Raw genomic sequence first — 234,919 nt, 5'->3', positions numbered from 1 at the left:
TTCTCAAAGTGTGACTATCCAGTCAATTCCTTATCCACCAAGTGGTCCATCCATCAAATCCATGTCTCTCCATTTTAGAGACAAGGATGTTGTGTGGGACAGTGCCAGATGCTTTGCACAAGTCCAGGTAGATGACGTCCATTGCTCTTCCCTTATCCACCAATCCTGTGACCCCATCATAGAAGGCCACCAAATTTGTCAGGCACAATTTGCCCTTAGTGAAGCCATGTTGGCCATCACCAATCACCTCCTTATTTTCCATGTGCCCTAGCATAGTTTCCAGGAGGATCTGCTCCATGATCTTGCTGGCATAGAGGTGAGATTGACCAGCCTGTAGCAGCTTCCCAGGTCTTCCTTTTTAACCCTTTTAAAAATGGGTGTTGTGTTTCCACTTTTCCAGTCACTGGGAACTTCACCAGCCTGCCACAGCTTCTCAAATACAATGGATAGTGGCTTAGCAACTTCATCTGCCAGTTCCCTCAGGACATGAGGATGCATCAGTGGTAGTTTGACCCTGGCTGGATGCCAGATGCCCACCAAAGCTGTTCTATCACTCCCCTCTGCAGCTGGACAGGGGAGAGAAAATACAACTAAAGTCTTGTGGGTTGAGATAAGGGCAGGGAGAGATCACTCACCAGTTACTATTACAGGCAAAATGGACTTGACCCAGGGAAATTAATTGATTACCAATCAAATCAGAGTAGGATAATGAGAAATAAAACCAAATCTTGAAACACCTTCCCCCCACCCCTCCCTTCTTCCTGGGCTCAGCTTCACTCCCCATTTTCTCTACCTCCTCCCCTGAGCAGAACAGGGGGGCAGGGAATGAGGGTTGTGGTTTGTTCATCACACATTGTTGTGTATGAACTGACCACAGCATGGGGTTCCTCCCACGGGAGACAGTCATCCATGAACTTCTCCAGCTTGAGTCCTTCCTGTGGGCTACAGTCCTTCATGAACTGCTCCAGCATGGGTCCCTTCCACAGACTGCTCCAGCGTGGGTCCCCCAACGGGGTCACAAGTCCTGCCAGAAAACCTGCTCCAGCGTGGGCTCCTCTCTCCATGGGTCCACAGGTTCTGCCAGGAGCCTGCTCCAGCATGGGCTTCCCACAGGGTCACAGCCTTTTGGGCACCCACCTGCTCCGGTGTGGGCTCCTCCATGGGCTGCAGGTGGATATCTGCTCCACCGTGGACCTCCCTGGGCTGCAGGGGGACAGCCTGCCTCACCGTGGTCTTCACCACAGGCTGCAGGGGAATCTGCTCCTGCATGTGGAGCACCTCCTCCCCTTCCTTCTTCACCAACCTTGGTGTCTGCAGAGTTGTTTCTCTCACGTATTCTCACTCCTCTCTTCTGGCTGCTGCTCTGCAGCAGTTTTTTCCCCTTCTTAAATAAGTTATCCCAGAAGCACTACCACCATTGCTGATGGGATCAGCCTTGACCAGCAGCAGGACTGTCTTGGAGCCGGCTGGCACTGGCTCTGTTAGACATGAGGGAAGCTCCTAGCAGCTTCTCACAGAAGCCACCCCTGTAGCCCCCCACTACGAAAACTTTACCATGCAAACCCAATACACATCTCATCAGGTCCCATGGACTTGTGCACATTTAGGCTCCTGAGATGGTCTCAAACCTGATCTTCTCCTATGGTAGGTAGTACCTCATTCTCTCAGTTCCAGCCTTTAGATTCTATGAATTGGGTGGCGGGGCTAGAGCACTTGGCGGTGAAGACAGAGGCAAAAAAGTTGTTGAGTAGCTCAGCCTTCCCCAAGTCTGTTGTAGCCAGGTCTGCCATTTTGCTCATGAAAGGGGTACAGTTTCTTTCATCTTCCTTTGTTGTCCTATGTATCTGAAGAAACTTGTTATTTTTCACATCCCTAGCCAAGTTCAGCTCCAGTTGTGCCTTGGCTTTCCTGATCCCCTCCCTGTGCTCCCGGGCTGTATCCCTGTAATCTCCCCACGATGTATATCCCTGACTCCACTGTGTATGAATTTTGGTTTTGTGTTTTAGTTTGGCTAAGAGGTCTTAGCCAAGCTGGCCTCCTGCCTCCCCTGCCCTACTTCTTGCACATCAGGTTTGAGAGCTCTTGTGCCCCAAGAAAAATATCTTTAAGTATCTCCCTGCTTGCATTTGCTCCTTTGCCTCTGAGGGCAGTTTCCCAAGGGATCTCAGGTACTAGCAGTCAAAAGTGTGCCTTTCAGAGGTTCTGACTCTACTTTTTACCCATCCTGTACCCCTCAAGATTGAGAATTCCACCAGGACATGATCACTGCAGCCCAGGCTACCTCCAGTCCTGACCTCTGATAAGTTCTGCATTAGTGAGCAACAGATCCAGCAGGACCTCTCCTCTGGTCAGGCGCTCCATCACCTGTACTAGGAAGTTATCCTCAACTTCTTAGATAAAGAAACTAAATGCAATGACTGAAATCAAGCTATTTTTTTGCAGTTAGGTCTTGCAGCTACTAAAAATTACTATGAAAGTCCTGAACAGGACTCAACAGAGTATTTCACATGACAACTTTACAAGATAATATAAGGACACATGGGAGAGGAAGGGGGGACCAATCTAACGTAAGTTCTAACATAATTGCCCTTTTTAGCCCTACTAAATATTAAGCAAAAAAAATCATTACGTCTTTTGTTGTTTTGAGTGAATGCTGTTCATTTTACCCACACAAGTGGTGATTAAGCATGAACTGTGTGCTGTTGTGCATGAACATTGACTTTTGTTTCATACTGCTTGCTCAACTGCCCTCCATTATTCAAAGTCTAGCTGTGATGTCTGACTAATCTATACACATTTACCTTACAGTATTTTTAATTAATTATTCAAATAGCTAAGTTTCTTGGCTTTGCTTTCTAGCATTGCCTCGTTAGATTTTTTTCTTCATTTGTTTTTAAATACTTTGTATTCTGCTATCTTTTCGGCTTATTACTAATATTATAAAGCTCAAATACTTCATTGACCCTGGATGCCTGCTTCTGTGCTGACACTGGTAAGCTGAAGAAAAAATGTTAAATACTAAGTAGCTTCTCTAGTTTTAAAAAGAAAAAAAAACAACCCACACCACCACCACCCCAAAAAACACCCCAAAACACTGAGGAGTAGATAGGATAGTCTATAAATGAGTGGTCTAGAGAAGATACAATATTATTTTTCATAACACAAAATCGAATCTCATCCAAGTAAATTATCAGAATAGATTTAGAATAAAGCACTTCATATAAAGCTTTGTATTAAATTATGGAGCTCACTGCCATAAAATGTGTTGTAAAGGTTAAGTACAAATTTTCAAAAAATGCAAGTTTATAGAATTTAGATCCATGAGTGGTTATTAAAGAAAACTGACAGTCAGCTGTTTCAGAAATCCATGTCCTGCTAATTGTTGGACCCTGAGAAGATATAGATAGATATCCCTTGAGACCCTCCTGCAGCTCCACAGTATCTTATTGCATTCCCTAGAGCCTTTCTGCTTAGGCTTGGGACATGCTCAGAACCTGAAACTTCAATGTAGAGCTTTTTCCTTAGGCTCGATTAAGTCACTCACTACAGCAAAAGAAAAGCTGTAGAAAGAGGTAATTAATTTTTCTCATGGCCTAAAATGCATTATCAGTTTTTAAGGGAAACTGATTCAGGCTGAAATAGAGCTAGCTGGAAGCTGTAGCTCCTAGAAAAATCCTGGCAAGTAAATGGAAGAATTCAAGGCAGTAATGAAGAACAGAACTTCCTTATCAGAAAAGCTTGGAATAGGATCTTCCATCAATAGTATCAACAATGAGGAAGGTTGGGGAGTACATCTAACGACCTAATAGGGTAACTTGATTTTTTTTCTCTGTGCACATCTAAGTGACAGTTGTTTAACTGCAACTAACGCTTCTGTAAATGCTAATATTGGGGCTCTATATATGTACATTCTATGAAATAAGGATTTTTTTCAGCTTAACGTCAATTTTTAGCTCTACAAAGCTGACATTAAAAAAAGCTGGGAAGTTCAATGAACATTCAGATCTACCAGTCTGAGTAACATGAAAATTTGATCTAACCCACAGTCATCCATTCTTTGATTGTGACCTTTTAGTGTATAGTCTAAGCATGGATAGTTACGAATTTTCTTAAGAGGAGAGATACTGACAGGTTCAATTAGCTGGACCCCTCTGCCACTTCACAACCATAATTTTGTGCCAGGTCCCAGTCAAGGGCCAACAATAAGCAACCTGAATTTACTTCCTTTAGATAAGTATGTCAAGTATATTTGCTAGTGTATAAATTAATACAGTTACAGAGCACTTAGCTGTGAAAAAGCCACAAAGAAGCAGAGGAAAAGCTTGAGCTTTCTACCCATGGCAAACCTATGGCACTAGAACAGCTTAACAGGTGCTTAGCATGTAGTGTGTTGTTGAGTTTTAAAAATGAGCCTGTGTGTACCATTTCAGCAGCATGGGCCAGGAAGAGAGCCAAGCCTTTTCATAATCACCAATGTGAAGTCCTTAACTGAGATTCCTAGACATTTGTGCAATCACTTTTTAAATCCATGTACTTTTTTTAATGTCCAGAATGTCCTGTGACAAACACTTCCACAATTTAACTACCTATGATGTGAAGTAGAATATCCAGTTGTTTACCAGACATGATACTGACCTGTCCTAGATAATATCAGTAGACATTTTCTGTTAGGACACATTTTCACATAGCTGAATTACACTGAGTAACACACAGTATAGAGGCTGACACAGTAGATCTGCTTTAGGGTGCATTTTGATACCCCTTTGTTCCTGCCTTAAACTGCTGGTAACAAAGGCCATGTACCCTATTCCTCCCTACCCAGTGTTCCCCAGGCTTCTTTTCTCATTTCCTGCTACTTAAGCTAAATTGTCTTGGAGATGAGAAACCTCAGTAGAAAGGGGCAGACCTGTACAGTGGCTTTAAATCTAACACTGAGTATTAAACCTGCCACTTAAGTATGCTGTCCAGCTTCATGGAAAAAATTTCTATTTTGCATATGGTTCAGTGTAGATTCCATTGTACATACCTTTGTACCTCACATATGCAAGTTCATAATAGCTTTTTCTTAGAGCTATATGTACACACTTCGTACATTAGTGCAAGGGAAAGGTCAGGATGGCATTAAAACTTTCCCTCTTATTTCTCCTGGCAAGAAGTCGCAGTATGGATCAGTGTAAGTTCAAATCCTACTTGAAGAAAAAAGGTACTGTTTCTTTCATAAACTTTTTTTTCAGGGTATGTTAGACCCTTGCTCCCCCAAGTAAGTTAGAAACCACTCAGGCATAGACACAGCTATTCCTCCCCTGCCTTTGGCTATTGATAATGATTGAAATTAGTCTGTCACAATTGTTTCACATTATTAATCAACAAATATAGAGGTCAATCTTCTGCCCCAGAAGAGTACACATCCCTGACAAATGCTACAGCCATTGCTCTTGCTCTGTTTCATCCTGCACCTGAATACATAGATACAGCACTTGAGCTATTCTTACCTATTACCGTCCTTCAGCCAAAATTTAAGAAGCTTTAACAGTTACCCTTACTTCAAAATAAAATGTCTCTAATTCCAAGGGGAAGAAATATAAAAAGCATTGTGACCATTGATACCAGCATGTTTGTAATTAGCTGCACCTTGGAGTCTATAACTTTGACATTAATTTCATCAGCATCAGCTCTGTGACCAAGAAATGACATTTTCAGTTTCGCACGTTAGTGCCATATCCATAAATTAGTACAAATGCATCCGACTTATAATGAAAAGTCAAGCAAGGCCAATTCATTAAAACATCACGGAACAATAAAAGGCAGGGATAATAACAAAAAAGGGTTCACTGCTGAAACCAAGTATACCAGCCTAGACAAGCAAGTTCTTCCTGGCACCAAAACATGCCTTTGAAAACACTGTCTGTCTTCACATACCAGATATAGCAGTAGTAATCACAAAACCAAAATCCAGAAAGCATACTATTGAGGTCCAACACGAGCGATGGGAAACAGACCACATGGGGACTGCTATAACTGTTAACATCCTTGAGATTCCACTTTTTTAAAGTCCTGAAGTTCTGACATGCATCTTGGAAAAAAACAATGTGTTTCCCACTGTCACATCCCAATTTCTTAGGACGATGACTCAGGTCTGCTGATTCCCACGTCAAGATTAAGGTGAAACGACACCAGGGATCCTTTAACTCACAAACTCAACTTTTATTCGCCCACAACAAGAATTGGAATGAAACTATGTCAGTAAACTGTGTAACATGCACTAACCATACATCACCAAACATCTACTATAGGCCTTGTTTATTTGGGGATCAGTTCAGCGAAGGAAATAAGAAGATCCCTCCCGTTGGGTCAGGAAGTTCAGAGCAGACCTTCTTGCTGTCCAGACTCCACCCTCCTCAGAGAGGAGCCCAGGGGCGGCTGGATCCACTCCTAGTCCCGGACTTGGTTTAGCTCTGAAGGGGTGAGGTGTGGGCATTACGGGGAAAAAGAGACAAGAGAGTGAAAAGAGGAAGATCTCACCAGTCCTGGGTCCAGCCTTGGTCCAGTCAGCTGAGGGGTCCCGTTCTGGTGGGCGCGCGCACCTGGGGCTTCCGTTTGTGTCCTTTTATCGTCTCCACACCCCTCCGTCGGGCGGGCACGCGAACTCATTAGGCTAGTTAGGGGTCAGGCGCGGCTTGTGCTTTCAGAACCTTCGGGAAACGGGCGGGCGGGCTTGGGGGTGGTTTGGGGAGTCGCTTCTCCCTCCCTGCAGCTACGACCGACCTTTGACGTCTGGCCGTGCGTGATGGGCGGCCCCGCTCGGCCTATCCGAGGAGGGAGCTGCGCGCCCTCCGGCCCGCCCTGCCCGCCCCGTTGCTGAGCGGCCTCTCACCTTCCCGCCTTTCGGCGCGTTGCGAGGCAGTGTTGCTTGTCAGGCAGAGCGCGCCATGGTGCAGAACTTGCCCCACCACAGTGTCTGAGACGTTAACTCCTTCAGTCTCTGACACCCACCACCGAGAGGTGGTGTTTATTCAGATATTTTTTTATTGTATTTAGAGGAATCTCTTACTGGAGAGAAGTCTGGCTCAGGAGAAAATCCATTCCTTCCCATCTTTTTAGGAAATCCTAGTCTGCCAGGCTGGTGATAACCTACTGATCTTCTAAAAGCGGCTCTTGAAAATAATTTAGAGCTTAAAGTTGAGGCAAGAGTGATCCAAAAGAACGTGCCCAGGTTATTCATATCTTTATTGTCAGCTCTTTAGTGTTCATATGGATCGTCTGCCTAATGAAAGGGTTTTTAGCATGCTTGATCCGTGGCCACAGGAGTCACAATTCAGACACCTATTTAAAGGTGTCTGGGATTCCAGCTAACGACAGTATCTCAACTGTCTGTTCTTAAAAGAATGGGTTGCCTAGTCTGCAGTTTCATGACAGGAGCGTGAATCACATTAAAACCATCCTGGAGCTGACATTTGGAAGCCTGGGTTCCTTCCACTGGACGTGGTCAGAGACTGCAGTTGATACTTGAACAGCAGACGTTGTCAGCAATGGCAAACATCTCGCTTTATGCTTGTATGGCAATTTTTGCACCTCACTCTTCAGGTACTTATAAAAAGAAGTGGTTGCTTTGATTTACTTTGGAGTTATAGAAGAGATTAAGCAAAAGTGTAAATCGAAATTCTTATTTCCTTGTTCTGAAGAAGGGGAGACTTCGTAATATTCTGGATCAGAGGAAACTGAACACTCCCTGTGTTACACTGGCTTCTGAATGGCAATACTAATTTCTGTCATTTCAGAGTCATCTTTTTGAATTAGAGGGTTTTTACATCATATTGCTATCCATCTGAGCTAGGAGAAGTGTACTTGGGATTCACAGCTGAGCCAGTCTTACACAGAACTGCCCTTGGACTCTGAGTTCTTAATGAAAACCTCGTCTGTCAATTCATATATAGACAATTGGCTGATCATAATAGGACAGTCTTGAGAAGGGTCAATCAGGCTTCTTGGTAAACCTCAGTTAATCTTTGTGTTTTCTGTAATAACCAGTGATGATCACAATAAGATGCCATGATGGCAACAAGCAGTAAGGACAGATTTCTTTGACTTTGGTTGTTACTGAGTAAGATAGTATTGTACTTGGCTGGGTTTATTTGATTAGGCTCATTATCTTTTGAGTATTGACGCTGCTTAAAACCCCTCACAGCTCTGACTCTGCTAAGCATCAGATAAGAAGGAGGCTTCTCCATCTAACCCATATCATATTCTCCCAGTATTGAGCTGGTGGCTTTAATATGGTCATGAAAAAGATGTCAGTCACAACCCTGTCACCATCCAGGGCATAATTCATGGATAAAAAAATCACCTGCTGAATCAGAGGCCAAATCTGGGAGAATGGTGCTTTCAGTTGTGTCCTGGTTTCAGCCCAGCCAGCAACAAAGCACCATGAAGTTGCTCGCTCACTCCTGCCTCCCCGCGGTGGAATGAGGAGGTGAAAATATAAAGAAGAGCTCATGGGTCAAGACAAGGACAGGAAGGGATCACTCACCAATTATGGTCATGGGCAAAAAAGAGACTCAACTTGGGGAAGAAAAAAAATCAATTTAATTTTACTACCAATGAAATCAAAACAAGGATAATGGGAGGTAAAATCAAATCTTAAACCACCCTTCCCTCACCCCTCCCTCCTTTCCAGTCTCAACTCCACTCACAATTTTCTCTGCCTCCTCCCCCCAGCCGCGCAGGGGGACAGGGAATGGAGGTTGGAGTCAGTTCATCACATGTTGTCTCTGCCGCTCCTTCCTCCTCAGGGGGAGGACTCCTCACACCCTTCCCCTGCTCCAGCGTGGGCTCCCTCCCACAGAAGACAGTTGTCCATGTACTTCTCCAGTGCGGGTCCTTCCCACAGGCTGCAGTTCTTCACAAACTGCTCCAGCGTGGGTCCTTTCCACAGACTGCAGTCCTTCAGGCACAGACTGCTCCAGCACGGGTTTTCCCATGGAGTCATGGCCATCTTCGGGGGCATCTGAAGATACTGCTCCAGCATGGGGTTCTCCCCAGGCTGCAGGTGGGCACCTGCTCCCCCTCTCCCCTCCATGGGCTGGGGGGGGACAGCCTGACGTCTCACCACGGGCTGCAGGGGCATCCCCTCCTCCCCCGCTTCTCCTCCCCTCCTTCCTCACTGACCTCGCTGTCTGCAAAGGGGTTCCTCTCATATCCCACTCCTCTCTCCGGTGCAGGTTCTTCTTCTTAAATCTGTTGTCCCTGAGGCGCTACCACCATCACTGATGGGCTCGGCCTTGGCCAGAGGCAGGTCTGACACGGAGCTGGGGAAGCTTCGAGCAGCTTCTCACAGAAGCCACCCCTGCAGCCCCTCCCCCACTACCAAAACCCTGCCACCCAAACACGAAACAAGTTGTGACTGATTCAGTAGAAAATCTCAACCTGAGGGGTGCTACTTGCCATTCAGATTTGATGGGATCCAAACTAGCACATATGTGAAGAGGAAGAAGTGCCTCATTCTACAGTAGCAATTCTTCTGAACTGTGTGTACAGTGTAGAGCCCCTGACTCTTCTCACTTTCCAGAATACACAGGTACAGCAAACTTCGTATTGTGAGGAAATTAATCTAGCAACATGAACACCTTCTTGCAGGTAGTATTACAAGGTTACAAGGAAAGGCAGACCACATCTGCCCTCACAAACTCAACTCTGCAAAAGATTGCGATTGGTACTAACTTACTGATGACATTTCCTAGCAAATTAACTGAATTGCTCTGCAGATAGTTTTTCAACTTTTGATGGTGGCATTAAAATTAACTGTTGTATTTGTCTGGATTTTGCTGCAAATAAAAGAACTGTGATTTTGAAAGACTGGCATAAAAGTCTCTGGATATAAAATTTTGGCAGAAATGCATATAAGCTTTTTGTTTGTGTTTTTGAGAGAGAACAGGTGATGCTAATGAAGACTGCTATGGTTAGTTACAGGCATATAACCTTGGGAAAATAAGTCTGTCTCAAAACTTTGAATATTCTTTAGTATTTTGGTACGATGACATTACATTTTCTGTATCTTATACTGTATTTGAAGCTTAAAAAAAAAAAAAAGGAAAAGTCCAACAAACAGCACACAAAACAGTCTGGGAAGGTATTGCCACCTTGTGTCTGTTTACTTTCAGTCTACAATTCATCCTTCATGAGTTTTTTATTCACAAAAGATAGCCAATCCATGTACTTTCTGAAAGAAAGTTATTTTTTTTTAGTGTTTTGGTTTGGTTTATTGGATTTGATCTACTGGTTTTTTTTCTTGTTGGATTTTTATTTTATTTGCTTATTTATTTAAATTGCTTCAAACTGTTTTAGCATAACAACTTTTTGATCACAATACTTCTACTTATTCCCAAAGGTGAAATTCTAGTGATTAAGCCAGTGAGACTGTGTTTCGTGCATATTCTCAGGCAATACTAACACTGTGTTTTAGTTCAGTTCAGTTTAGATTGTTTCCAGGTTAAACAATGAGCATTCCAAGGTACCTCAGCAGTGCCGAACTACTCGTAATTATAATCAGCCATGGTTACAAGAAGTTCTTTGTTCTGCAAATGTTTAAAATTCTGTATTTTAGGAAATTTATTGTGTCAAAGGAAACATAATCTTGCCTTCTCTATTTGGCAAAAAATGCTGCTTGCAGGTGCTTCCAAGTGAGCTTTTGGATTATAGTTAGCCAAGACAAAGGTAATTTTGGTGGTATTCCTATTCTAATTGTAATTTAGGTTGCATTTAAATGAGTTGCTGGAGACTGTTTCAGGCAGAAAGACTTAAAATACAAATTAAACCAGATTAATATTGCAGTTTGCTTGATAAATAACTAGTCTTTTACTACTTAAAATAAATAATTTCCCTGACAATTGGTTGCCCAAGTTTCCTTAAGATTATAAACTGCTTTTATTTCATTTAATAGAACACTGGGGATTTTTGATAGGTGACAAGGCAAGCCATTAGTTTTGGTGTCATGATCTAGAGACATCTTTGCCAGAATACTAAATTATCCACAGAAACAAATTACTATGCTTAAAATCAATTATCTTTTATAATAGTTCATCTTTGGTACTTCTTTTGCTTTTATTTAACAGAACTGTTTCATTTTATCTTTATTTGCACTGACTGACTGTAAAGCTCTTATGGTTAAATTACTAACTTACATTAATAAATGTTGCCAAGGAGCAAGTGTTAGCTTACAACACTACTGTGTGTGCATAACCTGATGCAGTTGTATCTAGGTTTTTATTTGAATGTGCATCATGCTTTCATTTCAGTATCATTCCTTTTTGGACTTGTGTCTGTTTCACTACTAGAGGGGTTTGTTTTGTGAAAGTCATTGCATTGAAAGTTATATTTTTATTAGATCCAGAAACATGTTGGTTGTAATCCTGCAACACTGAACTGCAACACTGGAAAACTAGGTAGTTAATTTGTTGTATTTAAGAGAAGAATAAAAAGGCTGAGGTCAATGTGAATGAAGTTGCTTAATAGAAAGGGAGCAGATCTGTGTTTCCTCCTGGAAAGGTGAAACTGTTCAACTGAGCTGAATTTAAAGTTAGCCAGTCTGTTCAGAATAGTCCTCCTACCGGTTTTGCAAATTAAAAATTCAACTAGACTTTATCAGGTAGTTCCCAGATGGCTCTAACTTTGCAGGGCAACCCCTGATTGATTGCAAACAGGAGCTTAGTTTTGATGCTCTTTGCATATGAAGGCTAAGGCTGCACAGTCTACATTCTTTGACTGACTGTGCACAAGCTTGACAAAAATAGTGTAACCTGATCAAAGTCCCTTGTATATGACAGGATTCTGGCAACATTGCATGTAGTCTGTTATTTGGGAAGATGAAATATTGAAGAACTGGCAAAGGTATAAAAATAATACTATAACTGCATATGTGAGTGTCTCAGCAGAATTCTGCTAAGAACAACACAAATTCAAACGTAACTTTCCTCCTACAGCTAGGACTGACATGGGCAGTAACAACAAAGCTGGATTTAAAAAACATTTGCAAGTCTCTGGACTGCTAACTTTGAGATGATTAACTCAGAAGGAAAGCTCTCACATATGGGTTACAGTTCAGAAACACTGAAGTTGAGAATAACAACTGTGTCTTGACTGAGTTAGTCAAACAGTGACTGTTCTACATCAAGAAAAGTGTAACTGCAGCAGCATTCAAATTTAATAATGTAACACAGATACTTATTTTCTGAAATATTACATCTCTATATCAACTGTGAATTACTGCAAGAGAAGCAGCACTTTTTAAAGAGCCAGGAGTCACATAAACCAAATGAAACTGGGAGAGGACAGAATGAGCCCCAGTAGGATGTATGGTACAATGAGAAGTCTCCTATACCATGCCAGAAACATCCTAAAACAAATCAGCTAACTCTATATAAAACTATCAGGAGTTAGGTGTAAAACTTCACTTTAAATCAAGAGTTATTTATTTTACTAAGCCAAATTAACTCCTGCTGCAGTTCTTTTCCACTAGAGACAAGACTGTCCGTGGGTCTACACCAGGGATGAAACTGTCCCACTGGATTACTGCAGCATCAATGTTTACAAAGAAGCATTATCATGATTGTTGAAAAAAGTTATCTTTGCAACATTTTAGCAAGGTTGTTTTCAAGCTGCTATTATTAAAAAATGCAATCTGGAAGGTAGTCAACATGCACGTAATTCTGCAAGGAGACACAAACCCAGTGCCAATTTTGAAAAGCAGCAGTATCTAGAAAAAATTAGAGACTGAAATTAACAAACTGAATTTGATGTGTTTCACTTTCAAACATCTAATTTGTGGTACCAGTTCAGAACTCAATTTAAGAATTAAATAATATTGAAGCGGTATTTGTATGTGGTTTTCCAATAAACATGCATATGTATGGCAGGGGTCAGGCTTATGTGAAAAAAAATTATCAGACATGGGTGTTTAGCAAATTGTTAGCAAACTACACAATCATCTGTAAGCAACAAATCAGTCTGAATCAGACCAAATGGAGTATTTTTAGTATATTAATTAGAGTGTTATATTTTCCCATGAAAATATTTTATTTCAAAGAGTCATGCCTGCTTTATTAATACTGTATATGGCAGCTAGATATTAAAATAGAAATCTTTTCGTTTATAATCACTATTCCTGTCAAAACATTTGATAATAAAAGATAAGACAAAATGTGATCAGTTTTAGAAAGTTGTTTTATTATTTTGGCATAGTGATACATAAGTACAAATAGCATGCTGCTGGTTTTATATACTACTAAATATATGAAGCACTTATGTATCCTTTAGTAGCCTACAATTTAAACAAAAAAAGTTGTTACGTTACATGATATGATGTTAAAATCTCAGTCCATGTATTGCACATAGAGTAATTCTAGAGTAAGAATTACCATTTTATTTGGGAAAAAAGTGACATTTCTTTTTTTGCTTCTATCATGCTCATACCATTAGTTCATACCATTAGAAAAGATCGTACAATAGATATTCTTGAGAGATTTTGTGTCTGTTTCTTTCCCCATCTTCCTTCATACACATTTTAAGTTTTCTTTCCTTATATTTTGTTCTTGACTTTCTCTTTTATGTCTTCTATTACCTTTCTTCTCCCATTTCTCCTTCCAAAATCAGTACCTTCTAGGTCAAGCAGTATTTACAATGGGGTGTTCCCTAACCCTACTGTAACTCAAAACAGACCTATCTTTGGCTCTGAGTCTCTATCCAGTCAATTTCTTTGTGGCACAGCTTTCTCTGAAGATTTTCTCTTCAAAGCTAATACATTCAAAAAATATTTTTATTTGGTTTCTGAGGCAATTTGGAGGGATGCATCTCTTTTTTCTTATAGAATTGTCCAGAGGAAGCTAAAGGGCAAAAAATTGTCCCTTTCCCATCAAGAAGGTTACCAGATGCAGAGTTTTAGCTGCTTTGTGAGCAGGGCACTGCCTGCCATTCTTCTTCATTCGAATTAATGAAAAATTCTCAGTTCAGGACATGTTTTTTTATTTAGACTTTTCCAAAAACTTTCCTATAAACATGGGATTATTAGCACATATATTAATTCTCAGTAATGAAAGTGGGAGTACCCCATTATGTTGTAAAACTGTGGAAGAAAATTTGCAGAATCACACTGAATCATCTTAGAAGGAAAAGCCCTGGTATGAAAAATAAAAACAAAAAAGCCTAGATCCTTCCCAACACATTAGAAGGTATATGGGAAGAGCATCCTTCTCTAGCAGCTCATTATATCGTGTCTTAACCAGTGAAAAAAGTGTCAGCCTCGTAACAGACCATCAACCACTGGGAATCACCCTGGGTCTTCAGGTGCCTTCTCGTTCGTGGCAGCCAACATTCATCTGCTCAGGATGCTGCTGCAAAAAACAAGGAAAGAAATACTTTCAGAGAAGGGCAGATGCATCCCACTTCCTGTTACATGCAGCTACAAAGTCTGGAAAATTTTTCATCCAGACACCATGCCAGTATCTCCTGGGGAGGTAATTCTTAAGGCTCTTCATCTGCCATTTGGTGCTGACTCCAGAGAAGCAAGTCATCAGCACAAATATCAAACTCTCTGTGAGGCGTGCACACCCGAGCTGCTGAAGTGACAAAGAGGAGTTGTGGATAGAGATCAGATGCAGACAGTTTGGTTAACTCTGTGAATCATTCAGCTGTCCCTCTCCCATCTTCAGTGGAACGCTTGTCAGAATATCAGCATATGAAACTGATAGACCAGAAGATATTTAGTTTTACATAGAAAATTTGCCTCAGGTTCCTATATCAACACGGAAAAAAGATGAGGGACAACTGACCCTGGTAATCATGTACCTACACAGGGACAGGAATCTGGACCCTAGGGGGGAAGTCTGAAATTGTTGTGAGTGAACCTGCATGCCAGGTCCAGCTGGAAAATCCTAAAATACTACAAAAATGATTCCCAGAGAAGAAAGCTGTGGACCTCTCTTCCAGGAGGCCTCAGACTCTGTTATGATTTCCTTCCTACTAGCCTACTGCTTGATGCTAAGCTACTGATAGTGAAAGTATTTTAGAAAAAAAGATAGTGCAAATAGGCCATAGGGATTGAAGTTCATAGCTTTTATTTGGCCTTCCAGTCCTTTGTTCCCAGAACATAACAATTTAACTCCATCAGAAAAGGACATAATTTTCTCAACAATAGATTTTGATATGAGGCAAACTGCCAAACACAAACCTGGGAAGGTGGAAAAAGGAATTGCAATTGCAAAAACAAATAACATTTGGTTGGAAGATGTTGACAAACAGCATTTATAAATTGGTGCTGCACACTCAGCTCTGTATTTAGTCTCTAGCCTAAGTGACTGGATTTTTAAGCATGTTGAATGCTAGAGCTTCCATTGCACTTTGTATACTAGGAAAACTGTGGATCAAAGATCAAGAACATGCTAGGTACTATGTTTTTATTTGCTGTTTATTTATTACTGTTAGCTAGCCTTACTTATTTTAAAAAAACAGTTACCAGTTAAGAGTTTGAAAGGGAGCATCTTTTGTTTACAAAGGTTTTGCACTTAGCTTGCTGATTCCTGACATTCTTTTGTCCTGGCAGATTAATTTATAGGAGAATAGTCCAAATTGTACTCCCTCTCTTAAGCTTTATGAAAAGTAAGAAAACTGTGGAAAAGAGCAACTTTTCAAAAAGTTGAATTTAGAACAAGTTTCTGTAAATGTAGTGATGGAATAGTTGGAAATGTTTCAGTGTCAGGTGTGCCATTTCATCAACTTTTTTTCTTTCCTGGTAATAGTTATACTTCATGTAGGAGGAACCAATAAGGACCTTTTTCCCCCCCCTTTTTATGGAAGTTAAAATCCAGGTCATAGACTATAGCTTGTTATATTCTTTTTATCAAAAGGTTTGTCAGATCTATGAAGGCCAATCTATTAATAAAGGCTCCTAGATATGATGCATAAAACTGTAGGGCAAAGCAAAGTTGAGAACCTTGATTTGTGTTACTGAATGCCAAGACAACAAACCAATTTACCAGTCAAGCATAGATCTCTCCCTGGTTTTATGTTAAATCAGTTCCAGTTACTCTAAATAATATTGACTTATTTGAAGCAGGGCCATGAACATGGGTCTCTCACATGTCAGCTTAGTGGTCTGGATGTACAGTTTAACAGCAGATTGTATTTTGTCTCACTGTTAAATGGGAAGATGCATGAATTTTTTTAATCGGATGAACCACTTCCTTCTCAACTTCACCATCACTATTCCTAAACTCTTAAACCCAAAGAAAGGAAGTGAAAACTGTGACCATCATAAGAGACTAATCATCACAGGTGGACATAAGCCCAAAGATTTGATCACAGGTGGATAAGCCCAAATTTGAGGAGTCTTTATGGCCCCAAACACAAATGGTGTATTGGAGAAGAATGGAACAGCAGTGGAGGCAGTGCAACCTGAAAAGCATTTGGCTTGGATAAAGACTCTTTTCTGTTAAACCATTATTTTATTCAAGAATAATTGTGAGTAAAATTGACTTTGACTTACATGGGGTAGACATTAGAATATGAATGTCACACAGAAAAAAATCCCAAAGTTCTTGGTCTAAAAACACAATGGAAAAATCTCTCTTTATTTTCTATTTTCTATTTAATTTCAGGGATATGCATAAGGATTCTGATTCTTTCTTTTACTGTCAAGTTAGCATACATTCATCTCAATGTTAGTATACTATTTAATGGGTTGTTCCATCTTGCTTTGACATAAAAAGGATTTGTAGGAATAATGGAAACTGGAGACAGTTACAGAATCCTATGGGTCAAAATTAGATCAGTAAAAATAAAGAAGCCAATGCTATATCATTGAAAACAAACAAAATTACCTTGAATTCATTGTTTACAAAATTAGAGAATCATGCTTCTGCTTCTGTAATGCATTTTAGTATTGATCTATTAAGCCAAAGTTGTTGATATTTATTCATCTCCTATCCAGTATCCATCAGGCTTACAACACACATGGCTAGTTTATAACATAATCTAATTTGAGATAAAGATACTAATTCTGCAACTAAGTTTTCTCTAGAATTAATGGACATCAGAGAACTCATAAACATGTGGGTTAAATAAATGTCTGTTGAGTCACACAGCGAAAGTTGGTTCACTTTAGTGGCACTTACTTTAAACAATCACAAGAAAGGGATAGAATGATTCTTCCATATGATGTTGGATGAATCTTATGTAGTCCCAGGAACAGCTGAGAACCTTAACTAAAATTTATTTTCATTAAGTTAAAGTAACTATTCAGACTATTTTCCTCTTCCATTCCTATCTAGAAAATCTGCATTCAGTTCAGATTTGCTGGTTAAACATGCACATTGCTACAGATGACAGTAATTTATGAGAGAAATGAAGCAGTGCAATCGGATGTGGGTTGGCACAGGTAATAGACAAAATTATTGTTGATGGCATGTTAGGTTGGCTGTATCTGCCACTTTTTCCATCTCACTGGAACTTCCTTTTAGTACTATGAAGGAAAGGAAAGCAAAGCATCATTTTCAGTAAATTTATTGATGGCTAAGATCCCTTTCTGAATCCAAGCTGGCCAAATCATAGGAGTTCAGTGTTGAACCAGATAGAAAGCTTAGTATATAGGGGCAGCAGGAATTTAAATTTAGTAGCTGCTGTGTGCCAAGAATATAGTCATTTTTCTTCAGGGAATTGCTTGAGTCCAGCACATTGGCAATGGGTAAGGGGAAACCTATTTTGCTTCCAGCTGGCCAGTCTATGACTCTATACTCAGGGGTTTAAAGTATTATGCTGCCTGATGTGGGACAATTGCCTGATGACCAAGTGTGAAGTTGGGAAATACAGATTACCTACTCTGACAGAGCTGTAATATTTGTAGGGAGATTCTGATCTTGTTACCAGTATTATGAAAAACCAGTTAAGTATGTTTATTTTAGTAAGATAACAGGAAGAAAGATGGATAAGAAGTATATCCAAAATAAACTGTATTTTAAAAGGGGAATTCCTTTTAATTACTTTCATTTTTTTCCCAAAGGGTAAAAAGCAGTGTTTGTTAATCATGCAAATTACCTTCTAACTATACAGTTAATTAGCCCCAGTTAAATTTGACTGTTTAAAAAAAAAATCATTTGTGTAATCTAGACTACTTTTATTCAGCCTCAAAAGCAGAACGACTTGCTGCAAGGGCCTGTACACCTGTCTGAAGTGCTGAATCTAAACCAGCTAATCAGCAACAGGAGAGCCCTTTCCCCATTCTCAGCTATAAAAATTTCTTGATTGTAAATCTACAGTGCTTATAAGTTCACTACTATCAAACCTTCTGAACATTTCAGAAAATGCTTATTCAAAAACAAAGATGAGAAAAACTAGAAATCTCAGTTTAAACACAGTACTTCAACCATAAGACAAGATCAGTTTGGGTTTTTTAAGAGCAAAGCACTATTTTATGGAAATTTTAAAGGATTAATTTAAATAATAGTCCTGCCCACCCTCCCAATACCAGCATATGGATGTTTTACATTTATACATACATATTGTTTTATGAAAAAAATCTATATTTAAATCTATATTAATAGACCTGAATAAAATAGTTTAAATTTTTTAATATGCATTAAAGTCACCAAGCCTGTGTGACCTTGCCAACTAATATACAGTAAACTGTTTCTCATTTGTGATAACTTGTTTAATAAGCTAAGAGGTAATAACCACTGGATTGGACACACTTACCATTAATATTGCACATACTTACCGTTAATATTCCTAATGGATCTCAGAGGTCAGGGGGAGAATTCACTTTCTCCCTGAACAGGATCAAAGAGGGAGACAGAATTAGGATACCCCTGATACATTGTTGATCCTGCTGCTGATGGTAGTTTGTTGTCAATGGTCAGAGCACAGCATTCATTGTTGTTGATCACAGTGACATTGTCTCACTTGAAAACATTGTAAGATTCAGTAAGTTCATTGTAAATATATTACATACTTATGTGCTTCATAACCAAGAAGACATAAAAAGTAGCAATGGTCATCTTTTTCTACAGATTGAGTCATACAAGATTCATTCCTGTGTTCCACGTAAAATACATACCTGGAACAACTAGGAGAACTGAGCTGCTTAAAGGCCTAACCATTAGCAAGGGGCACAAGACACTTTGGTAGCAACGCATCCATCCAGGCACATTTACTAGGACACATGCCGTGTTTAATAGCACAAGCATAATTAGTTTGCTTTCAGAAAAACAGTTGTATTATCTAATCACACTTTATAGAGAGTGTGGGCATTTTGTAACCCAGAGTTCTGTTCTCAAGATGAAAAAATCTTTTTCTGCACATCATATTTCATCAAATTCTCTAGATTTTTGAACTAAAGCACCTAGCCTCTGTCTTAGAGAGCAGAGATTAAACAAACAAGCATTAAACTTTTTATCTTCAAAACTACAGTAGTACTTCAGAAAAATTATAGTAATGTATTTTACATCTTTGGTAAGAAACCATGTAGCTGGTAAGAGATCTGTGTGTAGTTTTACTGTAGAGCAGCACACGAGGAATGCTGGCCTGCCCTGCCTATTCTGAAAGTTTTGCATGAGGCATTTTAAGCTTCTGAATTTCTTTTTTCCATGGGGTCTCAGAAAAAAACTTTGTAGAGATAGTGCACAAAGTGAATTCCCCGGTATTCTTTTGCAGTTAATTTGTTTCATCCCCCAAAAGAAAGACCCCAATAGAAGAGTATTCATTCATGTGCAAAGCCGAGAATCTGGGGCAGAACAAGAGCAAAGGTTACCCCTGCACCCTCCCCCCAAGCCTATTCAGAAAGAATCCCAATTCTGTTTCTCACCTCTGAAAGTCAGACATTGTATTCGGGGACAGAGAAGGGGAATGGCCCAGGGACAGCTATTCGAAAATGAGAAATAAAAATACTGTGTGTCTAGACTTTAAATAGAAATGACGGGCTATACCCACAGGTGATGCATAAAATTAACGATACTTTAGAAGAGGTATGAGCCTAGGTTAGGGGAATAAGCAATCTTGCCGTGGTGGAAGTAGCTCTGAAATACCTCATTTTTATAATTACTAAAATGTACTTCGGCCTGATTTAAAATTTGCACCAGCTGAACTGAAGGTGTGATGTTGCACAAATGTAAACTATTTGAGTAACACAGATCCTTGAATTATGAAGTAATTAATGTTTAATTACACCTATGTCCCTTGTAGTCCCATTTCATCTCTTAGCAAATACCATCAATAGCTGCTAAAATGCAAAACTAGACTTTCAACTTCTGCACTGCTCTGGATGAGCGTTAACTGGCTTAGGAAACAGGCAAACCTTTAAGTCCTTCTTTTAAAGACAGCAGAAAAAATTCACCGTAGATACACACTTGCAGGTGAGATACCTCTGTCTGTTTGTACTCCTTATGTGTGTACCTGATTGCCCTTGTAAATACACTGTTAAGATGGCTGCAGGTACTTACCATTAGCCAAACTTTATACAGACTGGCAGTACTAGAAGAGTTATCTTTATAACGAAATCTATGCAGAAAACTGTTCATGCGATATAGGAGCTTACTCTATTTATTGCCAGATAACCTAATCTGTAGATGAACTTGTGTAGATTTATAGATGGCTGCAACTGTGGATGCAATGAGCTAAAAATAAATGTCCGGCATTTTCTGCAAGCCTGTAGATTTCTTTAGCTGTTACTCCATTTGCTTTGAGCACTTTTATTTTGGCTGACAAATTTCTTGATATACTATTAATTACAAAGTTCCCAAAAATAATACATAGAAGTTATTACCACTAATTGAGTTTCAGGTGTAGTGGGAATAGAGTGGGGTTTTTAGGGATTTTTTTAAAGAAAAACTGAAGTTTGGAGAAGTTAGTCTTTCAGGAGCTCAGAAGGTTGCTGCTAGAATCAGCCTGAACCTGTATCAGAGTTTCCAGCGATGACCACATGGAGGATGAGGCCTCTTTTGATCTTGGCTCATCATGTAAGTACAAACACAGGAACAAGTTGCTTTTCCCTCCTCCTTTGCCCTCAAACATCTGTGAACAGCCACACACCATCATCTTCATATCCCTGGATGGTTTTATGATTATTTCATGTTAGAATGCAAAACTGATAGAGTATACTGTAGAAGTCTATTGAACCATAGTATTAAGCATCCTGAAAGTTTCTGAGAAAAATTGAATCTTATCCTTTTCCAGTATAACTTACGTATTGATGCAAATAATCCTTTAATGTCTATAGCAGGAACAGAAGTACACTAAACCCAGTTCATATATCAGTTCACAGATCGTGCCCAGAATATAGGCCTGTAACTAAGAAATGTAATCTTTTGACTCCTTAGAAACAAAAAGTTGTCTGTGATTTTAACGCACAGCTGAGTTTTCAGCAAAATGTGAAAAAGACATTTTTGATGCTGGAAAACTTACGTTGTGACCTTTGATCTTTTACTGAAATGCCTTTATTTTAATTTTATCTTTAGACTGTAACAGTACCCTTTGAACAAATAATAAGCAAAAATACATGCAAGACTGAATGTATTTCAAGAATATTTAGTGGAATAACGGAAGATTCATAGGACTAAGTCTTACGAAAGGGTTATATAAATTTCAACCATCATGGTATTTGCTTTTGGTCCCAGGCTTTGTATAAGTGGCAGAGAGCTTTGAGAGGTTCATTTGATAAATAGCTGCAGTCATTAGGAGGGGAACAGTAACTGTTCTGTTTGGGGACTTCTTTTCTTTTCCTGTTCTTTCATGGGAGATCACTGCTCTCACAGCAGAGCAGCTAAATGTAATATATGGATGCTCCTGAGCTACCTCAGTGTGAAATCCAACAGCATAGTGGACTCTGGTGGATACCTGTGAATGCCAGTGGATTACAGTGAAAATTAGTGAGAAGTGGGAAGTGCTTTTAAGTTAAGTTGCTTACAATTTGTACTGAAGAAGCTGAAGACTGGTCTTAACATAAAAAGAGCTGCTGGGTCATACCAAAAGATTCATCTGGCCCTAGATTTTGCCTCCAAGAGTGGCTACAAGGGGATAACTGGGGTTAACTGGGCAAAGAACGGGGCAAGCATATATAGCAGTTGCCCTTTCTACTCTCCAGTCTCCAGTGTCTAACCAGTTCCATATTAGGGACATATATGAGAGCCCTTACTGCCGCACAAACCATCTTCATGCAAAACCAGCCAATCCTAAATAAGCTGGAAAAGGGAAATTTAAAGGGGCCTTAATAAACACCTTCCAAGCAGAACACTGTCTTCCCTAAATAAGGAGCTGTTAGTACTGTGATAATCCTGTAAGAAAATGAAAAATTAAGTTACTTGTGAGATGAAAGGGAAGAAATATATTTACTAACCACATTCACATAACACCTTACTGCATTCACAATAAGTCTTTCCATTTTGGAGGGATACCCAAAAGTTACAAGAGGAGAGGTGAAATTTTTTTTTTTTCCAATTCTTCTTCAAACTATTGGCTTAACAGCTTTCATTAAAGATAGCTCCATTTATAGACTGTTGCAAGGCACTGTGGTAGAAAGAATGCTAGAAAACCATCTAAATTAGACAAAGTTGTAATTTGTGTCCAAAGCAGTATGCACTGTATGCTCTGGAGTCTTTAATAAATCTTTTCCAGCTATACAGTCCAGGAATATGGAAAGGAAAGTCCAATTCTTTCCATTCTAAATAAATCTGTGCTCATTTCATGATCCAATTTTACAATCTCTGACATTAGTGTATGTGTTCATGCTTTTATAGAAAGCATACCAAGAAAAGGGGAATCACCACATAGTTCAGCAGATGCTAAATGAGCAGTCTGTGATGCTCATCAGTATGACTACCGTAATTCTCCTTCAATTCAGAAACTAAACAAGTCACTCAGGCACCTGAGACCGAGGTGCCTAATTCTGCACTGGGAGTGTCATTCCTAGTGTCAGACTGCAAAATGCTGCAGTGCTGTGCGTGGTAAAAGCCAAGTCTTCTTGTGAGTTAATTCCAGATTTCTCATTCTAAAATCAAAATAACTGAATTCTTATGTATTTGCTAAGATTTTCTGCATAGCTTTTATGTTTCTGTGTACACTAATCTTTGAGGAATACCATTTGCCAAATTTTTCCATGGAGATTTTCCATACACATTTTCCACATACTGTACAATTTGTCTCAGCTTTGTTCTCCATAAGTCTTACAGATTGTTCAGATCTTATGAACAACTTTCTCTGGAAATAGGAAAATAAAGAAAACAAGAATACACAAAAAACCTCTAATACATATGACCGGAAAATGCACTCTTTAAACAGTTATGCCTACTGACCTAATCTTCTTTCTGGAAGATAGACAAAGCAGGAAAAAATACTCTGTCTTTGAAATAAAACAACGCACTCAGATGAGTTACCTCTTCTTTTCTGCTTACTACTATTCCTGTTCTTGTGTGGGACTGTATTGTTTTTTCTATACTTTCTGCTTTAATCTTAATAAGGATAGGATCAGTTCCATCTTAATGCGCCTGCAAAATTTGAGGCCAACATCCACTCTGCTATAGGGATTCCCTAATCAGCTTGAGTAGTCTAAGATTCCTCATCTCAGGTTTACTAGAGAGAGATTTAGTCTTACGCCTCCCACTGTCCACCCCTCCCACGTTTTGAGCAAGCTCTGAGCATTACTCTCACCATAGCCATATTCTCTGATCTTCTCTCTGCCCTGCCTCATCTGTGTTCCACCAGGGAGGAAACCGGCCAGGATGTGCTGGAGGATGCCAAGCTTACATGAAGTTTTCCAGTTTTATTTCCAAATCTTATACCAAAATAATCGGGTTAGCCAGGTTCACAGGGTCTTGCAGGAACAAGGAGGCTTGGGTGATGATAAACCCCGCATCAGCATAACACATACAGCTGCTGGCAGGGAGCAGCCTGGAAAAGGATGGTCTGCCATCCTGCCTTTCGTAAGGCTCTTCGTATTTAAATGAAGACATTCTTGGCAATATCCGCATTGCTGGGCAGAAGTAGCCTCAAAGCCATTCTTGAAGGCAAATGCATCCCGTGAATCTTGTTTTAGAGGGCCATCAAGGACAGCTCAACTCAAAAAGGGTGCATTTTCCAGTTGAAAGTACACTTTGATATGCATTCTCTCTCTCTGAAATACAATGTGCCAGGCACAATAGTTTCTACTTCTGATGGCAAGTGGTTGGTATTATGCTGCACACAGGGACCAGGATAATTTCTACAGATGTTTTTAGATCTCTTCCTGCAAGGGGAGATGAGATTTGCAAGAGATCTGAATTCAGGCTATTTACAAGGAAATGTCAGTGGAAGATACTGGATCTCAATAGCACCGTTACCTTCAAGCACCCCTAGAATCTTTTAGTTCAGGGGACTAAAAGTAAAGCCCTTATGTACATTAAGAGCTTTCCTCCCTATAAGCAGATAAAAGCATCCAACTGATATCACATATAAATGCAAGGTTATAATGTATTATTTTTTTCAGCTATCTGGTCAACCAAAGTATTTTAGCAAGCATATTTATATAATCTATAACATCATTTTATATTTAATTTTTAAAAATTATTATTTTCTCCCCAATACTGCTGGCATATTTCTAAATATGACAGGTTATTATCCTCAGGTCTTCACTGACCAGGTAAAAATATACCCTGGAAAACCCCATACTTTCAAGTATGTCCATCCAAATGTACAGGTAACAAGAATCTCAACTTACAGAAGTGCACTGCTCACCAAAGACTTGTAGCTTTCTCTCTTCCATATTTATTTCAGTTAAAAGCAAGATTCCTGGAACCAACCCCAAATACCTCCAAATATATCTAGCAATGTTAAACTGAAGTGTAATATAAATATTTATTTAAACCAAAAATTGTGCTTGCCAATCTTATTAGTTGTTGACTGACGTACTAAAGGATTCAAAGACCTAAAGTAAAGAGCACTTTAGCTAACTACTTTCATGGTCAGCAGAGACTAACAAACTGGTTAAGACATGGAGTAATATGCTCTGTCCTCAATAAATGCGTAATCTTGTCCAGAAATCCTTCTGAGACACTGTTGCCCAAATGGTTTATATATATTATGAGAATTCATGGTAGAATTCCTATCCTTTTTACAAAGACTTCTACTTGCAGCAAAGAAAAATTTATGCTAAGAATCTGCATACAAGTTTCCATGCAAGTTTCTTTTCTAAAAAGTTGCAGATCATAAAAAATGTATATAGATATTATTTGGGCTGATGGAACAAAAATAAGTCATCACATCAGCTCACTATTTTTATCTGAATGAGGTTCACTCTGAAAAATTATTTTATGCAATAAAGCGAAACAGGTAAGTCAAACTGTATTGGGAATTCTGTCAGAAATCCTAATCACAGATGGTCAGGAATTTTTTAATGGGAGCCAAAGCTTTTCCTGGTAATATACCAGTTTTGACAAAAATTGCTATTGGAAACGTTTTCTCAGCTGCAACAGCGGGTGTAGGCAAGAAAATGTAGTTGTCTGGGACAGGGAATAAGTAACTTGGTCTGAGCAAGCAGCTGGGTTTTGCAGAGCCCATGTATCTTTGCTTTGCTTGATTTAGAGCATGGAGTTGAATCCACGTGAGGGCCCTAACCAGACAGCGATAAGCTGTCTTTCTTTTTAGCCTGATGAGTATTTAATCAGTTATACACAGTGGAGCAGCTCCAGCCACGGAGAGGCCAGTCTCCCACACCAGAATAGTCCCCAGCCTAGCCGGCAGACAGCAACGTGAGCATTCCCCAGTCTGATTCGGGCAGGGTCTGATTTGAAGGCAGGTCTCCCAAATCCCGTGAGGATACCGTAAGCATGACGCGATTGGCTGTGATGTGCGTCTGTCTGTTCAAAAGGTTATTTTTGGTCCTGATGCAGAATGGGGAAAAAAACCTCTCTCTTCGCAATCGGTCCTTTCGAAAGGATGGGCTCGCCCACTTCTCCGTATACGCCTCTGAGTTTGCAGAAGAGGTTGAGCGGAACCTGTCACCATGCGTGTCCGTGGGGACAGGTGATGCGGCTGAGGTACACCTGGCTGCATCTGCCGCACCATCTCGGCGAGCGTGGTTTATCCAGGCGATCACCCTGCGCATCAAGTGGCTGCAGAAGCAGGAACGCTGGAGTATTGACAAAACCCACTCCCCTCAGCAGCAGAAATGCCCCTCTGAATGAAGCAGCCATAGCCCCCAAAGCAGCCGTTCGCTACCCCCGCAGGTACGCGACGAAGAAGAGGAGGCGGGGAGGAACTCGCTCCCCGCGTGTCCCCGGGCGGGAGGGGGGCCGAGCCGCCAGCAGCCCCCCCCGCGCCCCGCCGCCCCCCGCGCTCCCTCCCCGCCCGCCGACGCGGGATGGCGCCCTCGGTACGAGCAATTAACCCGCCGGGAGCAGGTTGGCGACGTGTTTCCAGAACACGGCGTTTCTCCCTCTCCGAGCGCCCGTGTTCCTGCGGAGCATCGGTCGGTTTTCAATGCGGTGGTCCGTTCCGCCACTCCCCGAGCCCCTGTAACGCTAGTTTGCCCAACAGCTGTAAAAGGATCTCACAAGTAAGTGCTAGTGCGGACTTTCAGCACCGGTGGCGACAAACGCGACTAGCTTTCTAGGGGGTTGGGTGTGCTTATTTTGCTAGAGCTACTGTCGAAAGAAATTTCACATCCTTAGACGTAGAACCTAATTCCACTATAGCAGCGCTTCATAGCGAGAGGTGAGCATGCGGCGTTTATCTGGGGAGGTGAGTGCCAGCCCCGGGTCCGACTTCTCCATCTCGGGGGGCAGGCAGCCAGCCCGTCCTGACCACGGGCGAGCGGTTGACTTCTGCAGGCTGATCCTGTTCTTTCGATCCTCGGAGAAGTCCCGGAGCTGCTACGCTCGGGGACCTTCGCCTGCAAATCCTTTCACAGGCCAGCCAACTATCACAGATTCACCAGAGGAATTACACCTACTACCTCCGGCTGGGGAGGAAAACGAGCACCCGCACCGTTTGGGAAACGCTCTTAGCAGAAGCTCGAAACCCGAGAACCTCGATTCAGGAAGGGGGTGTGTGTGGTTTTTTTTTTTTTTTTTCCTCCCCCTCTCTTTTTTTGGCTATCGGAAATTAACTCGGCGGTTAGGAGAGAAAGTCTCGGATTCCGTCCGCCCCCCCGCCGCCGCTCGCTTGCTTCAGGGCACACAAGCGGTCCCGCGGACTGCCCGCCACCCCGCTGCCGTGCCCACCTTCCTCCCGCTTCCACATGGGGGCTGGCGATGCCGCGACGCGGCCGCCCGCTCTGGCTGGCCCCGCCGCCCCCCACCCGAGCCCGGTGCCCCCCGGTCCCCCGCCGCAAATAACAGCGAAAGCGCTGCGCGCGGGGCTGCGCGGGCCGGGCCGGGCCGGACCCCCGGCCGGACCCCGCGGCGGGTCACCCCGCTGCCGCGCGGGCTTCGGACGCCGCCTGCCCTCAGCTGGAAACGGTGCTAGATTTTTTTTCTTTTATTCAGGCCCGTTATGGGGCGCGGACCGGGCCGCTGGCGGGGAGGGGTAGGGGAGGAGGGGCACCGCCCCGCCCCGCCGCCCACCGGCAACGTCCCGGCCCGGCGCCGGCCGCCTGCACACCGGGGCTGCGGCAGCGGTGGCGCGGCCGTACCGGCACCTCCCTGCGGCCGGGCTGGGCTCGGCCGGGCTCCCCGCTGGCGGGCGCCGGACGAGGCGGGGGGGTCGCCCCGGGGACGGGGTCGCCCCGGGGACGGGCCGCGAAGAGCGCGCGGCCTCCCCGCCCCCCTCCGCCGCTTTTCGTTACCCCGACTGTACCCCCGCCCCCCCCGCCGCCGCCACGTGACGGGGCGCGCATGCGCGGCCGCGCCGCCGTCCCGGGGCACATCTGCAGGCTGACGTCAGCGTGCTCCGCGCCGTCCCCCGGGCGAGGCTGCCAAGGCTCCCTGCTGCCGCCGCGCTCGGCTTGGCCGGGGGCCGGCAGCGAGAGGAGGTCTGGGGCTACTTCAACCAAACTTTCCTGAGTCCTTCCTGCTCTGCTTGCCTTCCCTCTCCCCCCCTCCCCCCTCTCTGTCTCTCGCTCCCCCCCCTCTCCGCCCCCCACCCCCCCCAACTCAGATGATATTCACATGGTATTTTGCACAGAGGAGGCTGCTCAAGAGGAGGGCACCCACCCCCACCCCAATATAAGCCTGTTTTTCCTTCCTTCCTCCCCCCCCTCCCCCTTTTTTTTGTTGGAAAGACAAAATGTGCAGGGTGATAGGTTGGGTGAATTGATGGCATCCTTCCTCCTGCCAAGTCAGCCCGTTTTCTAAAAACCCCTTTTAGGAAGGCTAGAGAATTTTACTCTGTTGGAGAATATAAGCCTGATGGTTGCTTGCACAGAGGGGAAAAGCAGAGAGGAATACGGGAATCGTCCTGTGCAATCTCTATTGTTTGAAACTTACTTTATATCAGAAATTGAAGATGAAAACGGTAAGGAAGATTTCACGCTATTCAATGAAACTTTTTGCTTTTCTTGTGTCCCGAATAATGGTGCGTGCAGGACTTTGGGGAGCGGGGGGAGGTTTATATTGCATTAGGCGAGGTGGATTTGGAGTAATTTCAGACAGAAACCTTTGAGGATGGGGGAAGGGGCTGCGAGGATTTTCAGCCGAAGAGAGTAGTGGTTTATGAAGTACGGTCTCGAACGGTGCTTTTTTTTTTTTTTTTTAGGTTTTTTCATACTTTTAACACTAAATCGTTGGTAGAGGGAGGAAAAAAGAGATAATAAATCAAACAACAGATGAAAACCAAAGCAGCCCCCAAGCCCCAACGACAACCTACAGCTACTCCGGATTGCTTTAACTTTAGGAATCCCGGCGTCGGGTCGGGTCGTGCCGTGTCCGGCGTTGTCCGCTGCAGCGGTCAAGTCGGACAAGTGCATATTTTGTGCCGGGGCTCGGAGGGTCGGGGCGGCCGCCGTCCCGCAGCCCGATGCTGGCGGGGATGTCGGGCTCTCGCCGGGCTCATCAGGAAGATGGAAGCGTGTGGTTTTGATTTACTTCGAGCCGCTTGGGGTTTGCCAGACTCTTAACCCCGCGGAGCCGTGTTCATCGGTGTGTGTCTGTCTCCGCAGCGGCCCGGGGTTAAAAGGGACTTTGTTTGGTGGGAGGAGGTAAGTGGGCTCTCGCTGCCCGGCGATGTGTGTGCGGGTTTTGTCTTCGCTATTTTCTTTCATTGTTGTACAAGAGAGAAGGGAGAGGGGAGAGAGAGAGGGAGAGTCAGAGTCAGACTCTTGTTTTTATTTGGGCTGCCGGTGCAACGCGTTTGGGCCAAACGCCAAGTGTCTGGGTCACACGCGTTTTATCCAAATAGATTCAGCGCTGCTGTCTGGAAATGGGCTGCTGAAAGTTAACTTTAGGATCAACTCCACCACAGCAACCAGACTCTTCCCTTCAGCCTCTCCAGGGAGGAGGGCTTTTTTTTTTTTCCTTCTTCCCTTTTTCCTTCTGAATTTTCTTTGAGGGATGTGTGTCTGGCGACCTCCAACTGGCTTCAATACTAAGGGTTTTTAACTTTTTGTGCGTGCAGACGTGTGTATATAATATGTACGTGTAGACGGGTTGTATGTATAGCCATGTATTTTTCTAGCCTGTTGACTTTCTGGGTGGGTGGGTGTGCGTTTGCTTTTTTGCACACCCCCCCCCCCCCCAAACGCAGTGACAGCTGACCCCCGGGCAGGGCCGGCGGGGAGCCGTGGGGCAGGCGGGGCTGGGGGGGGCTTTTCATACGACTACGACCCCGTCCCCCTCCGGGGGGGGGGGGGGGGCGGCTGGCCGGCCGGCCCCGCCGTCCATCGGGGCACGCACAGCAGCAATTCTACGCTTCGCCCCTCGTTTTCTGGTTAATTTCCGGGGAGGAAGGATCCGTCCTTTCCCTTTGTACGTGTCCCCCACCCCGCCACCCCCCGGCCCCCGTTTCTTTTCAACGAGCCCCTTCCCGGCGCTGTCTGCGCGTCGCCGTTTTCGCCTGGGGAGCTCCCAAGGGCCACGGCTAATCCCCGGCTTTTCAAGCCCGGCGACGCTTTTCACGGCCAGCCCCGATACCTGTAATTGAATTTGTGTGATTGATGCCCGCCTCCCGCCCGCCCTCCCTCCGCATTTCCTTAGCAACCACTCGTACTGCCGGCGCGGACGGCCGCCCCTGGCCGCGCCTCACCGCGGCTGCTCCCCGCCGCCCGCCCGGGCTGGGGAGGGCGGGAAGGCGGCGGGCACCTCCACAGGCGACGCGGGGGCCGAGCCCGCCGGGGGGAGGGGGGGCGTCGTGACACCACCACCCCCCGCCCCCCCCGCCGGCCGGGAGTGGCGGGGCCGTTTCCCGCCCGCCGCGGAGCTCGACGGGTTCGTCGCTTCCCTCGGCCCGTCCGCTCCGCCCTGAAGCGTAACCCCCGGTTGGTCTGGGTGATCCGGCGCTGCGGTGTCGTGTGGTTTCGGCACCTCGGCTGCTGCCGGGAGACCCCGTCATCGTCGCCGTTGCCGCCGCCGTGCCGGAGCCTGACGGTTCTGTGGTGGACGTCCCCGGTGTGGAGGCGCCGGGAGCGGAGCGGGATGTGGCAGTCCCCGGGGGGGGGGGGACAGCAAGTGTGGTGATGCTCTTGGGACAGCGGTCTGCTGGCAGCTTGCCTTTCCTAAAACTTCGGCTACCTTCAGTCGAAGGGACGCTCTAGTTGCCCAAGGCGCCTTTGCTTAGATGGAGGCTCCCTGGGTGACTGGCCTGAGCAGTTTGGCTTAGTCACCTCCCCGTAATCCACCTCCTGCCCCAAAGTCTTCCCGTGTGTGTTTATGGCCTTTTTCCTCCTCACTGAGTTGCAGTGGGTAGGAAGCTCATGGCATCAGTGATGGCACTGCCGCTCTTGCCATCAGTGCCTGCGCAGAAATGCCAGTGCCGTGCACCTGCTTTGTCATCGGCATCCTGGATTTTGAAAAACACCTCATACTTTTTCTTTGCTGGTGGGCAGAACTTTTATAATTAGGCGGGAGCTGTGGTTTTAGGTAGCAGTTCAGGACATGGAGCCACACCTGCTCTTAGCAGTGGGTGAACATGTAGTTTAGCCACGAGGGAGAAAACACTTCTTGCTGTAAGCTTAGTGTTGACCAAATGTGTCATCTTGACAACAGTGAAAAGCGGAATGCTGACTAAATGCTACCGAGGAAGATGGGAAAAAAAAAAAAAAGGGTATAGACAGTTTACGCTTTGAGGTTCCTACCGAACTTCATACTGGAAGTACTATATCTGGAGTTACCCGTCCGTTAACTACTCCTTAACTTACCCTTCGCATCCATTAACTACTCCTTAACTCAGAGCATTAATATAGCTATGCGTGGTCCGCTTGTATCAATGCTCAAGCTGGCTATAATACTTTTGGGAAGGAGGCTAAAAATTCTGCTGAAACTTCCAGCAAGCTTAATGTGAAAGGAGATTTTTCTTGTGTGAAGCTTGGTATGAGGGAGGCCATTTCACACAGACCCCTGCAGAGACACTAGGTGTGGGTGTCTGTTGGACGCTGTTGACCAATGCCCATCATGTGGGCTGTTGGTTTCTAAAACAATGGGCACTGTAGTTTATGTCTAGTATTCTGAGCAACCTAGCTCCTTAGGTACTACAGTTGCTGGAGACCTTAATGTTAGGATAACTTATTATCAGCCAAACAGGCTGAACATGAGCTCCCTGTTACAATTTTTTGGCTAAGTAAAAGCTGTGAGGCAATGTTACCTCTATATATGGCAGTAATGAGCCATTACCGGACTACGGCGTCCAATTCTGGTGTCTGTGCATGAAAAGGGATGCTGACAAATTGGAAAGGGTTCAGAAAAAAACTGCAGAAGTATTCAGACATCTGGAAACTGGATTGTACAGCATGAGGTAAACCAAATAGGTTGAGCTGCTTATCAGGATGTGTCAAGAGGTGCTTGTATCAGATTATAACTATCCATGCAAGGAGAAGAAAGCAGCTTGTTAGCGGATGGGTGAAGCAAGATAATGGTGACAGGAATTTGAAAGTGGATGTTCTCACATTAGAAATAAGGCACATTATTTAGTGTACTGACGTAGCTGAAGAGTATGGGGTTGATTATGTGTCTTCAAAACTTGTAAAAGTCTAAAAGCTGTAACTAAATATTAGCTGGGAAATAAAGGGTTCATATGGAAGGCCAGACCAGAGGTTTTATTAATATGCTTTAAGGCCTTGCCACATGTGAATGGCATCACTAAATCCGTATGCTTCCCCAGGAAAAAATACTGCTAAGCCAAGCTATGCTTGCAAAGTATCTTTTATGCCCTCTACAAACCTCATTAAATCCTGTGTGCTGTCTTGAAAGATATTTAAAATACAGGTATTGGAATGATCAGATTAACCTCATTTACACAGTAATAATTAGATGTATTTCAAAATGGCTAAGAAGTTTCCTAATATTCACTGTGATGCTAGTAGATAAGATTTGCATGACGTTGATTTTTCTTGAGATGGCATGCTACAGCTCTTTAACCTTTACAAATAATCCACTGGCTGCAGGGGCATTACCTGTCTGAATGAATACTGTAAATCATTCCCAGAATTTTAGAAAGGCAAATTTATCTGGTGTATGTGTAAGTGACTCTGTATGCTTTTGGAAATTTGTTTTTGAACAGTCTTCTCTTAGGTGTTCTGTTTTTCCATTGTCTGCTTCAGCAGAGTTTGCTCTCTGCACAGGTGTGCTGCGGGTGCTTAGGAGGACTGATTAGTACCAGCTGACAAAACACATGGTTTGGTATCCCATGATACTGGACTGTTGGTTGGTTGCATAGATCTTCCATTTAATCCCTGGCTGCAGCTAGAGCTGCTTTTTAGCATTACTGCAATAGTGTTTTAAATGCAAAAAAAACACCCCACCAAACATGTTATTTGCTTAATCACATGACCTGCAAAATGAAAATAAAAATATATTCTACTACAGTAAATTGTAGTTAAGATACATACAAAACATTTTTGACAACAAATATTTGAAAAACTAGAATGTGTATGATGAATAGCTTCAGATACTGAAATTTGTTCCTTGGTATTAGAATGTGCAGCATTCCCATTTAAGTGAATGAGAATTCTGCCTGCATAAGCAGAACCCAGGCCCAAGTAATAACAGAATACGTGCTGCAGAAAGATCAGATAACTGTACTCTGGATTCTTTCCCAGGTCGTCTTTTGTCTACTAGTGTATTGGGTCTAGTTATTCACAGCTGAAATCAATGAGTGCATAGCATTGATTATAGCTGGAACAAGTCTGAACACAGTATCTGAGCAACAAGAAACGTTAATTTTATGAATACTTAGGCCTATTTAACATAAAGTCGATATGTGCATCTTAAGCTATACGGATCTGCTGTTATGGTTAATGGTAATTCATGGGTTTTTTTGTAAGATTGTGACCATGGACCATAGAAGTGATAATGGTTGAATTTTATTTAAAAAATGTTACATTGTGTAGTTCACTATGATGGCTTAGTGTTTTGCAGTGTAGATCTGTTTTAGTAGAAAGAATTTGCCTTAACTCATTTTCTTTTGTTTTTTTCAGGAGAAGAAACGGAGCAAGTTCAGTAACTATCCCGTCTAACGTCTTACTGGTATCTTAAGGAATCTTACAAATACTTATTTTCAATTGAGAAAATGACTGCAGATATAGAAGAAAGTACAGGTTGCTGGAAAAGAGTACCTGTCAAAAAGTGGAACATCCAGTAATTAATTTGGAAGTAGTCTAAAATAAATATACCTGTTATGGTGCGATTCTGGAGTGGAGTTAACTCTACAGCACACAGGTAGCTCTCCAAGGAGGAAAAAAAAAAAAGAGCTTTCTGCTTTTCTAAATTATGGAAATTTTTTGGAAGACGTGGACATGGATTTTGAGCCTAGTCATGGTTTCATCGGAATTTCACAGTGACAACAGACTTTCATATAATTCTCAAGGTAGGGTCTGACCTCTGTGGCTGACAAGAAGCATCTGTTTTTGCATTGCATTTGGGTAGTATTTTCTAAACCATGTTTATGTAATTAATGAGATTATATGGGCTCTGCTCTTAGCTTTATCATGATTCATTGTCATGGAAGTTTAAATACAGCAAATCTGATTAAATTTTTTGTTTTAATTTTTCTGTCTCAATGTGGGGAAAGCCTTGCAAATTAAATCTAGTAAAATGTGGTGCTCGATAACAGTTTAGAGACTTGCCATAACAACATTAACATTTTTTAGTCTAGGAAGTAAGGATCAACTCTTACTTTGATCCATTAACATTTATAGTTTTTAATGAAATGAAGAGCCATTTACGTGTTTTTACAATATAATACTTTTCATTACTACTGTTTCTATTCTTGCAGGTGGATCTAATAGCTTTTGTCTTTGGGTGGTATCACTGGGAAGAATGTGTCCTTCTTAGGTTAGAATTTAGCCCCAAATGTTTACATATTTAGGGTAAATAGGAAAAGACGTGTAGTTAAAAACTTTTGTGTTTCCAGTGACATTAAATTAATAGGAAACGGAACACATTTTCTTGATGTAAAAAGAAAGAAAAGAATGTTTTATTTTATTTAATATCCTGTGTTTACCTGAAAATGGCTTTTAATCATGAGGGTGATGACATTTAGCCATGTATGGTTTATGTTTATACTACTACTTGTTGTTTCCTGTTATATTTTCTTTTCTTCTATACCCATTCCCTGGACTGTCTTACCTTGTGATTACAAAGAGGAATTCCTGTCTTACCTTGAACACTACCAACTAACGATCCCAGTAAGAGTTGATCAGAATGGAGCCTTCCTCAGTTTTACTGTGAAAAATGCTAAACCCTCAAGAAGGAGGCGGAGCACAGACCCTTATGACCAAGAACTGGCAGCATCTAAATTATTTTTTAAACTTTCTGCCTATGGCAAGCACTTTCATTTAAACCTGACTCTCAACACAGATTTGGTGTCCAGACATTTTACAGTAGAGTACTGGGGGAAAGATGGACCGCAATGGAAGCATGATTTTTTAGACCACTGTTATTACACAGGATATTTGCAAGACCAACACAGAACAACTAAGGTGGCCTTAAGCAACTGCAATGGTCTGGTAAGTGCACATTGTGTGTTCTAGTATAATAGTGTGCTTGTCCCTTTTAAATTACAGAAGAACTTAATTGGCATATTTTACAGTTTTTTGAGTCCGTGTGGGAAGCCATCAGACGGGAAGGTGCAGAAAACTCCCCAAACCTGATCTGGGTCCTGGGGAAAAGTAGTAATCAGTTTTTCAAGCTTAATTTTAAGTACTAAGACCCAATTCTGTAGTCCTTTAGGAAGCAACATTTTCAGTGTTTACAGTGTCTGCACTAGGGCTGCAAGATTAGGTCTGTGCTGAGATCCTTGCAGGTTATAAAAATGTTGCAAGCTCGAGGGGCAGGGAGGAGGAAACAGTGGATCCTTCAGGATGCTGACTCTCTCCAGAGAGACATGGGTTGAACTGAACACTTGCTTGTTGTCTCTGAGAATTCAGGTTTAGAAATTTTGAGTAAATAACAGGGAAGAGGCATTGCTTGCTGTAGAAGTGATCATTGCTATAAATTTAGAGTGTGAAGAGGAAAGTAGAACCTTTGGAAGTACCAGCATCAGAAAGTAATGACTTACCTTTTCCAGAAGTATTTTGTTTACAAATTGTAAGCAGGTGTATTTAAAAGTAGGTTTAGATATTTTCATCTCTTTTATTCTCATCTCATTTCACTGTTGATCTCTTGATCACATGATGGTAGTAATTGCATGGAAAAAAGCTTCTTTTATTCCCAACAGAAATTAGAAGACAAATGCAAAAAAATAAAAAACAGACTATTGAGTAACAAAGTACTAAAATAGAAGGGCATGACTAGGAAAGACTAAATCAAGAGCCAGTAATTTCTCTAGTAAAAATATATGTATATATTATGGTTATTCATTCTGGTTTCAATTACAGTAGAATACTGGTCAATCTCCTTGTTAGGATTAGACAGATCTAACTAACTGCTAAGGAAAAAAAAAAGATTACACAGACTTGCTAAACTAATTCCTATTTATCCCTGGAAGTGCTATTGAATAATGCATCCTGGGATGTTATGTACAAACAAAAGCCAACTGCTTCAGACCTAGGTAGGTTGTGTTACACCCAGCTACTAGTTAAAATGGTGTTGCATTGAGTGTGGTATCGCAGCTTAGTTAATGCAGACTAGTAGTGGATAGGTCTGAATTTGGTTTTGCAGTTCCCGTATAGTAACTTTTTTGTCACAGTTACATAAACTCTTAAATTAATACAGTTGATCATTTTGCTTTTGAGTTCTCTTCAGGTAAAAATACTATGGAGACCAAATCCCCGCTTTCAGGACTCACTGCTAAAAGAGGCTGCATGCCTCTGTATCTCCAGAGTTTCTGCCAGTCGAGGCACGGACTGGTTGGTCCCCTTGGAGCCTGCAGTCAGTGCCGTGGTGCTCCCATGTCAGTTCCTCTCAGACCTTGGCCAAGGACTGAGCCAAGAATGCCTGCTCTTGCCTTAGACGACTGTTTTTCCTTTCATGTTAGGAAAACAAGAGTGGGGTGAAGCAGGAAAAGGGCCATGTTTTCCTATCAGCTTTGCCCACCTCTCGCTCCTCGTGGCACTTCTTTTCTTCACAGAATTTGGCAGCATGGACGGTGCCATGGTGAAGCAGAATCTTCTTATTTACTTCTGTGCTTTACACTCCGAGGTGACATTTAGCATTCCCATTGCTGCACGTTTTCCTTCTGCCCTCAGGCTTGCTGTTTTGCTGGAGTGAGGCCACCTGTTGTTCTGTGGTTCTGGGTTGTCAGTATGTTAACTTGGTGTTTCTAAGTTAAAATTTAGTTAACTTTAGTGTGGAATGCTTCCGAGTTAAATAGTCATCTTCAATGCTTTTAGTTGTCATCAGCTCTTGCGTATTTCTTCCAGGTATTAAGGCAGCCTTACTCCCGTCTCTGGTCACCCCACGATTGGCACTCTTGAGTTCTTCACGGTCATGCCTCTTACTTGGGACTGCAAGTGTCAGGTGTCCACAGCATCTCCTAGAAAGGCCTAGTCACAAGCATGTGAGGCTCCTGTCATGCTCCAGAAGCAGCAGCACAGGTGACACAAGGCTCTTGCTCAGAGAGGCAGGAATCCTGCAGATAGGCTTGACTTGGTGTCATCCTCTACTGTACAGAAACTCCTCTGTCATCCAGTGTTGGCAGGGCCTTCCAGAGCACTGAGTAGGGGAGTTACCACTCCATTCAGATGAATCCATCCCAGAGTTATTTTTAAATGATGATTCCTACTGATGCATATTTTGTTACACAGCTGCTGGTTAGAACATGTTTAATAAAGCAATTGGCAGTCAATGTTGAAGACAATATTACTTGTTTTAGAATTAGTGATAGTTCAGAATATGTCGTGCTTAAGGCATTCGTTGAATTTTCCGTTCTGATTGTTGGTCTGTAAGAGACTGCCAGTCACATTCTGCGTAGTCCTTGATTAACATCTGTCTCAAAGCCAGTCATTTTAAGTTTAACTCTAAAACCAGTAGTAATCTTTAATAGTGAGTGTTGCTCACAAGCAGAATTTAAGCATTCCATTTATTCCAGTTGTCCTGTTGGGCGTCAGTAGTGCCAAATTAGTCAGATTTCTTCCCTTTGGTGAATATTTTGAATTATTCTGTTTAGTTATTCAGGGTGGTCAGGTGAGACCATGATCTAATTAACCCAAGTTGTATGACTTTGAAGAACACAATGAATTCCAGTGCAAGGAGGGCTTTCTCTCAGTTTCATTATAATAAAAGTGATGAGCAGTCAGTTCATTTCCCTGTCACTGTTTCCTGTTTCAGCCTCTCCTTCTATATTTCTCATTACCAAGTGCCCCAGAATTACAGACTGCTACTTACTGAAGTTGCATTCCAGCAGTTTCTGTCTGCTGGGCCCTGATTATGCTATAAATTGTCTGAAGTTATGAGAAAAGCTCTATAATCCAGTGAGCAGTCATGTAAGGAAATTGAAGGTCTTGTCCAGCAGGCTCCCTGGCTTCCAAACTCATATTTACTTTAGTGGATGTTACATTTGTGGATGGATTGTAGGTTTGGATTTCTCATGAAAGAGCCTGCAATGAGCAGCATTTCGGGGCTGTTGGACGTTGGGTGCAAGGCAACAAGGCTGAGGCATTGCCTAAGCTGAGTATGTCATGCTGAAGGAAAAAAAGAGAAGAAACAGTGGTAGATTGGCTGAAGAGAGTAGATCTTCACCTCAAGGGAAAGAAGTTCGTCTAATTCTGAGGGGAGCAAGTCTTAAAGAAGAGTTTTGGAGATCATAGTAGTGGAATTGAGCAGAAACCAAACTTTTTGCATTCTGATCCACCTCTGTCCTCTGTCAGATGTCAAAGCTCTTAATTGAGTGCTCAAACGAGTTTTCCACAGTAGCAGATTTTCTCATTTGGAGCTGAAAAGCCCAGTAGCGCGAAATACTTTAAAATGCGTAGAAAGTGATTATTATTAGGAAAGTGAATGAGAGGTGAAATCACATTTTGAGGCTACTGTGGTTCCAAGGACATGTTCAGTGTAAAAGGCCAAGTATTTCCATGGCATGTGAAGTTCCATGCACTGAGTAACATTTGTGCTGGGTAACACAGATGTCTTCATCCAAACAGAAATGATAAGAAAGCACAAGAAGTAGGCTGTGACTAAAAGCATGACCGTACTTGGTTAAACAAAGAATTATTTTGCTGGAAGACTTCATGTTTGTTTCATGTATTCCTAAATTTGTATGTGTATAAATTATTCATATTCTTCTTAAATTAGCTCATTTGAAAGCTGATTCTACCATAAAGAATGCATCTACTTTCATAGATTATAAATTGCATATAGTACGGTATTTTTGAGTCATATGTAAAGTAATGTCTAATTTATAAAATAATCTCTAAAGATCAGAAATTATATTGAAAAGGATTTGGTGTTAGATCAGTGTCTTTGAAGTTCTGTTTGGTACTAATATGTATTTGCAGTATAGGCTTAGTATTCAGAAAATTATACATATAAGCTGTCCCTGTCCTAGTTTTATCGTGTCTTTGGATTCCGTGATGTACTCTATCAGGCGAGATCACTATTTTTTTCATCTTTAAGAATACAGTAAGCTAATGCAATCTTTTTCTTCAGTCATAAAAGCACACTGAAGTGTATAGCCAGCTGTAGACATACTGAACAGCACTGACACATTTTCAGAAGTTTCCATTACTAGTACTTTATATTAAAAATGGGTAAAGCATAAAGTCTAGAAAGATTCAAGGCATGGAGAAATTGTAAAACAGTGGTACTGTGTGAAAAAGGCACGCACTTACTTGTCCTCCATAATTCAGTTTGCTTCTGTGACTGATGGACATCCCCCATTTGAAGGAGGTTAAGGCCCTAGCTGGACAGCCTGACAGAAAAAGATTCCTTTTCACAAATTCAGGGGAACTCCATGCGGATTCACAGACTTATCTAAGCATGTCAAACTACTGGATCCAGACCTTACCTGTGTTAGCAGGAGTTGACAGTCTGTAGTGGGATTGGTTAACACAGGACCTCAAACTGTTTTCGATAATAATCTTGGGAATGTTGCTTGGAGTAGCCTACTTGGGGCATTCAGCTTGTTTCTTAAAGTCATGGTATATTGTCAGAATCTTTTGCTGATCATTGCTATGTCTTAGTGATGTTTCTTATGGTTTGGAGCAGAAGTTTAATTTGCAAACTGTTCAAATACAATAGCAAAACTAAAGAAAATTAAAATTAATTCCTTTTAATGCTTTAAAAGGACATTTTTTCCAAGCTTCTTTTCCAAGTGAAATTGTGTTTTGCTCAAGTAGTAGATTCTAAGCCAAAACCAAGGTTTAGAATCTTGATTTGGATATAATAGCATAATTCCCACTATTTATTAATCAGGCATTGCTGAATGCACATACAATGGAAGTATCTCTAGCCACATGAATTTTCTCATAATTAGAATAAATGCTGGTTGTCACTGACATAGGTACTTTTTAAGTACAGAATTCAGAGTGCTCATTAAAAATCAGTCACTGTGATTCACCAAGACAACTTGCATCAGTTCAATATTGGAAGAACAGTTTTGTTTGCAAGCAAAATTAATGTTAGGTTTAAAATTGTATATATATGCTGGACTTAAGTGAAGGGCATGCGGAGGGCAAGGGCGTTTCCAATGTTTATCAAATCACTTGGCTAGCTGCAGCAACTGACCACATACATGTTTTGACTACCTGGTGGTGGGTGTAAGTTACAATTTATTTGCAGTTCCTCAACGAAAAGTTATTAAAATCTTGTCTTTTCTTAAACCACCACAGTGTTCGGGCAGATGAGATCAGATGTCAGCTATGCATAGGAAAAATTAGTGATACTCTCCTAACCTTTTTCACTGTTGGTACCTGAAGGAACTGTGATCATGGTTTGCAGACATTTGTAATAGTTTTCATGTATTTGCTCCTGCAAATACAGAAACTTTTATGGAGAACTAATGCTGCAATTAAGTGTTTATGGCATCTGAATTGACTCGCTCCCACTGAGGTCATCTCAGTGCTTAAAACTGTCCGTTTCAGTATCTGATATAAATGTCTCGTTCATGCTTAGACTTGTTAACCTGGCTGGACTTGAGTACAGACATGAAGCATGTATGCTCTGGTGTAATCAGATTTAGGTTAAGACCAGCTCTGTTGCAGAGACAGAGCCACAGGTTGGATGGTACCTCTGTCTCCTCAGGCTTGGCATGAAGTTGACAGCCTGATGGTGTTGGCCAGAACCACTCTGCAGGACTCCCTTCCTGTGGGAACATAATATCAGAGCTTTTAAGGGCTCAGGATTAGCTTGAACCCAGATGTCTGACATCCAGACTGGATGCAGTCCAGACTGTCAAGGTTCTTTCTGCACATCTGGCAAACCCAGTTACAATTTGGTTTATATTTTCAATACTATTTAAGCAGTAGTGTACCAGCAAATGATTTATTTTCTAGTAAAATCCTAGACTCCAAGTAACAAGAAGGCATTGTGAGGGGAATTTGATACCCGCATCTTCCAGGTGAATATAGACCCTGATGCTACCTTCTTGAGTAAATAATTGAGTTCATAATGAAAAATACCACTGATGAGGAACATGTAGTGTTATAGTCACTATGTAAGGAATCTGTAATTGAAAGCTGCACTGTGTTCATATGTGTGTTTTTCGAAATGTATAATAGGGTTATATTTGGAAAACACTGTTCTTTCTGATGTGTTATACAGGACTCTTTATTTTGTAAGTTTTATGTTGTTACTGAAATCCAGTTATTCCAGGAGTGAAGAACAGCAGGCTCTTGATGTACAAAACAGTAGCAGGATGGGAGCTTTGACCAAGAGTGCAATGGCAAGCCCTGATCCTAGAAACAGCTTCAGGATATTTAGAGCAGATACGGAGCAAGTGGTCTTATGGGTGATCACAGAGGTCTCATCTGAGGAAAAAGATACCCCCTTTAAAAAAGGTCTCATGCACCGTACTTGCTTTACAGATCAAAGGTGTTATAGAAATTTGTGATGCATCAAATCAGGATATGAATGGAGAAGTTCCTGCTTCTAGTCTCCTACCTGATGACTAGCTCCTTATCCTATTGTAGAAAGTTCATACATTCAGAAGTTTCTGGATACAGATACCAGAATTTTTTTATTTAGCAAATATAGGTGTAGGAGTCTGTGAGGGCTTATTCCCCCAATATTTCTATATCCAAAAGGCTCCCAAAACTGGATTTTCTGCTAAAGTTCGGTTTTAATTGCTGAAGGTTCAGGAAATTGCATAGTTGGCCTGAAATCTCCCCTTTCTTCCATAAACCACTTCCTGTTTGGAAGAAGCTGAGTTCACAAATGTGAAAGTTATGAGAACAGAATATCTACTATTCTGTGCTGCAGTAGGAGGAAAAAAATGTTCATTTGTCATGAAGAATGAGGTCTAGTGCACAGTCTGCAACAACTCGGATTTGCCAGATTTGTGGCAAGACCTTTTAAGGAATAAATGCTTTGTAAATAGTGTATCCAAGTTAATATTAATAATTTGATTTTAATAACTAGCTCAGTTTTGGGATTAAACATCTGGATGTAAAAATGCTGAATGGTTTCCCTGAATATATGTTCTAAAATTAATCCTTCATGCTGTTTTTCTTTGATGCAGCATGTGGCTTTAAGCATCTACCGGTGTAGCATTATAGAGGGATATTGGTCTCGCTGTTTGAGCAAGGCCATTTTGGCTTGGCATCACTTTTAATCGATATGAATCATGTAGTTTTGGAACATCTCTGTGAAGAGATATTTGTCATATACCAAGAATATCTCTTGCTTTCTTACCACATCCACCAAAAATGATGGGAAAGAACTCCAGAAACTGGGTAATGATATTTTTATTCTTTTCTCATTGTGTTGCTTCTAGGTGCTTACTCCTGCTCCCACTAGAATCAGTGGAGGAGAGCTGGCTTGTGCATTGTTTTCTGTGTGGGCTTATAGTTGTGGATTTCTTCACAGAGATAGATAATAGTAAAATGTTTTTTGAAGTTAAGCTTTTAAATAGGAGTTTTGTATTGTCTCTTGTAAGTTTTTATTTTCTTATTTTCTTCTTTAAGCATGGAGTCATTGCTACAGAAGATGAAGAGTATTTTATTGAGCCTTTAAGGAATATAACAGAAGATTCCAGTAACTTTAATTATGAGAATGGTCATCCTCATGTTATATACAAAAAATCTACCATGCACCAGCAACATCTTTATGATGACAGTCACTGTGGAGTCTCAGGTAAGTGAATATAAGTGTCATTCCTTTTAAAAAAATTGTAACTTAAGATGTATTTTAAAATCTTGCTTGGTTCACATGTAAGGCAATGGAGAATGTAGCAATGGGAATCCTCCTTTTGGGTGATACAGTATGCTCTGCTGAAAAGTAGTTTTGCTTTTTTTTTCAGATTCAGATTGAGAGTATAGTGTCTTTCAAAGCCGAGACACTGCGAGTAAGTCTTGTTTTATGCCTGTGTTGTGTACAGTGGTAGAAATGAGCACAGGCTTCCTCAAAATGTGCTATAAATCTACTTTGTTCCCCAACTGCAAAACATGATTGAGTGACTGAGTATTACAGCTCAATGTTTAGTAAGTGTTCCATCTCATGTGAGGGAATTTGACATACATTAAATGTGTTAGTATTACGATCAGTAATACATTTGGAACTGGAGTTCACATCTATCTTGTTTACAGAGGTTTGTGGTGTTTTGATACTGGCTTTTGGTTCAGTGGGTTAACATTATTGCATAATAGTTGAATATGTGATTTACAGGTGCCTTATGGGAAGGATTATATAGTTTTGATTGAGAGATATTTTCCTTGTAAAGCAGTTTTAACTTCCACAGATAGACTTTTCAAGTACTCTTTGGCATGATTTTCACTTGCTTGAACTGAAGCTGAAAACTAACTTCTTGACAACAGCGTGGAGTAAAACTGACAAGTTATTTTAGAGCACTAAAATAATGGTTTTTTTTAATGTAATAGAAAAATGTTCTAATCTTCTCAGGCAGACTGACAAATACTAATATTAAAATAAAATAATGTCACTGTTCATGATGTAACTTATTTCAGCTTCTTTTGAAGGTTCTAAGTTCTACTGGCACCGACTGACTAAACTTACAGTACAGATTGTCTACAAACGCCCATGCTTGGGAGACAGTTTTTCCCTGAGTGTTTCAGTTAAGTGTGTTTAGGGTATGTCACACTTCATGTATGTAACTTCTGTTTTAGTTTGGAAGACTTATTCCACCTACATGCTTCTAATACTGCAAAACAAGTTTTCTAACTATTACTGCCTGCTGACTGTTTGTAAAATAAGAGTACTAATGTACGTTCATTTTTTAGGGAAAGCTGTCACTTAAGCCTCTTGAAGTAAGTGAAAGGATTATGAAATGTAGGATGATGCAATTTTTACCATTATTATATCCCTAGAAAAAGAAACGATATTGGCCCCTGTCAGATGTTATCTTCTAGATTTATGCTTAGTAAGTCATTCTTCTCCAAGTGAGGATGAAGCAGTGGCAGCTAGTTTGGCCAGGTTGCATTCAGTCATTCTGTCAGTAACTGTTGAATGGATCATAGGTTGATCAGAGCTATGCATCCTGCAAGCATTTTTTGTGAAACATGCAGTAATCTTTAGTATTTATTCCTTTGTATATTTGATGCTGCTGTTGTTCTTGTAAGCTCCTGTGCATTTCCTGAGCTTTCATATCTGTCACGTCCTGAAGTCCTTAGTTATTAAAATACTAAAGCACTGTTTTTTTAAAGCCTGAGACTACTATCAATCTCATTGACCTCAGTTTCTCCTTTTCCTGTTGTTCTGTATACTGCTTCCACTCCATGCAAATTTCTGAAAAAATTTACTCTTCCCCAAAACCCCAAGGTCTTACTTTTCCAGATGACGTTCTCTTTTAGTGTTCTCCTCATGGGTACCAAAACCTTTTAAACTCATTTTCTGAGCACTGTTGCAGCTTTATCCCAAAGTGACATGGCATCTAAAGCATCCCCCAGAATACCTAAACGGTAAAATAAAATATTAATTTTAAGTTTCACAGCTTTCAGACTCTAGGACCCAAGTTTACAGTAATCTTTGGGGCATTTGACTTGTTTTGGAAGTTTTGAGCAGTCCAATTTTGTGTTCTAAAATGCAGTTGTAACAAACCTGTAACTGCCTTTTGGCAGTGTATAATTTATTTTGGCTGGAGACTGATTTTAGCTTTACCTTCAGAACATTTTTGCCAGTATAATATGGTGGGAGGATTCTGCTTGTGTAGCTGTGCCACTATTAATGGTCTGGCAAGTTTCCCCTGCTGTAATCTAGACCTAAATTTATTGTGTACTTGTTCTGTATCAGGGAAGTGGTTAGGATTTTGAAGTGTTGATAGAGACAAGAGGAGTGTTATTTCTGATGTTTCAGAGAGAAATTGCAATGATTGGTAGAAAGTGAGGTGGGCAATTTGGTGAAAGATTGATCAGAATTGGTTGGGATGAGCAAGTGATGGACTACTTCATAGTAGAATTACGGTGGCTAATACAAGAGAAGAATTGGAGAGGCAGGGAGATTCAGATAAGAACATGAGATAGATTTTCATAACCTAAACTAGATTTTAAGCAGTTAGGCATAAGAACATTTAAAAACTGAAAAATGTTAAATTACTATTTCATGTATGTATCATCACCCAGTTAATATGCTTTGTTAAATATAGTTGAAATTATTAAGGCCTTGGTAAGAAGTTGGCCACCGTCCAATTTCAATTGCTTCAATGGGATTTGAGGCCACTGGGTTACCTTGCAGAATGCTGTGTTTGGACAGGATTGCGAAACAACAAAAGTTGACATGTGAAAACTGCAGAGTGGCAGATTATTTAGGGATGGCTCTACTATGTCCTGCTTTATGTGGTGGTTTTACTCATGCCAGACTTTACAGTCGGTGTATTCTAAAATGAAAAAATGCTTATGTATACATTAAATGATGGTGTTAAAACAGTAGGAGAAAACCAGCACATAATGCTTTGCTTCAAAATATTCTCATAGTTGCAATTTACATAAGTAGCTTTCTGTTGATTTTGAGATCTGTTTGTGTTCTCTCCTCTCTCTCCACCTTCACACTCACCTAACATCTTTAAAGGACTGAATTAGGAAAACTTGGGTACCATAATTGTGAACTCCATGTCTACACACGTTTGGATTTCTTTCCATTTGCAATTTAAAACCTAATTCCCTGCATTTGTAATCATTATTTTGGGATTAATTACAGTGTTTTTCTGTGGGTTTTTTTCCTTTCCATTTTTGCTTTTTTTACTTCCCAATAGCTATGTTTGATGTTAATGAAGTTTTAATTTTTTCTTTTTTAGTCTAGGAATATGCTCGAAAAATGACATAACTTGCCACAGAAATATTTCTAAGTGTATTGCAAACTTTTATTGACATGTTCTAGCTTTTTAAAGAAAATTCAGTCAGCATTATTTAGTGTTTTTAAGTAAAACAGCATAAGCATTGATAGATCCTGGAGTGTGAGCTTAAGAACTCAGGATTGTTTCCAGCTTTCCCATTACTGAAGCCTAAGCTTCTCATCTGATAAGAAAAGGAGAAATGTTTGTTTTTGTGAAGTCTTCCGAGACCTTTGTTTGAAAGATGCTATCAAGATGAGTACAACATCATCTTTTCTTTTTTTCTCTGAAAGTTTTCTGCATGAGCTCATCAGCTTTCAAATGTTTAGAATAGATTTGCATCTTTGAATGAAAAATTATGAATGAATGTGGAAGCAGTGTTGCATTTCTGAAGTACATCTAGCACTCCAAGAGCATCAGAAATCCTCAAATGTCACCATTTGTTATTTGAAAATGAAGAGTGGATTTTTAAAAATTTTAGTACAGAAGCTGTCAGAAAAAATTCTAGACATTCCTAAATCACTGCTTAAGTGAGATGGAAGTCTTTGAACAATTAAAACAACTTTGAATTTCCTACAATAGAGATGAAAACCAGGGAGAAGCTTAGTATTCATTATTGAATCCTCAACAGGCTTTAATACTTAATACCATTTTTTTAGGATGGATTATACCCATTGCAGAATGAGGAGAATATTGTTACTGACATCTTTTCAACTGCCAGGTTTATTTTCATTTTTCAACTTTTCTAAAATATGCACCTTTTAAAGCCAACACTGTGGCCTCAAAAATTGTGAAACACTGCAACAGTGGGAACTCTGAAGCTTTGTATTCCTGGTTTTGACATGAACGTACATTTTTTGCGTGTAGTTATTGCTCTTTGAAAATAGCATGCTTAGTTAATTGCATGAAGCATTGCTTTTTCATGGAAGGTACCGGTCCTATCTCAACTCATCCTTAGTTGAACCAGTTTTAGTAGAGGTAAGGATGCATCTCAGAAATTGCTCCCTTGAGCAGTCCTGTTCAGACAATTATAAAAGTGTCTAACTGTTAACTTTATTATGTTCATCCATAACTAGCAAGAATAGCTTAGATATTTTGAAATCCTACTTAGGTAAAACCAGACTAACAATATACTTTGATAAACTTAAAGCTGAGATCTGTGTGGGCCTTCGTGGAAAAGAGATATTTAATACACACAAAAATGCCAGTTTTGCAAGGAAGGGCAGGTACAATTTTGTCCTGAGGACAGGAATTCAAATTCTAATTAAGCTTGTAGTGTTTGTTTTGCTGATAATTACAGCTGTTTGAATTTTTAATAATCAATCTCTTGCATGCAATAAATTTTTTCCCATATATTTACATGAAACAAGTACAGGAATCAACATATTGGAATTAAAATTAGTGTTAAAAATAACTATTGCAATTATCTCATGTTAGGCCATTTTAAGCTTCCCATTATAGATAATTCTTGAGGCAGATAAAACATAATCTGATAGCTTTCTGAAGAGAAAATTAATTTATTTGGCCCAAAAACCATTAGACATGTAAGCATAATTGCCTGATAATTAGAGTTTCACAGGAGGGAAAAAGCTTTTTTGGTGCCTTATCAGCGAGTTTAATTCCTTAGTATATTTTGATGTCTTTTACCATTAATTTTGAATATTTGGTTACCAGTATGTGTCTTCCAAATGTTACAGCTGTCTTGTTCTTACCTTTAAAATTCTGAAGTGTGCTTGTGGTTATTTATAACTAATTTTAGTATTAACATAGATGTGCAGAATATTATCCTAAGTCAAGTTAAGGAGAATTGAGAATATTAGAACTCGAAATCGGTTTTGCATTATATAAGTATTTTAAAATAAAAAAAGTTTAGATAATGAATTTAATTTTTTTTTTGCCTCAAGAAAGACTTCATTTTAGAAGCTTGAAGACAGTAATCTCAACATAGAACAGCTGCATTTAAATGACTTTTACTAGTGACCCCTCTGAAGTGTTGAATTATTTTGGTTCCTAGAAGACCTCACAAGAAGTGGTAAACCTTGGTGGATGAGTGATGCATCTGCTTTTCCAACTTCATTTCCAGTCAATGACACGTTAAGTAGTCATAGTCGACAGAAGAGATCAGTAAGCCTTGAACGGTTTGTGGAAACGCTCGTAGTAGCAGACAAAATGATGGTGGGATACCATGGTCGCAAAGACATTGAACACTACATTTTGAGTGTAATGAATATTGTAAGTTTCATCCCTCTCTGTGTTCATATCAGTATGCATGTACCGAAATGATAAAGCAACTAATGAATGAAGCTTTAAAAATGTGTGTCAGCTTGCAAGAATTACTAGTTGAAATACGGCAATTGTTAGCATCGTGGGAAAAATGCAGTACTGTTTCTGTCAAGAAGTACACTGTGATTACTTTTAAATTGCTTGTCTTTAATTTTAAATTCATATGATTACATTTAGATTATACAATTCTATTCTGTTTAAGTCAAGAGTCTAAATGCTCCTTGTGCTGGATGAATTATGAAACAAGGTATAAACAGTTTTGATTGAGAAGTGTGACCCAAGAAGTTTATTTTACTGAATGGTCATTTTTTGGTCCAAAAATAACTCTTACTCAGGTTATAATTATAATTAACATTATGAAATTACACTGAATGAGAAAATAGGGTAATTTTTAACCATTTAGGAAACAAGTAGTGATTCTTGTCTGACTTTGTGCCTTTTCTTATTTTCTGGAGGTCAGGTTGCCAAACTTTATCGTGATTCCAGTCTAGGAAACGTTGTGAATATTATAGTGACACGTTTAATTGTCCTCACTGAAGATCAGGTAAGAGCTGTTGTGCTAAGCTTTATTTCCCTGAAATACAAGTTACGTTATTCTGTAACATAGATTTCATTTAATTATTGCTTGAAATGGCTGCATCTGAGTACAAAACCTATGTTGTAATCTTTCACTACTTTAATCAAGATGAAACAGTTCAAAGGAATATTTCTCATGTATCATCTCAAAGATATCTGTTCTTACTTCAGGTGAATATTAATACACCTTCGGGGATGTCAGTTTTATTTTTAGATCTGTATTTTGATATTCTGATTTTTTTTTGTATTGACATAATCATTATTAAAGTTGGAGCAGAAAGAATGCCTGTTCAGTAATACACAGCTGAACTTGGGGTCAGATTTTACAGAGATAAAATTTGGCAAGAAGAGTTTATTCCTAGAAACCACTGCTTCTAATTATAGTCCCATTTTAGTTTTCAAAAGGCTTAACAACTGACCTTAGTAATTTGTTTGGAACATTTCTGGTATGCATGTTGTATTGCAGCCAAACTTGGAGATAAACCACCATGCAGACAAGTCCCTCGATAGCTTCTGTAAGTGGCAGAAATCCATTCTCTCCCACCAAAGTGATGGAAACACCATTCCAGAAAATGGGATTGCCCACCATGATAATGCGGTTCTTATTACTAGGTATGGTCATTATAAGTATTGTGTTTATTTTATTTTATTTCTGTAGCTTTGTTGTTCTTACCTGAGAGAGAGAGAGAGAGGCTAGTTGTAAAGTAATATAATCGGTAGGTAATCTTAAGAGGAGGAGAATAAATAGATGGCTTGTCTTGAATATATCGGACTGTTAAACTGCAGATTAAGAATTTGGAAAAGTAAGATCTGCAAATTACTTTCTGCTTCTGTTATTTTTACTTCATAATTGCCACAGATGGATCCTATTGAACGTTTTATACTTCATAATTGAAAATAATTCATAAGATTATGGAGAACAAAACAGTATGGGAAATGTTTTGTTAACCATACATGTTTTTTATAAGAATTTCAAGCCAGAACCTCAACTACTGTAATAGTAATTTCTGCTGAAAAACAGGTTCTTGCAGATTCAGGCAATGTGAGAATCTGCTTTGTAGCTGTTTTGATTTATTATGCTTAAGATGAGAACTGACAGTTTTAATAGGTAGTTTCAAAGCCTGCATATGTCCCCATTTGTTTGGTTCTATTCCACCATTACTGTGATAAATTCAACAAAGCTTGCACTGTAATCTTGCAATCCTGATAAACGAATTTCTGTTTGTCCTTTGTAGTTATGGGTAGGCAACTGTACTGTATTAGGAGATCAGTTTCCCCGTTGTTTAAGGACACTATTCATTCTTTTCTGTTTCCTTGAAATAGCAGTGGGTGCAGCAGCACTGATTTGAATTAGGATCTTTTTATTATAGCTTCTGCTTTCCAGGACAAATTCTGTACTACTTTGTGACCTATTTGTGGAGTCATTGTGTTCACTGCAGAAAATGTTTAAATAGTGATTAAAATAATGGATCTTTTCTGGAATTTTGCATAAAAGGTGTAAAAGTGGCTGGGGTTTTTTTGGATGAGTGTTTTTAATTGGTTTTGTTTTGTATAAGGAACAATATTTTGAGAGGAAAGAAAAGCTGATGAAACACTTTTATGTATTTTTGCATTCATATTTTAAATATAATTGTTACATGTGGTCATTAATACAACATAGTAACAATTGGAATGATTAAGTGCCAGAGTGACTTAGAGAGCTGTTACAGTCCAAAAAGTTCTAAAAAAAAAAGTCTCTAATAAAAATAAATGGAATTGCATTCAAAATAAAACAGTTACATTCAAAGATCTTGATTTTTCAAAGGCCTTCGTTTATGCTCAATTTTTTATATACAAGTAATTCCTTCACTAGGGCTGCTCACGTGAGATTAAATACATCTTTACAGCTGTGCTACACATCAAGCTTTTACTGGTATAATTGAGGCAGTGAGTGAAAAAGCATAATCCATAGGTGGTATGGCTGTGTCAGTTGAAGCCCCCCAATACGTAGATATAAGCTGCATTGACAACACTGTATTTTTACTGTTATGGCTGAATAACTTTATGTTTTGTTAGTGTTATTCTGGCACTGCAGAACACAGTTGTTTATTTTCTTTCACTGTTGTGCTTCAATAAATTTTATTACTATATGTTCTGTACTGGCTTCCCTGTTCTGGTAGGATGTTCCCAGCATAGTTATGAACAATTCTGTGTTCCAGACAAAGGCTTAAGTCAGTGCTAACTTGCAAGGCCTTTAACTGCAAAAGGAGCAAGTTTTCAGAGCATGTGAATAATACCCATTGAAAATTAACTTTTTAACTTTTAAAAAGGACAGAAGAGTTATTTTTATAATTTGCAAGTTTAGTGCTGAGAAATTTACACTTCTAAGTATATGCCTATATTTTAAATCAACAAAGTGCCTCAGTGTAGTGTCTGGAGGCTAGTAATATCTACCTTTATAAAGCACTGCTGAACTTTTAAGTTCAGTTATATATGCTTTCACGATAGAATGCTTGTATTCATTTATTTACTATAATAATTGTAATTTATAAAAATAATCCCAAAAGCTACACTAATCAATTTTGAATGGATCAATCAGGCTTTTACTGAAACTGCTGGCTATTCTGGCTCTTAGTAATAAGTGAGCATGTGTGAGGAATGGATTTTTCTTCTTTACATTGGAATGAGTAAAGATAAATCTATATTAGTATAAACATGTAAATCCATTATCTTTAAACAATTCTAAATTAATTACTGAAATGATAACATGCTTGTTCTCATTCTATTTTGGATCTCTCACCTGAGGAGCCAGAGTTAATGCATTACATGTGAAAGAGGAGGGTATAGCTACAGTGCTTTAAACTCCTAAAGTGTTGGAGAGGTCTTTAATAACCTCTTCTACCTGAAGGAATTTGAGCCTATACTACCAAATATTAAGTTATTTTTTAGCCTCTGTAATAGTGTTTTGAAAGCAGTTTCCTGAATCTGTCCCACTGATGCTACTCTGCTCTGTATGGGCTAATTACATTTTCATTGAATTTGACACTGGAACCATTTTTGGTCATTGTGTGTGTTACTATCATATGGAAAGTAGGAAGGTTTCAGTTCAACCTTATGAATAGTTTTGTGTTGATCAAAACCAGATTTTTCAGTAACTAACTGATGTATTTGAAAGTATTACCTAGTCCTAGCTGAGTATTTTAAGTTTGCAGCTACAACAATCTCTATCTGAGAAGTGGGACAAAGTTGTTAAGAAGAGGAGTCGTCATCTTCATCCTTGCAAATGAAGACAGCACCTCAGCATTTCTTAGCAACAGATGGCTTTCTTCCATGATCCTTTCAAAGACGGCATGCTCTGATCTGGGAAAAAAACAGTATTAAGGGTGCTGATTCCTTAGGGGTGTCTGCTTGACCGATGTAGACAGACTTTTGTACCCTAAATTAGCTGTATGCTAAAACCAGGTAACTTTACTGGCATGGAGGTATGGTAAACTAATCTAGGAAGACCCATGGAGATGTGACCATGCCTGCTAAGCCACTGGTGTTTGGAGAAGAGCCTAGCTGTGTTCCTGTGCCTGGTATATGGGCTTCTCTGTCATGGGCCTGTAGGTAGTCTGCAGAACTTACTTTACTAAGTGGGTAGGGGTTTGCAGAAAACTTCTTAGCTGGTAATAAAAAATAAGGCAGGTAAGAGACTGCTCCAAGAGTGTGATTCCCAATCAGAAGAGCAAAATTGTGGTGATGGAAATATGGTATTACTTGCAAAAATATGGTAACAAAAATAATGTGCATTCTTAACTCACTGTGGTGAGTATTGGGACTGGTTTAGCTTCTTTAATCCTGCCTGACTTTATGCTGTAGGCATAAAAATGATAACTAGCAGGAACATTTCCTGATACTATTGTGAGCAGAAGCATCTTCCTTCAGTTTCACTGGGGAGTCTTTGAGTGTCCCTGCAATTGGTAAGAACTAGATAACCTTCTTAAAATGGGAACTCTGGGGTAGGTAATAGGCCTTAGAGGGCTTATTACAGACTCTCGGCATATTGGGTGACTTTGTATAACAAGAATAGCAGTTACCCAGACACTGATAATACTTTTATGTATGTTACTGTGCTTTTGCCTTCTTTTATTAATTTACAGAACTTTTGTTTGTATTTTCTGAGTCTTAAGTGCTTAATGTTATTTCAAGATAAGACTGTGACTGAATTAATGCTCTATAACAATAAGACCTGTTTTTTTGTATAGTGCTCATTCTTTGAAATTTCACCTAGAATTTTTCTGTTGGAGATGGTATTTAAGCTTCAGACTTTAATATTTTATCCAGTAATTGTCCAAATTGGGTTCTTGGGGGCACATGAAAGTAAAATACTAAGCAGACAGGTTTTAATGATGAAGGTGATTAATAGTGTAATGCTGTTAAGACAATGTCTTTTTTTTCCATTAAGTGACTTTGACTTTAGATAAACCTAGTGAATCCTTAAAATCCTTTGTACTACAAATAAATAAATGTAGGAGAAAAACTTGTATGATTCTCTTATCTCAAGTCTTTTTGTAGTCTTTGCATTTGGTTCTTGTATTCCTGCATTACGGATGTGATAATCTCACTTTTTAGCACAATGTTTACTTCTCAGATTTGTCATTTTAAGACTCAGTGTAAGTTCTGAGAGTCTCTGTATATTCTCACTTGTGCATCCCATTCCCAGTGTAGAAGTATGTTAGCCTTTTTGAAGTCAGTTCTTGAAGTTCAGCAAATTGCTGATTTTTTTTTTTTAACTTCCATTGGTAGCCTGCTTCCTCTTTTTGTTACTTTACCTTAAAATCAGAAAACTTCAGAGGTCACATGTATGCTATGGTATTGTTACTTATTTTTGAAGAATACTTAACCCAGCTTCACTTCCATTTCAATCAATTGCTTCCTTCTCTTCATCTTACAGATCATAAAGTAGGAATAACAGAACTCCTCAGCAATACCTTGGTTAACTTGCAAGCATATACATTATGAACAAAACTATTCCTTGTCCTGTGCCCCTGCACAGAATGGTAAGGGCCAGAGGTTTGCATTCTAGGTTATGCTTTGTAGCAGCAGTGGAGGAGAAGATAACAAAAATTTTAAAAATACCTTTTTTTTTTAAACACCCCGAGTTCTCTAGTACTACATTTCTATATAGCTCAAGATGGTTAGTTTGATTTGTCCAGGTTCTAAATAATTGTTTTTCCAAATAATGTGTGACTAACTCTCTAAACTTTGCAGCAATGGAGTCTTTGCCTCCTGGGAGGGGAGATCCAGAGCTGTTCATTTGCATCCTGGTATGTCAGTAGATCAAGTAGAAGGCATACCAAACAGCCCATAGAGAGGAAAGTTTCAGGGGGAAGCTGAGATGCCTGTGTGTATCTCTAAAGGGGCACAACTTGGTCTTGGAGATACAAATGTTTTAAACAGAAAAACATTTGAAACTTTACTTGCTTAAAGAGATAGTACTACTTAAAAGTTGCTGCATGAAATGTCATCTGTTGGTAGCATCGCATATCGAGAGTTTGGTTTCTTTTTTTTTTAAAAGAAAACCAAATCCACTATGCTTGACAAAAACCTCAAGATCTCTTTTGATGTAGCTACAGTCCTTTTATAGGAACATAACTGATTCCATGCAAAAAACTTCATAAAGTTTTAGTTTTGAGACTGTAAATTTGTACCCTCCCCACCCTGGTACTCTGTTAGAGGTGCAGTTATGTAGATACAGCTTCTGAAATTACTGACTTTCAGTATTTTCAAATACAAAAACTTTTACTCGGATTGGAGTTCACTTGTGTTAGTTTTACGAGTGGTTTACTGCTTTAGCAACAATTTATTCCACAGCATCACTGATGTACTCTGTTAGAGGAATCTTTTATTTTCTTGAGTAAAGAATTGGGGCCATAACATTTTTTTTATCAATTAAGCCAAATACACCTCAATTTGTAGGTTCGACTGGTGTCAGTAAAAGTGATCAGTACCACAGAAGCTACAATTTTTCTGTTTCTCTTGGTTTTAAATGGGCTTGTACATATTAATTTTTGTGACACAGTGAGTGAGCTCTCTCTTAATACAGTCTTGTATTTTTGCCAGGTACCAATACACTTGTAACTCAGTAAGTGTATTGCTAAGCAGTGTGGTATGGTTGCTGTTAGCATTAACCCTGGTATTAGTATGCAACATTTCTCTAGCAACACTGCTGAAGCCAATATGGGAGGCATTAGCATTAGTACACAGTTGGTGGATTTTTAAATCTTTAAAGGAGAGAAATTTTACAGAACTGGTTTGTTTATTGTATATGTACAAGATTAACTTAACAATGCTTCAGTTAGTTGTTGCCTCATTCATGTGCCCTCATGGGCCAAGTATACTCCCTTTCATATGTCCGTGAGATATGCATCCCCTGTGCAGGCCAGTGCTGCCAGTTTTTCTAAGGGGGCAGAACGTACATGTATATGGCAGCAGTCCTAAACTCCTGTAAATCTTGTGGTTCATAATCTAAAGAACTGAAATGTTTCTGGCATTGCTGTAGATACTTGAGAGAGGCAAAAAGACTCTTGTTTCATTTTGCATACCTGTGTAGAGCTGACCACAATCATGCCTTTCATTTTTTAATAACATTAAGGGGTTTTAGGCAGCCAGGGATGATTTTGTAGTTGCATCGTCCCAATAACAGTCCTCAAAGGAAATGTATTTTATGGACACAGTTGCCCTTCTGCGTATCAGTTGCTTGTAGGTTAGTAATAATACTTTTATTCTATAATAACAACTAACATTTCCCCATCAGGTTCTGTACTAGTGAGGTAGGCCTGCCAGGACTCTGCAGTCTTTCCTCCTGCAGGTCTAAGACTGTTATGCTTCTTTTCTGAGGCACTTTTCCACTTTTTTTTTCTGGGCTTCTTAACTTGTTGCGAAGACTTCTTTTCTATACAAGGCACTCTCACGTTGCTCTGTCAAGACAATTTCCTAGCCTTGTCCAATAAATCTGGACATCCAGAGGATTTCTGTTCCCATGAAGCCTTGTCTCTGATCCTCATCCTGTGGTTTCTTCCTCCATTAATGAGAAGGGCTCCAATTTCGAGAAGTAATTCTGATGTCAGTTTTATCTGTTCGCTTCTTAGTTCCTTGACTCTTAGTCCACTAAGCAGTTTTCACCCTTGTTTTTTATGCAGCCTTTCAGCTTGGTCCACTGGAGTTCCTTGCAGTGAATTTAAGCCCCTGATGGGAGGCTGTTTTTCCTTAGTTGATTTTTGTGCAAAAATTGTAAGATTGTCCATTGACTTAGTGTCTTGGAGACCGTGTGTGTACGATTGCTCCTCTGAGAGAGAGGGTTGAAAGGCTGAGATGTATATGTTGCCTGTAATGCCTGTCTCCACAGATATTTAAAATGCGAGGAGACTGCTTTCCAAATAACACAAAATTCCCCATGCCGCTGTTTTCAGGGAGTTAAAGGGGTGTAAGTGATTAATCTATCTGCCTACTCAAAATGACACATTTGGAAACAACCCCAAACTAACTTGAAATGTACTAGGACTCTGCTACAGCAGATTAAGGAAAGTAAGGTATTTGATGTTGTTTGCACAGTGCTTTGCATAATAGGAATATTTGTACCAGGGTTTCTATACATGATATGTTCCTTGCACTCCTTTTTAGACACCTGCTACTGACCACTGACAGAATCAGTATGTTGCTAGGTATGGCACTGGTACCACAGTTCTTATATTCTTACTCTTGTGTCAAAAAGATTTTGTGGGTCTTCACTATCCTGAGTAATGTTCTTTGGAATGACTACCCTAAGATTGACAAAAAAGAGGTTGTGGCTGAGAGATGAAGCATAGTAACTGTGAACCATTACAACAATACAGGGTCTCTGTGTAGATGATTTATTTGCTTTAGATACATAAAGGTTTAGAGCTATGTTCTAAGATTGCAAGCCCTGCATGTTCAGTGGGAGGAAAAACATATACAAAGATTTCAGTGGAGAATTCTGCTTCATCGATTTTCTGTCTTTTCTTGTGACCTGAGAGGTTGTAGGCTCTGAAATGATGGTAGAAAATCAAACACAGGCAATAGAGAAAATTACAAAATATTTGGGAATTAATAAAATCAGTTGGCATGTTATATAATTCCTCTTTATGTGACAGTTATACACTTACTTTTTGGGTGGGGTTTTTTGTTCCCCCACCCCACATTAACAGAATAAGGCCTGAAATGTTGCTCAGGTTTCCACCCTCAGCTGTGAATTTGTTGGGGGTTTGGCGGAGAGGAGGTTAGTGTCAATTGTAACTTTAAAATATGTTCCTAGATTTTGTAGCTGAAAGGAATCAAATAGACTCTGTGGGATTTGAGGAGACTCACATGGAACAATAAAGTAGCTAGAATGTGAATCTGAAAAACTGCTGATTGCATGGCAAATGTCAACCAGCAGGTGATTTGTGGCTAATTAACAAACACACTGTGATAGTTGAATGTGTTCTAATTAATAGAAAGGCTGTTATTTTTAATTTCTGATGACATTAGTTGACACTTACAGATGGTTAGTTAGAAGACGTGTATTCAGATTCAGTTTATAAAATTTGAGTTTGTGATGGTGGAAGGGTGGAAAAGGTATAAGGTATACCCAGAGTTTGCCTAATCCATTCCAGATGGACAAAATGTGTTCAAAATGTGTTTTATTTAATATCAAATCCAGAAGAGTGACCGGTGTCATGAAGTAAAGCTCAGACTTTCATGCTCTGACTGGAGACTTCAAGTCTGAAAGCTGTTTTAATTTTTTTGGTAGATTGATTGAAATACTTGATGCTGAGTAAAAAGACAAATAACATACTCCTATCTCAACTGAAGACAGAAATTTTGAGAGTACTCCCACAAACATCTCTTAAGATGTGCTCACTGACTGGAACTGGTTACACACCTAATGATTTCCTGAAATGGAAAACTTGAGAGTATCTACCAGCACACAACGTGGGCAGTGCAACTCCTTACTGCCCCCAGTTAAAGCCTTTCTTTAAAGGAGGCAGTGAAACCTTCTGTAATTAAAAATGCATTGGGATAAATCCATAAAATACCAAACTACATTTGCTGTTGATAGTAACGTTGCATTAATGCCTGCTCTAGTTTATAAATAAAACTTTTCCTTTTACATGCTAGACTTACTACAGAAGAAAAAAATCAATGAAAAATACTTCTGTATGCTCTATTTTTTCCCCCTTTTTCTTCTCTAGGCATTTACCTTCTGAGTTGCACAAAGGGTCATAAAACTATTCAAATGATAGTTTTTCCAGGAAATGTTTGGTGGTAATAGTTTGGGATATCTGTTAGAACACTCAGTTACTGCTTGGCCAGATATCTGAGGAAGGGCTTTCTAGCAGTTTGAAATGTCATATTTTGCCTTCTTTTTCATAAAGAACATAGTCTTGTTTAAAAAGGTCTCATTTCTAATTTTTCTTAGTAGTCTGAGTAGAATCCTAGCATTCTTTTTTTCTTTTTTTCCCCTCTCTTGCATAAGTAGAATATCAGGGCTGTTGATATTTTCACAACTTAAAATGACTGGCATGATAATACATATGCAAGTGAGTAGCTGTGCTTCTCATTTTAACAATCCAGAAAAACTTATTAGGCCAATTTCTACCCTGGATTTTCACCAATTTTGGATTTTGTCTGCAATCTGTTGCATAAATTCTGTCTCTCACCACATGTGAATGTATGCTACATTTTCATGTTTTCTCCACATTTTAAACATCAGTCTGGACTACTTAGCTAAACTTCGTAGCTACATTTTATTTGATTGCTTATGTATAAGAATACATTAAAAATGTTCTTTAATTAGGACACAAGTTGTAAATTAATTCTTTTAGTGGTAACATCATAGCCATTTAATTTTAGTATTCACTATTCTTCAGTTTCTGCTAGTTTACACCAATCTGTCCAAATGAAGGGGATGATTATTTATGTTTTGAGGTGATGGCAGCATGCCCATTATTTCAGTAGGATCTGGGTAAGATTTGAGTTTGAGTTCATACCTTGTTCATTTTAATTATGCAAATAGTCATGTAAATCCTAAAGCGAGTACTGTTTGTTCCAAGCTACTTAATAACTTTTTGAAATATTTTGCAGCTTTAAAATGTGGATTAATGAAGTTAGGTGCATGAGTGTCTTAAGCTTTTTTAAATTAGGGATGGCATTTTGTCTGAAGTTTTACCAATTTCTATATTAAATTCACTGCTTTTATAAACACCCATTATGCATAGAAATAGATCACTTCCTAACTAATTTTTAAGTATATTCAGTGTGTTAAAACTATTTTCCAAAGTGATTAGTACTAATTACAGGTTAATTTTTTATTTTTTTTTCCTTGCTTGCTTTATTAGTGCATTTACAGCAAAGAAGTGACACTTGAAAGGAAATGTCTGGAAATTTTCCAGTCAGAGGACAGGTGTGAATAGGCAGGAGCAGAGGATATTACAGAATCGTCCCAAGTAAAGAAATATGTTGTAGTTCATGTCTGCGGTTGTAGCAGTTCAGCTTCCCTTTCATAGCGTATGACAAAATGTAGCTTAAAAGGCTATTAACATCCTGATAGAACTGGATGATGGAGGTGAAGTAAAAAACCAAAGTTAAAATTCCATGGTTGAATATTTTGTAATTGCCATGCTGGCCTGATCATGTGTGCTTGGTTAGTTGGTACTAAAGTTGATTCTGAAATCCGATCTGCTAAACAACAGATAAAATTTTGCTTTAAACTCAAATGAAATCAAATTCTTTTGTTTTCAACTCAAAATATTTTAATGAATAAGAAATTTGATGAAGAAATCACATTTGTTTACATGTGGTATATTCAGAATTAAACTACCACCTGTGTTGCATTCTCAGTTATTTTTTTTAACATACACTTTTCTAAAGATACATGTTTCACAGTCTTTATTATATGAAGTAAACACTGGAAAATATGGTTGCTGAAATACAAACACTGAGATAACACTGAGAACCAACCAAAATTCTGGTCAAACCATTTATTTTGCAACAGCATGTGAGGGAATGGTGGCCTGGCCAACTGTAAGGAATTAAATATGAAATTGTAAACACATTTAATGACTAGCGAGTCTTGTGTAGATTTGCTTTCATGTGCTGTATTCCAGTTCTTCCTGCCATTGTTTGTTTTCTGTTCCCTTCTGTTACTGCCACATTAAGCTATTATCAGCAGGTGAAACTAGCACATGGGGATAGTCCAAATGGGAATATACTCAGCAAATACAACGATTTTGCTTTGTTATGCTTTGTATCTTTTACTTATTTCTAGACTTGAAACTATTCGTACTTTTGATGATTGGGCCTTTCCTAGCTGTATTTCTACTGGCTAAGCTAATACAGGCCAGCAATTACAACATTATCAACAGTGTGAACAAAAATCTCTTTTAATGCTGCATAATTGAATATCTTTCTTAAATCACTGGTCATTAATTGTCCACGCATGCACTTATGCAAAATTCTAGACACTCCTAGTTTAAACTCTTAATATACATACCACTATTTATAGTATTTCAAAACTATATTGAAGTAGTCCATGAACACTGTGCAGATAGCCAAAAGCTGTTGTGTGTGCACGGCCAGCGGATACATGTGCTACCACTGTGGATACATTTGGTAGTGGTGCCTCAAGCTAATAAATTTAATCAAGAATTTAATATTTTTTTTCCCCAAATTATCTGCAGTTGTCTTAGTTTAACTGAGTAGTGACTGATCACTTCTTTAACAGGCAATACTCTTATTCAGGGAATTCTGTACGGTTTATAGAGTCAGAATGTTAGTTTGTCAATAGGGATAGGTATTCTAATACTTGATACATTGGCACAGTATTGTGTGTAGGTCCTTTGTACTGAATATTTCATATGCTTTTCCTCTCTTGCATTTTGTAACTATTATTTAGTAAGAGAGAAGTGGCTTTCAATTTTAAGTGCTGTTGAACTAGCCTTGAACGACGGTCAAGATCGGTGTCAGCTATTTATCACAAATAGGAAAATAGTCTTTTATTTAAAAAATACTTCTAAGTTAAAGAAGTTTTTCTATATTTAGGTTTTGCATATTATGTATAAACATGAATTTGTATATAAGTACAACAAATTGTAAAATGAGTAGGGATGTGCCTCCTTTATTTTAACATGTATTATCATATATGGTTAGGATGGAAATTCCAGCAATGTGGTAATTAACAACAGAAAATATTACACCCAGTGAGGGGAGCCCTTGGGTTATGTCAGCTCAGACTGCCATGTATGTTGTTGCTGATAATTTGACTTGCAAAGTTGTACCAGTGGTCACTAAATTTTGAGCGCACATTACAATAGTGAATTTTCTCAATATCATTTTATGTCAGAATTGTTTCTGTTTTTCTCTGATCAGTGGAAGCAAGCTGAAAACCATGATTCAAAATTATTTTGGATGGGTTTTAAGTACCTGATTCATACCTTCAGAATAACTCCTCAAGTATGCTGTGCTTACTTTTGTATACAAAGCAAGTAATCTTAACCAGTCTTAACCAGCTAAAACCTACAGAACTCTTTTTTTGTCACCTTTGCACCTGTCTATTCTCATCTACTTTTCATCAGCATGGTGAAAGCATTCTTTAATTTGAACCAGAAGTCCTTCTGTACCTTCTTCCCTGTTTCGTCCCTATTTCGTCCCTATTTTGGATTAGATAAACATTGTATGTCCTTTCCTACTGAAATACTCTATTCTATTCTTAATGGTTTATAGAAGCTTTCAGTTGAAACAATTTATTCAGGCAAGCACTGAATATACCAGGTGGTTTAAGGTGGAATTATGTAGTTGTGAACTTACATTCTTTCGGAGAGAGGGAAGATATTTCTTTTCAGTATGTGTTTGCCCGCCTGAAGATTAAGATTTCCTTTAATATTCTTTATATCACAGTATGAAATGGTGGGGCTTTTTGGTGTTAGCACAATGCAGTGAAATATAGTGCATTCTAACTGCAGCAAAGTCACTATTTGTTACATGTAGCAGTTTTATTTCAGTAAATCACATATGTTTTTGTGTAATGGAGAAATTGTTCTGACCATTAGAAAAATCCAAAACATAATCTAAAAATATTTTGCTGTTAGGTATCAGCCACATTATACAGTGGGACTTCTTTGTCTGTGAAGGAAGATTTTCATCTTCCTCAGCCTCATCCAAAAGACCTTTCTGCCATCAGAATAATATGTAACTTTATCTTCCTTTGCCTGTGACCTCTATACATTTAACTTCTCTTTTAGTGGTTCTGTTTAGTGAGTATTTACTATGGCTGCAGTCCTGCATTTTGATCTGTAAGTCAAACTCTCATGCTTATGCCAAGTCCCTTAAATATTAACTTGTTTCTGCACAATTATTTATATATGTATATACACACATATATATATACACACATATATATGTGTGTGTGTATATATATAAGTGCAACTCTGCATGAGTATATCATATTGAGGGAATTTATAGAGGGCAGAGTACTTTCTTAATCTTGCTTACAGGTGATAACAACTAGATTTAGTGTATGGGAGGGAGGGGAAGGAACATGAGAACATTGTGTGTGTGTGCATGCATGCATGGGGAACAACACCCAAAACCTCATTTTCTTTCCACACTTTAAAGCAAATAAACAAAACCCTGTGGATTCCTCAGGCTGAAACGCCAGAGTATCATTCTTTGAAACTTTAGTACTTAGGACTTATTTTATAATGTCATAGTGTTATTTTTAAAAGCCATTTCTTGCAACTTTGCATGCTTTTTTCCCTCCTGTGCTGATGTGAGTTTACAAAATTTGTATTACTTGAATTAGAACTAGGAAGGAAAATAAGAATGTTAACAGTACTTTCTTTAACCCTGCAAAATTATTTTTACTACTTCAGTTATCTAACTTTGAGCTATGCCTTCTGGTAAAGGTCACTCTTCGTGATCTACTTATATGTTGCAAATGATGTGTGCCATAAGCTTTTCCGTTATCCTTGAGGTTCAGGTGCATCCTCTGCTCCCCTGCTGCATGTTAAAGAGATTCTTCTTCCACACAGATCTTGAATCACTTGTTCCCCAAGTGTCTGGTGCAGCTGTATGGAAGTATTTTCTGTGAGGTGGTCTGTAGCAATCTTTTGTGGGACTGGTGATACAGATGTGTTTTAGTGTCCTATTTCTAAAATCACCTCATCTGTTGAAATAGAATGCTCTATTGTTAAACAGTTATCTGGAATCACAGACTCATAGCAGTGTAAAATAAATGTGTACTTTATAAATATTTTTATGTTTTAAATACTAAGACAATAGATATATAAAAAGCAGTACTTCAGTTAATTCCAAAGGTATGTCACACTTCACATATATATCATGCTAACAAAGCTGAAGGGTTCATCAAGGCTCTTTGGCTGAGAGTTTAGTTCCTGGGACACTCTGTAGTCTCGTGGAAGACTTGGCAATGGGGACTCATGCTCCACTGTTAAGGATTTTTCTCATTCAAAATTCTTTCCATCCCCATAGGGTATTTCGTTAAGGAATTTCAACCTTTCTGTTGCTAGACCATTGTCTTCACCTTTGGAAATTCTGTTGTCCCTTGATTGGACATAGTTGGAAAGTGTGCAGTCTGTAAAGTCTGTTCAGAGGCTCAGAGGGAAAACATTTTCATACTTAGTAAGAGAATGTGTGGTCCTCATGTGTGAAACTTCTTCATATAAGTACATAAATTTTGTATTTTGTACACAGTTGTAAATTAATTTGATGCTTGTAAATGGCAAGCATATGATGGAATTTATCAGTGTGTGTTTCAGAGACAAGACACTTTGATAATAGGTTTCAGATGAGCTATTTGCCCAAGATGTCTTTCAGCATTACTGTGTCAGTGTGTAGTTTTTTCTAGCTCAGAACAAAATACTTAATTTCTGGAATTAGTGTTTCCATTGTATCAAATAGTGTGATTTTTGTAGATAAAGTACTTTGTAAGATGCTAGGTTAAAAACTGGATACAAGTTAAGGAAAAGAGTATAATGAAAAAAAAATTGTCTGATAACACAATATCAAAGATACTTGCATGTGTGAAGTGGCAGTTCAGTGTAATATTTGGAGGGAAGGGGATTATAAAGACATAACAGCAAAGGCCGTGACTATCTCATGCATGGAAGGCTGGTGCAACTCTGCAAAATGAGGAGAACAGTAGGATTGAAACCTTGACCTTAGTAGAAATGCTTACATAAATTATGGTTTACAGCATCAGATGCTGTATTTGTGGGCATTTCTTTCTTGGCTGTTAAGCATGTGGGCTTGAACTGTGTGGAGAAGAGAATGTTTCTTCCTAAATCACTCATCTGGGATACGTTCACTTCTGCTTTTCTGTTGAATATTATACTAATACAATATTTTAAAATATTTGAGTGTCTTGCAGTTCTCTTTCTTTGGGCCAGAGCTGTTCTGGTTTCATAATAACTTTTGTGCTGTGAACATAGAAAGCTCCAAGTCATATTGATCCAAGTCTTTTTTCAATCCTGAGGAAAGGGATTTTAGATTAGAAGATGGAGAATGAATATATATATATATATGTATTTTTTATTATTTTTAGCTTGCATTTCTCTACCCAGAAAACTGGATTGTTTGGAGTTGCTTAGTATATTTTAAGCATCTTAAGGAACTGTATGCAGTGTAAAAAGTTTGCAATGCTTCTGTGAACCTTTCAGACGTAATCTGCCTTTTTCTAATTTAATTATTATCAAATAGCAGTGCTTCATCTACTGTGGCCAGCTCACAGTAATGTAATTTGAAAGTGACAGCTAATTATTCTTGCCTGTGTGTGTTTACGTAACATGTAGGTACTGTCAGCATGCCAGTTCTAGCCTTTTTGCCTTTGGTATATCTACATTGTATGTCTAAGATCTCCCCATTCATAAACAGCAGGCTGTCTCCTTTCTCCTCAATTGCCCTAGGCTGAGATAGACCGTTTTCTTCTTGCAGTAGGCCAAACCTCCCTTCTAACCTGCTAGCTATTTTGTTATGACCTCTTTCACTTAATCGGTGTAAAGAGTTTCACTTGCATATGACTAAATTTCTTATTAAAAACAAAGAAGCAAACTTCTTCACTGCTACTTGTCTTGATAGCCGAAATATCTGAAGTAGCAGCAGTTAGGAAGAATTACCACATGGATAATGGCCTGCTAAGGAAGGGTTTGCCTTTAGAGCCCATTTTACCATGCTTGCTGTGGTAGCTTTGTTGAAAAATATTTACATGCCTGACATCTTTGAGACAGGCATCCATGTCCACTGTGAGCACTGGATGATTGCTTGGGTTGGATGCAGCCCTGGGCAGAGGTATGCAGTCGCTGTTGCCCTGGATGCAGAACAGTCTCCAGCAACTTAGGGCTACACTGAAGTCCTCTGTAACAAAGATGATGCGTATTGACAGCACTACAAGAAAGAAGAAAAATTACTACTCCTATCTACTGTGCATCAGAACTTATCTTGATGCACCATGCTTTCCCATCCTCCTTTCTGCTTCCTCAGTCTCTATATAACCTGGGTTTTGAAGATGAGAGAAAATGTTGTGGGTGAGTATAAGTGCACCTGTGTCTGTGGAGGGAGGGAAATATATCATGTCAGTGCAGAGCAGGAAGAGAGAGAATCGTTGTCTATCAATACTATGGCAAAAAAGTGCATAATCATACTGGTTGTATGATTTTTATGAAAATGTGCATTTGGACAATGTATCTTGAATAATCTGTTGGTATGTAGCTTTATTTATGCAATCTACCAAAATCTCTTACTTTTTCTCAACTGTCATTTTGCCCTTAAGGCTGTCATGGCATGTATTGTTCTTAAGAATTATGTCAGTTCTATATGCTGAAACCAAGCTTGAGAAACTCTTGTTTTTCAATAATATAAACTGCCTGAACACTGTATATGAGACATAATTTTATGGTTGCTCTCAAAACAAAATCTTGATGCTCTCTTACTCCATGCATCTATTTTTCCCAAATAGTTACCAAGTAATTTCCTGGTATATGTGGTGAGGTCAAATCCAACACTGCCATGATTGCTTCATGTTTTCAAATACAGCTTTTGGGGAGAAACTTTAGAAACAAGGTCAGATGTTTCTGAAGTTTTGCTTTCCACAGCTGAAATTTTGGAAATAAAGTTGTTGGGGTTTTTTTATCCTTTTTATTCCCAAATAGCCATCATAAAACTGCTGTTGATTATACTTGAGTAAACTGTCATCTGTATGTATCTGAATATGTTTTCCCCACTAAGATAGTAAAACACAAGTGAGGCTGAGCTATTTGGTTGAAAAATGTAACGAGAGAGCTGAAGGACTGGAAGGGGAATGCTATGCAGGCACTGTAGTAGTCTTCGCACAGCTTTTCAATTCTGTAGGCATTCCAGTAAGTCAGTTTCCTATTTTGTTACTATGCTATATTGGTAGTAAATATGTGAAAATTTCCTAACTAAGCTTTTAAAAATAAGGGATCTCTATACCATGCTGCTTTGTAAAATTTTTCAGCGTTTCCACCTCCATTGAACTTGATGAAAGTGTCTTAGGGCTAAGCACCTTTGAAACATATCTCTGCTTTTTAAATTGCCAGTGTGGAATGCTTTTTATTTTAAAAGTTCTTTATTCTCAGAAGCACTATTGGCAAATAAGAAAGTAAGACTGTGATTCTGTCAAATACGCAGCAGTTAAAATTGTTAAAATCTGACAGCATACTTTGGTAAGCAATTAGGGCATGTCAGAGGTACTAGTATCTAAGCTCCATAACCAGCTGATTGCTCAGATCCTCCAATTACTATAATGCGAGTTCTTTGTGGAAGGCAAACTGTCTGCAAGGAAGGACTGTCTATATGAAAGAGCTTTTTTTTTTTTTTCATGTCTAGAAGCTTGAAGAATCTAAACTATGACCGAGTTTCTGCCCCGTTGTGTTTTTTTTTGTTGTTGTTGTTTACCCCTGCATTGCTTGTTCACTGCTGAGTATTGTGTGGAAATAAATGTTTGATTTTTGTCTGGTATAGTGGCTTGGTGCTCTTAGTGACAAAAACACATTTTCTGTATATACTCTTAAATGTTTTGGAATAGGAACCATAGTATCAGTTCACTCCTTGTAAATATTGCCTTTACAAACATCATGGAGGAAGAGATACTCTTTTTGTAGAGCTTGTATGGTAGGATGATTTTGTGTTTTAATTAATCTCTTTACTGAAATAGCTTTTGTGTATTAATGTTTTTTTTAAGAGGAGGTTATTTCTGAGAGTAAATTTAAAACAAAAGTAAAGATATACCCATGTCTTTCAAAGAGACATTGGCAATGCAGGTTACGCTCCATTTCTAGTAATTTTCACTGACTAGATTTCAGGTGTGTATTGTACACTGTGCAAGTGTAATAAGGGCACAACAGGAATTGGTTCACAAACATCCAGAACTAATCACTTTAAGTTAAAGAATTTGAAATCTATAGGTAAATAACATTCTTCTGTATTTGGCAAAGAGTGAGACACAGAACACACTTAACGGTTACATACTTTTCTTTAACTACAGTAGATACTTCCAGAAGTAGTTAATTTTTCTGCAAAGGTATGCTTTCATGTGTTGCAGGTTGATTATCAACAAGCTTGTTAACCCAAAGGTCAAATAAATTAAGAATCTCTTCTGTAACTGGTTCTTCATGTTTTTCTCTTTTAATATTTTGTCCTCCAACATAGTTAAACCCATATTCCAGGATATTTTTTTAAAAAAAAAAAACAACAAACAAACCTGAATGAAAGCCTACTTTTCCAGACATAATTTGATATGTAATTTTGAGCATCTTCATGATTCTTTGTCCAACTATGAGGGATTTTAAAGAGACAGAATAGTCAGAAAGTGACATCTTCCCTTTGGAAACCAAAGCTCTTAAATGACCTGTAAATAGAGGTGTCAGAAGACTTTCAGAAATATTTTACCCGAGTGTATTAATTTGGCTAAAACACTAGCTCACTTCCATAGAAGCACAGAATCACTATCATACAAATTGCAGTAATATTTCAAAATAAAAAAGCTTTAGATTTTTGATAGGAGGTAGAAAACTCTTCAAATATCACTTAAAACTTCCTTTTCTGTTTCATGACAAAAATGTGATTTGTTGGTTTTATTATAATTAAGTTATTGACTCAGTAGATGGCACTCTTCCCTCTGAGTCACCGAGGTGCCTAGGTCATCTGTATTTAAGGTTCACTTTTTTAAATACAGGGTAAAATTGATCCTGACTGCTTCTACTCATTAGAACAAGAACATCAGTTGTCATATTCTGACAAAATTTCTGTTTAATTGCTACATTCTTGCTTGTCTCAATCTTGGTTATTACTGCTGCTGCTAACTTTTTTTTTTTTTGTCTGGACTGTTGTGTGTGTTACTGTTAAAATAGTTAACCCCCCCCATACATACATTCCTCTACCCTCCACTCCCCAGCTTGTACCCAACAGGGCCTGATTATCAAATCTTTACTCTCATAACTAAGTCTTATGCCTTCAGTAGAGTTGTTTCCATAGTAAGATGAAAATTCCCTGTGTAAAACTTAACAATTAGTTACCTTTCAGTAAATTTTATGTGAGACACTGAGGCATGCAGTTGTGCTGATACTCTGCACTCATAGTATCAAAACAGTATCTCTTACCGTGGCTTCTTACTTGCTTAAAGGTCTGATTCTGCTGCTGCAGACATAAATGCGAATCACCAGTTATCCACTTCCACTGTAAAATACAGTCTTTAAATACAGGCTCTTCACATGTATGTTATTGAAATTAATTTGAAAATGGAATTTTATTGCAAATATGCTCGGGTCATACAAAATTACAGTCTTACAATTTTGACTGTCAGTACCTTTGTCCATGCCATGCTGTGGATGTCTGTGTCTCCTGAACCCATTGTAGCAAGGGAAATTGGCCTTCACTATCTCTTTCATTACTCTTACTACTTAACACCAGAGACGCCAAACTCTTATATGACCCACAGATTTGTACACTATGTGCTTTTTCTTGTAGCCTTTTATATGGCAGATTAGGGTAGTCTTGTTTTTTCTGTTTTTGTGCAGCCTGGTCATTGAAAAACAATACCTGCACCATCTTAATACCTTTTCTCTAGTTTCCATAGTGAAGAGAGTTTAGCTAGTTACAGGTGGAAATAAGAACAAGGTTTTGAAATCTGCCTTTCTTGTAATGCAGCTCATTCTGTTTTATGATACAGATTTGAAGTGGCATTATTGGACACATCCTAAGTATTATTTGCTTTTTGTTGATAAGACATTAAAAACAAGGAAGTCCATCTTAAGCTTTTTATAGTATTCAGTGAGAGCTTCTTCAAAGTGGAAAAGAATGCTAGCTTATGCTTGCTGAACAGACACCTTCTGCTATTCCTCCTGCATTTTGTTTTACTCTTTTAAGAGTAAATGTGAGTTTTTCCTTTTCCTTGGGATCTGGTAAAATGAAAAGAGAAATCCTTTTCAGCCGCCCAAGCAGAATGCAATTTACAACTGAGGTGTGTTCCTCTGATTTTTTTGTGGCACTTCGGTCCTGATACCTGTGATACATTCTCAACCAGCAACCCACAGCTGGTTTAGTAAAAGCTGTCAGTTATCGGTGCCTTCAGTGCTGGTAATCTGTGATACATTGATAAACACTGAGGAGTAGGTCCTCCCAGAATCAAATTTCTTTCTGCAGAATCACTGTTTTATGTCCTTTGCTGTTTTAATGCTCTTTTAATGCACTGCCAGTCACAACTTACATTGTTCTCCAGATCAGATGGTAGATGATCTATCTATCTATAGGTTTTTAGATTCTATTCCTAGATTTTTATATTTCTAGAATTTTTTTTTCCTCTAGAAGAAAATGGCTTGTTTTCTTCTCTCCTAAACAGCTTAAGGACTCTTCATGTGACTTGAAATAAATAACAGTTAATTAATTGCTCTTTTGCCCAAGCCTTACTGGTCCAACAGATTATCCAGAAAATGCCTCCACAGCTTAAGCCCATAATAATTTTGAATGGATACCTACATGAGCATTCACAGTTTTGACAGTTTATTGCTACTCTGCAGTCTGAGTCTTTGTCCATGTGATATGCAGCTTGGAAGATACGCTTTAGGAAGGTACGCTTTGTTCTAGATCCTGCAGAAAAAGCATGCTTCTACAGGTGTGGAACTTACCACTGTATTTTTCAGTTAATGAGCAATCATTGTGACTTTCTTTTCATAGTTTGAAATTGAAAGCTTTTGTATTATCTGTCAGAACATAGTTACCATTCAGGATAGTTCTCTGTGGGTAACTTGAACTTTATCATTAGTGTTTCTCCAGGTAGAAGATGACACATGTCCATATTACAGAATTTGTTAGAGTGACTGGCACAGTTTTAGCAGTCAGACTGCACAAACGTATTAATGATCTTTGATATCTGAGTCTCATATCGGTTTTGGAGGTGTGTTATGAGAACTCTTGCTCTGGCATTACAGGTACTGAAGCTGGTCTGTGGAAAAATGGGGAGACTTCTTTCCCCCCGTAAAACCAAGTTATGGTTAGTTCTTATGAATAACAGGTTCAATTAAGAATACTTAAAAATGTAGAAACCAAAACCCCTGAAATATTATTGTTTCAAATCGAATACTTGTTTGGGTTTTTTCTCTGGTTTTAATTCTGCCAAAAAAATCAAAAGATTACAAAGTGTGTTGTGGTTTAACCCCAGTCAGCAACTAAACCCCACACAGCCACTTGCTTGTTCCCCCCTCAGTGGGATGGGGGAATCAGAAGAGTAAAAGTGAGAAAGCTCATGGGTTAAGATAAAGTTTAATAAGTAAAGCAAAAGCTGTGCATGCAGCCAAAGCAAAACAAGGAATTCATTCACCACTTCCCATGGGCAGGCGTTCAGCCATCTCCAGGAAAGCAGGGCTCCATCACGCGTAACGGTTACTTGGGAAGACAAACACCATCACTCCAAATGTCCTCCCTTTTCTTCTTCCCCTAGCTTAATATGCTGAGTATGATGTCGGTCTGGAACATGCCTGTGGTCAGTCGGGGTCAGCTGTCCCAGCTGTGTCCCCTCCCGACTTCTTGTGCCCCCCCAGCCTCCTCGCTGGCGGGATGGTGTGAGAAGCAGAAAAGGGCTTGGCTCTGTGTAAGCACTGCTCAGCAGTAACTAAAACATCCCTGAGTTATCAACAGAGTTATCAACCCTGTTTCCAGCACAAATCCAAAACATAGCCTCGTACTGGCTATTATGAAGAAAATTAACTCTAGCCCAGGCAAAACCAGTACAAAGTGATTTGCAAAATATTGAGATAACTTCTGACCTGTTGTCATTTAAAAAATTCCAGACATTGGCAGTAAGTTTTTTCTGTTTTGCAGTGAGATGTAATTTAGGTAGTCTGGAATTCATGTAACCTTGCTAGTTACTCACTCAAGAATGCTGAAACTTAAGAGCTCTTTTAGTAGTGGCTTTAGATTCTGTGTAAGTCTAACTGGAGTGTCAAATCATGGCCTTAGTCTGTGAAGGAATAATACTTGGATCATGTAAGTAAAGTATTTTTTCATGTGATTGATTGTTTAGGTTCTTTCCAAAGCTGAGATGTAGTTCTTAAATGACTTACAGTTGATTGTTTTGGTGTTACGAGAGCATGTTGACCTACATGATTTTTGTGGGAATACTCCTAGACCTACATACAGTCACACTGATGCCAGGGAAGTGTAAGAGTTTGTGTAATAGTTTAGACATATGAGCAACTTACTACAAAGTACCAGCAAGATACTGCAAATTACCTTAGTCCTGTTTTGTCACACACTAAGTTGACTCAGCTAGTCTTTCATTGTCAATAAGCTCAGAGTTACGCAGTTAGATCTTGAAGGAAAAGGTGCTTTAATGTCAGAACTAGAAGGATAGAAATAGCTAAAATTCATTATTTCTTTTCCATATGGCCAGTTAAAAATCTTTGTTTTAAAATTAGCTTTGTGCTGAGCTGCTGAAGGGATGATACTTTGTGACTATCCAATGCTGTTGTTGGAGTCAAATCTCTGTTGTATGTATTTGTAATATTATGTTAGGGCATCAGGTGTTCATTATTAAATATTGTATTATCATTATTTTAGTTATTTCTGAATATTTTGTTGAGTTTGTGTTCTGAAAACTGTGTAACTTGGTATTTTATAGAGCTGATCACATTCAGCTTCCAGATGAGCATGATTCTTTTCCAGACCTTTTAAGATGGCTCTTTGGATAGCACTGAGGTTGCATTTGGATGGCCTTCACACTGCTTCAGCCAGACCCGTGGCAAATCTCTCAGTTATTACTTTGGGCAGCTTGAAAAAGGGAGTGCTGAGTAATTGGATAAATAAGGAGGAAGAGGTACAGCTTGCACATTCATTTAGCTGTAATGAAAGGTACTTGCTTATATTGTAATTTTGGGACAGTTAATCCTGCTTAAAAATTGCAAGGTCATAACTAATGCTGACAAATACTCACTGTCCAGATTCTTTCAGAATAAATGTCTCCCTATGAGCTCTTTCAACCACCTGCCAAAGTGGAGTGAAATACATTACACAATTCTGAACAATATGTTTGGAAACACTAAAGAACAAGAAATTGTACTCCAAACACTGGCAAAACCAAGGAATTTTTCAGATGTGCGAAATGCAGTCTGTTAAGCCATGAAAGCGTTTATGGGTCTTTGACCAAGATTGGTTTTGAAGCTATTCCGTTTTAGTAATTTTTTGGCTAAGATTGTTAATTATTTAGTGGTTAAAAAAATTAGCAGCAAACAATAGCAATAGTAAGAGATACAATTGGTCAGGAGAATTGTGATGTTTTGCAATTCTATTTTTGGTTATGTCTTGAGTCAATGAAATGGATTGTTTGGTAATCCAAAAAACTTTGCTGCTGTACGTGACCCTTTTTAAAAATGAGATTCTAAATAGTGTGGTGCTATGCTATTGGTAGTAACTTCACTCAAATGCGTGGCTGCTCTTTGTAGTCTTTGCGCTGCTGAATTTGCTCTCTCTCCTTGCATACTGGAAGGAAACTCTGCTTTTGTGCATTCTTTTAAGTCGCTCTAGAACTTAAATACATTTATTAATATTAATATTTTTTAAATTTTTAACTAATAAAAATAATTTTTTACTTCAGATTTTTTGCTTTAGGCTTTACAAGTTCTTCCCAAGCAAAACTGGGAATTTGATTAAAGTATTTATATCTGTAAATGACTTGTATTTATTGAATAAAGCCACGCTTAACATTAATAGAAGCACTAAAGTAACTAAATCTGAACAAATTAAGAATCAGACTATTTTGTGCAACAGAAATTACAGTTAACGTGGTGAGAAAGAAGTCAAATACTGGTATTTTCTGTGTGTTAATCCAACCTCTTTGCAAGCATTCTTACTTTATTAAATTTCTATATTGATCCTTATTTCTCTGTAATTCAGGTGGAAGGGTTTCAATTCACTAACTTTACATAGATCAAGGTAACAAGATAATCTTGTGATTTTAAAACAATGAAATTCTCCCTATTTTTCAGCCACAATGGAAAGAAGTATTTTATTGGATGGTGACTTTTCTTGTTTGTGTATCTTACGATACTTACTTGCATTTATTTATAATAGTTTAACTACATTAGTTGCCAAAATTTAGTGACCTGGAAAAAATAAAGCATACTTATTTTTCTTTCAGCTTGAACTTTTTGGATTTCTTACAGTTAGTGTTTTAGTCAGTTGTGATGGCATTACAGAGGAAAACATGTTTTACAGGACAATGTCAGGCACTTAAAACTTAACAGTCAACTAAGTGAGGGAATGTGGTTCAATAGGTTTCATGTGTAGTTGTTAGTAAGATGTAGGACTGTTCCAACTCAGAATGGGATGGAGAGGGAGATTCTTTTCGTCTTGTTTTCTATATTGATAAAATATTTAGACTACAGTAACTATGGCTGTAATGAAGCTTCCATTTTGAGTATGTAATTTACTTTCCTTTTCAATGAATATTCTGAGGAGTGTTATTATTTATTTATTTTTATTTTTCCATGAATATTAAATAAACATTTTGAAGATTGTCAGATAACACCTACTTAGAATCTATGGGATTCAGGTTGGAAGGGACCTCTGGAGATCTTCAGTCCAATGTCTTCCTCTAAGCAGGGTGAGATGAGATCAAACCAGGCTGCACAAGGCTTTATCCAGTAAAGTCTTGCAAAACCTCTTTGGGCAACCCACTTTACTGTTTGATGGCCCTCATGGGGAAAAAGGTTCTCCTTATAGCCAGTCAAAATTTTTGCTCAGCATTTAAAATTTTACAAAACTTGGGGGAATAATTATTTTAATAGCCTCATGCTAATATCCCGTATGTGGTAAAAATAAAAAACGTAAGTTTAGGTCACTTTTAATACAAAGGAGTAGTCTGTCAATTCAAAAAATAATGGAATTATTCTTTCATAACATTTGTAGAGGAAACCAAACTAGTTTGGTTTTGGAAATACAACTGACTGGTTTTTAAAAAAAAAAAAAAAAAAAAAAGTGGGTCAATGCTTAGTGGCCTTAGTAAAAATACTAAAGAAGAATATATTTCCCCACTTCAAGATAGGTTAGATAGTTTACAAAATTAAGACTTGAATAATGATGGAAGGTTAAAACTAAGGAATCGGGTTAGGAATTCCTTTTGACAATCATGTATTTTTGATACCGAATTAATAGCTTAGTTTGAAGAATTTGTACACAGGGAAAGGAATCTGACACGTGCATCCCTTTGCAAGACGGATTGCTGTTGCAGTCCATTTTCTTTCCCATATAGTACTGAGTCTTCTGTGATTCTTTATTGGCAGAAGTACTGAAATAAATTGCAACTGCTCCAGTTTTACATTCTTTAAGTTTGGGGAACTAAGTATGTATGCGTGCAGACAGTCTGGATAGACACTTGACTAATCCTAACTTGTATAAAGTAAGAGTAATGTGGTTTGTGAAGAGCCACTGTTGTAGAGTAAGTTACTGCTCTCATGGTATTCAGCCATTCATTCACAACAGTTAGTTTCTGTTGTCATGGAAAGTATTTGTAAAAAATAATCTAGACAGAAAATGATAATGTATGCCACACAGACTTTTTTGTCTTGCATAGAGTAAATATTTCTTCCTGCTGTGTATTGTATGGAGAACACGAAACAAAGATTTACGTGCAGTTCTGGCTTGGATGCATGGGTTCCACTTTTTGATACAGACAGACTTCAGAGATCAGTCTGAGGTGGAGGTATTCTATTTGCTAGCACATTTAGGAAAAAAAGAAAACAACAAAACAAATTAAGTTCCTTTTGGTTGACATGACAGGACCTTTGGGTAGATGCAGTCTTACAAACTTGGACAAGATTTCAGTCATGTTACTCTTCTTGTAGATGCATTCTCTGTTCACTTCTTCTAAACTTACCTTTGTTACAATAGTCATGGCTTCTGTTGCTGTTTCATTCTGTCGCTCTGTGCATTTCTCTTCCTCTCAGTTCACAGGCAGTCTACAAAATTCATTAGCTTCAAAATTAGTTAGCTGTAGAACATAGCAGCAGCCTATTTGGTGGAATTTATGCATGTCATCTGGAGAACTACCACGGATGTCCAGCACTTTATTGGCTTTGTATTGTTCTTTAAGCACTGTCAATCAAATTATTTGCTGTCATTTCCTGAAGAGGAGAAATTCTTCATTGTAATTTATTGTAACGTGCACTTATAGAAGCAAACACTAAACTTGTAAAATAGATTGTTTTGAGTCTGCTGTTACAACAAAAATTCGTTTTGATACTAGTCAGAGTTAAAAATAATTTGAATGGAGTGATTGTCTTTCATTTTGGCCTTAAAAAGAAGTCAGCAAATAGGTTTTATTCCATTGACTGAAGAAGCTTTTAATTACCATGTTAAGCTACCGAAATCTAGCACTCTCTGCAAAAACTACTCTATGGTTACCCAAGTACTTTGTGACTGTTTAATTGGGCCCAAGCACAAGGCATATTGTTCTCATCATGTTCAGGAAAAATAAGTTGTAACAGCACATGCTTAATAGTTTCAGTCCTTTTCTCAGAAATTGTGTAAAAATATCAACCAGAAATAAGAGAAGAGAAATCACTGTTCTTCTTTCCTCTTTTGATTCTATTATTTGATAATATTATGATTTCACTGAAAAGGTTTGGGCTGCATGTAAAATATATGTTGGTAATCCAGCAAATTAAGTTTTAACCATTATTGGGAAAAGAATAAAGAACCTTATTATGCCATTAAATAAACTGGGCATGATATGCCTACGTCTTGAATGGTTCCTGTCATTCTGGCCTTCTTACCTCAAAAAATTTAGGAGAATAGGAAAAGAGAAGCAAGGGTGATCAAAAAAATATGGACTCTCTTTACAAGGAATGACTAAGTTGAGGACTCTTACTTGGAGGAGTCAGATTTTGGAAAAGTCACATTTGGGAGGATATTACAGTGATCTACAAAGTTACAGATTGTGTGGAGGGCATAAATAAGGAACAATCATTCATTGTGTTTTTCAGTACAAGAACTAGAGGCTACCTAGTAAACTTAGCAGAAAAAAGGCTCGAAACACGGAGAAGAGAGGCAGCCCTTTATGCAAGAGTTAGCTGATGTTGAAACTCCTTGGCAAGTCGCTTTGTGGAAGCTGGACGTATGCATAGGTTGAAAGGTTGGCTAGGCAAGTTCCCAGAAGTAAAATCCATTGAGAGTTACTAAATACCTAGAAGCACTTCTGTCTCAAAAGATCTGAACTGAAAATAATTGAAGTTGGAAGAGTATTGGGGTAATTGCCATTTTATGGTTGCACTGATCTTACCCTTTCTTGGGTATTCTCTTACATCATCGTGAAGGCAGGGTACTGGGTAGTGGAATCTTTGGTCTGACCCATGTTGCAATTCTTATGTTCTTATTTTTGTACCAGCTGTGGTCTGTCATCCTAATGAATTCCTACTTTTTACAATGTACCTCAAGTACCAAGCATTTTATCCCACATACAGTGGGAGTAAGGGCAGATAAAGTGGACATTTCATGTATAAAGACATGTATGATCTTTTGAGAGACTTATAAACTAATCATTTACAATATTCAGAAAGTTAGAAAAGGAAGAAAGGCCTTATCCACAGCAAAACCTTTAAATATATTTTCAGTGTGTTATTGCTATAATTTATCTCATTTATTTCTGTACAACAGAACTAAAACTTGGTAGTAATCATAGCTGCTAGCTGTGTTTCCCTCCTGCCAAAGGTCTAGACTAGTGGCTTCCTATAAATGGTTTAGCATAATATTTTCTGCTGTGTGGCAGCATGCCCCCAACCACGCCTATGTAATTAGTTTTGCTAGTCTTCCTTTTTCCCAGACTTTTTTGCATTAGCATACTCTAAAAAGCGTTGCCCTACAAGCTGCTTGAGCTGCTCTGAGTGAATGTCCTTTGAACAAAGGCTTTATGTATTAGTTGCCAGACTTTTTCCGAATGCACTGATAGAAAAATTATTAGTAGTGTACTTGGAGTAGATATGCAGAAATTTCAGTTCTGTTGTCCAGGCCAGCTTTAGCTAATCACACCCATGTAACTCCATCTAAATTTTGGCTCAGTACTGAGGATGCAATAAAACTATGGAATCACTTTTGAGGAACAGAATACAGCACATCTAGTATTACCTACGTTGTGGTGATAGTGCAAATGCTGAATCTCTCACTTGTCTCTGAATGGTAATGAAGTCACAATTTTCACTCAGGTAGGTAGCTCTACATTTCTGATGACTAATATAAAATTTTTTACTGTGGATCAGGGGCTATGCCATGGAAAGAAATTAGATATGCCACAGAAAAGTTTTGAAATGCTCCTTGTAGTTCTACTAGATTTAAACTCTCTGATTATTTTTATGGGTTCATGGTCTCCTGCTTGTAAGCTTTGTGCCTTACCATCATAATTAATTTTCAGATTTCTACAATTTTGAAATCTACATATGGTTTATCCAGATAAAGGGTTTTTTAATGATTTTGTTGAAAGATGCCTGGTTGAGGAGTCTCAGTGTTGAAGGGACCTAAAGCCTAGCTCGAAATAGAATTAACATGTTCTGAAGAAGAAGGATGGATTCATCTAAGATTGGACTACAACTGCTAGAAGCCCTGGAGCTCCTTCTGTATGATGGCTTACACTGTCTGTACTGCTATCAGTAAAGTCATTCCAGTATACTGAAGACCCAGTCAAACCTCTTTAGCTAGTGTGGGTGCAGTGTTGTAGCACAGAACTTGGTGCAAGGTGTAAAAATGGAAAGAAGCAAGATGGATCTTTGGGTAGCTACCCTAGGCTAAGACTATTGATACTGCTATGACTGCTGTGTGGATGTCCCTCAAAATTATGTTTATAGTAGGATAGGCCTATTTGTATAAGCTAGTTGATGATAGTGACGATAGCTGAAGGCATCAATCAATCTCTGGTAATCTTAAAGATGTGGAGAGAGGGTTATGCTGGAACTTAATGTTCACTGAGAATCACAAAAGGAAATACATGGAGGAGAGAGGAATGAGCGCAGCAAGCCTGTACATGTTGGATACAGAATAGAAAAAAGGAAGAGATAACTTCTAATGATGGAGAAACCAAGGCAGAGCAGAGAGTGAAGTGAAATTGCTAGTCCAAGACCTGCAAGGGGCAGGCTTTGGAACCACACATGCCTGGCTGTTTCTTCAGTGCTAGAGTTTGCTGTCTCTAGAGTAATTCTGGAGTCTACGTTGTCAACTAAAATAGTCTAATGAGTTTGTACAGCATTCATTTGCCTTCAAGATATTGTGGTTGAGCTGATACTTACTTTGTGGTCATGTATGGTCAACAGAAAGATTCTGATTAGAAGAAGAATGCGGGGAAGGGAACTCCGTCTTCTCCAGAGTTTCAAATGATGTTAACGGTACATCAGCAGGCAGCATGGAATTGCCTGTATTTTCATGCTACCTAATTTTAATCCACTTAATAGTACTTTCATAGGCGTAAAGTACTCTGTGATAAGTGTCATATCTGAACCAGTCAGCAGTATTGATGCTGTTTGAGTCAGGGGTTTTTATACTAACAGAATACTGACATTGTTCTTTTAAGTTTCTGTAGGTGTCTGTCTTGGATACTTAACTAGATCGTGATCTAACAGTTGGTAGTACATCTTATTCTGTATTTTTCATTACTTTATTCTCTTCTCATTGCTGTAGCTGGTAAGGACACATTTCTATATGAGAATCATGGCTTACATTGGAAAAGGAAGCTTTTAGTCTGAAAAGTAGCAAAAATGTACATAAATACAGATAGTCTTAGAAAGTAGAAGATGATTAAAAAGCCTGAATGTATTATTACCTCAAAAGTAACAAGATTTTAAAGATAGTCCTCTGATTTTTGGTACGATGACTTTCTATCAGTGATTTGAAATGGTGTATCATGGCCTAGGGTCTGTATGTCTCAAGCTGAGAACCGTCTCAAGGTCTTCATCTTGTCTTTAGAGCTATTTTTGTTTACAGACTCAGCTATGAAGTCCTCTATTTTCAAGTAATTAGTATGTTTTGCAATAGCTCTGCTATATGCTTGCATGACTCATCAACATAGTGTGGAAGAAAAACCTCTCTGTTGATGTATTTTTCATTACCTTAGTTGAAAAGTTTTTTAGACACTAGTGGTGGAATTTGCATTGAGAAAATCATAATCTCAAAATCAGCTTTGTACATCTGTCCTAAGCACACTGATAATACTACTGATTATGGTAAATTTGCAACCACTGTCTTAATGTTACATTGCCAAAATTGATGAAGGCAAATGACAGCATTACAAAAACTGTTTCAGAACAGAGTTCATTTTTACTGTTCTGACTGCATTTGCAGTTTAGAAAAAGTAGTATACGAATGTTTCATCTACAGTGCAGTTATTTAAAATATTTCTTTTCATATAAATCAGGAGAATTAGAACTTAGAGCAGTAATAGTTTTTCTAGCTGTAACTCAGAATTTCATTTATCCACCTGAAGCTAAGTATCAGAAGAAAGTCCAATAGAGCCAGACATTGGTTGTCTACAGCAGTTTTAAAGACATGGAAAACTAATAATAGAAGATGCTATTTCTGTTGAGTGATGTGTAACATGTATATTATGCTTTTCCTTCCTTGGTTTAAATAGCTCTTTTTGGTTTGAGGTTTTTGAGGAAGAAACCAAATAAGATGTGTACTTTGTTTTGAGGCAGAATGCTGTTGTGGTGTACCGCTTTCTGTAAGGCTAAGGATATGCTGTAGTAAAGCTTTTAGAAAGACATCAAAAAGTATTGTGTTATAAAGAGTATTGCTGTTTGTAACCTGTGCAACTCTAATGAGCAACCAAATTATTTTAGGAATGATGAACTGTTGAAGAATTATGATACAAATCTTTTTATAAAAAAATGACCAAAACTCAGTATTTGTTTTATAATTATTTTCCACACAATTCCCTAGCATTAGTGACATTGTCCTCACTTGCAAAATAACCCCTTTTTAATAATATCCAACTATATGTGTGCAAAAGAATATGGTGAAACTACAAGCTACTTACTGTTTTTTTATTTCCCATAATTTAGAAATAAGAGTTGGAATTGTCAGATAGCTTGAGGTTTTTGATCCCTTTAAGGGAAGTCTGAGATTTCAGTTTGATTCAGCAGTAGTTCAGTTTATAGTTCTAGGTGTTGGAACTAGGTTAACTTAATTTTTTAAAATAGGGGTATTTTTGTCTGATCTTTTAACACTTATTCAGATATGAGACATACATGATTGGGTGCATAGATAAATCATGTTGCATAGCATGAAGAATAAAAAGTAAAAAAGGTCAAATTCTAATGAACCCATTATGTTTATCATTGAGCAATGATGTATGAAAATGACAGTCCTTATTTGAAAAGCTTATTGTTGAAACCTACAGTAATAAAAAACAAGAGTCAAAAAGTATAATTTGGTTTTAAACAAGTGAAAAATAAAACCTTCATTTCAGGGATAACATTTGGAAATGTTCCCTAAAAATTAACTCTTAATAATTTGTAGTAGTTAGCTCTGTTTCCTCTTAGTCAGGACAGAACCAGTTCTTAGGCTTTATTTTGTTTTCTGACAACCATTTCAAGCAGGTTAATTAGTAAATCCCTTGGTAGTGTGTATATATGTATATATGAAGTACATGTTCAGCTGTCTCAAAGTTGTGAAGAGCTTTATGTCCTATTTGTTGGTTTTGTCTAGCGTGAATTTTGTTATATTCATGAACTTTTTACATTTATATTCCAGCCATCTTGGTAGGTTGTTCCTCAGCAGTTCGCTGTGATTATTTTTTCTGTTTCCTAAACTCTTCTTCTTTAAGAAATATTTCTTCAAAAACTTCAGTTATTTCTGTCAATATCTGTCTCAGATATTACTCAGGCATATTGGTAGCTTTCAGGTAATTTTAGAGTACGTTTACGTACTTAAAAGTAAGTAGCTTGTTTCATACTGGTTTTGAACAGTTTGCATTTCTAATAAGAGTTTTCATGCTTTATTCATTTATCATACTTGAAAAAAATATATGCTGTGTGTTACTCTTGTTGATTAGTTAAATTCTTTAAAGTGTATCCAATGCTAGTATTAATATATTTTCCAATCCTGTTGCAGATGTATTTCTATCTCAGTTTTAATTTGATGCAGCTAGTCCTTCTTTCTGGCACTGTGGACATTTCTAGTAACATAGAGCTAGTACTAACAGTGCTTTATAGAGACTCTTCCTTTAGAGGGTCATTTCACATAATCAGACTGGTGAAAAGGGCAATGTTATCCTTGAATGTATAAATACACATAAACATGTAAGAAGTAGTAATTCATTTTGCCTTTATATCTCCTACTGTTAATACTACTATTAGAACAACTTTTTGAATTGTAATACACATGCTTCAGGAAGTGTAAAAAGCCCTAGAGCTCAAAGGAGGGTGGCAGAAAGACCACAGTGTAGTGGTGTGATGCTGACAAAGTTCAATTTATTCATCTGATTTAAAAGAAAATTTTAAAAAATTATTTCATCATGAAAGAGACCTCTACTGGGACAGAGGGACTCAACTTTGCTGATAAAGGCATAACAACATCCCCCAGAGGGACACTGAAATATTTTTTTTTTTAAGATTGAAGAGGAATTAGCTAAGTGCTAAAGACATTAGAAGAAAAATCAATTAAATACTAAGATGCAATCTCTGCCTCTGAAGTTCCCTAAGCCATGGAGCTAGGGGCTTCTATCAGGGAAGGTATCAGTCTCTGCTGTCCTCTTATCCCTGCAAGCACTCAAAAATGACTGCTGTGGAGGGAAAGGCAGATGAACTGGATAACCTAGTACAGGTGTTCTCAAATTATATTGAAAACATCTCTTAATGTGAGATTGAATAGCTTTTAAGGAACAGCTTTTTATCCTATATAGCTGCTAGAATAAATTACTTAAGTTTTTATGCTAGAGGTGAGCAGAGGTATGATTGGATCATCGTGATGCTTTCTGACCTTCAAACCCTTTTTTTAATAAGGGAATACACTTGCTTGCATAGAACTCTGTGTGAACTTCATAGTTGCACAGTTACATGCATTAGGCCCACAAGCTGACAGCTAGATGGGAGAGAAATGTCTGTCTTCCCCGTACGTGTCTGGGATTGGCTGTGGCTGCAGATAACTTCTCTGACAAGATTGAGCAGTGCTTACAGTATTTACAGAGAACTCATCTTTCTTACATATTCACTTAAGCATCCTACTCAAATGATGAGGATCATACTCCTCATCAGATTTGCAAAGGAAGGGGATTTTTCTGCAAATCAGAGTTGCAGATAACAGAGACTTTTTCAGGAGATAGTCCATAGCTTACTTCTACATGAATAAATTAAATAAACATGTCAGTGACTTTTTTCTTGCGCTGAGGACCACTGGCACAGAACTTCTTCTGTCCACACTAATAAGCTAACTTGTCCAGAACAGAGTAGCTTCATATGTTTTGCCTGTTCATGATTGTGTGGGGCCACCTTCTGAACTTTTCCTGGGAGTTCTTTGAGATAAGTTGTTATCATGGGCCAAATCTGTGCAAGGAATTTTTTATTTTAACAATTTGATGGACTTTTAAAACAGTTTGACAATACAGATAAGAGAATTTCAGTGTCCAGGAGTGTGGTCCCTTTCACTTTTTAATTCAGTGCTACAGATATATATTTTAGCATGGGCATGCTCATACCCTGCCAAAAAAGACTAGAAATTTTTTCTTTTTAAATGCCCTTGGAGGGCACACTAACACTTCCTGTTTGATTCATGGCATGACAGGAGGCAATTGCCGCTCCAGTTCTTCACCATCCTGTTGAAATGATAATAGTCTATCTCCGCAGTTTCCGTCTTGCTGATGTGTCAGAGTTGTCAGTGACAGCTGTACATCCATCATGCATTTCCCACCTGTCTGATGTGGCTCTTCAGCCCTGCAGGTGTGCCCAGAAGTCCCAGGCCTCTTTCTCATCTGCCTCATCAAATGACTTCTGATCCATTCAGGGTGGGAAGGGACATGTAATCAACAATCTTGCCTCATACCTCTTTCCACATTCCACTTCCCTCCCCAGCCTGGTCGCATTTCAGGGACTTACGCACCCACTGTATTAGGAGGCATATGATCATCTTTTCCAATTCGGGCAAAGGATTTCCTTGGCTGTCTCAAAATGATCAGGCTGCCATCTCATCCTGAGGTTTTTTGCAGCCTGCATATCTATATTCTTACATTCAGATTTTGTGGTGGTCCTCTTACACATTCTGTCAGTGAATCAAAAAGAAAATATATTCACATCTTGCATTTTTCATAAGACTTGTGACTGTTGTTATCATTTTTAATGGTTGGTTGAGATAATTGTTGGCCTGACAATTTATGTTTTGGTTGTCTGTGGCTCGTGAAGTATTTACTAAGCTCCTGGTGACAACTATGACCCATCTTCACCTTTGTGATGGTTTTGTTTGTTTGTTTGATAGCAATTAGACCTATCTAATCTCATGGGTAATCTGGATGATTTGTCACTTTAGGTGTTTCTTGGCTTGAAGCTACTATGTGGCAAGTATTAACTCTGTAGTCTTCCACATTTTGGAACCCAGCATCTGTGGGTTAAATGGATTCCTTGGAAATTCAACATAAAGTTAGAGGAAATGGTGTCAAAACCAAAAAAAGACAAGTTAGGCTGATTTGGTTAAATCATACAGAGAAGCAAATGATGAAATCAAGCTGTTTGGACATAAGATTGATAAGAACTTTCAAACAAAACATAAGCAGAAACCATCCATCTGAAAGGAAAAAAATGAAAAAAATGGAGCTTGAAGGTGATGTCGGTAAAGTCAGTCATTGGACATTGAAACCTTAGAGGTTTTTTTCTGTTAAACTGAGCCATGAGAGTATATGAATGCTCCTTACAGGAAATAAATTATTGCCTATAAAATTTGAATATTTAATGAAGCCATAATTAGAATACATTGCTACCTGGGTATATTCTCGCAAAAATGATTAGTGTATTGGAAAATAAAATCATGTTTTCCTTGGTTTTATTACCTAATTTAAGTTTAATTATCATCATGTTTTCTTACAAATGCTAGCCTATGCATAATGAAGAACAGTTGTTACCCAGCATAAACTGAAGACTGCCATGGTCTGTGTTTTTAAAAAATATAACAGGAACAAGGGGCTTAATTCACATAATTCTCTCCTACCACAGTTCCTTGTGAAACTGAACTGAAGGTGAGGAGTAACTTCAGATTCATACCTGTATAAGAGTAAGCAGATTCAGGCCATAAGGGCAAATTTTCAGCTCTGCTGAAACCAGTGACAACATTTTACTTGAGTTTAGTGGAACTGGCTTTCTTCTTAGATGTCCGTTTTATCTAAGGTTGTATGTCTTGAATTGTTTTTTTCCTAGTAGCACTGGATATTAAAAAAACATTGGAAGACCTATACTTCACATGTATTGCACAGACTTCCTTGTGTTCAGTTCTAAATGACATTTTAAAGAACTTGAGCTCAAGTTTCAGTTTTCTCACTAAATAAGCTTGAGCCCTGTCTGCTTTCTTTGAGGAATAGTTTTGCATTAACTTCAGTAGGATTAGTTTCAGGCTGTGTCCTAAATGCAGAAATAAGAGGTTTGCTTCCTTAAATATGTAAAAGGCAGGAAATACTCAGTAAAATCTTTCTTTATCTCTGTATCTGTGTCATCTTAAAGCTTTGTGACATACAAAACCTGATTATATTCCAACACATTTTATCTAAGAATGCTGATTTGATTACCTTCCTCTCTCCAAACAGCAAATGGGAAATAAGTGGGAACTTTATGTGCCTATAGAATGGCAGAGTTTGAACCACCTTGATAAGATCAGTGCATATGAACACTTGAGTTCAAAATTAGAGCTTAATCCCACAAACTCGTCCACACTTAGTAGCTTTAAAAATCACAGGAATTCCATGTGGTCACAGCAATCTATGTGCATAGAGAGCTTACTAGATTTATTCCAAATTTTAAGCTTTGTTGTTTTGTCCATGGATTTGGCTTACAGACACACCTTAACTCTTTTTAGCACTGAAAGGTATATATCTTGTGATCACACTCCTACATGATAACCGTCCTAAGGTTATTTTTAACAGAAATGTCTGGTGGCCTGAAATCAGTAACTATATGGGTTAAAAATTGAAGTATAAAGATGGTATCTTTCCATCTTTGTTTTCACTCACCATTCAAAAGAACAGAAGTTATTGTGAAACATAGTGCAAGGAAATCAGTATAAATCCTTGAAAATCAAAGGCGTTGTATGAGTGTTCTCATACCACAAGCCATATCATAGGATTGCATGTCCAAAATATGAAGGTGTAATTAATGAATTGACTGCTGCATGACCACTGCTATTATTATTAACTCTGCTGCAGAAAACACTTTAATTCCATTTTCAGCTCTGGATACTCACATGTTAACTACACAAAAACTCATTGAGCTTCTGTATTTGAAGGATTTATCTAAAATGATGAAAATTCTCCTTTAAAGACATTATTTAGCTTTTTTGCAAAAATGTTTTTCATTTTAGTTTGTTACAGTGTACTTGTAAGACATATAATCATTGGAAGATAATAAGAAAGGAACTATAATGGCAGTTCATAAGATTTTTTTTGTAATGTAATTGTTGGTGTAATAATTCAGAGTTGTAGTTTTAAATTAGAATCAAGGTCTAAGTAGTAGAAGTTACAATTAATATTGTTCAGTTGATAAGTGTGAGACTGTAAAAGGATTCCAGTTATGTTGAAAAAGTAGAAGTTAAGTGTTTTGAATCAGTAGCTGTCTATAGACATGCTGCTGTAACTTCGTAACAGCATGGTAGACTGCTTTATGGAGCCAGTGATTACAAAGATCCACTTTAACCATTTTTTTCTTACTGGCAGGTGTCCCACTGGCCTGAGGCCAGCGGCTGTGAGTGTACTGCAGCTTGCGGTTTACACCAGAGTGTAGAAAATGCCGACACCAGCTGGCTGCACATAATTAAGCTGATTGTGGTCTGACAACTTGAACTGTGATACAAATATGTGATAAATATACAAAATATCTTACAAATTTGATTCTCTGACATATTTTATCTACTTTCTTTCTCCTTAACAGGTATGATATCTGCACTTACAAAAACAAGCCTTGTGGAACACTGGGTAAGATTATAAAGAGAAACTTCAGCTTGTATTTGCTGTTCCCTTGCTTTATACTCAGCTATTGATTTATTGACTGATTAGATCTTTTTAAGTTTATGCTTCCAAAATCTTGCAGTTTTATAAACATGAACAATGAAAGGTAACCTAAGTGGGTATTGGCTTTGATACATTGCTGAAGTTTAAATTAAGTGAGCTGCTGCTGTGTATTTCTTCTGTGGCAGCTGTAGTTCTGATAAAACCTAGCAGATGACTCAAACTTACTACTTACAGAAGAGAACTTGCTGTTTTTTTGCCATTTAACATGTGTCCATGATCTAGTTAAAAAAAAATACAAGTAAAAGACCCCAGGAAAGTTAAAAACAACAAAAAAACCCCAACCACTTACAAAAGAAGCAAGCTTTGAGGTTTACACTGTTGCTGTGTTGTACACAGGGAGTACAACTTCAGATTGTTCCTTTCACAGACTTAGAGAAAAATACCACAGTGATATAAATTACAGTAACATTGAAACTCCTTAAAACAATGCTTTGACATCAAAGAAGCATACACAGCAACCTTAGGTGCAGGATGGAGAGCTATTGTTCTCTCCATATGTAAATCTGTTGCTAAAAGTTATTTACTATAATATAGTTATTACCTTTAATAGTACTTTAATATATGAGAGAAATATTATTCAAAGACTAATGTGACATTTATTTAGATTTTTTTCAATTTGCATCCTTTCATAAGCCTCTTTCTCAGAAGTAAAGAAACAATTCTAATTCAGCTAGTTCAGACTATTAATACTTTTCTCAATCAGAGCTCATAACTGTATTTGCTTTGACTTTCCCTGTAGTACTGTATGCTTTGGTAGCCTTAACTAATTTTAATTTTTCTACAAGTCCCACTCAAATCAGCACAAAGCTTCTGGCACAGGGATATAGTTTACCTGGGGAAAGGTACCAGAATTTTGCCTGCTGCAAATATAAACAATATGCACAGCATGTTTTAGTAAAAGGCAAATGATGCTGAAGAATTTCTAAATGTGACAGATTTTCTTTGACATCTGTGTGGAGGAGAGAGAACTGAAGATACTGTCTATATTGGTGTCATAGAATTGTCTTTGCAAGCGTTAAAAGAAGGAAGTTTGAAAGAGCATATATTCACGTATGAACTATATGATATTTTTACGTGATATTTTTAACACAGATCATTAGCGTACTAGTTCTTACTGTATCAGGCTTTGGCGTAAAGGCAAATTCTGCTTCACTTGAATCCAGCATAACAGAGGATAGACTTTGGCAAATGTTTTATTAAACAAAAGGCTTGACTTTTTTTTTTTTTTTTAATAAAAATCACATAGTGTATCAGTTCCAACTCAGTGTTATAGGACCCTTGGCAACACAACCATGACAATTTATTTGCATTATAGGCATTGAATTGGAGAAGAGACAAGGCCCTGTGGCCCTCTTTTGCAAGGCATTTAATATGCTTAACTCCCACTGACCTCCAGTAACTAAAGCTAAGCATATATTATTTAAGGAGTCTGTGAACAAAAGTCTGAGAGGTCTCAAAAGGTCAAAAGAAACCTGAATCATTGGTATTCTAGGAAGACAAAGAAGTAAAGGGTTTCTTTCGTGTGGCAGAGACACACCTCTCCTATTGCCGTTACCTAAAACAGGAGTCATTCATGGAACCTCTTAGAAAAGATAGACCTCAGATGTCTTTGCAGCATGTCTGTGGCTCCAGTGAAGGACAACTCCTTCTTTAAATCTGAGCCATAAACTGAGTTCTTGACTTGATCTCTGTCGCTTTCTGCTAGCACGGTATGGAATTACATTAATCTGGTCCTGTAAGTCACTGAAGCAAGTGCTCAGTTACAAGACCTGAAGATACACATGACTTTGTTGCTCAAATGTGGTGGACTTTGCAGGGGAACATGACAGTTGTATAGAAGTATTGTCGTGTTGTCTTCAGAATGTTCTGCTCAATTAGAATAGCATAGGTGAACTGTAATTACTGTTTTTTCTACAGGTTGCACAACTGCAAAAAAATTGACAGAGTTTTCTCCATGGATAGTCTTTTTTCTTCTGATGTTTTATCCTGTTCTCAGTGGATGTGTTTACACCCATGATTTGTTTATAGCAGTAGTACTGTTTTGATGCAAATTGTAGACACACATTGTCAACTTTTGCCCATGTCAATTTGGTTATCAGAGTAGTTTTGATGTGTGCAAACTAGATTTGTTTTGGAGAAAACTTGGGTCAGAACACATACTCCCCAAATGCTCCCTATGTGCCTACGGGAGACATTACAGTCAAAATCACTACGTGGACTGTATTGTCATGATACCCTGTAATATTGTTTACCTTTAGAAGGCTTTGAACCACCTGTGTAGTGAGTATGCTCAGCCTGTGGGATTAAACTAGTCCAAACTGGAGCATCCAGTCCACATACAGATATGTGAGGAGCCTCATCAATATCAGTGCTTCACGCTGCTGACCCATTTGTATGGCTCCACATTACTTGCTAATGTGGGCACAGCCAGGAAGCACTTGTCGTCTTACTACTTGCTTACTGTTAGTTGAAACAGAATAACTTGAAGTGCCTGCTCATATAACGAGTAATGATTTCTCACTTCCCCTCTCCCTGCCCCATTCCCCCCACCCCCCAACCAAAGTTACACTTTTTTCAGTCATTTTTTTGTTATAGTGTAGGTAACTGAGCAGGTAATTTCCTTAAAGAAAGGATTACTGCTGCTTACAGATAAGAAACTCTAGGGAGGAATACATTAAATAAATCCAATGTTTAGAGCTTTCTCTAGTGGGACTAAATTATGACTGCAGTATGTTGTGTGATAATCTGTTGCTGAAGAATGTGTAAGATACGGAAGAGCCATATTCTGTAAATGCCAGTGACTTTCTCTCTCTAGAGAAGGTTTTTAAAAGCACTTGTAATACAGTAAGGTTTTAATTCCAGAAGATGATGGGTGATAAATGGAAAAGACTTCATGGTTAAATGAATGCTTGTTATTAACATGTCTCCTCTCTCTTCATTGATGCATTCAGTTTTGTTTTTTTTTAATTTTTTTAACGTACCATGTGGGGCTTTTCATAGCTAAAAAAGTTGCTTGTATGTTTTTATGAACCCACTAAACTTAAACAGATTTCTTTAGAAAAATAATGTGGATACATTTTGCTTTCTTCAGTCTCAAGAATGTTAAAATAGAAATGCTTTCTTGAATTCCCACTCCTGGCTCAAGTTACTAGGTGGTCCCAAGTTACCAGAAGTAAAATTTATAAATCTAACCCCTAGTCTAGACATTTTCCAGCACTGACTGCAGTTCAAAAAATATTAATGTCTAGCCGGCAAAGTGAAATTCCCCCCAGTGATTTTGCAAATGACTAGAAAGTTAACCTTTTGCCAACTGCTCCTTCTGTGCATAGAGGTTATTAAAAAGAATCCAGGCATTTATAACTAGGGCTTTTAAGACTGAAACACCTTGGCATGACCCTTTGTGTCTCCTTCTGTTTATTCAGGCTTGGCCTCTGTGGCTGGAATGTGTGAGCCTGAAAGGAGCTGCAGCATTAATGAAGACATTGGCCTAGGTTCAGCTTTTACCATTGCACACGAGATTGGTCACAAGTGAGTGAGTTTTAAAAAAGAATACGTTTTAATGTATCACCTTTTTAATATTAGTTTAATAATAGAATAATTGGTGTTTTTTTTCCTGCATGGCTGTACCATCTCTGTTCTGGTGCTCTGTGTTTCTACACGTAGTATTCATGAGTGGCAGTATATTTTATTTTATATATATTACCACAGGCTTTAAATTTAGAACTGAAGAGTCATTGTTTACGCTTTGATTTTAGATTCCAGTTAAATCTGTGCTTTTGAGATTTGGCTCACAACCTTGCCACTCTGTTTCATATTTTTAAATATCTGGCTTTGAAATTTTTCTCTCCCCTCACCCTTTTACTTTTGTCTGCCTTTCTTTATGAAGAAAAAAGGTTAAAAGGTAATTTTTTTGCTTTTTATTATTTTGTCTTAAATGTAATTCAAGCTATTTTCATTAAAACATTGATTCTGTTGTCAATATTCACACACTTAGTCATCTTTCACTCAAGCATGAAGTATATAAAACAGTCACAGAGGAGTCATAGCATCACTTGTTACATTTTAAGCATCAGCATATCATTTTAAAGAGCGTGATGTTATGAGACTGATAAAATCTGAGTAGAGTTTGGTCTGGAAATATTTCATGTCTTCCTTCAAAAGACAGCAATGTTAATACATTGTGATGACTCTAAAAAGACTAGGTACCTTCTGTTATCAAGAGGTTTCCTTCTTTGTTTACCAACATTGAGTTGACCAACACTGACTTATGGATGACATGTTCTTCCAAACATTAGCTGATGCATCTGCTAAAAGTTCCAATGCAGACTGAAATGGAAGCTATCAATTTGCTGATCAAAAAAAGGAGTTGAAAGTAAACAGTTATTTCCAGCCTACCTATCATGCAAGATAATCACTGGTCAAGTATGATCTCATTTATATTATGTATGAAAAAAACACTGTAGTTGTACTGAAGTAGATGAATTTTAGAATCCAAAAGCAATTGTATAAGATCTGAACAAAAATAATTTAAAACACATGTAATACTCCTCATCTTCATTTCCTTCCTTCTTTTCCTTCACTTGCATGTATTGAAAAAGATAGGGTAAAGGAAAATATATTTCCCCTGTTGAGGAAATAGCTCATCCAAATCACTCTGACGTGATTTTCATAGTTCTGAAATTCTTGTTAATAACATCTCTTATAATAATAGGTGACCTTGCTGAGAATTTGTCACATGTTTAACACAGAAAACTATCTTTCAATACCACATCTTCATTCTAATCCATATGTCATGCAGCTGCATATTTTATGCAGGTTATTCCACTGATACATGAAAATAATTTAAATATATGCAGCTATTTTATCATGCAAAGCTGGCATGCTGACAGGTGATTTGAAGAGCTTAGAATTTGGTTAGAATCTGAGAAGAACAATATAGCGATAGCGTATATCCTGTGATCACAGGAATTTCTTTAACCATCTGTGTTTTCTACATTCCATATCTTTTGGCTTATATGTAAAGTCTTTTAAAATTCTGAAATCTCAGCTGTTTGAGGCTTTCACCTCATCCTGTAGCTGGCATGACATGTCAAATGCTTGTTTGAAAAGGAAGTAGAAATCATATTCCTTTGGCTTTTATCCAATGCACAGTGGTTAGAGAAAGTTGCATTGTAAGCTTGGTGTTAAAAATGAACATGCCATATAGATAGTTTCAGTAAAAGCTTAAAAGAATATGTGGGCAAAAAATCTTCAAGGTTTATAATGTTTTGTGCTATCCACGCATCACCTCCCGTTCACCCACACTGTGACTGAATGCCTCTGACTAGATAAAGGAAGTTGTTACTTCCTCTCAACTTCCTGCTTCCTAGTACCTACTGGAAGGTAATTGCATATGTGAGTAAAATAATTGTCTTGGGGAGCCTTGTAAGCTTTCTTCTTTGGCTGAACTGTGATGATTGCTTTTCTCTTCAGACATACATGGGAAATAGGAAATTGGCTTCGTTATCAAATGAAAAATAGAAGCATTTAAGGAACATGACTACGCTGAATATATAACATAACAAAAAAGCACTCAATTAAATTAGAATGGGAGGACTGTACTTTGAAAGATCATGTTTTTATTAGTCACATAGTTGCCATGAAATACTGAGTTTTTAAAAAAATGTTGAACTGAGGAGTAAAATTTTCTTGTGATTAAAAGAGAACGGTAATGATAATACATATATTTTGATAGATTATCCACAGTTTGTCCAAAATTGGATGTGTAAGATTCCCTGATGGAAGCATGGCTCAATTAAATTATAGAGTGATGAGAAGTCATTAGATCATTCAATCTGACTTTCTGTATATCATAGTGTATTAAATTTAACTCATTTAACCTTGTATTGATCCAAGTAACTTCCATTTGGTTGAAAAATATTATCCAGAAAAGCACTTAGTCTTGAAGACTTAAAGAGAGTGAGAGAGTGAGTGTGATTATTATAGTCAGTCATACTTTCTGTTTAATATTTATAAGTGTTTTTAAAAATATTTTTGTGGCTTCTGTTCCTTACCAGTTGTAGTTTTTCTGTGTGTATAACCCAGTTTTGGTGCAGATAAGCTGTGTGCAGCTGAGACTCATAAACAGCTGTTTTTCTTGAAGACAACCATACACTGTGATTAACTCTGTGGTTCTTTCTTGAGGGCCTAAAGAATGGTGTTAGACTAACAGTTTTATAGTTGTTTCTCCCTATGCATGGTTCTGAGAACAGCCTTGTATTACTCCTAGTACTTCCGTGAATCAGATAAAATTCCGAGTGGGCCCTTTAGCCTTCAGAATAGTGTCTCTAGAAATTTGCTTTATGATACTTGACTTACAGAATGCTTACTTTCCTATCATTGTATGTTTCACACCAAAGAAATGCTTAGGATTTCTGGTGAGCAAAAATTACAACCAGTGATTTCTCATGGCAGGAGTGAGAATTGAATGCATATCCCCTGCATTGTCAAGCAAAGTTTGACTTTTTCGTCTTCGTGAAGAAAGGAACTATTTTCAGGCTTGAATGTGGTCTTATGCTCAGACAATTTGTGAGATTTAAGATCCAGTCCCATTTTCTGTTTCCCTACCAGCTGAGTTAGGTCGCTTTCCGCTCTATGGTTTTTAATTTGGATACTTCTAAAATGCCTAGCTTGCCCCATGCACACGATACAAGATGCTTGGTTGAGCTGATAAGGAATTCCAGGTTCCACTGAAAGGGGTATATCCCTAGAATAAAGTATTGTGCAGTTCATTGTTGCAGTCCTGTGGAGTTAGCTGAGATCTGGAAACTGAATAACAAAGTGAAAAAGAATGAATAAAAGGGTGAAAAAAAGGAAATGTCAAAACTCAAGGACAGTGGACTAGACTTAGAACAGAGAGCTGCCTATAAAACTTGGAGTAAGAAAAGAATTTACTGAAGACAGACAGCTGTTGAGGGCTGCAGAAGGAGCAGGGAGAAAAGGCTGGTAGCTAAAGTAATTTCTGAAAAGTCAAAATTGTTTTAACTTATAGAAGATGTAATGAATGGAAATTCAGAGGAGTTTGGCAGTCATATCTTGATGAAAAAAAGGTGTAAGGAATACTAATAAAATAGATTATAGTCAAACGGAGTAAATTGGCTTCAAGATGAAGAGCAACAATATTTTCAAGCATGTATTTAGTTCTGAATCAATTCATACTGCTAAGATGTGCCTGCAATTCTAGCACTTTTTTAAAGTCTTTTTAAAGTCTATGTGCAAAGTAGAAAAATAGCATAAATACCCCTCCTCCCATATAAGAAAGTTAGTCTTCAGCGCTGGAGTAGAAATTTCTAATCTAGGAAATCCTAGGGGAACTTTCAGAAGCTGTCTTTTCAGTGATCAGTAGCTTCATGTTTGATCAGCGTATTGGGTTTGCATGGCAAGGTTTTGGTAGTGGGGGGGCTGCAGAGGTGGCTTCTGTGAGAAGCTGCTAGAAGCTTCCCTCATGTCCAATAAAGCCAGTGCCAGCCAGTTCCAAGTTGGACCTGCTGCTGGCCAAGGCTGAGTCCATCAGCGACGGTGGTAGTGCCTCTGGGATAACGTATTTAAGAAAGGAAAAAACTGTGCAATTGCAGCTGGAGAGAGGAGTGAGAACACATGAGAGAAAAGACCCTGCAGACCGCCAGGTCAGTGAAGAAGGAGGGGGAGGAGATGCTCCAGGCGCCGGAGCAGAGATTCCCCTGCAGCCCATGGTGAAGATCATGGTGAGGCAGGCTGTCCCCCTGCAGCCCATGGAGGTCCACAGTGGAGCAGATATCCACCTGCAGCCCATGGAGGACCCCACACCGGAGCTGGTGGATGCCAAAAGGAGGCTGTGACCTCATGGGAAGCCCGCGCTGGAGCAGGCTCCTGGTGGGACCTGTGGACCTGTGGATAGAGGAGCCCACGCTGGAGCAGGTTTTCTGGCAGGACTTGTGACCCCGTTGGGGGACCCATGCTGGAGCAGTCTGTGCCTGAAGGACTGCAGCCCATGGAAGGGACCCATGCTGGAGCAGTTCATGAAGGACTGCAGCCTGTGGGAAGGACTCACACTGGAGAAGTTCATGGAGGACTGTCTCCCATGGGAGGGACCCCACAGTGGAGCAGGGGAAAAGTGTGAGGAGTCCTCCCCCTGAGGAGGAAGGAGCGGCAGAGACAATGTGTGATGAACTGACCCCAACCCCCATTCCCTGTCCCCCTGCGCTGCTGGTGGGGAGGAGGGAGAGAATTCAGGAGTGGAGTTGAGCCTGGGAAGAAGGGAGGGGTGGAGGGAAGGTGTTTTAGATTTGGTTTTACTTCCCATTATCCTACTCTGGTTTGATTAGTAATAAATTAAACTAATTTCCCCAAGTCTAGTCCCCCATGACAGTAATTGCTGAGTGTCTCCCTGTCCTTATCTAGACCCACTAGCCTTTCATTATATTTTCTCTCCCCTGTCCAGTTGAGGAGGCGAGTGACAGAGCGGCTTTGATGGGCACCTGGCATCCAGCCAGGATCAACCCACCACAATCAGTCAAACCTCAGCTGCATTATAGGACCTGATTTTGAGTGAGATGTTTTCTAGAAGAAATGCTTGTCAAGGAATGTATGTCTTGTACAACTAGAAGGCAAATGCTCCAATCTGAGGTAATGGGGACACATATACCAAACTTCAAAATAGCTTTCAAAAATAATTGAAATACGACTGGGATGAATTGTACTAATACCACCTCCTGTCAGTTCTCCCATGAACAGATCTCCAGTTGATGCCGTCGTTGTTTTATATGTGATGATGATGTCTTCCATCTTCATCTTCAAGTATAACAGGGCTTACAGACTGTCTCAAATCTACAGTGTATGAACACCTGAACGCCAGCCAGAACAAGTTAAAACTTGTCCCTGCTAGGTGCCTGGGGTCCTGCTAGATGCCTAGGATTGAGACCAATGCCTTAAGTTTTTAGGTACAGTTTAAGTAACGTTTTTTAGTTAAATAAACCCAAACTAAAATGTGTCCAGTTTTTGGCTGGAGAAGCCATGTAAGACATACATAATCATATTCTCACTCTCTCGTGCCGCCCCAATCTTTTTTCTTAAAGGAACATTGTTTTATGCCTGCCTTTGTAATATTGCAGGTATGAAAGCATGTAACTTCTATAAACAAGTCTTCATTGGGACTTCAAATTTAATGATGTTTTATGCATATAAAATGAAATGTCATAAGGCTAGAGAATTCTGGTTTCAGTGACATTTCTGTTTATAATATGAAAAAGGCTTGTGTCTAAATATCTGTGTTATGTGAAGTTTAGAATTCACAATACTGAAATAATTTGTCTAACATTAAAGCATTCTTACCAAGGAAAAGTAATGCAATAACACTTCACAGTTTTTAACAAAAGTGTAAGAAGAATAAATGGGGTCAAGAGGAAGGTTATCATAACCTTCAGGGCGTCATGAATTTTCAAAGGAAACCTGAGCTCAGAAGTTAGCTTTTTCTGGTTAGAGCCAATACTTTCCACTTTGACCTACAGTGTAGAGACCTGATGCATTCATACTCTGGCTTTGTGTAGCACACAAATCTTACTTAGTGTTACTCTTGTGGCATGAAAGCAGAATAACTATGGAAGTGTAAACCAAGAGGAGGAGTTTGTGCTCTAGTTTTTCTAATATTCCCATAGAAGTCTGTCATTTCCCTATAAGAAAGTTCAGGTTTCTGAATAGACTGCATTTTTTTTAGTAAATTAGAATTTGCTGTGCTTTTAAGAGCTTCATATGTTATTTAATACTAATTATGCTAATATATAAAAATTGTATTTGATGGGCTGTTTGATCATCAGTCATAACTGGGAGAAGAATGATGGTTAGGAATTAAATGGGAAAAATGTTATCATAAAAGTATGCTGAAATTATGTTTAATTTCATGGCAGTTATGCTTGTTATAAAGCTACCATTATTGAATTAGTTTGTTTCCAAAGTTTTCAGGGCAGTAATATGTTTCACCAAAGTCAAAGTTTTAAATTCTGCATTACTTCAGAATAAAGGATTAGGGATGCTCCAAACCATATAATAATCTCTAAATGCAGGAAATCAGCAGTTAAGGTTAAAATTCACATTAATGGCAATAGAAAGTGAAGTAACTAATTAATCTTGATTCCTCGCTTAAGGGGAACAATGTAATATGAGGTCGTTTCAATAAATGCTATCAATGTTTGTGATCCTAAATTAAAATAACTAATTTTTCAAGACCATACTTTTTTATCCTTTTTTCTTTTATTTGTAATGTCATTTAAGGGTGAGTTGCAATTTGTGTGCTGTTAGGAAGCTATAACCAATACTTTTATAACATTGGCTAGGAATATATATATGAGGCTACATAATAAAATGAGAACTTTATCTTATGACATGGTATGGGGGATATAGTTGAAAAAACAAGGAAAAAGTGCTGACCTTCTGTTACTATATAACCATGAAATATGAAGATTGTATCTTCTCCAAAAATTTACCATAACATCACATCATTTGACAAATATTTAATTGCTAGTAGACATGAGAATAATTAAGAAAATTACCATGTTTGTCCACACAGAAATTGTGCTTTGATGCATGTAGTTCAAAGCTCTCGTAGGGAAAAAAAATTCTTTTATTCTTTAATAGTAGATTATGTTCGCATTCATGCACTTCTTGTTGAACAAAATAATGCTGAAACATGCGAGTTCTCCTTCTCTTTCCTCCTTGTACATGTTCAAATGTCACTAAGGCAATTGAAAGCTGTGGTAAACAGGGAAGCTGACAATTTTCTTATTTTTTCAATGTAGTCTGTAAATAGACATTCTAAGCTATGTGAAATACGTATATAGATTTAAATGACACTTTTTAAATAATTATGAGAATAAGTACAACATACTACAAAAAATAAATGAATAAAAAGTTTATGAAAAAGTTGGTATCTAATAAAATAAACTGGCAGTTTTTACAATCAAATTATAATTCATGCTTTAGGTCTATATCTAGTACAAGAATACTTGTTCAAGCATGCCTTTCATCTCTTCTCCGTGTAGCAGAGGTTCACTGTTAGAAATTTTTAAAGTATTCTTCACTGGTGTACTTTATGACCCTTCCCTGCCCTTTGCTGCATTCTACATATATGTTATGAGAGCAGTGTGTTTAACTAACATGCTGAGGCACTGGAGGAAGTTGTAGCAATGTACCTTGGTCAAGATACTTAGCTTGAAGATGACCCATTTCACTCTTAGTGTGTATGTTTGTCTCTCCTAGTGCAAATAATTAGTATAATAAAACTTCTTCAGGTTAAAGTTTCTTTTCTCTCTTAGAAAGAAAAGTTTGTTTTTCCTGAAGAGTTACTTGTAGTTATGCAGCTCTAAATCAGCCTCAGATAATGGACAAGAAGATCAAGTGGTTGATTTTACAGTATTTCTCTTGCTTGTGTTCCTGTAACTTTGTTGCCTCACCTGACTCGAGATTCTCAGTCTCTGGTATGCTTCTTTCTTACACCGTTAAACAAGTGGGAGAGCAAAGTAAGAGCCCGTGCTTTCAAAGAATTAGGTCAAACTCATATACCACATGAATCAGTAAGTGACTAAAAAATGAACATACCCTGCTGTTTTATTTATAGAAAGGAAACATTACCATTCTCTGCAGTTCTGAACACTCCAAACCCCAAGAAAGCTAGGAAAGGGTTTGATATGCAGATCATTAGTACTACAGTTGGAAAGTGGAGCTAATTGTTTGTTAATGAGGAAAAGCAGTTCACTCAAGTATCACATTTCAGATCACTTCAGTGCTGTAAAAGTACATGGTATACAAAATAAACCCCAGTGAACAGTACTGGGGAGCATTCAGATTGGTTTGGACCTGTCTTCTCTGAATCTTAAGTGTTTGGATAATAAATGAGGACAGAAGCATCCTGGCAGCCTCACAAAAATAACTGCTGTCATTTCAGATACATCAGCAATAAGTGTTTTGGCAGCCATAACCATCATAGTTTAGAACCGCCCAACAAATCAGTAACCTCATCTTAAATACAAATGAAATTGCAGGGACCTGCAGTATTGTTCCTTCGCAAGGTAAAGGAAGGGTAGATGAGAAGTTCACATTACCATCCTTCCCTCTGCTTATACTCCAGGGTCTCTGGTTATCTATTTCTGTTTTATTCAGTGCAGCTGAGACTAGTTATCTTCCCTTTGATTTTTGAGGTCAGATCTTAAGTTGGATGTGTATTACAAATAATTACCTCAGATATTTTTTTCAGATATAAGGAAAAACAGATTGCCAAGGAAAAAACCCATCTGTTCTATTACAGATGTTAGTAAATGAAATGGGCACAGAGCACTAGTCAGATGTGGTGCCGCCTTAGTATTTTTTAAGATGTATACAGACTATACAGAAATTGCAGGAGAGTTTCAATTATGATTTTAAAGTTCTTAGTATTGCTACTTTGCACAGTTCTTAAATGTAATACAGGTGCTCTCTTGGGAAAAAGAGGAGCCATAATGATTGGAAAAAAAAACCAGAGCTGCTGGGTTAAACATCTTTCCTTGAGATGGTAGGTGGAAAGGTGACTTCATAGAAAAACTCCTGTGTCACCTGAGAAGACTTTTCACTCTCTCCAAGCTCATCTGGCTGTTCTTTTAAGGACAAAATTACACTGGTAGTTTTAGACATGCTTTTTAAGCCAGTGAAAGAAATACAGTCTGCATCTGTTTAGTGAGTTTGAAAAAGGTAAGTAAATTATAGCAGTGGCTCCACAAAGAGTATTTTATGTTTCTTGCTTTCTTCCCTGCCTTCCCACCCTAATCTAATTGTAAACATGATTTTGTAAGACATAGTTTTAACGTAATGATGGCCAAATATAACCAACATATTCTGATGGAAATAAAACTGGTACTTTGGACAGAAATGTGTTTTCATGTGCAGTCCTCACCATAAGAGTGCAACTTACTGGGCTGTAATGGCATGCTGCCACTACTGTCTTTGGAAATAACATGACAGTAACTGCAAAACTCCTTTCCAAGCATCAGACAAAATTACCTGCACCTAATGATCAGTTTCCTCCTAAGTTCAGAAGCTGGGGCAAGTAGAAGAGCCTTCTTGGAAGGGAATAGGTGATTTAAGTGAAAGAATATTTACAAAAAATGAGAATACCATCAGCTCATGAAAAGGCATTGAGTTCCTGTTTGCATCAGGAACCGCGGCTTCCATTCACAGACATGCTTTTTATCAGGCATACTGCTGCCACCATCAGCATCATCTTTTTCACAAGCAGAGCTGATAGAAGAAGGAAAGCTATTAAACTATAACGTTCTTTTTTTTTTATAGGCCCCAAAGATATAAATTTCATTTCCCAGACAGTTGAAGTCTGTCATTTCTTTGACAAATGGAATACACTAAATAGGGATAAGCTGGATATCAGATATAGTTGGCATGATCCAATTCAACTCTTTCCCACATAACCAAGTTCCCATTTGTATAACAGAGTCACTCATAGACATTATTAAAAGTTATGGTTTTCAATTTTAAGAAATTGTACAGAGGGAATTCAAAAGGAAATGATTCTATTTGAAGTACTACTAATTCTAGGAAATGATGGCAGTTGAGAACTAGTTGAATAAAGCACATTTTTCATTGTAAAATTCTGGTTCAGTTTGTTGCATTGGACATCTAAGTTCATCCCTCCCAAAATATATATTGGTATTGAAGACTGATCATAATAATTAACACTGGTCTGAAAAGTTTCATTATAATACATTGCTCAGATGAGTTGTTTTTAAAGCTGTATTTTTTATATGCGACAAGGATTCTTCATTTGATGATATAATAATCTAAGATGTCAGTCAGACCTTTCCCATGTATAATATAGCATCTGTCTTTCTGCATTTATGGGTTACCATACACTGAACTAGATGCATGCAGTCTTTGCTACAGACTAGCTATTCCATAGGGAGACATCCCATAGGCAAGGAAGTGATGCTTTTTTGATGATGAAGTTCTTCCCCGGCCTGTAGAGAATGCCCATCATTCACTCATGTTCCTTTTCTTATATCCATGCCAGTAATGGGAGGAATGGTTAGCTATACCTTGTGCTTGCAGGTTGTGATGATCAGCTGAAGAAGTGAAAGAGTAAAAAGTGTATTGAAGCTCAGAGTAACATGAAGGTCTTCTACTTTTATACCACATTCTGGAGCAATATGTTCAGATTAATATATTGCCACTATCACCATTTTCAGTAAAGGAAGTCGCATGAACTGGTATGAAGTGGTATTGGCAGTAGATAAATGGCCAGCCTCTAATTTACTACCATTTGTATCTTCTAGCAGTCAGTCCTAAAAGTTTCTAGAAAATCAAAACAGAGTGCCTCAACACATCTATGTTCCTGAATGATGAGTAAGAAATCGTGGAGTCAGTCTTTTAGTATTGGTAATACAGAAGGCTCCAAAGACTGACCTCTTTGTATGATACACCAAGAAGTGACAGTTTCGCAGCTCTGGGTGTGCAGAAGCTCATTTTTGCATTGCTTTTAACTACTCTGTCTTGTGGTCAGGTAGGCTCCTATGTGTCTCACTATCTGTTCCTCTGATTTCCTAAGACTTGTGCCATGTTTGGGAAGAAGGAACAAATTTGACCAAAGGTTAATATTTAAAGAAAGAAGTTCTTACCCCTAAATGATTGAATAGAAATTTATCAAAAGCAGACTAAGAAAATGGAATTTTAGAAAAGTGTGTACTATTAAGAAATACTCTGTTCGGGTGCTTCATTTATGTCAGGCCAGTCGGGTATACCTTGTTCATTGTTTAGGAATAACACTAATAATTTAACTAAAGATAGTCTGTAATGAAAGTCTTTTCTATAGATGCTGTGTGAATTTACTTCTATTTTTAATTTGATGGTTATGTTGATGATCTATAGCTCCAAGGATGTATTTCAGTAGTGCAGGATTTCTAAGAAGGATTCTTTTGCCATATTTCTTTTTCTGGAGTCATAGCATCTTTGTTGAAAGTTAATTAATTTGTTGCCTGGAAAGCTCTGTTGGCCAAGTGCCACCCAGAGGTTTCTTACTGTATTTTCTGCTGATTTTTAGTCATCTTCATTCCAACATTCCAAGACAAAGCAGAGCTCTAATAGAAAGGCTCCAAGTCACTGTGTGAGTGGATACAGAGAGGGAGTATGCATACAGCATGGCCCTGGGAATTGCAAAACCCATGTTCTGCTTGAATTATCATTGGCTGTTGTGTGCCTATACTGTACTGTTACAGCAACATCACCTATTCTCTGTTCTTCTTTACTAATCTAAGTGTCAGTGCCACAATTTATTCCTTATCCAGGTACAATACCAAATAAGGACTGACTGGTCTGTATTTATCTTGCAGAAATATTGTTAAATTTTCTTTAAAAGCTTTAGAAAGTAAGTAAAATGCTTTCAGAAGTCTGTGGGAGAAACATAAGTTATGTAATTGTGCAGTATTCTGAGATGTGAATAAACAGAACTGATCCTAATTCTCCACTGTACTGTGTTCTTTTAGGTCCAACATGATTTCTGTAAAGGTGACAGTAAGTTTTATCTGATGTCTGATGCTGTAGAAAAGTAATGGGCTGTTTCTCTCCTTCTCTTTTGGGCAGTTTTGGTATGAATCATGATGGAATTGGAAATTCCTGTGGGACCAAGGGTCATGAAGCAGCAAAGCTAATGGCAGCTCATATTACAGCAAACACCAACCCTTTCTCTTGGTCAGCATGCAGTCGGGATTACATCACCAGTTTTTTAGAGTAAGTAATCTCTCAAGAAAAAGAACAAGTTTTCAAAAACTTGACACCTTTCACAATAAATAGTAGAGATACAGTGACCTGTTCTGATGGTTTAAATTTTTAGAACGAACAGACAGAAATATAGCAAGTCACTTAAGATTTTTATTGTGTAGAGCACTTTGTCTGTGTAATGGCAAAAGCTGCTTCTGCTCCATTCCCCACCTTACAGTTCTCATTTTTAATCTGTTCAAAACATTTTGAAGTGCTGATCATATCTCTTTATTTTATTACTCTGAGGGTGAGAAATAGAGAGGGGTGGAATTTGTCTATGAATGATGGGAATTCTTTTTTTTAAATAAGTGCATAATGTGAGGGAATCTAATGAAGGGAACAAGGCTGTAGCCCTGTTGCTTGTATATTTCATTCTCCAGATTTTTTTCATGCAGTCTTGTGGGTTTTTATCTATCAATGTTCTTTGGTACCATTGGTGAGAATATAAAGATTATAGGAGAGGATGGCATAGATCTTTATATTAATACATTAAAATTGTGCTAACCTATACTTCTGTGGTGATTTTTATCCAGAAGTAGATTGCTACCTGATATTTTACTTCCATATGAAAAAATTTAAACAGTCAAAATATGTTAGTCTCAAAAATGTGCTCGTATCAATGTATACATTGGTATGTATTATGCATAATGAAGCCTTTGTATGCGTTTTAAATTGTGGAAGACAGACACAGAACTGTGAGTTCACTGAGAACAGATTAATAAGAGGATTTTTAAAAATGGTGTAAGAGGGGCTTTATGGGAGCAAATGGTAGTTGGTTTGTAGGTTTAGTGTCATCAGTGCAATCATTCCTTTAAGAAATAAAGGTTGTTCAATAATTCAGATACTTACTGTGTTTTTGGAGATTGACTTAAACCAGTCAAGTGGTCTAACCATGAGACTACTAAGAACCAAAAGAGCTTCTCCTCTTTCAGGGATATAACCTCAGAATAAGGTGCTGTATTCTGAATCTTACCTGAAGGGACCCATCCAGACTGATAAACTTTCTTTAGGTTGGTTCAAATGCAGCTTCCCACACAATGTAGAGGATCACTGAATTGGTCTGAAGAGGTGTCTGGGCTCCCTATAGAGTCAGTGGGCAGAGACAGATGTTTAATGTTGGTGCTGTTCAGAGGAAAAAATTTCTCTTCAGTTACTGTGTGAGGTTAAGGCATTTAGTATCACCCCACTGAAGTATGCACCTACCCAATTTTATGTACTTGAGTGTTTGAGATGAGTGTCTAAACTAAAAAACAGTACATAAGTCATCCTTACCTATATGTGTGATACAGGTTTCTCACAATATAAATGGAGTTTCTCAGGAGACATATGTATGTATTTGTTTAACACTACCATTATAAAAATATATACAGGCTAGTTTTGTTTTATCATTACCAATCATTTCTGTTAATTCAAACTGTTCCCGTTAGTAGTCTTTCTAGTATGTCATGCAGCCTAGTTTTAACTATGACAGAGAGTACCGTTTTCGCATCTCTTCTGAGAGATTATTTCACAGTTTAGTAGTTCCAACTGTAAGCTTACAGTTCAGGTATTTTCTTGTAGCATTTGGGGGTTTGTTTCTTACTGTTACAGTTCTGCTATTCTCTGTCTCATTTACTTCTATTTGTTGCTCTCCTCTGAACTCCATTTTGATCCCATAATTGTCTTGACAATAAGTTGTCTATTGATGAAGACATAGTTCAACAGATAGCTAAGAAGTAGTTTCTTATTTATGAGTCGAGAGAAAGAAATGTGGTAAAATTCTGTGGCTTGTGTTATGCTGCAAATGTAAGAAGAGCTGAACATCTGTTCATAATGTTCCCGCAGTTTTAAATTTCAGTCTGAATAAACTTTCTTGTTTCTTTACTTGATGCGTATACAGTGATCTTTCAAATTTTTACTGCCAGTTAAAAACATATTTAGCTTGTGCCTCCTCTACTTTATGTTTAATTTTAAAAATTATTTTATTATTTACTGTTAGCATCTCCATTATTCTACTCCATTCCCTAGGTTTGATTCACTGTTTAAGTTTTGTTTTTCAGTCTGTGAGGTGCCAGTGAAATTGTAGTTAGACTAGCATAAAGCCAGGATAGTACTCTCGTGAATCTGTTCCCATAGTTCTAATCTCTTCATTTTTTTCGAGATACATCTTTATCATTGCCAGTGTTTGCAACTCTACTTGAATTACTAAGGTCTGTGAATTTCATAAAAAAAATCATTACTGAAGATACTAAGTGATATCTGAGCTAGAGTAAAAAAAAAATCTACACATAGTAGCTTCAATAATAAATTATCTTTTATAATATTTAGCTGTATTTTTGTAACCTGGAATGTAGATCATATTTTTTTCAAAGCCACCTTGGATAAACATTATTTTACGCATTGCAATTATGAATAGGTTTTCCAACTGTATAAGATACTGTGTTAAATAACGCACTAAGAGCCAAGGATAACTTCTCCTTCATCTGCTAGTTTTGCAATCTGTTTTTAAAAATGTCAGATTTCTCAAATGTGATCTGGTCATTATAAATCTATGCTTCATATTGTTTGTGGTTCTACTATCCTATAAATGAATTGATACTTTTTTTCTTAAAATAGTTGTTTTATTATTTCATGAAGTAGAATAGCCTGTAAAATTATAGGTTTTTTTCTAGTTTTCTCCCCAGCTTTTCATGTCATCTCAGTGTCAGCAGGAAGCTGTTAAGATTACACAGGTATCTGCAGGATAGCTGTCAGAAGCCTAGATCACTTCTTTTTACCCATTCACACCTTTCCTTAAGGCAGAACAGGTTTAAGAGCAGCTACTTTTCTGTTGCAGGTGATGATCAGTGAGTAAGAAACAAAGAAAAAATAGTGGGTTTCATGTAGTAGCAGTTCCCTGACTGCTCCTGTAAGAGCAGAACAGTCTGCATCCAGACAGAAAAAATGATTCCATGCTTCTTCACATAGCAACAGAGGAGGAAAATACTGATTTAGAGCTTTAGAGGCAAAGCCTCAAGATGTTGCATCTGTGTCTCCAGACAGATTAGACTCTGCCCCCTTTCTTTCCATTTTTCCTCAAGAATGGGAAAACAGCTGGGACAGGACCCAGTAGACAACAAACAAGGAAGACAAGTGGTTTTTTGTGTGCTAAATGAATATGGCTAGTTTAGGATTCATTTAGCTATGTCTAACAAGAAAGGTAGAACATGATGGAATGAAATGGAGATACCCAAGCAGAAACCTGAGGCCGTGAGTCTGTATGACATACCATGACACCTTTTAGGTTAATTGGCTTGGATCTGGGTACAAGTTTGGGCAGGTCTGTCATGACACCAGGCTAATGCAGCTGGAATGAATTTTTCTATAAGCTCATTACGTGTTCACAGTATTATATGGTAAGCTAGGTTAATGTGGATTTACTAGTTTACCAGCTTGGGTTACCACTTGCTAGAGCAGTTTTGCACTGTGTGCCATTTTGTAGCGTAGATACCACACTGTCCTTTATCATCAGGTAGAAGCATTTGGAAACAGAAGTCATCCTGGTGACACTCAAAGTAGAGCCTCACCTTCATCCTTCTCTTCCTCAAGACTTTCTTAAAACTACACTCAGAAACAAATTTTCCAGACTGAAGCTACTGAGGAATAGCCACTAAGTATCGTTTAAAAGGTATCAATTCAGTCAGGCACTAGTTGGGAAAGCAATTTATTTTGTGGGATGGCTGGATAGCTGGATGGAGGATAAATACGGCTTAAAGGACGACAGTAAGACACAGCAAACCTATGTGTTGCGAATAGATCTATCAAAACTCAAGAAGGATAGCCAGCCAGCACAGGCTCTGAATTGGTGGAAGAAAATAATATTTTTCTGGGAAAAACATTCCTTCCAGCACATAATAGCTGTTGTCTGTCAAGCTTTATGTTAGAGTGAAAGATTGACTGAATTCAGTTTATCAACTGGATTGTTCATAAGTGCTTTACAGTGGCTTTAAATTTCACTAACCTTTTATGGAACTAAATGCAGAAATACTCATTGAGAATTGAAGGGTTGGAGGGCAGTGTTGGAGAACAGAGATTGCTGTGGGAGGAGTAGAAACCCTTAATATCTGTTTATAGGAGAAATGAACCAAGCCTAAAAATATTATTGACTGAAAAACAATTAGTATAAATTTCATACTATGTAGCATATATGTGTGTGTGTGTATATATATATATAAAATATATATATAACATGCAAGTTTCATTATATCCCACATATATTTATACAGTGTGCCTATAGAGCCATGCAGATACCTAGATATAAAGAAAAGAAATTTCTGCTTAGAATTCTTTATTCAGTTACTTTTATATTTTGTAATAAAAAAATCTGGGTGATTTCTGGAATCATAGTTCATTAATCTTGTCAGTATCAGATAGGAGAAGGTGTTAGAAGAAGCCAGATGGTCAACTCTGTCCTTCAAAGGCAGAGTTGTCTTTGGAAGATGAGTGGAGAAGAACCAAGAGTCTTTAAACTATTTGAATAAGTAATATCTCTCACAGGAAATTCTTGGACAGTCTAGGATTGCCACACAGCAGGATTTAGATCTGAGACTACACCTTTCTAACTCTGGAATGGAGCCAAAACTACCTTGGTCCAAGCAAACCCATGTAGACAGTATAAAAAATCATCCAATGTTTGGCCCCAGACATCATCTACCCAAGAACCTTGGACATACAAGTGGATATGCAAGATAAATACAAGTTATGTCTATATATGCCTCCTATACTACCTATGGCAGATTGGCCAGTCCCCTGGTACTCCAGAAATCTAAATGAACTTTTTAAAAAAGTACAAGCCAAGGCTAGTTTTGAAAGATCAATCATACAAAATTTTCATATGTCTCTCTATGAATCAGTGGAGAAAATTTACATTCAGTATCGTCTGTTGACCTACACATTGGATTATAATTTGCTTCTTTTTTCTGTAAAGTTTACTAGGATTTTTTTTTTCCTAGCTAACAGATAATTGAATAAAAAGCATATATCCCCAATTACTGTAGATTTCTGAAGTTTTGAAAGTCTTACGTTTTGCTTTAAAGGCTACCCAGTTAAAAAAACCCAACAGTTTCTGTAGTTGTGGCCAGCAATATGTTTTTGAGTATTGACTCTGCAAGTATGACTCTTTGTCTACCTCTTGCCTTATTTAAATTTAAAGAAATTTTAAAAGGCAGAATCAGCAGCAGATTCCCATTAACTTATTTGTAGCAAGTTTGAGGAAATAAATATAGAACAATAAATTGGCCCAATATTTTATAGCTTAGTATCTCCCAAACTCTGAAGGCCAGATACCAATAGATTTAAGCAGGTGGATGAGCTTGATAGATGGACCAATAGATTTTTCCTAATATGGCTGCTGGATAATTATTCAAATTAATAAAAAGAATACTTTGGAACACAGACCATATTGTGGAGGAAAGTATACATTAAAGACATAGCAAATTGTCTGTTACCAAACAAAAGAAAAAATTAGTATTCTGAAAATTTTGTGCAAAATTAGAGTCTTTACTATGAAATAGATAAGACATAGATCCAGCCTTTCATACAAGATTGGAAAGAAGTAGAAATTATCATGAGAGTGAGTGGTAAGTCCACATCAATATCTGCATTTCCCTAACATTCAAGAATGTTTTCATTTAGTAATACTATTCTGGTTCATTTTAATTTTAAACATATCACTCCAAATCACACTTCCATTACTTATGCCCTGATTCTGCAAATATTTATGTTATTATCTGTAGACTGTTGAGCAATCTGCAGAGTTTATTCATTAATGTCAAGTTAAGCAGCTTTTGTAACCTGTACAGAAATATATCTTGGTGCTCTCTAAAAATCAGTCTTTACTCAGGAAAAGTATGTAATAAATATGAAGTAAGGATTCTTTTAGGAGCCAAATGTTATATATAGGCATGTAAATAATTTGTGGGTTTATATGTGTGTGTATATATATATGTATAAAATGCACTGTGTTTAATTCATTTTAGTATTTTTTCATATTTTTATGGCTAATTTGGTAACAGAATTAAATAAAATATTATGTATACTATCAATATATTTATGTATATGATTGTTTAGCTATAACACATAATTACAAATATTTATAATACATTTAATTTATGATAGTTAATCATAGCTTGCATTATAGTCCACATCATTACGATGAATGAGCCAATTCTGTAACATTCAAACCCTATTTTCAGTGCCAGTGTTGTGGGATATTTTCTTCAACCATTGAAAGAGTTGTGTTGTACAGTGTATGTTGCTGAGATATTTGGGAATATATACTCTAATAGGAGCATAAACCCTGAAAGGTCTACATGCGTGTTTTTTGCTTTTTCTCTTTGTTGGCCTTGGATACAACAGTGATGTCTGTACAGAGGTGATGATCCTCAGTTTTGGTTTTTCAGTCTGTAAAGATTCTAACATTGAATCCCTGGTTGCTGTTACTTTGATCAAGCAGTTAGTGGCGATAGCATGTCTGAGATCTTAAGGTTTGAGAGAATGCTCTAGTATCCTCGATACCCTTCCAAGCAGAAGATTACTTTGCTATCCTGTGATATTAAATGTTTAAATTTTATTGTAGAGTGTTTTACAAAGATCTCTTGAGACACTACACGGGAATACTGGGATGAAATGACATCAAACTTAGCTATTTTATAATTGAAACCAGTCCCACTATGTCCCATAAAACCTCATGAAGTTAACCTAAAATTAGGAAAATGAAGAAGTCTTTGAATACTAGTAGTGTCTTGTGGAGTAAATAGAATATAAGGATGAGTTTGAGATCATCATATTTCTATTGCAGACACTAAAGATTTATCCACTCCCTATTAAAAAATGTAAGTGCTCTGCAGGGATATCCTGCAGGTTTTTTGACTTTGTATGTGCTTCCTATATAAGGTAAGATCACAAAGCACAAAAGCGGTTGTGAGTAGAAATTTTCTCAAATTGCAGAGATGAAGGTATTTGGGCATTCTTTTCCCTCCTGTTATCTTTTGTACATCTACACAAAGGCCTTTTTCACTTTTGTAGGCCTGATTGATAATAACTATTACTTCTGTGACTGTAAAATGCTCTGATACCATTCAACCTTTTGGTTCATTCCCCTAGATTTAGCAGATTTTTTTTCTCAAGTATCTGGGTTTTGCTTTGCTGGAGCAAAGAGAAAGGGAGAAGAACAAAGACATAGACTCAACTCTTATTACAGCATTCCTGAGTCCAGTAGAAGTTGTCTGGAAAGGTTATATGGTCGTTGGCCTGTCTTCATCCTTTGCACAGCTTTGGTGAAACCTTTCATTACCAATGGAAAGTCCCTGTTTTTATTAATGTGTTTTATAACACATGCTATTGCTTTTCCAACATACTTCGATTCACACAATACAGTATCAGGTTCTCACACAAAGTGTGTAAAATGTGTCAGTTGTCTTCAGCTACTTGAGAGAAATAATAGAACTGAAGCAGAACAAAAGAGAGAAACAAATTTTCAGTCTGCGAGGTGGTGATGTAGTGTAGCTAGTAAGTGGATGACTGCTTAGTAGTCATTTTCTTGCTTTTTTACTGCTACAACATGTCATGGTTTAACCCCAGCTGGCAACTAAGCACCACGCAGCTGCTCACTCACTTCCCCCCACCCAGTGGGATCAGGGAGAGAATCAGAAAGAAAAAGATAAGACTTGCGGGTTGAGATAAGAACAGTTTAATAGGACAGAAAGGAAGACAATAATAATGATGATCATAACAATAATAAAATGACAGTAATACTAATAAAAGGATTGGAATATACAAAACAAGTGATGCACAGTGCAGTTGCTCACCACTCGCCGACCGATGCCCAGTTAGTTCCCAAGCAATGATCGCCCCCAGGCCAACTCCCCCCAGGTGATATACTGGGCATGACGTTACATAGTACGGAATATTCCTTTGGCCCCTGGCTGTGTCCCCTTGCAACTTCTTGTACCCCTCCATCCTTCTTGTTGGCTGGGCATGAGAGGCTGAAAAATCCTTGACTTAGTATAAACACTAATTAGCAACAACTGAAAACATCAGTGTGTTAACAACATTATTCTCATACTAAATCCAGAACACAACATTATAGTAGCTACTAGGAAGAAAATTAACTACCCCAGCCAAAACCAGGACAAACAATATTTCACTATGGTGAAAATCCTGTCATTAGAGCAGAGGAGACATATTTTTGTATTTCATACGAGGTTTTTGATTTACATTTCTGCAGTTATATGTCATGTAGAGTAGGTATAGACTTTAATTTACAAGTTTGATGAATATAAATATTTAGATCTGGTTTTGTAATTTAATCCGTGCAGGGCTACAAATGCCTATGGAGAGAGCCATCAAAGGTAATGAGGGTTGTTAAATTCTGTGCCCATGGCTGTCAGTTTACAGGATCCCAGTTTACAGACCAAACTCTGCACTATTGAAATCTATGAAAATGTTCCCATCAATGAATACTAGCTCAAGCTGATGTCAAATGTTGAACTTCCCACTGGTTGTTTAAGCAACGTTCCTATCTGAAGTTTGATCCAGACAATGCAGAAAATCAGATTGTATTTGAGTTATTTTCATATTGGTATTATTAACATGTACTCCTCATACAAGCAAAATGCAACACTGAAATATTTCAAAAGAACGTATAATAGTTTCCCAGCTGCTGCTATTAGAAAATATATATGCTTGCAATAATTAAACCTGGAATAAGGGGGCAAGTACATTATTTTTTATGCCAGAACCACACAGTTGATATTTTAAAGGTAGTTTTCAGCTGGGATGTGGGGGTAGGGTGTGTGTGCAGGTGAATCATACTCAATTCATTGGGATTAGTAACCAAATATAATTTTTTTGTCTGTACTTACTTAGTTATTGCCTTAGTTGCTGTTTGCCTGCTTCTGAAATGGTTGGCAGTTGTTTGTTTCCTTGTTTTTCCAAAGGCTTTATTGCAGTATTTCAAAGGATTGAATAAAATAGGGTTAAAATGAGAACATAAAATGTGTAGTTAAGGGAGGCTTTTTGCTCTTTTTTTGTCTGCAGATGAAAAGTTTAGAAATTTGGAGATCTCCAAAAAACAGTGTAGAACATTCACTTGGGAAATTATGTTCCTTTGGCAAGGTGCATGGAAAAGATTTGGAAAAAAACCCATAAGTGCTGGCAAAATTTGTAGGAATGTTGGAAAAAAATTTAAAGTGTTGGCATAAGAATTCTTTAAAAATCCTCACTTATTCACATGTGAAGTGAAAGTAAAAAAGCATCTGTCCTCTTATGCACACTGACTAAATAAAACTGAATAATTATATTTAGCAAAGTACAAAGGTTTCTAAACAGAACTCTGTCTGCTTTTGGCATTCTTTGTTATTTATTCCACTACACTAAAATACTGTGGTTGAATATGGTCATATTTTGGAAAAAAAACCCACCAACCACCAAAGAAAACACTGAATATAAAAGAAGAAAATATTAAAGTTTTCAAAGATGATGATCTTATTTCTAACATGAAAATTTTAAGACTAAATATTATTAATGCAATAGAAAAGATCTTGGATCCATACAAATTTTTTCACTCACCCTAGTATAGGTAAATTTGAAGATCCTGCAGAATTTTTAGCATTGTAACTGTTTTGTTCACTCATATGGAAGAAAAGCATGGATGTTAAGGTCCTAATCCTATAAACGTTTAGTCATATTGAAATTTAAATGTGTTTTACATAAACCAATTGCGCTGCTCATATCTATAAGATTGTACTTAGCTGTTTGAAGGATCAGAAGGGTCATCAAGAATTGTAAGCTGAATTTCTTTTATTTGCTTAATTTGTTTATTTTTCATTCTATCACCAAATGTAGCTATTCTTCAGTGAAAAGAAATAGGAATCTTAAAACAAAAATGAAAATCAGTCTTGTGTGGCTCAGAAATTATCGCACTTTAAAAAAGGATAGTATATGAAATCTATTTCACAATCTAAAATAAGCATTTTTGTTAATAATAATGATGAAAAATTATTTTAGTCTCTTAATTCCCTCTAATTATTTTTTCTTTTTACTATGGGTGTACCATCTTACTGTTTGTTTATTGCAATCATATTTGTTTCACACCCAGTGCTGTTAAAATTAAGAACTAGATACATGATATCATTACTGTGATTTACAGCCAGTAGAATTCCTAATTGATTTGGTCCTTTATGTTGAACAGTTCGGGCCGTGGTACTTGCCTTGATAATGAGCCTCCCAAGCGTGACTTTCTTTATCCAGCTGTGGCCCCAGGTCAGGTGTATGATGCTGATGAACAGTGTCGCTTCCAGTATGGAGCAACATCCCGACAATGTAAATATGGGGTAAGAAGTCTTAATCCTTATGCTGAGTGTTCTGCTTAGTCATTTGTATATATTCCTTTATAACATAAATCTTTAGTTAGATGCAGTAGTGGGTTACAGATTTCCCATAGCATGTCTGGTGCCATCATACATAAGCAAAGGGTACATTTTAGTCCTTATGCTGCATCTTTTGCCTGAGTCATTTGTACTGTACACCAAAATGTGTGGGTAGCAATGACCTGGGGAAAACATACTTTAATTTTAGGAGAAAAAGGAGCCCAGAACACTTGATCCTGCTCCTTGTAAAGTGTACTACAGAATTTTCCCTGATTTCAGTTAAATGAGATCAGGTTCATGTTGTATTAATCTTGAAACATGAAATCTATTGTGTTAGCTTTAACTTTTCAATTTAAAGCTTTATTTTGAAATTAATTTTGTACTTGTATTGATTTGTCAGGTCTGGTTTTCTTTTTTTTTCTTCTGACATTGAGTTTATTCTTTCTCACATTGTTCAGATCTCTTTCTAGAAAGATGATACATGGTTATGGGAACAGAGGAACATGAAGCTAGGTAGCTGAATAGAATGCTGAATAGCTAAGCAGTAGCAAAGCTTTCGCTGCAAGTACCAGTGTGCAATAATTAAGGTAAATAAACTTACAGTAGCAATAAAAACCTGCACATTTAGGCCATTATGCAGTAAATTTATAAATATTTGCTTAAAATCTTGCAGCCCAAAGTATGTAGTAAAAGGATGCATTCTGCTGTGCTTGTTACCAAATAATCAGCTGAGACTAAATTAAATAAACCTGAAAAACATACCTAGTGGTTTAAAAGTAAATAGTTTTAATAATATTTTAATTTTTAGATTATTCAGATAAAACAGTGTAATCATTGGATTTATACTCCATTTACTTCTTTAAAGGCTAGCTACAAAGAAAGTCCATTTTTAATATCCCTGGGGGTAATAAATACAATATTATTCGTGGGATGCCTCTTTGGCAGATCGCATTGTGCAAAGGATTTAAAAGCTGTATGTAGCTGGCTGACTAGCTCACTGAGTCTTCTACTCCTGATCCCTCATCAAACCTCTTTTGGCCTTTATTGTTCCTCTTTAAGTTCTCACTTCCCACCACTGTTCTTTAAGCGCCCTGTTTCCTGTCACTACATCTAAGTCATACCTTTTTTTTTTTCCTTACAAATTCTCACCACATGCACTCTTTTATTTTCAGACTAAGGAAATCTGCAGGTATTTAATCCATGATTTATAGCACAGCCTCTGGAGATATACTGCATTTTAAATTAAACTGGAAAGTTAATAATGTGCAAAACCTGGCTTTTCCACATGTATGTTATTTTTTTTCAAACACTGTTAAACTATGTAATCATTGTTATGATGATCATGCTGCACAGTACACCTTCTTTCTTAAGCCAGTTTCTAAACCACAAACAATTGGATGTAATGAAGATGTGTAGGTAATCTTGGCTTTCTGCCTTCTGCTTTTTGTTTTGAAGTTTTTGTTGGGATTCCCTTACACTTACAAAAGAGGTTGATGCTTAATTGAGGCAATAGTTAAAGGAAGTTATGTCTTCATGTGACATTACCAGTCCTCTGAAGTGGTACAGTGTATTGTGTTCCGTCAGTGTGCCATCAATGTGAGCATAACTTGTAAGTGCTCAGAAAAAAGCCCCTGTTTTTAATAACCTATTATGAAAGATTCAGACTGCATTTATTAATATAACAGGTTATTGTAAAAGTCTGGTAATATCCACTCTAAGAAATTATACGCATTTAAAATAGCATCTACATTTAAAAATACTATCTGCCATGGCCATAATGCTCTGAAAATGCGATCATGATTATGATTGTACAGATTTCAAGTCATAGTTTTGAAGGGGAAAAAAAAGTCTTTGGAAGCAGGTAGTGCAGATGGAAAATATCCACACAAGAAAGACCTATTCATGTATGAAAGGGCTTTTAGAACTGAGTAGTGGAACTAGATCTAAATACCAGGAAAAGCTATGTTGAATACTCTGCTCAACTCTTCCATTATCAAAAGTAAACAGTCAGTGCTTTGGATATTCCTATTTGATGTACTGTTCACATGAAGTTCATTAGTAGTTCATTGATCTTACTCTAACAGACGTGTGCAACTGTGGATGGTAAAACATAGTAAAAATCCCTGATTAACAGTGGACCTAGTTTGTATACTAATGTCTTTCTAGCACTCCTTTTAGACCTTTTTATATGAAGATTCTGGTAAAAAAGGGGTAGAGCAGGTTTTCCAACATGGGGTTTAGTGACCCAGAAGGAAATAAATTCTAAACCAAAGGGAAATCTCAGAGAAAATTGCTTGACTTTTTCTCTGCTCATGTTCTTCACTGATTTGTGATGGCGCCACATGACAAGAGAAACAGTTGAACTCTCAAATCAAAGGCCAAAAAATTACAAGCCTTCTTTGGGCTCTGATGTTGCTGTCGAGATAGTTGGTGTTTTTGAAGTAACTTGGAAAATTTTCATGTTCTTTCAGCTTTGGAATACTGTCACAGTGTCTTACCTTTAGAAAAATTACCTCTTTCAACCATCTATCTGTAATATTAATCTGTGTTCATTGCCTTTTCTCCCATAGTTCCTCATCCATTCCCTCTGTATATTTATTTTAAACTGTTTGTTGCTTTTGATCATAGATCATGTCCTAATCCTGCAGAGAATTTTGCACATTTAAGTACCTGAAGCCTTTCTCTTCTCACTTAGGAACTTGAAGTTAAATACCTGGAGAGGTGTTTGAACAATTAAGGCATCAGACCTAAAGCACTAAAGGGGCTGCAAGTTTCTGCCTTTTTGTATGTGTGTTTACTGACAGGGAGCCAATTTGACCTTAAAAGGAGCTCTTTGGTAGTTGTTTTGAAACTATTGTAAGTACTAGACCTATTTAAGCTGTTTAGTCACTTATGGTTCCAGCAAAAGTATTGTGGATATTGGTCAGATTTCCCTTATTGTTCAGCACATTAAGTCGGACAAGAATTCAAAGAGAGGATTTAGCCCTTTGAGCTGAGTAAATAAAACTACATCTTAGCAAGTAGACAGTGATCCTTCTAATGTTACATGTGCATTATTCTTTGTACTATACTTTCCACCATTTCTGATATGAGGGCAATTTTAGAGAATTTAAGTGAAGAAAGAGATACTGTGAATAAAGAATTGAGAGGCAATGCCTCAAGCTACTTAAAATATTTCATTTTTAAGTTACACTTTCAGATTCAGGAAAATATTCAATTTATGACTTACAGTGAGCCAAATTGTAATGGTGGAAATTTTACCATATAATACTGATGCATAGCTTTTTCCTAAAGGCAATACATGCTTTCAGGTATCTTGCTGGATTCACTGCAGTGGGAGATTTTAAGGTTGTTAGAAACAGTGCTAGTTCCTGTTCATTTATGTAGCTACTGGGTATGCTACATCTTCTAGGGTGATGCAGTGTGAATTCTCTTCTGCTGATTGTCAAGTGTGTCTCAGTTCTTTGCTCTGTTTGTATGCCAGTTCCCCTGATAGTTAAGAACCTTTTTCAATCCTTTTGTTTAGGTGAGTGTAAGGAGAACTTTTTTCATTGACTCCTTACCTCCTTAACCTTTGAGCATCTGCCTAATAACAGTTCGCTGTTGTCTGTCTCTGGGTTAGCTCAGGAAAGAATTCCAGTCTTGACTTTGAATTTCTCTGTTTTATGAGTTTAAATAATACCTGGTATATGCTTGACTGTAACTTACAGATTTTGTGGTTCAAAATAATGCTTTGCTTTAGAGCTGGTCCCCACATTTTTAGGACAGAGGTTAAAACCTCAGACATTTTAATAGCAGTTAATACTTTATGCATACGGTTGATACTGCTGTGGTGCATTTTATGATCTTTGAAGCTGTTGGCTGCTAGCATGCGTTTCAGAGATAGTGCCTTAGAATTATTTGGGTTTTTTTTTTTGCATTTTATGCTTTTCCACCATCACTGGTGTCAGTAAATAAAGGAGACAAACTCTCCTTTCCTTTGCATACATGGCTTCACTGAAATCAGCAGGACTACTCTGTATTTCACACTAGAGTTGTAACACATCAGGTAATGTATTTTAGCTGATGACAGGTAGCTCTCTTCTTTGTCGTGGTCTTATGTTTGCAATTAAGTTCTCCAGTTTGGCAACAAAAATAGCTTTAAACTCAAATACCAGTTTTTATTCGTATTTTGTTAGTGTGTTTTGGAAGGCAGAACTCAAGCTATGAACTTACTGCTTGCAAACAGGCAGAATGAAGATACATTCTCAGAATAAGGAGTCCTCCTGCTGCCTTCAGTAAGTCCCGTGTGTTAGTTGTCTCTAGGAAGTTTTTAATGACTTGTGGGGAGTGGCCATAAAGTTAATTACCATTAATGGGAAGTTGCTGGGAAAGTGTCAACTACAGAAGTACAGGACATGCATTTGTCAGACAGAATAGTTTAACTGAATTAGTAATGACCAAAACAAAACAGCATTGTTCAGCTAACTTTCAAAACCAGGAGAGTAAACAAATTGCTATACACAATGGTTCTACAATGTTTCTTCTAGGGCGAAATAGCCTGAATTGCAATTGACCCTTGTAATCAGGTGATAGAAACCTCAATGTTACTGAATTAAACTGTCAGTTTTTTCATGGAACACTGATGTGATTTACTCCAGTCAAATAGAGAGGTATTAAGCTTGATGTAGGGTTTTTATAGGAAGGTGGAAGCAGATTCTGGAAGCTGTTTTTTCAGAAGGAAAGGCAGAGAAGCTACTGGTTTATCTGTGCACCAGAACTACCAGTTCCCTTTTGTTCCCTCACCTGTTGATATTATGACAAGGATTGTGCATTCAGTTGAATCTGTACATAGTACTTAGTAACTCTCTGAAAAGTGACTTTTTTTCCCCCAGCTTCATACATCATACCATGGCTAAGTCACTTTATACTTGGTGTTTGTTAGCAGACCATGAGTAGTTCAATCAGTTAGATTTGTATTACGCTACTCACAAACTGGTGTTAATAGGATGTGTAGGTGAAGGGAGGAATTGAAGATCTTGGTGTTATACTCTGTCATTTTTATCAACCTTTCCATTCTTTTTTATTTCATTAGAGTCTTGCCAGTCAGGTGCAAAATCTCTCATTACTATTGTGCAGGCCTTTTGCATTTAGAATGATTAAAGTTTCGAGTTTTTCTTCTGTAAGGACTTACAGTATTGTGCTGTAATTGAGAACATTTGAAACACTTTCAGCTTTATTCTTAAAGTGAATTTTGTTCCCTCTTTTTTTTTTTAAGATTAGGATGTGTGTAGCCAAGGGAAATCCCAGAATTTTTCCTCTTTTTGAAGCCTAAAGTAGTTTTACATCCTTTTTGTATCTTTTTCTAACAAGTTCCTGTAGTCCCCTTTCTTCTTTCCTAGGATATCTTCTCTCCAAACCCTCTTCCTTTCTCTCTCCCCCCTTTCTCTCTCCCCCTTTCTCTCTCCCCCTTTCTCTCTCCCCCTTTCTCTCTCCCCCCTTTCTCTCTCCCCCCTTTCTCTCTCCCCCCTTTCTCTCTCCCCCTTCTCTCTCCCCCCTTCTCTCTCCCCCCTTCTCTCTCCCCCCTTTCTCTCTCCCCCCTTTCTCTCTCCCCCCTTTCTCTCTCCCCCCTTTCTCTCTCCCCCCTTTCTCTCTCCCCCCTTTCTCTCTCCCCCCTTTCTCTCTCCCCCCTTTCTCTCTCCCCCCCTTTCTCTCCCCCCCTTTCTCTCCCCCCCTTTCTCTCCCCCCCTTTCTCTCCCCCCCCTTTCTCTCCCCCTCCCTTTCTCTCTCCCTCCCTTTCTCTCTCCCTCCCTTTCTCTCTCCCTCCCTTTCTCTCTCCCTCCCTTTCTCTCTCCTCCCCTTTCTCTCCCCCCCTTTCTCCCCCTTTCTCTCTCCCCCTCCTCTCTCCCCCTCCTCTCTCCCCCTCCTCTCTCCCCCTCCTCTCTCCCCCTCCTCTCTCCCCCTCCTCTCTCCCCCTCCTCTCTCCCCCTCCTCTCTCCCCCTCCTCTCTCCCCCCTTTCTCTCCCCCCTTTCTCTCCCCCCTTTCTCTCCCCCCTTTCTCTCCCCCCCTTTCTCTCCCCCCCTTCTCTCCCCCCGTTCTCTCCCCCCCTTTCTTCCCCCCTCTCTTCCCCCCTTTTCTCTCCTCCCCTTTCTCTCTCCCCCCTTTCTCTCTCCCCCCTTTCTCTCTCCCCCTTTCTCTCTCCCCCCTTTCTCTCTCCCCCCTTTCTCTCTCCCCCCTTTCTCTCTCCCCCCTTTCTCTCTCCCCCCTTTCTCTCTCCCCCCCTTCTCCCCCCCCTTCTCTCTCTCCCCTCCTCTCTCCCTCCCTTCTTTTATCTCTTGCTCTCCCTTTCTCCCCTCTCTCCCTCTCCCTTCCTCTCCCCAGACATAACACCAATGTGCCTGGATCTTATGAAAGCTGTTTAAAAAGTGCAAGGGGAAGCTAGTGATCAAAGCAGGAGGAGTGCATTAGATGATAGTAGAAGCAATAATGAGATTCCAGATACTGGAATGTGGTTTGAATAAAGATGAGATAGGTTGCATGGGTTTGAAAGGGAAGATGCTACTTGGAGGTGATTGATCTTGTGGGGCTTCTGTAGTTTCCATAAGGTTCACATAAGCACCCAATATTTAGGAAAGAATGCTGGTAACATAATACGAATGTACGACTTAAGCTTTGGATTCTGTTTCACATTCTTTCAGCATGTTGTGATTCATAACATGCTGCACCACTTAATGAGCATTTGGTAGTGGAGCACTAAAATGGTAACTTTTGGGTGCTTATCTGAACTAAACTTTGAACCTTCTGAAGTTCACCCATAATTACAGTCTCCTAGTTTTTAATTGTGTTGCCAGCAGTATTTCAGCAGTGGGGCTGAATATACCTAGGTTGATGCTTTTCATGCCTGACTTGTAAGTTACAATGCAAGCTAATTATTTTTATGCTCTATTTTAGCAAATGCTCATCAAGAGGTGCAGCATATTGCAGATTAAACATGCTGAAGTAACATAAAGTTCTAATTAACATTTTAAAATTCTATGAACAAAAAAATGAAACTCCCAAATTATCATAGTTTAATACACATTGTGAATGTATTTCCCGTCTTATTTTTTTTATTATGGGCCAAAATGCTAACTTTCGTTGGAGACTCATTAGTGTTGAAAACATTAAGAACAGCACAGCAATTTGATCTTTGCTCTTATTACTGAGTTTTCATTGTGCTGTATTGTTACCATTTATGATGATTATGATATAGGATGCTTAGATGTTACATAATTTGAAATGCCTATATGTAACTCTGCATGACACAACAGAAGAAGGCTCCATCATTGATAACACTTAGGCAAAAGGAAGGTAATTTGATTTGCTGTTTTTTTTCTCTAGATGGGTTCAGCTTTGTTTAATTTACTGCAAATACAAGCATCCGAATTCCAAACTGAAGTCATGGAGCCCTAAGATACACCGTTACAGGTTGTCATCTATCTTGTCTTGATCTTGTGAAAGGCCTCAGCTTCAGTTTATGTTTCCTGGATTTTACAACACTTTCCCTTGTTTGCTTTACAAATTAGTAGTTAGTAAATCCACACATTTGGAGACCAACTTTGAGGTCATTGATTAATTTTCAGATTATGCTTCTTTCTCTCAGTTTCAGTAAATTATTCACACAAATTTAAGGTTGGCAAAAAATATGTTAGCTTCATCCTGTGTCCGCTAATGAAGAAAAGGCTACCCTATAGGGTCACCTTATGTTGGTGGGTGGGGGCGGGTGGGTGGGTGTGCATGCATGCGTGTGTGCGTGTTAGTGTGAAAAAAAGCAGTATACTTTCTACTAGTGATTTTGGGCCTGGCCTTTCTAGGGCGGTTCCTCATATGTTTTTAAGGCAGGCTTATTAAAAACAGTTGCTTAGAGATGTTACAGATAGGATGGTGGTAGTAAGGAAATAGCTCAAATCAGTAACTGTGAAACTAAGGTAGTACCATGTATAGGGTTGAGCTGGAGAAGAGAAAGCATTATGCACCTTAGTCAGAATTTCTCTGTTAACTTTCCAAAATAAGCTGAAAATAAAGAAGACATAGCCATAGTAGTACCTGGTATAATTCCATTTTCATTTAATGAAATAACAGCATAGATGGATTTTCCACTTCCTTTTAGATATCTTATTTGCTTTCAAATGACTATTAATGTTATTCTTCATTTCATGTACAGGGTGATGGAGAATGTACTTCAGATTCTATTCTTTCTTCTAAATGCAAAACAGCAGGGGAAAATAAACAACTTCTTAAATAAGTTTGGCTATATTTAAAAGAAATTACAAAAATACTTTAATTTCTTGTTTTTAATATAAATTACTTCTACAAGTTGATACATTGTGTTATTTTAGTTAATAAATCCTCTGTGTTTTGCATAGTTTTCCATAAGGAAATATTCTCTTGATTTTGGGATATTGTATGCCTGTCTGAAATAGAACTCCTTTCTGATTTAAGCAGAGGTTTTTGCTCAAATATTAATAGTATGATACAGCCTGTAGTATTTTTACATTAATTTTGTCTTTAGGGATTTACTGGGGCAAACTCCTGCTGAAATTAAGGTCTCAATAAGGGACTACCAGACTATGTCAGTAATAATATCTAGTTTTGATATAGTGCTTTTCATTCTATCTCCCAAAACAATTTAGGAAGAAGGAAAATATTTTTCTCATTTTGTGGAGTAGGGAGGTGAGCTAACATGTGTAGAATTATCCTGCAAACAGATGAATGACTAAAATAGTTTTGGAGTGCTGTATCCATTAATTCACAGAGTTTGGCTGATTATTTGTTTGGAATTAAAAAGCCTGGGTGATGTTAGTTCAGTGAATTTGGAAGAGTATAGTGCCGTGAAGAATCCTGAGTATACAGAAAGAATCCTATTGGAAGGAAATTGTAAAATACTTTCGTTTGTGGATACCTTAGCCTGGCAATGAAATACATGTTTTAATTATTACTTCCCCTTACATGTTAATATATAGATGTTATACTTGTATAGGCATATCAAAAGTGAAATTCTGCATGTAAACTCTGGAGCACAAACCAGAATTCTGGATTGAAATCACCCTGAAATATAGGTATTTTCAAATTCCAGACTGTTATCCAGGTCTGTTTTTTTACTTCTGTCTATATTGGAATGGTTGAAATCTTTGTTTCTTAATGCAATTGAATTTTTAGCTTTTCAGAACATTGAACCAACTTCACAAAGTCAGCACAGCTATTAATTTAAAGATTTGAACTTGATCAGATGCAAAATCAACACAAGGTCACAAGGAGAATCGTCACAGTCTGACACTTTCAATTATGATTTGACAACGTAAACCACACATGAAACATGAGCAAGTAAATTACACTGATTTTGCTCAAAAAAATGAGCAAGTAAATTAAATGTAAAACTAAGTAAGGCAGGATTGTGACAGGTGCACCTCACACTGTGTCTGAAAGGAACCAATTTTAGGTTTTCACTTTGAAATCCATACTGCATTGAACTTTGGATTCATAATTGATTTAGAAGTGAATTTTATTTAGTGTTGAATTTTAACACCATAATGGCTGTGGAATTGTGATCTAGTTAGATTTTTCAAGAATCTTTGTGATGTGTCTTCTGTTCTTTCCATGTTCTATTTGATATTTTGAACCGTATATTTATTTGTGAGTGTGTATCTTAATCTGAAAATTTTATCAGCTGAGTGGCAAAAGCAAGTGTTATATTCAGAGACTTAAGTAAGTAAATATTTATACTGTTTGCATTTCTTCAACGAGAAATTATAATCTGAAAAGTAACGTAGTTCTACACTGGCTGCAGTGTGCTTTCACAACTGGCATTATTTCTCCTAAAAAGAGGCTCATCAATTTGCTTAAGTTTTCGTAGAGCCACCCACCAAAGAGGACAAAATAGCTTAGGCCTAATTGTCAAAAATGGGATGGAAACTCCAAAAGTCATCAGTACTCATTCCTCATCATTTCAGACCATTCTAATATGGTATGTTTTTAAAGGATATTTAAAAAGATACCTTGCTTCTACCAGTCATGAAACTAAATACACTGTATTAACAATCCTGCAAGAATGGCAGCAGCTGATTTTAAACTTGGAAAAGAATTTGGCATTATTCAAGAAAAGCTTGTACTGTTGAACTGTTACTGCAGCTGCTAGCGACTAATGTATAAATAAATTCATTTGTATATGCAGTACAATGCAAGCAACATGAATCTTAGGGTGAAACTTTCAGTTGTTCCTGTTGATGTGTATAGAAAAGATAGCCTAGGTGCCAGATACTCATTCATTTCCTCAGAGAAAAGTGAACTTCAGGGGGGTGCCTAATAACTTTAATTTACTCACACTGTCTTTTCCTTTTTGCTCTTTGTACCAAGATTCAGTCATAGAATCTGTACAAGGATTATTTGTAGGATATGATTTCAAGGAGCAGTTAAATAAAATGAAATAGTAATGACTATCATAAGATCATTTTAAAGACCTGGGTATCTTTCAAATTTTAAAAAATACTTAGAAAATATCTATAAGCAGGTTGTAAAATCTTGCACAGATCTCAAAGTAATACAACAAAGATTATCATGTAAAGCTTTTACTGTAAAAGCAAAACACTTCTGATTCCATTCTGCATACAGAGCCGAATCGAAGGGCAACTGAAACAACTATGAAGATTTCAAGTGTTCAGCCAACTTTGGATCATGTCCATATTACGAATTTAAACACTTAGATGTTTTTAACAATGAATCTCCAATGTCAACAAAACTGATTTAATTTAAATGAGTAACTGTGCAAAACCAAATGAGAAAATATGGTAGGAAAAAAGCCGATTTGAAAACCTGTGTTTGTTTAACACTGACAACATAGGAAAGTAGGGTAGTCTAAATCATTTATGAAATATCAGCCACAAATCTAAAAAGCCTGAAGGAAATATTTTAGTACATAGCTCAATTAGCACTAAATACACATGCACTGGTTTGGTAGGTGTTACAGGACAGGAGTGCAAGTAGTCTGAGCTCACAAACTTTGGTTTTAACTAAAGGAAACAAAAATAATTGATGCCATTTCGTATTTCAAAATTATTAGTATCCTTTTACCATGTAATTTTGAGGCAGATCATGACAGTAATGGAGTAGCACATCTGAAGACTACTTTTACAGCAACGCTAAAATATACTAAGACCAATATTAGCACTAATCAAGAAAAAAGCAGCTATAAAATGTTACTTTCATGGCATGTGTGAAAAACGCATTCTTGTAGTCTACAATTTGATGCTTCCAGAATTTTTTTTGGCAGAATATTCTTAGTTAAAATACGGTGGCTTTGGAATTGCTCCAAAGTATTTCACAACCATCTATAGATTTATCTCATCAGCCCACTTCTTAATAGTCTCTATTCAAAACAAATCTGTGTATATGTGTGTGTATGAGGACTGGAAGCAATTTCAGGCTTTTATTCTGATCAACTTGCTTCTGCCGTCTTTCCTAGGAAGTGTGTAGAGAGCTCTGGTGCCTCAGCAAAAGTAACCGCTGTGTTACCAACAGCATTCCAGCAGCTGAAGGTACTCTTTGCCAAACAGGGAGCATTGAAAAGGGGGTGAGTACAAATAATTTATTGTTTGAAGAAGCAGTTTATTGTTTAAAGACGACAGGAAGAAAAAACTAGAAAATTAAAGTACTTATGAGCAATCATAAAAGTTCAAAAGAAGAGTTATTATTTCAGAATACATTTGCATCCTAATGGAAGTGTCCTACAGAATTATTTCACAATTATTTTATATATATAATTTAATAAAACATTTATCCTCAGTATAAAATTCTATCGCCTGGATCAAAAAAACCCCTGTTACATACTCTATTTTTTGAGTAATTTTTCTAAAAACTCTTTAGTTTAATCTTTATTAAATTTTGTGGCAATCTTCCATAAAGGACTGTTACAACTCCAGATCTGGCATGGACTTTGAAAATGTGTAACATAGATCTACAGCCTGAATTGTTGTTTTGTTAGAAGATAAAAACATCTTTATTCCTTCAGGTATAAGCTGAATCATACAACCATATAGAAAAAATGTTGCCTTAATAAAAGGATTTTCTAAAAGCCCCTATTTCCCAGTGACCTTTCTGTTTGACTTTGAATTTTTCTTTTAGTATTAAGTTATGCTTGCATAACTGTTTAGCTTTAAAGGACTTTGTTGTGCAGCCTGAAAAACTCTTCTACCTAACAGAAAAGTACAGAAAGTCAATGTTGCAATAGATAAGTCTACTGCTACTGTATCTGTCTGAACATGTGAATTTTGATCTTACAACAATGTCTGTATATCAGTAGTTTCAAAGTTCTGAAACTTAGTTTTAGATAAGAATAGTAAAAGAGTGTTTGTCAATTACAAAGCAAAATCTGTACAGATCTTAAAGGGGAGAGAAATATATTTTAATTATTAATTTGCAGGACATGCACTGGGGAAAAAATGAATTCCATATGCCTTTTTTCAAGATAATATATTTTATGCAGGTTTGTACAAAGTGAAGAGAGCTTATTATTCTAAACAATTTCCGGTATCTGTCCAAGAGTTGCTGCATCTGTCCATAAGATTTACTACTCCAGATTGGACTTTTTCCTAACAATGACTACTGACATCTATTCTCATTCTGACTTTTGCCATGCTAGCTGGGCTAGTTTCAACAAAGATTACACTGCATTTTGACTTGCAATCTGATGTTTAAACAAAAAGAATGAAAGCTTTTGGTCAGCTGTCACAGTTTATTAATGCTTGTTGATGGCTACATTCAGGGCCCATGACCTACTATCGTTCTGATGACTTTTCCATGCTGAGTTTGGAAATATTGGTAAACCATGTTAAATAAATTCATTGAAGGGGTCATTAAAAAAAATAGAGTGCTTAGAGTTAGCCAATGAAAATAGAGACAACTCTGCATTCTACCAAAAATGTTACCTTTTATTAGAGTAATAGAAAATGTTAGAAGCCCTACGCTTAAATCAACAGTATAGGTTTATTTTGGAACAACCACTCCTTGTCAATGACAAGGAGCAATTTACCTCAATTAATATTTTTTAAACCATGAGACTATAATGAACAGGTTGAGATGCTTTAAGACACTGTTGCTGTGTCCACTTGCCAGAGGCTTTAATCAGTTTGCTCTCTACAAAACATCTTTTTCCAGTCATCAGTATCTTGTTCCATCATTGGGTTTTAGAGGGAAATGAGAGAATCCGTGCTGTTTCACAAAGGTAAACTGTTCATGCCTGTTAACAGCAGAGAATTGTATCTGTAAACTACAGCTTCAAAAGTTCTTGTAAATTAATAGTTCCTGATAGCAAAAAACCAGAAAACATGAGCTTTTTCCAAATATGTAGTTTTCTTTACCACACACTAAGGAGTAAATAATAGGTTACAATTCTATAACACTTAAAAAATTATTATTGTTGTTGTTGTCATAACATTTATATTGCAGTCATGCTTAAAGGCCACAACTAAATTAGGCCCTATTTTGCTGGGCTCTGTCCAAATATATAATAAATGATGTTCCCTGCTCTAAAGGCCGAACAAGATCTCAGAGTACTTCATCATATCTGGAGGGTCAATTTCTGCTTTTAGTCACACTGATGTAAATTCGGTGTAACTGTTAACTCAAAGCAAAATTTGATGCAGTATACATTAATATCTTATTGGCAGAGTTGGGAGGGATTTCTACAGTTAAAATGGCCTAACACTCTATTATAAAACCTTCTTTCAGTTGCTTATATAAACCTGCCAAACTTTTAACTCTTTGGGTTGAAATTTTCCACAGTAGATATCTGCTTAAGCCTGAAGGTTTTTAGAGTGTTTTCCATAAAAGTTACTCAGCTGTTTTCTGCATACAGGGAAAGAGAATAGAGTGGTTTCTTGCTACTGATGGAACTTGTACATCTGTTCTGTTTTGAAGCTTTAATATGTTCATGCTTTGGTGAAGGGTTTTACGTATCGGCTGGGTTCAAAAAGGTACACTTTTTCCTAATTTGTAATAATAAACTTAAATATACATGAAGTTTCTCTCTGGCGTACCCAGAGATGTGTTTGTGAAGGTAAACTAATTGATAGATTTTTTAAAAGGCTCTGATGAGGAAATGGTGCATATAAAACAAGACAAAACTGATAGGAATGTTTATTTTGTCTTTGACTTTAAAGTAATAAAAAATGTAACCTCTTCTAACATCAGTGTTTAGATTCATGCTAAGGATGTAAATGAGGGGCAAATGTGCAAAAAGTGAAAACACAGTGTGCTGAAAGGACAGTTTAAATAGCTAGATTATGTGATGATTTAAGTTATTATTGGACATCAAGTTTTCTTGCAAAATAATTGTAGAAGCAATGACAGAAAATACATTGATAAAATTGAGATGGCAAATTTAAATTTAATTAATCTTTTTTTTTTAGCCCTTACAAAAGATTAAATCAATTTTCCTCAATATCAGAGTACTTTCTTTGTGAGTTTTCTAAAAGCGTACTATTGTAAATCTTAGTTCTGTTAAACAGCTAATAGTAATATAAAAGTGATCTCAAATGTACCACAATATCATGTTTTATTTTATTGTTAATGATCTCTATAAGAAAAATTTCAGACTGCTTACATTATTCACAGAGGTTTTTTGCACATTTTGTACATATTCTAATGCATCACCACTGTCTTTCTAGTGGAAATAATTGCAAGTTATTTATTCAATGTTAGAGAAGAATTAACATTTCAGTTCTAAATCTTTCATGAACGATTGTTCTTTTAAAATAGCTGTCATCTCCTCTTGCTTATTCATATACTGGTTACTCAATAGTCCTTACTTCATTGCGGCAGATGATGTTGCTATAATCTGTGGAGGAAGCATATTTCTGTAATCCCTTTAGAAATAATGAAGATTTTGGTAATTTTTAATTACTCTGACAGGGATTCTGTGCATCACTGGCTTCTGGTGAAAGACAAATTTTCACTAGAAAATTAAGAAAAGACACTGAAGTGAGCAGTAAGTCCTCAGATTTAACTTCAGTAGAGAAAACCCGAGCATTTAAGGAGTTTTTACAGGGGAATATGAGATTGTGGAAGACTATGTTTGAATGACAAAGGAAAATACAGACTACAGGGATTTTACACAGCTTTGGAAAAATACACAGCATTGGTAAAATGCACATGCCTGTTGTATATGGTGATAATAATATAGAGTTAGGATGGTTTGCATGTTCTGTTTTGCGTATGTGATATTCTTGTGGGTTTAACTTTGAGTGTCTTTCATTTCTTAACTTTGATTTTGACATGTTTGTAATGTATATAATGTATTTTTAATGAAATTGTTAGCATACATTTTTACTCACAAGCATTTTAATTTTTAGCTTTTGACTAGCATTAGCTAACTCTTCATGTAGTTGTGTGGCATTTTTAATAGAATGCTGCAAGGAGATTATTGTCTTTAGTTAATAAAATCATTATCACTTGATTCATCACTATAATGAGAAGATAACCAGAAGATTTTAGTGACTCATGTGTTACATAAATAATTCATTCTCCATCATAATTTTACCATTAGAGGCATTACAAAACAGTGTGCCATATGGGTATATCTACGCTAGCTAAAAATGCACGTTCACTATATGGACTGCATTATGTATTATGCAGACATTCAGTGGTAGTCTGGATTTAAGAGAAGCTTCATACGAAGGGTACGTTCCTCTGATGGATGCCTGCTCATTGGCATAAACCTCTGATTTGCAAATTTAGAAGTCTCCAAGAAGGATAAACCCTCCTTTCCTCAGTACAACTCCATGAGACCTGGTGTCTTTGGGTTTTTTCCTGAAGAAGAGTGTGGTGGGTTGACCCCATCCAGTAGCTAGGCCGTCACCCAGTCGCTTGGTCATTACCCCCCAGGCCTGGGGGAGAGAATCAGAAGGGCAAAAGTGAGAAAAGCTCATGGACTGAGATAGACAGTTTAGTAAGTGAAAGGAAAAGAAAGAAAAAGTGAACAAGTCATCAAAGGCAATCACTCACTACCTCCCACCAGCAGACTGTTGCCCAGCCAGTCTCTGAGCAGTGGCCGCTTTGGAAACACCCCTACCCCCAGTTTTACTGCTGAGTATGATGTTATAGGGTATGGAATATCCCTGTGGTCAATTTGGGTCAGGTGTCCCTGCTGTGTCCCGTCCCAACCTCTTGCCTCCCCCCAGCCTGCTCACTTGAGTGGCAGGTTGAGAAGCCAAGAAAGCCTTGGTGGTTTGCAAGCAGTGTTCAGCAATAGCTAAAACATCAGTGCGTTATCCACGCTGGTCACAAAACTAAAAAGCAGCACCATACGGGCTGCTATGTCCTGGCCAGACATGGTAGAAGAGGCAATGCGTTTTGAACTTGATATGTAAAATACTCTGCCTTATCTTTTCTGTAGACACATTAATGCTTGGGTTTTGTCTCTCTAACTGATAGAGGATGAGGCTTATAAACAGAAATGTGCTGGATTGTAATAGCTGTGTTTTGAAATAGGTACAGTGCATACAGAGAAAAGAGGTCATGGAGGATAAAAATGTTTTGAGAGGAGAAACAAGAATGAACGTGGCTAGAGAAAGAATGCTACAGGTTTCACTTATTAATGTGGAAATAACAAGGAAATATTATAATAAGGAAACTTTATATTAAATGCTAGCATGTGTTCGTATGCAAAACTATCTTGTGTCTAGGTGCATTTGCTGATGATAAGCTACACATTTTAATATTACTGTATCATTTTAATGTACAGTCTTGAGAGCTACATACTTAGACATGTTTGACAGTCTAGAAGTATCTTTTATTCAAAATGAAATTTCTAATGAAAAAATAAGGATTTTTATTCATTTTCTTTAACTAACACTCTCTACAGTCCTTGTTCATATCAAAGTCCATTTACTTTTTTTTTTTTTTCTGAGTAATGATTGAAGGTTAAATTCTCTTTACAGTTGCTTTCAGAAAAATCTTGAGTAATTCAGGTCATTGTGAATGGTTGTCTTTACTTGTTTATTTATGTCCACATTGCTGGGACTGAGCCTGTAGGTGAGCCTGAGGACTCGGGAGAAGAGAAAACTTGGCTTTGCTGTACCTATTAGTATAAAGTCAACACTGAGTCTTCCAGTAGTGCTTATTGGTAGACAGGGGTATGTCTATCTGTCCACCTCTTCTGTGCATGTCTCAGTGCTTTTTGTCAAATTCATATGGCTGATTTTGGGCACAGAAGTTGCCTGGGTTTCTTTTTGGAGAGGCTCAATACTGTGTCTGTTACGGGAATTCAAGGGAGTTAAAACAGCAGATGCCCACCTTTTGGAAGTGAAATGTGCAGATTCAGGTCACAGTACACCTGGGGCTGTGCTCTACTCTGTCACCTAAGCCTATAAAGGTGGAAGAAGGTTATCTAAACTGAGCTACTTCAGATTCTCAGTGATGTAGTAGACACCAGAATGTGGATCAAACTATGGGCTCCAGGATTATTTCTGAATGGTTTTAAAAAGGTTTCTGACTAAGGAAATGATAAACATATTTTAACAATTAGCCATTTGTGCAAATTGTCTGTCATTTTGTATGTCCAATGTAAGTAACAATATGGCAAAGTTTAAGTGTTTGCATGAGTGAAGTATGCAGGTTCATTCTGTCCCTGAACAAGTGGCCAGCCACTATTATATAATGCTTTTCTGTACCATGTCTAATGCTTTGGCACGACTTTTATTATGTCTGTAGGGTTAGTATAAATCAAGTACTGCAACAAATTCTTCTTCCATTGTGACCTCATCCAGATTTTCTTTTTTAAAATGTAAGGAAATACTTTCTTAAAAATACCATTGGGGGAATTTTTCATTTTGTGTAATGAAGCCCTTACGTGAATCCTAAGTGGAGGGTGTTTTACTAAACTAATCTTAGAAATTAATCTCAGTGTTTAAAAGAATGTAAGCAACTTGCAGTTCCTTTAATGTGAAACATTAAGGAGCATGTATGAAGAAAAAAGCAAACCTTTATTTTAAGCTTGTTTTAACTTGTGGTGTGTGTTAGAGACCTATATAATTCAGGACTTAGTGAAGACAATTAACAAATCACACACACCCTCACCAATGTCTAAACATGGCTAGAAAAAGTAAAATATTAGTCTTGTTATCTATACAGAGAATGCTAATGCCTATAATTGGTCATTGCCTAACCCTTATATTTTTCTGTCCTGATAACTCTTGTCAGCCTGGAAGCTAATTTTGTGTTTTTTTGTGAAATCTTTCAGTGGTGTTATCAGGGAGAGTGCGTACCTTTTGGCACTTGGCCCCAGAGCATAGATGGGGGTTGGGGTCCATGGTCAATATGGGGAGAGTGCAGCAGGACCTGCGGGGGAGGAGTCTCCTCATCTATAAGACACTGTGACAGTCCAGCGTAAGTAGCTAAAGTAAGCCGGAGCCAACAAAAAGACACATTTGGAAATTACTCAAAACTGTGGTTTCACATGTTAACTGTAAAAATGTTTTGCTAGTTTGCCAACATTTGTCTTCAAAATAGCAGACAGAAACACTTAAACAGGAGAAGTTCACTAGACATGCTTATAACATTTTTGATGTATCTTATGTACTGTAAATATAGCTGGATTTATATTTAGTAGTAACCAGAATGGTTTTCTTTCTGCAACTTGCTGTTCATGCAAAATATATTTAAATCATGCCTTATACAGATTTCTTTCTTAAGACATATTACCTCTAATGCTTGTCTAGCATGTAAAATAACTTTTGCCAGTTACTTATTAAAAAAACCAACACAGTATTTCCAAGCTTTTGCATACAACTGCTTACATATAAACCATAGTTAGTAATATTATGTTGCATACAATACATTTATATGCTGTCATGTCCAACACTTAGTTGCAACTTCCCACTGACTCTTAAAACAATTCAGCAACTTCTGTCCTTGCCACTGCTCCCTATTGGTCCATCTACTCTCTCTCAAGAGGGGCCAGCTTCTCCACTACAGCTAGATCTGTTGTGTGTATCTGTACTGGTTCTGTCATCTGTCTGCTTTCCAATGTCCTGAACACTGTTCCAGAGAAGGTCTGTCAGGTAAGTGCTCTTCTCTCTGTCACTAGTGCTTCTCAGATGAGGAATGCTTACTCATTTCCATTGCTGTTCTTTGCTGAATGAATCACTGCTTTTTTCTGTTGCTGCTTGCCCTATTCTGGTTCCTTCATCACAGCTATAGGTCTTTGCAGAAGGATAGTTTCATTACTCCATACTTTGTTCTTGTCATGTCCCGTAATCACTATTTCCGTCACCATTATTAGTTTTTAAGACCACTTTTTCTTGAAAACATTAAGCTTCTGTGCTCTTTCATGAAAATCCATTCTGTGGCTTTTGTCACTCCTTTCTTATCTTCTCCTCTCTGTACACTTAGGTTCTTTGTTGCTTGTACCCATGTTTTGCAAGCCAGACTGTATATCAGCTTTCCACTGCACTCTGCAAGACAGACACCATAATGTCACATTACTGCTGCTTAAGGTGGTCTGTTCACCTCCTATCATTAGCAATAACTATCGAATCTGGTAAACAGCACTACTTACTGAATGGATTCAAAAGCAAAAATTATCCATTTGCATCAATAACATTCCAGGCTACGTTACTGAGAGAATAATGAATTTAATTAATTTTTTTTTTCACAACGGTATGTAAAAATGCTAGTGAATTGTTTGTTTGGAGCATGAGTAATCTCCTGAGATTTTTTAACTACTCCTGTCACCATGTGTATGGGCTGGTATGTTGAAAGGTGATTAAATTTTAAATGTTTAACAGTATAGCAAGCAAATGCATTTGTGGGGGAGGTATGTCTGCATTAGGAAAAAAATTACTTTTGGTTCAATAATAGTGTTGTCTGGTTTAAATATCTGTGATGTGAAAAATAGTATTTATTTTCTTTTTAGTTAATTGGAAATTCTTTTATTTCTGTATTATAAAACAAACACCACGTGTTTTTCCTTTCTGCTTTCAAGTTATGAGCCAAAGAGCTGATGTCTGATTAATCTTCAATTTAAGCCAATGTTAATTCGTTATTTGACCTCTGTGGAAGATTGATAAGGTTCTTGAAAAGTTTTGGAATTCAAAAGCCAATGTCTTATTCACACTTATAGAAACCTGCTTACTCTGGAGTTTCCTCAGATTTAATACTGCTTAATTCAAATCAGAATCAGATTCCTGAACTAGAAAATGCAGTCTTTGCTGACTCCAGTATTTAACAGGCAGTGTTTCTTAATTTTTTTGTATTTTCAAATGTAATATGAGAAGATTAAAAAGAAAAAAATGTATCACATAGATTGTTTATGCATTTCTCATTCTAGTTTTACAAAGCAAGGAAGTAATTAAAAGCAATGCCTTTTCAGTATGTTCAAAATGCAATTAAACTGCATGGCTTGGGATCTATGCAAACTAGATGAATACTATATGAGTGATGATTTTCAAGTACCCAGTATTGTTTTCTATCTGCTCCAATTCAAGTCAATGCTACAATTCTCATTAAATAAAATATTTAAAAATCTCACCTTAAAACCTCCATGTATTTTTTTTTTTATTTATATAATATGTATCTCTTGGACTTGTATTTATACTAATAATGCATTAGTATGTCTCATGAACTTGTGCTTGTACTAATACATATACTAACACATAAAACATGTTTTTCCAGGCCTTCAGGCGGAGGCAAATATTGTCTTGGAGAAAGGAAGCGATATCGCTCCTGTAATACTGATGTAAGTAAATTCTGTTCCACTGTAGAAGTATAATCCACTTGTCTGTTTTACATTTTAGCAGCAATGGCTGCATTTTTTCCCAGTTCAGAAAAGCTGTGAATTGGCAAACAGTCCTGTAGGGCACTTCTATATTGCAGGCAACCTACATGTTCTGCTAAATGTTAGGATCCCTATCTCAAATGTGATACCTAGCTGGTGCCTTCACATTAAGGCCTGGAGTGAGTTTGACTTGAGCATCCATGTTAAAGATGAACAAGGAGCATTCCATATCAGAGCAAAGATCTGTCTAGACCAGTGTCTTGTCTCCCAGCAGTGGGCAATAACAGGTATTTAGGGAAAAATTATAAAGTTTTGGCAGCCAAGGCATGACTTACTGTGTATATAACATCTGAGTTTCCAGAAGCTGGGTGTCTAAAGATGTCCTGAGCTCTACATTGTATCTGTACCACATTAACTGCCACAAATGGAAGCATCCACTATGAATAGACTTCTAAACCCTCTTATTCTTTTTATACCTGTATAACTTCCCGTGCTAATGTGTTACACAATCCTCTTATACATTCTGTGAAAATTTATTTCTTTTCATGTGTTCTAAACCTGCTGTTTTGCCATCAGGCATCCACTGGTTCTTGTATTACCAGAATGATCATGCAGTTTTATTTTAGAGCTGAGCTCATCATGAACTACCACTGAGGGGATGGGGCAGACTATAAATGTATAAAATCAAATTATGAACCTAAATTACAAATTCAAGTAAGTTAAAAATTGAACCAGAAAAAATTACACACCAATAAAGAATTTCACTAGTAAGTTTCCAAGTCAGTAGCACTACAAACATAAACAGGCTTTCATATTATTTTAGCTTCAGATCCATCTTAATTTTCTTCTTCATCAAGAAAGTTCATAACAGTGGGAGAGTCTGTACTTAAAGGTGTTTCACCTGTTTATCTTTTGATACCTTTCAGGAAAAAATGGTTAATATGCTGATTCCTTGAAAAAAAATTATTTTTACAATCATTACTAACTAACATACATAATAGTTCTGCAAACTTCTCTGTGGAGGTTATTCTAATTATTACGCAGTACTACAAATTTCCAAATTAAAAATTAACTTGCCTGCTGCTAATCACAGCTGCTCTGTTCACACAGCCAAGAAGTGTGTTAGGCCTTTTGGCCACAGTGTTGTAAGAGAAACTGAAGCTGAGCTGCTTGTCCAGTAGGACCTGTAAAAGTTTTCCAGTCATACAACCTTCCAAATTATAGTGCACCGTTCTGAAACTTTGACCAATTTATTTTTTTCCGTAGATGTGTATCTTTGCGTTTGGCTGCCTTTGTGCAATTTTCATTTGCATGGATCCAGCTTATCAGATGATCCACTGTAATGAATCTTCCTTCCTCTTTGTTTTCACTAACATGGTCTTTTTGTAATTGGAAGACTTCCTGAGTAAGAAATTTTTTCGTAGTTCCAATTCATAAATGAAAATGTTAAGTAACACTGAGTGTGTTTCTTATTATTACAGTTGATAGGAAATTTGCTTATGAATTCACCAACTAAGTGATGATTCCTTATTGAAATCTATCTGTTGAAATCTGTCGGTCAATATTTAATAAATTTAATGTATGCTTTACTGAATGAGTACAGGTTTATTTCTGTTTATTTCAGTCAGGATGTTGTGTATGACTAAGGTAAATGCCTTATCATATCTAAGCTTATTCTATTATACTTTTCATTTAACCGGGAATTGTAAAAAGCTTTAGTTGATAAAACCTATTCTTATACAAAGTACTGATTTGTATTATTATTTATCTTTCTTTTAAACCTGTATTAGTCAAGCCTCTGCCAACTTTTCTGTTTATTTGAAATGGCTGTCAGGCAAACTGTAACATAGAATGTTCTGTTTGTCCTTTTCAAATAATGACCTTTTTGCATTAGCACTGTTTCAGTTTGTACACACAGTCTAAGATTTGTTAAAAAATTCACATGGGCATGCTGGAGCTCTACTCCCTTAACTCTTTGTGGACTCCGGTGAGGTAATTGTCCAGGTATTCTTACTTAAAATGTTTATCTCCAATAGATATTATTTAGCATCTGCCACAGGAACTAGTATACAATAAAGTCTGCATACTACGTAATCCTGCTCCCTCACAAATATATAGAAATTTGTTAATGCTTTTTTATTACTAACAGTTGTACTATAGCTACCTACTGATACTGTTGAAATGTTGCTAGGATTTGTTTTATTCTTATCATAGTTTATTTCTTATTGTCAGACACTTTTCAGACAGTTATATTCTTAGTTGGTTTTGCTTCCTTTATTCTCCATTACTGAGAGGAAGCTTATAGGGTCACAGAAGGAACATCTAGAGGGTATCCAAGGAGGCCATTGAGTCTATTCCCTGGCTTAAAGGCAAAATCAACTGTCATTAAACAGTTTTTAACTGATAGTTAGGTAGCTGGCCTGTTTTGAAATACCTCCAGTCTGGGACATACTAGGATTCTTCAATATCCTTACAGTCAGGACAGTTTTCATAAAGTACAGTGTATGTTTTCCCATCCTTTAAGACCCTTACTTACTCTTTCCCCAGTAAGAAGACAGCTGATTATATTCCCTCTATGGGAGCATTTCGTGTGTTCGCAGACTACTATCATGTCTCTTCTTAGTCTTCTTTACACTAGATAGTGTCTGTGTTAATAGCCTTTGGGATCCCAGTAGTGCACATCTTCTTGAAGTGTGGTGCCCAAACCTCTGCACAGGATTAATTTTCATTTCAGTATTGTGTTCATTTTTCTTACAGGAGTGACAATATTTATTTAGTCTGTGTTGATCTGTAATGCCCAAATCCCTTTCTTAAGAGCTGCTGTTTGGGAAGTCATTTCTCAGCTTGTGCTTGCACAGTTGATTGTTCCTATTCAAGTGTAGTAATTGCATCCATTGCTTTATTTCAAACCACTGCTCCAATTTATCAAAATCTTTCAAAATTATAGTCCTCTATTCCAAAATGTTCGTCCCCTACCTATACTCAAATTTCAATCAATAATTTAAAAAAGATATTCAAAAGGAAACTTTGCATTTTGTTGTCTAGGTCTTAAAAACAAATCTTGAACAATTGCAGACTTGGGCCAGGCAATCTGGAAATACTGTTCTTACATTTTGACTGTGAATCATTTTTTAAGTGTATTTTTGGGGTATGGTTTTCCAGTGTATAAACATATTGGTACTTGCAGAAGTTTAAACTTACTGCCTTAATGGTTTTGACAATTGTTGTCTATTTCTTTTATAGTAATAATATAGGGTTCTACATAACTAAGAATTGCTGAGACTAGTAGATTTTGTTTCAAGATTTATGACAGTCCTTAGTGCTTGACATTTTTAATGGAATGGTATGTCTGATTAATGTAAGCTTTAAAAGCATGCAAATCTGTCGTTGTTTTTATGAAAAAATGTATTGTTTGTACATCTTTTTTGCAGTGTCAACATTCATTGTCCATCTGTAATTTTCAATGTAGCACTCCCTAAAGCTGTTACTATTCATAAACCAAAAAAAACCCTCATTTTGACTTCATTTTTCTTTCAGAGATGACTTAGTTCTGTTGCCCTTTCTTTTGACCAATTTAATTCTTTGGAAACAGCGCACACACTCCTGCTAGGCTTATTTCTCATCAAACACTTCCAAAGCCATATATGACTTCTTAATTCAAAAGGCATCTGCTAATGGAAACATTGAGATCAGCAGAAAAGAACATTAGCTAATGACTTCTGGAAACAAAAGGGTGGTAGAAAGAACACACTCATCAGAAACTGATTTTCTACCACCAACCACACTATCTCTAACAAAAATATATGTATTTTTCCAACCAAAGTATTTTTAATTTAAAAAAAATACAAATGCTGATAGAATTGCAAGGTACATAACTACTCGAAGTAACTCATTGTCTGATTTAAAATATGCATAGGATGTGAAGCTTAATTTGATGCACAACTAAAACTGTAAAAGCCTAATTTTTTATATACGATGGAAACATGTTTTGCTTACAAGTTCTGTGAATGGTTTACCTATATAAAAATGTGTGTATACATACCTTTAAAAGATTCTTGTTCTTCAGTTTTTTCTCTTAATAGAAATGTAGGCAAATGGTTTTTGTTGGTTCCTTCCATTATGTATACATTCACAGATATTGTTTGTTGCTTTCATAATTCTAATATTTTCAAGCCTATTTTTTCTAAAATACATTCATGTGAGGAGCTACATCTTGGAACAGTACCTGAGTTTCAACTGTCACTCTTCAGGCTGTGAGGTGTAGTATAGCCCTTTGTTAATAGGAAACACAGTGAGTTCAATTACTGAAGTCTGCCTAACTTCAAGCTCCAAGATAAACAGAGTTCTGTGAGATAAGATGTTTGATGTCTGTCAGTGTTGGTTCAATGATTCATTAACACTCTTTGGACAACTTGTTTTTGCTTCAGTCTTAAAAATTTTTATGTTCTTATTAAAGTCAATGCTTTTTTTAAGTCAAAATTTTAATTATTTCATCATCTTCTTCTCAGGGCCTTCTTCAGACCAGATTTTAAGTTCTTATACATTTGATAGATTCCTACCTCATGATTTGTGGTCTCCTAAAAGGACATTTGGAAACATAAGCAGCCTGTTGCTTGACAAGAGTTATCCATGTACTGTAGCTGCATGAAAAAAGTGAAATATCTTACCCAGTAAGGAGAAGCAGTTACTTTGGGAAAAGACTATGTACACAAAGAGACAGTGCCAAAGAGCTGACATTTTGTAAATGCATATTGTAGCTTACCTTGCAGTAATATTTTTCCATTTCTATACCTATCATTTGCATAGAATCATAGAATACCTGGTTGAAAGGGATCTCAAGGATCATCTGTTCCCACATTTCTTGGCAAAAGCACAGTCTAGACAAGATGGCCCAGCACCTTGTCAAGCTGAATCTTAAAAGTGTCCAATGTTGAGGAATCCACCACTTCCCTGCGGAGATTATTCCAATGGCTGATTGTTTTCACTGTGAAAAATTTTCCTCTTGTGTCCAATCGGGATGTCCCCAGGAGTAACTTGTACCCATTACTCCTTGTCTTTTCCATGTGACTCCTTGTAAAAAGGGAGTCTCCATCTTCTTTGTAGCCACCCTTTAAATACTGGAACATGCTGATAAGGTCTCCCCTAAGCCTTCTTTTTTCAAGGCTGAACAAACCTAATTCTGTCAGCATTTCCTCATACAGGGGGGCTTCCCGGTCCTTTGATCATCTTTGTGGCCCTTCTCTAGACCCTCTCCAGCCTGTCCACATCTTGTTTGTATAGCGGGGACCAAAACTGAACACAGTATTCCAGATGTGGCCTGACAAGCGCTGAGCAGAGTGGGATAATGACTTCTTCAGCTCTGCTGTGATGCCCTTGTTGATGCAACCCAGCATCCTGTTGGCTTTCTTTGCCACAGCAACACACTGCTCACTCATATTGATCTTGTTGTCCACCAGGACCACCAGGTCCCTTTCCACAGAGCTGCTCCCCAGCCAGGTAGATCCCAGCCTGTGCTGCACTCCTGAATTGTTTTCCCAGGTGCAAGACCTTAGATTTTTCTTAGTTGGGCTTCGTAGGGTCGTTGTTAGCCCACCCTTTCAGCCTATCCAGGTCTTCCTGCAGTGTGGTTCTCCCTTCCAAAGTGTCCACTTCCCCACTCAGTTTGGTATCATCAGCAAACTTCATCGGGGTACACTTGATCCCCTCATCCAATCACTTACGAAGATATTAAACAGTGTTGGGCTCAGTATCGGTTCCTGAGAGACGCCACTTGTGACAGGCTGCCAGTTTGAAAAGGAACTATTTTTACCAGCACCCTCAGAGTGCGGCCTGTCAGCCAGTTCCCCACCCACTGCACAGACCAGTTATCTAGACCATAAAGCATCAGTTTTTCTAGGAGGACGCTGTGGGAAATGGTATTGAAAGCCCTGGAGAAATCCAGGTAGACAATGATGTCCACTGCTCGACCCACATCAACCAAACAGGTTACTTTGTTGTAGAAGGCGATCAGGTTTGTTGAGCCCAATTTTGAATGCATTTCTTGAGGTCATAGCCTTTAGTTCTACTTCCTCTCAATATTGGTGAGATACTAAAAAGGATAGGAAATTTATGCAACAACGACAAAAAATTTACAAGTTGCATTTTGTGCTTTGGATCACAGAATATTGCAGATCTCAGGCTATGATTTGGTAACTGCATTCTGCAGAAGGACTGCCTGAAAACTTTACTGAATCCACATGAAAGCTGAATTCAGACAAATGATTTGGACAAAGAGCAAGATCCTGAGATGAGGCCTAGCACTTGTCAGTATTCACGGAGAGGATTTAGCCACTAAAATGGAAGCTCATTTTACTGCGAAGGTCACCAAATCTGTCTATGGATTGATGGCTTTGCATTTTTAGAGCCAAAGACACCAGGTTATATAAAAGCTTTGATATCATCGGTATGTTCATTTGTGAAATTAATTTAACAGTACTTGCAGTATAGGAAACCAGAATTTAATCTTCAGGACTACCAAAACCAGATGAAAAATCAGGAAAGCAGGAACATTGTATGAGGGCCTTTGCTCCTACAGTTCCTTTAGCTGCTCCCAGGTTTTCCCAGCCAGGGAGATGGCACGCTATGCATACCTGTGTGTAGCTGTTTTTCTGTCAGACTGCCAGATGTGTGTTCCAGAATAAAAGAGGATAAAACCAGTGATTTTAGCAGTTTAAATTGTGGCAAAAACTGAACCAGTATTTAAAAGGGTAAAAGAAAGACTTCGCTTTGCTTACAAGGGGACCTCTGGATGACACCTTGTACAGCACCTCTTGCTCAAACCTCAGACAGATTGCCCAGGACCATGACCAGATGGCTTTTGAATATCTCCAAGGAGGGAGATTCCACCACCTCTTTGGGCAGCCTGTACAAGTGGTTGGTCACCCTCACAGTAAAAAAAATGTTTTGTGAAGTTCAGTAGGAGCCTGTGTTTCCATGTGTTCCCATTGCCTCTGGTCCCATCACTGGGCACCACTGGAAAGAGCCTGGCTTCATCCTCTTTACACCTTCCCTTCAAGTATTTGTACATATTTATGAGATCCATCCCTGAGCCTTCTCTTCTCTAGACTGAACAATCCCAGCTCTCTCAACCTTTCCTCATATGAGAGATGCTCCAGACCCTTCATGGCCCTTCATTGGAGTCTCTCCAGTATGGCAGTATCTCGTACTGAGGAGCCCAGAACTCAACACAGTACTGTAGGTGTGACCTCACCAGTGCTGAGTAGAGGCAAAGGATCACCTCCCTGGACTCCTATTGCAGCCCAGGATACCATTAGCCTTCTTTGCCACAAGAGCACATTGCTGACTGATGTTCAACTTGGTGTCCACCAGGCCCCCAGGGCCTTTTGTGCAAAGCTCCTTTCCAGCTTTCCTTACATCTAATCTAATCTACCCTGTTTCAGTTTAAAGCTATTACCCCTTGTCCTATCACTACCTGCCTTTGTAAAAAGTCCCTGTCCAGCTTTCTTGTAGGCCCCCTTTAGGTACTGGAAGGCCGCTATAAGGTGTCCCTGGAGCCTTCTCTTCTCCAGGCTGAACAACCCCAACTGTCTCAGCTTGTCTTTGTAGGAGAGGTGCTCCAGCCCCCTGATCATCTTCGTGGCTCTCCTCTGGGCTCACTTCAACAAGTCCATGTCCTTCTTACTTTGGGGCCCCCAGACCTGAATGCAGTACTCCAGGTGGGGTCTCACAAGGGCGGAGTAGAGGAGGAGAATCACCTCTCTCGACCTGCTGGTCACGCTTCTTTTGATGCAGCCCAGAATGCAATTGGCTTTCTGGGCTGCTAGTGCACATCGCCAGGTGACGTTGAGCTTCTCGTCAACCAACACCCCCAAGTCCTTTTCCGCAGGGCTGCTCTCAATCCATTTTCTGCCCAGCCTGTATTTGTGCTTGGGATTGCCCTGGCCCATGTGCAGGACCTTGCACTTGGCCTTGTTGAACTTCATGATGTTCACACAGGCCCACCTCTTGAGCCTGTCAAGGTCCCTCTGGATGGCATCCCTTCCCTCCAGCGTGTCAACCGCACCACACAGCTTGGTGTTGTCGGCAAACTTGCTGAGGGTGCACTCAATCCCACTATCCATGCCTCCTACAAAGATGTTAAACCAGGCTAGTGCTGGTGTGAAGATTGATCCTTCTACTGCCTGGAGAATATGATGCAAAGAGGCAAACTTAATTTGTGGTACTATTAAAAATGTTTTAAAAATTACTGTTATTTTATTTACATAGTTATTTTTTATTCTCACTGTTATATCTGAAGGATTATTGAATGAAAGTAGTTACACTATTTTTTTTCACCAGTAAATGCATTATATGAAAAATGTATTTCTATTTAGGAGCTAATAGAGTCATTTATAGAGAAAATATAAAATTTAAATACTGTCTAATGTCCATTATTTTAATTTATATCACAACAGGTTCAAAATTGGAGAAAAATGAATCATGTTGCAATGAACTATAAGAGCTTGATTAATGTATACTGAGAATCATAATTATTATGTTAATATTTGCATTGTGCAGTAAATTTTTATCATCCATGTTTATAGACACCTTTTCACTTGAATGCATTTCAGATTCCTGAACTGTGCGAACTGGCTTAGATACGTAGGAAGACAAGTAAAACTGCCATAAGATTGACTCTTCTGTTGCTTATAAAATAGTAATAGTTATTAACAACTCTGATTTCTGTCAAGCAAATTCTTTTTCAGTCTAAAAATTATTTTAATCTGTATTTCAAATACTTTGTCTGATGAAGCTTGCCATTTCAGTAGGTACTTAAACATTGATAACAACGTTTAATGTGCTATCTAAATTCTGGGTGTATTCAAGATCACTGGTCATTATTATTTTGAACCTGCTGATGAAAAAAGTAAGAAATAGCAGAGTTATATTTCCCCTATAATTCTTTCTGAGATGGGTTTTACTTACATCTACCCTTATTCCAAGTAAAAAACATACTTCACAGTAAAAAACATACTTCACAGTTTTGTAATTGGTAATGCAGATTTAAATCAAAGCAGTTTTTATTTCTGCATGCTTGGAGACTGGTAAATATCAATCTAAACATGGTAACTATTCTCATTTGCAGCTTTAATACAATGCTTTTGTCAAGGCTACAAGTAAGCAGAGGTGACACAGCTCTAGAAAAGTGTTTTAATTTTTTTCTTGATGTCTTAATGACTTGTCTCAGTACAGCTGCTTAGTACAGTATAACTGACCCTACAGCTCTTACCAAAATGTTTTTGTTTTAATTTTTTCAGCTGTTTTTAATGTGTGTTTATAAGGAGGTAGCTGATGGATTGACTATGAAGCATAGTTTGACGTGATTCTGATTGTCAAGTTTTATGGCAACTGTTATGCAACACCTTTGTTGAAATTACTTCAGTTACTTCATGCCAGCCTAATGTTGCAAAATAGATGCTTCAACTGTAAAGCAATGAAGCAAGTTTCAGAATCAGAGCCGCAAGATAAAGCAGGGAACCACCTCCTGGTCTCTTGCATGATTATGTTTGCAATACAAGCATTTCCTTTTATGTTGATATTTGGAAGAAATTAACCTTTTTTGGCTTTATTATTTTAGCCATGTCCTTCAGGGGCCCGTGATTTTCGAGAAAAGCAATGTGCGGATTTTGACAATATGCCTTTCCGGGGAAAGTATTATAACTGGAAACCCTACACTGGAGGTAATGGTTAGCTTTGCAAAAATGTTACCATATGTGAAGTCTTTAAAATTACATGAGTTTGTAAATAAAATGCTTTGATTAAAATATAATGAGCTAAGTTTGCTAAGCTTGCACTTTTGTCAAATGGTGAAAATGTTGCAAAAAAGCCATCTCTATTCTGTTAGAGTTTTGTTTTACTGTGAAGGGGAGTGAGCATCATCATAGGGACCTCTTCTTCACCTGCAGTTGCAACAGAATTGGAGATTCCATAGGTGATCTGTAAGTGCATTTCATGCTACAGTGATGAGTTCAATGTAAAAAATCTCACAATAAGTTTTGCTTTCTTAAGGTCAGATATTAGGAAAAGGAGAAGGAAGTAAAAACATTTATGAGTCTTTAAAGACTACTTCAATAATTGAATTATAAGTAATTGCACTGTGCAATAAAAGGGTATTTTGCAGCAGGGAAGAGATTTGTAATTTCTTTTTCTCTTTGAGACAGTTTAATCAAGTTTAGTTGTTTCTGTAGTTGTTCAAAGTTCGTAGTTTGCCCTTTTATTATGTTGTTTTGTCCTGTTCTAAACCCTGAGTGAATAAGTCCATGTTACCCCTTGTGTTTTTGTATTTTATTGCTTGAATGGTTTTACTCTTAGTTTTTTAGATTAAAAGCCTAAAAAGGATCATTGTGATCACATGGTCTAAGCTGTAGTGTAATTCAATAAGACTAAATTCCTAATTGAAATAATCTGATCTTTGTTTTGAAATTTACCCTGATATACTTCTAGCACTACATTCATTATTCTTGTTTATCAAATGGTGAAGTGGTGTCCTTATTGTTTTAAATTGTTTAATAATCATTAGGGTTGTATTAACATAATGGAATCATTATGGAGCCAACCAACCTTGCCATATCTTACTATGCGAAATCTTTTTTGCAAGAAAGAAGAGTCAAGTAGAGAAATCAATAAAGGGAAGTTAAATAAAGCGTATACATTGTATGTGTCAGGTATGAGATAAGATTATAAGTTTCAGATCAGTTTATGCATATATATTTTTAAACTAATTGTTAACTTTTCAAGATTTCTGTTGGTTTTTTTTTATTTTCATTTGTTTTTGTTGTCCAGGTGGGGTTAAACCATGTGCATTGAACTGCTTGGCTGAAGGTTATAATTTTTACACTGAACGTGCTCCTGCAGTAATAGATGGGACTCAGTGCAATGCTGATTCACTGGATATCTGTATCAATGGAGAATGCAAGGTTACAAATGTTTTATGAAGTACTTATGGATTATTTTGTTGTGTCTTCTATCTCCTACATTTAATTATGGTACTTGTTTGTTACTTACATGAAACAGGAGTGTTGACAGGTCAAGTTGTTAATGAAAGGGTAAGATTGAGACAAAAATTTGCATAAATTAGACAAAGCATTTGAATTTCATTAGCTTCTCACAGACATTCATAGAATCCTTCATTTTGTCTTCTTTTTTCTTGCTTTATGGTTTTTGTTGAAGAATTGATGGAAAGGGCAACAGGAGATGAACAGATTCCTTGCATTGTTCCAAGGCCTATTCCATCATTCCAATTAGAACACCACTCTGGCTGAAAAACAGTAAATGTGAACATATTAATGTGTTTCTCTCTAACTAGTTCATCCTGTTGCAAACAATTCTGCTGTTAATGTAATTGAAACAAAAAGTTGTCACTATTGCTCTGTAGTTCTAGGAAAAAGTGTATTCCAGTACCTAAAGGGGGCCTACAAGAAAGCCGGAGAGAGACATTTTACAAGGGTATTTAGTGATAGGACAAGAGGTAATGGCTTCAAACTGGAAGAGGGTGGATTTAGATTAGGTGTCAGGAAGAAGTTCTTCACTGTGAGGCTGGTAAGGCATTAGAACAGGTTGCCCAGAGAGGCTGTGGATGCCCCATCCCTGGAAGTGTTTAAGGCCACGTGGGATGGGGTTTTGAGCAACCTGGTCTAGTGGAAGGTGTCCCTGCCCATGGCAGGGGGGTTGGAACTAGATGATCTTTAAGGTCCTTGTCAACGCAAACCATTCTATGATTAATGATGCAAGTATTTGCCATTTACTAAAAGTCTGATTATCTTGTAAGATTCCTATAGAACTGCATTACGTGAATTTGAATAGAATTGGAGGTCTGTGCCGTATTTTTGGTTATATATATCCCACTGCTTCTTCAGTTTAGAAAAGCATTTAATTACATACTTAAGTATAGACATCTGAACGGTGCTGGAGACTCTGGAAATTATTTGGTTTCACCGAAACCACTCGCATAACTAAAGCTTAACCCGATGCTTAAGTTCTTTGCTAAATTGAGTGCTGAAGATGTATGTTTATTGAATAATATCATGAGATCAAAAGCATTTGTCATGTATTAGTAAACTGACAGAAAAAAAAAAAAACCCAGAAGAAATAGCCTGTGGAAATCTGGTGTACTTTATACATAAGAAGATTTTAGTAGATTTGAAAAATCTTTTAAAACTAATAATCAGACTAAATCTTGAGTTAAGAATGAGCTATCTAATAAAGTTGGGCCTCTGTCTTCTTGGTGAATCAGAAAGTCAAAATATAAATGGTTAAAATAATACTATTTTGTCAATTATTTGAAGTATTTTGACTTCTCTTATGACCTATGTATTACCTGTTACAAAATGGTAGATAATATTGCTAGACAGTAAACAAAGATATGTAGGTGCCTTCTTTTTTTGTATAAATCCCGGAAAAAATTGGCAAGCTGCAATGTTCGTCCTATTTACATCCTACTTGTTCGTTCTCTCTTTTTTGTTTGTTGGTTGGTTGGTTTTTTTCGTTGTTTTTTTAAGGATCTAAGCTGTCTATTTTAATTAGCTTTGTAATAGGGTTGAATCAATAAGTTACAGGGAGTTAATCATTGTTCACTGTGCATAGATTTCTCAAGCAGATAATCAGAAGTGTAATGTACTTTTTATGATCAGTTATAGACACCTCTTTTTTCCAAGGGCTTTTGAATCCAATCTAATACAGCATGTAATTCAGCCTTTCACTAAGTTTCATTCTGCATTCATTCTTACAGTGAACTCATTTACACTTTACATTCAAATTTAGGAAAATAATTGCAAGTTTTGCCTGGAGGATGTGGAAATATGGTCTATGAAGCTGTAAATGCCTTTGGGAACAATAATACCATTTATGCTGCATAAATGTCTAAGGAACACACAGCAAATATTTACCTTAACAAAGCAATATAGATGGAACACAGCTGTTGTAATATTAAACAAAAACTTCAATAATCATTTATTGATAACTGCAGTAATTACATTGTTTATAAAATGCTGTGAGATCCCTTCCTGAACGTCACAGTAGAAATACAAAGTACTTATTAATCAAGATTTGGTAACAACCGAAAATGTGGATTGTTTTCCTTTTTTATTTTCTTTCTCTGGTAAGTGAAAACCCACTTATGGTAATAGCTACCAAAACCAGAGTAGATAAAAAGAACTGAATATCTCAAGCTTGAGAGAAAGACTTCAAAAAAAACTATGAATATAGTGGTGCAAGACCATCATCCTGTTAAAATATTTGTTCTTATCTGTTCTCAGCATGTAGGTTGCGATAATATTTTGGGGTCTGATGCTAAGGAAGATAGATGCCGTGTTTGTGGAGGAGATGGGAGTACATGTGAAGCCATTGAAGGTTTCTTCAATGATTCATTGCCCAGAGGAGGTATGCACATATATGTCCATTCTATTGCACAATGCTTTTAGATGACTCTTTAGCAGATAACAGTGCTGCATTGATTTCCAGCATAGCATTGCTGCTGGTCAGTCACTTTGACTCCTTTTGCCTCGTTTCTTTTTTCTGTATTAGTTTAGATTTATGTCAAATACCACAATATGTTTCATTACTGGATACTTAATTCTCATGGTCTTTACTGCACTTAAAAAGAAGTGAGTTTTTTTTTTTAAAATTATTATTCAGTTATGGTGGTATAGTAAGAGTAATACTGTATATTATTTTAGTGTGTATGGTAGAATCTGATAATTAGTCATACATGAAATTTTAGAATAGAAAGAATCCAGAAATGTCTCTTAAGTTAATCTTATTAAGAACTCAGGAAATGTATATGGACAGTTAGTTTAAAGCTTAGCTCAAAAAAGATAGTATTAGTGCTGCAGTCTTAGTCTTACCAGTTTTGGGCTCCTGAATACAGGAAAAGGATTGATGCACTGGGATGAGTTCAGTTCAGTGAGGGACCACTAAGATTATTGGGGTCTGGAGTGCTTCCCTTTCTGTGACAAAAGGCTGAGAGAACTGCACTTATTTAGCCTGGAGAAGAGGAGGTTTGTAGGGACCTAGTATCAGCCTTCCAATATGTATGAGGAGGTTATGGAGAAGCCAGAGCCAGGCTCTTCACAGTGGTGGGTATGTGGTGGGAGAAGAGACAATGACTATAAATTGAAACAAGACAGGTGCTGACCAAATAGAGGGAAAAACTTCTTCCCCAGGAGGACAGTCCAGCAGTGGATCAGGTTGCCCATAAAGGTTGTAGAGTTTCCATCTTTGGAGTTTTTCATGACCCAGCAGGATAAAGCGCTGAGTAACTTTGTCTGATCTCCTAGCTGACCCTGCTTGTAGCAGGAAGTTGGACTAAATGACTATCTGAGGTCCTTTCCAACCTGAATTATCCTATGATCCTGAGTTCGTTTTATACATTATTAGTTGTGATACATTGTTGAAAAGACTTTGTTAGCACTTTCAAATTTTTATATGAAATATAAAGAGCTTTTCTTTACGTCACATGAAAGAAAATGTTCAAGTATGTTTGAATCCCCTATCTCATACTAATTTTTAGTAGTAAGTTATTAATGGTTAGTTTCATGACTAATATTGATTAACATAAACAACAACAAATAAAATTTACCTTTGTCTTATAGGCTATATGGAAGTGGTTCAAATTCCAAGAGGTTCTGTGCACATTGAAATAAGAGAAGTGGCAATGTCAAAGAACTACATTGGTGAGAGCCTGGTTTAAATAGCAGACTGTTATAAGTCAGAATTTATGTTGTGATTTGAAGGTACATTTTCTTGTTTGGCCAAACCATACACATAGCAGCAGAGGGAATTGTTAGCTGTTAATATTAGGTTGTGATCAGACAGTTGCAGCAGTTGGTTAGGATGTATGCTCTTGAATGGAGCTAATGAAATATATCATATGATTCCTCCTTGTCCACTCAGTGCAAAATCAGGTCAACTTCACTATAGTTACAGTGTCAGACTTGAGCTGGATGAGAAACACTCAAATGATCTACTGTCCCACTCTGAGGTAGTGTCTTCCATCTGGCAAGTCTCCGATCTTGGGGGATTATACTATTTTAAAACACAATTTTATTCTTAGAATGATTATAATTAACAGCCATAATTACTTAAATGCTAACAGTACTGTCTCCTTAATCTTAAGGCAATTTAATGTATTCATTCCACAGTACTGCTGTGTTGCTGTGTTGTAGGGACTAGATGCCATCCCTGTTTTATAGATAAAGAAGATGAGGTGCAGAAAAACTGGGTGCTTAATTGAGATCATTCAGGAAGCCTGTTGTAAAGCACAGAATTAAATTCAAATTCCCAGATCATTATTCCTTTCTTTAAAGACTGTGTTAAATTTGCTTTCTGTTCTTTTAATACTGATACGTACAAATCCAGCTTTGTCAAACAACATGCATAAGTCTCTGTACCCTGATTTGCATAGCAGTCAGTTCACAGTAGTGCAAGAACACTAATTTCTTAGTCAAAGATAGATTAGAGAGCTGATTAGTTGTACAGCAAACTAACAGATTAACACAACCAAAAGCTATTACCTGTTTAGGCTGAAAAGCAGCTGATGAGGCTACTTTGTCAGTCGATATTCCACGTAGTTGATACGTATAACACTAACATGTTGGAAAGGATTATGATACCTGTGAGTGTGAGTTAGAAGGGCAATTATCCTTCTAGGTGCATTAATTTCTAAATTGATTATATTGATAATAATGGTACCTTTTACTGCTGCCTACTTTTCTTTTTGGCTGCCCCCCCCCTTCTGTAATTCAGTAGATAATCAATCTCTCTCCATTCTGCAACAATAATAACACCACTACTCCAGCAGTAGAGTGCTTATTATTCTTAAAGCATCACACTCCCCATGGCCCCTCCCCCTTGTAAAAGTGTACTGCAGGTATGGTTGCTCATATATCCTTGACATTTCAAACAGAGGTGTTGGGAGAGAGGCATACAAGGCATCCTATCATGGTCATTTTCTGCTAAGAACTATTCCATGGGCAACTGAAAACCAGAACAGAGAAGATAACTCTTAGCTACTACAATTAAGTTTGTTATTCCTCTATTTCATAAGCAGAAGAAGGTGATCTGGAAAAGCATTTAGGTTGGCACCATCTGTATAAAATGAATGAAAAATGTAAATTTTTTGGCTTAAATAAAAAATACAGACAACTTCATTGGTATTTAATCTGGCCACAGATCTAAAAATGTGAAGTGGTACATAAACACTTTTTATGTGCTTGTCACAATTTCAAGGGGTTTCCTGAGTTTCAGGCTGTTTCCTCACTACCTTGCTTCATGCCATAGAAGCTCTCACTACACAAACGGGGGATTCCTCTCCTTCACTAGTTTCTTGTGTTTCTAACTTTCAAAGGTGCCCTTTTAGCCTAATGAAAGATAATCTTACTAAGTTGCAGGGGCCATTTTATTTTGTGATGGGATGTTTTGTTCTGTGAGTGTGAACCGGATCACTATTTTAGGATCACCAGTTTCTGGGGAAAGGAAGGCTTCTAATTTGTCTGCTCCCTTAAAAGAACTGTGCAAGCACAATGGTAGTTAAAAATGAGTTTATTATGTTAAAATACATACTTCAACGATATTGTTTTATGGATATTTCTTTAGCGGCAGTGTCAACTTCACAGCTCCTTTCCTGTCTTTTTGGAGTTCCCTCTGTTGTTCCAGGACAGCTGTTTGTGTGGCCACACCATAAGCCAGATCAGAGAACTGATTCATCTGAAAAGAACCATTTACATATATTACTGTATTTTATTTTATGTGAACTGCTGCCAAATACCACAGTCCAAGAAATCAATTTCTCCATTTGGAAGTATACAAAAAAAGTAAAAAATAAACCCCTCTTCCTCTGTAGCTGTCACACTGGCTTCAAAGTTTCTTCTTTGTTCATTTCAGTTAGCAGGCTTTCAACCTAACTTGCAACAAACATCCCATGGTTCCTTAAACTAAGATCCAGTTCTTTTGCAAGCAATGGCCTCAAATTCAGGCTGCAGTTAGACATTTGGCAATTCGGCTAGCTCAGTCAGCACCTGTCCTCCCTCCCCCTGTCTCTGGCTGATCACATCACATAGTGTTGTGACAGCAAAGGCATGTTTCTGCAGCTGCATAAATAATTCAGTATTTTAAATTGATCTGTCCGACAAATAACCTAATAACCACAAAATTGCTTGTTTTCAGAGCTGCTGAAAAGATGTGTGTTTAGTAATGCTGTTACCTTCCCTTAAATGGGTTGATCCAGGGTGACATCTTCCCTTATATTCCCGTTATGCAACAAGGTGTTGTGTGGTAATTCTCTGTGGGCTTCCTACATTCTAAAGTTCTCATAAAAGAGTTGATTAGGACATGAATTTGTTCCTACTGTCTCATGTGCTAATAGCATTATGCCACTGCATCTTCATTGTCATGCAATTATGTCATTGGAATGCTATACACAACCGTGCGGCCTTCACCTATGCATAACAACTGACATTAGGTAAATCTATTTACAGAATGCAAGTGCATTTTTCTTTGGTAGTCAGAAAGGTAAAAAATGAACTGCTTTGCTTCTGGATATACATTAGTTTAAGTGTACATAGCATACATACAATTGATAGCATATAATTTCAGAATTTTTAATTACATAAACATGTATGAGAATGTTCTCTTGGGCTCATTTCTGTGTCTTGTTCATATGTCTCAAATAATATAAAGAATTCACTTCATTATTTGCTCTTAGTAGATACTAGACATACTAACAAGAAAATGTTTTGGATTGAGTGGCACAGTAAGAGAGACTTTAATACATTGTGGTAGCTTTGGGAGACCCTGCGACCTTCTTTTAATTAAGCTAGATTTTGTAAAAGCAAGATGGATAGAAATTTTGGCTATGTGGAAATAGGACGACTGATAAAACAAAATACTCACATTCAGCTGTAACATAGTTACTTCATATACCCATGTAAAATAGATAAGAGTACTATTCCTTTCTTTTAGTACAGTACTGCTTGCAATTTGTCTTGTTCTCCTATACTTACTTTTTTTATCATCTCCTTGTACTACAAAACCAATATAGACAATAAGGGATCTGAATTACTTTGAGAATTCCAGATAAGTGAATGTGTCAGAGCTAGTTTCTTCACTTAAAGCACATGAGTGTTTCCAAAGTAAATCCAATGGAATAAGATTTATGCTATGGAAAGACATTCCTTTTCAGACCTTATGGTGATGATGGAAATGGTTACTAATCCCTGCTGCATATGGCTGTCACCAACAGAACATTACTGCCTCTCTAACTATCTCCTGCTCATATGAATGCTCTCTGATCTGTTTTAGAAAATTTGAGCATCATTGAGACATTTTCCCTAACTGTTTAAGGTAAACCATTTGTCCACACAGATGTAGTTGAGAATAAAACTTGATCATAAATTGTCTTATTCCTTATGATTGTGATGTGAGTTTGTTCCTTGTCTAGTAAAGTCAGTTATTTGTCTCAACAGAAAATGACATGGCTCTTTGATCACGTATTTCTAACCATCATTTTGCCTTTATGAACTTGTTTAATTTAAAGTAAATATGAATGCTGAATAACTTGGTGATCTTCACCTTAAGTCAAGAAGTCAATATCTAATTAACAGAATATTTACCTTAAGATACAAAGTCAGTTTCATATTTAAAAACTTAATCTAATATTATTGATAAAATATCAAAAATAAATCCCTGAATAATATATGCTTGTCCAGCCTAATTGGTTGGTTAGCTGAGAAGTTTATGTTTTATCTACAGTACTTTTATGATTTATGGCTATTAATTAGAAATAATAAAATATCAGATTAAATAGCTAGTATTTGGGTTTGTAGTAGAAATATCTTGGATTTATGCTTCCAGAAGGAAAAAAAACCCACCAAACAACAGTGGACAAAGGCAACAAAGCAAGAACTGATTGGCACTGTACGCCAGACTCAATATTCCTTCTTTTTTTTTCCTCTGCACATTATCTGAGATACTTATCCCATGCCCAATTTCTTAATCTAAAGATTAGATTGATAATTGATTATACATTTGAGACCTACATATATCTTACATAGACCAGCATACATTGGACATGGGCTCAGTTTTAAAGTTGAAGAGATCTTGCAAGTTGTATGAGGCATTCTGGTTGTTCCATGTAGCATCTGCATGTTGAAATCTGCAAAGTATATCTGCACATTGAGGATTATGCAGAGGCAGTATTGTCAAATGCATGAGGGATATTTTGACCAGGGCTAAAGAAAAGGCTTTATATTGCTTGAAAAAATGGTGATATTGAGCTGAAGCTCATATGCTTCTAACAGATCAGTAGATTAATTTACAATGGCTTCTCCATTATAAATGCTGCTTCCAATTTTTAGGTGGCTTGTATTTTTTTTTAAGCTTTAAAATCTGAAGAAGATGACTACTATATTAATGGTGCCTGGACTATTGACTGGCCAAGAAAGTTTGATGTTGCTGGAACAGCTTTCCATTACAAGAGGCCAACAGATGAACCAGAGTCTTTGGAAGCACTAGGCCCTACTTCAGAAAATCTCATAGTCATGGTAAAGTTATAATTAATATATTTCTGAAATTTTAAATATGTATTTGTGTTCTGAGAAAAGACAAGGCCATGAATGAAATCAAAATAGGTTGTGTTTTCAAAGAGTATACAGCTTGCCTAGCTGGGACTTTGCATTTGCATTTTAACACAGCTTTCTTGCCTTTCAAAACTGACTGCCAAACATTGTGATGAAACAGAGATAAAGTCAGAAGAGCCCCAGGAAATCTCACAGAAAATGTGCCATCTCTGTTAAATGTCGTTTGGAATAATGGTAGCCGAAATTCTAAATGGGGCATATGTTGTATCTTTGCAAACTGCTGATACATGGAAGTCTTGAGATACATAGCATGACAGTTCCTGACAGTTCTGTAGATGTCAGTGGTTTTAAGCCTGGCTGGAGTGTGAGGTATACTCTTACTACAGCAAGAGGATCATGACTTGACCCGTGTTAAAGTATGTTGCTGTGACATACATTGCTCTGAACAGATTGTACAAAATGTGAGAATGTAACAGAAGATGTGACCAGGATCCCGATACCCTGTGTCTGACAGCAGGCCATAGTGAGCTTACTGTTGCGCTGCTATGTTGAGGAGGAGTATAAGAACAAGGTGACACCCAGTATATTCTGTCAGGTGCCAAATTTGCAGTTCAGGGATTGCATGATCCGGAAGGGATATTTTTGTGTATAGAATGATTGTTGCCTGGATATTCACGTTTTAGGCAGCATTTTCAAACACCTAAACCCTGTTTTTTCTTCTGTAGGTTTAGACAAGCTAGGAAGTCCATACAGAATGAGTTACACAGTGATTATGGTGCCTTCTCTCATCCAGTCAGTGCCACTGACTTTCTTACTGAAAATTCTGTGCTCTTTTGTCCAATGGAGATAGGCAGATATGCCTCTGCAAAGTATCACAGAGGGTAGGATGAGAATTAGCTCTAAGATGGGTCAGATTGCTGCATCTAACATGATATATGGTATTAGCAACAGAAAGGAGAAGTTTGATAAAAAGTCAAAGGCTAGTGTTGGGCAGGTGGTATGTGGAAGTGGAGTTCAACAGTGAGGGTAGACAAAAACTCACGGTGATTGTTGCCTTGATATTGATATATCACCTGCAGTGAAACAGCTGCAGGGAGAGTTTTGATATTCATTTAAAGGAATCACAGGTGTGATTCTACCAAGCTAACGCTCTTGGCTATTGCATTAGGGGAAAACAATTACCTCAGCAACAGTCTGTTGCTGTTACTATTATTACTATTATTATAGTCACTAGGAGTGCAAACAAAGGCAGAGCTAGGTTCGTAACTGCTATGTGGGTAGCTCCTCACAAGATTTCAGTGAGGACTGCTGCATGTTTGCACAGTAATGTCCTTAACCAACTTCAACCTCACATAATAATTCAGCTGTCAAGTTATGCCCATTAAGACATTAGTTTTATTAAAACTGGCTTTTTAGAACAATTATGTCAAGAGTAAAGAACTGACAGAAGTTACAAAGTTGTGTTAAGGGGGAAAAAAAGACAAAGCTGACCTTAGACAATAATACTTCTCATTTGTGTATGTTTTAAAAGTCAGTCCAGATTCTTTTGGGAATACCTAAAAGAACCACTAAGGCTTCCTTAATTACTTCTTTCCCTTCCACAGGACAGAACATATACCTAGATTAAATGTCACTGTAGTTGCCCTCTGCTTGCTTGTTTTAATGGTATAACCAGTTGTTTTCAACTACAGATTCTGCTACAGGAACAAAATTTGGGTATAAGGTATAAATTCAATGTTCCCATCTCTCGCACTGGCAGTGGAGACAATGAAGTTGGCTTTGCATGGAATCATCTGCCTTGGTCAGAATGTTCTGCCACTTGTGCTGGAGGTAAGACACCAGGCAGTCAAGCTACAGGGTAAACTGAATTGCAAGATACACTTAACTACATAATTATCTGGGTAACTAATTGAAAACATTTCTTTCAGACATGCCTCAAACCTTAATTTAGTGAAAGAACATTTATTTTATCACAACGGATTTTGTTGTTTTCAAGTACACTTAATATGTTCAGATGGTTTTGTTAAATACAGTGTATCTTGGCAGCGTGTGTGTGTCTCTGCTGATGCTTCTGAGATTCTCGTGAAGCTGGTATGTTTGCTTTTCACAGGAGCTTTCTTGATAAAGGACATCAGAAGTTTTAAGTAAGGAGATTAAAAACCAGAAGGCGAATAAGACAACTGTAAATAAAGGGATGTGTCTTTGTGTGTTTGTAGGTATGCTTCACATGATCCTAGTCAGCCCTCCTATCCTCCAGCCACCAAAGTTCAGGATGCATACTGGCAGCTCCTCTGTAGCAGATGATAATAACTGGATTATACTTACCAGCCCATAGCAGTATCTGAGAATTGTTGCCCTTTGGCAGCGGTGGGGGATTTGTAGGTCGTCCCATGTGATTCATCATGGGTGCCTTTTGCCCACAATTTACTGTATTCCTAATCCTCCCTCTAGTGGCCACCAATGCAATTCTTTACCTCTGGCTGGGAGAGCAGGACAGTTGGCTTCCTTCAAAGCCAACACCGTTGCTGCTGCAAGGACTGGTGAGTAGAAGTGCTGTGTGAACAGTATCTTTCTTCTCTCTGGAGACTGAATGCATCATCTCCCCAACATACCTCTGTTTCAGAAGATACGGGAGAGCACTTTAAATCCCACCTCAGAATTTCAGTTTTCTGCTGCACTGTGCACTGCCCATATTTTTTTAAAGAACCTTTGGACCAAATATTTGTCCTTTTTTTTCTGGCTACTGGAGGTATTCATGTTTAGAACCATCGTGAGTCATCTTTCTGCTGGAACCTGCTGTGGATGTTATTAGTTGTTTGCTGTTTAAATACAGCTGTTTGCTTACCCATATGTAATACACAAAGGACAGCACAAATTCTCTTCTGTGCTGCTAAATAGAGAAAGTCTTGAAACAAAATAGAGGAAGGTGCCAACTTTCTCAAGTATTTTTATTGTTCGTTTGTTGGATTCCTGGGTGACAGATTGCTTTTTTAACTACTATTTTAATGGTAGTGAGTGAGGGGAAGTGCCTAGCTTATAGTAAAAGACAGTTCCAAGTATCAGAACCTTTCAAGTACTGCCAGATCCTATTGTTATGATGGCAATGAGTTGATGATCTTTTTGAAGTCATGGGAACACTCCCATTGATTTAGGTAGAGACAAGACTTTAGCCATGGATCTTCTGTCATGCAGGTCATTGTCATGTCACAGGTTCAGCAATATACAATAGAAGAAATAATTGGCTCTGAAGGAGTAGGCACTTGTCTAGATTAAAACATTTTGACTTAATTAATTAACTTCTAAGGGAAGATTTGTGGATCCCTGAAAACTGCATACATTTATTCATTTGAAACTTTTTTTTGGAGGGAAGGATTTTCTTTGGTAACTTATGGTGGCTAAGGCACTTTTCTTTCTTTCAGCTTAGTATGAGCATGTACTTTGGTCACTTATTTTCACTGAGCTCTGTGCTCAGGGAATAAATACCGCATTGTAGCTATAATTTATGTTAAAAACTGTATCTGCTTTCTCCATATGAGTACCTCCTATTCCCCCCAGTTTATGAAACACCTTTCACCATATACCAAAAGAAGACACAATTCTAAAAAGGAGCTGAGTCAGGGAAAAAGAAAAGGGAGACAAAGGTTGTAGAGACAGAGACCGTAACTGGAAAATTTGGCTAGTATAAATATGAAGTGTTGAGAAAACTTAGAAATGAAACTGCTGCATGGCTTTGTTTATTTCTATAGGCCTCATTATGAAGTCTGTTATTGAAGTTGTTTTTACTTGAACTCTGTCTTTAGAAGAGACATTTTGCTCTACATCAAAGGATAACAAAATACTAAATAGTTAAAGAATTTCTCACTGAAAGTAAAAAAAGGACAATCAGCATGTGTGAGGAATATTAGTGTGGAAATTATTTTTTATTTATGAGGTTAAAAAAATTATATGGTGACTTTGGGACAGACTGTGAACAAGTTAAAGGCATCAACATTTTCCTGCCTCTTATTGTAGTTGGTGTAGCTCCCCTGTAGTGCATGGACTGATCAAGGTTTGATCATATGCTATTCCATCTTGATCCAGGAAAACTCTAGACAACGGAGAGCTGGATATACTTTTATATCAAAGCATAGGCTTTATATCAAAACTGTAGGCAAATCTAGGTTATAATCAACATGTTTAACTTCTGTCCATCTCTAAACATGCCTGTATTTTAATATTACATCTTTTGTCTAGGTGTATGTAACACTTAAAAAGCTGTCTTAAAAGAACATCAAATTTGCAAGTATTTAGAAGCCAAGAAATGACAGAATTAAGGATGACTATGAAATCTTAAATTGTTTTCTGTAGTTGTGGCTGTTCTGTGAAACAGGGACCATTTGAGCAGGGACCATTCTCTGAGGCTGTGTCACCGGCTAGCTCATGTCCATTCCACACTATTTAAGTCTAGTTCTTTCTAAATCAGACTGACTGTATCTGCATTACATACCATTTGACCAAGTCTGTGACGCTTAAAACATAGTTATTACTTGATGCTTGTTTTTTAATTCAAAGAATAAAAAAAAAAAAAAGTGAGAACTGCTTTACTGCGTACCAACATGATGTTTCTGTATTGTGAACTTGAGGATATGTGTTGAATGTTGTGAAGTAGAGCACAAAGGCTAGAGTAGCATTTTGGCAGTGCAGAGTTTAAATAGATTTGGAGTATTGTATATAGCAGAAGTGTCCGATATTTGTGCAGTCAGTTTGTCGTAGTATTTTGAGAGCAGTCCACTGCATTCAGCCATTCCTAGAGCTGCTTGTAGCCCTTGTTTTGGAGAAGGATAACTAGAGCAGTCAGGAGCCAAGGAGCAAGAGCAAGCTAGGAGCAACATACAATTTTTAATTAGATGGTAACGTGCTGTCTGTTCCGCTGGACTTCTATATTATGTTAATCTCTGCTGTGCTGATGAGTCACGTCTGAACAGTAAAAGTGCTTTAACTTTTCAAACAGGACCTCTGTTCTAGGGCCTGTCTCAGTTTTGCAGAATAGGAAGAGCATGGTAAATGGAATGGGAGGAGGAGGAGGAGGGTTCCCTGCTTATGACAGCTCAATGCGGTGCCAGAGCTCTGGAATCCTTTCCTGCCTCCCTTATGTGGTTCCCATGTGATAGTGAGCAACTCAAAGCATAAATTGCAGTCTTACCTGCTAATTATCAGTTTGTCATTATATGGGTACCTTTCTGGAATGTCTGACCTCTGAAGCACGCAATGAATTTCATCATTGCATGAAGTGTGTGTAAAGCAAAGCATTCTGAAAACTCAGCCAGGCACCTGTAATCAATGAACTCTTTCCACAGTAGACATTATACCTCCTCTCCCCCTGTATTCTTCATCGAGTGGTCTAGGAGATAAATTCAAGTTTGTGAAACAAACAATTACGTTTTTAGATTGCCTCTAAAAAGCAGAAGGAATTTAGTCTTTCTTTCATGAAAGATTGTAAACTGTGTATTTAGTAGTGTCACTCATGTTAAAGAAGAACAAAATATTCCATAGTTTCTCTGCCAGTGGCCATCATGTTCTGTACAGTGAACCAAGCAGCAATGTCTCAAAAGTCTGAGGTTTATTTTGGTATTTTCTTAAGTTTTTCTAAAAATAGGTTCTTCAGATTTACCAGGTAGTTAAAAACCTTGCCTGGTAACAGACAACTCTTTTATTTTCTTGGATTCATGTACTCATTTGTAGGAGGAGAATATAATTTCATTCATCCAGAATTGCAGCTTTTCTTTTTTACACTAGAACCAGTATTTTCTATATTGAAAAACTTTTCTTTAAAATACAAATTTATAGTATCTGAGCTAGTTCTTCCTCTCTGGCAACATTATGTAAAACTGATCTGCATGTATTGTCCGTATTAATTCCCTTTTTTCCTGAAAGTTCACTGATAACTGTTCCACTCTCAGTCAAGGTTTTCCAGAAGGAAAGTTTGTTACTATCTTATATAGGTCTTTATAGCTGGTGGCAGACTTCCACAATACTGCAGGAAAACAATGCCAGCGAATACCAGAATGTACAGTGCAAGTTTATCTGTACAGAGAAGAGTGGGAGAGGAGAGAACACAGGGAATTCAGAAGGGATGGATGGATGAACAGTTTGCTGGAATTCAGAAAAAAATGATGACAACAGAAGATTTTCTTTAAGGACCTGATTACTTTATCATTTAATGAGAGAGTCTGAGAAAGGGAAAACTAGAATATGTAGAAATAGGAAATAAAATAAGAAAATGAGAGCTGGAAAGAGAAGAAGAAAGTGCTAAAATAGGAAAGGGTGATATATATCACTTACAGATCACAGAATTGTAGTTTATTTACTCTCATGCCTGTCTTTCCTTGTATGTTATCTTGTAGCTTTCCAAGGGCAAGTGTATAACTTTGTCCAGATCCATAAGTACTCTTAGTAAGGAAGTGAACTGCTGGTGTTATTGTTTAAAAAAAATCCAACAAAGGGATATATTTAAAAATAAACTACAATAAGTGCATATACCCCTTTCTAAAATTTCTTCCATGCTCAATAAATTCTAGCATTAAATTACAATAAATGACAGCATTTATTATCTGGAATTTATGAGGTATCCTAAGCATTGGTTTTGATTTTATTCATTCTATGAGAGTTCATCTCCGGGTGAGTTAAATGTCTTAGATATTAATGGTTTTTTATTAAATAGTCAGTCAGTATAATATTATAAGTAAATTGATTGCTGTCCAGTTTTATTTGCTGCTGGTCACTCTTGTAGAGTGGTGCCTACTATGTTTTTCTTTCATGCCGTCAGATGAATTATGAAACTGTCTTTAGACAAATGAAACATACTTGTCCTCATCAAGGAAAATGTTAAGTTTGGCTCTCTGATAAACATCTTGTGATATGATGAGTGAGCTCAGAAAGTATGTCTGGTTTAACCAGCATGCACTAGTTTCAGTGATGCAGAATTCACTATGTATTGGTACTGGCATCTTTATAATTAACTGTTGCAATTGCAAACCACAATTTTTGGGATTGCTTTTAAAAATAGATATAGCATTTACATGCCTGCAGTTTTAATTTAAGAATAAAATGTGCTCCATGTAATTTAAAATTTGGCTGCTGTAAGTCATGCAGACTATTTGTGAATTGAAATCTGCAAAACATCTCAGTTCTCTGGAGATTATGGTCACTAAACCGCTGGAGTTTTGTTTTCTATTAGAATTGCATTGACCAGTCATGAGGACATTTTATGTCTTTTATTATAAACTATAAATCTGTAGATTTGAAAGCAGAGTGTTTCAGTTTAACTGCTTGTAATTATTCCCCCAAGAGTTTAAATGAACTTGTTTAGCTGTGCTTTTTAGATTATTTTAAGAGAGACCATATACTCAGGGAAGAGTTGATAATTTAAAAAGATTTTTTCAAGGCCCACAGGGCTTAACCAAGTTGTAGCTATTGTCTGGGTAAAAACTGCACTTCTAGATTTTTCTATTTCTTTTTCTTGTTTTAAAGTTAGAATCTGAATTTTGTTTCTGAGATTTTATTTTAAATGACATTGTAATTAGACAACAATATAAAGTTTACATACTGTGTGGTAAGATGCTGCAAACATTTTAAAGCTGGATTAATGTATCTCCTGGCATGGATTAAAGATTCTTCACTGTATGAGTGAATAGTGGTGAATACTGTCTTACAGGTGATATGCTACCTGACCAATGTTCAATAAATAACACATTTGACTTAATTTTTTTTTTTTTAAACTGAGCACAGTGATACTTTGTATTCATAGTACTTCAGAATACTTTCTTATTACATAGCTCCTCAGAAATGAATTTACTGAGACTGCCAATTTTTAGCCAAAGCCTACAAGGAAATGTGTCTGATGCCAGTAGGAAATTCAGTGAAAACATAACATTAATACCTATGCTATCCTATAAATATATTTGCAAGAATGGTATGTATCATTAAAATGCTTAATTATAAACTGTGCATAAATTGTTATTTTTAAGCAATTACATTTGAGGGAAATACCATTACGAAGCAACATTCAGCCTGTTTTATCAGCCACCAAGAGAATTAAGGCAGCTTGTGATAGAAAGGATGAATGATTATTCATCAGTCAGAGCTGAACATAAATTCTATGTCAACCAGCAGTGCCATGTTACTAGCAATCCTATTTGGCTAGACTTTTTAAATACTATTTCTCATCACAGTGAATTTGAGTAGAAAATTGCAAAAGAAACACTCCTACTCAGGTTGTCAGACTGGATTTTAATTATTCTCATCTGTTGGCGTTGTTTGCATAAATCGTAGAATCTAAAGTGAATCATCTTGTCATAGTTTCTCAAATATTTACATCTTCCACGTAATGTCAAAAAGCAAAGATTGAGATTATAAAGGAGAGCCTAATCTGGTAAACATTTTGCTCTCTCTTTTCATGCTGCAATTGATACATATTTTCTCCACTAAAATAGTACTAAAGGAGTAGAGAACTGAAGAAAATAATCTCTTACTCTGGCTGCGTGTATATATGTATATACATATAGAACGAAATATGTAACAACAACATTGAATTACTAACTGATTGGAAATTTTGAAGAAAAAGGATAAAGATCTAGAAATAAGTGACAAATGGCCAAAGTGTAATATGTTAGGTCATTTCTGACTAGCCAGATATACTTCAAAATATAACTAATTTTCTAGATCAAGGAATGTAGTAGATTCATTGATCTAGACTTTGTTAAGGCTTTTGTTGTCACACCTAAAAAAGAAGTAGGAAAGATTAGTAGACAAGAGGCATGCTTAAAATGTAAATTTTTAGGCCAAAAGGCAGTCAGCCTAGTGGGCTTCTTAAAGACCTTTCACATGACTCATGAGACTTCAGTTTTCTTGTTCTGATAGCATAAAAAGTAGAAAGCTCTGTTGAAATTTGCTGACAGTGCAGCACTAGCAGACATATGGAGAAGACTGGCATATGTTGTAGTCATGATAAAGGCAGATTTGATTTTAGGATGTGTTTGTTTAAAAGTATTAATGACACTGGATAAGGCACTAGTAAGATCCCTCTGGAGTACTGGGCACAGTTTGTATTGTGGTTGTAATAAACTCAGGTGTGAGCAGATGCACAGAAGGGTTGTAAGGTTGACCAAAGGAATGGTGTATCTAACACAGAGACTGCTAAGAGTTGACTTGATTAATACAATGAAGTTACTTAAACTGAAAGACCATTTTGACTTTAAAAAATTAAATTGGCAATTAATGCCTCTAGAATGGAAATTGGAATGCTTATAGTAGTCACAGGTGTGAAGTTCAGAGAAGAAAAATGTACCTGGGCTTGAAGTGGAGCTTGATCAATTTATGAAAGGGGTTACATAGAGTGCTTCCCAGCAATAGAAGGGTGTTGCTTCTAGCTGTGTGTTCCAAGTTCCTGTGTTCCAAGGTTATTCAATTGCCCTTATAGTGCAAGATCTCACTGAATTTCAGCTTTATATCATTTCATGTAATTGAAATATTAGATGCTGAGAATGCTATAAATGGAACATCTTTATGTGAAGCTCTCCAATCTTTCGTACCTGATGGATGAATATCTGAAAGAGAATATCTGTATGTTAACGCAGTCAACTGATAGCTGTGGAGACATACTTCAGGCCCTTGAGAGTCCCCTATGCTACTGATTGGAGTTGTATCTCAATTCCAACTGGACCTAACTATCTAGATAAATGATTTGTTTTCCAACATGTAAAGCACATAACTTGAAAATTAGCAGAAAAATAGAGGTTGAATACTGTTCAAAAATGGTGTTTTCTTTTTAGCTTGTTCATGTAGATTTGTGTGTGTAGGATACACTTGGAAAACAGTCTGGCATGTTCTGTGCTGTTTAGTAGTACCAGCTGTTGTCTAATGTGGCTTCCAGGTATGTGTAGAATGAAGAGCAAATGGAAGGCACTGATTGGTTTACTTGGCTGTAAGACATGTATCTCATATTATTCATTATCTTTTTCATAAACAAAGCTTACTTTAAAATGATTGTGATGTTTATGGATAACCTGAGATGTCAGACATGTGAAATGATTTACAACCTGATTTAAAGTGCCTACTTTGTGAAGGTTATGTGTAGTTATAATCAAAAAGGAGATCCCAGCAGCAAAACTCCAGATTCTGGATTTAGGTATTGCAGTAGAGTGAAGACTCCAGCATTAGGCATAGTTGGTCTCAACATGGTTAATGATTTTGAGGTGAGGTGAAGATGCAGGTGATTTTGAGGGCTGAATCAAAGTTCTCACCTGCTAAACAGGCATCCTGTAAGAAACGGTATGTTGAGTGATGAATCTAACGACTCTCCTGTTTGTCAGGAACAAGAACATTAGAGTTGAGGACACATGGAACATATTTATGTGCTTAGGATCCAGACTGCTGGGTTTTCCCAAGAGTATTTGAATTAACAAGGCTCTATTTTTACGTAAGGGATAATACCCATAATTTGCAGGATGCCGTGACAGTTACCTATTAAATAGCAATTCCCTATTGCAGAGTGAAGAGGTTTCAGCTGGGAGTACATATCCAGAAGAGTACTCTTAACTGTGTGCTATAGAAAATTCAGGAGTCTAAGAGGGTAGGGAAGGGGAAAAAATTTTTAATAAGCATTCTGGGCCACAGTGCAGCTAGGGATGCAAGATTCATGGGGCTCATGGCAGGAAGACAAGAAAGAGGTGTAATCTGTAACCAGAAAATAAGACATTAATCTAGCACAGGCAGGTATGGATTTTCATCCTTGGTTTCAAGGTGGTTTAAACATTTTACATCAGACCATAATTGAATAAAAACTAGAAATAATCTACAGACTAGAAACCACAGTCTTGCCACCTTAGCTAAACTAACCACTAAATCACAGAAGTTACGGTGTTCTCATGGGAATTAGGAATCCCCTCAGAGTGAGAAGGGATCATAGCTACTCCTGCATCTGCAGCTTCATGGGGAAGTGCATGCCATCCTCAAGACTCATGAAAAAGGAGGTTACCATTTTCCCCATGACCTTTGCACATAACTTCATGAAGACATTTCACATGTCTGTAGACTGGGAGGCTTCTGTTCATAGCCAAGCAGGATGCTTTGGGGGCCAAACTTCAGGCATCTTAAGGCTAGGCTTGACTCACTGTAGAATTAAATACCTGAATTCTATGTGGATCACATTTTATGAACCAAAGTAGGAAATTTGATTCTTGTCCATTTTTGTCTAACAAAAGTGGCAATTACAAGGTAAGTTGTTTAGCTTGTTTAAAATGAGCAAAAGGACTACAGATATTTGGTGAAAGAAATCCCATGTTTTTACTGGGATGTTCAGTGCCTGAAAAACAGATTTATGTAATTAATTTTATTACTGCATGTCTACCTCCTATAAAAAGCTTGTCTTAAAATGGAGAGAGGGCTGTAAAGTTGGCAGATATTTGAAGCCAGGATGTTTTAATCCCTATTTAATTGTATGCATTTCACATTTTGGAGAAAGTTAAATAATTGCTTCTGCTTTTAAGAAAAGTTCAGGGCTTTTTGCAGATTTTATCATAGGAATAATTGTATTATTTCAGTATTATGAGTACTGCTGTTCAGTAAGAACTGCATATGAATTGCAGATCCACAGTCTTTATGCTAGCAAACATCATACAGCTTATTCTAAAAAGAGAGGAGGAGGCCGTGTGTACTACTTTTTACAGCAATACTCTGAGCTGCACTGTTGTCATATCAGTGGTTCTTTGATGCCTTTCTTTTGATCCTAATACGCTACCTTATAATGTTGCCTTGGCAGTGATACATCATTATGTTTTTGAGAATTATAATCAATTCTAAACTGCCCTGTTGATGGTTAACAGTGAAAGAGAAGCTGGGAGTGCCAGACAAAATGAGCGTTCACAGAGACAAACTGCATCTTTCAGAATGAATAATACTTTTATTATTTTAATGAAGAAAATGTTTATAGGATAACACGTATAAAAATGCAACACTGTTTCCCAGTATTGCTGGTTTATTTTAAACCAGAGCACATGAACAAATAATTCTGCACTGAAGTGTGACCACATTCTATTTGGTGATGTTTTCTTTGGAAATGTGTCTTTTACTATGAGAGGAGGGTAGAGAGAAAATGGATTTTGTGCAATATACAAATAAAAACGATCTGTTAGTAAATCTATAAATATATTCCTTTTGTTTTAGAAAACAACAGCAATTTAAAATCCTCTCTCAGTGGGGTGGACTAAAATTGAAGGAAAATGAGAGATTTATTGTGGTCAGGGGGCATTCAGACAATTGGAATTCACACCCCTGCAGCATTCAGCCAATTAAAGTGGGATGGTAGGATTAATAATCAATAGGTGAAATACACTTTTGCTCAGCAAGTGGAAGAGCAAGAATGATTAATTAATGGTGTTTCATTTCATCCCAAGGTGTGCAGAGACAAGAGGTGGTGTGTAAAAGGCTGGATGACAACTCCATTGTACAAAACAATTACTGTGACCCTGACAGTAAGCCTCCAGAAAACCAAAGAGCCTGCAACACTGAGCCTTGCCCACCTGAGTAAGTTATTAGTCACTAAGATGGACATGTGTTTTGCATAGATAGAAGAGTCTTTGTGATCTATAATAAATGCTGTTGACCAAATGTGTATAAAATTCTGACCTAGGATTAGGGTCCTGTGTTATCAGTCAGGATATTTGGTTTTGGTCTTTTTGTTACTGTTTCTTGTTCCTCTGAAATCAGTTGTGGAAAATATACACTTTGACCTAGAGGAGGCCTGATTTGACTGAGGAACAGTGGTGTTTAAACTACACAAAGCAGATCAGACATTGTAAGTAAAAACGTACTATTAAAGCAGTTTTGGGGGTGTAAAAGTCAGATATGGCGAGTAGTTCTCAGAGTAGAACTGGGAACCATTCTTAAGGTAATAGTTACAGAATAATCTTGAGGTGACACTAACTTTGCCATGGATATTTCATATTACATACTAAATGTTGCTATATTTTTAAGTCTATTATATTAAAATTTGGGTTGAAGTGTTCACATGAGAAATAGCAAATGTAGAAACTGCTTAATAGACCAAACCATTTACTGATAATCATTTTGTCAAACAACTTTCTCTCCAGGATACTCAGTGTTGTACAGTAATGCTGTGTGCCTTTAGGATTAGGTGTCTACTTGGTTACATCTGTTTAGTTTTATTTTTAAAGATAGCTGTATGCTATATATTGAAAAGATAATTAAAAGCACAGCAGCTCATTTGTTCAAGAATGAAATTTAGCAAGGACCTGTAGCATAGCTACAAAAGCTGTTTAGGAAACAGTTGTGATATTTTGCACTAGAAAATAATTTCAGCATATGCACAACAGCTCCTTATGTTTTGAGACAAATAAAACTTGTGGAAAGAATGGAAGAGATACAACAGTTTATTGATTCACAAGCTCTGGTTAGTTTAAATTTGGTGATAATCTGTAGCTATATTCTAACTGGGCATGAAAATCATTAATGCTGATTAAATGTAGTTGTTGCACAATAAAGAAATGCTGTGGTCTCTTTTAAATGACTCTTAGAAACCGTAAAATTGTAGCATGAAGGACACTGGAAGGAATTAGACAAGACTGTAATGCGTTAAAGTCCCAACAGGTCTTCATGAAGCCAGTTTCTTCCTAGAGTATCAATGGCTTCTCCCCGTGTGGTTACTGGTTGCAGGATGGCAGAGCAATGTCTTCTACACTTACTCCCCCTCTGTCATGTACCATACTCTTGTGACATAAACAGAAGTGAAGCCATTACACTGCTCTCGCCTTGAGTGTGATTGAATGTGAATGTGCTGTCTCACAAACAGCTCTAAAGTAGGTCTAAATCATTGTCCCCACAGTCTATGTGTAAATATATGTTTGCCCTGCAAGGATATACACTTGGCTTCTGTTTGGGTAATGCTGTTTAGCATGGCTCTAAGTGCACTAACTAAACTCTCACACCATGTACCTGAGAGCAGAACTTAGGAAGTGGTCATGTTTGGTCAGTTCCTTTTTACCAAACACATCCCTATCCCTTCCTTTGTGTGGCTTAACTATTTATTTAAAAACCAAAACCAAGAAAAAAAAACCCCAAGCCACAAAGTGGGACACTTCCGGATTCTCTATCCAGTACAGCAGGGACATTGATGAACATGGCGAAACTCAAGTCATCAAGATTCAGAAAGTGGGTGGTGTGTATTAACCAGCATCTGCTTGAATATGTCAGAGCAGTTCAGCCCACATCTGCCTCCAGTCCCATGTTCCCAACAGGGTGAATACAAAGTGCCAAACTCCTAAGGAATGGTTCTTGATTCCTGATCCTGTAAGTAGTCTAGAAGAACTTGCCTGTTCAAATAACAGATAGTTACCCAAAGAAGTTTGACCCTTTTGACTGGAAGATTTATCACCCAGTAAGACTTACTCTTTACATAGAGTGGCCAAATATTTCCATTTTTAATTAGCACAATTCTACTTTCCTCCGGGTGTATACCAAAAGTTATGAAAATGTTACTCTTTCTAGCTGAATGCCAGTTACATTATACTTGAAGTCTCTGAGCAGAAGTGAAGACTGTTTGTTCATAATTATTTTGTTTGTTATTACAATAAGTAACCCTTAATATTCCAGATTTCAGGAAATGATACAGGTAACTCTCATAGTTCTATGAATTATGAATAGTACTGTCTTGTCATACAGTATAAAAATAAAAGGTATCTGAGAATGCATTTGAGCAAATCATAGTACCAACTAAAAATTAACACTTCAGTCTCTCCAGAGCTCTGAAATGCTTCTAATTCTCCCTGCTGTGGTAGAAGCATGTTTGGTGGCAAAGAATCACAAATTAATTCTCTTTTGCTGGGAGATTAATGACAGAATATGGCATATTTGTTTGCATCTCTGCATTGATCTAGGTTCTTCTTAGAATATATTATACATTCTATAACATAAGACAAGATAGCAGCACATCTTTTTTGACAGAGGCTTCAGAAAATGACAAATCTTAGGAGGTAGCTCCAAGCATACCTCCAGGAACATCCACAGTGACTGACATGCCTGGCATTTTTGGCATGTTGGCAACATGTGATAGCATACTAGACTTCACCTTCATCCTTTGCAAGGATGATTCAGGCAAGTGTATCTAATCAACATAGGAAATAGGGAAGACCAAATGTGATCAAATATGTGAAGAGATATATCCAGTGAATTGAGCTGCATTAACCATTCATCAGGAGGGAAAGGAAAATAAAAAGAGTATTACAGCCAGATTAACAGCTGCTTTAATCTCTGCGGCAACACAAAATAATCTAAATAAACTGTCCAACTCCTGACTTTTACTATGGACATGCAGTCAGAAGTTCTCTCTAGCACCTATCATGCAGTGCTTTAAATTTTTTATGTGATGAATTAATGTTTTACTAGTGTTTGCATTACTTACTCTAATAAGTAAGAATATTTTACATTTCAGTATAGCCTTTTATAAAAAAGTTTAGAAATTTTTCATAATCAGATGAGAATTAACTCTCAGAAAGCCCGATTTTGAGATCAAATTATTTTAATGTAATTATACTGGAGAGGCAACCACCTTGGCTTTTAACTTGTGCTGTAACCTACAGTAGTGGTTCCCAAACTTTTCCATTTGCAAAACCATTTTCAGAGAAATAATTTCAGGGAAGTCAAGTACAAATCTACTTAAATAGCTGCAGTTTTGTCAGGCTCAACACTCCTTTCTAACTACTGTAGCCTAAGCTGCAAATTGCTGCTCTAGAGAAATACAAAGTAGTATTATTATTGGAAGATATGATTGCAGTAAGGCATAAATTAAATGTTCAGTAAAAAGACCCATAAGTTTCTACTTTATTTCACTGTGAATACATGTATTGTTAACAATGATTTAGGTTTAGTAATTTAAACTGTTTGGCTTCTGAGTTTGTGCAATTATCTACTCTGTTTCTGAAATGCATTAACTGAGTCTCCTAACCTTTTCTATCCAGATGGTTTATAGGAGATTGGTCAGAATGCAGTAAGACTTGTGATGGAGGAATGCGTTCACGAACAGTTCTCTGTATCAGAAAGATTGGACCTTCTGAGGAGGAGACACTGGACAATACCAACTGTTTAACACACCGGCCTATTGAAAAAGAGCACTGTAACAATCAGTCCTGTCCCCCACAGTGGGTCGCTTTGGACTGGTCAGAAGTAAGGAAATTTTGCTGTGTTAGCTCATTGGTAATAGTGGAGGCAAGAGCTCTGACCACTGAATGTTAGTACATTATCTCTCTACACTTGCTAAGTAAAGGATTAATAAGAAATTCAAAACCTCATAGATTTAGTATTGAAGCGTTTTTTTTCTTTTTTCTTTCCTTCTATGTTGTCAGTTGTGTTGTTTCGTCAAATGATTATGACTTGGTTTTATTAGTCACAGTAGTAAAATAGTAAAATACAAAATAGAGTAGGAAAAAAACCCCAGTAAAACAAAAAAAGCCTAGAATAGCTGTTTGGTATGAGATAATTGTCTTAAAGAAAAAAGCAATTTCCGTGGTTTTTTGAACAAGCAAATAGCTGGATAGTAGAGAAGATGAGTTTATAATATCGGAAGCTGGAATAAACTGCTTTTTTTTTTCTGAAGCAACCATGCTGATGTAAAGCATCACCTTTCTTAGCAACATGCCTCGAGAGGCAGACCTGAAAGTTGGTATTCTCTTTATTAAAGAAAGAACATCTTTTGTTAAGTATGGTGATACCTGTTACAGTATAAGCCAAGCTTATACTATAACTTATACGGATTCAAGTATTGAATTTGAAGAATGTGAACGAGTGCAGCTGAAAGGAAAGGTAAATACATTTGAATGGGACTGCATCACATGCAAATCAGAGTTCAAAAATGTCTGTGTACTTTTTCAGATCCTTGCCATCCTGGACTCCCATCCTACCCAACTCTTTTTTTCAAAGTATTTAGGATTTCTTGAGTTTCCATGTCTGCGTCCTTGCTGTCAAATGCAGCTGTATCATATAATTGCTTTCATACATTGATTAAACTATGTTTTAGAATTAGTTAATTTGGGGGTTTGTCCCACTGCTTCTAGGAGAACTATTCCTGAACTTCAGTCTTTGAATTGCAAGAAGTGGTCTAATGTTCTATTTTAGTTCCTCACCAGTTTATACCTGTTTGCTTTTGTTATCTGAAACAGCCCTTCCTCCTCTCCAGGCATTATTCATCAGAAATGAATTAATCTTGATCACATTCTGCTTTCATGTTTCAGTTAGAAGTTGTCTTTTTGGGAATGGATGACTAGAGTTAAATGTATATATTATCCCAGAGGAGGTTTCACATGTGGCTCATTCTTTTGTTTCCTGCCTCTACTGGTAATACCCATAATGTACAGTGTATCAGTATACCCTAAATAAGCTGCTTCTGTTCCACAACTATCACACACTGATTACATAAAGTTATCTTGCACTCTGTTAATATATCCAGATCTTTATCCTCTTTTCATTTCTTGGTTTTTATTTTTGGAAATGCATGCTCTTGCATGTCATACTGCCAAAATTCACTTCATTTCAGGTATTAATGTTGTCATAGTTGTCCAGTTCTTTCTGTAGAGCATACCTCTGTAGCATCAAGGTCAGTTAACTACCTGTGCTATCTGCTAGTTTCAGGAATTTCAGAAACACTGAACAACTGAAACTACTTTTGTGGTGAACATCATCAAGTAGACTGGAAAGAAATACAAATCAGATCAGTCCTATGACTGATCCTAGAAGGTCTTTGCAGGTAGCATCTCTCAAATCCTAAACTTCACCCAGTTGTCATCCCCCTTTCAAATACTCTACTGAAGCCCAGGTAGGTTAGAACTGTTGCACTTCCTTTGTCTAAAAAAATGAAGGGAGACCATTAGAATAAATTGGAATGATCTACCAATGATATACCCATGAATCATTGTATCTGATTTTTTGTGTACTTGCTTGCCTTTGAAGTGTCTTTCATTCAAAGTAATGATAAGTCACTGAGTACTATAAAGAAGGTTGATGTGCATGTAGTTGCACAGATCTCTTCTATGCCCAGATACATTTAGCTCCAAAAGTTTTTAAAGTCTCTGGTAATTCAAAGCATGAAGAACGAAGCCTACTAGCATCACTGTGAGCACCCATAGAAGTGGTACAGAACAGCTCTTACCATAATTTGTTAATGCAGGTAATATATTTTACTAAATCACAGAGTGTTTGAGGTTGGAAGTCATCTGGATGTCATCTTGTCTAACCCCCCCAGCTCAAGCAGGGCTGCCTAGAGCCAGTTACCCAGGACCACATCCAGACAGCTTTTTAGTACCTCTGGTGATGGAGACTCCATCCGCTATTAGTTAATAATAGTCTAAGCATTATGGCAGTACTTAAAAGTAGTAATATCTGCATGTTAAATTACAGTGCTGTGAGCTGTCATCGAAGCTGTTGTTGTTCATCTGCTTGCTGTCTGAATTTCAGCTTGTATAATCTCCATCTGTTGTTCTTAGCTGAAGAAACTACTTCTGTAGACAATTTGTTTATTATTGTTATTTTTCTTTGAACAAAAGGAACAGTACAGCAAATTGACGTATCTTTAACTGGTTTTGTTCTGAAGGATTTATGAATGAAATGCCATTTTAGTGAGCTTTTATATCAAAGAAAAATCTTCTAAAGTACAGTGTGAACTTCTGAAATTTTTTTTGTTTTCATTACTTTATCAGACAGGTGCTTTTACTTATATCCTGAATCTCCTGTTATTTGTACCAGGTTTTGTTAATAATCCTCAGTCATTCCCAGACTATAACTCAATCTGTCTCTGGTTTTATTCAGTTTAAGGTAACAGATATTTTTTGGAATCAGTTCTATAAAAAGTTGTCAGTTTTATAACCTGAAACCTGTAGAAAAGCAGTTTCTTCCAGCAGCTTTCCTCAGAGTAGATCAGGACTTCAAGAAACCTAGAAATGGCACAGTGAATCTTAAAGTGTGTGTTGTTCTACATGCGGAACAATATTTTTTTTACCCCACTGTTAGCCAGCATTTCACAAAAGAAGTAGGGCACTAAAATCAAGGCAGAAAAGGTATTAAATGGTCCTTGTCCCGACCTGAAAAGGTACAGTATATTCCAGCCCTTTGAAAATTAATCTGACTTAGAGCAGAAAGGAGTGAAAAGGAAAGAATGGAAGAGTAGGAAGGGATGTTCGTTTGAAGACTCTGTCATACCACATCTGTGGCATTGATAGTTTGTTAGCTCTTTGCATCTGTTATCACAGTACTTTATTTCTGATTGGAATATCTAGGCATCATCTCAGTACTAACAAATAATAGTATCCATATGACAAATTACAGAGCCGTAGATCTATGTTGTCTATATACTATTGCCCTTTAGCTACCTCCTGGAGACATTGCTCACTAATATATCATCCTTAGACTATCAACATTACCACCCTCGTAAGAAGCTTCAACAACTTTTTAAGGCCTTCATATCCACCCTTTTATACAGCAGGAGCATGGTATAATTTTGAAAAAAATAATTCTAAACATTCTAAAGATTCAAGCTCTGCTGAGATTGTGAAAAAGTGCCAGCTTCTTTCTGGTATGAATTTTGCCTGGTGTTTGCCTGGTATAGCTTGGCAAACTGTCTTGACTAATGATACCATTTTAATACAATGAGAAAAATAGCTTTTTTTTCTGTTCAGGGTTCCCAGAAATATAATCTATTAAAATTCTTATAGTACTATACATATAAACATTTATTTATATGTATTTATATGATTTTCTGACAGAATCACAAAAATGAAAACAAGAGTGAACTCAAAAAGTGAAGAGTTCAACACTGCTTCCATTGAAGCCAATGGCAAACCTTGCTACTTTTCTCTGGAATGCAAGTTCTAAAGTTTTGGTTTCATACTCAAAACAAGCAATATGTGGTACAAATTAAACAAATATAGAACTCTGTTATATGCTAATGTACTTGTTGAGCATCAGTATAGTTACACGTTTTTTTAGCCTTCAGGGTTAATTAACAAGAAATTCTGCATCTTTTTGGTCAGAGAAACAAAACCATTTTGTAAACATAGAGATTAAATAAAGTCTTTAGGAGAATGTAAAAGTGCTTTTATCAAATAGTAATTAAAGCTGACTGTCTTGCCCAATGGAATGTAGTCATTCTCAGGTATTTTGTCATAAAAGTTTTTGCGCTTTGCAATAGTTGAGCTTTGACTGAATTATTCTGCCCACTGTAAATTACTTCTTTTATGTTTTTCCAGATAATAAAATAAACTGGAAAAAAACAATCTAAGGATTTCTTGAGAGAAGCCTTATCAGACAAGCACATTTACTTTGCATTCATATTACCATTAGTCATGACTTCCACTGAGTGAGTCAAAAATTCTAGAAGCATTTACTAATGGAAGACACTTCTTTCTGTTTTTGTTTGTCTGGGCATTTTGTCTTGCATTTACTTTGGACACATACAATTTTTGTTAAATTCTACTGATACTTTTTATTTTTGGTGATTCAGTATTATTGTAGGCAACTTATTTCCTTACTTCACTTTCATTTCTGGGGACTGGGTGTAGTCCATCTTATTTAGTGGAATTTTGAAATTTAGTTTTCTTCTGGTACCAGTAGCTGAAAGAAGATTTTTCTCAGGTGAGAGATTAGACATAGATAAAACAATGTGTCTTCAAGAAGGACTAGAAAATGGATGCACCTAAACTCAAATTTTGATCCTCAAACTCTTACTTGCTTGCTAACACATTCTAGAGATTATGAAACAGCATAGGCACATTGGGGTTTGACATTTTTTACAAGGTCCTTTCAACGTTGTATCTTTTCTGTTTGTTTTTGACAGAATGCTCAGTCACTGAGAGGAAGAAATTGAGCGCAGGTGATTTTTAAGTACTCAGCTAGAAAGGGGCACTTGCTTCTAGTTCCTGCTTAAACGTCATGCATTTTACATGAAATATTTGTGGTAGAAAATACCTGCAACGTTCCATGGAATTTGGACCTGAACTTAACGAGTCATGATCATGATGCTGAAGACCTCACACATTTGTTATTCTTCTTTGGTCTCTATTTAGTATTAATAGTGTTATTGCAGTTCAGCCAGAGAGATAGAGATGTTTCTTCTCTTACTTCCCTCCTTCCTGTAGTTTTCTAGTAGGCATGTATTTAGGGTACACAAGATTTGGGGTTAAAGGCCCTTCAGTATGAGGATGATTGAACCTGGCTATTCTGTATCAGAATTCTGAACGCTGAACTACTGCAGATAAGGAGGCAGTACCTTGGTAGGAAGGGATAGAATAGCATAGGAAAGTAAAGGTTAATTTTTAACGATAGTGATTATATACCCATTTTGCAGTTCTGGATTATAAACTCCAAATGGAGGACACATCTCTTTGCAGCCTTGTTTAAGATCTTAAACTTAAGCAGAGATAAGATTTAGGACAAACCTGTCCATTCTGCATTGGTTAGTTTAGGTGGCTCCCACTTTCTTAAAGATCTTGTTTTGAGGTATATATATATATATATATACACCTTTACATATGTATAGGGAATATCAATATCTTACATAGTACTGTGGCACTGTTCTAAAATTTCTTTAAGTTAGGCAGAGATGCTTTGTGATTAGGCATACAACAGTAAAGTTTAGATCACTCATCATTTTTTTTGAAAATGAATCTTAGGGTTGTTTTGTTTTTTCCCCGGTTATATACTGACCTGTTTTGGATGTGTCAAAGGCCTTTGGTGTGTGACCTCTTGAATATTGCTTCGGTCCACATAGTGTTTTTTCCCAGATAATGTTTTGTCTCTATAGCTGCTTTCATATGAAAGGCAGTTCCCCTCTTGACAGATTTAGCATAATCTGTATGTAAGGTTTATGCTATCAGAAACTGGTTCTTGTCCAAATACTGCAGATATGCTTATGGGATAAAAGTTAACATGCCAGTAGGGAATTCTAAAACTGTGCTTGCAAAATCTCCTGGTCAGATGTTAAAGAGGGACTGATTTGGGGAAGGTCTTGAGTTTTAATTTTGTTAGCACTTGTCTCTTCCCCATTCTGCAGTTGTGCTAAGGTAAATGACAGTTAATAGTCAGTAGCAAAAAGGAGGGAGAAGTGGGGGGTGGACCAAGATGAAGAAAGAGGAGGAAAAGCAGAGGTCATCAGAACTGCTTCTTTTCAAATTACTGTTTTATTATCTGCTTGCTGTCAGAACAAGCAGAGGAGTGATAAAAGGAGAAAAACCAAAAACTGTGTGAAAACAGAATTAAAATTTAATTAGGAGAGGAGAGAAAAGCATGCATTGTAGGAGAGGGTACAGTATTTCTATCTGAATAGTCTGGTTTCTATGGAGTCCAGTAAACCATTTATCTTCCCATATGTTTATTGAGGAAAAATCTGTTCATTGTAGCTCAGTAGTCTGTAACTGAGGTGGAGAAAGACTGTACTAAGGTCATAGTAAGAACAGAGAATTCTACTTTTAATTTCTGAAATGCACACTCAAGTTTGTTTCATAATAGTGCTACATGTGGCCAACCTTTCTATTTTGCAGCAAAGTGCTTTTCTTAAACCTAACCTAAAGGCTCTTATATATAAGTAAATAGTAACACCATAGCCCAAATATAAATAGCAAAGGAAATCTACTTTTATCAGATTAAAACTTATAAAAACTTGAACTTAATAAAGCAATAATCAGTCATCTTGTTGGTGTTTCTAAGAATTTGTAATTATCATTATAATCGTGGGAAAATTGTGATTATAGTTTAATTATAAGACCATAAATATAGTCGTCTGTTTTCCATAACTTTTCTGACAGTTTTATTGACTTTTTACTGAGGTTTTAATTGTTTATTTATATAATTTATTTCTTTTAGTGCACACCAAAGTGTGGCCCAGGATTCAAACACCGAATTGTTCTGTGCAAAAGCAGCGATCTTTTAAAAACTTTTCCAGCCGCGCAATGCCAAGAGGAAAGCAAGCCGCCGGTCCGCATCCGCTGTAGTTTAGGCCGATGTCCTCCTCCTCGCTGGGTTACTGGAGACTGGGGACAGGTAAAATAGTTCATATAAGTATTTATTGCTGTTAGTCTCCTACACATTAGCACCTTCTAAGGATAAGATGTTGCTGTAAGTGGATAAGAGATGGTTCACATGACTGAAACAAATAGCTTCTCCCCTATTTGTCTCAGATTGAAGTGTGGTTCTGAATGATAGTTGTCTGCTGAACTGTGAAGGATTTGCTGACAGCAGTCTAGTTTCTACTGCATGAGTTTGTGTATGCATTTTTTAAAAAATTAAATAGTCCTTATTACAGTTTTTTTGGAAGGGGATTTGGGTGTACAGCAGTGTTGCAAGGTTTAGTATTTTTAAAACACATCTAACTTCCTTGAGAAACATGATTGAAATACAAAGCCAATTCCTGTTTTAGTAGGATACATATATAGCCAGCAAAAAACCTTTGAGATCTAATTTTACATAAAATATACTGAATTACCAGACAGGGAGATAAATTGTTACAGGACAGGCTGAATAGCACTGTCATTATGCAGTATTTATAAATATGATATACTGAGTTTCCTTCTTTCTTTATGTTTTTGCATTTAAATTATGATCAATGGCCTGTTTTTAAAATAATAAATGGATGTTTCAGTTTCTAAGTTTGTTGAGGAATTTGCCACTAATGAAAATGAACCACTTTAGCTTAACTAACTGGGGGACAATCATTCGTGGTATTGCGGTCTAATCAGCCTTTCTTTTATGGTATTTGTTCAGATGCACATTTATGTTAAATTGATATTGTGCTAAAACCACTGTTCAGTTACAGAAACTAAAAAATGTTTTGAAACAGCAAAGTATTTTTGTTTGAAAGATAGTTTCCTTTTCCTTAAAAAAGTCCTCTAGCAGATTTGAATTCTTGTTCTCCTTGGATTTTCTTCTTTATTCTAAAGTGACTATTTCTTTCTTGAAAACAGGCACTTAAACTCAGACATGATATATGAAATAGTGTAAATTATATTCTTATACCTTAATTCTGAACTGTTCAGGGAGCCAACATTGCATTGTGTTTTATTTTCTTTGAAAGACAAGTGCTTGCATATACTGTCAAAAAAGAAAAATTCTAAACTATTTTATGAAAATTATTTTCTTTATTAATCAAATCTCTTTTTCATATGCCTTTTATCTTCAACATTTGTGCATGTGTACCCTTCCTGATTGCTTTCCTGTTATCTTGTTTTATATTTAAAAAACGGATCCAAGTCGTTCTACTTTTTTATCTTTCTTATTTTTAGTGTTCTGCACAGTGTGGTCTTGGGCAACAGATGAGAACAGTACAGTGCCTCTCATACACTGGACAGGCATCCAGCGAGTGTCCAGAAACACTTAGACCTCCGTCAATGCAGCAGTGTGAAAGTAAATGTGACAGTACTCCCATTTCCAACACAGAGGGTAAGTTTGCCATCATAATACGATTTATTCTGGAAAGAGTGAAGTGACGTGGTCAGTGGTACTGCATTAATTTATTAGTAAAAGTCTACATGACATCATCTCTCAGACTGTGATTTTTTTACAATTATTTTCTAATTAGTCATTGTAGTTCAAAGGTGAAGTCAATAAAAACCTAAATACATGTTCTTTGTTTTAAAAACCTCCCTTAAAAATACATAGCCTAAGTCATGAACAAAATACCATTGTTTTGTGTCATTAATTTTCCAGTTTCTTTATTGGTTCAATGGAAATGTCGCTAATAGCAGGGGGAGCATGATATACTTCTCATCCATTGACCTTGTACCTGCTCCCATCAGGGGTTAACTTAAAAATGTAGTGGCAAAAATACTTAATTATATGTTCATTGAAAGACTGGGACCACAGACTTAATGCTACATGGTGCTACATGCCTGTTCTTATACTTTGACTTACTTGTCAGCTTCTTCTAATTAACTTTTAATTTCTTGGATTTATAATGCTGTTTGAAATAATTACAGTGTTTTTTACATTATACAGTCTAAGTTAATCAGATGATTAACTACCTTCATCATAATGTATTTTTGCTAGAAAATATATTAGATAATAATGTCAAAATAAGCTTATTAATGTTTCTGAAAGGCTCCAGATCTGAACTCCTAAATTGTCCAAGCCAACCTATTATCAAATGCTGTCTTCAAAGTAGAATTGGGGTTCTATGCAGTAGAAAAAAAGTTTCCTCATTGACTGTAAAAATTTAGAATAGTTGCTCACCAGATGAGTACATTTCATTTTGGGGGAAAAGGGAAAAGGAATAAAAAATTACCAAAACACACATGTCCAAAAAAAATCAAGAAAGATTGCACAGCAGTAATACTTCTTTTAAAATAGTTATTCCCTAAATTTTGATATTCCCTAAATTTTAGACTACTTGACTGCAATGTCACTAACACCTCTCCTTTTAACATAACTAATTTCTGTGCAGTATATAATGGAGTATCTTTTACATAGGTTCTCCAACTGCTAGAAATTTAATATTCTATTTATATGGAACAAACACTCTGATTTTAAATTTTTAAAAAAGGCAAATATATGCTACAGTCTAGCTGGGTTGGTGTTCATTCAATTCCTACTGTATCCATTCAGGTTTGCACCATAGATTCAAAGTTATCATAGAAATCTGTCAAATGGAGATGTCTGTGATGAAATGGGAGCACACTAAAATCTTCCCAGACATACAATGATGATTCAGTGTGTGAGCACTGTCATTTACGGATTGGAAGTTTCAATTTTAAACAGAGGCTTTAAATCATCCCATATTGTAATTTGAAAAATCTTCATAATAGAATTTTCCTTGGTTATTTTAATTCCCATTTTTATGTTTAGTGCTCTCAAGTAATCTTTACGTGATGATTATCAATCTAGAAAACTTTCTACTCTTTAAAGCTCAGAGGCTAAATGATATTTTATTTCCAAACACAGATGTTGACTTTTTCCAAAGTAAGGAAGGTAATAAAGTGCTTGTAAGTGGGCATGGTTTAGTCCCAGTGTCCTCTTAATTTCAAGATGACAAGGTTATGTTGTTACTTATAGTCATTATGTTAGTAATTCTTCAATATTATCAGGAAAATCTGCTAATCTCCTATAGATGAATACAATCAGGGTTTTTCTATGTGTGATCTGTGTACCCTGGGTGGCTGTGGACTTTACAGTGGAACTGTGCAGAGTAACTATGAGAAGTGAGCCTGTTTGCAATAGTGTTTTTCAGGGACCTACACCTGCACTGGAAAATTTTGGGGATCCACAAACAGAAAATGTTGAAAATCACTTACATAGTATTCCAGATGGACTTCAGCTCTTTGGCCTGCACTCTGAGTGGGCCAGGCATGAGCCAGTTCTTTACTGACAGCCATGCAGCCTAATTAGTGCAGTTAGGAAAAACCAAAGGGAAAAAGGTACAGCACAATCTCTTCCAATAGATGCAGTTCCCAACATGTTGCCACTTTGCGTCCCATTTTTGTTTATGGCCCACATTGAAGGTATTTACTAGAAACCACTGATTATTTGTAAGTGATTCAGTGGCTCAGATGGCTCAAAAGTAAACGTGATGTCAAAGTTCATGTAAAATTTAAATACCTACATCGTTTCAGAAGAATCTTGCTGCAATCCATGAAATACTAAGGGTGCCCTATCCCAAAATTAGACAAAAATTTTGTCTTCACGGTATTTTTTCAATACTTTTGAAATTATTTCTTAAATACATATTCTAATTTATACACATTCCAGAGCTGCTGTTAAGTACTGAATATAAGAAGCACAAACTGAGGATTTGCAGAATAATGTGCATGTGTTGCACATTTTCTGCCTTAAAAAAATCCTCTTAGACACAAGAGGAGCTGACATCCTTTGTGTTAGTGAAGCGTTAGCCTTTAAACAGAGAGGCATATCTTTTTCAGCATACTAGAGATGGAAAGCCTGTAAGATTTCAAGAACTAACTAATCCTAAAGAGCACAACTGTTTTTGGAAAGATAATACTTTCTAAGAAAGAAATATGGGAGTTCTGGTATTTCCTTGTGAATGTGTTTGTGAGAGGGGCATACTGTGCCTGTACACTCGCTTCTGTCTCTCTCCAGGTGCAGTGGGATGTGAACTGTGTATCAATATTTGGGTTTCAGGTAATGAGTCAGGTCTCTCAGAGGGAGGGTTCTGGCCCTTGGGAGTGCACATACGTAGCAGAGCATACCTGCTTGTGCGTGGAGACTTTGTCCACATGCCACCTACTAGCACTGCCTCATGCTTTGGGCCCCACTGTGGGGCAGAAGCAATGTCAGCAATGGGTCATCGGTTTGCAGCAGTGTCAGACTAGCTGAGGGGATTCCCTTCCTATTTCAAACCCCAGCAAACCTCCTGATTCCTTTCACTTGCCAAACTCCAGTGCTCGCAGCCTATGGAACCCATTCAACAATTTATAGACAACTTAATTTTGCTGGCCCAAGATAAGAACACACATGGTTTTGAGGAAGCCTGAGCCACTCTGCAGTGTAATGATCACATCAGTAAAGTTTGGAAGCACTTTCTTTGGAAAGGTACAGGTGGTTTACATAAAATAAGAGTCAAAATTTTGGGGATACAGAAATAATACAAAAGTTACAATACATCTTGTTACATTTTACATCTGCTTTTTGTTTTCTTTACAGTCTTCATTGGTGATTTAGAATATTGTACATGGGGTTTTAACAGGCTGCCACTGCTGAGGGTAACACCTGGAAGTGAACTACAGGCAGCATGTACCACACAATTTGAAATGTATTCAGAATTATTTTATTCTCTTAAGTATATATATGTCTGCTGAGTCTAGACTGCTAAAGGCCACCTGAAAACTATTTTATCAATTTTTATGTCATTTTAGTTTTCCTTGTATTTTGTGGGATATGTCTTTGCAGTCTCTTTAGCTGAAGGCCCAGTGACATTCTGTGATTTTATTACTGTAGCATGATACTTAATATAATGTTGTCTGATCTAGCCACAAAGTTCAGGAAGGGAGAGTTTAATACATGTAGCTTACTGAAACTCATTAACAGTAGTTACTAGGAACAAAAAAGGCTCTGCTAAACCTCTTCCATTCATCCACAGTCCTAGGAAGAATAGGCTACTTCATCAGCCACCATATCTATTTCAAAACTGATTTTTAAAACAGAAATTGTGGGCAACTTCTAGAATATTGTCTCACTGCTGTCCAAATGGCATTGGCTGAACAGGGTCCAGTTTTAGTCAAGAGGAAGAATAACTTAAAGAAACATGAAATGGGATAATTTCAAATCCTAATTCTAGCAAAAACGCAGTTAGTGGCTTTATCTGTATTTAACTAAATACAATGTGTATGAGGGTTATTTTGGGGATTGAGTAAACTTTTTACTTCTCGTCAAGATCAAGTGAACCTTTTTATTCCTCACTTCATTTATAATTCACCATCTGTCTCTCCTATATTCCCAGTCTTCACAAACACAGGGACCTGAAATATTTCTGGAAGATACTTGACCTCTTTTGGGAAGAGTTTTTGAAACTCTGTGAAGCGCAGTGACCATGTGCAATTGCTGATAGAGAAATATGTCTGTTTCAACCAGCTACCCCCAATGTCTTTTCTGCTGGCATCCAACACTGTTTCCAAATGGAGAATTAAAAAATTAGAAAAGTAGTACATAAAACATTGGGTAGGGGGAGTAAAAAAATTGCAATGAAAGCACTGTTTAAATCATTTCATGACCTCTACTTATCTGCCTAAAAGCATGCATATTGCCATTTTCAGAAATACCATTCAGTACAGACCCTGAAGTTCAGCCTCATTAATGCTTTCCTAGGTTCGAATACTAAAAATTCTCATCTGCACTAAACTTGCTATTACAGTATGCTGGCAGCATGAACGCACTGTCCGTAACTACCTGTTCCAGAGCAAAAATAATGTACTAGGAGATGATATGTAGAAGTAAGACAAATAGGAGTAGCTGAATAGTTGTACATACTGATTGTGTTTGTTTCTCTATTACTTTTTTTCTTTTCTTACCTGTTTGGTGTGTCTGTTGTCTCTTTCATATTTGTCTTACAGACATCTCGGAGTCAAGGACTGTTGTTCTGTCAGGCCCTGGAGCAACAGCATCCTGGCTTCCAGTCTTCGCTTCTAGATAATCAAATCAATACAAAATACAATAATGGTCAAAGTACTGCTAGTTCATCTCCTTTTTTATTCACATTTTCTTTATAACTGTTGTAATTTGAGAAAGATTGTAGGCAGAAGCCATTATCAAATGCAGCCTTAAAAGATTAAAAACTTACAGCATTCTTTAAGACAAATCATTTTCTCATTCTTCCCATCACTTAATTTTTCTAATTCAAACTTGTGGGGTTTACTTTTTCTCCGTATATACATCTCTTCCATCTTCCTGCACGTGAAGCAAAGCTCCTTGCCAAAGTCCTATTTAGTATCAGTCTGGAAGGAACTGTGCAAATGCTTTTAACTAAAAACCCCCTATCAGGCATCTATCACAATATTCACTCCAGTGCAAAGGAAATCTGCAGCAGCAACATCTGAGACGTAGAACCTGAGTGTACCCCTGAGCTCTCAGAGAGAGCTGTATCTCCAACTGTATCAGAATAAGAACTGGGTGTGGACCATACTTTTCCAGTCCCTGTTCCCACATTCTTTCCACAGAAAACTGAGCCAGAGGAGAACCACAGCATGTTCCAGCAGTGCTCCTGTAACATACCCCCACAAGTCACTTCAGATACAACCTGTGTGGATGGAAAAGAAGGAATCCTCCCTCCACATGGTTGAGCTCTTGTTCTCCTTCCTGGGAGCGTTGCCTGCCAGTATAAGAAGGGCTGCTGAGGCAGTAAGCCCAGCATACAGGGAAAACAGAACTATGAAAAAAAGCCCTTACATATCTATTACAAGTGTAACAATGGTTTTTCCTCCCGCATAAAAGAAATTGTGGCTGTGTGGAACCAAGCCTAAAGCATAATCTGCCATTCAGTCCATTCACTGAACTCGCACTGTTGGTGCATTTATTCATAACACTCGTTGTTTTCTCCATCCCTGTTATCTGCAATGTACATTCTATTTCAAGGATGCTTGCAAATGCAGAGACATGGTACCAAACAGTGTGAATCGTATTAGATTTTAGATAACCTCTCATGGATGGATGAAATAACTCCTGAAAAAGAAGCTATAAAAATATTGTAAGAAAAATGACTCATTTCCTAGCTCTCTGAAGTGATCTTTTATCCCAATAAATGATAATTCATCCAAGACAAAGTGGGCACACTTCTACATGTCTGGGAGAGAAGCCCTGCAAACATTTTTATGGCTTTTTAAAACATATTGTGTGCACTAGGCTGGACTAGAGAGAGTAGTTACAGAGAGGCAAGGAGGATGGAGAAGCAGCATATTAAATGTCAAAATTTTCTTTGTATTTTAATTTTTATTTCTGATTTTTTTCTGTTTAATGCTCTTAATTATTAGAGTGCAAAGATGTGAACAAAGTGGCATATTGCCCACTGGTGCTGAAGTTCAAGTTCTGCAGTCGAGCATACTTCAGACAGATGTGCTGCAAGACCTGCCAAGGACACTGACCCACAGAAAGCACGAGAATGTGCTTTGTTATTATCATTGTGGAAGAGTGTCCATCGAAGGGAGCCACACAGCGGAATGAGATTGACGTCCTTGCAAATGCATTACCCTGTGGAAAACGTAACCACTGGTCAGCCCCAGCTGACAGGATTTCAATATTATTTTAACTTCTGTGAAGTGGGATTTATTAATCCGAAGTGCTGGACACAGTATAAGGAGGGCATGCCAAATTGGAAAGATCCACACAACACATATAGAATAGCTTACTGTGGAACATTTGTGTTCTTTTGACTAAATCCAATAGTCTGTTTACCTCCTTGGACCATTCAAATAATTTTTATTATGGACTTAGCAATGACACTGAATCCATTTGTATTTAAAACTGTTTCAAATGTAGCTGTTATGACTTGGTCTACTATGGAAGTCAAGAAGAATCAAAAAAAGTTAAGTCATAGCTTAAAAATGTTAACTATTTTATCTCACAACACAGCACCACAATTTAAATTATAAAATGAGCTTGGAAATGTTATTTAAGGAGCAGAAATTTTTTAAAAATGTATTTTTCCTTCATTCCACCTAATTCCTTTTGGAGTAATCCATATTTCCTGAACACTGCTGTGAGCCATATATCTATACTAAATAGAACAACCATGAGGGACTTAGTTTTAAGAGGTGCAACAGTTATTGCAGTGGTGCATGAAATACAAGTGTGCTATGAAATGAAATGAAATCTGTGTTGCAGGTTTATAGCCATCTTACCATTGTACAAGTGAAGCTGACATTTCCACTGAAAGAGAATATGTTTCAATATCATGGAGGAGGCAGACTCCAACAGTGGTGAAGACCATATTGCCAGCTCCTTCACTACTACCGTACAGGTTGCTTAGAACTTACGCTTTGACCCCAGCTCACTTTTGTTTACAACACCAGCCACAAAGAAGAAATCACTTTGTGGGCATCTAGGTCTGGTTTACATGTTACTTTTGATTCTCCAAAACTAAGGAATTCTAGTGCAAAAGATAAGCCTATTGTGTAGTAGCAACAATCCTTTGCAAAGCTGCAAGTTAAAATGGATTCTAGATGTTGCCTTCTTTGATACCATAGCAGAAGGGCATTTGTTTATGAGAAAGAATACGTGAATGTGCAGTTCAGGAGACCACATCAGAGTGGGCAAGGATTACAACCAAAGACTAAACGACTCGTGGAGGTATCTAGGTTCTGTTCAAATGAGAAGTCAAAAGTGTACTTGAGCCAGGAGGCCTGTTGGACTATAAGGAGTAAGGCACACTGGAAAAGGGATGGCTAGAATGAAGTCTGGCCACCTTCACCTAAATGGCCAGGTACATATTTAAAGCTGGACCATATTTAAAGCTAGGGGCAGCTTTCAGCATGAGACTGGAACAAACTCATGCCTCTGGATTAGTAGCTAGAGGCCTTAACTATTCTGCTGCCATACTCCACTTATTTCATATTACCGTATTTTTAATATTCACCAAATACTTTGCATTTTTAAATGTGAAACCAAACTACTTAGGCAAGTCACATTCAAGAATCTACCATAAAGAAGTTAATTGTCATGCTCCTCTTCCCCATCACTTTTCAATAACAGACTCAACAAGGAGATAAGGAAAGTAGGTACTTGTTTATATTAATATATTGTACTTGAACACTTGCCTTTTGCAGCAGGTACTTGATGAATGTGCTTTTGTGTCCAACTATGCCTCCTTTGTTGTAGTGCAATTAAAATTATGTGAACAATAATGTGTTACAAATTCTAACTCAAATAGCACTTTTTAAAAAAAGTACTCTTTTCAGTGAAAAATAATTTCAAAATATCATGAGATTGAAGTGTACCAGTGTATTTTACCAATAACACACCAAATGTGTTGCACACTATTTACTAATGTGAATTAACATGGAACAGTAGATATTGTTAACAGGACTCATGCTATGAAGTCCCCCCAACATACTGACAATCTGTCCGTGGGGTTTTGTGTAGCCCACGTATTCATGGCCATCAAATTCCTGTCATCTGCTACCTCTTACCAGTATTTCCACTTTCGTATGCCTGTGACCAGTGGAATTCCTTTTCAGTTGGCTTGCATGTATTCACATATGCTTATCTGGTGCTCTCATCACCATGTAAACAACTCCTGTTAAAACTGACACCAATAGATAAAAAAAACCCAATCTTTGGGAGTTGCACATAGGGATTAAGGGCAGTATTTAGTCCTTCTCTGTTAAGTGAATCAACTTTCTATATCCTTTTGACAAAACACCTTGGTGCTAGCATGCCCTGGCTAGGTCAAAAATATGAAAGGGAAAGGGGTTGCTATGGCATTCCCTAAGCAAGAGGCCTCTTTGTATCAGGGTCCGGGTTTCGCCAGGGCGTGATTTTGTTTATCAGCTAATGTGTCTTTTCAGCTAACACGAAAAGGGTTTTCTATCTATTCAAAAGAAACCTTTTTTTCTTTTACCTCACTTAGGACATTAAAATTGTAAGGAGTGTTTCCAAAGACACATTTTGCTCTCTTACTGGTGCTAGAACATTAGGGAGTCCGATGTTTACTCTGCAACATAACAGCACTGAGGTTGGAATTTAAAGAACTCCCTGGAGCAACATCAAATTGTATTGTTAAAGGGAACAAAACACAGAATGTATGTGGATTTACAAACTAAGCAATGCTTCAGACTAAGACCGAAAAATGAAACATAATTCAAAGAAAAATAATTAGTTTTCACAGCACAGTTCATTGCTGCTGCTACACTGTAGCCATCTATATAATCTAAGCTAAATAGTGTTATATTCCTAAATAGTGACAAAAGGACTATTTGTATAGGCTATAAATATGACAGGCCTAGAATCAAATAGTAGAATACGAAATGCAGAAATCAATCTGGTGCCAGTTACGTCCACTGAGCAATACTATCAGCTGAAGAAGATCAAAACAGAAAAATCTAGACATAACCCCTCAAGGTGTATACACCCAAAAATAGTCCATTTCGTTAGGAACTTTGTAATGGAGTGAATGTCACATAGATATCCTTAATAATACAGACTGAAATTACCTTTGTATTATTGTGATTAGTTGCTTATTATTTTATACTCAGTATTAATGTGGTACACTGTTACTTTATTATTATTATTTTTGCTTTTGTAAATTATATTCTAATTTATTGTCATGTTTCTTAACACTTGTTCTACATGCATTCTCCTGCTTGTAATGAAAACAAAAATATTGTAACACTTGATGCAGTGAAATTCCACACCAGGCACAGATTTGTTTTTAACATAGATAATTTAGTAAAATAAAACCGCAGCTTTTAAGAATGATACCCCTGGTACAGTTGTCTATTCCCTGACTTACAGTTACTAGAATTCTGTACGCTTAATGTTTGCTTCGTCGGATGCATCAAAATATATATAAGGTGTTTTCTTTCAAGTAACGTCTCTGTGTTATGCTAGAATCCTGTCCTTGGCAGCAGCGATATTTGTCATATATAAGCAAAACAATAAGGAAAAGGAAAAGTCAAGAACATGGTCATGTACATTATTAGATAATATTTTTGCCTAACCAATAACGTAGATTGAGAATGAAATTAATGGCAGCAAACATATCCTGTACTTCTTGGAATGATTTCATTAACAGCCAGTCAACAATAACAATAATAAAAAAATGTCCTTCTTGCATTGAGCTTTTAAGGTTTTATCTGAAGTTTATCTGAAGCCATGATGTTTTTAAATACAGAGAAAAAAGTAATTTCTGAACATGTGGTGCTTAGGTCACTGTTGCTGAGAGATGATTCTTTTCTTACCTGGTGCACTAAAAATATCTTGTATGGAAATCTCTGATAAAGTCCTATGAAATATTTCTTGTTTCTCAGTTAAAATCTAGTTTCTGGTTTAATGAAAATAATCACTCTACTATTATGAGTAAGATGTTAAAGAAAGTACAGAGAATCTTAAATATTTTGATAAGGTGTTTACTAATTTTGGTTATTCATTTTTATTCTATTTACAAATCAGGATTCAAATAACAATTACCTTTAAAGGTACAGGTATTTCTATGTGTGCTATATCACAAAGTTTTATTGCCCTACAGTTGAGAAGTTAAAGATGAAGTAGTCTTAGTAAGTAACAGTCTAATAACTGTTCTTTCTGTCATTCCAAAACTCTGTTGACTTCCCTCCCATACATTCACACTACAGGTTATTACCTGATAGGTTTCCCACTATTGTTCAGTTTTGAGTATTATTCTTCCCCCCTGGAGCATTTGTGCTTTGGATTATAGTGACAAACTGGGTACACTGAAACAGATGCTGTTGTGTTTCCTTCTCTTTTCCTCCTTCTGCTGCCTTAAACCTAACATCACCCATGCTGACTACAGAATTCTTAGCACAAAAAATTCCCTTCAGTCTTCTTAAAATGCAGTCTTCCTGTGCCTGAACTTCCTTCTGGAGCCAACCCTGCTATTATAATTCTGTTATACTTTTTCAGTTTATTTCTGGAGGAAATGGACGCCATTTTTACCAGAGATACTTGCTTTTCCCTTCTCTGATTTCTCTTGCTATATTCCGCAACTGTTCCTTCATCAATGAACTCCCTGTTCTCTCTGAAGCTATCAGATCTACAAGAAGCACTTTTAAATATCCTCTGTAGAATCCTGAACAGGCCTTTGTTATTTTGCTGACATTCTTCTTCTTCTTCTTCTTCTTCTTCTTCTTCTTCTTCTTCTTCTTCTTCTTCTTATTATTATTATTATTATTATTATTATTATTATTATTTCTTATTACTAGGAACTAAGATCCAGGACTCTTCTGTGGAGATTTACTGCAATAGACTTTGGATCAGTCCTGTGAGCCTCATCTGAGTCAGTCAGTCATCAATCTAAGACTCTTTAAGAGAAGGCCATTACTAAGCTGAGGCTGTCATTCTGCAAGAAGTGACACCCTATCTGGCTGTCTTCCCTTCACCACAAACAACAATTAGGTGGAAGGGATGGATCATTTCTTCTGTGTGGTCCCTCCAAACTTTGTCCTAGACAGAATGGTGTAAGAGCATCTGCATGCAGTAATCAGGATGGAATCCCAAACAGATTTATAAGGGCTCAGTCAGCCACAGAACAAGGTTTGCTACAGCACTAGTGACTTGGTAATTTCCCAAGTATATTTGGCCGAGCTAAAGGCAGGGAGTTCATGTCCAGTTTAGGAAACCAAGCCACTCAGAATGCAGTATGGTGTGCTTTTAAGGATAGTACGTCCCTTAAACTGGCATGTTACCTAAGCACCACATATCATTTATTTTCTTCTATTTCTGCACAGGACTGACATTTTCATTGAGCTGGACAGGCTACAGGACACATAGTTTATGCTCAGAGGTCATATAGCTGCCAGTCAAAAAATTACTGAAATCTGGCCTGGAAAGGACATAAGTATGTATTTCTGCATTAAGAGGGGGAAGATGCCATTTCTATAAACAGGAAGCCCTTTTCAGAGAAGACCTAGCAAGCTCACTAAATAAATAATCTCACTTCTTTAGTAATCATGTTTGGAACAAATTCATCGGATCACAGCTTGAGCTAGAAAAGGAAGTGTTTTGGAAGCTAGAAGTGAAGGCTCAGCCAGAGAGTGCTCCAGGCTTTGGTTGCTATGACCACCCAGAGGGATCAGATTTGGCCTGGCTGATAAGGGTTAAGCCATAGCTTTTGGAAATTGGATTTCTTCAATGCTAAGCACATCAAAATCAGTGTATTTGTTTACTCTTCTCCCCACCCTCCCTTGACATGAAAGTCTTTATAACTGTACACACTCTCGCAATGTTTATAACATAACAAAATTATTGTTCACATTGTTTGAAAACCTGTCTTGCAATTTGATTTATCTTTTGCAATGAAGAGCAGTATTCTGTGTGGGATTCAAGATCTCCCTCCCCTTGGAAGCAGATTGGTACTGAGTAACGCTTCATGTGCAAGTAAGCTGAGGTAACAGTTGTGCACATGTGGGAACGTCTTCCAGTTATATCTTTATGGAAAGACGTGGACCCTCGAGTTAACTGGAATTTCAGGAGACAAACTTCAGTTAAGAGTGTATTTTAAGTTATTATTGCCACATTTGTTCTGAGGTCAGCTATGCTTTACAAGGCAAATAATTTTACAGAAGCACAGTGCACTTAATAGGGTCACTCCCTTCTAACATCTTTGAATACTGATCAGAGACAGGGTCAGGGCCTCACGCACACACAAAAATGTGTGTTTGAAAAATTTGCAGTCCATTTCCAGGATGCTCTTTTCCATTCCTCAGAATCCACACACTGGGACAGGTCTTCTCTTCCCTCCATCATCTCCCTCTGGTGACTGCTTCTCCTTATTCTCGCTGCTTTCACGCGTCTGTGGATCTCTTCTTCAGTGTACAGTACTGCTGTCTTTGGTCTGATATTTCAATGTGAATGTTATTAAGGGTTTTCACATCTGTAACTTAACACGGCTGCATGTTAAAAACGCTAATTTTAGGCTGGTTTTGTGAATTATTTATTGAAGTGTAAAAATGAATATAAAATCTAAATAACAATTTAAAGAAACAAATGCTAGAGATGCCTTAAGGTTTGAGTGGGGTTTTTTTGGTTGTTTGGTTGGGTTTTTTTCCAAATAAGATACCAGGTAGAGATAGTTTTTCACTTTTTTTTCTACCACAATAATTTAAGACTCCCTTAAGATGCTTTTTCCTGTTACGAAAAACACTGAGTTAGGAGCAAATATAAACAGAGGGAACTGAGCGTCTCTTTTGGTCTCTCAGATTCTCTTTCACATTTAGCTTTTGCTATTGAAATGCACTATCAAAACAAGACCTTCTGTGGCAAAAAGGAATCTCAAACATCTCACTTGGCCTTTCTGGCTCAAAGTTTCCTTAGAAGTTTATTTACCTAAGATAAAGTTACATTGTTGAAACCATCCTGTCAATTAGCAGATAACATTTAACTTCATGTATTATTCTTCACAAGCATTTTGTCAAGGATAGGGCTGGTAACTGAGTTTCTAGGGAGGAGGGGAGGTATGACAGCTATAATTACATGTATCAATTAACTGTGTCTTGGTCAGAGTGCTTGTGAAATAGAGTACAGAAGAAGTACAGAAGTATTTCAGTGAAAGGGGGGAGGAATTTAAGTTACATTTTGTACCAGCCGCAAAGGGAAAAACACAAGGGAAGAATCTTCCATCTTGGGATTTTCAGTGAGATTTAAGAATTTGGCTCAGCTTTGGTTGCTGCCTGCAATCCTTGGTAAAATGTTTGTAAAGCTAACAATTCAGGAATTCAGGAGGATGGCCTGAATTCTATTAACATGGATTTTTTTTTAACTTTCTTATCCCAATCAGCCTAAGAAAGGTCTCAAGTGTTAAGGCAAACATCCTTTTGTAAAGTATCCCCCCACCAGCTTTGTGAAGTTGCTATGCTGCTTTTGCTACTTCTTGCAGCTATGATGATCACGAATTTTAATGAAAGAAAAACTGCTGGGTTTGGGGGCTTGATTTCATGGCTGTGGAGGTGTCCCCTCACTCCCTTTCTCCTCTAGATGTAAAACTCTGCCATGTGGCTCTTCTTCCCCCGGTATGAGCAAAACCCATTTTCTGGCACCACAGACTCACTGGCTGCTCCTGGGCACTCCCAGGCTGTGGGGCAGACGCTCAGTAAAACAGGTGGATGCGGCTTCAGACGTTGCAGGTGCCTCTCTGCCTGTGGCACCTTGGACCGCACTGCATCGCATCGGTTTCTGTGGAACGTGGCCTTCCCGTCACCCAGCACGCACGGCGGGGACAGGCTGCGCTCAAGAAACGCGCCCTTTCCAGGTCATCTCCCAAATTCAGCCAGCAGCCTCCTCTTAGCCTTCCTGCCTACAGCACCGGCTGTCCCTCAGCCCTTTTGGGGAGCCCGGCTGTGGCCCGTGGCAGCTCAGAGCCGCAACCGGGACAGGGTGCTGGTGTGAGCAAGTCTGTCATGGGGCCTGGCGCGGGCTGGGGGTTGCCCTGGTCGCTCGCGTGTGGTGTGGAGAGCTGCTGAGCTCCCAGCTGTGACGGGTCTCCGCCGCAGGCGGCTGGCACCCGAGGGGAGGCCGAGAGCTGGGCGGGGGTCGGCTGCCCACCGGGAAGCCCCAGGTCTGGGGAGCGCCCTGGGTAAGGAGCAACCGTGGCCTTCGCCAGCTGCCCCGGGCCGGGCGAAGCAGCAACCGCCGCCTGGCATCTGGCTCGCAGCAGCTGCCTCCTTGCGTGGAGAAGCGGAGGGGATGCCGCAGTGAGCGGCCACGCAGGTCCGAAGGGAGGAGAACCCGCGTGTGAGCAGGAGGGCTGGAGCTGAGGATGGAAGGCCAGTGGTGGGGCCGGGGGAGACACGGTGGGGCCGCGGCTCTGGGGCGTAGGCATCGGCGGGGCCGCTCGGGGAGGGAGGGAGGGAGGGAGGCCGCTGGGCTGGGAAAGCTGCAGAGGGGACGGGGGGTAGGGAGGGAGAGCGGGGTCATGAGAGGGAGTAGGGCAGCTGGGAGGGCATGAGGGGCTGAGGAAATCTCAGGTGGCAAGGGGATCCTGGGGCAAGGGTTGGAGGAATTGGTGGATACCACAGGTCCCAGCCAGAGGTGCCCCTACAGCAGAGAGGAGATGGCTCCCGTAGGTGGACGGAATGTACGAGAAACTTGTAGAAAAGCCATGAGCTTGGAGAGGCCAAGGGGATTTCCCTTGCAGAAGTTCTGTCCTCAGGATGGAGAGTGGAGGGCCCATGCAGGGACTGTGGAGACAGAGACACCCTTGGTCAGTTTAATCCCTTCAGTGAACTCCTGAAATGCTATATGTACTATTAAAAGAGAGAAGCTGTGACTCTCTTGGTGACTTGCAGCAGTGAGCTGAACTCTATACCTCTTTGGATAGCCTGTTTTAATCAGCTATGCTGTATTTAGCAGTTGAGTGAACTGCAAATGATCATGAAAAGTAGCAGTTGCAAAAATGATGTCCATAAATCTGCCTGCCGCAAAGACAGCAGCATTCTTCAATGCCAGATGCTCCCTGAGTCCTGTGTAATTCTGCTGAGCTGATGAACAAACACTTACAGCGTGTGTTGACTCTCAGCTGGTCATCAGGATAGTGAAGAGCTGCCAAGAGGTATGTTGCTTATTAACAGTCTGGGACTGAAAGCCTTCAAAACAATAAACCCTGAATCTCCTTTAAAAATAAAAGGGTAAGAGAGCGGTAACATGTTTTGGTAAACTTTGGACTGAAATTTTGATCATTCCTCTGTGGCTTGAGCAACTTGATTACAAAAGCAGTCACCTTGCATAGGGTGTCCAGAGTTGTGCAATGGAGTGCTGTGGTTACATGTAAAATGTCAGCTTGGTTTTGCTTGTGTTTTCCTTATTATTCCATGTGTGTCATTCAACAGTGTATGTTTATCTTTATTTTGATCAAGGTCATGCTGTTCTTGGAGGTTGCTTTTAATGGCCCATACTTACCTGGACTTTGTCTATGGAAGTTTGGAAAAGGATGCACAGATGAATAGTCAGCCCTGCTGCTCAAAAATCTTGAGCCAGGATCTGAAAAAAACCATGAAACTGTCTTTGGGAAAAAACCACCACCAAACCAACACCAAACTTCTGAGTTACTATTCTCTTATTAGCCTTTTTTTAAGCCTTATGGTTTACTTGTTTCACATTTTTCCCCCGCTGAATACTGAAGAAAGCTAGAAAATTACTTTTTTAAGGGTGAGAGGAAACATAGAAACCTCAATGACTAGATTCATGTAATTGCAGTAGAATTCCAGTAGAAAACACAAATACTGTCAGACGTTACAAAATTACAAGGGTTAGCAGGATAAATATCCCATTCTGATCAAAAATGGAACACTCACTACACTTTTTAGGAAGTGTCATTTATACTTATCTTTCTCAGTGAAGGCAACTGTTTTATAAAATTTTAAGCTTTGATCCACATTTTATAAAAATAATGACCTGACAGTGAAATGCTGCTTACTTCTGGGTCATTTCAAGGGATTGTCCTCCAGGTGAAAACTGCCAGGGCCCAGGGGTATTCTGGCCACATTCACTTTGTCTCTAACATCTGTGATCCGCTACGAAAGAGAAGGATGCAATAGTAGCTCTATACTAAGTAAACTCTCAACAACAATCTAGCAGCATCCTGTCTTGCTTGTATTACTTTTTTCATGAAGGTGCCCAGCAAACCTGAACACATGGTCTGCTGAAGGACTCCTCGAAGAGTACGAAGGTAATGTTATCTTCATGGTACAAAAGTCTTGCTCTGCCAGAGAATATGAATCTGGCACAAAGTCAGAAACCTGATAATTCATAACTAGCTTTGAGTGCACATACACAAAACCAGTGCCTTTGGCTTCCTGATGTTGCCTCTCTATTGATATTACTCAAAGCTGCCTGGACAGTCAGTTGTATGAATTCCCATTTGGGCTGTGTTTTTTTCTTGTCCAGATACTTACATTCTGAAATGAAGGATGCAAAATGTGGCTGCCTTTGTCTTGGTACCACAGTATCAGATATAGTACATCACAATATAATAATCCTCCTCACAGACTCATTCTTAGTCAAGGGCTCAGTTAATTACATCGTAGAAATTTGCCCAGTTGAGACTGTAGATACATCTGCTATAAGTACTTGCAGAGCAGCATGAAGCTGACATAGCATTGTTCCCAATCAATTTTTAATCTGAAAAATGCACTTTTTATTAAAAGATTGAGAAACAGTGAATCTTGGACATCAGTAAATGTAACGAGTAAAGTATGTATAACTAATTACAGCACTTATTACAATGCAAATGCTAAAAATCTTGAGAAAATTTAAAAAAAACCACAATGACACAATTTAAAATAATTTCTAGTAAATAAACATGGAGAAAGACCCTCAAACTAAAACATCTTTTGCTGTTTAGAGGCAGATAATCCAGTCTTAGTCCAGCGCACAAATTTGATTTACAGTGCATTTCAAAATATTTATCTTCTTTTTAGGGTTTCCATCACTGCCTAAGCCAATAACCTGCTGTGTTTGAAAATGTCTGGGCAGTAATTGTCATTGTTTGCAAAGCTATTTTGGAAAATAGTGAGCTTCGTGGCATTTTGTAGATTTAAGGAATGCAATTACCAACATTGTATACATAATCCAAGTGACCTTCTGGCTTCAGAAGCTCAAACCCACAGGAAAAAAGTTTAACAACAGCAAAATGTTTGTTTAATTTTTCTTCTGTAGTTGGTCAGTCATAGGTGGATTATGTTATAGTCAGTTTGGCAAAAATGTGATTAGTATAACAATTCCATATAAGTACATAACAATGTTGAAGTAAATATACAAGGAAGAGTATGATTTTTCTGGGTGGATAGTCTGACCCATTTTCATATGTAGGTATTTGATGAAGGACTATGCTGATATGATGGTATCTGGATGCTCCTGTGATTCATCCAAAATGATTAACAAATAGTTGGAAGCCTTATTTACTTTCATAGTTTTCTGAAAACTTAACAAAAAGGAATATATTGAACTCTTTATCTTATATGTGAATATTTTAGATAAAGTACTGAGTTTCCTTCAGTGTTGTTAGTTACAAACTGACAGAGATCTTGTCCAAATTAAGTATTTTGCCTCCTTTTTGTTCTGCTTAAGTTTCTTTTGCAGCCTACCGTGTGGTTACGGAGTGAATATACTTTTCTGATAGGCAGCTGTTCAAGAAGTGATGGGGGTGAGGAGATTTGAAGAATGTCTTGGAATTTCAGTTCAAATTTAAAAAAAAGAGCACAAGCAACATTTCTGACTAAAACCAAAAATTACAAGTAAGTCTTTAAAAGCTGCTAGCAGTTTCCTTTAAAAATATATACATGCACAAGAAAAAGTCACAAAGCATTGTTTGGAGAAACAATTCTGAAATAGAAGTTTTCAACCATGACACATATATTGCATAACTAACATGCAGTTGCAGTTTATTGACAACAGAAAAATGTCAAACCCACTTAGGGTCTCCCTTCAGTCCCCCCTTCTTTCCTCCTTGACTGATTTTACTCTTAGCTCACTCTGTTCTTTAGTGGATCTTGATGCATTTTACAGAAATCAGTTAGTGCTTCAGAAAGTTCACCAGCTTTCCCCAAGATCATGTGTAAATGAGCATACACAGTCACCAAGGTATTTATTCACTGATGATCACATAAGCATTGCATCCATGTAATACGCAACCTTTGGGAATTTCCAGCTGTATCTTATGCTACCTTATCACAGGTATATTCTTCTGTTAAAGAGGAATTTTTGAAGAGCTTGGGAATGATTTTTTTTGCCAAAAGTTACCTGTCACTCCCATTTTGAAAACTGGCCTGGCCACTAGCAGTCATATTTCAACCTCAAAAGTTATAAGCATTTTATTCCATCCATACCTGGAATGAAGTGCCAAATTATGTAAGTTGCATGTTATGAAATTTATTTTAACATTCTCCAGTCTTCAGACTAGGTACAAGTTTCCTCATGATTAGCAAGAACCAATACAGTGTCATAGGGTGTGTTTACACTGCTTTCTAGTTAATGTGAAATATATTTTTTTTTACAAATATTTTTTAACAGAACTACTTTGTCTCAGAATAAGATCATTCTAAAATAATCCTTTACCTGTTATGGGCTTTGTGTCACATGATGTATCTCAAGGTACTCAAATCAATGAGTTCAGGGTGGGTCACACACTTGACTGCCTGTTCCTATGTCTGGACAGTTTTTTTCCTCTCTGCTTTCAAGTTCAACTCCGGATTGTCCCTTCTCCCTAAAAAGAAACAAATCTCACTCCTGATGCAGCTTTAAAATGTCTCTACAAATACTGAGCTCACCTTTCTGTTCTGTGTGATCCACAGCAGCTCCTCTGTTACCTTTACAAAGAGCCTGCTCTAGGCAAGGAGTAACTCTTACATTTGTGCCTTGTTCTGTATGTATAGAAGTCTGCAGAGGCAGACACAGGGGCAGTGATGACACAGAAAGGAGGGAATGCACTTGCTGAATCGGCTTGCAGTGGAGGGGTTTCCTGTTTCATGAAGCTCTGAGACAGTAATTCTGTATGACTAACCCAAAAGGCATATGGGAGGTGAATTGGTAATACATGTGAGATGCAGTACCGTGTTAGCTTAATTTACAAACACTTAAGATGTTGCATTGAAATAGTCTCTATGATGTATTACTCCACCCGGTTTGGTGCTGTCATCGCAGGTGTGAGAAATGCCATATACAAACAGATTTTGGACTGTATACAAACAAAGTCAGGTACTTGTACATTTGGAAATAAGAGAATCCAAAAAGCCAGTGCAACAGAAGTAGAGTTAGAATTTCTTCCCCTCGAGGTCCTGTGGGTGCTTCCTCTGCTACTTTAGGTCCATGAGGGAACTGACTTCTTCATCGTCACCACTCATCCTCCAGCTAGGCATTGGAAAATGCAGAAAGGTTTGAGTAAGTTTGGAAATTGTCTGTGAATTCTTTGCTCAGAGTTTTGAGAAACCATTAGTCCTAGGTAATCCCAGGCACTTTCTGAAACTAATAGAAGTAGCTGTCAGGCTGTGAAGTGGGTTGATCCACAGCTCTTACAGTTCCTCTCAAAACTGCCTTTACATGGCTGTCCCTGTTGGGTGGCTTCTGAAGAGAAGGTTAAGGAGTGTTGTTGATAGGGTCCTTGATGCTTCCTTTGTGGTTTGGAAGGGTGTTTCTGGAGTTGCTGCTAGAGCAATTCTGTCTGAAGGAAAGCTGAACCTCTTGATGGTGTTCCTGTGACTTGGGGCTGGAGCATACAATTCTAGTGAATAGGAATTTGCTCCCAAATCTTTTTTGGGAAGTCTTTGTGCTGCTCTCATGAGTTTATTTCTCAAAGTGATAAAGCAGTCCACAGCAATGCTTGGATTTCCCAGGGGATGTTTGATATCTGGAGCTTTGAAGAGTAGCAAATCCATGGAGCTCATGGGGATTTTTGTGGAGCAAGCGACCATGTTTATTCAGTTCTAGACATTCTGCATTACTCAATGAATTTGCATGAAGGCAAGTAGGAAGGCACATAGGCAGACACCAGCCTGGCCATGGTGTCGTGGAGTCTTATAACCTATGAACTATATATATCTATATATCTATATATCTATATATCTAAAAAATTTTAACAATTAATTTCTTACCCCATGGGTCATTCAATAAAGGGTTAAGATACAGGTTGTGGTTGCTGTTTGTAATCCTTTCAAAGGTTAGAAGAAAAAGTTCTTTATCACTGATGGAGAGTAACACTTTTTCCCTAGCAAGTTAATTGTTTCTTAGATCTCTGCTTAGAACAAAGAGGTAGTAAAACAAGCCTGGTCTGATAATCCCCTAGTACTGGGAACTCATTACTGAGCCTGCCAGCAGTCAGAAACCCTTCAGTGCTGATGGTGCCAAAGCAGTCAGAGCCAACAACTCCTTTGGCACTACAGTGATTAGATCGGAGATACTCTTGGTTTTCAGGTAGTTAGTGCAGTTTTACTGATGTTGCTTTGCAGGGTGGCAAGGGAGGTCACCACTGCTGTGAGAGACAGCAAGTATTTGATAGCTGGTAATTTGGTGAAAATGTACCTTTCAGAGGCTGTAGCTCATGCAGACATGAACAGGGTAAAAGTAAGCAGGAATTTGGTCTCTTGACCTGACTAACTAGGTCTGAAGACCCATGCCTGCTTTCAGAAGATACAGTGTCGATCTGACTGAGTCTTTGCTTTGAAATCAAGCAGTGCTCTGGCATGTCTGTGTATTAAGAGGCAATTCAAATGGTGATCACTGAGCTTTGTTACAGTCTAGGAGAGTTAGATCCTGAATTCATGTGATTAGCTATTTTGAGCCCTGTTAGTAGGGTTAGAGAGACAGAAACTCTATGAATACTCTGCTTTCATATAGATATTAAACTACTTTTTTTTTTTAACCGTTGGTAATATATTGAAACAGCAGCAGCTTGAATGTCCTAGGTTTAATCTCAGTTATTGGATTCTTGGTGATCAAAGAATTATAGATGCTGCAAGCCCAGGTGGTAAAAAGAAACTGAGAAGTATTTAAAGCTGCTGACTTGCTGAGTGGCTAATCACTTGAGGAGCAGGACGTTATAAAAGAGAAAATCTAGTAATCTTAATAACAAGCATTGCTACCAGTCAAGCTTATGCTGTGTTGGTTAGAAAAAAGCAAGTATGGTTTCTCTTTTCCCAATCTCAGAGAATCTTGGGCCAAAGTCAGTGAAGTGAGATTCTCCCCCCTTGCCTGTTTAAAATCTGTTAATTGGCCTTGCTATTAAAATAAGGCCAAAAATCCTTTGGTATTGTATTTACTGAATTTATATTGTGTTATATTGTTATATTGAATTTATACTGTGTTACTGAACTTTGTCTTATTCTAAAAGGAGTAGAAGAAGCTGAGATACCTGCTGTTTGTGCCAGAACTTGTGAGCTCTAGAAAAAAAATTAAACACTTGGCTCTAATCAGAGTCTCTGTGTCCAAGTGTGGTCTCACAATGGCAGTATTTGAAACCCACAGTCAGAATGTGTATTTATCCCATCTAATGGTAGTACTTATCACCGTATATCTGTCACTTGCTATGTGATGTTGAAAGAGGCAGAAGTTTTTTGAAAAGATGAAGCTAAGCATAAGATAAGCTCAGGAGAAATATAGCTCAGAGTGTGTTCAAAATATAAGTCTTCTAAGATCTACAAGGCAGAACTATGATGAGACAAAAAAAAAAAAAAAGAAAGAAACGTGCAAAATCAGATGCAACTTTTGTTTTTAAGTACTACTTTATCTTCACTTTACTTCCTTTGGTTTCACCAGTGCTTTTTTAACTGTCAGTCATTACAGCTTGAGACTGTAAGGGTAAATGGAAAGGTTAGATTATAAATAGCCATTTTCTAGATGTCTTATCACTCTGAATAGCATCCTTAAAAATTGAAATTTTTTTTCAGAATTAAATCTAAGTGGTATGTCATATGATAAAACACCCACAAAGGAGTTCAGAGAGAAAATAGCAGGAGAGGGAGGCCTAATAATGTCCTGCCAAGCCCATCACAGAAGCCAGCAGCTCAGCAAAGGTACACCTGCATAAGCCCAGAGGAGCTCAGGGACACACAATGGCAGGCAGGAACCCAAATCAAGGACCCCTGAGGAATGGCCACCTTGTCCAGTCCCCTCCCCCAAAATGGAAAAAATTAAGTGGAAGAGGAGTACCAGAACTATGTAAGGAGTAGTCTCACAATGTGGTTTGGCTTGATACAACTTTCCATGTTCAGACATGGCAGACAGAAAAACAGGACTTTTCTGGATTATTCCTGATGAAGTGGAAATCTGCACTCTTAATAAAATTCTGCTAAACTGATATTCTCTTATATTAGTTTAAACTGGAGGGAGAGTTTTTTATTTTAGAGGTGTGAAAATTAGACAAAGGTGTGTTTTAAGCAGCTGTCTCATAAAAAGGTAGTTCCCTTGCAAAATAAGATATGTTTGAATATGATTCTTGGGTACAGATTCATCTGGCCTCTACCTAAATGCCTACCTAGTGTTCTAAATAAGCATTCCACCTAGATGCCTGTACCTAGTGCTTGTACAGCCTTTGATCAACTGCTGTGGCCTTGGGGTTCACCTAGGCAGTAAGAAATACATCACAAAAATTTAGGTGGGATTTAATCTCTGTTAATTTGGGTCTAGCATTGTCTCTTGATCTTTGGCTTTCAGCTTAGGGAGAAAAAAGCTGTGCAGATATGCCCAGGATAAGGATGATGAAGTAGCAATATTATTACTTCACTTGTAAATGAAAGACCAAAACTTCATCAAAATTATTTTTATTTTAGTCCTTTTTACCTTATGATTTATATATTCAAGGTAAACAAACCTTGGACCAAGGTGAATATTTCTATAACATACTACACTGTGTTACAAATCAAGACATACTTTGGGACAGAACATCTGTAAATGATCTGTCTACTATATATTTTAGAACTCTTCTCCATAAGTTAAAGCAGTAGCATTACTGATATTGCCAACACGGAGAAAGCTTCCGTTTAAGGGGCATTTATTGAAATATAGCTTTCTACATTCAGAGCTAGCCACCTGGATTTTTACGTATTTGTTTACTGTTTCCTTCCTGTGCCTTGAGGAAGGGAAGCAGCCCACTGTCAAACACAGATACATAGGTTTTGAGGAATGGGAGGAAACAAAAAAGGAGTCCAGTACAACCCTATTAGCCAGATGTTTCCCTCCATGCTATGAAGTGACATCTGCAGATAAAACACAGTCCTGTGATTAAAACCAATTACCAAAGCATGCAAAATTGAGAGATGAAGAGCCACATCTTAGTCAGGGATGCTTTGTACAAGTTTCTTATATGACCAAAATTGAAGAACTAACCTGTACTTTGACCCAGAGGCTTAAGGCACCCAAGTAAAACATCCCAGTTTTTATATCCATCTTTTGATGTAAAGGTGAAGCTTAAAATATACCAATACCAAATGACTTCTAAGCTCTGTTAGAAAGCAATCTGATGGCTCTTAGTTTTTGAGGTGTAATCAATGAGTATTACATTTATTTAGCTCTTAACTGAAACCATTCAGTACTCCAGCTAACCAACCTTAATCATCTTGTTAGTGGAAAAACAATGCCAGCACCTAAATGGCCAAGAACAATCCTTCCCCAAATGACCCTAAAGGTCTCCTATATATCCCACCTGATCTGAGCAAACAACACTGTAGATATTTCTCTGTTGCTCTTTAAAGAGTTTTGACCCATCTCTTATCTTTCTTTGCTCTGGGTGCAGTATCCTAAAGTAAGATAATGGATAGAAAATGACTAGTACAATTAGGTTCTGTTATTCAAAATAAGGGCTTTATAAGAGAGTCCTCTTTTCAGTATCTTCAGTAAGTCTAGATTACAAGGTGTGTTTCATCCTCCATTCTAGCCTAGCAAAAGTGAACTTTGCTATACTGATACTTTTTTGATAATATATAAACATTCTAGCAATTTCAGGCTTTGAATAATAGAGAAAATAATAGTCTGTAACTGTCAATGAGATTATAATGAATCAGGAAGTTTCTTTGTATTTAAACAGCTTTTGAAATTCTGTAAAATGCAATCATACAAAAATACTGTTTTTGGAAGTACCTACATTAAGCACGCATCAAGTTGCACAAGGCCTTTCAATAATTATATGAAATTTGAACTGTAAAGAGACTAAGGAAGAATGAACTTATCACTTACTTTAATATTTTTGCTGAAAGTCTGGATCCAGATTGCATTCCATGCTTTGAGACTTGGCAGTCTTCACGTTTTGAATAGGTCTACTCTCCTGTCCTAAAATTAGCACAGGATGTTGTAGTTGTGTGACCAAACTTCCACGTTTTAAAGAAATTATTTAATTTATTGTACCTTTTGCTTAAATAAAACCTGCATTTCAGGTCTAATTTGGATAGTCAATGACTTTGCTATTTTTAAAAAGGAGAAAAAATCCTGGATCCAGATTTGTTTATTGATATGTCAGCTTGACTCTTACTGTCATCTCTGAGATGATTAGATAGTCATGTCTCTTCATTAAGAGGATTTAGGTAATACTTAAGCTAAAATGGAAGAAAAGAATTGAGAAAAAAGCTTTTTTATTAATATCTTCAGAGAGCTTGAGGTTATGGACAAAAATGTTTATTCATTTGCTAGATGCTGTCCTGTGTAAGCCACTGAAGGTAACTGAATGTATGACAAAATTTTCCTATCCTACTTCTTTTATAAATTGAGAAAGTAAAGTAGGAAAGGGAGGAGGAGTGGGAGTGAAAATAGTTGTACAGCAGTAACAGATGATTGCCTACAATTCCTCCGGTATTTGGTGGGCCTGTCTGGTCTGCTTAATTGCATCTTGTAGTCTGTATCTAATCTTTGATAAGCAGAGTCTTGGGGGCAGGAAGTTAGAAAAACATTCCCTCTTGCTGTGGGATGTTTAGAAATCTCATTGTGTTCCATCATGTGGAAAAAGTCTCCTAGGGTCCCTTGAAGACCTGGAAGATCTTGGTTACAACTGATCCTTAATGAAAGTCTCCCCCCATTTTGGCTGGAGAGACCAACATCTCTAAGATTGTGAACAAACCTCTGTAATAAGGACCTTCCGTCTCCTCAAGCAACATGACCAGCCTTTATGTTTTGTTACTCCTGTAATTCTGGGATTTTGTTGGAACAAAAGCTATTTACATTATCCAAGCTATGGGGCTAGACCAATATGAATACTTAACAAGCAGCTAGGAACCCCATTGGATGAATTTTCACATGTGGACTTGTGGAGAAAAGGATGTGAAAGAAGGAAAAAGCAAGAATATGAATGCTTATGGTCTAGCTTGAGTGAATGAATATAATTATGTATCACAAATTATTACAAAGTATTTACAGACTTTCTTTCCTTAGGATTTGGCTCTGCTACTTGAGATGTAGAATCATAGGATCATAGAACAGTTTGGGTTGGAAGAGACCTTTAAAGGTCACCTAGTCCAACGCCCTGCAATGAGCAGGGACATGTTCAACTAGATCAGGTTGCTGAGAGCCCTGTCCAACCTGACCTGAGTGTTTCCAGGCATGGGGCATCTACCACCTCTCTGGGCAACCTGTTGCAGTGTTTCACCACTCTCATTCTTCCTTATATCTACTCTGGATTTACCCTTTTTTACCTTAAAATCATTAACCCTTGTCCTATCGCAACGAGCCCTACTAAAATATCTGTCCCCACCTTTCTTATAAGACTCTTTTAATTACTGAAAGGCCGCAATAAGGTCTCCCTGGAGCCTTCTCTTCTTCAGGCTGAACAACCCCAACTCTCTCAGCCATTTCTCACAGGAGAGGTATTCCAGCCCTTTGATCATTTTTGTGGCCCTCCTGTGGACCTGCTCCAACAAGTCCATGTCTGTCTTGTACTGAGGACCCCAGAGCTGGACACAGTACTCCAGGTGGGGTCTCACCAGGGTGGAGTAGAGGGGCAGAATCACCTCCCTTGACCTGCTGGCCACGCTTCTTTTGATGCAGCCCAGGATACAGTTGGCTTTCTGGGCTGTGAGTGCACATTGCTGGCTCATGTCCAGCTTTTCATTCACCAGCATCCCCAAGTCCTTCTCTGCAGGGCTGCTCTCAATCCCTTCATCCCCCAGCCTGTATTGGTACTGGGGGTTGCCCTGACCCAGGTGCAGGACCTCACACTTGGCCTTGTTGAACTTCATGATGTTCACATGGGCTCACTTCTCAAGCTTGTCCAGGACCCTCTGGATGGCGTCCAGGACCCTCTGGATGGCATCCTGTCCCTCAGGCATGTCAACAACACCAGTCAGCTTGCTGTCACCTGCAAACTTGCTGAGGGTGTGAGGGTGCACTTGATCCCACTGTCTATGTCACTGATGAAGATATTAAACAGTTCTGGTCCCAATACGGAGCCCTGAGGGACACCACTCGTCACTGATATCCACCTGGACATTGAGCAGTTGACCACTAACTACCCTCGGGATGTGCCCATTCAACCAATTCCTTATCTACCAAACAGTCCAACCAGCAATTCCATTTCTCTCCGATTTAGAAAGAAGGATGTTGTGGGGGACCTTATCAAAGGCCTTACAGAAGTCCAGATGGATGACTTTCATAGCTCTTTCCTTGTCCACAAATGTAGTCATTCCATCATATAATGCCACTAGGTTGATCAGGCAAGGCTTGCCCTTGGTGAAGTCATACTGGCTGTCTCAAATCACTTCACTGTCCTCCATGTGGCTTAATATAGCTTCTAGGAGGATCTGTTCCATGATCTTCCCAGGCACAGAGGTGAGGCTGACATGCTGGTAGTTCCCAGGATCCTCCTTTTTACCCTTTTTGAAAGTAGGTGCAATGTTTCCCTTTTTCCAGTCTCTGGGGACTTCACCTGACTGCCATGACTTTTCAAGTATCATGGAGAGTGGCTTGGTAACTACCTCAGTCAATTCCCTCAGGACTCTGGGATGCATCTCCTCAGGTCCCATAGACTTATGTATGTTCAGGTTCCTCAGGTGGTCACAAACCTGATCTTCTCTTACAGTGGTCCCCCAGTCCCTGTCTTGTGGTCCATCCACTTGAGAGGTGTGGGAAGAGAGGTTGCAACCTGTAGCTCTTCTAATCTTCCCTCACAAAGTGAACTCCTTTCAGGCTGTTTTTCTTTTGATGTTTCATTTGATTTGTCAGTACTTTTTTAAGGAATCAGTACCAATAACCACAACAATATTCTGATGAAGACATAAAAATTGCATTCCCTTTCCAACAGTCACAAAAGCATATGTGTGTGATCCCCTGCTAGTTAATGATAGACTGTTCTCAACAGTTTTCTTTAGAAAAAAATAACAGATTAAACAATACTTTATGGAAATTGTTAATATCCTTTTAGTAGTGCAAAGTTATTCTATACAGTTGTTCATGCTGTGAGGAATTATCTGACTTTTAATTACTCTATATATTGCAGTGATATACCTTAGCACTGCAAACTTGATGCCCAGAGGGATGCTCATTTCTTCTTCCTTTCAGTAACTTCTGCTGCTTTCTGTGACAGCCATGATGGCAATTACTTCAGCCAGTAGATGACAATGAGGCATTTGTTTTCCTTCTGTTTATCACTTATGGAATTGCAGCCTCAGGATATGTCCATCAAAATATGCCACACAGGTTACATTCTTGAATTCCTGACTATACTTGCTACACAGTAAATGGAAAGAGGTTTGAAGATGCTGAGACTATGTTTTTTTGTAATGGTATGAATCCTCTCCTGATAACACATTTGGACAAAACTGAAAATGATTATACAAAATCTTAAATGTGACAGAATGTGATTTTTCTTAATATTAATTTGCTTGAATTTTTAATGAGATCTTTCCAACAGGTAAACTATTCCATTATACTTCATTCTCAACACCTGCAAAATATTTCCATTCTATGGTTAAAATGTCTCTTTTTGCTGGCCTGAAACAGGATTAAAGATCTATGCATAGTTTATGTGTATAAACACAATGGATTTGCTTTTTCAAAGGAAATTTATATGTAACATGGAATTTGTAATGGATTTTTCTGGAAATAAAAAAAGAAATAATTGTTGTGCATTGTCATTTGCCTAAAAAATCAAGGAAGTGCATTGTCATTTGCCTAAAAAATCAACCTCACATCTTCAAAACAAGATGACAAATAAGATACTTTCAAATATGAGATATGGATATATGCTAGTTAAATACTATCATGCTATCATATTCCAGCATATGCTCAAAGGCTTCTGAGTATATGATAACTTCTGAGCAATGAAGAAACATCAAATACTATCATGCTATCATATTCCAGCATATCCTCAAAGGCTTCTGAGTATATGATAACTTCTGAGCAATGAAGAAACATCCTAAATAATAAATAATCTCATAAACGTTGGAACAAGTATGTCATTATGTGCAGTCTAAAAGAACATTTTTTTTCTTAATCTAAGCCGTAACAATGATACTCACACAGAAAAAGCAATTTATGTACCTTACATGTATCAAATTGTTCCTCTTGACCATGGGTATGGGGGCTTGATTTTTTTTACTGCCTGATATGATTATGGTAATGAGGATGTACTTCAGTCTAGACTCAGCAAGAAGCTTCTCAGAATCTTAAGCATTACCACTAGCAGGCATAATAACAAAACCAAACAAGACACACTTCACTTTCTCTCATTTTTTAGGGACAGTCTTCTGAATTATGCGCAGCCTCAAGTTTAGTGTTAGAGAGAAAACTCTTTCTGCCAGATATAGTCCAAAACACAAAGCAAGAAATGTATGAATTGTCAAGTAAGCATACTGTTGCAGGAGAAGAAACCAATTCATTTTAAGATTAATCCATGTAGGAAAACCACAATTTGTCTGTGAAGAGGAAAAAAAATCACAAGTTAATTTTTTAGTATTTTGCAATGACTTTGGAATATATGTAGCCTTAAGTCCTGTGGTCAAACCAGTATCAGTTGAAGGCAGTTTATAGCAAAGAAAAAAGAAAAACAAAAATAATATTTTTTGTCCTTGTAATTACTTGTCAGTTTTTGTAATAGACTTCTTTGTATTTTACAGGCCACAAAGAAGGAATGTACTTTCTGTCCTGAGAAATAACCATTACGGCAAACAGTTGAGTTCCTTCTATTTAATGTTACTTTTCTAAAAAGTTTTACATTTTAGAAAGTTTTAAAGACTTTTTCCATGAATCCTTGGAAAAGAAGCAGGCCTCTATGTAGTATTTCCTTAGTGTGAGCAACTTCATTCATGAAGTTCTAGAACAAGATATAAAAATGTAAATGTAGTTTTCTGTGTTTAAGATAAAGATGATCTTAGATGCTTTCGAGTTTTGGAAGCTTTGCACAGAATAAGAAAAAGTGGGCTCTTTCTCATCTTCCTCTAACACTTTGTTAATGATGGTATTAAAAAATAAGACCTTCCTCCCTGGATCTGCTGCTCCTTTTCTGGTTTTGAAACTTAATCATGCCTAACCAGGGTGACTGTGGCAACAGCAAAACTATTCAGAATTCTGGATTGTTGTTAACAAAACTCAACATTTTTAAACAGGTTCTTAATGCAATGTGTTGTAGTTTTGCATGTAGGGCCAAATATATTACTTTACCTTTACTTGCTGTCCTATTTCTGTATACCATAACTGATGATGAAATAACAAGCAAATCAATGTCTAAATTTGACCATATTTACTGTGCTTTCTTAAAATTATACTAAGTAAACAGATTTATTAACTTCCAGATGGTTTCTTATGTGGAAGTTGCCACAAGAGTATTTAAGCATTCTCAAATATTAGTCAGGTGTGACTAATACTTTCAGAACACTTTTAGCAGGTTAAGAGGCCCCTATTTCACAATTTAATAGATTAGAATTAAATCTTGCAATTCAATGCTATAACCCACTTTAACTGGCATATATCCATATAACCCACTCCAGAAGGCTTGGAATGAATTCTTTTCTGTTCCCCCCCCCCCCCCCCCCCCATGTTCCTGGCATTGTATAGCATTAATTAAAATTAAAAGAAAAGTTATGCAGGGACAAGTCCAGAGAAAAATGCTCCAGATTATCACTTATCAGCCTTGACTATGAAACCAGATTCTTCTTTCTGCAGTTCTGGCTTCATCCAAATTTTTCTTCCAGCTTTTTGGCCAAACTGAGTACTTGCAGAAGACAGTCTTTTGTACTGCTTTTGCAGCCTTGATTCACCCTTCAAGTCTGGAACACACAGAATGGGGCAGAGGTCATTCAAGAAAAATTGTTTTGTGATCATTAAAGTATGCAACATAACATCATGGACAGATGAGGGGAGTGAGTGTGTTGCAGACTCATAGGGAGTGTCCTGAGGTTCAGGCTCTCCCTGCTGAAATGCTGTACTTCCCTCAGTTTTAGGAATTGCCACGTTCACAGGAAAGGAATGCAGTGGTGTTTGGTCTGTTAGACTGGAATCAACATTTGCACAAGAAAATGTTAGACAAGTAAGTAAATAGGTATTTACCGAACATCCGTATTAGGTCAGTATTAACTCCATAGTTTCAGCATTAACTTAGATGAACCCCTGAAGGACTTTTTTCCTCCTCCATCTGGTGAGGACTTTCATACTTCACATCAGGACTAAGATTCAATCCTCTTGCAAAATCTGTCTTGGACATAAAATGATACAGGTAATACTGAACTTCTCCTGAGGTTTTGTTCAGATTCAGACGCCTTTCTTACTAATACAAGCACATGCAGAATTTAATGTTAGGCTTCACATTTCTGCTGGTGGCTTGTTCAAAACCCCTACCTGCCTTAAACTAGAATGACCCTTGGGCAAGGCTCAGACTCCCAACAGTAAGCAGAAATTTTTAATGTCTGCCCTGCTGCTGAAATATATACAAACTTAACCCGTTGTGAGGGGAATATCAGACTGGTGGTTTGCGATTTGGCTCTAAGTGCACGCATAATTGCTTTGCGCACTGAAACCTATTTTTCATATAGGCAAACTGAAAACTCCAAAAGCATGCATAAACCATTGCTGCTTCTTAACTGAAACTAGACAGGATGGTCATAAGTAACCTTCTGGATGGTAATAGTTGTGCAGTGAATATTACTAGTCCTGGCTTTGAGAAGTGTCTTTGTAAAAGGCTGGTACCCTTTTGGATCCCTTCCTTGACAGATCTGACCTGAGCAAATGTAAACAGGTAGTTGAATTAATGTTGCAGAAGCAGGTCATAGTTTCATTTTTTTTGTTACTCTTGAGTGCTTGTTTTTAAAAATCATATTACTTTCTTTAAGGTGCTTTTTTGGTTTTAAATAGACTGAAATATTTGGTCTATCAAAGCAAATCCTTTGAAGTAAGCCAGTAATTGGCAGCAATAGTAGGTTGCTGTCCTCTGTGTGAATCTTGGATGTTTTAGCTGTGGTTTTCATAGATATTCTTAGCAAGGGAACAGGGAAGTCAAAGATGATAAATATTTTCATTAAGATAATGTTTTTTTTTAAGCTTTGCATTTTTTCTAACCCTTTTCTGAGAAGCAGCTAGATCATACTGACTGGCATATTAACTATGGCCTGCTTGCCTGCAGAACCACTCCTCTCAGATCTCAGATTGCGTTGTTGTCTTGCAAAACAAATTGGCAAGGTGTGTGTCTTTTCCCCCTACAGATAGGGCCACAAAATGAAATCCAGGCTTTTATTACTATTATTAGCTCAACTCCTAGTGAAGTGCTACAGAAGAAAATTCCTAATCTTGCTACTTAATATGTTGCAAGCAGGCATTTTTGGTTTTAATATAGTTAAACAGCAAAAAGTTAAGAAATACCAGGATTTAAAGTTGCTTACTGCTGAGCAGAGTTTATCATTTGAGGCTCAATGATGTGCTAAAATGCAACAGTATGTCTTTTCATTCAGAGCTGGCACATGTCCTGCTGGCTCAGTTTGGATGGAATTTTCATGTGCCTGCCTGCAAAATGCCATGTAAACAAATGCTATGGGGGGAATTTCCAAGAGTATGTAATGGCTAGATGCACAAGAGGATGTTGTGTCAGTGTAATGGAATATCTCCCTTTAGTGGCATATGTCTTCACCCCTTGGTTAAGGTATCCCATAGCTTGGTGTTTGGGAAAAAAAAAATTAAAAAAGCATAGGCGAGGTATCGATTCTAATCCCCAAGGCAGATAAGGGCACTGAACCCTGGTGTCCTGCATCCTGGATGACAGTCTTAATCACAAGGTAGGAGATAAAGATGATATTTCCTTTGTGTCTTGTTTGGACATATATGTAGTCTGAGCACATATACCCACAAATGAGAAAGATTCAACTCTGTGAATAAGGAATAACTTAGCCTCCCTCTGCCTAATGCATCTAAAGTGGTGTGCATTTAGGTTCATACCTAAAAATAAGTGTAGTTTCTTAGTAGCTTTGCTAACTAGTTTTTGAAAGGCATAAATGGGAGGGTTCAGGAACTAGGTTTTGCTGGGCATCTAAGTGGATGCAAGTCTTGAGCTTCTCTATGAGCCTAATATATTGACTTCCCCTGCCCTGATAGTAGCCATAAAATAACTTCTGTTTGTTTGCCTGAAGGTCAGCCTTATAGCATTTTCCTGTGCTTATGCTAATTAAATGAGATTATGAATGAGGAAAAAAATCTGGTTCACTGCACTGGAGAGCTGAATGTTCTTGGGAAACTTACTGCATTCAAATAATGCCAGAAACTGTTTTAACAGGGATAAATCCTGAGGATAAACATTGTTTTGTATAGTTTTTGACTAGCCAGAATATAGTAGCTGGGTTTTTTTTCCTTTTGTTTCTTTTTTAATTCTTTTTTTTTTTGTTATGATCTTCCAAGTCTCTTAGCCCCTCTCCCTTCTGGGGTAAGCTATGCACTTTGGAAACTTGGAAAGGAACAATAAGATTTGATGCATGTTTATACAAAACAATTCATTTAATAGCTGAAGGGGATACTTCTGTAAAAGTAGCATGATTTATAAAGCACAGGGTCAGCTTTGGAGTTTTTGAAGCCTTAAGCAACGGATGATTACAGTGCACCAAATGGGATCAGAGATAGCAGAGTTTGCACCTGCAGTTGCTTTTTCAACCTTTGTACTCTGTGCCATTGATTGCTCAGAGGCCCCTGAGGCTGTCCATGATGAAACAGTCTGACCTGGTAAAATGAGAAGTCAAAATATCAGGTAAAAACAAGAGCAAAGAAAAATTGTCTGTGCAGAGGTGTGTCAGAAGTTGAATTAGCGGCTAACTATTCTGTGTTGAGTCAAAAACCACCCCTGCTCTTAACCTGGTTTTGATCTATAACCAGCAAGTGTGCTCCTGACTGTTGTGTAGCACTCTTAATGCCAGCTATGTTAATTTCTTTGTCCAGTCAATGCTTTGAAAGGTAGTGAGAAAATGGTATGAATGAAGAGTGGCAAGCCAGTCCTTAGATTCTTAGCTTCTAGTAAGGTTAACGGCGTAGTGGTGAATACACAGATATTAAATGACAGATGATGATAATTAAGAATGGAGCTACAAAGAGCTGTCCTTATAAAATACTGGAGATGCTAATATGGCTATTTTTTTGTTTCTTTTCTCACAGTTTTTACATTTAAAAATTAGTTGTTTTGAACTTCCAGCATACCTCTTACCCATGTGTCCCAACTTAATTCAGTGCACTTAATCCTTTTTCCAGTGCTGCTTTTTCTATCCCATATTTCAAGAATTCTTTTTGTAAATGTGTGTTAATTGATGTGTGACCTTATTATGAAATCTCTTGCTGTGATCTTGGTATGTGGATTTAATACACAAATACTTTAGGCACTTTTCCTCAGGGAATCCAGCCCTTTCTCATCCCTGTTGTATCTCTGGTGGTGATGTGTATCTTGCAAGTTTATTTTAATTTTCTGATGATCAGAAATGTTGGCCATAAGAAGAGGTAGACGTGGTGACTAGGATAACTTGAAGTGCCACTTAATGAACTAAACATCCCACTGAAACTAAAAATAGTAGTATTTCCTTAAATTGCTTCACACTGATGAAGTGTGCCAGTCTTTTAACAGCACTTCCCACAGAAACCCTTTGCCCCCTTAGAAAAGATAAATCATGTGACAAACTCTGGACAAGAGTGTGCACAGGCTTGTTGATAAGAAAGGTGAAGGCCTTTGAAGTTTGTACATTTATTTAAGTATAAAGGCTGTCTCACGGCTCTGTCTCTTCCCATAACTGGTCATGTTTTCATAAGCTTCATTTTGTTGGAAATGTTCATACTTTTGGTTTTGAAATATATCCTCAGTGTATTGATTGTATAGTACTTTTCTCAGCTTGTAATGTGAAGTGATATGTGAGAATATCTTTAATGGAGTTAGTAGGCTAATTGATTACCTGAGTCTCAGGTCCATGTGCCAAATCACATTGTGGCAGGAAAATTAGTGTTTGGAGTATTTTTAAATTTGGCAGCTCTAATTTTGCCCTCAAGAATCTAAGTGCACAAATAGAAAGGTGTAAGTAGGCATTTTTTACTTTCTGATCCTAGAGATTTTGCTTTTTCTGAAGCTAGTAATTCCTTATACATAGAAAGTACAAATTAAAAGTACAAATTAATGTCCAGAGTAAATTAACAGCATAATTTAGAGGGATGAATTTGGCAGAGAGTTTTGGGGAAGAAAGGGAAGGGATTACAAGCATCCACTTACTGCTTTTCCCATTTTGACCTTAAATCAAATTGATCTCTTTAATGTTTTCCCCTTATATGTTGCCTTGACCATGCAAATAATTTCAAATTGTGGTGTCTGCACTTACAAAAGCACTTATTTATTAAGGGCACTTCTGAAAGTGTCCCTTCAGTGTTGAGTTGTGACTCATATGTCTTTCAGTGGTGTTCTGCTGCTGCTCTGTAGTCTCTGAAGGATTATTTACATGTCTTCATGCCTTGTGGCACTTTTGAAATTGCTCTTAAGTGGTCAGATATGTCTGCCAGGTTATTCAATTAACTTCTGCTTCTGCAAGGTTGGAGTCTGCCGCTGGAATGAACACATTTATGCTCCACTGGCTGGTGCAGCTGCCTGTGCTGGATCCTTTATCAGGAAGAACTGCTGCCTTTGACTAACAACCATGAATGCAGATCTGGGGGAGACTGTCTCTGGCTGCACATTACATTCTTGCCTCAAACCCAGATAAATGGCCATTACTACATATGCCCTTTCCTAGTGTTAGGTGATCAACACTGAAGGCGAACAGATATCCAAAGAAACCAAAAATAATGAGTTTTGCAAATGCGTGTTCCCTGTCCTCCCCTTCTCCTTTTTATTTCCATATCTCTTCTCAGCCTCATACAAATTTTTTATCTTTCCTAGTGAATATTTCCTATATCTGTGCCTACAGCAGAACACATTTATTCCGCACTCTTTCTTTCCTCTATTAAATGTGGTAACTACATCAATTCTTTCTCCAGCCCTTTAGTAATACCCTGTTCTCAGTAAGCTGTCATAAATCTTTTCTATAAGGTTTCGAATTCCCCTTTCTTCTGCTCAGGATTTAAGTCATCTGGGTCTAGTGCTTTGTTGGCTTTCAGTAGTTCTAATTGCCTTATCTGTTTTATGATGAGGGTAAAGCCTTTCAACAATTCACTCCCCCAAGCCTAGGAAAACATGCCTCAGTCCCTAGGATGTTACATTCTTTTCTTTTGTGTGTACTGTTGTGAAAAAATAATTTAGACCTGTAGCATATTAACCATCTATCACTAGTTTTCTTCTTTGATCCTCTAGTATTTCTCCCATATCTTTCCTATTTGTTTTGATAGCTTGCCTTTTTTCCTTTTTTTTTTTTTTTTTTTCCCCTCTGCTATCCTTCTCTGTTGTTTTTCCATTTAGGCACTGTCTTTATTTACATGTTTCATTGTTTTGCTTTTGTTCTGTATCTATTTATTCATTTCCTTCTCTGGGAAATACAAATTTCTGACAACCTGCTCCCCTTCTCCCTGTTTTTTTCCAGAATTTTATGTTTCACTGCTGCATGTTTTTTGCAAAATAGCACACATAAAGGAAACTTCTCCTCATGCAACTAAATGGGGATCTATAAAATTTCACCTGTCACTATTTCAGTAATTCTAAATATGCATTTCCTTGCCAAGTGAATATTGTTGTTATGTTTTAAAATCTCTTTTTGCTAATTGCCTAAAACTGTAGGTCTTAGCTAAAAATCCCGTCATTCCTATCGCCATCCAAACAAAAATACCATCATATTGCTTGCAATTTTAGAAGCTCTCACTGCATGCTCTAAAGCTGGTGTGTGGTGTGTTTTGTTTGGTTTTGTTTCTTTGGAGCTTTTTTTTAATTTTACAGTGGCACTGGTGCTTTTTTTTCTGTGTGTGGTAGCACGTTAGTCTGGGAGGGGGAATGGAATGAAAATTGACTGAGTGCAAGTGAATCTCTCAGGTGACTGGGAAATGCAAAATCTATCTATCTAAATGATCAGATCCTGTTTAGGCGTATGAAAATGAACTATAGGTAAAAGCATGAATTGTAAAAGGTTTAGTTATACTTGCCCTTTCCCTCTGAGATCTATCAAATCATGAATAGTAATCTGTCACTTGCAGATGAAAAAAAATTATTTGATTTCCAGACAATTTCAGTAACATATTCCCTTTCATAAGTGCTTAGCATCTACATATATTCTGCACCCTTTCAGAGTTTGCTTTTCCAGCCTCTATTGAGAATTTTTTGTAATCGTACTCTTCTTTGGACTGACATCCTAAAATCCCTATACTCTTCCTCAAGAGAGACCTAAGTTTGACCATGGGTGAGCTGTCCTGTGAGGACACTGACATGGCCTCCCAGAGGTTTAGTCTTCCTGTCTGTTTATCCTGTCCCAACCTTACGACACTGTGAGAGCACCTGTATGCCAAGGAGGAAGCCTTGGCAACCAGGCTGTGCTTACCAAGTCTACCCACATGCAGTTTGTGCAGCCTTCACTGGAGAGATCCCCGTATTCACGGTGTACAGCACGTGTGGTTGGTCGCACCAGCACATTCACATGTTGTGTTGCCAGCACTTCATAACACACCTCTTCAAACTCAGTGGCACAAACATAATGCAGGGGCCTTTTTTTTGGTTAATATGGTACTGAAGTGCCCATCCCGTTGTGTTAATGTACTTACTGCTTGGTGAGAAGAACAGAGAGGCACAGCATGGCCCCACATAGACCAAGTATACAATTTCAGGAAGGCATGTAGTCCACTGCCTGAAGGGCATAGCTGGGACTGGAGACCACTTTGTTGGAAAAAAAAGTCTAAAATGAACTGCTGAAGAATGGTGTCTCCAAGGTAGACAATAGTAACATCTTATTGCACTTCTCCTAGACCGGAGATGGCATCAGAAGGCCTGGAGGAAGAATGTCACTGGTCACCCTGTGGCTCTGAAGAACACCATCCTTGTGGGCTGAGAAAAATCCTTTGTCTGCTGAGAAGGGGAGGAAAAGCAGTTCAAAGTGAACATCCATGCCTCCATCCTTATGCTGCCTCCAACATGGATGATGGTGAGAGTCGCTGCTGCCTCCAGCCAGGCTGGTGATCTGGTTGTGTGTGAAAACATTACTCTGTGGTGGTGGTAGGATGGCCTTTTTTCCAATTAGGTGCATTTGGTATGGGTTACTGCCCACCAGGTACTAGAGACTCACAGGCCCCTCCTTCAAGGCTGTGCCTTAAATGCCTCTGGCAGCAGGCATTACTTGTGCTGTGAGCACTCAGACTCCAGCTGGATTTGCCAGGCATCTGCCATGGGGTGTGTGGGCAGTCCAAGGATCCTGCTATAGCCCAGACAGGAGAGATGCTGTTTTGAGGTTAGGCCTGGAGCTGAACTTCACAGTGACCTTCATTATCTGCTGGGCATTAGGGGAGGGACAAAGTATAGGACAGGGCCACCACCATGGAAAATGCTGACCATCTATACATTTCAGCAAACTACCTTTCCCAGAAACTGCATATGTGCGCAGGAAGGTCCTTTGGCCAGAAGGGCACAGCAGTAAAATCATCAAGGCAGGCTTCTTCCATGTTGTCTTCAGAGTCATCCTGCAGACCACTCCAAGCAGCTTTTGTCAGGCAGGCTGTGGTTGATGCTATCTCTCTGAGGGAGAAAAACCTGTGCTAAGCTTTACATCGAGGAACTTTGCTGCTTCTACAAAGATTCTGGGGAATGCAAGAACTACCCAGGATTGGGAGCAGAGGATCAAATGCAAGCATTTTGCTTTGGGAGAGCCGTCCCACCCTCCTGTTTTTGGGTTCATGCTTCTGTGAGCAGCCGAAAGAGTTGTCCTACCAGTGTTGGCACTTGGAAACCCAGCCAGGCTACCTGAGAAGGCGGCACCTACTGCATCCATTATGTTAGTCCAGGAGAGACTGTGTGAAGTCATAGACTGGTACATGCAGATGGTGGGAGCAAGTAGCTGCTTGTCTTAAGGAACCGGCAGAAGCACTAAGGGATAGGAAGTTATGTCTCCTTTTTATGTTGCCTTCTGTTGTTCAAAAGAAGTTGTTTCCTCCCCCTCCCCAAAGGTGGAATGCCTTGTTTATATCACTCTGGAGACTGTGATAATGAACAGGTTTCATGGAGCTCCTGGGAAGGCAGCCCATTATCTGCATTTGAGATTCCTAGCTAAAAAACAAAAAGGGTTTTTGGCCCTGACTGGTTTATTTTATTTCTATAGTACATCTGCTGTTAAAGGGACATCTTTTATCTCTCAGTTGTTTCTAATGGCCCTTGTTTATGTTTCTGCGTCCTTTCTGAGTCATCTCCCACTACCCAAATCCATTAGGGGGGCTGTAGAGCTCCTTTATTCTGGATAGATGATGAAGGATTGTAGATGATCCCATTAAAAGGGACCTTTCTCTTAGTTCTTGCAACTGGACTGTACCTAACCTGAGCTGGTTCTCATAAGCCAGCGTGGTCCTCCTAGGCATGATGACTAGCTGTGAATTCTTCCCATTTTGAAATGGCTTAACTGGAAGGAAACTGGCCTATCCTTGTGCATTTTGGTGCTACTCTGCCCAGTGTGAGCTAGTCTCAATGAGGAGGTGGGGCTGTAAATAATGCAAAATCTCCTGATTTTTCTGTTTTGCAAACAAAATTTATAGAATGTTGTTATATCTTCTTGACAGTAGCTGCTGTGTGTAAGGCCTTTGTCATTAGCTTGCACTAAACAATTTGGAAAATGGCACATACTGAAGTGCAAATGTGCGTCTGACTTCTTGTCTTAATTTTCTTAAAGGAAAGCTGAATATACTTGTACCCTGACACGTGTATCACCCAACTCATCTTGTCCCCAAATTGGCAGCAAGCCTGGAGCCTCCCATAGAAGAGAAGCCAGCTTAGGCTGTATGCCAAGGAGGCAGGGGAAGGGTAAATGTCCAGAGGACTTGACTTGGCCTTTTCAATAGTGTGTGGTGTATTGGCTGGCTTTTCCTTAAGAAAGAGTCCCTGGCCATAGCTACAATGGTGATATAACTAAGGGAGAAGGTCTGACAGACCGTGGGGTGGGATATGAGAATGCAGTTATGATTAGCAAAAGGTCATTGCTCACCCCAGCAGTGTCCTGGGATTTTTTTACCTTTCCTTTTTTTAAGGGAGGAAGAAAGAGGTTTTCTAACTTTGTAGCCAGATGTAAAAGACTCTTAGCAAAGAGGCAGAGGGGAAGGTACAGAGCAATCACAGAAGTCAGATGGAGTCAGGCTGCTATATTTAACTGCAGCAAGAAAAGACAAACATGTGGCTTTGCAAAGAGAAAGGATAGAATCATAGAATTGTTTAGGTTGGAAAAGATCTTTAAGGTCATTGAGTCTAACTGTTAACCTAACACTACCAAGTCCACCACTAAACCTTGGCCCTAAGCACCATGTCTAGATGTCTTTTAAATACCTCCAGGGATGGTGACTCAACGACTTCCCTGGGTGGCCTGTTCTAATGCTTGGTAACCCTTTCAATGAATAAATTTTTCCTAATATCCAATCTAAACCTCCCCTGGCACAAATTGAGACTCTCAGCCTATCACTCATTACCTGGAGAAGAGACCAACATCCACCTAACTACAACCTCTTTTCACATAGCTGAGGAGGTCTCCCCCTCAGTCTCTTTTTCTCCAGACTAAACAATCCCAGTTCCCTTAGCTGCTCCTCATAAGATTTGTGCTATAGACCCTTCACCAGCTTTGTTGCTCTTCTTTGGACGTGCTTCAGCACATCAATGTCTTTCTCGTAGTGAGGGGCCCAAAATTGAACACAGTATTTGGAGTGCAGTCTCATCAGCACTGAGTACAGGGGCACAATCACTTCCCTAGTCCTGCTGGCCACATTATTTCTGATACAAGCCAGGTTGCTATTGGCCTTCTTGGCCATGTTGGCACATATTCAGCCAGCTGCTGACCAACACCCCCAGGTCCTTTTCTGCCAGGCAGCTTTCCAGCCACTCTTCCCCAAGCCCATAGTGCTGCATGGGGTTGTTGTGACCCAAGTGTAGGACCCAGCACTCGGCCTTATTGAACCTCATACTATTGGCCTCATCCCAATGATCCAGCCTGTCCAGATCCCTCTGTAAAGCCTTTCACTCTCAAGCAGATCAACACTCCCATCCAACTTGGAGTTGTCTTCAAACCTACTGAGGGTGCACTTGATCCACTTGTCCAGATCATTGATAAATTGATCATTGATAAATTGTTTAATAAACAGAACTGGCCCCAATACTAAGTCCTGGGGACCACCACTAGCGACTGGCCACCAACTGGATTTAACTTCATTCACCACTGCTCTTTGGGCTCGGCCATCCAGCCAGTTTTTTACCCAGCAAAGAGTACACCCTTCCAAGCCATGAGCAGCCAGTTTATCCAGGAGAATGCTGTGGGAAATGGTGTTAAAGGCTTTACTAAATTCGAGTTAAACAACATCCACAGCCTTTCCATCATCCATTAAATGGGTCATCTTGTCATAGAAGATCAGGTTGGTCAAGCTGCTGACTGGGCCTGATCACCTGGTTGTCCTGTATGTGTCACATGATGACACTCAAGATGATTTGCTCCATAAAATTCCCCAGCACCGAGGTCAGACTGACAGGCCTGTAGTTCCCTGGATCCTCCTTCTGGCCCTTCTTGTAGATGGGTGTCACATTCCAGTCAACTGGGACCTCCCTGGCTAGGCAGGACTGCTGAAAAATGATTGAAAGTGGCTGAAAGAAGAAACAGAAGAAACCTATTTGAAAATAAGGAAGGCTGAGGGGAAAGGGGCTTTTAAAGAAACTGTAGAAAGGTAGAAAGAGAGAGAGAAAATGAGGGAGAAACTGTGGTGTGTAACCTATTTGGGTTTTTTTCCCCTCATATTGGTTCCTTTTCTTGCTTCTGAGTGCTATATATAACTCTAAATAGACCTTTTATACTCTAAAGAAATCCAGTAATGACTCCAGAATTGACAGTATGATGAAAAATATTTTGAAAGAATGACTAAGACTTATTTCATATGGTAATTTTTTTATTTCATGCAGTTATTATTTTTAAAGGCTAGGAATGAAATTTTTCCTCAGTGACTCCTTGGTGGGGAGCTGACTTTCCATTCAACAGTTTCTAATAAGGTGGAGATAGAGAATGACTCCTTTCTACAGAAGCAATATCTTTTTTTAGCACAAATATAGCTGGAAGGTTGATTTACATGAGGACACATTGCGTGAGCCTTTAGTGGGATTTTTCTTTACCATTAGCTTTTAAACATGTTTTTATTATATTAAACGTGCTTTAATTTCACTTCAGAGAGAAAACATTCATATGCCTTACTGTTCAAAATTAATTTTTGTGCAATACTGAATACTTACTCTGTGATCTTGCCATAATGTATTGATTGTGGAGAGGAAGAAAAACCTTTCTGTAATCTGCCTAGAGACTGTTTCTTCAGCAACCTCCAAACTTGCTGTTTGATGATACTTTTCAGATACTTCGTGAACAAAACAAATCCTTCTTAGTCTATTTTAATGGTATTATTTGCCTTAAATTCAATTTATTTATCAAATGGATTTGCTCCATAAAAATCTTCACAGAACTCTGTTGAAAGGGAATTCAGAAAACAACCTCTGAACACCATGATAATGCATGATTGTATTTTTTCTCAAGTGTAAAAAGTGTAATTTAATGTTTACAGTTTTCGAGACTCTGTCAGCTTTGAAACTCACACGTACTTCAGAATGGCTTTTATTTCTCTAAGTAGTCTAAAATTAAGTCTTGAGCTTTAGAGCTGGTCTCCTTGAAACACTGGTTCAGCTCTCAGTACCTGAGACTTCCCATAGTTCTACCTGGATGTAAAAAACAACCATGGTCCAAGTGCTGAGCAGGGATATGTTCTCTTTGGATTCCAGAGGAATCAAGTGCTGACTTCAGGCACTTCATTCAATTTTTGTTTGTGAGCATGGGCTAATGTAGCAAGGGACTACAGCTGCAATATTTTGAAGGTGAGTTGAACAGCTCTCAGATAGCATTGTCCCTGCCTGTCTTCTGCCTCCCTACAGCCTAAGAGTAAGTTTGGCATGGGTGCTATGGAAAAACACTTGTGAAGAGAAAAATGTCACATTACTAAAATCAATGCAATAAGATGGAAGGTTTAAAATATGCTTTGCTGTTTGGTCTTCCTCCAAGACAGTTTTTGGCAAAAAAAGAAACCCCAAAATAAATGTAGCTTCTAATATCAAGTAAGTGAAAATAATATCATATTAGGTAAAAGAGAAGCAACTGTTTTGGTGCAAGCAAGTGTATAAAGAAGTAGTGCTCTTTATTGCTGACACCTAGTGCTTTGCTCTAACAAAAAAATGATTTTTTTTCAATGCACAGCATCAAAGCAGAAATGAGGTGCAAGCAGACAGAGGAGATGATATGTTAGCACTATGTTTGAAGCAGTATGCAGGTGTTTCCAGGCAAGACAGACTGAGCTTCTGTAATGTGCTTCTCAGAAGTGCAGCCCAGACTGCAGCGCTTGGTCGTGGCCATGTTTTGCCTGACAGGTTCTAAGCTCTGCTTTGGAGAGGAGAGGCTGGTGGTACATTCTGACTCCAGTTCAACCCTGATGTAGGAATTTAAATTACGATAAGAAGAACATTTAATCTTTTTCTTTAGACTTGAAAAGAGGTTCTTTTCTGTGGATCCTCCTGTGGTGGGTTTCAGCCTTGATTGTCATGTTAAAAATCTCATTTCAGAAAAATGAGTTTCGTGTATGCCTTTTCTAGGGGATGCATCCCTGGCTGTTGTTTGTCCAGCTGTTTCCTATTGTCCTGGGAACAAAAATTCGGACACCTAAGGCACAAACTACTCATAATAGCCACATCTGTTCTGATTAGGTAATGCCCACTGAAAAAGAGTTGTAGAAGAAATGCAGAAGTATTCATTTAGTCAGATGAGGAAACCAGTGGCTCTGTTCAAGAAGTGTCTGATTTAAGAATGGTCAAAATCTTGAGCATGGGATGGGATAGTCCTACAGAAAGCATCAACAGCAGGGCATTAAGGACCGTGTTAACACCAAGAATTAACCACATTCTGGTACCAATATCTTCCAGGAAACAACTGTCACTCTTTTTCACTTGTATCTTGTACAGGATCACTCTGCTAATTCCCAGAATTAGAGCAGTATATGGCAACACAGCTCCCCTAAACTGTACTGGTATGCCAGCAGGAACAAGAAAAGGCAATTGCTTCCCAGTTTAACAGACTTTTCAAGACAATGTATATTGTTTTTCTTGGATTCTTTTTAATGAACTACCAGGCCCAATTCACAAAAAATATGTTCTTTGATCCTGAGAAGATAGCCAAATCAAGCTATCTAAAGTCTCACTGATGTACAGAGAAAAATCAAGGTGCCAGAATCAAGCACTAGATGATAGGAAAGACTGTACTGCACAGCACAGGACAGATGTATTTGGACCTGCTTAGTTACAACGATTCAAATAGAAGATGCATCCTGATTATGTGTCCAATATTTCAGAAGATAAAGACAAGAGATTCACCCTCAGCCTGACCACTGACAGATTCTGTTGTCACATGCAAGGCTGGGGGTCTTCTTAAAGAACATTCCATTATCTCACCCTAAGTCCAGTTGGCTTTCACAAATGTGAAAAGCTGTTTTACATTCACAGTCACCACTAAGTATTTCACACATTTAGCATTTCCCTTATCTTCCTTCTCTGTAGCATGTGGGCTTCCTCTCAGTGGCAGTACACTTGACTAAAGTGTAAAGAACCATGTGGAAATCAGTCTAAAAAAAATTGCCGGAGGCGTTTCACTTCCTTTGTGCAGACATGGCAGATCAGTTATCTAATGACAGATGAGTACAGTTTTTTTGACACTTTAATTCTTTGCCTTTTCACCTTTTTCCTCAGAAAGACAAATTATAGCCATTCATATAAAGACATACAGGAAATGAAATTGTTTTAGTTACTGTGTCTACATGACACAATTTGCCATGTCAACACAAGGAAGAAGCCTCTAGAGAATCCCTTTTTTCAGAAGGAGGTCTGTACCCTTGCTGACATAAAAAGATTGAGAAAGCTTGGTAGTGCTTACCTCCATCATACCATCTGTTCAGAGTCAGAGCTGGCTTTTGATTCAGTTTCACACATTCATCCAGCCAGTTTAAAGGACTTGAGGCTTAGGGTATGCATATTCTTGCAATGTGCAGCCAGACATTATATTGGTACTGTTCATGACACACCTGGGGAAAAGAAGTGCCTGTGACTGAATTGCTAATCAGGCTTTAAACCGCAACTCTGTTAACTTGGCTCATGCTGCTGGATTTAGTGAACTATGAAAAGTATTCTCTATCTTACACAGACTATATCATATTAAGGATAAATTGCATTTCAGCAAATATTTTCTTTCCAAGGAGCAGATTTAGTAACTTCATATTATTCTTCAGAACATGATGAAATTGCACTTAGCTTTGATAGCATGAGTTTACTGTGATTGCCTAATTTCCTTCTAGTATATGGTAACAGGGCTTGCAGATAGCAGAGAAGTAATGTAAGTTTAATAGTTTGCTAGTTTGACCTGTCTCATATGGCATTCTGATAAGCAATCATCTGGGAAGTATTGCCTATGCGAAACTACAGCTGAAAGGGCCTGCAAGCACGCTGGAGAATAAGACTAGAATTCATAATGATTGCAACTAATTGAAAAAACATCCCCCCAGAATAGGGTGCAGTTCAATATGGATGAATACAAAACACCACTCTTGGGAATAATCAATTGCTAAAATAAAAAATAACTGCTAACCAGTAGGTTACTAGCAAAGGTTACTACGTGTCATCTACGTGGACTTATGCAAAGTGTTTGACGCTGTCCTGCACAACATCTGTGTCTCTAAATTGCAGAGACAGGGACGTGATGGATGGACCACTCAGTAGATAAGGAATTGGCTGGATGGTCACACTCAAAGGGTTGTGGTCAATGGCTTGATGTCTGAATGGAGACAAGTGGCATTCCTCAGGGGTTGGTATTGGGATTTGTGCTGTGTAATGTCTTTGTTGGTGACATCAACAGGGGCATTGAGTGCACCTCAGCAAGTTTGCTGATGACACCAAGCTGTGTGGTGTGGCTGACATGCTGGAGGGAAGGGATGCCATCCAGAGGGACCTGGATAGGCTAGAGAGGTGGGCCTGTGCAAATCTCATGAAGTTCAACAAGGACAAGTGCAAGGTCCTGCACATGGCTTGGGGCAATCCCAAGTACAAATACAGGCTGGGCAATGAGTGGGCTGAGAGCAGCCCTGCAGAGAAGGACTTGGGGGTATTAGTGGATGAAAAAGTGAATGTGAGCTGTCAATGTGCACTTGCAGCCCAGAAAGCCAACCTTATCTTGAGCTGCATCAAAAGAAGTGTGACCAGCAGGTCGAAGGAGATGATTCTGCCCCTCTACTCTGCTCTGGTGAGACCCCACCTGCAGTACTGCATCCAGCTCACAGTACATGCTCCAGTACCCAACATAAGAAGGACATGGACCTGCTCAAGCAGGTCCAGAGGAGGGCCGAGAAAATGATCAGAGGACTGGAGAACCTCCCCTATGAGGACAGGCTGAGAGAGTTGGGGTTGTTCGGCCTGGAGAAAAGGAGGCTCTGGGGAGACGATAATGTGGCCTTCCAGTACTTAAAGGGGGCCTACAGGAAAGATGGGGACGGACTCTTTATTAGGGAGTGTAGTGATAGGACTAGGACATGGGGTAATGGCTATAAACTGGAAGAGGGTAGATTTAGATAAGATGTAAGGAAGGATTTCTTCACTGTGAGGGTGGTGAGGCACTGGAACAGGTTGCCCAGAGAAGCTGTGGATGCCCCATCCTTGGAAGTGTTCAAGGCCAGGTTGGATGGGGCTTTGAGCAACCTGGTCCAGTGGAAGGTGTCCCTGCCCATGTCAACGGGTTGGAACTAGATGATCTTTAAGGTCCCTTCCAAACTAATCCATTCTGTGATTCTATGATTCAAGAATTATAATGGTTTACAAGCTGAACATCATTTAAAAAAGTGTGTAAATGGAGAAGGGGGAAGCAAAGCCCAGACTTGGATGAATAGACAGGGCTGCTGTAAGTTAAGATTCATTCCTTTCTTCTTAGCACTAGTAAGGCTTTATCTAGACTGCTGTGTCCAAACTTCTTTAGGTACCACAGGTAAAGAAGAATGCAGGCCAGCTGGGAGAAAAGCCAGAGATCAGCAGGGATGACTTAAAGATATACAAAAAAATGATTGTTAAGGGAAGAACTAAAAATTTGGGATTGTTTATTCTAGAGAAGAAAAAGTTGAGAGGAGACATGATAAATCTTCCAATATGTAAAATATTGCTGCAGAGAGGAGAATGTTATTCAGAGTGGTACAAGAATTTACAGGCTTAACTACAGCAAGGGAGATTTAGGTAAGATTTTAGGAAAATATATCTGAAGACAAGAATGGTCATGCATTGGAAAAGACCGTGTTGGGGATGTGTGGGGTATTGAGGGAGAGAGGTTAGACAAACCTCCCTCTTAAATGATGTAGGTACATTTGATGATGTCCTGTCTGTTCTGACCTGAAATCATGCTGAGTGGCTATATAATTGTAACTTGGAAAACTCAGTAAAAAGAGGGTGCTCTATATAAGCACAGAGCCAAAAAGGCATGAAAAGAGAAGCTTCAGGAATATTTGTGTTGCACGAAGACCTACTCGCTGTCAGTGTAGCTCTGGTACTAAAGGTTCTTGATTAATTCATTACTGTTAAATGAGTCTGGACTTAACTTTTGTTCAGTCAGGTTTGATCTTTGTACAATATCATCCTTTTCCCCATGATTAGAGTTGCTGCCTGTATTCTTCTTTCCTAATGCTGCCTAAATTTCAGAGGGGTATAGTGCATATTTATTCACTAGTCTGTGAATAAATACCACCTCAGCCTCCAAGGTCTCTTTTAGATGCATTCATACCATTCAGAAAATGTGTGTACTTTAGGTATTCAAGATAGAAATCAACAGATAACTTGAGGCACTGAATCTTTGTGCGAGATGTCTTTGGACTTGCCCTTCAGCTGAGTAGTTTAACATATTTTTCTTCTAAAACTACATTCCACACACGGTGATCAGCAGCCACCCGCTGTCTGTCCATAGCTGTGTGATATTGTATTGATTTGCTCAAATGGATTTGAATGTTTGTGGTTTTCTGTGGTCACAGGGGGCCACTAGTCCAAAAGCCCCATGGTATTATTGTGGAAATAACAAATAGTTTGTCACTGTTGAAGCTCTTTCCTTGCCTCTCATCATCCTCTTTGGAACCTGTACTAAACCTGTGGTCTGACAACTGAAAGGCCAACTGATATTTGTGAAATATAGCTCAGACTATAGAATGGCCAGATGTGAGAGAGCAACACTCCACTCTCTGCTGTCAGTCCAGGTAATATAGCTTCTTTGACTACCAATTCACAAAAAGCAATGTCAAAACAAAACAAAACAAAATTGCCTGCTTACCCTTCTGTAGTATTTCTCATATGGTAAAAAGCCCCAAATGTCTGCATGTTTTGGTGCTGTCAAAAAGCATGGACTTAGATGGCACCATAACAGAGGAGGAATGGCTGCTATTCCACAGTTCTGTAGGGTAAATAAACATTGATCTTCTATATTGAAAGCAGAACTATCATAGAACATGTAGTGGATATGTTATGTATTGTGAAGCTTCTTATGCCATACACTTTTACTCAAAATGCCTGGCTGGCTTTTCCCAGGCCTATGAACCACAGTCACCCAGCTAAGATCCTTACATAGTTGCAGAACTTTTCCAGCTCCTTCCTCAACCTGTGGGGTCTCCTCTTCTGCTTCTGTTCCTCCAAATCTTACTTATGCTATCCTAATGAGTCTGATGCACTCGGACTGTTTGGATGCCAGGTGATTTTCAAGTGCTGTAATATTCTGGTGCATATGGCAGTGCTTCTCTGGTGTGGATTTTGTAATCTCAGTCATTCACAGCATAAGAATTAGGATCCTTCTTGGTGCACTGAAGAGATTCTGACAGCAGGCAAGTGGCTTTTTTTAAGGAATAATGCCAGTGTCCTTGATAAGAATGATAGACTCACAGGAACAAACACCTTTTGCAGTTTTTAAGTGTTGAGCTTTATGATTAGGTAAGAATTCAATGAGAACTCCTATTATTCCAACGAAACAGCATACTTCCTGAATAAATTAGCCTTTTAAGCAGCACAAGTTACAAGAATCAGTACTAATATCTGGACAGATGTCACACCAAAAACATATATTGCATTCTCGCCATAATTTTAGTCAGTAAAAATGATGAATTCACAGTGCAGGTTTCAGCCCCTGAAGAAGTGTAGTTTACCAGAAATACTGTTACAAACTGACTAGAAATAAAGTCCATGGACAAAGCATGTCTTCTAAGAACACAACTTGAGAAGAAACAAATGTGCTTGTTTTACTTTACCTCCTAATGGCCTTCTGAAACACTTGGTCTGGTACTACTTACTTTGGTTATGAAGAGTGTATTTTTTTCACCTCAGTATTTCTAAAAAGCTTTTTATCAGAGTTCCTGCCATTCCTCTCCTGTCCATTCCCTGTTCTAAGACTGTAGCTGAGAATACACTGTCCTGTCTGCTTGTAAAAAGCCATATGCCTGTGTTAGTAACTCTCTTTCTTTTGAAATATCTTTTGCATTTTGAAAATCCAGGTATTTAGATGTGTTACTCACTTGTGCATTCATATTTCTGGTTAAGGTCAGGAATTCAAAAAATAATATCAGACAGAAAAAATCAAAAGCTCATTGCTTTTGTGGCTTTTTTCACTGAGGCCAGTTTTAGGCTCTATTGCCAATGATCAGTCTGTACTCTTTAGTTCTATATTATATACATAAGCTGTGTGTGCAACAAATGATGTTTTCATAGCCTCTCCATATAGCCTATTAAACAGTAGTTGGAATACTTCCATTCCTAAAGCAAAACATTTGGCATAAAAAATATTGTCATTTGGATAGGCTAGACATACTTTTGCAAAGTGACCTTATGAAAATATAGGCTGAGGTATGACTGAGCCTAAATTATATGACAGTGAAGTAGTACATTCTGGTCTCTCCGGTACATGAGGTCTCATCTTGTAGCAGTGAAACCACCTGAAATTAAACAAAAACCAGTAGTGTGCATCAGATTTAGAGGTTGAAGTATGCTGGTTTGGGTTTTTTTTTTAGTTGAAGACATTTATGTAAATTCTTTGTTTGGCAGAGGCAAACATTGCTTACTGTGGTTTATCTGCCTGATGATTTTTGTCTTCATAAAAAAAAAAATGATAGGAAACACTGGAAGGAGACTCTTCTGCCTACATTATAAATATAAGTAAGTCTGGAATAGCTGGGTCAGAATTATTTCTTCCTATCTCTTTTACAGCTCTCAAATATTTTTCTGTGTCATTCAGGGATAACTTGATTGTTTGGGTGCTCTAGATGACAACATCTTGCTCTCTATTAAAACATGCATATTTCTGCTTCCCCTCAAGGGTCAATCATCTTAAAAACTGTCTTCCTAGTCTGTAGTGCAGGGATAGATATTATAGTTGACTATCCCATTTACCAGCTCATCCCCCTGAATCGTTAGTCAGATGTTCATGCTTACTATACCATGTTGCCAAGAGTATTCCAGTTCATAAGAACAAATGGGACCAACCCATGCTTTATCATTTGAAATAATTCTTGTGCTTAATGTGTAAACTTTTTAGTTTGTATATTCTGTACATGTAAGGGAGAGTATAGTGTAGCTGTAATGGAAATCTTTTTTAAAATGACTATATACTGACTGTTACTCTCTGTCATTCCAGTGAGATAACTTTAGAAACGGAAGGGTGCAATACCTGATAGTACAAGTCAGATCATACAGGCCATTCACACGGTGAAGCTGCAAAAAAGAATTGGGAAAAATACAAGGTCACTTGTGAATCAGTGTTGCTCACTGCTTGCCAAGAACATAGAGAGGCACTCAGTCGAAGCAGGTGAAAGAAGTATCCTCGAGTGCAATGTTCTATTAAATCTGTTTGACTCAGAAGTTACTTCTGAAGAAGAGCATGCATGATTTTGGAGCCAACTTTTCAATAGCTGCTGCAAAAATGTGATCTTCCAGAATGTATTAAAAAAAGCTTCAGCTTTTAATGCTTTATTGCTGCCAAAATGAAGCTGTCAAAACTAAAGGCTATCCTAAGGCTATTCTGTAACTGTGCCTTTTTGCTACTACAAACAAATCCTAAAGGGGAGCAAGTGTACAGCTTAAATAAACTTATGAATATTGGACTGGACTTTCATTTTGTGACTCTCTTTGACTGAGGAATATGGCTGTTGTATCTTGCTTTGTTCCACAGCCAGTGCATTTCATAAATTAAAAATAAGAACCATAGTAAAAGCTCTTTATAACAGGACTTGTTTTCTCTTCCATGTGATCTTCTAAGTCAAGAACAGTAGATTTTCCCTCTACCTTCCCCATATGGCAAAACTTCTTCATATAGATTTGGAGAGTTTATTCATGAAAATGCAACTTTTTTTTCTGATGCATTGCGGTTTAAGAACAGATTTTTTTTCTTTTTTCTTTTTTTTTTTTTTTGAGAAGGTTCTGTCTTGTTTGTAGTCTCTTTTCATGTCTGTAAATTTAGAGTTGTTAAGGTAGGGTCCTTGTGGGTTTTTTTAATGGTGCATTAGGAGTAGAAGGTTACTATCAACCAATTTATATTTAAAAAAAAAATGGAAAAGGATAGCTTTGAATTTTTTTCTCCCATATTAGCTTTCAGATTTTTGTACTGCTTTGAAGTAGTACCAGATACCAATTGTAGGTTATAATCAGAAGATCCTCATTCTGTGGTCAGATTATTCTGAGTAGCAGGCACTTCACACTTAGTCAAGTGATGTCAGTTTAGTGTAACAGTCTGGCATATTAGGTATTTCTAGCAACTACCAGCTTTCATCCTTTGTCTATGACTTAAAGGTATGATCAAGAATGAACACAGAAAGCGCTTTTGGTACAATGCTATTTTGCTATGTGTTTCAGGAATTAAAAAAAGTGAGATGTACAGAGAAAGTGTCTTAAACATAATAAAGTTAAAATATCAATTTTAAGTCTACTCACTGAAACTTGAACTTCTTTTTTTTTGCATTTGTAGTATGTACAGAAACTACACATGCACATCATAAAATAAAATGCAGCTTCAGCTTAAGTGTGGCTTTTCTAAGGGTGTACAGATTCTGCAGCTCTACACTGAGAAGCCAAGCACAGAAAGACATACTTTGAGAGGACACTGGGACAGAGCCTAGCTGTAAATGTAATAGCTATCCATTTCAAAAGGGGGAGAAGGAGGATATAAATCCTTTTTCTGGCCCTTCAGTAATAGTAGCTGACAGGGAAGGCATGATGATGAGAAAGTGTGGTGGTGAAGTCTGGGGAGGCATCTGTGTGCGGTGCATAAGAAAGACCTGCACAAGTGTGCAGTAGCTTTTTAAACATACTCTTCCAATTTGTATCTTATAAATGAAACTTGTGCTGTGTGAGAGGGTTCTTAAAAAAAAAAAAAAAAAAGGATACTGAAGCGGAAGAGAAATCCTGTCCAGAGAAAACAAGTATTTGTTTCACAGTACTGTGAAAAAGAAAATTAATTCAGAAAGTTATTCTGTTGTGGTAGCAGCTGAGGTGCACAGGCTGTTGGCCAGTGGCATGCTGGGTGCCACCTGCCCTGGGTGCCTTGCAGATTTTGTGACCAGAGGCTATTGATCAGAGTCCCCCACTGTGGGTATGAGGTTTCTGTCTGTCTGCATGAGGAATTTGCGACTAGCAAGCTGGAATATGGCATGTCTGACCAGGCTAAGTGGAGGGGAATCACTTTATGGCATTAGACTGGGATATGGCGAGCTTATGGTACTTGCAGGGCAGGAGTGTGTTATCAAATGATGATCATCTACATTAAAAAATGGGATGAGAGTTGATGGACATGAGCATGCACTCACCAGGGGACTTTTCCGACTGAGGTGCTGCCTGAGAAGGAAGGTAAATTGTTTGTTGAGCTGAGCCTGTGTAATGTAGCTGCAGGAAGAGGAGGCCATGGAAGCAGCAACAGCACTGCGGTAAGGCAGTTCCTCCGACTGAGCCTGAATGAATTCACATGTATGTTGAGGAGCAGGAAGAAGCAGGGAGCTGGAAGCTGCACTGCAGGGTAGTGACGGATACTTGTTATCAGTGCTCCCAGTCCTCCTCAAGGAATTTCAGTGTCATCTCTTTCTGATGTACATCCTGCCTATATAAGGCACTCAGCTGCTTGTGTTTAATTGGTAACATTTGGTAGATATTCCTGGTTGGTCTAACACTCTACACCAGGATAAGAAACATCAGGAGATGTGGTCTGACTTTTCAGTTTACATCCTCTGGGCTGTATATACTTCAGCAGGAATCTTTTAAGTGTAGCCACTGTATCATCAGCTTGTGTTTTGTTACAGTGAAAGATGTAAGCAAATATCTACATCTTTTACTGAGAATACACACGTAGGGGTCCCCTCATCTTCTAATGACCTAAGTCTGTCCTCATTTAAGTAACGACAGATGCACATGTCTCTGCCAGAATGAGGCAGAGTCTGGAGCTATCCATTCTGTCTGAGGCAAGTTTTTATGTTGCCAAAACATAACTGTGTCTCCTGCAAACTTGAGGTCCTCTAGACGAAAGTGGAGAACATTGGTGTGCAGTTATTTTAACCATTAATGTTCAGACACTGTTCTACTGGGGAAAGGAGACAGTATGGGAACAACCTCTTCCCAAACATGCTCATGCTGCAAGCCAGCAGATCACGGAAAGCTATGTAATGTGGCATTGCAGACTACACCCCTAGCAGCTTAGGTGTAGTGGCTATTTGGCAGAAATAAACCAGCTTTAGTTGTACTTCAGGGTTTTTTAGCTCCAAAGCAGAAGGGCACATTGTACTAGCTGTTGGCATCACCGACAGGATTCATGAGGCAAGCCTTTAAGCTGTCCTTGAGGATCTTGCTATTACCAGATATGGCCTAGAAGGACCTTACCTACTTCAATTCCAGCTGGTCTGGAAACAAAAATGTCAAATTTACCAACAGAATGCTCTGTGCAGGGATGTTAAGACTTTTCCCCCACCTTTTTTTTTTTTTCATTTAGGAAAGCTAAATTCTCTCTAATGAAATGAAAGGCCCCATTACATGGAAGGCAGGCATGACTGGAAAGGCTCTTTGTCTCGCAGACTGTTGGTCAGCACTGGCCCACTGGGCTGGCAGCAAAGCTAATACATTGAAATTGCAATTAGCTGCCACTAAAAAGAGTTAGTCCTGGCCTTTGTGCTCTAACTCAAAATTCAGTCACAGTTTGGACTTACATCATTTTTATCTTATTGAAATGAGCAATGAAAAAAGCAGGTGGTGGTGAGGAAGTGGAGTATATCCTGCAATTCTGAGCAGTGACTTTTTCACAGAAATTATTTACAGACCAGCATTGTGCTGTGCATCTTCAAGCTGGGTGATCTGTGCAAATAATTAGAATCTTTTAGGAAGGAAAACTTCACAAGTGTCAAAACACTGGTTTTGTATTAGTAGTGCATAGACAAATGTTCCTAGCTATTTGCTACAACTACACAGAAATTATTCTCACATGTTTATACAGATAGGTGAGGTGCTAGCCAGCAGGGTGGAACATGGGAGCTGCTTAATAAAAAGATTCAAGAAAATATAGTCAGTGAAAAATCTCACTACCATAGAACAAATTTTTTCTACAGCCACAAAACCAATCATTCCTTCAGTTTTCAGCCACTAACCTAGCACAAGACTTCTGCTTCATGGAGAGGGGGGCGGACCCACGTCCACAATGCATTTTCCACTTGCTTTTCAGTATTGACAAATACTGACTTCTGAGCATACAGACGTATTTCATAGCCTATTAAAAAATACTGCAATCCTGTAGCATTCAACATTCATGTAACTATAGCAACACCAGATGATGAATGAAATAGGTTCGAGTTAAAAGATGCTTCTGCTGGCCTAGCAGTATGGGAAACAGGCAGGATTGTTCCTGGCAGTATGGGAGCTAGCTCTGACATTGTAAAACTAGTTGTTTCAGAGCACTGTCATAATTTCAACTTCTTTCTTCAAGGTTCTTACTCTGGTGTTGGTTTTAAGGAGTTACTTGAGAGTGTGCTTCTGACATCAGCTTTTCATAACTTTGCTGCAGGTGTCTCCTATATGAAATGCAGAACTACTTTTGCCTTAGTGAAATGAATAAAATTTAGACACCTTAGCCCATTTCTAAGTGATTCTTAAGTTGATTAGCTGAGATCATCTGTCTGCTAGTTTTAACACATTTCTAATGTTCTCATAGCATAGTGTCAGTCCTTAGTGCTAGGAAAGTTTTGTCACCGTGTTGAATGAAGACAAAATAAGAACAGGGATGCCTATTAAAATTGCCTTCTGTAAAATGGAAATTAACTTCACTGCATAGATGTGGTTTCTCCCCTACAAACATAGTTTTATTCTTTCCCTAGGAAAGGAATAAAGGCAGATGCTTTTCTTTTCTTGAAGAAATACTGATTGGCATTAATACAGGTGAACTGAGAACTCTAAGAGAAGCTTATTCAATGAATGCTGTGAAATACTATGCAAGGCTGATTAGCCCTGAAGACTAGTATCACTTGTAACAATCACTTGTAATTTATTAAAAACTGTTTAGAGGCTCTATGTTTCTGGGAAGTAAGTATTATAAAATATTTTTATCACATAGAATTCACAGCCAAAACCTGCTTGACTTCATTTATTTGTAGCATTTGTCATTGATGCTCCCTCATGGCGAGTTCTGCCTGCACAAGGCTCCATGTCAAGCCCCTGTGGCACAGGACTGATTTTAGACACAAGTACTCCAAATGACTTCAAAAAGCATCCAGGGCCTGGCACTTCTAGCTGTCCCATCAAGATAAAGTGGATTTTCCATTCATAATCACAGTTAAAACTGAAGGATTTTAATCGTAATATCCTTACCCTTATGCATGGGTTTGGTACAGAGCAAAATGCAAACTGCCACATACCCAGCCTTAGTGCAAAGCACATGCCAGCTTTCTAATGGTAACCTGGGCTTAATGCAGCTAATGTCCATTACACCTGAAGTGGTATTCATTAGACACAGGAAAGACACCTGCATGGGGTAAGCATCCTTCCACTGGGGCCAGCCTTTGTGCTTTCCTAGCACAAAGCATAACACTGTAGTACTTAGAATTAGCTTAAACAGGCAACACATTTGGTTTCAACTGAAGCATTAATTACATAAGATATAGTATCTCTGGAAAAATATTTACTGATTTTCAATACACCCTTCACTTATCAAGAAAATGTCAGCATAGTTACTCTCTTGTTCTTGTGATGTTATCAGTCCTGTGTATGCAAGGTCCGGCCTTTCAGACCTCTTCCTACTGTGCAGAGCCCTAAACGCCAAGTTAAGCTTTTCTCCCTGTACTTGTCTAGTGCTTAAAAATGGGAATCATCTAACACAGCACACACACAGCTGCTGCAGGTAGTTGGCAAAAAGATTCAGCTAAAAGGGATGTTAGTCAACTTGCCCATTCATTGACTCATGTACCCTACTTTAGATTACAGGAAAAATATGTAATTAGAACATTTTTCTGTTACAGGGGCAGGAGCTGTCTCCTGGAATTGATGCTCAAGTTTCTTTCTAGAACTAGCCCTCACTTTCCCCATACTGACCTCCTCTGCCAACAGGCATGCACACACTCACTCTCTCTTTCTCCTCCCATCGCCATCAGAATGGGGTTTGATATGCTTATTTCCTGTAATGACTGTTTTAAAATTTTCTCCACAAAGAAAGCAATGAATAGTGGTAACAGCATGTGACATTAGTTGTTCTTGATTTTGCCAATAGCAGGCTGACTAGAAAATGACTTGATGATTGAAAAACTTTGACCCACTAGTTTATGAATGGCCACGTTTAAGAATGTAACCCCTCTTAACTTCTTTACACCATGGTACAGTACAGTTCACTCAGCCTAAGAGGAGGATAATGACAGCTTTATATAGGATCTCACATCACACCTCCAAGCTTTCTTTCTTATCTCAAAGGTTGCACTGCACATTAAAGCAATAGTCTGTATTAATCTAACCTCTGACATTTGGGCCATATTAACCACTGATGCAGGTTTATGTATCTCACGCCTCAGACCCTAGCAAGAAATCTGGCAGTGGCAGCTTGATAAGGACACTATACCTTACTGAACTTGTTCTAAAAACAGCATCAGCAAAACACTCCTCTGGTTGCACTTTTTAATGACCTTGCTCACTTGCGCTCACTCTTCCATTGCACATACGGGTAGTCCATGCTTCTGCAGCATCACAAATGCTGTAATGAAGGAGCACTGAAAATTTGCATTTTTCTATAAAAATACTAGCACATGGGGGGGAAAGATCTGTGGAAAGTCTATAGACTGGAAACTTGAGCTGTTCATTTTTAGATGGTAAAATAATTGTTAAAAACAGGGTTATGTGTTTAATGAGACTGATCACATTATTTTTGTTTCTGTACTGGACTAATTAACAAACCAATCTTC

General features: G+C 38.0%; 1 protein-coding gene across 2 annotated transcripts; it reads left to right on the top strand.

Annotated features, from left to right (window-relative positions):
• Nucleotides 1-28,089: 28,089 nt before the first annotated feature.
• Nucleotides 28,090-187,484, top strand: ADAMTS6 (ADAM metallopeptidase with thrombospondin type 1 motif 6). 2 transcript variants are annotated; one of them, XM_075021634.1, is made up of 25 exons: nucleotides 28,090-28,458; nucleotides 33,569-33,957; nucleotides 34,734-35,098; nucleotides 42,650-42,818; nucleotides 47,981-48,198; nucleotides 48,710-48,793; nucleotides 49,292-49,437; nucleotides 86,469-86,512; nucleotides 90,031-90,136; nucleotides 102,236-102,382; nucleotides 112,623-112,764; nucleotides 124,278-124,385; nucleotides 131,052-131,197; nucleotides 133,484-133,547; nucleotides 143,203-143,305; nucleotides 144,408-144,541; nucleotides 146,879-147,002; nucleotides 148,214-148,294; nucleotides 152,997-153,160; nucleotides 154,888-155,026; nucleotides 165,628-165,757; nucleotides 169,207-169,411; nucleotides 176,093-176,269; nucleotides 177,508-177,664; nucleotides 183,697-187,484. In XM_075021634.1, the coding sequence occupies exons 2-25, from the start codon at nucleotides 33,861-33,863 to the stop codon at nucleotides 183,804-183,806; spliced, it is 3,360 nt and encodes a 1,119-aa protein (XP_074877735.1). In that variant the 5' UTR covers nucleotides 28,090-28,458; nucleotides 33,569-33,860; the 3' UTR covers nucleotides 183,807-187,484. The 2 variants fall into 2 exon arrangements, with proteins under 2 accessions (XP_074877735.1, XP_074877734.1); XM_075021633.1 differs by lacking the exons at nucleotides 28,090-28,458; nucleotides 33,569-33,957 and having other exon boundaries at nucleotides 34,613-35,098.
• The last annotated feature ends 47,435 nt before the right edge of the window (nucleotides 187,485-234,919 follow it).

The sequence above is a fragment of the Buteo buteo genome, chromosome Z, assembly GCF_964188355.1.
Source record: "Buteo buteo chromosome Z, bButBut1.hap1.1, whole genome shotgun sequence".
Classification (NCBI taxonomy): domain Eukaryota; kingdom Metazoa; phylum Chordata; class Aves; order Accipitriformes; family Accipitridae; genus Buteo; species Buteo buteo.
The sequence above is the reverse complement of the archived record's forward strand: the minus strand, read 5'-3'. Positions and strand labels throughout refer to the sequence as shown.

Bases quoted from the DNA above. Each gene is read 5' to 3' on its own strand.
- ADAMTS6 (XM_075021633.1), top strand. From the start codon at position 34,613: ATGAGGGTGATGACATTTAGCCATGTATGGTTTATGTTTATACTACTA. The intron at 90,137-102,235 runs GTGAGTGAGTTT...TCTTTTGGGCAG, and splicing joins GCACACGAGATTGGTCACAA to TTTTGGTATGAATCATGATG. The intron at 147,003-148,213 runs GTATGCACATAT...TTTGTCTTATAG, and splicing joins TGATTCATTGCCCAGAGGAG to GCTATATGGAAGTGGTTCAA.